The 288,358-nt window shown below is 44.7% G+C and overlaps 2 protein-coding genes across 5 annotated transcripts; both read left to right on the forward strand.

The window, feature by feature from the left end:
- The first annotated feature begins 39,532 nt into the window (after window positions 1-39,532).
- LOC143981923 (calpain-1 catalytic subunit-like) lies at window positions 39,533-155,580 on the forward strand. Of its 4 annotated transcripts, none has more exons than XM_077480192.1 (21): window positions 39,533-39,676; window positions 54,274-54,482; window positions 54,556-54,625; window positions 56,054-56,172; window positions 59,506-59,663; window positions 63,422-63,593; window positions 65,181-65,252; window positions 80,932-81,017; window positions 81,099-81,170; window positions 83,519-83,682; window positions 90,378-90,517; window positions 92,836-93,041; window positions 96,647-96,683; window positions 107,956-108,018; window positions 110,986-111,046; window positions 119,720-119,778; window positions 126,016-126,084; window positions 137,911-137,989; window positions 147,076-147,192; window positions 151,404-151,462; window positions 155,169-155,580. In XM_077480192.1, the coding sequence occupies exons 2-21, from the start codon at window positions 54,318-54,320 to the stop codon at window positions 155,193-155,195; spliced, it is 1,995 nt and encodes a 664-aa protein (XP_077336318.1). In that variant the 5' UTR covers window positions 39,533-39,676; window positions 54,274-54,317; the 3' UTR covers window positions 155,196-155,580. The 4 variants fall into 4 exon arrangements, with proteins under 4 accessions (XP_077336318.1, XP_077336303.1, XP_077336310.1 ...); XM_077480177.1 differs by having other exon boundaries at window positions 155,277-155,580; XM_077480184.1 differs by having other exon boundaries at window positions 110,986-111,037; window positions 155,277-155,580.
- Window positions 155,581-174,156: 18,576 nt separating this feature from the next.
- Window positions 174,157-277,604, forward strand: ACTN4 (actinin alpha 4). The gene is given in 22 exon segments (XM_077480257.1): window positions 174,157-174,447; window positions 231,086-231,200; window positions 233,023-233,142; window positions 234,417-234,503; window positions 234,592-234,679; window positions 236,760-236,838; window positions 236,935-237,016; window positions 238,086-238,171; window positions 248,535-248,627; window positions 249,221-249,451; window positions 250,283-250,430; window positions 259,433-259,583; window positions 264,224-264,332; window positions 264,435-264,575; window positions 266,012-266,194; window positions 266,283-266,417; window positions 272,575-272,667; window positions 272,670-272,756; window positions 272,839-272,985; window positions 273,695-273,775; window positions 274,225-274,383; window positions 276,148-277,604. Coding segments are annotated over 22 exon segments (2,712 nt in total). The 5' UTR covers window positions 174,157-174,309; the 3' UTR covers window positions 276,307-277,604.
- The last annotated feature ends 10,754 nt before the right edge of the window (window positions 277,605-288,358 follow it).

Genomic DNA, 288,358 nt, shown 5'->3' on the forward strand with positions numbered 1-288,358 from the left:
CAACCTACCTGTACCAACTGCAGGGGTCCTCGCACTATGTCAGTCCTTGGCACTCTTGTTGGTGGCCTGTGCCCCCCCCCCCCCCGCGGTGTGAGTATTTTTGAGGCCTCTAGTACATGTCTGATGGCATCCTCATATCAAAATGGCAGCACTGAAGTGCCTTTGTGTTATAGACATCACTTCCCCCACACCCTCCTGAGGTCATTTCCTGTTTAATCACTAAAAAGATGAAAGGTTCCAGAGAGAGAGAGAGAGAGAGAGAGAGAGAGAGAGAGTGCTCAGTTGTTTTAGAGCTGTCCAGTGCGTACCTGGTGCTTGCCGAGTGAAATTGCTTCCTGACCTTTGCTATGATCCTTTGCTGCCTGCCCTGACCTTATGCTATATTTGACTTTGATTATTGGACTTTCCATTTTTGTACCATGTTTTTGGAAACTGTGCTGGATTCATCTCCTGAGTATCCTTATCCAAGGTGTGCACCCCTGCTATTGGGCTCCTCATACCTAAACACTGACAGTAGGAGTGGATTATTGCTATACACTGTGAGACAACTGTATTTTGAAATTAAATCAAATGGGGAGGCTAATGACAAATAGCATCATATATCAATGGGCAGCATGCATGAAGGAGGGGTCTATCTACAAAGAGCTATATGACCCAAGTTATTTAGAGTGCAGGGAAATGTGAATGGGGCCTAAGGCATACAGTATATTACGCTAGCAATCCTGTCACTGGTAACAACTCTTTGATTTCTCCCCGGAGATTTAGAGTCTGCCGAATTTTAGCCACTGAGGGAGCAATGCTATGGGAACAGGTGAGGGGTCTGTTTAGTAATTCTGTTGATGGTAAGTTACTACCAGCAACAAGATTTACATAGACTTTACATACATTCATACATACAGTTTTCACAGTACGGTACAGATTTCATCTGCAGAAGAATTCCTAGTAATGTCAGCACAGCACTGGTTGAGTACCTGTGGACACGATTTGGTTGTGTCATTATAGGATTGTGTCTGAGGACATGTTTATGGTTGTGTCAGTAAAGTACTAATTATTAATTGGTTGCACGTGGCGCTATTACCTGTGTACCTTTCAGTAAACGTACCCTCACCTCCTCAGTGATCCTATCTCAAACCATAAATTGTGTGATCAATAACAAATTATATAAATATTTATCACTCAGTGAATACCCAAATTTACATTTAGATTACATAGACAGTGATAAACAAATGTGAATATAGTCCATCCACCAAACAATATTTAAGAATATCCAGATTACAGAAAGTCTTTCTATAAATGCGTGAACAATTCTCCAGTGTTCAGATTCCTTTTTACAAGTGACTCCTTCACCACACCATCCGTGATTTATGATCCCCCCTTCGTGAAAACACTCACCGACTGATAAGCCTTACACTCTCGTGTGAGGCTAAAAGGGCTTTCAAAAAATCTCTCAAGATGAAATTCAGACACCAGCACATCCGATTTGATCTTCTCCACTTACGCACTTCATTGTATATATATATATATACCTCAAAGAGAAATCACAGAGGGAGACCCCAATAGTGTAATACTGCAATCACTCTTTAATGTTTAAAAAATCTCACTCCTTATGCACTCACATGAACTTAAAAAAGCAAAATCACTTCAAAAGAGTAAAAAGACTCGCTTCACAACTTCACTCCACAATACTATTCTGAATACGTCGGGGCATTGGTGGTCACGGCGGACTCATTAGATGCGGTACTGGATCGCTTAATCTCACCCCTCCTCGTGCGTCCCGCCTGGTCCCACACAGCAGGTCTGTTCGAAAAGGGCGCCTTCAAGTCAAATGATTCAGTCCTCTTAGTCCTGTGCCTCCTTCCCAGCTCCGTGTATGTCAGCTCAATATTCACCAGATAGCCACGCCCCCGACATGTTTCGTCATATCAGACTTAATCATGGGATTCCAATCCCATGATTAAGTCTGATATGACGAAACATGTCGGGGGCGTGGCTATCTGGTGAATATTGAGCTGACATACACGGAGCTGGGAAGGAGGCACAGGACTAAGAGGACTGAATCATTTGACTTGAAGGCGCCCTTTTCGAACAGACCTGCTGTGTGGGACCAGGCGGGACGCACGAGGAGGGGTGAGATTAAGCGATCCAGTACCGCATCTAATGAGTCCGCCGTGACCACCAATGCCCCGACGTATTCAGAATAGTATTGTGGAGTGAAGTTGTGAAGCGAGTCTTTTTACTCTTTTGAAGTGATTTTGCTTTTTTAAGTTCATGTGAGTGCATAAGGAGTGAGATTTTTTAAACATTAAAGAGTGATTGCAGTATTACACTATTGGGGTCTCCCTCTGTGATTTCTCTTTGAGGTATATATATATATATACAATGAAGTGCGTAAGTGGAGAAGATCAAATCGGATGTGCTGGTGTCTGAATTTCATCTTGAGAGATTTTTTGAAAGCCCTTTTAGCCTCACACGAGAGTGTAAGGCTTATCAGTCGGTGAGTGTTTTCACGAAGGGGGGATCATAAATCACGGATGGTGTGGTGAAGGTGAAGGAGTCACTTGTAAAAAGGAATCTGAACACTGGAGAATTGTTCACGCATTTATAGAAAGACTTTCTGTAATCTGGATATTCTTAAATATTGTTTGGTGGATGGACTATATTCACATTTGTTTATCACTGTATATGTAATCTAAATGTAAATTTGGGTATTCACTGAGTGATAAATATTTATATAATTTGTTATTGATCACACAATTTATGGTTTGAGATAGGATCACTGAGGAGGTGAGGGTACGTTTACTGAAAGGTACACAGGTAATAGCGCCACGTGCAACCAATTAGTCATTTGGAATTTTAACACTAGTTTTGTATGCACCTTTATATATTTGATAGTTTATGGTAAGTGGCAGCTAAGGTGTAAAATATTGGGTCATCTGTAGCGCTGTGACGATACACTAGGTAAAGGGTTTGTGGGGTGTGTATCTTTAAAATAAAGTACTAATTATGTCTCTGAGGACATATTTCTGATGGTGTCAGTACGATCTGATTGCATCTCTGAATGAATAAGCACCTGCTATAACGGTGTGAAACGCGTTAGTGGTTTTATCCTTGCTGTATGGATTTATTATAACACTAAAGGCATTGCTTTCATTGGAGTGCGGCCATCCAGACCTGTTTGTTCAATTTTTGCATATGGTTGCATATTGAGCCACACCCACGCCTGGAGAGGGGAGAGATCATTAAGAAGCAGACACCTGGAGCAGGTTCTTCTTTTTGCATCTCTGTGCACATGTTTCTGGCTGTGCCATACTGGTACTGATTATGTCTGAGAAAATGTTTCTGTGGTGTCATCAAAGTACTTACAGTATGTTGTTTCTGGAGTCATTTTTCTGATTGTGAATATACAGTATCTTACAAAAGTGAGTACACCCCTCACATTTTTGTAAATATTTTATTCTATCTTTTCATGTGACAACACTGAAGAAATGACACTTTGCTACAATATAAAGTAGTGAGTGTACAGCTTGTTGTAAATTTGCTGTCCCAGCAAAATAACTCAACACACAGCCATTAATGTGACATTGTGCTGACTTATTGACTGGCTCCATATTCCAGCTTTCATTCTGTTGTACTCCAAGACAGTCTTGCAACTGTACCCCTTCATCATGCGTACAGTTTACAGCAGGCATGTCCAAAGTCCGGCCCGTGGGCCAATCGCGGCCCGCGGTCCGGTTTTGAACGGCCCGCCTGGTTATTTAAACATGTATATCTTTTGTGGCCCAGACGATCTCCCAGCGCCGGGGCCACAAAAGATATATAGGCTGTCTGCCTCGGAGGGAGGGGGTGGGATGAGCGCCCTGCATACTGGAGGAGTATTTCCTGTTTACAAGGCAGCCTCAGTAATGCAATGGTGGGTGTATTCCTAGCAATGGTGGGTGCATTGCTGGCAATGGTGGGGCTGCATTCCTGGCAATGGTGGAGCTGCATTCCTGGCAATGGTGGGGCTGCATTCCTGGCAATGGTGGGTGCATTCCTGGCAATGGTGGGCGCTGCATTCCTGGCAATGGTGGGCGCTGCATTCCTGGCAATGGTGGGTCTGGAGATGGACAATGACCCTTATTTTGCTTCACAGTTCTTTATGTAAAATTTTAAGTTTTTTTTCCAGAAACGTCCCTCTTAAAGTGAAGGTGCATGTTATACGCCAATAAATATCCAAATAATATGCCTGAGTTCATCTCTTCGCCACACACAGCCACAAAGGCAAGAGAATTCTTGTTGGGCAGTGTATTAGTGCTCGAACACACTTAAACCGAATTTTAATGATTCAAAGAATGTCAGGCAAAATGGTCGGCCCTCGCGCATGTTCACTTCATCAAATCTGGCCCTCTTTGAAAAAAGTTTGGACACCCCTGGTTTACAGCATATCCCCTTATGTATTTGTGTGATCTGTGTAATCCTTGCAGATGATCTTTTCCCCATTAATTTACCATGCCTTGACCCACGCTATGTCTTTGTGGAGGTGGTCATTTTGGTAGAGGCAGGGCTTTGCCTACTCATGTCATAGCTGTCTCACTAATGACTGAGGGTCAGTATAATGTATAGAGTAATGATCAAGAAGTGGCAGGACAGGTGAAGGAAGTTCAAATCCTTCAGTCTTTTTTCATCTTTCCATCTATTCAATCCTCTGCCCTTGTTGTTTTAACTATGGATAGTAAAACATTGTTTTTCTGCCAGTAAATACCTTATATAGCCCACTTCCTGTTTCTTGTCTAAAAAAAAAAAAAAAACCTAAGTTTATGACATTATGCACAGCTCTCTCTCTTTCACACTCTGGTGAGTTTGTCAGGAGGAAGGGGGGGGGGGGGTGAATCCTAAGAGGGCCAGTGAGAGCTGCAGAGATGGAGGTGTGTCTGTGTAAATCCAGGAAGTAAACAAGCAGCAGCTTCAGCTGCCCACAGTTAAAGTGGTTGGAGGGAAGCTTCAGAATGGCAAAGATGTTTTAATTACAAATGATGTGAGTAGACTGCAGTTCCTCTTTAAAATATTGAAGTGGAAGCAGGGAGATCCTTGCACTGCACATCCTTATGTACAGATTCCTCTCCAACAAGAAGAACAGTGAGTGGCACCGTAATGACACCAGCAAATCTACTCTAAATATCTTGGAGTAGCAGTTCGAGGCAGCAGTATATTAAATGAGAAGTATAGCCAAAGCTATTTTGTCTATACTTCTCCTATGGATCATAGGAGTGCAGTTCGTTCTGCATTCCTGTGATTTGTTTTTAGCCGACACTGGGCTAAAGCAACCTCAGCCGGTCACTCATGCAGTCCAGGCTCTGGAAAGATCTTGAATTTGCAGTCTGGATCCACCCAGATGCCTAGACTGGCAACTGGATATGCCTCTCAAGATTTTTTTTATCTTCCTGCATTCTATGTAAGAAGGTAAAAAATTTTTTTTGTGCAGCAGCCCCCCCCCCCCCTAATGCTTACCTGAGCCATATCTCGATCCATGTGCACGAGAGCAACAGCTCTCCTCCTCCTCATTGGATAAGACAGCAGTGGCAGCCATTGGCTCCCACTACTGTTAATCACAGCCAGTGAGCCAATGAGGAGGGGGCGGGGCCGAGCTGTGCTCCATGTGTGAATAGACACACAGAGCAGCTACTTGGGAGCAAGCCTGCTTGGGGGCTCCCCCCATAGCAAGCTGCTTGCTAAGAGACCACCTGGAAGGAGGGAGGGGCCAGGAACACCTGTGGGAGACTGGAGAAGAGGAAGATTGGGACTGCTCTGTGCAAAACCATTGCAGAGCAGGTAAGTATTATATGTTTGTTATTTACAAAATAAATCTGCTTTTAATATCACTTTAAGAAGCTTATCTATATTTCATGTTAGAAGTTCCTTTAGTTCACACTGAGGCATTGCGATTTCAATCTGGATTCCAGTGCAATTTCAAAGGGTAGTTATAGCAGTTGATGCAGTTTAGATGCGATTTTGATGTTTTTACTTTTACTGTCAGCAGCAGGGATGAGTCAATGCTTGTTGGAAGCTGGCACTCGCCAGCATCCTAACAACGAGTTATCCCTGCTGTCTGCTGGGTTTCCCTCTGACAGCAGATTGTAAACAAAAAATCTGGCATTGAAAAAAAAGGGTGGTTTCCCCACCAATCCATACCAGGCTCTTTGGGAACAACAAAAAAATGCATGGGGAGACCTCCTCTGGCAAAGCACCTTGTCCCTAAATTGACAATGGCCTCTTCCTCACAACCCTGGCCTGGTGGTTGTGGGGGTGTGGGGGATAGCTTATCAGTGCCCAGATCCTGGCTTCCTTTATGTGAATTAGTATGGGGTACATAGTAACCCTACTCATTTACCCCAAAAAATAAATAATAATAATTAAAAAAACAAACCGTTTTTGTCAAGTCCTTTATGTGAAAAAAAATGTCCTCTGATGTAAATCCATTGTCAATAACAATGAATGCCGGACGCTGACCAACACACGAAAAAAAAAAACGGCGCCCGCCAAACGTCCAGTCGCATTGCTGACACTCAACTGACAAACGCTTCCTCTCCTAAGTAAACACTGGGGCATGGCCACCTAGTGATGTCACTGGGTGACTCTGCCCCTATGACATCACTTAGTGGGGACGCCCCATGTTGTCAGGAACTTTTTCAAAATCTCATTGCAGCTGCACTGGATATACTGTACGTGAATGGGCTCCACAGAAACTCATGTCATTTCACTTTTTGATTCTATGCTTCCTGAAAGTGCATTAGTGTAAACCAGAGCTTAAGCACTTCCCGAATGCCCATTGCAAATAAACTGTGGCAGGGCGGCCGCTCTGTGCCAGATTACATATCTCGTATGTGATCTGACACTTCCAGGTCTGGGGCGCACATGCGGCGGATACCATGCACTCGATGTCTGCCGGCACCCGCCGATTGTATAATGTACAGGCAGAACGGCGATGTGCCTATGTAAATGTAGCACTGACCCCCGAAGGAGCTGAAATTTTCTGGGCTTACCGATTACCTCTTCCAGCTCGTAACTTATCGTTCTTGTCTAGGGGTTCCCAGGGTTGATGGCCCAGTAACTGCAGAGACCGCATTTGAATTCCTTTTTAGGATTTTATTTGCATAAAACAGTTAAACAGAACTCAGGCTCTCAGTTGGGAATAGAGGGTATAAGGATGAAGTATAGCTCAGGTACTTTGGAACTGCTGACTTCAACAAAAGTCTCTCTGTACATAATCCAGGGAATAGCCATTTGCAACTGGATTCTTTAACTGTCGGATAGATCCTTGTTTATGGATACTAGCAGCCAAGTAATTTTAGCTTAGCAAAGTCTCTGTCACAGACTTGGTTGAAAACTTAGTTGCAAACGGAAGGATAGAGGTAGGAACTTTCTAAGACCCCTTTCACACCACACTGCCCATAGCGTGGGCGGTAAAACGCAGATATTTTTAGCGGAGTTTTACCACCGGATTTGCGGCGCATTTCAGCCGCTAGCGGGGCACTTTTACCCCCTGCTAGTGGCCGAGAAAGGGTTAAAACCACCGGCAATACGCCGCGATATCGGCGCTTTGCCGGCGGTATTACAGCGCTGCCCCATTGATTTCAATGGGGACCAGCAGTGGAGGAGTGGTAAACACACCGCTCCAAAGAAGCTGCTGGCAGGACTTTTTCCTGAAGTCCTGCCAGCGCACTGCTGTAGTGTGAAAGCCCTCGGGCTTTCACACTACACATAATGGTGCAGCTTCTTTAGGGTGAACTGCAGGCGCTATTTCTAAAACTATAGCGCCTGCAAAACGCCCTGGTGTGAAAGGGGTCTTACTGTACCAGAATCTTGCAGCCGGTGCGGCGATACCGTAAGAAATGCAGATTCAATTAGTGTCCTTAACAGCTCAGCTTCCAGGCTCTTACTGAGCAGCCAGCCTCGTGCATGGCCCTCTTACTGAAGAGTCCTCCGCTGGTTGCTTGTTGAGTTGCTGGGCCTCTCCAAACCCGAGATGGCACCGGAACACCTTAGAATCCTCCTTCCAGTTACTGTGCCTCGGACTAGCCAGTTCCGAGGCTCGGAAACGGATGGATCCACACCCCAGGCCAAGAGAGCCCCTGGGGGCTAGTCAGGAGGACCAGGACCACGGAGTCAGCAACAACCTCTGGACCGGAACCCAGAACCATGTGACTTCAGCACCTTAAGTACCCTCTCCCTGAATACACAGCGGAACAAACGCGCCCACTGATTGGCTCAGAGATAGAGCTTGGTACCCAATGCGTCCATCCAGACTGCGTTCTAATGCCTCTCAGAGGTGCAAAACCCCACCTATGACCACACAGAACCTTAATACAGCCCAGCCAAACTATTGCCAAAGCATAATTTCACACAATTAACCCCAAAACTCAACTATAGTTTTGGGCAAAAACGAAATTGACATACACAGCGGGTACTCATCAGGAGTACCGGCGCTACATAAACAAGGCAGATTGCCATTCTGTCAGTAAGAAAGGTATTGATCCTGTGTTCTTGCAATGCAGGAACATGGATAAATGCCTTCCTATAGTTAAAGCACCTCCCCCACAGTGAGAAAGCACAGGCTAGGCACACAGTTAACCCTTTGATCACCCCTGATGTTTAACCCCTTCCCAGCCAGTGTCATTAGTACGGTGACAGTGCATTTTTTTAGCACTGATCACTGTATTAGTGTTACCAGTCCCCAAAAAGTGTCAAAAGTGTCAGTGTCCAATTTGTCTGCCGCAATAAATCTATCCCATAGTTTGTAGATGCGATAACTTTTGCACAAACCAATCAACATACGCTTATTGGGATTCTTTTTTACCAAAAATATGTAGCAGAAGACATATTGGCCTAAATTGAACAGAAAGTAAAAAATATATATATTTTTTTTCAAAAATGTCACTTTTTTTTTGTTTATAGCGCAAAAAAATAAAAACCACAGTGGTGATCAAATATCACCAAAATAAAGCTCTATTTAGGGGGAAAAAGGACATCAATTTTATTTGGGTGTCGCATGACCATGCAATTGATAATTAAAGTAACGCAGTGCCGTATCACAAAAAATGGCCTGGTCACAAGGGGGGAGGGGGGGCAGTAAATCTTCCGGAGGGCGAGTGGTTAAACAAACTCAGTGGCCCTTTAAAAAGTCAGCTTATTTACTCTTACTTTATACCACCAGTATACCAGTCCTAAAAGCCTTCTCTCTTGTTTATTTTATAAGGCAATACAAAGGTCAACATTTTGCCCCAGTGTCTCTTCCAGCCCACTCAGCAGAGTTGGGGATCTTAGGGATCTGTTTTTTTCACCCGTGGCAAACGAGTCACTCTCAACACTATCCAAAACTTTGGGAACCTTGGAGATTAGGGGACCACTCGCAGTGTTTGACCTGTCCTGTTGTTTTTAATGATACACAGCATGGAAGTTCTATGAAACATCCTTTTCTGATCTAAATGGTCTTTTTGCTATATTTACACCCCTGAGGAAGGAGACGTTCGACGCTCCGATACGCGTAGGGTGACGATATTTATAGCTTAGTGCACTTCATATCATTGAGAATCATGTTGTGTAAATCGTTTATCTATGTAATGTTTTTATGATAATCTAATGAATACATTTTGTTTTTCTATCTATTTTTCATTTAAAGTCCACCACCAGGGGTTCTCTTTTTGTTAGTTCAAAAGCTTACTCTCTTGCTTATTTTATAAGGCAATACAAAAGGTCAACATGGCAGTTTACTGTAATTACATAATTAAAAAATAAAGAATTCTGTGTACTGCATTTTGCAGGGCCTTATTCAATACGTCTGTACAGTGTAAATGGTGTTAGCTTTGGTTTGCCATTTACACTATTATGTCATTACTGTGGTATGTTTGACCAGGTATTCCGTTTAGGTTTTGCAAACATTGTAATAGTTTCCACCTAAGATCATCACAAATAAATGAGCGCAGTGCTGGAGGGAACTAATGGAACACTTGTCGTTCAATGAACAGTCATCATTTGATGGAATTGTGTTCTCCCAGGAGAAAAGAGATAGATATTGATGGACCGAAGGTTACAGCTTAGAATTAATCCTTGTGGTTTCATGTTGTCAGAAAAATGTAGTAAAAGGTTATCTCAGTGCAGCTGATTGGGATGATGACAGAAGTGACTCTATTCACACACTCTACAAAACCAGCTTGTATCTGGTCATGAGAATGTGACCTTCATTCAGGAAAATCTCACCAAGACAAAGGCTTTTTAAAGAAAACTAGAGATTTAAGAGAAAGTTTTACCAATGAGGCCCCATTCACATATTAACTCTAATGCCTCGTAAACACGATCAGACTTTCCGGCAACAAAACCGTGGAATTATGGCCGAAGGGTGTTGGCTCAAACTTGTGTTGCATACACACAGTCACACAAATGTTGGCCAACAATTACAAACGAAGTGACATACTGCGTGATTTTTCAGCTCTTTAGCGCCACCCTTTCAGCTCCTTCTGCTAATTTCATGTTAGTAGAAGTTTGGTGACTGTTGATTTGTGCGTTTCTTTTCGCGTTTATCATTTAGCGCTTTTCAGTTAGTTTCTGAACGGCCGTTCGTCAACCTGACATGTTGCCGAATCGGAGGAGATAACGTGTTATTTATTATTGACCTTGGAGTTATTGCTTTGACGTTATTTTTTTTGGTTGAATAATGATTTGATTTGGTATATTTTCTATATTTTTGGATACATAGAATGCACTTTTTGGTTAAGTTCTATTGGCAGATAGCATGTCTAATGCCTTGTACACACAGTCGGACATTCCGACAACAAAATCCATCTGATTTTTTCCAACGGATTTTGTGCCAAACTTGTCTTGCATACATACGGTCGGACAAAGTTGTCGGAAAATCCGATCGTTCTTAACGAAGTGATGTAGAACACGTACGTCGGGACTATAAATGGGCCAGTAGCCAATAGCTGTGGTCTCTTAATTTATTCTGAGCATGCGTGGCACTTTGTCCGTCGGAATTGTCTACACACGATCGGAATTTAAACGATCGGATTTTGTTGTCAGAAAATTTTAGATCCTGCTCTCAAACTTTGTGTGTCGGAAATTCCTGACGGAAAAAGTCCAATGGAGCCCACACACGATCGGATTTTCCGACAACAAGATGTGATCGCACATTTTCCGTCGGAAAGCCCGACCATGTGTACTAGGCATAACTTTTATTTAACGCACAATAAAACAATGGTGGAGAATAATACTTGGCTATGTGTTTTACTTCAAATTACAGTCTGGGAGTAGACAGTTACATTTAAAAAAAAATACAATGTAAAATTAACAAGGGACACCAACATAGTTGTATCTTTGTTCTTAAAAACTACGGGATAATGGTGCTGTGGTAACTTGCATAAATAAAAAAATAAAAAATAAAAAAAAGCATAATAATATTATTCTTGATATCACTAGAAAAAAAAAGCCTTGGAAAATTTGTTTGCAATAACTCCATCAGTATCACCAGCAAAGCAACTTCATTATTATCCCATTAAAGAAGAAGAGAATGTGCGCTACATTTGCAGATTTCATAATTTGCCATGTCACAAATGTTAATTCTCCATTACAAACGCTAGTTTACAAGACCGACCGCTTCTGCTTCTGAGCATGCGTGTTTGTACTTTGGACTTTTGTCCGACGGACTTGTGTACACAAGATCAGAAAATCCAACAACACACATTTGTTGGCAGAAAATTTTAAGACATGCTAGCCAACATTTGTTAGCCAACAAAGCCTGACAACAATTGTCCGATGGAGCATACACACGGTCAGATTTTCCACCAACAGCCTAACAGCCAACATTTCCAGTTGGAAAATCCAATCGTGTGTACGGGGGGGCTTTAGTGTTACTAAACCCACAACAGTAAAATCAGTATGTATATGCAGTAAAGCATGCTTGTTATACTCACTGTGGAACCTAAGGGGTTAATCCTCTGCATTGTGTAAAAAAAGGCTGTTTGATCCTGTCTTCTCTGATCCCCTTCTTCCACAGTCCCCAATCTAGTATCTGCTCATAGATTAGAGCCTTGGGGGCACTCTGCACATGCTCAGTTAGGTGTGTATTGCTAGAGAGTGTTTTTTTCATGGGAGAGTGAATGTGATCAGCACAGGGCCAATCAGCACTGCCCAGACATAGGGTCAGAGGTCCTGCAGCTTCATAGGACAATCAGGGGAGAATGAAAACTCCTCCTACAAGCTTTAACCAGACACTTAAAGAAGTCAAAAGACTACTATATACTGCTGATTAGAAAAAGTATTTAGCAGTTTATATTTACTATCTAATTCATGTTCATATAGGTCCCTCGTGGCATTGTCGATGGAAATTATCCTCACTTAATTTATGCTTCATATTTTTATTGAAGTTGGAAAGAGAAATCTTGTTATGCGTCATTACAACATCTAGCTCGATTAATTTTCCAAAAATACCTGAAGATTCAATTCTATGTTTAAACCTTTTGGACTCAAAGTGCCCAATCTACATATCTAATTTTTTTTCACGTTTTAATAATTCTCTATCAAAATCTCCTCTTTTTGGAAAATTAAGGGCATAAAATCCTTTTACTTTTGTACCATCCAGTTTGCTTTCATAAAATTTTAAGAAATGTTGCGCCAGATGACTGTCAGGGTCTTTAGAACGTACAGTATATCTCTAGAATGTTCACCTATCCTAATTTTTAGTCTCTTTTTAGTCTCTTCGTCGTGCCTATGTGTTTCTTGTTGTCCGTTTTCTCCCCAGCAGATGGTGCTCACTGCAGCATCGCTGCTGTTGGAGAGGAAGTCAGGAGGAACAAGGTCCCTCCATGGCTTCCTAGGTCACTGAGGGAGCTATCCTATAGGATGCTGCCTCCCCATGTGACTCAAGCAGCCATCTTGGGTCAGGCAAAGCCTATATAAGGCCCTTACTACCAGGCTTGGTGCAATTTTTGGCGAGTGGACAGAGTAGCAAGAGATACCCTGCCTGTGAGGGACAATAACAGCGATAGGGAGAGGTTCCTGACAAGGAAGGTAAGCATAGGGTTGCATCTCTTCTGGGCATGCTCCCAATTGGGACCTGACGGCCAGGCCACATTCGCTCCCCTCTCAGCAGATTCTGTCATTCTGTCTGGAATTTGTTCCTGTCCTGCTGAATTGTGAGTGTGCCCAGCTGGGTGGTCTTCCCCCGGGTGTATTCTGAACTGTTACTGCTTTTCTTCTATGCATGCTTTATTACACCTGCACAGGTGTATTACGTGTGCAAAAATGCTACAAAAAATAAGCTCTTAAAAATTGCTCTGCACAGGTGTGAATGCAGCCTTATTGGACTAGGGGAAGGTTCATATGCCTGAGATGTCTTCCCAACAAACCATGTCCATGCCTGCTTTGAGGAGGAAACTTTTGGGCAAAGAAAAAAAATGTGTTGCGCTACCTGGTGTGTGCAGTTGTATTGTATTACCAGACCATGTAAACTCAGCTGTAGGCAGGGGTCAAGTCCTGGGAAAAAAAAAAAGTAAGGGAACTCACCCAAGATCCCCCACCACTCACCTCAAAAATACAAAATGTGTGTCCGCAGAGTTCCCCCTTGCAGTGTAAGGGGGAATCCTGCAGACTCTGATGTAAAGGGAAATGCTGGGAACTCTGCCCCCCTTCACTCTGCCCCCTAGTGTTCTCTGTATTCTTTGCTCCACCCCCCCCCCCGTAATGTCCTCTGTCCCCTTCACCCCCTCCAGTAACATCCTCTGCCTCCCTTCACTCCCCCTCCCAGTTATGTCCTTTGCCCCGTTCACCCCCCCCAGTAATGTCCTCTGCCCCTCTTCACCCCCACCAGTAATGTGCTCTGCCCCCCTTCACCTCCCCCCACTAATGTCCTCTGTCCCCAGTAATTTCCAGTTCCTGGAAGAGTGGGGGCTGGTGAGATGTCAACTGACCTGTCAGCGAGGTGATGAGCTGAAAGTGGTGTGGTGCTGTTCCTTCATTGACCATGAGGTGGCAGCGGTGGCCCCGTAGAGCGGAGGCTAGCTTGTATCGGTAGTAGTGGAGATGTGTGCGGCAGCGGGATGAAGGAGGAGGAATTGGGAAGGAGAGTGGAATGGGGCACACCTGTGACATCACACACCAGGCATGCTGATTCTACGAGGTTTGCCATTACACCGGGGCACTCACAGCCAGTGTTTGGGACTCGGTTTCCTCCTGCATTGCTCACTTCTCTCCAGTCTCCACCCACCGCCACCAGGAACTTGAGCGTGGTCTGGACTGCAACTCCCAGAATGCAGTGCAGCAGATTGCCCTCCCAGCTCAGCCCGCCCCTATTCAAAGGCCAGTCCTGCTAAAGGGAACTGAGTTCCTGCTATGGAAAAAGTACGGGAACTCCGTTCCCATGCGTTCCCGCTGGACTTGAGCCCTGGCTGTAGGTATACTGATAGTCTGTGTGAGCTTGAGTTGTGTAACTGACCCCTCATGTTCTCTGTAATCGTGGAGGGTGGCTGACAGACAACAAACTGCAGGTGGTGGCATCTACCTTGGAGAATTGTGTGTCTCGCGTGTGTTTGTGTGGGCAGTGGCAAAGTTTATTCTGCAAGGATTCCAGCTCACATGATTTTTTTTTGAAATTCAGACATAAAAAGGTGCCAAGTTGGTGAGATCTTAGGAATTGATATTTGTTGGCTTTATTATAGGATGTATCTGTCTAACCACTAATATTATTATTATACAGGATTTATATAGTGCCAGTTTACACAGGGCTTCACAATATAAAAAGGGAGACATTGCAGTTACAATACATTAAAATACAAGAGGATTAAGAGGGCCCTGCTCATTAGAGCTTACAATCTAATAGGGTGTTGCAAGTGGTACAGAAGATTATAATTGTGGGGAATGAGCTGATGGAAGTGATAAAAATTAGTAGGAGGGTGATAGGCTTCACTGAAGAGATTACTTTTTAGGGATTGCCTAAAGGCAGCCAGCGTAGAAGATAGCCGGACATATTGAGGTAGAGAGTTCCAGAGGGTGGGAGAAGCTCTGGAGAAGTCCTGGAGATGAGCATGTGAGGAGGAGACAAGGGAGTTAGAGAGTAGAAGGTCTTGAGAGAAGTGGAGAGGACGGTTTGGGTGATATTTGTAGACAAGATTGGTGAGGTAGCTCAGGGCAGAGCTGTGAATATGTGAATAGCTTTATATGTTGTAGTTATTGTTTGGAATTTAATTTGCTGGGCGACTGGAAGCCAGTGTAGGGATTGGTAGAGAGTGGTGGCAGACACTGAGCAGTTGGTAAGAGGAGTCTGGCGGGGGCATAGCCTATGTAAAGGTAGCAAAAGACAAAAAAAGCAGCAATCTTTGGGTAGAAGCCAAAATATATACATATATATATATATATATATATATATATATATATATATATATATATATATATATATATATATATATATATATATATATATATATATATATATATATATATATATATAATATATATATATATGTATATATATATATATATATATACCATGGACTGGATTCAAACACTTAGTTTATTGCACTGTAGACAGTTACCCAGCAAATATCAAAGGCTGTTGGTGCTGGTACAAAACAGCAGCAGATAATAAAAAGCATATAGCTGAAAAAAGGAGAATGATACTGTGAGAAAGAGTGCTGCACGGCCCTATTAGGCATCAATTGGAAGAGTTCCCCATGGGGTTTTGAATTGCAGCAAAGGGATTGGCAAAAGTTTGAAAGTATACATTTTATTTTGAAAAAAAATCCATAAAAGAGACATTTGTTTATGTCAAATCGTGAGCTCTGTAGGTAAGCCTTTTACATGTACATAATAATACAGCCATTCTATATACACAAGAAAAACATAGCATGATATAGGTATGTAATCATACTGAAAACCCCGACGTGTTTCGACCTTAGCAGTAGAGGTCTTCTTCTGGGGGAAAGAGCAAAAAGCTCTGAAAGAAGATACATTATAAAAGTGAAATAGTTTAAAGACCAACAAAGTCAACAGGCAATGTATTGATATTGACACATTTGTAGGTGTTCAAGTATATTTACCAATAACAGCTGAAGAAAAGGCCTCCTGATTGTTGTGCCTGAGAGCTGCCAGAGGATCCGAGCAACGTGGCCAGACACCCCCACTCCAATCACTGATGGAGGGGGAGAATACCAGAGATCCAAACAAGGGCCTACAAGAGCCCACGCTTGAAGCCCACACACGAGAGGGGGGCGGGGAAGAGCCAAGGACCGAGAGACAGACCAAACACTCACCAAGGTGTGAACAAGAGTCAAGAAAACATGATGGACAAAAATGAAGTGAAACCAGCAAATCAAAACCAAACAAAGATGAAATTGGGAAGATGAAGTGAACCAATAAGGAATAAAAAAAGTGAGGATGAGTATGAAAGAAACAATGAGTGATATTGAAGATGACTAGGTGATGACTAGGTGAAAAAGGTGGAGAGCTGGTGTGTGATAGACAGAACTTTGACCACCCAGGACTGAAGTAAAAAGGAAAAACGTGGAAAAAAGAAAATGGCGAATAAGAAGAAAGAAGATACAAATGATAAAATGCAATGATGGAGACTACAAGGAAAAGTTGAGACAGTGAAGTGCGCAGAATACATGTGTGACAAGTGGGGACAGAAAGCAACGATGTGTACACTAAAAAAACAAGTGGAGATGTGAGAAGGGAAATGAACCAAAAAAAAATAAAATATCTATATTGTGCACTTCAAGTGCCAACCTTAAAGTATTTACCAAGAAATGTTAATAGCAAATTTAGTTCATCCATATAGGGTGAGGAAATAATATATGTAACCGGAACTGAAGGCCACACATCAAACGTCTGTTTTTTATGGGTGGATGAATTAAGAGGACCTAACGGCCAAAAATATAAAAGTAAAAATGTATAGAAAAAGTAATTAAACTAAGCTCAGTAAATGAAGGGTAGAGTCCAATTAGTACCCAAAAGTACCAAGCGTTACTTACTTTAAAGGCCAACAAGATTCAGACCTGTCCAGGGTAATTACTGCATAGGATCTGAATTAGATCCATATGGGCTTGGCTATATATGCCTCCCCTCCAGCTGGCAAGAGATATGATTGGTTCTGGTCGCGGTGAATGCACCTCCTCCCCCCCCCCCCCCCAACAAAGTGGGAAACCTCCCGAGTGTAGCCGAAAGACAGTACCTGACCTCACCTCAGAAGCAAGAGGCTGCCCATCACCCCACTTTCTTCCATCAAGAAAATACTGCTCCCCACACACTTTGGAAGGATCTCTCTCCACGTGTGATCAGCAAGCCTCCTGAAAGAAAACCCCTTCTCATGCAGACATCATGTTGCTACCGTTGTTAATTTTAATATAACACAGTCACATAGCTATATGCTTTCTGCTGCAGTTTTGTACCAGCACCAACAGCCTTATATACATATATATATCATTTTGGCTCCTACACATAGAGCGCTGCTTTTTTGTCTTTTGATCCCTGCTCCCCATTTCTCCAGTGGTTGGAACCTGCACTGTCTATCAGTTGTATCCACATATGACTGACAGTTTCTAGCTCTTCAGGAACTTGTTGTTTGTTTATGTAAAGGTAGGTTTATGAGAAGGCAGTTGCAATAATCAAGGTGAGAGATAACAAGGAAGTGAATGAGTAGCTTGGTAGTTTGATTAGATACAAAGGTGCGTATTTTAGAGATGTTACAGAGGTGAATTCTATGAGCTTTTAACAACAATAGGATTTGGGGCTGAAAGGACAGGTCAGAGTCTAGGATTACACCTAGTGCCCAGGGGGGAGGGATTGTGGGTTACATTATTGATCTTGATGGAAAAGTCATGGAGGGGGTGCACAGCTTAAGGAAGTGGATGTCACATCACTTCCTTAAACAAAATCTCTCTAAAACTAAGCTGATAATATTCCCCATATTATCAGCTCAAAGTTACACAGTAGGTGAGGTTGAAAAAGACACAAGTCCATCAAGTCCAATCTATGTGTTTGATTATATGCCAGTATTACATTGTATATCCCTGTATGTTGTGGTCGTTCTGGTGCTCATCTTATAGTTTTTTTGTAACTGTCGATGCTCCCCGATGATACTACCTACCGCCTGTGGAAGGGAATGCCACATCCTTGCCACTCTTACAATAAAGAACCCTCTACGTAGTTTAAGGTAAAACCTCCTTTCTTCTAATTTTAATGAGTGGCCATGATTCTTTTTAAACTCCCTTCCGCAAAAGTTTTATCCCTATTGTGGGGTCACCAGTACGGTATTTGTAAATTGAAATCATATCCCCTCTCAAGCGTCTCTTCTCCAGAGAGAATAAGTTCAGTGCTCGCAACCTTTCCTCATAACTAATATCCTCCAGACCCTTTATTAGCTTTGTTACCCTTCTTTGTACTCGCTCCATTTCCATTACATCCTTCCCGAGGACCAGTGCCCAGAACTGGACAGCATACTGCAGGTGTGGCCGGACCAGAGTCTTGTAGAGCGGGAGAATTATCATTTTATTTCTGGAGTTGATCCCCTTTTTAATGCATGCCAATATTCTGTTTGCTTTGTTAGCAGCAGCTTAGCATCGCATGCCATTGCTGAGGCTATCATCTACTAGGACCCCGAGGTCCTTTTCTATCCTAGATTCCCCCAGAGTTTCTCCCCTAGTGTATAGCGTGCATTCATATTTTTGCCACTCAAATGCATTTTTTTAAAATTTTTCTACATTAAACCTCATTTGCCAATGTAGTTGCCCACCCCATTCATTTGTTCAAATCTTTTTGCAAGGTGTCCACATCCTGCAGAGAAGTTATTGCCCTGTTTAGCTTAGTATTGTCCGCAAATACAGAGATTGAACTGTTTACCCCATCCTCCAGGTCGTTTATGAACAAATTAAATAGGATTGGTCCCAGCACAGAACCCTGGGGGACCCCACTACCCACCCCTGACCATTCCGAGTACTCCCCATTTATCACCACCCTCTGAACTCACCCTTGTAGACAGTTTTCAATCCATGTACTCACCCTATGGTCCATGCCAACGGACCTTATTTTGTACAGTAAACGTTTATAGGGAACTGTGTCAAATATTTTTGCAAAATCCAGATACACCACGTCTACAGGCCTTCCTTTATCTAGATGGCAGGTCTAAAGGGATGCAGGCCCAGCAGATTTCCTCGTTAGATCCCTGCAGCTGGACACCTGACAGTTAATTATGAAACTACTCCCTTTAGACCCACTCAGAACAGAGGCACAGACAGGGCTTTTTTTCTCAAACAATAGGTGCTGAAACTCAACCATGACCCCCCAAAACCGCTCTCCCCAAACACACCCTCCAAATCAAATAGAGGGTATGGTCAGATTTCACAAACAGTAGGAGGGTCTTAAAGGGGCATTAAATACCAGGATTGTTTTACATACAGACTGCAGAGTACATGAGGCTTGCACACAGTGTGCAGAGCTATCACTTGTAAACACAGAAACTGGACTTTTGTGTTACAAGTGATTGTGGTGAGCAGGCACCAAAGGGTCTGAGCCAGAGGTGGTGGAACTGAGTTCCACCAAGCTCCATCTGAAAAAAAAAGCCCTGTGTACAGACAAACACAGAGGGATTTCTTCAGAATAACAAAAGGTAGTTATCTGCAATAAAGGTTATAATCCTTGCTTAATTCTTTGCTATGTACATAGATCACCCAGAGGGCAATGTTTTTTCTCAACAAATTGAAGTTACACTTTAAGGAAGTAGTGCTACATTTATGCTAATATATCAGTTAGCAAGTTAGAAATGTGAGAAGAGACTGAAGGAGCAAGGTGAGGAGTAGATTTGTGTGTCATCTGCGTAGAGATTGTATTGGATGCCGTGGGAATTTGGCAAGTAACCAAGGGAGGTGGCGTAGATAGAGAAGAGAATGGGTCCAATAACAGAGCTTTGGGGGTGCCCTACAGAAAGAGCAAGTAGAGGGAAGGAGGCAGAGCTGTAAGTAACACTGAAGGAGTGCTGTGATAGGTAGGAGGAGAACCAGGATAGAGCAGAATCTTGAAGGCCAAGGGAATGGAGTTTATTGAGAAGGAGCTGGTGGTCAACAGTTTTGAAGGCCGCAGAGAGGTTTAGTAGTAGGAGTATGGAGTAGTAGCCATTGGTTTTCACAGTTAGTAAATCATTAATGAGTTTTAGAAGGGCAGTTTCTGTGTAGTGCTGCAAAAAGTCAGACTGTAAGGGGTCTGGCTTACATAACAGATTAGTATTATTTTAGTACCAGACTTGCAGCATATATGCAGTCATTTTCGCTTTACAGACATAATATAAAGGTGATTTATACTTTATGGTATGTCAATCCAGTTGATTAGGTGTGTCTGGCTTTGCTTGTTCATTAGTGAACTGTTAACTGCAAGAAATAGTGCTTATCGGCAGGTAACTATACAACAGTACACTGCAATAATCTCATAGCTCCCAACTGTCCCTGATATTGAGGGCCTGTCCCTCATTCAGAACAAAGTCCCTCTGTCCCTCCTCATTTGTCCCCCATTTTGGTCTCATCTATATAGTTGAATATAAAATGCACTTCTTATCTATCAGAAAGTGTTTCCCAGTGCTGAACCTTTCAACCAATTTCTAATTTGCTGCATTTGTATGTTTCTAAAGCCAATATAAAGGCATAGTAGCGGTAAAAAAAGCACTTGTAGATTTAACCATTTTTTTTAGTACAATTCTCTTTTAAGGGGGAGCATGGAAGGGGGTGTGTCCTTTCCCTACATATTTTTGCTACTAGATGTCCCTCATCAGCAGGGCCCGACGTACCATTGGGCTTGGCTGGGGTCAAGCCCATGGGCCCCACCGAGATACATAGCCGAGTGTACTCGGCTCGGCTCCTCTCACAGTCACGGCGAGTCCCGCCCTATGATGGACATAACACAGAGACTGGGTGTGATTGAGCTGGGCCGAGTACACTCGGCTACTCTCGGCTCTGCTTGGGACTGCGAGAGGACCCGAGAGCCGCAGAGAGCCGCCAAGATACACAGGACTCTGTATCTCGACGGCACCATTTTTAAACTTCAAGGCTGCAAATAACAAGGCTGCAAATGACACCGGGGCAAGGCTGCAAATGACAAGGCTACACTGACAAGGCTGCAGATGGATGGGCAAGGCTGCAGATGGACACTGATAAGGCTGCATTGATGGGCATTTAAATGTTTTTTCCTTAAACTTCCCTCCTAAAAGTTTTTTTCCTTAATATTCTCTCCTAAACTTGGGGTGCGTGTTATACGCCGGTGCGTGTTATACGTCGATAAATATGGTACTGTATAGAAGGTAGGGCCTGAAAGTGACTCAAGCTCAGGGGCCCCCACCACCCTAAGTCCTGCCCTGCTCATCAGCATGTCAGAAAGTTGGAGGGTAAATAATCTATATATGCTTGCTTGAAAAACAGAGTTTTGCTTCTAAAGCGCCCTCCAATCGCCAAATGTGAAAGGGTACAGTTAGCAATGTGGTAATTTTAGTATTAAACTAAAGATAATTTTTTCCTGGGTGGAGGGTTCAAACTTGGTCACGTAGAGGGAACAATAAAGCTGTGGAAGGAGCTTAAAACTTGAGCTTACACAGTAAGGCCTCATTTAAACCTGCATTGGTCTCTGTAAAGAAATCCAAAAACGGTACAGGAGTGGCTGACAGGCATTTAGTAGCTGATATTGGGCCCCCCCTAAATGCCTTTTTGTTTTTACAATGAATTGGAGTTTTTAAATTGGAATACCAAATGGGTCAGGGGCGGCAGGGTATAACTAACTTGTCATAGATAAGTGCTAGAGAAAAGAAAAGAAGCAGTCAGTGGAGCAGTGGATACTGGCATTACCATTACAGCAGAGGATCACTGCCATAGCAGAGCATGCTAATGTCATTTAATTACAATAAACCAGACACTAAAGTAGAGTGCATCTGTCATCTATCTGTAAATCTGAGCCCCACCTGCTAGTGGCTCATCATTGTGTTTTTCCCCATGATGATTATTGTGCTGTAAAGTAATATTTGCTGTCACTCCCAAGTCTGCATGAGGTTCCTGGGCAAAGAGGGAACCGACTGTTACAAGAGTATTGGCAGGAGCAAAGTGCAGCCTGAGTCACCTGGTCATAATGTCGCTCTTTAAAGTAGTACTATAGGGAAAATAAAAACTTACATATAGTGCAGTCTTTCACTAACATTATCAAAGCAGTTTTTGTTTTTCTGAATCCCCACTGCAAACTATTGTTTTACCTTTTGATCCTAAACTTCCTATAACAGACCAAGCTGTCCAGGAAAAGTGGCAGTTAGAAAGTTGAAACAAACCATTGAACACTGCCAAGGGTGCATACAATGATGTATAATAATTAGATAGCTCTCAACTGTCCCTGATTTCGAGGGACTGTCCCTGATTTGGAGCAATGTCCCTCTTTCCTCTTCATTTGTTCCTCATTTTGGTCTGATCTTATCTTTCAGAAAGTGTTTCCCAGTGCTAAACCTTTCATCCAATTGCTACATTTCTGCGTTTGTAAATTTCAAAAACCAGTAGAAAAAATTAGTAGTGGTTAAAAAAAACACTTGTGGGTTTAACTAATCTTTTTTTCATATTAATCTCCTTTAAGGAGGTGTAGCAGGGGGGGGGTGTCCTATGCCGACATGCCTTTGCAAATAGGTGTCCCTCGTTTCCATCTCAAAAAGTTGGGAGGTATGTAAATACTGTATGTAAAACAGTTATACCATTAAGATTTTTTTTTGCTATAACTGCTTAAAAAATGTTAGCTGGAGTAAGTAAGGCTTTCATTTTAGTCACTTATGTAAAGTACATTCAAATCTACTAGTCCGTCTTAACCACTTGTCGACCACTGATGTTCGTCGGCAGAATGGCACGGACAGGCAAATGGGCGTACAGGTACGTCCCATTAAATTTGCCGTGTGCCATTGCATGCACACCGTCGGGTACGATCACGGGTCCGGCGGACTTGATCGCCACTGGGACACCTCCCATGGGCCTTCTCCCAAGCTAGTGGGTACCTCCCCAATTGTCCCTATCCAGGTAGAAGGGATATACACAAGAGCCCTGCTGGACACTGGAGCTCAAGTTACATTGCTCTACAGGGACTTCTATGACAAACATCTCAAGCACTTGCCATTACAGAAATTGGAGGAACTAGAGATATGGGGGTTAGGTACTCAGAACTTCCCATATGATGGCTACCTGCCGGTCAAACTCACTTTTGACCCAAGTACAGCAGGAGAGGCTGAGACCTTTGACACCTTAGTCGTGGTGTGCCCTTGTTTCCCAGGGGCTGACAAAAGCTCTCTCATCATTGGGACAAACACTGACTTGGTGAGGAGACTACTTACACTTGTACTGCAAGGAAGAACTCATCCCCACAAAAATACACCCTATTGTTGCCCAGGTGTATCGAGATCTCAAACAAGAAGAGAAGGCCCCAAAAGAGGAAGTGGGGAAAAAACTGGCTTCTGGATAAGGAGAGACTTGTCTGGCCAGGTGAAGTACTCTGCCTGAGAGCCTCCAACAAGTTAAGCTGGGATTAACTGGGCCCATTCATTGTCCTAGAGACCTCAAGTCAAGAAGAGCATAGAGGACTGGAGCTTATCCCTGAAGTATTGCCAACTAGAGCATTGAAGAGGAGCAGAGGCAAGATTTCAGTGTCCGCAACACAGCAGCTGTGCCAGTGAGGGTACCAGCCAGGACACTGTTAGGACAGGTCAGCCCAGCCACCCCAGTCTCTGCATGTGATTTAACAGGAGAACAAGCAGGAGAGATTCCCCTGGAAGAGTTCTACCCAAAGAACACACCTCTTACACCTGCTTGGATGCAGAGAGCCAAAACCAAACTCTTAAGATGGAGAACAGTTTTCTCAAAAAGTGAGTTTAAATGTGGGGCTTACAAAGAGTGCCAAACATAAAATTAGTTTGCAACAAGACAAGCCTTTTCGGGAGAGAGTCAGGCGTATCCCACTGGGAGATCTTGAAGACTTGAGGGAACAGCTGGCTGAACTCAAAAGGACAGGCATTGTCAGAGAGTCCAGGAGTCCTTACGCCTCCCCAATAGTGGTGGTAAGAAAGAAAAACGGGTCTCTACGACTATGCATTGATTATAGGACCCTGAACCGGAGGACCATTCCTGACCAGTACACCACACCCCGGATAGAGGATGCCTTACAGAGCCTCTCGGGGACAAAGTGGTTCAGTGTGCTGGACCTAAAGAGTGGGTACTATCAGATCCCCATGTGCCATGAAGATAGAGAGAAGACCGCATTTATCACCCCTGTGGGCTTCTTCGAGTTCAATTGGATGCCACAAGGTCTGTCTGGAGCCCCAGCAACCTTCCAGAGATTGATGGAGAAGACAGTGGATGACATGAACCTGATTGAAGTGCTGGTGTACCTGGATGATGTCATAGTGTTTGGAAAAAGCCTAGAAGAACACAAAGAACGCCTTGAGAAGGTCCTGAAGAGACTTCACGATGAGGGCCTTAAACTCTCAATGGAGAAATGCCAATTCTACCAACCCTCAGTGAACTACTTAGGACACACTGTGTCTGAAGGAGTAGCAACAGATTCCAAGAAACTGGAAGCTGTCCCTTCTTGGCCCAGACCCATAAATGTGACTGAGCTTAGATCATTTCTAGGCTTCTGTTCATACTACAGAAGGTTCATAGAAGGGTTTGCCAAGATAGCTCACTCGCTTACTGAGCTATTGAAGAATCAAGAGAAAACCGGCATAGACCCAAATAGGCCTAGAAATCCAAAAAAGGGGCCCAGGAAGAAAAAGGAGTCCATTCAGGACCAGTGGACTCCAGACTGTGAGGAAGCCTTCAGACAATTGAAGTGGAGCCTTATTACTGCTCCGGTTTTGGCCTATGCAGACCCTGCCAAACCCTACGAATTACATGTAGATGCCAGCCGAGATGGCTTAGGAGGGGTGCTCTACCAAGAGTATGATGGGCACCTACGGCCCGTCGCCTATGTGAGTAGAAGTTTAATTCCTGCCAAAAGAAACTACCCGACTCACAAGCTTGAATTTCTGGCTCTGAAGTGGGCAGTGGTAGACAAGTTGAAGGACTACCTCTACGGGGCTGAATTCATAGTCAAGACGGACAACAACTCCCTCACATACTTGCTCACCAATGCGAAGCTGGATGCCATCAGTCACAGGTGGTTGGCTGCTCTCTCGGCGTTTACCTTCAGCCTGAAGTACAGACCAGGGGTTGGTAATCGAGATGCGGATGCCTTGTCAAGAAGGCCCCATGACTCCCAAAGCCCCTCAGAAGTCTGGATTCAACTTACCCCGGAAGGAGTAAGAGCCCTCTGTGAAGGGACAAGCCAGAAAGGGAAAGGTAGAGCCGAAGAAGTGGGAGTGACCTCAGTGGGGGAACCCAAGTGCTATTGTAATGTCTCTCAGACTATGCAAGAGGGTCTTCCCAAGCTATCAAAAAAAGATCTCAGAAGAGATCAGGAGGAAGATAAGCTACCAGAAGATCTAGCCTTTGGGACCTCCTTTGATCATACATCAGAGACCTCTCATCGAGGCTATGTGGACAGACTGCGGAGGAATTTGAAGATAGCTTATGAACAGGCTAGAGCTACCTCGAACTCCAGAGAAAATAGGAATAAAAGGAACTTTGATCTGAAAGTAAGAGTTCAGGATCTTCAACCAGGTGACCAGGTTTTACCGCGTAATCTAGGTATTCCAGGCAAACATAAGTTGACTGACCGCTGGAGATCACAGCCATATGTTGTGTGCAGGAAACTCCCAGGGCTCCCAGTGTATGAAATCAAGCCAGAAGGAAACACTGGCACCGGAATCACCTCTTACTCCTCACAGAAGCAGTCAGGATAACTCCAGAGGAAGAACTTCCTTCCACATCCACTGTTGTGTGCAGGCCAGTAATTAGGTCCCAGCCTACGCCCTCTGCAGATGAGGAGGAAGAAGCGGAAATTAGTTGGTTGTGGCCTCCTGAGGCATCAGAGACAGATCTTGATGCCCACCCCAAAGACAGGGGAAGATAATAATGGGACTCTTAGGGCAGAGGCCCCAGAGTTTGTGCCGATAACCCATCACACAGAAGAGAAAAATATTCCTGTTTACTCTCCACTACCAGAATCTGAGATGAGGAATGAGGATAATTGCCCAATAGTGGTGGACACACCAAAAATACAAAGAACAAAGAGAGACAGTCACACTGGTCTAATGCTGGGATGTGTGACATCCATCATAAGAGCTGGTCCAGGAGGTGGGACTTAGTGTGACACTGCAGCCGCACCGGGTAAGCAAGAGATACCCGCTCTGTGTAAACCGGCGACTCTTCTCTCCCCAGGCACTGGTGAGGCTGCACTGATGGTCACTGGTAAAGCTGCACTGATGGGCACTGGTGAGTATAATACACTCTTCAAATGTGCTTTAAAATCATGGTTTTCCCTTTTGTGAACAAGAAAAAAGATGATGTTATGCTGTTGGGCTGGTATAACAATGCTATGGGGCTGGTATGAAATTATTTCCAGGGCTGGTTTTTATTCCCAGTCTGGCCATGGGGCTATAGTATGCAGTTTGCACACATCACCGCTCTCTCACCAGGCAGTTCCCAGAACGAGAATGGCAGAAACCGAATGACTAAATTATTGGAGGCGGTTACTCCGGCTTTAGTGTGGCCTCCATCCTGGGTCTGTTTTAAAGCCCTCCCCTCCGCATCTGTTGTGCTGCAGTCCACCACCCACGGTACAGCACAGCAACAGGACAGCCAGCTCTCCACAGCCAGCTCAGGTGAGCCCTCGGGCCAGACTCAGTGTGCTGTCTCTGCAGCCCGCTGGACAGCACTGGAACAGGCTGCAGCCAGGCAGCAACCAGCAAGTGAGCCTTATGCCCCATACACATTGTCGGACATTCCGACCACAAAATCCGTCTGATTTTTTCCGACTGATTTTGGGTGAAATTTGTCTTGCATGCACACGGTCGCACAAAGTTGTCGGAAAATCCGATCATTCGAACGAGGTGACATTATACACGTATGACAGGACTACGTAGAGGCCAGTAGCCAATAGCTTTTGTCTCCAAATTTTTTCTGCTCATGTGTGACACTTTGTGCATCAGAATTCACTGCATACGATCGGAAAAAGTCCGATCAGATTTTGTTGTCGGAAAATTTTGGATCCAGCTCTCAAACTTTTTCCGTCGGAAATTCCGACAGAAAAAGTCAGATAGAGGCCACACACGATTGGATTTTCCGACAACATAATCCGATCGTACTTTTTCCGAAGGAATTACCGACTGTGTGTATGGGGCATAAGTGTGGCCTCCATCCAGTTCTGGCTTCCGGGTCTGTTTTAAAGCCCTCCCCTCTGCATCTGCTGTGCTGAGGTTCATGCGCCATGATGCTGGGCTTGGGCTGGACTTACTTTAAAATGTGAGAGGGGTTATCAAATTTACCTTTGGGCTGAAGCCCCTGGTCTTTTTCACCACCTAGCAACACCCCTGGTTTTGTGGAAAATACTGCTGAAGGGCATAGTAAATTGACAGACACAAATCTGTTGTCTTTTGCAGTTGTGCGCACACAGCCACCAATTGCATATATGTTTGCGCTCACTAAACCACATGGTACCACAGTACCATGCTTTTTGGTGGGGCTTAATCTAAAAATCTTTTCAGCACCTTTTTACATGTTTCACAAGCATAGAGCAGCCTAATAAAAAAACGCAACATGAGGGAACACGCAAAAAAGTGCTCGTGCTCAGACGCACCTCCTTGTGTGCATGAGCCCTCAGACTGGTGTGCCCCAGGATTGTGCACAGTTTAAAAAAAAGGTTGAAATCACTGCCCTAACTGAATGACAAACCCACCTGACCGGGTGAGAGTGCACTCGGAGATAAGGATAGAGAGTTGTCATCCTATAACAGGAAGTTATCCCTGGAAAATATTGGAATTTTGCTGGCAATCTCATATGGTCCAGTCATCTGCTGTGCAATAAGTATTCAGAAGGAGAGTTTATTGATTCATCCTGTAAAACTGTCATAACACTGACCTACTGATTTATTCTTAGTACCTGAATGGTATAGGATGTGACGATTGTGCTCTCAATCTCACCCTATGCAGAGATTTTCCAGCTCATGGGAAAACAATCAAGGCACCAGCAGAGCGATTGTCACTGGGGTTGGTTAACTCCACATCCCATACACAGACTCACATAACAATGCACTTACTTGTGCTCTCCTATGATGTGACCCATAAGTGGCCAAATGCAGGCCAAAGCCTGCTGTTGGCTGATGTCAGAGAGCCGCTCCAGGCTCTGGGAGGATCCAGACAATAGTGTTGAGATCCACTTGGATTCCTGACCGGCACCTAGGTCAGCCTTACAGCATGCCGCTGCTCCCGCCCCCTCCCCTGCCCAGTGCTACAGTGATTAAATCAGGTGGTGAGGAAGCGATATCACTGTCTGTCAAATGCTTTATGAAAAAGGACCCACCACAGATCACTTTTCAGAGGGTGACAAAAGTGCACACTAAGGCTAGGTTCACATTGATGCAATTCTGCGAGCAATGTTTTGAGCGTGCACGTCAGCCCATTAATTTGAATGGCCAACTGTGCCTCCTAAAACGCAAGGAAAAGTTTCCTACACCATTTCTGGGATCACAGCCCAGTTCCTAGGGTATGTGTGCGATTTCCAGTGGTTAACAGCACCTGAGCGCATCTAGCACGTTTTTCTGTTTGTGTGGTTGCGGCTGTGGAAACAGGTGAGGACCCAGAGCCCCATTTGTTCAGCAGTGGAGGAGCTGGGGGCAGAAAGGGGACTATTTAATACTTCTGGGGTGAGGGCGGAGTAATCTGCAGTGCTGCATTTCCCAACAATAGTCACGGCCTGTCTCGGCCGATTGACATAGAGGAGGCGGGGTCCTTAATTTAATTATTGGTAGGAGAGTACTCTGTCTGCTCCCCAAAGGTAGTCCCCTTTCTGCCGCCAGTCCCTCTGCTGAACAATAGGGGCCAGGGGAAGTTTATTTTATTTGAATTGCTGCACTAGTGCATTCAGAGGCTGAGCCAGCTGCCGATCAGGCATCTGGGTGGATCCTTTCAGAACCTGGAGCGGCTTTCACTCACTCCCCTGTCAATCTATGTTCTTTGTAGCACCCTACTTCTGAAAGTAGGGGCCACTGGAGCCAATGGGACAGTGCTGATCAAACTGCAGTACAACCTCGGAAGTCAGTTGATTGGAACAGCCACCAAACATGCCGATGTGCCAAACTCTGCACCCTGGAGGCCGCTGCGATTGCCAGTGTACCGCTTATCCATCCTATTAAGTGACACCACGGGCACAAGGAAGCCGTGTAACCAGGAGAAAGGCCCAGATTGGGTTTTAAGCCAAAGATGCAAAGTGATCCCTTGTAATGAGGGATCTACTGGAGCTGGTAAGCAGTTAATTCAGCTATTGGTGGCGGCACTGTTGCACAAGGTGGTGGATGGTGGAGTCTAACAACAATATTCAAGATTCGCTATTTTATTCATTGGTGGACTGATTTATGGACTCTTGTTTTCTTTTTATTTGATTTTCATCTTAAGTACGGTATATTGTATGTATATGATGCCGATGCAATAGAATAATCTACGGACTTGAAAGTCTTGCAAACACAATCTGGTCTTAGAGCACCCTCTGTAGGCAGTTGCATTAAGTTGCTAAAAGCTGCGGCAGCATCTAGGAAACCTGTACTGGGAGAACTGTCATCGCTGACCACCTTCTTCTAATAATGCAAGTTGCCTTGCTGCCATGCTGATCCTTTGGCTTTAAATCTTTCCAAGTTACTGAGTCAATGAGTGTCTGTTGGCATTTTGACTTGACCTGCTACATACCTTGTCCCAGCTCATGAACTTAGAAAGTGTTGGAATCATAGGATACACATAACGGCTAGTTATCCATCATTTTCAGGAGGTGGCGTCTTCCTGGATTGTTAGTCGCCTTTATTTATGAACATTCCTATTTTTTGCTTCTGATATATTTATGAGAAACATCATAGAATGATCTACAATGTAATGCTTTACATTTGAACTGAATCTTGTAAAGCAGTGGTAAACTCTATAAATAAATAAAAATTCCCCACGAAAGGCAATGTCATGTTGTGCTAGCAGGCATCGCATACTAGCAAATTATGAAAGACTTACCTTAAAGTGTTTTTTAGACAAAGGCATAAAGAGCTAGTATGCATAGCATACTAGCTCATTATGAAATACCTTAGATCGAAGGCCCTGCAGTAGTCCCGACGTACTGCTTCCAGAGTTATTTCCGGGTATCATGGGCTACAGCGCTGTGATTGGCTGGAGCCACAATGATCTTACTCCCGTGCATGCGCACAGGAACCGCTGGTAACAGCACGTCAGCTGAAGTAACGGGACGAACTAGCCGTTTCTTCATTGTGCATGTGCCGATAACATTGGCACATGCTGATATAGGGGATATCTCCTAAACTGTGCAGCTATCCATAGTAGCTACAGGTAAGCCTTATTATAGGCTTACCTGAAGTGAAAAGTGGTTGTAAAGAGTTTACAACCACTTTAAAGCGGTTGTAAACCCTTACACACCAATTTTACCTACAGGTAAGCCTATAAGGCTTACCTGTAGGTACTGGAAAAATCTCCTAACCCTGCACGGTTTAGGAGATATTTACAATATATGCTTGCACTGCATGCGGACTAAAGAGAGGGCACGATCGTGCAGTTTCTAAAGGGTCCATGCCGTGACCGTCGGCTCCCCCGCACATGCGCCGGAGTGACGTCACCTGACTCCAGCCAGTCACAGAGTCGGAATCCCCAGCCCCGGAAATAGGAGGGGTGAAGATGGACGTGGCCACCAGCGGGGACATCGTGGGCTTCGTTTGCAGGTAAGTGGTACATAATGCAATGCATACTAGTCCACTGTGCATTTACTTTCCAGGGAACAAAAGAGGAAGTAAGACCTATCAGGGGTTACTTCCTCTTTAAGACGAAGTCCTCCAGCGTCACACTGTCACCACTGCAGAGGCTTCCATCTTCACCCAGTCTTCCTTCCAGGTTCGTGGACTCCAGCTGACTGACTGGCCGAGCCACGATGATGTCACTCTTGCGCATGCATGAGTCTTGGCTGCGACACACAGCTCTGAAGGAATGGCATGGGTATGCTGTTCCCTCAGAGTGCATGCGCTGGTGATGTCACCAGCTGCTGGGCGGCACAGTGGTGTAGTGGTTAGCACTCTTACCTACCAGCAAAAAGGGTCACTGGTTCAAATCCCAACCATAACACTACCTGCCTGGAGTTTGCATGTTCTCCCTGTGCATGCGTGGGTTTCCTCCCACCCTCCAAAGACATGCAGGTAGGTTAATTGGCTTCTGTCCAAAAATTTTCCCTAGTATATGAATAGGGACCTTGGATTGTGGGCTCCTTGAGGGTAGGGAATGATGTGAGTGTGCAATGTACAGGGTTAGGGACAATTGTAGACACTCACTCAGGATGGACTGGTGTCTTTATTCAACCTTACTAACTATGTAACTATGCTGCTGGTTAGAATATCTCCTGCGGGCTTAGGAGATGTTGATTTTACCTACAGGTAAGCTTTATGCCGCGTACACATGACCGGACCTTCCGACGGTCTTCCCGACGGAATTTCATCGGAGTTCCGACAGAATTTCCGAATGAACGGCCACACACAATCACACCAAAGTCCAACGGATTTGAACGTGATGATGTACGACCGGACAAGAATAAGAAAGTTCATAGCCAGTAGCCAATAGCTGCCCTAGCGTCGGTTTTGGTCCGTCGGACTAGCATACACACGAACGGATTTCTCGATAGGAACTGGGTCCAGCGGTGTTCCGGCCGAAAAATTTGAAACATGTTCTATTTCTATTTTTGGACAGCAAAGAGCCCACACATGATCGGATTGTCCGATGGATTCGTTCCGTCAGACCTTTGCTGTTAAAGTCCGGTCGTGTGTAAGTAGCATTAGCCATTTGCCAAGCATGCAGCAAAAAAAAAAAAAAAAGAAACTGAATATTAGAAAATAAAATATACATTGCTGTAATCTTGACTTGTCTTTTCCAATGACATATCATGAACAACAAACTATCTCATTTGTATTTGAATGTCTTAATTAACTACAAACTATCCCAGATGTATATAAAAAAGCCGGTGATATTGTTTGCTTAATTCCTGCAAAACTGATGTGCTGAAAGCTTTATAGCTTTGTTATGTTCATTATTTAGCATCAGCTAATTGTACTGTAGCCTTGGTTTATGTTTTAGAGCTCAGAAAAAGAAAATTGAAGCTAAAATTACCACATAGCTCAAAGGACAAAAGTCAGATATAGGTAGTTGTTAGGATTTCATCCAAACTTTTGCAAGGTTGTAAGACTACAGGGATAACTGTAAAGCCTCATACACACGATCGGACTTTGTACAAACTTTCCCATGGATTTTTGTACAAAGGGCGTTGGCCGAGAACTTGTATTGCATACACACGGCAGGACTTTTTCAGCCAACTTTCATCAAATCACGTGGTTTTTCTGCTCTTTACCGCCATCTTTGGTCAACTTCTGTATAGTTGTCTTACCTTTTGCATTGGTTCTGAGCATGCATGTTTGTACAACAAACATGCAAATTTGCTGTTTTGAGGCAACATCTGACCTTGTGTACTCTCCATCAGACAAACTTTTTTGGTTTTCATCTGACTTTTGTTGGCTGTGCAAACAGACAAACTTTCCGGAAACAAAAGTCCGATGGAGCAAAGTCCGATCGTGTGTACAGAAAACCATATGACTTTTGTACAAAGTACAAACACGCTTGCTCAGAACCAATGCAAAGAGCAGAAAAACCACGTGATTTGGTGAAATTTGGCTGAAAAAGTCCTGCTGTGTGTATGCAATACAAGTTCACGGCCGACGCCCTTTGTACCAAAATCCAAGGGAAAGTTTGTACAAAGTCCGATTGTGTGTATGAGGCTTTAGTCCTGTTATTTGGTTGTATTCTCTCCCTCTCAAATGATTTACTAAAGGCAAATAGTCTGTTTGCACTTTGCAAAATAATTTTCTTTTCTTTTTTTTTTCCACAAAAAGTTTTTATTCGTAAATAAAGTAATCACATACATGTCATAGCAAGCGGGTACACAAAAGTAGCATCCATTACTGTGTGGTACATTGATAAATCATACAAAAAAAAAAAAATCTAATTACTAGACATGAAGAGAGGGAGTACAAAATATACTAAGCATAAGTAACCAGTAATCAGAAAGAGATAGTGTATGTACTACCAACAGTTACGTGCTCTTGAGAGGCTCCAGTCTAGTGGCAGCAAGTTTAGTCAAAAGTAGACAATGACCATGGGGACCACCCATACTAGGTCCTCTCGTGGACTCGAAAGGATCATGGAACTTGCACGTAGGTTTATGAGATATGAAATGCCTCCAATCATGTACAAGCAAAAATAATTTTCTAAATTTTCTTTGCTTGTGATTGGATATTCATTGCAAAGTGAATTTTCACCACATTCATTAAGCTAAGAGAAAATTCCTTTATACAGTGAAAATTCCTTGCATGTCTGCTCCCTCGCTGCTCCTGCAGAAATCTGTCCCCTGAGGGTGGAGCTCTGACTGAGAGAAATCCTTATTTGTGGGAAAACCCCATTTATTTCTTATTAGAATCCTCCACTGAGCTAGCTGTGACACCCTTTCATCACGACACAGTGCAAGCCATTTTTTAACCTAAAGTACAACTAAACATAGAACTTTTTTTATTAGTTTTGGATAGAGTGGAGATGTCAGTGTTTATTGTTGTCTGTGCCCCATTAGAAAAATCTACCTTCTCTATTTGTCCTGTTTACCATTTATCATTGAAAGTGAAAAGAAAAGAAAACTGAGAACCCCAAAGCTGCACTGCAAGCAAATCGGAAACAGTTCCAAAAGTGCTAAATTCCTGCTAAACCCAGCCTCCCGTCATTCCAACGGCCACAGGCCTGCTTTCCACTGCCCCCCAAAATATGCCCCATAGCCTGCCAATCCCACGGCATCAGTGAATAACTCCAAATCAAAACTGGACATAGCTTCAGACATCCACACCGACATGCCATTATAGGAATCCAAATATGACTCCCAAACTAACAGGTCCGCCCTATGTTTCTGGGTCAGTTACAACCCAACCAGTGAAAACTGTCAGGCAACAAGTGAAAAGCAGATTACATTTCTGTTTTCGCCAATATAGCTGATTATAAACACGAATCCCAACACACTGTCGCGTCAAACGATGTGTATGAAACGGAATACAAACCAGGATCTATGAACCCATTCACGAACTCCCTCTGGGATACGAAAAAATAATGGATCAACCTAAACTTGTTGGGCTCCTTCTTGGGGACTACCCCCAAAGGAGAAACCACCAAATTATCCAGTGGCGACAAGATAAACAGACTTGCCATGCGGCCCAGCTCCACCCCTTTTGCTAGTTTCGCCAACACCACCTCCAACACTGACCTCAAATTGACCTTAGATTGGGGGGTGGGGAAGCCTACATGGGATACGAAAGCTCTTGGCGAATCCAGAGGCCAGCAGGATGTGCTGCCGTCCACCGCCAAATGCCCCGATACACTTGCACCTGAACCTACATGAGGAACCCAGGCCACCGTGGGCAACCCAGCACCTGATAAAGGATCCAGCCTCCTAAAACATCCCTCAATTCTGCCAACAGTTGCATCAGTCCTTGCCTTCCCAGAAGTCACTGCAACCCCAGCCCCTGACAACACAGAAGCACCATTCAACACCCCCCAGAACGCAGTCCCCCAGAAACAGGCACACACACAGACACAGAGGGTCAGCCTAAAGGCCGCTTACCAGGCTGCCATGTAATTGGACCTCTACCACTCATCATCCCATTCACCACTGCAGACATCGCCACCAGCTCTTTATCAATCCCCTCTTCTAGCTCCCCCTCAGACAGGGGAGCGTCCTCACGACCCGTTGTTCTGGCCCGGCCCGTGTCAGAGAGTTGCCCATAGCGGACGTGTCACTGGGCGCGCTGCGGGGCGTCGGTGTGTGCTGGTGCGCGCTGGCGCTGCTTGGTGCGCGGCTGTGCGGGCGCGCGGGTGCGCGTTGGCGCCAATCGGCCTACTTAAGTGTTCCCCCGTGGTGTGCTCGGTGCTGTCCGATCTGCAGCTTCCTGTGCCCTGTTGCCTGTGACTTTGCTTGTGTTCCTGAACTCCTGTTTACCCGGCTCGTCCCTTGGATTTTCCTGTCTGCTGCCTGCCTTTGAACCAGACCCGTAAGGGAGACCTTCACCTGCTATTTCGGGCTCACCTGTCAGGTATGTGGGTCTGACAGTATCGGACAGCCATGTCTGAGCCCGAGCAGGGAGCCTGCCCCATGGAGGAATTGTGCAGACACCTGGCGGGTCTCACTCAAGCCGTGAAGAGTCTGCAAGAAGGCTACACCAGACTGGAAGGCCAAATCCAGGTACTGTCGTCTCCTGCACACCAACCAGGAGTTTCCGCTGCCGGACCAGCATCAGCACCCTCCGTAGTAATGCTGCCTCCCGAACCCAGGGTACCAACTCCAGAGAGATTCTCTGGTGACAGCGGTAGGTTCCGGTCCTTCCGCAATGCTTGCGAGCTTTACTTCGCTTTACAACCTCGCACCTTCTCCCTGGAAGCGACTAAAGTGGGCTTCGTGATTTCTCTTCTGTCTGGTGAACCCCAGTCCTGGGCCCATCGTCTCCTAGAGCAGAAGTCGCCCTCCCTTGACAGTCTGGATACCTTTTTCGCCACTATGTTCCAGCTCTATGAGGATCCCCAGCTGAGAGCAACTGCGGAGGCTGCCTTGCATGCCCTACAGCAGGGGCGCAGGGCGGTAGAGGACTATGTGGTGGACTTTAGACGTTGGAGTTCTGATACAGAATGGAATGATGCCGCCCTGTTCCGCATGGGTTTGTCTGATTCACTCAAGGACGAACTGGCACGGGTCGGTGTCCCTCAGTCTCTGGAAGAGCTCATCAACCTCTCCATCCAAATCGATCGACGCCTTAGGGAACATCATTCTGAGAGGTCCTCCGGCCAGTTTCGGCCTACTTGGGTCCTCCCCAAGGTTCCTAGTGCTTCCAGCTTTTCTTGGCCGACCACCCTAGCTCCTCCGGCTCCGGGACCTGAACCCCCTGAACCCATGCAGCTGGGTCTCATCCGTCCATCCCTCACTCTGGAGGAATAGCAACGTCGAAGAGCCAGTAACCTGTGTATGTACTGTGGGGAACCAGGTCACTACGTGAGATCTTGTCCTAACAAGACACGTAAGTCTCTTCCTATTCCTTTCAAGCATGCTCCTAATCTTCCTAAGTCTACTTCTCACCTTGCTCTCTCTGTCGTTCTACAGCTTCCCGACAAGGATATCCCAGTTCCAGTCATAATTGATTCCGGAGCCTGTAGTTGTTTTATTGACCAGACATTTGCTGCCAATCACCGCATTCCCCTCCGACCAAAGTCCCAGAGCCTGGTGGTGCACCTTGCTGATGGCTCCATCCTAAGTTCTGTTCCTGTCACCCAGGAAACCATCCCCTTGCTGGCCACCATGGGTCCTAACCATCGTAAACTCCTTTGCTTGGACGCCATCTCTTCCCCTCTGTTTCCCATTATCTTGGGAATGCCCTGGCTACAAGCCCACAACCCCAACATCGACTGGGCCACAGGGAGGGTCGAGTTTCTTTCCGGCTACTGCCAACAGCACTGCTTTCTTGAAGTCCCTTCCACGTCCACTCAGCTTCTCAGTCTGGACTCTGATCCTGAGTCACCTGAAGCAATTCCTGAGCCCTATCGGGATTTTGCGGATGTGTTTAGCAAGAAAGGAGCAGAAACCTTACCCGCGCACAGATCTTACGACTGCCCGATAGAGCTTCTACCCGGAACTGAGGTCCCTTTTGGAAGAATTTTTCCGTTAACTGAGCAAGAGCTGGAAACTCTGAAGGGCTATTTGGATGAAAACCTCAAGAAAGGCTTCATTCGCCCATCTACTTCCCCAGCTGGGGCCGGCATCTTTTTCGTTGAAAAAAAAAGACCACTCTCTTCGACCTTGTATTGTATATCGGGAGCTAAATAAAATTACCATAAAAAATCGCTACCCGCTACCCTTAGTGCCTGAACTCTTCCAAAGACTGGGATCCGCTGTTGTGTTCACCAAGTTAGATCTCCGCGGTGCCTACAACTTAATCCGCATTCGTGAGGGGGACGAGTGGAAGACTGCCTTCCGTACGCGGTTCGGGCACTTCGAATACCTTGTTATGCCCCATGTCTGTGTAATGCACCCGTCACTTTCCAACACTTTATAAACGACGTCTTCCGTGACCTGTTAGATTTATATGTAATCGTTTACTTGGATGACATCCTAATCTTCTCTTCCTCAGTCTCTGACCATCGCAGGCACATCTGATTGGCCCGGACGGGCATCCGGAGGCTGCCCTTGAGGAGGGGGTACTGTCAGAGAGTTACCCGTAGCGGACGTGTCATTGGGCGCGCTGCGGGGCGTCGGTGTGTGCTGGTGCACGCTGGTGCTGCTGGGCGCGCGGCTGTGCGGGCGCGCGCGGGTGCGCGTTGGCACCAATTGGCCTACTTAAGTGTTCCCCCGTGGTGTGCTCGGTGCTGTCCGATCTGCAGCTTCCTGTGCCCTGTTGCCTGTGACTTTGCTTGTGTTCCTGAACTCCTGTTTACCCGGCTCGTCCCTTGGATTTTCCTGTCTGCTGCCTGCCTTTGACCTCGGCCTGTCTCTGACCTCGCATCTGCCAGCTCCTTTGTACCACGCTGCCCGCCTGTTGCCAACCCTGCTTGTGACCTGGACTCGAGCTTGCTTATCCCTTTTCTGCACTATCTGCCTGCTGTCATCTGTGCCTGTGGCTGGACCTGCTCACCACCTTCTGCTCGCATCTGCTCCTGCATCCAGCTGTGAGAGTCTGTCTACCTGTCTGAACCCTGCCGTCGGATCTCTCCTTCAGCATCTTACCTGCCAGGCTCTCATACCCGTCTGCGCTCCCGTGCCTCCTGTCCATCCTATCAGGGGCCGTGAACCAGACCCGTAAGGGAGACCTTCCCCTGCTATTTCGGGCTCATCTGTCAGGTACGTGGGTCTGACAGCCCGTCACTCCTGACATCTGCCGAGTGCTATCTTGGCCGCCCGTGACATCAGCAGCAGCCATCTTTCACGAGGGCCCAGGCCATTCGCTGTCACTGACACGCCAGGCTGGGACATCAGGGTCTCCAAGTCCCCCATAATGGTAGGGAAAGCGAACGGTGCCTTACTTGTTTCCACACTCTTCTCCTTGCAGCTAAAACACCACCCCCCTTTTTCCTTCCCCGACTCACTTCCCCCCAAAGTTCCACCCCCATCTCCATAACCCACTCTGAAAAGCCCTAACAATCCCCGACATGCCCACCCTCTTACCATTACCTCTTGGTCTCTAAGCCCCATTACCCCTGCCACGCTGGCCTTGGGGTATACTATGGACCTCTCTTTTTTTATTTATTCCCACCATTATTTGAAAAATAAATAATGTTAATCTTCCTGGCCTCTTGCAAGGTCACTGCTCAGGCCTCAAGCTTAGGCTTTTGGTCTGGTCCATCAAACCACCTTACACAGCACGGCTGTGTTCACGCACAGCTCTGCACTGCTCTCGGCTTTCTAGCCCACAGGCTTAGGATCCCTGTTCTTTCCATCACAGTATGGTGCATACATGCACAGGCACCCTTCTTGCCTCCCAAAGCTCTTCACAGTCTCTAAACTCCAGACCTCGATCTGGGAGTAACAGAACAGGGAAAACCAAAAGACCAGTTTTCTCCACTGTAAACTGATCTTCTGGAGCCCCTCACTCTGCACTCATGAGAACCTTGTGTGCTCTTTACCTCTATTTACACCACGGCAAGGCCTAGCACTGTCACAACAGGCAACACCATGAATAGCATTGCATGCGCTTGTAGTTGTTCCAAGGATATGTGGAGAGGACACGTACTTATTGGAGACTTACTTTGTAGCTTTATAGGTTAAGATACCCAACTATGCACATCACTAAGCTCTTGTACACACGGTCGGATATTCCGATGGACAATGTCCGATAGGACCGTGTTGTCGGATAATCCGACAGTGTGTGGGCTTCATCGGACTGTTTCCATCGGAGTATCCGATGGACCAAGTTTTCCAACTTGTCTATAAAATTTTCTGACAACAAGCATGCTCAGATTAAATTCCTAGACCAAAGCTTTTGGCTACTAGCCTGAACGTAGTCCCATCGTAACTAAATAACGTCATTACGTTAAGTACGATCGGATTTTCTGACAACTTTGTCCGACTGTGTGTATGCAACAGTTTCAGACAAAATCCGTCAGACAAAATCAGACGGATTTGGTTGTCGAAATGTCCGACCGTGTGTACAAGGGCTAAGACACCAGAAAAATAGAAGTGGGAAATGCTGGGTTAGACCATGCTGGCAAAACACGTTGGGTCTTGCAGAGTAACCACAACTGCATTTAAGTTTGCATAAGAAGCCTCTCCCTAGAGAACAAAGGTTCCCAGAAGTCTTTGCAGTTTTCTGGTTGATCCAGATCTGTATTGCTTCCCTGAGCAGCACAGCATGTCTGAATGTGTCTGCTGAAGACTGAGCTTTCCCAGAGGTGTCTTGGCTGTGACCTCCTCAGGTAAAGGGGTGTAATGGGGGAGTGTCTGCCAGAGCAGAGTATACAATGTCAGCCCTGACCATGTGCATGGCTCCCTCTACACTTACCGCACACACTGTCACATGCTGCACTGCTAATATTTTTGGTTTCACTTCTTTCTAAATGAGAGCGTTGTGTACACTGTGCTGAGTACATGAATGTGGTCTGACTGCGCTAGCGGGGGACAATGGGCTGATTTGTAATGCCTGGATGGAAGAAAGGTGTGTGTTCTTGCTAACAAGTCATTGACGTGTTTCAGCATGCATTAAAAGAAAACAAAAAAACATTACTGATTGCTATGAGCAATGATGAAATTTCACAAAGTTCAAAATAAGTCACAATTTCTATAGATTAGAGTAGTGAAGAGCTAAAACACCTGCCAGTTTATCTTTTTGCTCTCTGTGTACTGTTGGGGACATTTCCATTTACTTCCTGTCACAAGCATGTAACAGGAAGTAAAAGGAACTTGCAAAGTGAGGGAAATTCCCCTCTAGGGGCTCATTTGCCTTTGTGCAGTATCCCATGAAAAGCAATCCACTTTGGATCACTCTTCAGAAGGCATTTGACAGGTGGCGAAGTGTTATGTCACTTTCTCACTGCTTGATTTAACCCCGTAAATGTCACACTAGTGCACTGCAATCGCGTGTGTTGCATTCGGTTGTGAGGCAGTTGGGGCACTCCCCCTTAGACTTGCATTGGTCGGTAAAGCCCGCCAAATGTCACATGCTATTTCATTTTTGCCATGGCATTGGTACAACTCTGAGCAGGCAGACAGGCAGGCTCAAGCGCCCGGCTTTACCATCTCCTACCTGCACATGTGAATGAAGCCTTAAGCCCCTTTCACATGGGAACAGCAGGCAGATGGCATATTTGTGACCGCTCAGTATCTGCAGAACGGGCATGGACATGGGCAGAGGCTGCTTTTGCTCTATGGGCGGCTGGGAGTAAACAAACTCCGCTGTCTGTCTATACCAATCCACTCTGCCTAAACGGACTTGCCTGTTTTTTTAGCGGGCCTGATCGGACCGGGGGGTAGGTGGGTGTAAACGGACACAACTCCGTTTACACCCACCTGTCTGTAGGGATGAATGGGCCTTCCAATCAGGTCCGCCTGAAACACTGACAGGCAGACCTGATCAGAATGCCCACCTGAAAGGGTCCTTAAACCAATGTTCCCAAAAGGGGTGTTCAGCAATGACATTAACTTCACGTTAGTGTGTCTCTTTAAAGCAGGGGTGTCCAACCTTTTGACATCCTGGGCCACATTGGAAGAAGAGGAATTGTCTTGGTCCACACATTAAATACACCAACTATAAGAATGGGCCTTCCAATCAGGTCAGGCTGAAACACTCACAGGCAGAGCTGATCAGAAGGCCCATCTGAAAGGGTCTTTAAACCGATGTTCCCAAAAGGGGTGTTCCCATTGGGGATTTCCCCTTACCTCTTGTTCTGGGCACAACTCTAAAATTTTCAATTTCTCCTTAAATTTTCTCAGTTACAATGGTCACCAGTACAAATAAAGGGATGAATCTCCCAAAGGAAGATAAAGACAGCAATAAAAGCCTGACAGATGGTCTAAATCTTCCTCATATTTTGTTTTTGTAAGTTTTGCCTAGAAATACACTTTAAAGTGATTGAAATGTCTAAAAAAATGTTTTTTTTTTTAAAATAACAGGGTTATACATACATGCTCTGTGCAGTGGCCCCGAACCACCTATTCCCCCCCCCCCCCCCCCCGCCACCACTCCTGGCTCCTCCTCTTTTTGGTGTGCCACCATAGGAAACCTATCATGGGACACCTGCATGCTTGATCTCAAGCTGTGCTGCTTGTGTTCATTGACACAGATGGTGAGGATCAGCCCTTAGTCTGCTCCCTCATCACAGAATTGAACTGACAGCAGTGGGAACCAATGGCCTCCACTGCTCCCAGCCAAGCCTGGACGAGAAAAGGAGAGAACCACTGCAGACAGGCACAGAACTGGATCGAGTGAGGGCTCAGATAAGTAAAAGGGGGTGAAAGGGTGATACTTTAACCTAAACACTCTTTCATACTTTAATGTAAGCTAACCTATCATATGTTTTTGCTAATTGCCTGTCTGTTTCTGACATAAGTATTTTTGAGTCACAGGCTCAGAAAATTTATGTGAAATATGAGATATAACAAACGTTTCCGAAACAAATTCCTTTTTTCTATACTTGTTCTGGGTCAGCATCCCAAAAGGCATTAAAGCCAAAATGTTACCATGACATGTGTAACAAGCACTCTCAAAAGGAGTGTTCAGCAATGACTTCAGGTTAGAGTGTCTCTTTAAAGCAGGGGTGTCCAACATTTTGACATCCTTGGCCACGTTGGAAGAAGAGGAATTGTCTTTTGCCACACATAAAATACACTAACAATAAGGATAGCTGATTAGTAGAAAAAGTTGGGCAGATCACAAGTTAACGATCACAGATATAGATTATGTACCTATATGGGTAAGGCTGTCCATACACGGTGCAAATTTCTTTCCTGCAACCAAGGGTTGATAGGGGAATCCCTCTTACCGAGCAATTGTCTTCTCCCGGGAGACAGTAAAAACAGTGATTATTGCTAGCAGCTATAGCAGCCGCTAGCGATAATCGCAAAAAAATCCAGTAGGCTGGTTGTACACAAGTTGATCAATCAACTTGGTACAGTATCTCACAAAAGTGAGTACACCCCTCACATCTTTGTAAATATTTTATTATATCTTTTCATGTGACAACTCTGAAGAAATTACACTGTGCTACAATGTAAAGTAGTGTGTACAGCTTGTATAATGGTGTAAATTTGCTGTCCCCCTCAAAATAACTTAACACACAGCCATTAATGTCTAAACCGCTGGCAACAAAAGTCAGTACACCCCTAAGGGAAAAAGTCCAAATTGGGCCCAATTAGCCATTTTCCCTCCCCAGTGTCATGTGATTCCTTAGTGTTACAAGGTCTCAGGTGTGAATGGGGAGCAGGTGTGTTAAATTTGGTGTTCTTGCTCTCATTCTCTCATATTGGTCACTGGAAGTTCAACATGGCATCTCATATCCAGAGGTTGTCTTTAGGAAATAGATGTATGAGTGCTGCCAGCATTGCTGCAGAGTGTCAGAAACCATGAATCAGACCGAGACAGAAGTACAGATAAATCATTTTTGTTTCATAATAAAAGTAAATGGAACAAACGTAATCAAAACCAAAGTTCGATAACCAGAACGGATAGTCAGACAAGCCAGAAAGTCAGGATGCCAGGGAACAGCATAGTGGAACAGGAAGCAGGATCTGGAGCCAGAAGGAATGTCAGCCAAGCAAGTCTTTAACAGGAATGCAGGGGATAGTTTCTGTGATGTTGACCAAGGCAAAGGCAGAGATAATTTTGGCTGGACGGCTTAAGTAGGCAGGACTGATGAGCAAGATATCATCAACAGGTGAGTCACTGTGGAGAGATAGGAGCTGGCAATTAGCCGACAGCTGAGTAGTGATGGACGAACTTCCGACGGGACGTTTCACGAACGCGGACCGCGAACGAGGCTGACCGTTCGCGAAGCCGAACGTTCGCCGCGGGCCCCATTGACTTCAATGGGAGGCGAACTTCGCCAACCTTTAGGTCAAATTTGCAGCCACAAGATAATTATTAGCTGGGCAAACATAGTCCCACCACATGGCCAATGACATAACACATGTATGAGGTGAATTTGGGATCGATAACTACAAGCATTCTTTTTTTATATGGGAAATTGTTCTGACAATTCAGGACTGTGGAGCGCATGAAGGCAATGGAGGAGAGGGAAGGTCAGGGACCAGGGTAGGCAAAGAAGAGGGTGCAGGAGATGATCACCAGCAGCGTGACATACAGCAATGACACATGCACCGTGATAGAGGCATCTGACAACAGCACCGTGATAGAGGGCACTGACATCAGCAGCGTGACATAAAGCACTGACATCAGCACCGTGATATACAGCACTGACAGCAGCACCGTGATAGAGGGCACTGACATCAGAAGCGTGACATACAGCACTGACATCAGCACCGTGATATACAGCACTGACAGCAGCACCGTGATAGAGAGCACTGACATCAGCAGCGTGACATACAGCACTGACATCAGCACCGTGATATACAGCACTGACAGCAGCACCATGATAGAGAGCACTGACATCAGAAGCGTGACATACAGCACTGACATCAGCACAGTGATATACAGCACTGACAGCGGCACCGTGATAGAGAGTACTGACATCAGAAGCGTGACATTAAGCACTGACATCAGCACCGTGATATACAGCACTGACATCAGCACAGTGATATACAGCACTGACAGCAGCACCGTGATAGAGAGTACTGACATCAGAAGCGTGACATTAAGCACTGACATCAGCACCGTGATATACAGCACTGACAGCAGCACCGTGATAGAGGACACTGACATCAGAAGCCTGACATACAGCACTGACATTAGCACCGTGATATACAGCACTGACAGCAGCACCGTGATAGAGAGCACTGACATCAGCAGCGTGACATACAGCACTGACATCAGCACCGTGATATACAGCACTGACAGCAGCACCGTGATAGAGAGCACTGACATCAGAAGCGTGACATACAGCACTGACATCAGCACAGTGATATACAGCACTGACAGCAGCACCGTGATAGAGAGTACTGACATCAGAAGCGTGACATTAAGCACTGACATCAGCACCGTGATATACAGCACTGACAGCAGCACCGTGACATTAAGCACTCACACCAGCACCGTGATATACAGCACTGACAGCAGCACCGTAAGCAGCCCCAGGAGTAAGTCAGCACAGCACAGGGATGGTGTGATCCCCTCATAATAAGCAGGCCCAGGAGAAACTCAGCACAGCACAGGGATGTGTAATCCCCTCATAATAAGAACCCCCAGGAGGAAGTCAGCACAGCACAGGGATGGTGTGATCCCCTCATAATAAGCAGGCCCAGGAGAAACTCAGCACAGCACAGGGATGGTGTGATCCCCTCATAATAAGAACCCCCAGGAGGAAGTCAGCACAGCACAGGGATGGTGTGATCCCCTCATAATAAGAACCCCCAGGAGGAAGTCAGCACAGCACAGGGATATCATAAGCAGCCCCAGTAGAAATATGACACCGCTCAACCTCTTCAAAGAGGAGGGTAGGGGCATATAGTACGGTGTGCTTTTTTGGGACAAGGAAGTGAGCCAAATGAAGAAAGAAGGTCTGTGTGCTTGATTAAAAAAATTGTTTATAGACATATACATGGTCTACTGGTCACATGTGTTGAATTCCTCCGAGATCCATGCCTCATTCATTTTTAGAAATGTGAGGTAGTTAACACTGTCGTGAGCTAGGCGAGTACGCTTATCGGTCACGATCCCCCCTGCTGCGCTGAACGTCCTTTCGGACAGGACACTGGATGAGGGGCAAGCCAACAGTTCGATTGCAAATTGGGCAAGCTCTGGCCAGAGGTCAAGCCTGCCCACCCAGTAGTCCAGGGGTTCATCACTCCTCAGAGCATCCACATCGGCCGTTAACCCAATGTAGTCGGACACCTGGCGGTCTAGGCGTTCCCTGATGCTGGATCCGGATGACACCTGTCGATGGGTCAGCTGAAAGAATGACCTCATATCCGAAGTCACCAACACATCTTCAAACCGGCCTCTTCTTGCAGGCGCTGTTGGATTGGTACCCGCAACTCCTTCTCTGGGAGTGGGAATTGCTCCTCTGCCAGCGCACGCAAAAGCAGAATGCAGCATTTCTCGAAGCAAGGCCTGGAAGTGCTGCATTCTGACAGCCCTCTGCGACGGCGGTAACATTTCCGCCATTTTGTGTTTGTACCGGGGGTCTAAGTACGTTGCCACCCAGTACTGGTCCTTGACCCTTATGCTTTTTTTTTTTTTTTCAAATATAAATTTTATTAATTTTCAAACAATGCCCAACATGGGCATGGACATGTAATACAACATAGAAGTGGGATACAAAAAGGGGAGGGGGGAAAAGGGAAACATATATCAAACATATTGCCGAGTTCACGGGAGAGATAGGATCATAGAAAACATTATGCATGGCCCACCCATAACACCTCCATGTCAGAAGCGTATTCGGGAGCCTAGATCTCTTCAGTTCCCCCTATCTCCGGCTCTCGTCAGAACCTCTATACCCCGGTAAAAACCCAGTACCAAGGGCAGAGACTATTAAGGGTAGGGGAAGGGACACTGACGGGAGACTGAGGGGGGAAGGAGAGGGGGGTGAGGTGAGGGGGGGGGGAGGAGAGGGGGGTGAGGAGAGGGGGGTGAGGTGAGGGGGGTGATTTCTGGTTGATTCAGGACTGCCCTACCCCATATGCAGTATATATCGCCGATCAAATTACAAGGACCTCAGAGATACCCCTTCGGGCGAGAAGATAAATTGGTGCCAGAGTGCCCATGTTTTCCTAAATCTTTCCTGCTGTTGCCTCCCCGTAAGCACCAGGTCCTCCAGTCTACTAATTTCCTCCACCCTACGAACCCAGGACGCCACCGATGGAGGGGCCTGGCTATTCCAGTGGAGCGGTATACATGCTCTTGCGGCATTTACCAGATGACATAGAATGGATTTTTTGTACTTTTTAGTGGACATGGCGTTTACGTGCAGGAGGAAGAAGGCCAGGTCATTGGGGACATTATACTCCGTAAATTTTTGAATAACGGTCCTAACAGTGGACCAAAAGTGAGACAACTTCGAACATGACCAAAACACATGCAACAAAGTGCCCTGTTCCAGTCCGCATCTCCAACAAAGCGCAGAGGTGGTCGGGTAGAAAGAATGCAAAGCCTGAGGAGTTAAGTACCATCTCGTCAGAATTTTATAGTTTGTTTCCTGTATGGTCGTACAGATGGTAGATTTCAGGGCCAATGTTACAATGCCTTGAGTCTGGCTCGGAGTAAACGTACAGTTCAAGTCCCTCTCCCATTTTGTCAGGAAGGTCAAATGAGCATCATCCCTGGGTGTAATAAGGAGATTGTACATTGTGGACAGCGTTCTTGGAAGCACCCCGTTACTAGAGCAACATTCCTCAAAGGCAGTCAACGGTCCGTCAAAACGGAGGGGGGATGGGAGGGCTCGAAAAAAGTGTCTAAGTTGGACAGCAGTCCAAAAGGCTAGTTTATAGGGTCCCGATGAATTACAGAGCGCCTCTATAGACGGCCAGTCCCCACCTGTCCGGAAACATCGTGCTTGTGTGCACCTGCTACTGGACATGGCCTGCAGAAGATGGGGGTCCATACCAGGGGAGAATTGTGGGTTCCCCATAATAGGAAATAGCGGGGAGTTAGGCGTGGATAGTGACCCCTTTGAGCAAATCTGTGACCCCACCCGTAGCGTCGTCCCTATCAGGGGATGCCTCTTCATGTGGGCCGGGAGGTGTCTATAACACCAGGCAGCCCCTGATAACGGCACCCGGACCTGGGCCTGCTCCAACTGGATCCACAGCTTCAGATCCCGGTGCCGGCACCAGTCTACAATTCTACCGAGGTGTACCGCCTGATAGTATTTCTTTACATCCGGAACGGCAAGGCCGCCGAAGAGTTTGGGCATGGAGAGCAAATTCCGGGCCAATCTCGGCTTCCTATATGCCCAAATAAAGCCAGTAAACAAACCGTGAACCTGTCGAAAATATGACGTGGGTACCGAAATAGGGAGTGCTTGCAGCAGATACAAAAATTTGGGCAGGATGCACATCTTAAGCAGGTTACACCTGCCAAACCATGAATGAAGGCCTTTATTCCAGGATTCCAGAAGAGTCCTGGTTCTGGCCAGCAGGGGAGGGAAATTGAGTTTAAAGACGTGATTTAAATTTGCCGGGATAAAAGTCCCCAGGTACGACAGCGCCGTGGACGTCCATTTAAAATTAAAGCTGGACCGAAGCCCCTGCATGGTCGCTTGCGACAGTGCCACTCCCATGGCTTCCGATTTAGTGTAGTTAATCTTTAGATTAGAGACTTGCCCGTATTCCTCGAATTCCCGGAGGAGAATCGGGAGGGATATCACTGGATTGGAGAGGGAGAACAGCAAGTCATCCGCATACGCAGAGACCTTGAAGTGAGCATCACCCGCAACTATGCCTTGGATATCGGGGTTATTCCTAACTCTACATAGAAAGGGCTCTAAGGAAAGGGCAAAAAGAAGGGGTGACAACGGGCAGCCCTGCCTGGTTCCATTTTTAATCAGCAGGGGCTCCGACAGTATCCCATTCACTTTAATTTGTGCCGTCGGGGTAGCGTATAATTGGGCTATCCACCTAAGCATTTTCTCACCTAAGCCTATGTGGTGGAGGACAGTGAACATATACTCCCAATTAACCCTGTCAAAGGCTTTTTCAGCGTCTGTATTTAGGAAAATGGAAGGAGTGGGGCCCTGGTTCACAATGTGGATCAGATTCAATACCTTGGTTGTGCTGTCTCTGGCTTCCCTCGTGGGGATGAAGCCCACCTGATCCTGATGGACTAGGGACTGTATATGTCTGGCCAATCGGGTCGCTAATATCTTGGTGAATAATTTAAGATCCGTATTTAACAATGAGATTGGTCTGTAGCTACTACAGGCGACCCTTATGCTTTTTATACGGGGGTCCCTATTAAAACACTGGAGCATGAAGGCCCCCATTTGCACTAAAGTGGAAGCGGTGTGGTGGCCTGGCTCCTGCTCATCATCCAGGATAATGTCGTCCTCTTCATTCTCCTCTCCCCATCCACGCACAACAGGGATCCCAGAAAGGTTTAAAGCATGCTCTTCTTGCTCCTCCTCATCCGCCCCGGCACCATCCTCCTCTGACTCCTCATCAGACTCCTGTTGTTGACTTGTCTCAGATAGAGTAGCCCCCCCTGGGAATTCATCCAGCATTGCGACTTCCTCATCTTCCCGCTCCTGCTCCTCCACAGCCTGATCAATGACACGACGCAATGCACGCTCCATAAAGAAGGCATAAGGTACCATGTCACTGATGGCGCCATGGCTGCGACTGACCAGTTTGGTGATCTCCTCAAATGGCCGCAGAAGTCTGCATGCATCGCGCATGAGCAGCCACTGGCGCGGTGAAAAAAAAACCAGCTCCCCAGAACCGTTTCTTTCGCAGAGTTCATACAGGTAGACGTTAACTGCACGTTTCTGCTGGAGCAGCCTATCAAGCATATAGAAGGTTGAGTTCCATCGCGTCGGGCAATCGCAAATAAGACGTCTGACCGGCAGATGGTGTCGCCGCTGAATGTCAGCAAGGCGAGCCATGGCCGTGTAAGATCTTCTGAAATGGGCCGAGATTTTCCTTGCCTGCCGCAAGATGTCCTGGACCCCAGGGTATTTGACAAGGAATCGCTGCACGACCAAGTTTAAGACGTGTGCCATGCATGGCACGTGCGTGATTTTGCCCTGTTTCAATGCGCTAAGCAGATTGGCACCGTTGTCACACACCACTTTACCAACTGTCAAATTGAGCGGTGTTAGCCACTGATCTGCCTGTGAACGCAAAGCTGAAAGGAGTGCCGGGCCAGTGTGGCTCTTGGCTTCCAGGCACAACAGACGCAGCACGGCATGGCAACGTCTCACCTGGCATGTGGAATAGGTTCTGGGGAGCTTGGGCGGTGCAGCGGAAGAGACGCTAGCAGCAGAAAAGGAGGAGGCAGCTGAGGAGGAGAGGGAGGAGGATGGAGTAGGAGGAGGAGGAGAAGAAGAGTCAGGCCTGCATGCAATCCATGGCGGTAAAACCAAATCTACACGGGTGCCACGGGTTACATGCTTGACGGCCGTCAGAAGGTTCACCCAGTGGGCAGTAAAACTGATATACCTTCCCTGCCCGTGTTTGCTAGACCACGTGTCTGTGGTCAGATGTATCTTGGCACCGACACTGTGTGCCAGAGATACATTCACTTGCCGCTGAACATGGCCATATAGCTCTGGGATGCCCTTCTCTGAGAAATACTTCCTTCCTGGGACCTTCCATTGTGGTGTTCCAATGGCCACAAATTTGCGAAAGGCCTCCGAGTCCACCAGTTTATATAGCAGTAGTTGGTGGGCTATCAGTTCTGACAAGCCAGCCGTCAACCGTTGGGCAAGAGGGTTATCCGGCATCATAATTTTTTTACGCTCGAACATTAGGCCCACGGAAGCCTGCCTTTTTGCAGAAAAACGTGAGCTTGGCGTGATGGAAGGTGGAGTGGAGGACAATTGTGAGGAGAGAGGAGAAGGAGAAGTAGAAGACGAGGCTGGACGGTGAGAGCCTGCAGTGTGGCTTTGTATGTTCCGTTGCTCCCACTGGGCTCGGTGATGGCTGCTCATGTGCCTTCTTAAGGCGGTCGTCCCTAGGTGAGTGTTGGGCTTACCGCGACTAATGCGTTGACTGCAAAGATTGCAGATGGCAACGCTATTGTCAGCAGCGGACACGTTAAAAAAAGCCCACACTGCGGAGCCATGTGCCGGTGTCCTGGGAGCGCCAGATGTGACCGTACATGGTCGATGACTCGCTCCTGATACATTTGCAGTCTGCTTTGTCCCTCCTGTGCAATGTAAGTTATTCCTGCTTCTCCTCCCTATCTGCTGGTCCATATCTCCCTCTGAACTCCCCTCCTCTTCCTCTCTTGTGGGCACCCACGTGACATCACTAGACACATCATCATCAACGTCACCTTCCCCACCGCTATAAGTAGAGATCTCAGAGTAGGCAGCAACACCGGGGACCAACCTCCTCCTTGGGCTGATCTGGGTACTGTCATCAGACTGCTGAGTAGCGGTTGTTGCTACCTCCTCTTCCTGATCCAATACCAAGAGTGGCTGCGCATCAGAAATGTCCTCTTGATATGGATCGGAAAATAATTCCTGTGACTCAAGCGGAAGGTATGTGGTGGTGGTGGTGGTGGTGGTGTTGTTGGTGGTAGTGTCTTTGGGGGTGCACATAGCAGAGAGTGAAGAAGAGGGTGCAGATCGAGAGGATGAGGAGGGTGCAGAAGAGTAAGGCTGAGTGAGCCACTCAACCAAGTCTGGTGCGTCCTATAAAGTAATTGAACGCACCTTCTGCAACTTCCCACTTTGGCTCAAGGCTGTTGCTCCTGCCCTACCCCTACCACCCCTGCGGAAGGGCCTGCCTCTTCCTCTGCCTGTCATTTTTTAAATCACCCTGTGACAAAACTCTTAGTCCCTATACCGCTGAAGGACTGCTGCAGTATAGGGCAGCGGTCAGCAGTGGTGCACCTCAACCCTATCTATTGTGGACCGATAGCGGTCCTTACAGAACAGCAGACTGTACCGCACTCAACCCTATGTACTGTAGCACCCTAGACCAAGTTACCAGTCCTTATAAGAACTTTTGTGGACCAAGCAGGTTGTGTGTTAGTGATTAGCAGACTGTACGTCAGTCCCTATACCAATGAAGGACTGCTGCCGTATAGGGCAGCGGTCAGCAGTGGTGCACCTAAACCCTATCTATTGTGGACCGATAGCGGTCCTTACAGAACAGCAGACTGTACCTCACTCAACCCTATGTACTGTAGCACCCTACACAGACCAAGTTACCAGTCCTGATAAAGAGCTTTGTGGAACAAGTGAGTTGTGAATGATTAGCAGACTGCAGCAGAAGGGCAGCAGTCAAGTATAATATTCTTTCTATATTTGGAAGAAAGAATATTATACATGTACAAGCCTATTACCATACCACTGATACCAGTCCTGAAAAGAACCTTTGTGGAACTAATAGTAACAGCAAGTCTATAAACTGACCCTCACTGCCTGACACACTGTTTCCTTCCTGTCCCTATACAAAGTGGCAAAAAAGAGGAGACTGGAACGATTAGTGGTTACTGGAATAGCTCTTTTGTGGACTTGATAGTAACAGCTAATGATGATGATGATGATGACGACTAAACTGACTCTCCCTGTAGCACACACACCGTCCTTTCCCTTTCTCTAAACTGACAAAAGACACTCAGGCTGCTGCAACAATCAGTAGCACAGCAAACCTATATACACCTAATACCTATACCAGTCCTGAAAAGAACTTTTGTGTACCAAATAGCTAGCGATTTATCTCTTCCTACTCCACACAGCAACCTTTCCCTATAGTGACAGAAGAAAGAATGTAAAATGGCCACCGGATCGGGTGTATTTATAGGTTAGGGGGAATGTCCAAGTGTCCATGTGCTGTCATGTCTCAATTGGCTGTCCTGTACCCCATGATAGATGTGTCATCATAGATCAAAGTTCTTTTACACATTAAACACGTAAGTCCGCCGGGGCAAACGACGGCAATAGGCGAGCGAACGAGCGGACCGCGAACAGCCGAAATTCGCCGCGAAATGACCGCCGGGCGAACCGTTCGGCCATCACTACAGCTGAGCACCCAGCTCAGAGAAGGAAGGTCCGAGCCCAGCCCTGACACAAAGTTTGAAGGGGTGGGGGGGTCAGCCTGTCAGTACTCAGACCATACGCCGCACACTGCATCAATTTGGTCTGCATGGCTGTCTTCCCAGAAGAAAGCCTCTTCTAAAGATGACGCACAAGAAAGTCTGCAAATAGTTTGCTAAAGACAAGCAGACTAAGGACATGGATTACTGGAGCCATGGCCTGTGGTTTGATGACATGTCAAGCGTGAGTGGCGGCAACCAGGTGAGGAGCACAAAGACAAGTGTTTCTTGCCTACAGGCAAGCATGGTGGTGGGAGTGTTATGGTCTGGGGCTGCATGAATGTTGCCGGCACTGAGGAGCTACAGTTCATTGAGGGAATACCAACACTGTGACATACTGAAGCAGAGCATGATCCCCTCCCTTCGGAGACTGGGCCGCAGGGCAGTATTCCAACATGTTAATGGCCCCAAACACCTCCAAGACGATTACTGCCTTGCTAAAGAAGCTGAGGGTAAAGGTGATGGACTGGCCAAGCATGTCTCCAGACCTAAACCCTAATGAGCATCTGTGGGGAATCCTCAAATGGAAGGTGGAGGAGCGCAAGGTCTCTAACATCCACCAGCTCAGTCATGTTGTCATGGAGGAGTGGAAGAGGACTCCAGTGGCAACCTGTGAAGTGCTGGTGAACTCCATGCCCAAGAGGGCTAAGGCAGTGCTGGAAAATAATGGTGGCCACAGGAAATATTGACACTTTGGGCCCAATTTGGAAATTTTCAATTAGGGGTGTACTCACTTTTGTTGCCAAGAGTTTAGACATTAATGGCTGTGTGTTGAGTTATTTTGAGGGGACAGCAAATTTACACTGTTATACAAGCTGTACACTCGCTACTTTACATTGTAGCAAAGTGTCATTTCTTCAGTGTTGTCTCAAAAGATAGAATAAAATATTTACAAAAATGTAATAGGTTTACTCACTTTTGTGAGATACTGTACATTCATCCTGCCCAATACTTGTTCGAATCTCGGCCGGTTACTGCTGAACCGGCCAAGGTTCGAACAGTGTATGGCTGGTCTAATAAATCTTAATTTTTTTGTATTTTTTCATTATTACAAAAGTAAAAGAGGGCAACATAAAACCAGTGTGATATTTGACACAGTTTTTGATAAACTAACACATTAATATCTGGTTTGATGGATGTAGTAGCAACCCTCAATGAATTCTCAAGGTGCTCTTCAAATATTTTAGTTCTAATTTGGTCCTTCATGTGCTTCATTCTTGAAAGTGTTTGATCACAAATATAGGTGCTGCCAAAAACTGATGACACAAATAAGGCGTAATTGTGAAGAGTGGGATATTTTTCTTTGGGAAGATAAAACTTTCAAGAGTCCAGTAAAGAGACACTGTCAAAAAAGTAAAAAATTTTTAGCAAGTTTATGATTTTGTGCTGGGCCACACTTTATAGCCATCTTGGGCTGCTGGTTGCACGCCCCTGCATTATATGTGTAAACCCAGTCACTTCAATCTCATAAGCCATTTCTATATTTTTAAACCTGCAGCTTTCAATAAAATGATACCTGGTGATCCTACACAGGAGATCAGAAGCAGTAATGCCGCGTACACACGGGCGGACTGTATGGCGTACTTAGTCCGTCTAAACACATTTCAGCGGACAGTCCGCTCGTGTGTGGGCTTCAGCGGACTTTTTCAGCGTGCAGTCTGGCGTACTAAGAATTTCGGATTTTTCGAAATTCTGTCCGTCGTACTTTGGTTTCAGCGGACAATCCGCTCGTCAGTAGGCTAGTTCGACGGACTAAGAATGGCGCATGCCCAGAAAGGATTTACACGGCGGAAGGGTGCTTTGCTGTGTATTGGACTTCCTATTTCTAGTCCCGTCGTACGTGCTGTACACGTCATCGCGCAAGCTTTCGACGGACTGTTTGTGCATCCGTGTGTGGTCAAGTCCGTTCAGTCGAAAGTACGACGGACTGTCCGTCGGATTGTATGACGAACTAAGTACGCCATACAGTCCGCCCGTGTGTACGCGGCATTAGATGCACCAAAGCATGAAAAAAATTAGAAAACAGGATTTTATTTTAATGACAATTGTTTACCATACACAGAGCTTGAGCAAACATAAGTTTAGGATTTATATCTACTTTAAAGACCAAACATGATTCTTCTGACTTTCTTACTCCAGGACGTCTGGATACAGCAACTCCTTATGTTTGATGATGGTGGATAATGGAACCTCCTCCCTCTAAGAGAATCAAGTCTACTCATCCTGATAATGATGCTACGATATCGGAAGCCTCTCAACTTGTATCCCAACAACATTTATTTGTGGACTCCACTTTCCCTGAGGATGAAGCTCTGCATAAGGAGGAAATAAAGTGGAAGAGGCCCAGGGTATGTTTATAGAAATCTGTTCTTCCTGAATACCCATCTGCTACAGGAGATCTTCATTGTCTGTTTCCTCCAGGAAATCTGTGAATGTCCACGTTTTATTGTGGATGGAGCCACCAGAATGGATGTTTGCCAGGGTAACCTGAGTAAGTCTGCCATTTTTTTACTAACTAGAATAATAGAGGTTGAGGCACCTTCAAAGTTGAGGTTTAAAGGTGGCACTAATTTATGTAGTGTTCTTTGTACCTTCATCTTTTTTATCAGCCTCTCGCTATCCAGGCATTATAATGGAGAAAGGACACCACTAGAGTTGCGACCTCATCCCTTCAAACTCAAACACATATGAATTACACAGGTTCTGAGGCTAATTTAATGCAGATAAGGAACCAAGTGAGTTTAATTAATACCTTAATCAGCCACAGAACCTGTGTAAGTATTGTGTGTTTAAAAGGGATGAGGTGACAACCCTAGACGCCACACCACTGCAACTCTGAGCTCTAGTTGGTATAATACACTTGGCTGGGCTGTCAATATTTCAGGATTGGATGAACAGAAAAACAAATCATGTAGCAAATAGAATAGCTCCTTTTTATGAATTGAACCTGTGTAGTTGGCTGGAGCTCAGTTTTAAATCTTCATAGCTTCCAACGTTTCCCTGATTTTGAGGGACTGTCCCTGATTTGGAACAAAGTCCCTCTGTCCCTCATTTTGGGCTGATCTATATAGTTGTATATAAAATGCACTATTTACCTTTCAAATAGTGTTTCAAGGTGCTAAACCTTTCATCCTAATTCCAAATTGCTGCATTTGTAAATTTCAAAAGCAAGTACAAAGGAATGGTAGTGGTAAAAAAAAGCACTTGCTGTAGATTTAAAGAGGGAGTAAAGGCAAAATAAGAAAAAATAAAAAAGCACACCCTGTAAGGCAAAGGCATAATGAGCTAGTATGCATAGCATACTAGCTCATTATGAATAACTTACCTTAGAACGAAGCCCCCGAAGCGGTCCTCCGTCTTCCTCTTCGTCGCTGCCATGTATCCCGGAGCGACTTCCAGGTCTCGCAGCTCCGGTGCTGTGATTCACCGGAGCAGCGATGACGTCACTCCCGTGCATGCACACGGGAGCCGACACTCGCGGCATATCGCGATAAAACTACCTGGTACCCAATCCAAAATCAAGTCAACGGATTCACCAAAAAAAAGATAAATATAATTGTATGTTTCAGCAAAACAAATGAAAAAAGTAATCTCCTATATTATAAACTCTAATGAGCAGGGACCTCTGATTCCTCTTCTATTAAATTGTATTGTAACTGTACTGTCTGCCCTCATGTTGTAAAGAGCGGCGCAAACTGTTGGCGCTATATAAATCCTGAATAATGATAATAATAATATACATTATATCACTGCAGTACATGCAATTTTCCCTGTTATGCAGGGCTTTTTTCAGCTGGAACTTGGGGTCATTGTAGTGATTATATATACCATACTATCTTATCTGCATGTTATTGTATTGATACAATTATGTGTAGTTATTATAATTCAGTTAAATGTATTTTTATGCACCTTCTTGTAGGTAACTGCTGGTTCCTCTCAGCAGTGGCCTGTCTGTCACTGTACCCTCATCTATTGGAACAAGTCATGCCCATGGAACAAGAGTTTGGAGATGGGTATGATGGCAAGTTTAGATTCCAGGTAAAGAAGCAATCTGTAAACCAGTTTATACCAGTAAAACATTCTTCATTTTCCATATAGATTTTTTCTAGCCATGTAATACATGGAAAATATCCAGTATGTGGTAGAGCCTTCTAGCCATGGCTAGCAACTTTTTGAGTAAACGAAAACTGCTCCGCCAAAGGATCCTCATCAGGGCCTAAATCTTTCTGGCACATTGGGAACACAGTAGGAGCAGGATGGAAAACAGCGCAATTTATTTCTAAGAAAAACGTGAACAGGGTAGTTTTTAAAATAGCATAGTAAGTAAAAGCCTTAGATGTCCCTAAAATGTTACTAAACCCAGGACCCTGCATTCACTATATGTGGTCTCCTACAGTACCCACAACGTGGAAATGAATTTTTTTCATTAAATATACACTGCTAAATACCTTTTCTCATCAGCAGTATATAACAGTCTTGTGACTTCTATCAGGGTCCTGGTTAAAGCTTGCAGGAGGAGTTTTCCTTCTCCTTATGATGCTGGAAGATCCCTGGCCCTTTGCCTGGACAGGGCTGATTGGCCTTGTGCTGATCACATGCACCCTCCCCAAAAAAACTCTCTAGCAATACACACTAAACTGAGCATGGGTAGAGTGCCCCAGAAGGCACTGTACTATCAAGGAGATGTACTGGGGACAGTAAAAGAAGGGGAGGATCCGAGAAGACAGGATCAAACAGCCTTTTTACACAATGCAGAGGATTAACCACTTAGGTCCTGCTGTGAGTATAACCAGCAAGCTTTACTGCATAAACATACTGAGTTTACTGTTGTGAGTTTAGTAACACTTTAAAAATGTGAAAATATCTAGGAAAGAAAATTAGTAATAATAATTAGTAAAAATAATGCTAAAACGACCTGTTACCCAATCCAAAATCGAGGAAAGTCAACGGATTCACCAAAAAAAAGATAAATATAATTGTATGTTTCAGCAAAACAAATGAAAAAGTAATCTCCTATATTATAAACTCTAATGGGCAGGGACCTCTGATTCCTCCTCTATTAAATTGTATTGTAACTGTACTGTCTGCCCTCATGTTGTAAAGAGCGGTGCAATCTGTTGGCGCTATATAAATCCAGAATAATAATACATTATATCACCGCAGTACATGCAATTTTCCCTGTTATGCAGGGCTTTTTTCAGCTGGAACTTGGGGGAAAACAGTGCCAGCACCTCCAGAACTGAATATATGCAAAGGCAAGGGGTGGTGGGATGTGCTGGGGGGGGGGGGGTCTATTGATGCTGGCTGCTGGGGAATCTAGTGTTGCTGTAGGGGATCTATTGTTGTGGAGTAAGGGGGTTTAAAGTTGCTGGGGTAGGTTTCTGTTGCATGGTCTTCTGTTGCTTGTGGGCTCTATTGTTACCGGGGTGGGTCTTGTGTTGCTCGGGGGTCAATTGTTGCTAGGAAAAATCTACAGTTAAGGGAGGGGTCTTTGTTGTTGACTACTGGGAAATCTATTGTTGCTGGAGGGGGCTCTAATTTTGCAAGGGGGTTTATTGTTGCTGGGGAGGTCTATTGTAGCTGGTGAGGGATCTGTTGTTGCTGGGGGTGTGTCTTATGTTGCAGGGGGTCAAATGCTGAGAGAGATCTACTGTTGAGGGAGGGGTCTAATGTTGCTGGCTGCTGGAGGGTCTATTGATGCTGGCTGTTGGGAGTTCATTGTTGCTGGGGTGGATCTATTGTCGCTAGGGTGTCCATTGTTGCTAGATGTATGTTACTCTTATGTCTTCTTATCTTTAACAAATTCCATACAAAATACTTAGCACCACAAAATGATACTTGGTTCTGGATTTTCTAAAAGGGGGTGGTACTGGGAGGTGAATTAGGGGTTAATACATAATGAGCATACTAGCTCATTATGTATTACTTACCTTTGATCGAAGCCCCCGCTGCGGTCCTCGTTCACCTCTACGGCCAGTGACATTGCTTAGCACCACAAAATGATACTTGGTTCTGCATTCTCTAAAAGGGGGTGGTACTGGGAGGTGGGTTAGAGGTGGAACCAAGGAACGGTGCTCGGAGTTGGGTGGGGGGCAACTCGGGAGGGAGGAGTTCCTATACCTATTCTCTGAGAAAAAAAAAAGCCCTGGTGTTATGTATTAAAAATCCACAAAAATGCTTGCTTCTTTTGCAAGAAATCCAGAAAGTTATTAGCCTTCCATTTAAAGTGGCTGTAAACCCAAGTGAAAAAAAACAAACAAACCTGCAAGACAAAGGCATAATGAGCTAGTATGCATAGCATACTAGCTTATTATATATTACGTACCTTAGATCGAAGCCCCCGCGGTGGTCCTTGTTCACCGCTCCGGTCAGCAACTTTGCTGCCGGAGTTACTTCCGGGTATCACGGGCTCCGGCACTGTGATTGGCCGGAGCCGCGATGACGTCAGTCCCGCGCAAGCAGGAACGGCACAGTCTAACTGAAGCAAGGACACGTACGTGCCCTTGCTTCAGTTTGCTTCAGTGTGCCGATAACGTCGGCACATGCAAATACAGGGCATATCTCCTAAACTGTTCAGGTTCAGGAGATATCCAAGGTAGCTACAGGTAAGCCTTATTATAGGCTTACCTGTGGCAAAAAAAGTGTGTTGTAAGGGTTTAAACCCTTACAAACCACTTTGACCTACAGGTAAGCCTAGATTAAGGCTTACCTGTAGGTCCAAGAAATATCTCCTAAACCTAAACGGTTTAGGATATATTTACAAAAAGATAGGCACCGCTGTCTGCGGCGCATGCGCCGTAGACAGCGGCACGCAGGCGCACTGAGCACGCCGCAGATCACAGCGATATGCTGCTCGTGTTGGCTCCTGTGCGCATGTGCGGGAGTGACGTCACCGCGGCTCTGGTGAATCACAGCGCAGGAGCAGCGAGACCCGGAAGTTACTCCGGGATACATGGCAGCGGTGAAGATAAAGGAGGAGGACCGCTTCGGGGGCTTCGTTCTCAGGTAAATTATTCATAATTAGCTAGTATGCTATGCATACTAGCTCATTATGCCTTTGCAGGTTGCATATTTTTTATTTTTATTTTAAAGTGCCTTTACTTCATCTTTAATAAAACACTGCAACTGCTACACTGAAATCCCAAGCTGTTTTTGTACTCCCCCTTGCTGGACTACCTCTTCTCATCTCCATGACTCAAAGAGTGGGGGGTTCTGTAGTTCAAGAGCTTGAAGAACTTGATCTTTATGAAACTGAATAAGAGTATAACCCTGAGCATTCGCACACGATATCTGCCATATTACACTGTTCGAACATATAACCTACAGAAAAGGAACAGTAATTAACAAACCTCTCTTGATATGTTTTTTTAGTTCTGGCAGTATGGGCGTTGGGTGGAGGTAGTGGTAGACGATCTGCTGCCCACGGTGCAGACCCTGCAGGATGGAAAGACTCTCTACAATTTACTTTTTGTGCATTCTAAGGACAAGGACGAATTCTGGAGTTCATTGCTTGAGAAAGCCTATGCCAAGTGAGTATTACTAAAAGTACACACTCCAGCCGCGGAGACCTGTAACCCTTCAATAACAAAGTCACCTTGTTTTGCGCAGTAATTATTTCTGTTTCATCAAGGAACCATTGATTCTCCTGAAACCAAAGCTCTGTGAAGTGCACTCACAGAGATGAGAAGCTGGTTCATACAACATGGCTGCCTCCAGATAACTATTGTAGTTTCTTGATGTCACAATGATGTAAGATTACTTATTATCCTATAGGGTTTAGTTTAGTTGGGGTCTGTGTCACAAGGAGAGATGGACCGTTGCTCTCACAGCAGTGTCCCCGAGTCGTCCAGCACGTTCCCCTGAACTCTGCTGTAATCAACACCACTCTTGCATCCTGGGCAGCATTGTTGCTTCGAGCAGTGTTCAGTGGGGTGTGTTAAGTAGACAGGGGCATACTGACAACTCATGGGGCCCCCGGGCAATAGGAGATTATGGGGCCCCTGGGCAATCAGAGATTATGGGGTCACATAGTATACACAAACACACACACATTATACAATCACACACACAGTACACACAGACATGTTTCTATTGGCTGAGAAGGTACTGGAGAGGTGGGGCAGCTATAATCTCGGGATTTACATACTGTCCCTGGTTTTACTGAGGCTGGCAATACTGATGGGGCCCCCTAGTGGCATGGGGCCCTCGGGCAGTGCCCGAGTAGCCCAATGGTCAGTCCGCCCCTGTTAAGTAGACATGTGCATGACGAAAAAATTTGTTTCTTATTGATTCGTTTCAGCCCAGGAAGATTTGGCTGCTCAATGACCAGGCCATTTATTGAGATTTGGCACTGCGACCATTTAATTGAAAATTGCGTGGTCGTGCTACAGTGTACCCAAATAAAATTTACATACTTTTTCTCCCACAAATAGAGCTTTCTTTTGGTGGTATTCGATTGCCTCTGCGATTTTTATTTTTTGCGCTATAAACAAAAGAGCGACAATTTTGAAAAAAACACATTCTTTTTTTTCAAAAGGCAAATCCACTTTGCACTACAGGTGCAAACTACAAGTGCAAAGTGCACTTGAAATTGCACTGAAGGTACACTTGGAAGTGCAGTCGCTGTAAATCTAAGGGGTAGATCTGAAATGAGGGGAAGCTCTGCTAATTTTATTATCCAATCATGTGCAAGCTAAAATGCTGTTTTTTATTTTCCTTGCATGTCCCCCCTCGGATCTACAGTGACTGCACTTCCAAGTGCACTTGTAGTGCAAAGGGAATTTGCCTTTAGTAAATAACCCCCCTTATCTTTTACTTTTTGCTATAATAAATACCCCACATTTTTTATCATAAAAACTAATTTTTTCCTCAGTTTAGGCCGATAGGTATTCTGCTGCATATTTTTGGTAAAAGAAAATCGCAATAAGCATATATTGATTGGTTAGCGCAAAAGTTATAGCGTCTACAAAACCGGGGATAGATTTATAGCATTTTTATTACTAGTAATGCCAGCGATCTATGATTTTTATCGGGACGGCGACATTGCGGTGGACAGATCAGACACTTGACACATTTTTGAAACCATTGACAATTATACAGCGATCAGTGCTATAAAAATGCACTGATTACTGTGAAATGTCACTGGCAGGGAAGGGGTTAACATTAGGGGGCGATCAAGGGGTTAACTGTGTTCCCTATGTGTGTTTCTAACTGTGGGGGGATGGGACTGTCTAGGAGGAGAGAGATATCGGTGTGCATACATAGTATGAACACACGATCTGTCTCCTCTCCCCTGAAAGAACCGCGATCTGTGTGTTTGTACACACAGATCCCGGTTCTCACTCTGTCACAAGCGATCGCGGGAGCCTGGCAGTCATTGCGCTTGCCGGGCACTCGCGCCAGGTTTGGCCACACGCTGCAGGCATGCGCGCGCCCCTAGTGGCCAAAAGGCGAGGCGCCGTAAGATACCATCGTTTCGCCCAGCCGTGCCATTCTGCCACAGTAAAAGTGCAGAGGCTGGTCAGCAAGCGGTTAATCTAGTTATTTTGTTTAGTTCAGGTCAGTTGATTTGTTCAATTCGTATTTGAAATGCGTATTCGGAATTCATATTCAGAATTTTTACATTTTCTTTGAATTTACCGATTTTTAGGAAAGCTGAAGTTACAGAGGAAGGCATGTGTGTTTGAGCCTATGGAAAACATTGTGTAGCTGTGACATCCAACCTTTTTAGTGTGACACTAAAGCCCCGTCTGTACACACAATCCGAAAATTGGATGACAGATCGTCCGACGTTTTTAACATACTAGTCACAAGTAGAAATTGAATAGGTTACTAAAGTCATGAAAATTCTTGTACGACAGAAAAAAAATCGGAAGTGATGTCATGTGTATTTATATTGTATTTTAGGATGACAACTGTACTGACTAAACGAAAATCGTATGATCTGGTATCGTACGAGGAAAATTTTCATGCTTGTCCGATCTAATAATTTTGGATGAACTGCCTTGATCAGCTCTTGAAAGCTCTGTACTAACGATACGATTATTGTATGATCGCGACGAAAAACTGTATTTTTCGTCCGATTTTCGGATCGTGTGTAAGGGCCATTAGGCTGCATTCACACCTGAGCGTTTCAAAGTGTCACATTTTTACTGCGTTTTTACCGCAATTTAACTGAACTTTTTCCACATTTCACCATGATTTTGCTGTGTTTTTGCTGCAATTTTCTTCCTATCATTAATGTAAACGGCAGAAAAATGCCTGTAATCTGCCCCAAAGAAGTTCTTGCTCTTATTTGAGCTTAGGATGTTTTTCATGCGTTTTTGCTTCCGCTGCCAAAACACTCAGATGTAAACGGGTGCCATTGAAATTAATAGGATTTTGCTTGTTGGGCATTTTTCAGGAGTTTTTTCAGGTGTTTTACGAGCGCTTTAGGAGCTGAAAATGCTCAGGTGTGAAAGCAGCCTAAAGCTAGCCAGGAGGTAGGTGAAAGTTAGCACAGGTTGGCATCAGGATAAACATGTCCTAAAATATAGCTTAAAGTGTTACTAAACTCTTGCATTCACTATATCTGGTCTCCCACAGTGCACGGGACATGGAAATGCACTTGTTTTAGTAAATATAAACTGCTAAATACCTTTTCTCATCAGCAGTACATAGCAGTTTTGTGCCTTCTATCTGTGTCTGGTTAAAACTTGCAGGAGGAGTTTTCATTCTACTCTGACTTTCCTATGAGGGTGCAGAACCCCTTACCCTCTGTCTGGGCAGTGCTGATTGGGCCAATCAGTACTGCCCAGACTGAGGATAAAGGGTTCTGCAGCCTCATAGGACAGTCAGTGTGCCAAGTGTGCTAATCACATGTACACTCCCAAGGAAAAAAAACTCACTAACAATACATACCAAACTGAGCATATGCAGAGTGCCTCAAAGTCTCTGTCTTATTAGGAGATGGATTGGGACAGTGGAAGAAGGGGAGGCTCAGAGAAGACCAGATCAAACAGCCTTTTTACACAAAGCTCAGGATTAACCCCTTAGGTTAGATCAGTATATCAAGCATGCTTTACTGCATATATAGACTGATTTTACTGTTATAGGTTTAGTAACACTTTAATTGTGTATTATCAGCAAAAACTGAGTAAAAAAAAAAAAAGCACCAAAGTTAAAGTTTTACATTTGTCTTTTAAGACATTTATGAAAAAGTTGATATTGCATTTTTATAAATGGCTCCCATAATGTATTCTTTCCCCACCTTAATATCATTGAATATTAACGCAGGGATCGATTGCAGGCTTAAAGGTGGGTACTCTGCCCTACAAATGGGCTTTGCTGGAGAAGCTCTGGAAGACATGACTGGTGGTGTGGTACAGAGCAGTAATACCAACTGCCCAGCTTCAGAATTATGGAGACACTTGGACAATATGCTTCAGAGAGGAGCTCTAATCTGCTGTGGAAACACTCAGGTAGGATGTTCTTTTGAAATTCACACAGGGAACATGGTCTCAAGAACCCCTTGTACCTAGTTCTTTAAAAAATTGTTTTCCCTGGCGGCTCCATGTCAGCACAGTTGGGTATAACCTCGGCCCCCCAGCTGTGCTGACATGGAGCTTGTCAGGAAAGGAAAATTACGGGAAGTATCTGTCATTCAATTTTCAGTTTTCGCTAATGGCTCCATGTCAGCACAGCTGGGGTGGGGGGCCTATACCCAGCCTTGCTGACATGGAGCTCATCAGGAAACGAAAATTACGGTAAGTATCTGTCATTCAATTTTCCGTTACTTTGACCCAATCAAAATGTAGGATGCTGTCATGATACCATGTATGCAGAGAATGCTGGGCTCTCTAATAAGAAAGCCCAGCACTATTTCTGACTTGTTAAATGCCCCAGCTGACCAATGTGAGTAAGGGGGTTCCTCCTCAGTCATTCAGCTGCTTGTGTGAATGATCAAATAATCTTGTTATTTAGGCCTGTTTTCATAGTATAATGGAAAATTAGTAGGGCTGTGGAAATTAAAGATTAATTCCTTGATTAATCGATTAATGTTTTTGATCGATAAAAATTCTTTTGATTGGTACTCACCTCTCTGCTGGCTTCTGGGTCTTCAGGGAGTTCCATCGGAGATCCGGCGACGTATCAACGTCACTTGACTCCTTCCCTCTTCCCCAAGTGCCTCCGTCTGCTAACGAAGGGAAGGGGGGGGGGGGAGTCCGGTGACGTTGAAGTTCTGATTAAACGTAATGCGTACGGGGGAGGAGCTACGCATGACGTCACCCGCTCCTGCCCTACGGAACTAACACGATTGTTGGCTTTACATGTTGTGTTTTTATCATCTTTATGTGAGTCGTTTGTGTTTGAACACAAAAATTAAATCTTATACTTAAGCGGTAAGCACTTAGATCTTTTCTTTCTACCCATGACCTGGCGTCCTTGCTGAGATCTAAGGAGACATGAGAAGTTTATGGTCCGTGTTAACCCTTTTGATACCCACTTGCATGACCATCTGTTTGCACATGGGTCCATCCCATAAGGTGAGAGTGATTAGTTAGACCGGAGGTGGAGGGATTGTCGCACTACTGTGGGGAAAAAAATGACTTACGTCAGTGCTACAGTTTGAATTTAAAACGTATTTGTGTGAACTGTGAAGTTAAGTCATGGATTGTGGAAACTAACTAGTGTCGGGTGATTGTATATAGTGTATACCACATTTACCACTGACTAATGCAGAGTTGCAATGCAAGGAGATCAGCTAAAAGTAGTTGGATCTGTATGTGCGTTATAATTAATCGAAATTAGTCGATTAATCGATAAAAATAAAAAAAAGATTAATCGAACACGAAAATTGTAATCAGTAACAGCTCTAAAAATTAGCTATATAACCCTGGAGTACAAGACTCACGCTCACCACCTGTTATAGATATTTAACACTTGAGATGCAACATAAACATTTTTAGTGGTTACATAGTATATATAAAAGAGGTATGGAGGCATTTGTCTTTGAAACTAGGACAGTTGGAAGCTATTTCATCATTCCGAACCTCTTGGTTTTGCAGGGAGAAATAGAAACATCGAATTTGATGGGCATTCTCAGCCATCACATGTACTCAGTGACAAGAACCAAAATCGTAAGTATGGAATAATTAAAGCTATTATAGATTTAAGATGATAGGATGGGGTGACAATCTCAGATGTGTAGAAGTCCCAAACCCTCAGGCCAGCTCCAGTCTATGGGGAGCAATTCATTGAGTGGATTATCAAACCTGCCAATTCCATTCACTTTGCACCCCCACCCGTTTTTTGACATTAAACATGGGTTTTGGAACCACTATATTTTCTTTTAATTTACTGCCTGGGTTTCAAAAATGTTGGATGGCATTATTAGGCCAGGTCTACGTGTGTGAATTGAAGCTTTTGCTATTGAGAATTATTATTAATTGTTGGCACTCCCTTTGTTTGATACACATTAAAACCAGTTGACTGCTAATTAGATCATTGTGAACATGTTGTTTAATCTCTCAGTTACAAAGTATAAAGGCCCGTACACACGGTCGGACTTTTTGACAACAAACATGCAAATTAGCTGTTTTGGAGCAACATCCGACTGTGTGTACGCTCCATCGGACAAACTTTTTCTGTTTTCATCGGACTTTTGTTGGCTCTGCGAACGGACAAACTTTTTGACAACAGAAGTCCGATGGAGCAAAGTCCGACCGTGTGTATGCAAAAGCATCGGACTTTTGTACAGGGTACAAACACGCATGCTCAGAACCATTGCAAACGATCAGACTACAATACAGAAGTTGACCAAAGGTGGCGCTGGAGTCATTGAACGTCCTCTTTTGAAGCGGCGTCAGTACGTTGTGACGTCATTACGTTCGTGTTTGTTGTCAAAAAGTCCGACCGTGTGTATGCAATACAAACTTGTGGACAACACACTTTGTACAAAAGTCCACGGAAAAGTTTGTACAAGTCCGACCGTGTGTATGGGGCTTAATAGTGTAACTAAAAAAAACATTGTATTGTAGCCAGTTAATACACTGCAAGGGATTAACAAAAGGCATTGTCAAAATACTACCTGCTGGTGTTTATGTGAAGACAGACAGATGGATTCCACTCAATTCCTACTTACTGTGGTCATTAATAGGGATGATCTTCGTGTTCGAGTCGAACATACGTTCGACTCGAACATCGGCTGTTCGCCCGTTCGGCGAAGTCCGAACGTTTTGGTCCGTTCGCGCCAAATTCGTGTGGCGCTCACGGCCCACAATGCACTGCAATGGCGCAGTGCATTGCTGGCTCATGATTGGCCAAGCATGCACTGTGACCCCGCATGCTTGACCAATCGCAGCGCCAGCAGCGAGGAGAGCCATGATTGGCCACAGGCAGGATGCCTGTGGCCAATCATAGCTCAGGCTGTGTAGTGCACGCCCCACACTATATAAGGCCGACCAGCGTGGCGGCCTTGTGTAGTGTGTTGGCGTCTGAAGCAGTGGGTGTTCTGTGTACCTTCAACACAGTACACACCAATCGTTTTCGGACGATTTTCGATCTTGCTGTTGTGTAGTAGTTGTTGTCTGCGTGCCCTGACCGCAGTATACACCGCTATATTCACCTCACCTATATAGCTAGTGATCTATCTTTTATAATAGAGCTTGCAGTCAGTAGTGTTAGGAGCTAGTGCGTGCTGTCTGCGTGCTCTGTACCCAGTACATACCGCTATATCCACCTACATAGCTCTTCTCTATTTGAGCCCACTTGCCATCTGCAGGAGTTATTGGAAGTTGTGTGTGCCTCCAGCACAGCACATTATACATCTGTATATACCCCTTTATCTCTGGTGTTCTATAATAAAGGCATCTGCAGGAGTTAGTGGGTGTTCTGTGTACCTTCAACACAGTACACACCGATCGTTTTAGGACGATTTTCGATCTTGCTGTTGTGTAGTGGTTGTTGTCTGCGTGCCCTGACCGCAGTATACACCGCTATATTCACCTCACCTATATAGCTAGTGATCTATCTTTTATAATAGAGCTTGCAGTCAGTAGTGTTAGGAGCTAGTGCGTGCTGTCTGCGTGCTCTGTACCCAGTACATACCGCTATTTCCACCTACATAGCTCTTCTCTATTTGAGCCCACTTGCCATCTGCAGGAGTTATTGGAAGTTGTGTGTGCCTCCAGCCAGGGCTGGTGCAAGGATTTTTGACACCCTAGGCGAAATCTTATTTTGCCGCCCCCCCCCCCCCCCCCCACTTTGCCCCTGTAACACATGTGACTTTACACATACACTGACCTACCTGACACATATACTTACCTACCTGATCAGGGTCAGTGATAGCCTATTTTGTGCCCTAGGCAAGACTAGCTAATTGGGGGGAGGGGAGAGAGGGGGCAGGAGGCAGGGCTGAGAGAGAGGGAGGCTGTGAGAGAAGGGGGGTAGGAGGGAGGCTGTGAGAGAAGGGAGGCTGTGAGAGAAGGGGGGTTGAGAGAGTGGGGGCTAAGAGAGGAAGGGCTGGCTAATGGAGGGAAGGCTAAAGAAGGGGGCTGAGAGTGATAAGTGGGCTGAGAGGGAGGGGAGTTAAGAGAGTGGGGGCTGAGAGAATATGGAGGTCAGAGAGAAGAGAGGGGGCTTGGAGAAAGGGGGGCTGAGAGAATAGGGTGGGCTGAGAGAAAAGGGAGGGCTAGGAGAGAAGGAAGGGGGCTTAGAGAGAGGGGGCTGAGATGGGGGTGGCTGAGAGAGAGAGGGGGGCTGAGAGTATAGGGGTGGCTAAGAGAGGGGGGATGGCTGAGAGAGAAGGGGGGTGATCGAGGGAGGAGGGCTGAGGGGGGCTGAGAGAGAAAGAAGGGGGGCTTGGAGAGAGGGAGGTGGAGAGAGAAGAGGGGGAGGGCTGGGAGAGAAGAGGGGGGGGGGGGCTGAGAGAGAGGGGGAGGGCTGAGAGAGAGGGGAGGGCTGAGAGAGAGGGGGAGGGCTGAGAGAGAGGGGAGAGGGGGGCGGAGAGAGAAGGGAGAGGGGGGCGGAGATAGAAGGGAGAGGGGGGCGGAGAGAGAAGGGAGAGGGGGGCGGAGAGAGAAGGGAGGGGGCTTGGAGAGAGAAGGGAGGGGGCTTGGAGAGAGAAGGGAGGGGGCTTGGAGAGAGAAGGGAGGGAGGGGGCAAAGAGAGAAGGGAGGGGGCAAAGAGAGAAGGGAGGGGGCAAAGAGAGAAGGGAGGGGGCAAAGAGAGAGAGAGGGGGGCTGAGAGAGAAGGGAGGGGAATTGTGAGAGGGGGAGGGCTGAGAGAGGGGAGCTGGTAGAGAGGGGAGGGGAGCTGAGAGAGAAGGGAGGGGGGCTGAGAGAGAGGGGGGAGGGCTGAGAGAGAGGGGGGAGGGCTGAGAGAGAGGGGGGAGGGCTGAGAGAGGGGGGGAGGGCTGAGAGAGAGGGGGGAGGGCTGAGAGAGGGGGGGAGGGCTGAGAGAGGGGGGGGAGGGCTGAGAGAGAGGGGGGGGAGGGCTGAGAGAGAGAAGGGGGAGGGCTGAGAGAGAGAAGGGGGAGGGCTGAGAGAGAGAAGGGGGAGGGCTGAGAGAGAGGGGAATGAGAGAGGGGGGAGGAGGGATGAGAGAGGGGGGAGGAGGGCTGAGAGAGAGGGGGGAGGGCTGAGAGAGAAGGGGGAGGGCTGAGAGAGAAGGGGGAGGGCTGAGAGAGAAGGAGGAGGGCTGAGAGAGAGGGGAATGAGAGAGGGGGGAGGAGGGCTGAGAGAGGGGGGAGGAGGGCTGAGAGAGGGGGGAGGAGGGCTGAGAGAGGGGGCAGGAGGGCTGAGAGAGGAGGGAGGGGGCTTAGAGAGAGGGGGGAGGGGGCTTAGAGAGAGGGGGAGCTGAGAGAGAAGGGGGAGGGCTGAGAGAGAGGGAGAGGGCGGCTTAGAGAGAGGGGGAGGGCTGAGAGAGAAGGGGGAGGGGATTTAGAGAGAGGGGGAGCTGAGAGAGAAGTGGGAGGGCTGAGAGAGGGGGGGTTGAGAGAGAAGGGGGAGGGCTGACAGAGAAGGGGGAGGGCTGAGAGAGAAGGGGGGAGGGCTGAGAGAGAAGGGGGGAGGGCTGAGAGAGAAGGGGGGAGGGCTGAGAGAGAAGGGGGGAGGGCTGAGAGGGGGGAGGGCTGAGAGAGAAGGGGGGAGGGCTGAGAGAGAAGGGGGGAGGGCTGAGACAGAAGGGAGGGGGGCTGAGAGAGAAGGGAGGGGGGCTGAGAGAGAGGGGGGGGCTGAGAGGGGGGAGGGCTGAGAGAGAAGGGGGGAGGGCTGAGAGAGAGGGGGGGGCTGAGAGGGGGAGGGCTGAGAGAGAAGGGAGGGGGCTGAGAGAGAGGGGGGGGCTGAGAGGGGGGAGGGCTGAGAGAGAAGGGGGGAGGGCTGAGAGAGAAGGGAGGGGGGCTGAGATAGTGAGGGGGTGTTGGGGCGAGATGAGAGACCCCTAGCCCTGCTCCTGCAGTCCCACCTCTGTCCCAGTCTCTGTCTGCAGGTGTGTATGATGACAGTACCTTCCATACCATGATGCCAGTCTCCTGCTTTGATCCGTCCATTTCCAGCGGCTCCTGCAGCAGCCTGCGCCTCCTGCCCGTCCTCTGTGACAGCTCTGTGCCCCCAGCGAGCCTGTCCTCCAGATTCGTGCGTACGGCGTGCGTGCCTCACATCAGAGTGTGGAGAGGAACTTTGAGCAGTCCATGCTCCGGAAGCATAGGGTACGCTGCTCCTGGGGGAGGCGGGGTCAGGGGGCGAGGTCAAAGAGGAGGCGGTGCCACGGTGGAGCTCTTCTCCCGAGTCCCGGGCTTATCTGCCCTCGGCCAGCCCCTTGCTTTTCACTGGCATTAGCGATGGATGCCCGGCCGCCCACACCTCCCCAACTTCACACGTGACATCAGAGAGCGCCCTGGGGGTTGACATGACATGAATATGACATGGCTCTGTGGAGGACAGTGCGGAAATAAAATAGCCAGCGGCCGGCGCCCTAGGCGGCAGTGCGCCCTAGGCGGTTGCCTAATCCGCCTAGTGGTAGCGCCGGCCCTGCCTCCAGCACAGCACAGTATACATCTGTATATACCCCTTTATCTCTGGTGTTCTATAATAAAGGCATCTGCAGGAGTTAGTGGGTGTTGTGTGCCTCTAGCACAATATACACTACCCAACTGCTTTTTTACCCAACTCCCTTCAGGCCATTACCATGTCTGGAAGGCCAGCAAGGAGAGGCAGACAGGCGCGAGCCGATAAAAGAGGGCAAGCAGGCTCTGTGTCTAGAGACAACAGTGCTGGTCGTGGACGCGGTGCATTGTCATCAGCACGTGGCCATGGGACACGCTTGTCCTTCTTTTCGGCAGCTGGACATGTTGAGCCGCAACATGCCAACGACTTGGTAGAGTGGATGACCAAGCCCTCTTCATCCTCCTCATCCTCTCTCACCCAGTCTCAGGGTACTAGCAAAGCAGCTGCCAATGCATCGTCTTCCCTCCTCTCAATGTCATCATCAGTGACTCCTTCCCTAGACCCACCACGTCCTCCTGAGGAGTCTCCTGAACTCTTTGAGCACAGTGTTGGGTACATGCTCCAGGAGGATGCCCAGTGTTTTGTAGCCTCTGATGATGACACTCAGCTAGAGGAAGGCAGTAGCGTGAATGCAGAGAGAGGGGATGGTCAAGAAGGACAGCAATCTGGCAGTCATGTTCCACAAGCTGCAGCATACTGTCAGGTTTGCTACAGCGATGAAGAGGGAGGGGATGATGAGGGCACTGACTCCACGTGGGTACCTGGTAGGAGAGAGGAGGAGGAGGAGGAGGAGGCACATGTCCAACAAGGCAGGATGCCCTCCGGGGGCAGCACACTGACTGAATCACACCGCAGAGCTCCGCCTGTGCAGGGCGCTGCCTCTGCACGTTATGCTAAAAATTCTTTGGTGTGGGCCTTTTTTGAGACGAGTGCATCAGATCGCACCGCTGCTATTTGCAACATATGTCTCAAGCGTATCTCGCGTGGCCAAAACATCAGCCGCTTGGGCACCACATGCTTGACCAGACATATGTTGACCTGCCATGCAGCTCGTTGGCAAGCGTACCTCAAAGACCCACACCAAAGAACAAAGCGGCCCTCTCCTTGCTCCTCATCAGCTGGCATCTCCAACCCCACTAGACCTTCAGTCCTCTCTGAAACCTGCTCTGAGAGGAATGAAGGTGTAGAATTAGGTGTGTCACAGCCAAGTGCTTCCGGGAACTCTGCTAGTGGTACACCCACGTCCGATTATAGCAGGCAAATGTCCCTGCCCCAGCTGCTGGACCGGCAAAAGAAGTTCACTCCCAGCCATCCACATGCCCAGCGGTTGAATGCTAGCTTGGCTAAATTGCTAGCACTTCAACTGCTGCCTTTTCAGTTGGTAGACTCGGCCCCCTTCCGTGAGTTTGTACAATGTGCGGTTCCTCAGTGGCAGGTCCCCAAACACCACTTTTTCTCACGGAAGGCGATTCCGGCTCTCTACCGGAATGTGGAAGGCAATGTCCTTGCCTCACTGGACAGGGCGGTCAGCGGTAAGGTGCATATTACCGCTGACTCATGGTCCAGCAGGCATGGACAGGGACGTTACCTGTCTTTCACGGCCCATTGGGTCACTCTTCTGGCAGCTGGGAAGGATACAGGACAAGGTGCAGTAGTGTTGGAGGTTGTTCCGCCACCACGCCTCCAAAATGCTACTATTGGTTGTGACACACCTCTCTCCTCCACCCCCTCCTCTTCTTCTTCCTCCATGGCCTCTTCCAGTGCTCTGTCCTCAGAACCAGCGGTGCTCCATAGGCGTTCCAGGGGCTACGCAAGTACGCAGGCAAAACGATGCCATGCCGTGCTTGCGCTGGTTTGTTTGGGGGACAGGAGCCACACTGGGGCGGATGTTTTGTCAGCTCTGCAGGGGCAGGCCGAGAGGTGGTTGACGCCACGCCAGCTTAAGCCAGGAATGGTGGTTTGCGACAATGGCACCAACCTCCTCTCCGCCCTCCGACAGGGACAACTGACCCATGTGCCCTGTGTAGCTCACGTCCTTAAACTGGTGGTGCAGCGGTTCTTGGGCAGGTACCCCGGCTTACAGGATGTCCTGAAGCAGGCCAGGAAAGTCTGTGTGCATTTCCGCCGATCATTTAATGCCTGTGCTCGGCTGGCTGAGCTCCAAAAGGAGTTGAACCTGCCCAAGAACCGCCTTATATGTGACATGCCCACCAGGTGGAACTCAACGTTGGCCATGCTGCAGCGGCTGCACACGCAGCAGAGGGCCATCAATGAGTACCTGTGCGACTACGGCACCAGGACAGGGTCTGGGGAGCTCGGATTTTTCTCACCACGCCAGTGGGGCATGATCAGGGATGCATGCACTGTCCTGTCACCGTTTGAGGAGGCCACAAGGATGGTGAGCAGTGACAGTGCATGCATCAGTGACACTGTACCTCTTGTCCACCTCTTGGAGCATACGCTGCGTGGAATAATGGACAGGGCACTTGAGGCAGAACAGAGGCAGGAAGAGGAGGACTTCCTTGCCTCTCAAGGCCCCCTTTATCCAGACAGTGTTCCTGCTGTGCCACCCATCACACAGGAAGAGGATGAGGAGGAGGAAGAGGAGGAGGAGGATGATTGTGTCAGCATAGAGGTGGAGGCTTGCACTCAGCATCAGCAGCAGCAGTCTTGTAGGGATGATTTACAGTCCCAAGAAACACGTGGACTTGTACGTGGCTGGGAGGAGGTAGCTGCGGATCATGTTGTCCTTAGTGACCCAGAGGACTCCGGACTGAATGCCTCAGCTAACCTACGCTGCATGGCCTCCCTGATCCTGCAAAGCCTGCGGAAGGATCCTCTTATTCTTCGGATCAAGGAGAGGGACCATTACTGGCTGGCCACTCTCCTTGATCCACAGTACAAGGGTAAGGTTGCCGACCTAATCTTGCCATCGCAGAGGGAGCAGAGGATTAGACATCTCCGGGAGGCCTTGCAGAAAGGTCTGTGCAACGCGTTCCCAGAGACTGGGAGGTTACAAACTCCTGGTCCTGGACAACGTGTTGCTGAGGCATCGGTCAGAAGGAGCGGTGGAGAAGGTGGCCGTCTGACTGATGCTTTCAGACAATTTTTTAGTCCGCAGCCCCAAGGTATGATCGGTTCCAGCAACCATCGCCAGCGTCTGATTTACATGGTGCAGGAATACCTAGGGGCAAGGTCAGACTTGGACACCTTTCCCACCGAAAATCCTCTGGCTTACTGGGTCTTGAGGATGGATCACTGGCCAGAGCTTGCACAGTATGCAATTGAGCTACTGGCAGGTCCTGCATCCAGCGTTCTTTCGGAACGCACCTTCAGTGCTGCTGGTGGCTTTGTTACCGATCACAGGGTGCGGCTGTCTACCGAATCAGTTGATCGACTGACCTTCATCAAGATGAATCAGTCTTGGATCACCCACAGCTACCAAGCACCTGAAGCTGATGTAACCGAATAATTTTTTTTGAAATATCACATCCCTTCAAGACTGCCTATGCTGATGCTGAGTTTCTGTCCTGTTATGTTGATTGTCTATCCTCTTCCTCCTCCGATGATATGTTGGAAGAACATTTCTGTTTCTGGGTGATGCCATCAGCCCAATTTTTCTGCCCCTGTTTGTGTGGTGGCACCAGCACCAGTGCCTAAGGCCCAATTTTTCTGCCCCTCTTTAACAGGGGCGTTTAAGTACAATTTTTGATGCAATGCTTTGCAGCAGGGCTAATTCCTGCAATAAAACTAGAGTATATGGGAGAGGTTGCAGTGACGTGGCACCAGCACCAGTGCCATCAGCCCAATTTTTCTGCCCCTGTTTAACAGGGGCGTTTAATTACAATTTTTGATGCAATGCTTTGCAGCAGGGCTAATTCCTGCAATAAAACTAGATTATATGGGAGAGGTTGCAGTGTCGTGGCACCAGCACCAGTGCCTAAGGCCAAATTTTTCTGCCCCTCTTTAACAGGGGCGTTTAAGTACAATTTTTGATGCAATGCTTTGCAGCAGGGCTAATTCCTGCAATAAAACTAGAGTATATGGGAGAGGTTGCAGTGTCGTGGCACCAGCACCAGTGCCATCAGCCCAATTTTTCTGCCCCTGTTTAACAGGGGTGTTTAATTACAATTTTTGATGCAATGCTTTGCAGCAGGGCTAATTCCTGCAATAAAACTAGAGTATATGGGAGAGGTTGCAGTGTGGTGGCACCAGCACCAGTGCCTAAGGCCCAATTTTTCTGCCCCTCTTTAACAGGGGTGTTTAAGTACAATTTTTGATGCAATGCTTTGCAGCAGGGCTAATTCCTGCAATAAAACTAGAGTATATGGGAGAGGTTGCAGTGACGTGGCACCAGCACCAGTGCCTAAGGCCCAATTTTTCTGCCCCTGTTTAACAGGGGCGTTTAATTACAATTTTTGATGCAATGCTTTGCAGCAGGGCTAATTTCTGCAATAAAACTAGAGTATATGGGAGAGGTTGCAGTGCCGTGGCACCAGCACCAGTGCCTAAGGCCCAATTTTTCTGCCCCTCTTTAACAGGGGCGTTTAAGTACAATTTTTGATGCAATGCTTTGCAGCAGGGCTAATTCCTGCAATAAAACTAGAGTATATGGGAGAGGTTGCAGTGTCGTGGCACCAGCACCAGTGCCTAAGGCCCAATTTTTCTGCCCCTGTTTAACAGGGACATGTAATTACAATTCTTGATATAATATTTCACAGGAGGGCCTGTTCCTGTACCCACCCAGAGTAACTGTGAGGACTTATAGTGTTGTGGCACCAGCACCACAACCACCAAAGGTCAATTTTTCTACCACTGTTCAACAATGGCATGTAATTACAATTCTTGATATAATCGTTCACAGCAGGGCGCTCCAGCGCCCACCAAGAGTCACTTTGAGGGCTTACAATGTTGTGGCAAAACCAACACCTTGTTCCGCCATTTCTGCAGAGCATATAGGGCAGGCCCCTACTTTCAAACATCCAACTTACAAACATCTCCTACTTGCAAACGGAAGGAGACAACAGCAAGTGAGATGAAAAAAGATGGACGACAAAACAAATTATACAGGGGTGATAACCCTTCCCTATGTTTTCCAAAAAGCTTAAAAAAAATTTTTTTGACTGGAGCTAGACTTTAAAAATGTACCAGTTGAAAATTACAAACAGATTCAACTTAACACAACAAACCTACACAGTCCCTGTCTTGTTTGCACCGCCTGTATACTGCTGTTCTGAGTATATAGGGCCTGGGGGCCACACGCATTTCCTTTTTTTAATATGGGTACGGGGTTCCCCTTAATATGCGTACAAGACCCAAAGGGGCTGGTAATGGGCAGGGAGGGCTACCCATGCCATTTTTCTCAATGATTTTCAACCATATTGCAGGAACCAGATATAACATTAAAACCGCAAGCAGCTTTAAATGACGTTATTTCCGTTAAATGTCATTTTGTGCAGGGACTGTTCTAAACACGTGGCACTTCACAGGCATACTACAGAAACCCCCCCGGCACCATATTTAAAGGAATAATTCACTTTTTTTTCAACTTTAATCGTCATTAAAATCAGTGCTCCCGCCAAAACGGCCGTTTTTAAAACTTTTTTTTGCATTGAGCCATGTCCCCTGGGGCAGGAGCCAGGTCCCCAAACCCTTTTTAGGACAGTATCTTGCATATTAGCCGTTAAAATTAGCACTTTTAATTTCGAACATTCAAGTCCCATAGACTTCAATGGGGTTCTAACGTTCGTACGAATTTGGGGTCCGTTCGAAAGTTCTGGTGCGAACCGAACCGGGGGGTGTTCGGCTCATCCCTAGTCATTAACCACTTCTTAAATGCTGAATTGGATTGTCTGCCTGCTATTTTCCCATTATTGACCTCGCTGTTGTAATACTTTGCTTTACTGGGTAAGTTTTACTGGAAAATGCTCTCCTAACAGCCTTTTTGCCTCCCCACTGCTCCAACAGTCCTACCTGACATCAGGAACAGGCCCCTGATTGAGGTCTATGGTCAGTGTTTCATGGTGTACAGTTCCTTCTTCCCATGCCCATCCTGCAGGGCAGAATTAACATAGGGGCTATTGGAGCTGCTGCTCCAGGCCTCTTACCTTAAAATAGGTCCATTTGCCAAGAAAATAAATAAAAAGCTAGAATAAAAAAATATATATATATCGACTTTGAGGGTCATGGTTCAGCAACCAAGGGTCACATGGGGACCTACCCCACCACTGGTCAAAATCTGGGGCTCCTATCATCTATGGTTCCGGAGATACAGGGCTCCTTGCGTAGACTGTCAGAACCTACATACAAAGTGGCCAGTTATAATACAAGCTGGCACACTGTTTGCAGCAGACTGATAGGATGAGCTCACAGAGTCTCTCCTCACTTCTTGCCAGAGGCACTGAGCTCAATGGACAGCTTGGAGCCTGTCAAACTCACCTATTAATTTCAATGGGACCACTCTGCAACTGCAAGCCAAACTCGCTCCCAGTAGAAGCATAGTCCAACAATGTAAAACTACCATTCAGCAATCTAAAAAAAAAAAAAAAAAGGAGTGGCAGTAGCACCTCATGAATGCCTGTAATCTGCTGCTATACCACTTGTTGAAAAGCAATCTACCACAGATCACTTTTCAGAGGGCAGTAAGCATTGCCGCAAATGTGAATGAAACTTGAAACACATCATCCATTTCACACTCCCCACAAACCAGGTCACTCCCCAGCCACTTCCCATGTTAGCCACCTCCCAGTTATTCCCCCCACTAATTGATATCCCTCCATGATCACCTCACACCCCCCTGCTGACAAACCTCTCTCCCCAGCTTATCCCCATACACCCTCTCACCTGCTGACCTGTGGATGGGGAAATCACTCCTGCAGTGTTATTGTGTTCAGCCAGTGGGGAGCCTTCCCTACCCACAGAATACAATGATCAGAGTTGCTAACTATAGCTGGCAGCACTGATTGTTTTGGGAAAAACCTGACAGGCTGATTGTACCCAAGTCAATTCATAGATTGACTTGTGTACAACCAGCTAGCCCATACATGGCTGGTCTCTGCTTAATTGGCTTAATTTCAATCCATGTATGGCACGATTAACCACTACACAGTCCCTAAACATCCTTCCACAACCCTTTAAATTTTCTCTTCCCAGATTCCTTCATCCTCCTCACCTGTACATAGTGCCCGCTGTCATACCCTCCACACTCCTCTCTTGTACATACTGTCCACTGTCAAACACTTTTCTTCTACACATACTGCTCACTGTCATACCCTCCACACTCCTCTCCTATACATAGTGCCCCCTGTTATACCCCCCACAATCCTCTCCTGTACATAGTGCCCGCTGTCATACCGGCCACATTGCTCTCCTGTACATACTGCTCACTGTCATACCCTCCACACTCCTCTCCTGTACATACTGCCCACTGTCATACCCTCCACACTCTTCTCCTGTACATACTGCCCACTGTCATACCCTCTACACTGCTGTCCTATACATACTGCCAACTGTCTTTCTCTCCACATTTCTCTCCTGTACATACTGCCCACATCATACCCTCCACACCCCTCTCCTGTACATAATGCCCCCTGTCATACCCCCCACAATCCTCTCCTGTACATACTGCCCACTGTCATACACTTCTCTCCTGTGCATACTGCCCCCATAATACCTTCCACACTCCTCTCCTGTACATACTGCCAACTGTCATACCCTCCACACTGCTCTCCTATACATACTGCCAACTGTCTTTCTCTCCACATTCCTCTCCTGCGCATACTGCCCACATCATACACTCCACACTCCTCCTGTACATACTGCCAACTGGCATACCCACCACACTCCTCTCCTGTACATATTGCCCACTGTAATACCCCCATACTCCTCTCCTCCACACTCCTCTCCTGTACATACTGCCCACTGGCATACCCTCCACACCCGTCTGCTGTGCATACTACCCATTGTCATACCCTGCACACTCATCTCATATACATAGTGCCCACTGTTATACCAACCATACTCCTCCTTTATGCCTCTTACCCACCAAAACAGTTCTTTAAAATTATATTGAATGTCCTCAATGTTACCAGCTCTAGAATGGGCACACTTTTGTTAGTTCAACTAAAGTAAATCTGCTTAAGAACAGGGAGATGCCAATGTAAACAGCATTTCCCCGTTCTGCCTAATGACAGGACACTGATCTTCTGCTCCCTATCATCGGGAGCAGTGATACACATACATACATACATACACAGCCCATCCTCCAGACAGTTAGAAACACTCCCCTAGGACACACTTAACCCCTCCCAGCCCCCTAGTGGTTAACCCCTTAACTGCCAGTGACATTTTTACAGTAATCAATGCAATTTTATAGCATTGATCGCTGTATTGTAATGTAATGGCCCCAAAAATGTGCAGTTACAATAAAAATTGCTGATCGCCGTCATTACTAGTAAAAAAAAAAAAATTATTATAAAAAATGCCATAAAACTATCCCCTATTTTGTAGATGCTATAACTTTTGCCCAAACCAATCAATATATGCTTATTGCGATTTTTTTTTTTTTTTTACCAAAAATATGTAGAAGAATACGTATTGGCCTAAATTGAGGAAAAAAAATGTTTTTTTATATATTTTTGGGGGATATTTATTATAGCAAAAAGTAAAAAAAATGTTTTTTCAAAATTGTTGCTATTTTTTTGTTTATAGCACAAAAAATAAAAAGCACAGGGGTGATCAAATATCACCAAAAGAACGCTCTGTTTGTGGGAAAACAATGCCAATTTTGTTCGGGAGCCACGTCGCACAACCGCACAATTGTCAGTTAAAGCGACGCAGTGCCGAATCGTAAAAACTGCTCTGGTCAGGAAGGGGGTAAATCCTTCCGGGGATGAAGTGGTTAATTTAATTTGTTATAACCAAAAAAGTGCATATTTATTTTTATTTTTTATAAAAAGCCCTATCAAAATCCTCAGCACCAGGCCCGTGATGTTCTTAATCTGGTCCTGCCATCCTGACCCACATGCAATCCATCAGTAATGCTTACTTAGGCTAGAAGAGGATTGACGCTGTTATGGAACAAACGAGCTGTGCAAGTTCAGGCTGCTTGAGGGCACAGTTGTAGGCTCTGTCTCTACTTGTCAAAGAGTTGCTTGGCTGCAGAAGGGTAGAAATGGTATGGGTAGAGGAAAGGAGTGATGACAGGGCTGCAGAAGAGGGTGGGCAGATATGGTTGCAAGGTGTAAAGAAGGATAGTTGCTGCTATCACTACATTTTGCCACAACATCATATATGCATCATTATTAATAATGAATTAATATTATTAACAACTACCCTGGTTACACACAGGTACCATTATACAGCACCTGTATTGGCTGTGTATTACTTCCCCTCTCTCTGAGGAAACCTGTCTCTAGGAACTATAGCTTCTGCAAATACACTTTAAGTAAAATCATGAAAATATGGTAGCGTAAGCGTGTAAACGCAAATTTCATTAAAGAATAAGTTCACCTTTTCAAAAAATCTAACAAATGCACATCTTTTTGCTGGTTAAAAAATGTGCATTTATTTTTATTTTTTTACGCAATCAGCAGATCGTGGGTGCCATGCAGGACTCCCACAGACTTGCCAGTGTTTCTGTGACAAAAGCTTTTAGTTCTCCATTCACAGAGCTCTGTGAATGAATAACGTGGCTGGGCGGAGCATTTTTTTTTCTCTAAAATAGTGACCGCGAGCGGGAGAAGATCCCCTGCTTGATGTCACTGAAGGCAGTGGAGCAGGCAGCCACTGCAATAGTGGGAACATGCTGCATGTTCCCAAAGGTGAACTTATTCTTTAAAATTATATTCGGGTAAACTCTCCAGTAATAACTAAAGTGTGCTTAATGGCAAGAGTTAATATACTAGAGCAGCTATTTTCAATCAGGGCTTCATGGAACCTTAGGGTTCCTCCAAAGGGTGCTAGGGGTTCCTAAGCAATGATCAATTCTGTCTCTTTGATAAGTAACCACTGTTAACAATATTCTTTTTAGTTATCTGTCGGAGGGGGAGGTTTTGGTCTACCTAATGACCACAAACAAAATGCCAGCAAGCTGGTTTTATAGAAGTGGATCTCTCGCCTAAGGAGCATTCTTCCCAGTGACCATCATTTTAAAGAGGAAGTAAACCCTGATGGGTTTACTTCCTCTTTCATTCCCTGCAAAGGTAAAGCATAATGGACTACTATGCATCGCATAGTAGTCCATTATGTGTCACTTACCTGACACAGGAGCCAGCGATGTCACCGCTGTCCCCTGTAGTCCGGCGCATCCATCTTCTCGGTGGGTCTCGCTGCTCCGCCGCTGTCATTCGGCGAAGCCGTCACTCCCGCGCAGGCGCACTGTGCCGCATGCGCCGTAGACACCGGTGCCTGTCTTTCGCCAAATATCTCCTAAACCGAGTAGGTTTGGGAGATATTTCTTGGACCTACAGGTAAGCCTTAATCTAGGCTTATCTGTAGGTCAAAGTGTGTTGTAAGGGTTTACAACCACTTTAATGTATTGTGAGGTATACCTATAGCAATTGTTAGCAGGGGTTCCCTGAGCCCTGATAGTTTTTTTTAAAGATTACTCCATGTTTGATGTCGAAACACTGCATTAGTGTTCACAACCTTTAGTGAACACCAAGTTTGATAATGTGAAAGAGGCCTAAATTGGCTTTGCAGACCCCACTAATCATTTCCTCCATGAGGAGCAAAGCAGAGGACTCTTTTCAAGATACATCTTGGTGGCTGTTTATACATTTAGCTCCATCCAATACCTGATCCTTTCTTGCAGGTTCAGACCATAAATGGGCCAGTATCTTTGCTCCAGGTCAGGAACCCTTGGGGACACACTGAGTGGACTGGACCTTGGAGAGATGGGTAGGATGTTTATGTCTTTGTCATTTTGAAGGTGGAGCTGCCAGAACTGTTGAAAAGACAATCCTGTGTTTTTTTTCTCAGGGGACCAGAATGGAATACTGTGATTGACTCCGAGCTGCCAGAGAATGTAGTTCTAGAGGATGGAGAATTCTGGTACAAATGTCAATTTAAATATTATCTTAAAAGTCCAAGATAAACATTTGACTCTTAGACCCCTTTCACACTGGGGCGTTTTTCAGGCGTTTTTCAAGCGCTTTAGCGTTAAAAAAAGCGCCTGTAAAGCGCTTGAAAGAAGCCTCATCTGCAGTCCCAATGTGAAATGTCAGCGCCCGAAAAACGCTCGTAAAGCGCCGCTTAAACTAGCAGCGCTTTACCAGCGTTTTTTGAGCGTTAATGGGGCGCTTTTAACCCCTGCTAGTGGCCAAATAAAGGGTTAAAAGCGCCCACAAAACGCTGCTGCCAATAGCGTTTTTCAGGCGTTTTTCGGGCGTTTTACAAGCGCTTCCCATTGATTTCAATGGGAAAGGGCGTTTTAGGAGCGTTATATTCACCGCTCCAAAAGCGCTGCAAAGAAGCTGCTTGCAGGACTTTTTTTTGACGCTCTGCCAGCGCAGCGCCTTGGTGTGAAAGCACTCGGGCTTTTACATTGGGATTGCAGTTGCAGCTTCTTTCAGGCGCTTTTTTTAACGCTAAAGCGCATGAAAAACGCCTGAAAAACGCCCCGGTGTGAAAGGGGTCTAAATGACAAATTTGTTTCCAGTATTGAGCCTCACTTTCAAAAGGAAATATACTATACGGCCAAAAGTTTGTGGACACCTGACTTTCACAACCATACCCCCATTTGTTGGACATCCATGGAAATTCCCACCCCTCCATTTGTGGATTTACTGTTCTGGGAAAACTTTCCAAAATATTTTGGTGTGTGTCTGTCAAAATATACAGTGGGGACAGAAAGTATTCAGACCCCCTTATATTTTTCACTCTTTGTTATATTGCAGCCATTTGCAAAAATCATTTAAGTTCATTTTTTTTCCTCATTAAAGCGGGAGTCCGCCGGGACTCCGCGTTTTTTTTTTTTTTTTTAAAAGCCAGCAGCTACAAATACTGCAGCTGCTGACTTTTAAAATCGTGACACTTACCTGTCCAGCGTGCCCGCGATGTCGGCACCCGAAGCCGATCTCTAGATCGTCTATCGTGTGCTGCCGCCGCCATCTTGGGTATGGGAATCAGGAAATGGAGCCTTTCGGCTTCATTTCCCGGTTCCCTACTGCGCATGCGCGAATCGCGCTGCGCAATAAGGACGGTCCCCGCTGCCTCTGGGATCTGTGTGTTTCCCAGCAGGCAGCGGGGCACTTGCGGAAAGGGGTGGGCACTTGCGGAAAGGGGCGTAATCTACGCCCCTTTCCGCAGAGAGCTATCCCGGAAGTGGGTGCAGAATACCTGTACTGTACAGGTATCTGCACCCCCCTCCCCCCTGAAAGGTGTCAATTGTGGCGCCGGAGGGGGGGGGTTCCGATGAGCGGAGGTCCACTTTAGGGTGGACCTCCGCTTTAATGTTAACACAGCACCCAATATTGACAGAAAAACACAGAATTGTTGAAATTTTCACAGATTTATTAAAAAAGAAAAACTGAAATATTGCATGGTCCTAAGTATTCATACCCTTTGCTGTGACACTCATATATTTAACTCAGGTGCTGCCCATTTCTTCTGATCATCCTTGAGATGGTTTTACACCTTCATTTGAGTCCAGCTGTGTTTCATTATACTGATTGGACTTGATTAGGAAAGCCACACAGCTGTCTATATAAGACCTTACAGCTCACAGTGCATGTCAGAGCAAATTAGAATCATGAGGTCAAAGGAAATCAAGTCTTTATGTTTCTGGCTCTGTACACGGGGGCATGGTCATGTTGAAACAGTATGTGCCTTCCCCAAATTGTTGCTACGAGGTTGGAATCACACAATTGTCTAAAAAGTCTTTGTATGTTGTAGCGTATATAGTACCCTACACTGAAAACATTTGAAATCAGTCATTTGGAGGAGTGTCCACAGTTAGCCATTGGGTATGATGGTCAGGTGTTGTCAAACATTTGGCTTTTAGTGCAAATGGAATCTATTACCGATTCTAAAATAAAAATGAAAATGATCTCATTATTGTAAATTGGTTCCCTAATTATATTTTTAAAGACAACATAGCTTCACTTGGAACAAAATTTCTTACATATTCCTCTCCTTGACAAAGAAATAAATCTGTTTAAAGCTGCTTTCCAACCAGGAAATCGGTCAGCTTACAAAAAAAAAAAATTGCATGGCTATAGGAAAAATATCTAAAATAATCGATCTACTTTAAGGCTCTATTCTGTAACTTATTGTTAATCATAAACTAGTGTCATGTAATATTTTTTAAGTAATGTGTCGAAGGTGAAATTGTGTCATTTAATGGTGATCAGATTGCTATACTGCTGTGCCTAGTGCTAATATTGTGTTTCTAAATGCAGGATTGCAGTTGAAGATTTCAAAGCAAATTTCCACTTTCTGGAGATCTGTCACTTGGGACCCCAGAGCCTCTTGGAAACTGACAGTGCTGCTAAACCCTGGGAGTATGTGATGTATGAAGGGCGCTGGGTGAAAGGACTTTCAGCAGGGGGCAGCCCTACCTCTGGTAATTGATGGGTACTTCCATGTCTCACAGGTTTCTTGTGTCTTTGTCACTTGAAGCGGGAAAGATATACCACTGTCGTCTTCTTGAAGTGGACCTGTGATTTGCTTTTACTGGGACAGGTTCTCTTTACTGTATGGGGCGTAAGGTACTTGATCTTAATTTGCCTCCTTTTTGCTATTAGCCCACCTGAGAAATACCTGGTACTTTCAAGTATGTAGGTACATGTGACACTCACCCTGCCTTCCAGTCCCCACAATGCAGTGCTTTTTTCTTGAATGGCCAATCACAGGCAAAATTTTTTTATTTTTATTTTAATCAAAAGGTGTTTATTAAACAAATTAGACAGTTTTCAATGTACAAATAATGCACTTGCAAATATCTATAGTTACAACGGTTATCCTAGTGCCCTTAACTTTAATCGAGGCAGCACGACCTTCAAGTCCACACTACGCTGAATCACAGAGACATATACATTACAGCTGGTGTTGAGAAAACCCTAGAACGTCAAGATCTCCCTGTCGGGCATTGCAAGATTCTGGACAGCACCAGTTCCCTGGGACTTAGCCCAGGGGTATCCAGCCATGGTGACCAGATGCTTTTGAATCTACCTCGGCTTCCCCTGTGTTGATAGATATATTTTTACATGACCAAAGTGTTCCCCATGTGTGTTATCCACGAGGCAACTGTGGGCGGTGTTATCAACTTACATCTCATCAAAATAAGTTTTTGGGTTTGAAACTGTGCCCTAAAGAATGCTATTCTCACCATCTCCTCTGGAATTACCTCCTCCAAAACTCCCAAGATACAGTGAGTTGGGTCTAAGGGGATGCTCATCTGAAACACTTGATTAAGCAAAGTACCGCACTCCAGTATCGGTGGAGCTTTGGGCAGTGTCAGAGCAGATTGATGAGATCCCACTGGTGCTGCCTGCAATTGCTGCACAGGGGTTCTGCCAGCCTCCCCATCTTATGTAATTTACGTGGGGTGTAGTGCACCCGAAGCACAATGTATAATTGGGATATTTTTTGGGCAATGTTAAGGGAGAAGGTAGTGATTGCAGGGCCTCCTCCCATTGGTCTCCCGTGAGTGGCCCTATGTCACTTTCCCATAGGGACGCTGCCTTAGTGGGGTGAGATCTTAAATGGTGTGTGAGTAGCATTTGATAACAATGTGAGATGGTCCCTTTGGTTTCATTGCCTGATTGTAAGAGGTGGAAAATAGGGTTGTTGGACATAACCCAGTTGTTAGCATCCCCCTGCGCCCCCACAACATGCCTGAGCTGGAGATAGGGGTAAAACATGGTGGGTGGCAGAGTAAACCTATTTTGTAGCTCAGGGAAAGACAGCAGCTTGCTGTCCCAAAATATGTGGAACAGCAAAGGTATACCAAAGGAGCGCCACTCGAGTCCCTGTTTGAGTTTTGCCAGTTCGGCATAGGAGAGGTTATCCCATATCGGGATTCAGTAAACCCTACCACCCCCTGCATCTGTTTGCCCTTGTTCCAGATTTGAAGTAGAGTAAGGGTAGGCCTCTGTTTTATGAAGCATCTTTGCCTCCAGACCCATCAGAACCGCTCCAGAGCCGATCAGCATCAACCTTGCTGAGGAGCCCACTGGATCATGGGCCATGGACTTGTTTCATTTGGGCTGCAATATAATATAGCCATGGATTGGGCACTGCCAATCCACCACTGTCTTTGGGTTACTGCAACTGCTCTAGTTTGATCCTAGGGGGGACCTGTATTCCACAATAAGTGTCTAAAGAGGGTGTTAACCACTCTGAATATTTTCAGGTGTTAATTTTGTCCCGCAATCAGATAGCAGGGGGGTACACATTTAATGGGCATTAGTCTGCGAGTCTGGGTGATATTTGTATTCCTAGGTGTTTGAATGAGGTCACTAATGCAGTTCCACCTCCCGATCCCCGTCAAGCACCATTAAGGGCGATTTGAACCAATTTATGGTCAGACCAGAGTAGTGCCAAAAACTGAAAATCATGGCCGTTACTTTGGCTAATGAGGCATTGGTGTCCCCCAGGAAAAGCATCATGTCGTCAGCATACAACATGATCTTCTCATGTAGATCACCAAACCGAGCCATGGGTTCTGGAAAAACATGAAAATTGTTTTGTACCTGGATTGCGCTTGCGCCATATATCCATCCAGCCTATCTCAGAAAGCAAGCAGCTAAGAGCTGTCCCCCTACCACCCCTGGTGGGGGGGGGGGGTTGGGGGATCTAATCTGGGGTCTAGATAGCAAATAAAGTTCCCATAATTAACACGGAACATTGGGCTTGTTGTCCAGGAACAACAGCAGCAACTGCAATACGTTCCGCGAGAACGGGGACAGAATGTATACAAAAGATAGAAGCAAGGTCCTGGTAAACAATTTGCAGTATAAAAATACACATCTGCCAGAGGCATTTACCAGGGAGTTAAGCTCCTGATAGGCCAACGCTTTGTGTATCAGTACACTTACTCCGTGGGAATAGGCAGAATGGGTGGAGTGATATTCTTTGCCAACCCATGCATATTGCAGGAACCTCACATTGTCCCCCAGGTGGTGAGTCTCCTGCAGGCCAATAATGGCTGGGTGGAATTTGCATAAGCAAGATGAGTTCATGGTCCATTTCAGCGGATCATTCACTCCTCGGACATTCCAAGACACAATGGGTGTGGATGACATTGCATACTCATAGATATATATACGGACAAGGACGTCCAGTGCACATCAGCAGCCCCCCCTTAACTGGCCAACCAGTCTGGGCACGTTGATAACCTGGAATAATCAGAATAAAATGCATTACGCATAGCATGCATCTCAAGGGGGCTGTACATTGGAAAAATATTGTGGATAGGAGGCAGTCAATTTTTCGCAACTGTGCAGCATATAAATTTAAGAATAAACACAAACTGAAGCAAAAGACATCCTGGGATACAGCCATGGTCACTGGACACAGCTAAGGCTTCCCAGGTAAGGCATATGTTCTACCACATCTTCTCGTGCCAACCGGGTCTCGAAACATAGGCCATGTAACCCATGACCACAGATAGTTCATAAGCAACCAACACGGTAGCATCTCTCATGTGGTCCGATGTAAGCAGCCGAACCAACAAAAAGTGAAAAGTGTGGATAAATTGCAGAAATAGTTCCTCTGTAAAAGGCAAACTGTATGGGGAACTTAGCGCCCATCATTTCCCCATTCCTTGTATTTCCTATCAGGGTATCATCCCCCACCATCTTCACGTCCGCGGCAGCGAAGAACTTGCCCATTTTGATCCAGCCCAATGGCTGCTTCTTGTGCATTTTCAAAGAACTAATTCATACCTCTGGCTGTTACCCTCAGCTTAGCTGGGAATAACATAGCATAGGATAGCTGTAGCCTTTGCAATCTCTTCTTGACATCCGCAAATTTCGATCGTCTGCCTTGTACCTCCACAGAGAAATCTGGGTAGAACGAGATTTTGGTGCCATTGTAGTGAATGGCTCCCTTCTCTCTGGCCAGGCACAGCACAACCCCACTGATCCTTGTAATTCAGAAGCCTGGCTAGTACTGATCTGGGAGGGTTGCCAGGTGTTTCTCAATGTCATCTGTTTTGTTTAGGACTTGGAAGGCCTGTTGGGTAACCATTCTAACATCCCTAGTAAGCAGGGGCAGCCGATCTTCCACATCGCTCACCCTGCCCTCCACTGCAGTGGTTCTTTCCCTGATCTTCTGAAGGTCTTGACGGAGGAGGGACACTGTTTCCTTCAGCCCTCCAAACTTTTCTTTCAGGTCATCCACAGAGGCAGTGCATTTGTGAACTGCATGCAGGATCTCTCTGAGCAAAGGTTGAGCATTATCCTCTGAAGGTATATCAAATAGATCAGGCGTAGGGTCAGTGAGAGATGTAGAGGTCTAATGGCATTGTGTCATCTAGCAAGCCTGCATCTTCCCTGTCTGTAGGCTCTGGGAGAGTGTGTTTCACTGGGAAGCATTCAGGGGTGAGTAACAAGGCCAGACAGCTTTTGGGTATAGTAGAGCATATCCCTGGGCTGTTATTTGGGCTTCTGGAGTTTGTTTACCTTGCTCCCACTCTGTTTTCTTCTCCATGCCTCATGGTGTTTTAGGAGTCTATAACTGCCAGGTGCCATCTTGGACAGCTTGGCACGCCGCAGCGTCTCCTTGGTTCCCCCGGGTTAGCATCAGCTTGGTTCTGGTAGCCAACAGGTCCGGATGGGTCAGCGGGCAGTGAAATCCGGACAGAACCGCTTGTGAGGAAAAGGTTATTTACAGGATCACCGTGCAGCAGGTCTGCTCACATGCCTGGTCAGGCCACGCCCCCACAGGCTCAAATGTTTCCCTGTACACAACTTTGCATAACTTTCCAAAAATATACAGGGATCTCCAGTTGCCTGCCGGCAGATTGGTGTGCTGGGGGAGCAAATGGAAGGTATGTACATATACCTTTATGCTCCATACAGTAAAGTGAAACTGTTAATTTTCCAGTGCTGCTGAGGTACAGGCCCAGATTAAACTAGTATTTGGCCTGTGCCTCCCCCACCTGTTTAGGGCTTGTTTGCATGGACATAGCAAGTGTACCAAAAACTTTTTAAAGCAGTCCTGTACAGATAGAATGATGGCGGCAGCCATTGCCGACCTTTCGTGCTGAAAAAGCTGGTTGTTGTATTGATGTATTAGCATCAATGCTTTCTCACCATGACCTAGAACACCTATGCAGACCAGGAGTTATGACTTCACTCTGGATTTGGCTCTGGTTCAGTGACTCAGAAAAAATGAAGTCATAGATAGCTAGGGCTAGGCAGTTAACATCTTCAGAAGGAGGACAACAATGACAGCCTTTAAATACCTTCTTCAGCAGAGGTTTCCTTTAACAAGAGTATTGGGCAAATGCAAGAATTTATATTTTACTGCTGTGATTTTTGTAATCTGGTGAACGTCCATTAATGCCACGTACACGCGATCGGAAATTCGGCCAACAAAAGACGTGGGGAGAGCTTTTCATCGGAAAATGTGACAGCGTGTAGGCTCCATCGGACTTTTGCTGGCGGAATTTTCGGCCAGCAAAAGATTGAGAGCAGGTTCTCAATTTTTCCGTCTGGAAAAAGATTGGAAATTCCGATCGCCTGTGGCAATTCCGACGCGCAATATTCTGACGCATGCTCATAAACAATTTGACTCATGCTTAGAAGCATTGAACTTAATTTTCACAGCTCGTCGTAGTGTTGTACATCACTGTTTTCTTGACAGTTGGAATTTGGTGTGACCGTGTGTAGGCAACACAAGCTTGAGCGGAATTCTGTCGGAAAAACCATCCAAGGCTTTTCCGACGAGAATTCCGATCGTGTGTACGCGGCATAAGAGAAAACCTCACTGCTTGATGTGAGCTCCTGTACTTTAGAAATCCTCATTCTTTGTGCTGTCCTAATAAATAGACCTGATGGCCTTAAAGCTTGCTTATTTAACCCTGGCATGCAGGTGAATGATTTCTAGGAAGTTGATTAAAAAAATCAGCACATTTGTGTTGGAAGAATATTTTCCACAGGAAATTATGTTTTTAATACCAGCTTAAGGAAGGAAAGGAAATAATAACCCGGTTATCTGGCCCTTTAAATCCTTCCTGTCATAAATCAGTATATGCTGAACAGTTTGGACTGATTTTTAGTAATTTCTTGTGCATGATAGAACAGTAGGCTAAGTATATTTTGAAAACTGTACAAGGATTCACAGGTGTATATGTACCAGATCTGCAATTACATTGGGCACAGCTGTTAAATTCTGGATCTCCCATCATTTTCTGTCTCAGTGACAATGGTCAATAGCAGGGTTCTCCAAATGTTTTAAACAAAAGGCCAGTATATTGTCCTTCAGACTTTTGGTGGGGTGGATTATGGCCATTGGGAGTAAAGATCCCGATGTCAGTGGGAAAAATCAATTCCCCATCTTTGGTGTTGGTGGGAGGGATTGTGCCCTATCCTTGGTGTCATTGGGAGGAATTGTGCCCTATTGTTGGTGTCATTGGGAGGGAATATGTCCCATTATTGGTATCATTGGGAGGACTTGTGTGTGTGTGGGGGGGGGGGTTAAAGTCCAATTGTTGGTATCAGTGGATGAAATAGTGCTCCCAGGGTCAAATAAAATCAAGCAGGGCCGCATTATGAGAATACATAAATTTATTTTACAATATTTCATGTGCATTTGGTTTATAAAATGTATTTTACAGTCCTGACCGTAATAAAGAACAAAAATATGTACAAAGTTATTACACATCCCCCTTTAAGTGCCCCAAGTTGCCATCAAGTCAATGTGGACTTCTGGTGACTAGGTAGATAGTCCTTTTTCTTCTCTTTGGGTCTCCGGTGATTGCAATGGTATGTTTAAACTTTCTGTGACTGCATTCAGCTATTTCATTGCTAGTTGTCTTCTTTTTACGTCAGCTTTTTGGAGAATGATTGTCTTTTTCCAGTGAGTTGGATTTTCTCATATGTCCAAAATAGGACACTATCAGTCCAGTCATCTGGACGTCTAAGGAAAGGTTGGGCTTGATTTATTGAGGGACCCATTTGTTTGTTTTACTTACTGTTCATTATATTCTTAGACTTCTTGACCAACACCAAAGTTCAAAGGCAATAATACTTTTCCTCCCTAATTTCTTTATTTTCCATGTCCAGATTTTTGTCTTTTATATCTTTACAGATTGTTATTGGATGAACCCACAATTTTCACTGTCACTCTCAGGGAATGAAAACACTCCATGCAGCTTTATTGTATCCATCATGCAGAAACACCAGAGGTTAAGAAAAACCACACAACGTGTAGCTTGTCATATATTTAAGGTAACCTATTGGTTAGCACTGCAGCATTTCAGCACTGGGGTCTCATGTCCAAACACTATCTGCATAGAGCTTGCATGTTCACCCTTTGTACACACTCCAAAAACATTCTGGTGGGTTAATTGGCTCTTGTCGAAATTGGCCCTAGTATGTACTGTATTTGCATGTATATATGCATATGAGATGGGTCCCTAAAACCTAGTAGACACTGGCCGAATGTCGGGTGGCATCGACCGATATCAGTAGAAACCGCCCAACATTCGACCCGTGTGTAAGGCAGACGGTTGGGCCAGCTTCTGTTGAAGGATCATGACTAAAAAAGGTCTGCCACACCAGCTCCCGATCAGTCCTCTCAGCCAATGGCTGAGAGCGCTGACCAGAGTGTTCTGGCAGAGGGGCCGCCCCCCTTTCAGAACACAATAGCACAGCAGTGTGTACAGGGCTTTTGATTATAAGCTTCCTGAGGGCAGGAACTGATGTGAATGTTCCATAAATAAAGTGCTGAATAAACTTGTCGCCTGTATATAATACATAATACGAACATATTTAGAAAATCTTCTATGACAATAAAGATAAAAATATAACCTGAATTTGCTGTTGTATGCAAAATGGAATATTCTTTAAAAGTCATAAGAAACAGATCTGGCTAGGGGTGTTTTGAAAACCTAAAGTAGAAGTAGGGCCAAAAGTTTTTTGGCCCTACTTCTCCTGGGGATCACATGAGTACACTTAATTCTGGGACTCCTGTGACACATATTCAGCTGACAGCAGGCTGTCAGCTGATGGTCCAGGTGACCCACGATTTGTTAGTGTGCCACTCAGGCTCAATCACTGTGGGAAGTAGCGTGGGTGATGCCGCATCCACTGCAGGGCCAGCAAGGGATGGAGCTCATCCCAGCTCCTATAGTTACTAGACGAAAGAGAGAAAGCATCCCTGATGCTACACATCCATGGTGTCCTGTGTTGGTATGGGAGAGACAAACTCAGCCTGGGCTCCCACCAGGCCATGCCCCCAATGTATTTCACTCCACCCCTCGGGGCTTAGTCATGGTGATCATGGGATCAGCTGATGGTCCAGGGTCTGAAGAGACCCAGACTTTAATGTTGGGATTCAACCAGGTGCCTGACTGACAGCTGAATCAGCCTCTTGGTGCGCCGATGAGAGCCTAAGCCACTCACTCCTGCCCCCTCCACAGCCCAGTACAGTAACTGGCTCACTGAAGACTGAGAAGTGAGAAATCAGCGGTCTTTGATCACTCAGTTCTCTGCTTTAGAGGCAGCGGGGGACCGATGTAGCATCAGACCGATGCTGCATCCACCTAGGTGAGTATGATTGCTTGTTTTTTTTTGTATCCCGCACTTCTCTTTAAAGGAAAGAAAAACTGGAAGTGTTTTCTAGAAGTACTGTTTATGTGAAGCGTCCAGTTTCTGTCTCCATTTTCATGGCTGATCTCCTGTGCATATTCAGATAGTCATTTAAACAAACAAATCTGAGAAACTGTAGTAACTTCAGCACGGAGGGACTTGACTGTTATAATAGGGGGCAGTTATACAACTGGTGCCCTGAAGGGTGAAAGAGCTCATAGGGTAGTATTGATGGGTAATATGGAGGGCCTGAGTTGTTGAAGATGATACTAAGGAGAAAAGAGATACAAAAGTCAAGTCATAGGAGGTAGCAATGGTGTTTCCATAGACTTCAGTTAAATGTTTGTGTTTCATAGATTGAAGAACAACTGGAACCTTTGCATTTTGTATTTGCTATCTTTGTTTCCATAAGAAGGTTTCTCCCCACTCTTTCTGACCTTGTCACAGGTCTCTTATGGGACAGAAAGTGAGTAAAGAAATCTTCTGAACAGAGACACAAATCTTTTAACAAATCTATTTAACAATTAAAATCTTGACAGTGTTCAGTCCAGTGTAAGTGGAGGTACACTGGTGTTCAGGAGTCGTTTTTCTGACCACAAAAAAATGCCAAACGCTCATAAACACTGATAAACGTCGATAAACGCTCAAAAACATGGCTCACCAGCGTTTTTTAACATTTATGATCCATTGAAAAAAAAAAAAAAAACGCTAAAAAGGGAACGCAGAAAAACGCTACACACTATTGTAAAAAGGTTAAAAAACATTGAAAGACTGACTGCAAAGCTACTGGTGTTTTTATAACATTATTTTAATGGCCAGTGTGCATGGAGCCTTATAAAAAAATATATTGGAGTAGATTATAAATAGATATAAACAGGGGTACTGTTTGCTATCATTTATAGATACTGTGCGAGCCATCATTTGACTTTATAGCCATTCTTTATTGTGTATTGCAGGGGGATGACACACATGCATATCTGTTTCAAGACCAGCTATGTTCCTTGCAGCCGGTTCTCAGTGCTGGGCCCTGTGCTAATCACAGAGAAGTGGTAATCTGCTCCAGCCTTCCTCCAGGAAACTATATCATCATCCCGTCTCTGGAGGAGTGCAACGAGGGAGAGTTTTTGGTCAGAGTTTTGACTGAAAAGGGAAATTCTTCTAGGTAACTATGACATGGATATACATATTTGAAAAGGTGCTGTACCTGTAGACAGGGGCGTACTGACAACTCATGGGGCCCCCGGGCAATAGGAGATTATGGGGCCCCCAGGCAATCAGAGATTATGGGGCCACACAGTATACACACACACACACACACACACACAGTATACAATCACACAGGTTACACATACATGTACACACAGTATACACAGATAGACCAAAAGGATGTTGGTAAGGGACATTTCAGAGGCACATGTAAAAAAAAACACAGATATTTACATACTGTCCCTGGTTTTACTGAGGCTGGCAACCATGATGGGGCCCCCTAGTGGCCCAGGGCCCTCAGGCAGTGCCCGAGTGGCTGAATGGTCAGTCAGCTCCTGCCTGTAGAGCAATACAGCCTCTACTTCAACATCCTGAAAAATAAAGAAGAAACTCAGCAAAATATATTTTTTAATTGACTGGAGAAGAATTAGAACATACTCACCGGCCACGTTATTAGATATACTTTACTAGTATTGGGTTGGACCCCCTTTTGCTTTCAGAACTGCCTTAAAGGGATTGTAAACCTTTGTTTTTTGTTTTGTTTTTTAATAACAAACATATACTTACCTCCACTGTGCAGTTAGTTTTGCACAGTGTGACCCCGATCCTCCTCTTCTGGGGCCCCCGAATGGCGCTCGTGGCTCCTCCTCGCATCAGTAAACCCTCTCGGAGAAACGTGGACCCTGGGTTACCTTGCGTGCGCGCTCCTGAGTCCAGCATTTGCGTCAATAGACACAGAATGCAGGACTTGGCCCCGCCCCCCAGCACCCACGTAATTGGATTTGATTGACAGCAGCGGGAGCCAATGGCTACGCTGCTATCACTCTATCCAATCAAAAGCCGAGAACCCCGGGCAGAGAAGTACAGAACGTCTCCGCCGAGGGAACGAATGGGCTCAGGCGAGTAAAACGGGGGGGCTGGAGGGCCAGTCAGCATCAGAAGTTTTTTCTCCTTAATGCATAGGATGCAATAAGGTGAAAAAACATGAGGGTTTATAACCCTTTAATTCTTCATATAGATTGATGATAGCATCATGCAGTTCCTGAAGATTTGTTGGCTGCACATCCATGATGCCAATCTTCCATTCCACCACATCCCAAAGGTGCTCTATTGGATTGAGATCTGGTGACTGTGGAGGCCATTGGAGTACAGTGACCTCATTGTCATGTTCCAGAAACCAGTGGTGAGATGATCTGAGCTTTGTGCATTATCCTGGAAGGAGCCAAAAGAAAATGAGTACACTGTAGTCTTAACCACTTCAGATCCGCGCTATTGCCAAATGACGGCATTAGCGCGGACCTAGATTTCCAGGACTACGTCTATTGACGTCGTCCTGGTTACGAGCGGCCTGCGCGCCCCCTGAGGGGCGCGCGCGGCGCGCTCTGTGATCGGCGAGTCCGTGAGACTCGCCTGATCACCGATCCGTGTAAGGGGTCGATCCCGACCCCTTATCACGTGATCAGCTGTCAGCCAATGACAGCTGATCATGTGATAGAACGGAGCCGGTAATCGGCTATTATTCCTCCTCGCGCTGACAGCGCGAGGAGAGAAAAAAAAAGCCGATCACCGGCGGCCGTGATCGGGACATCAGTCCCGATCACGGCCATCAATAAAAGGGACCACCTGCCACCTGCCTGTGCCCACCTGCCTCCCGCAGTGCCATCCTGAAGTAAAATAAAAGAAAAAGTAAGTGCCCCCCGTCAGTGCCCCCTGTCAGTGCCCATAGTGCCCACAGTGCCACCCACAGTGCCACCCACAGTGCCACCCACAGTGCCACCCCACAGTGCCACCCACAGTGCCACCCAATCTGCCTCAAAGGTGCTGCACCCCAGTGCCGCCCATCAGTGCCCAGCAGTGCCGCCCATCAGTGCCCAGCAGTGCCGCCCATCAGTGCCCAGCAGTGCCACCTATCAGAGCCACCTATCAGTGCCACCTATCAGTGCCCATCAGTCCCATCTATCTGTGGTACCTATCAGTGCCCATCCGTGCCACCCATCCGTGCCACTTATCCGTGCCACCCATCCGTGCCATCTTATCTGTGCCCATCTTTGCCCATCAGTGCCGCCTTATCTGTGCCCATCGGTGCCGCCTTATCTGTGCCTATTAGTGCCGCCTTAACTATGCCTATCAGTGCCCACCAGTGCAGCCTATCAGTGCCCACCAATGCAGCCCATCAGTGCCCACCAATGCAGCCCATCAGTGCCCACCAATGCAGCCTATCAGTGCCGCCTAATCAGCGCACTTCAATGAAGGAGAAAAATGACCCGTTTGCAAAATTTTATAACAAACTATTAAAACATGATTTTTTTTTTTTTTTGCATCTTTTTTTGTTTGTTTAGCAAAAAATAAAACTCCGAGCTGTAACTAAATACCACCAAAAGAAAGCTCTATTTGTGGGAAAAAAATGATAAAAATTTCATTTGGGTACAGTGTTGTATGACCGCGTAATTGTCACTCAAAGTGCATCAGCGCTGAAAGCTGAAAATTGGTCTGGGACTGAGGGGGGTTTAAGTGCCCAGTAAGCAAGTGGTTAAAGAGATGGACATGGTCAGTGACAATACTCAGGTAGGCTGTGGCGTTTAAACGATGCTCAGTTGGTACTAAGGGGCCCAAAGTGTGCCAAGAAAATATCCCCCACACCATTACACCACCACCCTGAAACATTGATACAAAGCAGGATGGATCCATACTTTCATGTTGTTTACACCAAATTCTGACCCGACCATCTGAATGTTGCAGCTGAAATCGAGACTCATCAGACCAGGGAACATTTTTCCAATCTTCTATTGTCCAGTTTTGGCGAGCCTGTGTGAATTGTAGCCTCGGATTCCTATTCTTAGCTGACAGGAGTGGCACCCGGTGTGGTCTTCTGCTGCTGTAGCCCATCTGCTTCAAGGTTCGATGAGTTGTGCGTTCAGAGATGGTATTCTGCATACCTTGGTTGTAACAAGTGGTTATTTTAGTTACTGTTGCTTTTCTATCATGTCTAACCAGTCTGCCCATTCTCTATTCACCTTTGACAACAACAAGGCATTTTTGTCCACACAACGGCCACTCACTGGATATTTTCTCTTTTTCAAACCATTCTCTGTAAACCCTTGAGACTGTTGTGCATGAAAATCTCAGTAGATCATAAGTTTGTGAATTACTCATACCAGCCCGTCTGGCACCAAAAACAATGCCACCTTTAAAGTCACTTAAATGCCATTTCTTCCCCATTCTGATGCTCGGTTTGAACTTCAACAAGTCGGCTTCACCACGTCTAGATTCCTAAATGCATTGAGTTGCTGCCATGTGATTGGCTGATTAGCAATTTGTGTTACTGTACCAAGAAATTGAACAAGTGTACATAATAAAGTGGCCGTGTGTGTGTATTATCAGTTCTTTAAATTGCTCAAAAGACTATACAATCTATTCTATGGAAAGCTCACTGAAAAACTATGCAATCTCTTTTTACAGTATTTCAAATCAAAGTTTTAATGATCGAAATTCATGATCCAAAATCATCTGCACAGATGTACCTAAATCTGTAAATCAGCCATTTTTTTAAATCTGTTTCAGGGCACTGGAAAACAACACGAAATGCAGCGAAATTCTGGTAAGTGCAAGTACATGTACAGACTTGTATTGTGTTAGCTATCCATTTATGTGGAAAGTTTGGAGTTTACTCACCCCTAAATGCCTGTTGCTAGGGGGTCCCTCGGAGTCTGCCTCCTTCGGCACCTGGGCTCCTGATGTCACTTCCCTCGGTGCAGGAAGAGAGATCGCCTCTCCCCTCCCTCTTGTCAATCATCTGGGACACGTAACAGGTCCCAGATGATTGCACGGCCAGTCACGGCATGCGGCTCGTGCATGCGCAGTGGGTGCCCACAGTTAAAATGCCGGCGCCGCTGAGCAGAGGGGGAGATGAGCGGGGCTTTGATCCCCCCGCATCGCTGGACCCTGGGATAGGTAAGTGTCTGATTATTAAAAGTCAGCAGCTGCAGAATTTGTAGCTGCTGACTTTTATTTTATTTTTTATTTTTTTAAGCGGAACACCGCTTTAAGTGATACCCTTTGTTGGTAGCCATAAGTTTTTTAAAGATGCATGCTTTCATAACATAGTAAGTTTCTTCTTCCAACAATGTACAATGCTGGAGGAAGGAATTGAACATGTCCCAAAAGCTCAAAAGCATGGATCTTTATTGAAGTGATACTAAACACAAACTGTTTAATTTATATTTTCCCTTCTATTTCGGCGATCAGAAAATAATTTTACAATAATTACACCCCCACAATTACCTTAAAGCGGGAGTCCGCCGTTTTTTTTTTTAAAAAGCCAGCAGCTACAAATACTGCAGCTGCTGACTTTTAAAATAGGGACACTTACCCGCCCAGCGCGCCCGCGATATCGGCACCCGAAGCCGATCTCTCGATCGTCTCTCGGGTACTGCCGCCGCCATCTTGGGTATGGGAATCAGGAAGTGGAGCCTTTCGGCTTCATTTCCCGGTTCCCTACTGCGCATGCGTGAGTCGCTCTGCGCAATAAGGATGGTTCCCGCTGTCTCTGGGATCTGTGTGTTTCCCAGCAGGCAGCGGGGGGACCTTCGGAAAGGGGCGTACCTTCTGCAGAATCTACGCCGGAAGTGGGTGCCGATACCTGTACTGTACAGGTACCTGCACCCCCCCCCCCCCTAAAGGTGCCAATTGTGGCGCCGGAGGGGGGGAGGGTTCCAATGAGCGGAAGGTCCAATTTAGGGTGGACCTCCGCTTTAAGGACATCTCCAATGAAAAGTTAATGACATATTTTCTTAGACTCTGAACTAAGAGCCCTTTCACACTGAGCTGCCCCGGGCATTGGTGGTAAAACGCCACTATTTTTAGCGGCACTTTACCGTCGTTTTTACGGCGCTATTCAGCCGCTAGCAGGCGCTTTTATCCCCCGCTAGCGGCAAAAAAAGGGTTAAAACCGCATGCCAGCGGTTCGGCGGTGCTGCCCATTGATTTCAATGGGCAGGGGCGCTTTAGGAGTGTTGAGTTCACCCCTCCTAATGCGCTCCAAAGAAGCTGCTGGTAGGACTTTTTCTGATGCCCTGCCAGCACACCGCTCCAGTGTGAAAGCCCTCGGGTTTTCACACTGGAGTGAATGGAGCTGCTGTTTCAGGGTGCTTTGCAGGCGCTATTTTTAACACTATAGCGCCTGCAAAGTGCCTCAGTGTGAAAGGGGTCTTAATCAACCACCTTCTCCTACGTTGATTAAACAGTTTTAGAACATATGCTTAACCACTTTCAGACCGGACCATTTTGCTGGTAAATGACCAGAGGTCTTTTTACACTTTGGCACTGCGCTGCTTTAACTGGTAATTGCGCGGTCATGCAATGTTGTACCCAAACGAAATTTGCGTCCTTTTCTTCTCACAAATAGAGCTTTCTTTTAAAGGTATTTGACTGACTCTGCGATTTTTATTTTTTGCGATATAAACGTAAAAAGACCGCAAATTTTGAAAAAAAATGATATTTTCTACTTTTTGTTATTAGAAAAATCCAATAAACTCAATTTTAGTCATACATTTAGGCCAAAATGTATTCAGCCACATGTCTTTGGTAAAAAAAAAAGTCAATAACTGTATATTTATTGGTTTGCGCAAAAGTTGTCACATCTACAAACTAAGGTACGTTTTCTGGAATTTACGCAGCTTTTAGTTTACGACTGCCTATCTCATTTCTTGAGGTGCTAAAATGGCAGGGCAGTACAAACCCCCCCCAAATGACCCCATTTTGGAAAGTAGACCCCCTAAGGAAATTGATAAGTGGCATGTTGAGCCCATTGAATATTTTATTTTTTTGCCTCAAGCGATTGAATAATGACAAAAAATAAATATTTTTTTTTTTTTTACACAAAGTTGTCACTAAATGATATATTGCTCACACATGCTATGGGCATATGTGAAATGACACCCCAAAATAAATTCTGCTGCTTCTCCTGAGTACGGGGATACCACATGTGTGGGATTTTTTGGGAGCCTAGCCGCGTACGGGGCCCCGAAAGCCAAGAACTGCCTTCAGGTTTTCTAAGGGCGTAAATATTTGACTTCACTCCTCACTACCTATTACAGTTTTGAAGGCCATAAAATGCCAAGATGGCACAAAACCCCCACAAATGACCCCATTTTAGAAAGTAGACACCCCAAGCTATTTGCTGAAAGGCATGTTGAGTCCATGGAATATTTTATATTTTGCCACAAGTTGCGGGAAAATTACAAACTTTTTTTTTTTTTTTTTCACAAAGTTGTCACTAAATGATATATTGCTCACGCATGCTATGGGCATATGTGAAATGACACCCCAAAATAAATTCTGCTGCTTCTCCTGAGTACGGGGATACCACATATGTGGGACTTTTTGGGAGCCTAGCCGCGTACGGGGCCCCGAAAACCAAGCACCGCCTTCAGGCTTTCTAAGGGCGTTACAGTTTTGAAGGCCATAAAATGCCAAGATGGCACAAACCCCCCCCAAATGACCCCATTTTGGAAAGTAGACACCCCTAAATTTAGGGGTACACTAGTGAGACTAGGTAATAAATGGCGGGTGCCCTGAAACTATAAAAAAATAACTAACCAACCAGCGTCACCTGTAAGGCCGCGTACACACGGGCGGACTGTTCGCCCAACTTTGTTTGTCAAACAGTTTCGGCAAACAGTCCGCTCAAAATTAGCATGGACGGACATGGCCACACACGGCACTTTTTGAGCGGACTGTTTCAGCGAACTGTTTGCCAAAAAGTTCGCTCAACTTTTGAAATGAACGGACTCGCCCACGTAAGGCGGAGGCAAATCCGCCCATTTCGAGCGCGTGTACAGGTAGGCGGGGCCCGCGAAGGAGACGTCGCGGGCTCCGCCGCCTGGAATGGACTTAAAGGGGAACCCCAACGCCGAAAAAAATCGGCGTGGGGTCCCCCCAAAGTCCACAACAGACCCTTGTCCGAGCACGCTACCCGGCCGGCCAGGAAAGGGGGCGAGCGAGCGCGCCCCCCCTCCTGAGCCGTACCAGGCCGCGTGCCCTCAACATGGGGGGGTGCCTTGGGGAAGGGGGGGCCGCGCGGCCCCCCCACCCCAAAGCACCTTGTCCCCATGTTGATGAGGACAAGGGCCTCTTCCCGACAACCCTGGCCGTTGGTTGTCGGGGTCTGCGGGCGGGGGGCTTATCGGAATCCGGGAGCCCCCTTTAAGAAGGGGGCCCCCGGATACCGGCCCCCCACCCTATGTGAATGAGTATGGGGTACAATGTACCCCTACCCATTCACCTGTGAAATAAAGTACAAAAAAAAACACAACACAGAGAAAAAATATTTTATTGCACAGCTCCGGGGGTCTTCCGTCTTCGGGGGTCTTCTCGCCGGACTCCTCCGCTATCTTCGTGTAGCTCTTTTACTAGCGGAGGAGCCCGGCTTTCTTCCTCCCCGCCGCCGGCCTCTTCTCCCGACTTCGGGGGTCTTGTCCCCCTCTTCGGTTCTTCTGCCGGGCCACCGCGCCTTCTTATAGCTCTTTTACATGCGGTGGCCCGGTCTTCTGTCGCCGCTGCCTTCCGTTCTTCTGTCGCCGCCTTCGGTTCTTCTGCCGGGCCACCGCGCCTTCTTGTAGCTCTTTTACAGGCGGTGGCCCGGTCTTCTGTCGCCGCTGTCGCTGTCGCCGTCGCCGCCTTCCGTTCTTCTTCTTCTTCTTGTTCTTCTTCTTCCCCAGGAGATGTTGACACGTCGCTCTCTCCGGCCGGAATGCCAGAGCCGCGCTGTGCGGTCACTTATATAGTGACAATGGGGCGGTGTCACATGGTATATGTCACATGGGTTGGTCACATGGGTTGATGTCACATGGGGACTATGACATCGTAAGGGGGCGGGGTCACCATGTGACCAACCCATGTGACATATACCATGTGACACCGCCCCATTGTCACTATATAAGTGACCGCACAGCGCGGCTCTGGCATTCCGGCCGGAGAGAGCGACGTGTCAACATCTCCTGGGGAAGAAGAAGAACAAGAAGAACGGAAGGCGGCGACGGCGACAGCGGCGACAGAAGACCGGGCCACCGCCTGTAAAAGAGCTACAAGAAGGCGCGGTGGCCCGGCAGAAGAACCGAAGGCGGCGACAGAAGAACGGAAGGCAGCGGCGACAGAAGACCGGGCCACCGCCTGTAAAAGAGCTATAAGAAGGCGCGGTGGCCCGGCAGAAGAACCGAAGAGGGGGACAAGACCCCCGAAGTCGGGAGAAGAGGCCGGCGGCGGGGAGGAAGAAAGCCGGGCTCCTCCGCTAGTAAAAGAGCTACACGAAGATAGCGGAGGAGTCCGGCGAGAAGACCCCCGAAGACGGAAGATCCCCGGAGCTGTGCAATAAAATATTTTTTCTCTGTGTTGTGTTTTTTTTTGTACTTTATTTCACAGGTGAATGGGTAGGGGTACATTGTACCCCATACTCATTCACATAGGGTGGGGGGCCGGTATCCGGGGGCCCCCTTCTTAAAGGGGGCTCCCGGATTCCGATAAGCCCCCCGCCCGCAGACCCCGACAACCAACGGCCAGGGTTGTCGGGAAGAGGCCCTTGTCCTCATCAACATGGGGACAAGGTGCTTTGGGGTGGGGGGGCCGCGCGGCCCCCCCTTCCCCAAGGCACCCCCCATGTTGAGGGCACGCGGCCTGGTACGGCTCAGGAGGGGGGGGCGCGCTCGCTCGCCGCCCATTCCTGGCCGGCCGGGTAGCGTGCTCGTACAAGGGTCTGTTGTGGACTTTGGGGGAACCCCCACGCCGATTTTTTTCGGCGTTGGGGTTCCCCTTTAAGCCCATTCCAGGCGGCGGAGCCCGCGACGTCTCCGTCGCGGGCCCCGCCTACCTTCACACGCGCTCGAAATGAGCAGACTTCCCTCCGAGCGGGAACAGTTTGCTCATTTCGAAAGTAGCCTACACACGGGCGGACTGTTCGCTCAAACACAGTTTCAGCGGACAGTTTTTCGGAATTTCCGAAAGACTTTGTCCGTCAAACTGTCCGCTGAAACTGTCCGCTGAAAGCCCACACACGAGCGGACTGTCCGCCCAAACACTGTTCAGCGGACAAGGTTGGGCGAACAGTCCGCCCGTGTGTACGCGGCCTAACAGTTATATGGTGATCACTGGTGAAAGGGTTAACTAGGGGGCAATCAGGGGGCTTTATGCGGTAGTATATGGGGGTCCCTGGCGCTATAAAAAGCTGCGGCGAACCTAAATACCTACCTGCCTAACTAGCGTCACCTGTGACACTAATACAGCGATCAGAAAAACGATCGCTTATTAGGCTGGGTTCACACTGGAGCGATGCGGTAAAGCCACGAATCCGCGGCGGGTTCCCGCATCGCATGCCTCCCGGCGGCAGTTCACACTGCCCTATGCGAACTGCTGGGAGGGTCAGTGAAATGTTAATGACACCCCCAGATCAGTTCGCATATCGCAGTGCGATCTGCAAACTCGGATCGCATGGTGTGAACACCCATGCGATCCGATTCTGCTGCGGACCAAAAAAAGGGTCCCGTGCGAGTTTTCGGCGGGTGCGGCGGGTGCAACGCGAATTCAGCCATACTATCTGTATGGCTGAACTCGAATCGCACAGAGATCGGATGTGATTTGCACTGCAATGCGGTGCGAATCACATCCGTTCTCATAAACCGCTGCAATGTGAACCCAGCCTTAGTGACACTGGCGACGGGGGGTGATCACGGGGTTAAACCTTTATTGGGGGGGTTAGGGGGTACCTTAGAACTAAAGGGAGCTAACCCTAACTGCCCTAACAGTTATTACAGTCACAAATGACACCCGCCGGGTGATCAGGGGGTTAAACCTTTATTAGGTAATAAATGGCGGGTGCCCTGAAACTATAAAAAAATAACTAACCAACCAGCGTCACCTGTAACAGTTATATGGTGATCACTGGTGAAAGGGTTAACTAGGGGGCAATCAGGGGGCTTTATGCGGTAGTATATGGGGGTCCCTGGCGCTATAAAAAGCTGCGGCGAACCTAAATACCTACCTGCCTAACTAGCGTCACCTGTGACACTAATACAGCGGTCAGAAAAACGATCGCTTATTAGGCTGGGTTCACACTGGAGCGATGCGGGAACGCCACGAATCCGCGGCGGGTTCCCGCATCGCATGCCTCCCGGCGGCAATTCACACTGCCCTATGCGAACTGCTGGGAGTGTCAGTGAAATGTTAATGACACCCCCAGATCAGTTCGCATATCGCAGTGCGATCTGCAAACTCGGATCGCATGGTGTGAACACCCATGCGATCCGATTCTGCTGCGGACCAAAAAAAGGGTCCCGTGCGAATTTGCGGCGGGTGCGGCGAATGGCTGAACTCGAATCGCAGAGATCGGATGTGATTTGCACTGCAGTGCGGTGCGAATCACATCCGTTCTCATAAACCGCTGCAATGTGAACCCAGCCTTAGTGACACTGGCGACGGGGGGTGATCACGGGGTTAAACCTTTATTGGGGGGGGGTTAGGGGGGTACATTAGAACTAAAGGGGGCTAACCCTAACTGCCCTAACAGTTATTACAGTCACAAATGACACCAATGCAAAAAAAAAATAATAATAATAAAATGCATTGGTGTCACTGTGACTGGGGGGGCAGGGGTAATTTGGGGGGTGATCGGGGGGTAAAAGGGGGGTGTGAGTGTGCCTGGCATGTTATACTGTGAAGTGTCGTGTTGGTGCAACTCACCGATCCTCTCTCCTCGGTGTCGGAACGAAAAATACAGACACGGAGGAGAGATTACATCACTTCCTCTCCTGTGTTTACATTACAGGAGAGGAAGTGATGTCACGAAGGATTTCCATTCGTCGGGAGCGATCGCGAGGGGGAGCGATCGGGCCCCCCACCCGCGGGAAGGCAGGGACGTACAGGTACGCCCATATGCCTGCCCGTGCCATTCTGTCGACGTACATCGTCGTGCGGCGGTCGGCAAGTGGTTAAATACGTTTGTCCTCAGACAGGACAATTGCCACAAACATTCTGCTGTGGACTCTTGTTGAAACAGCGGTTGGAAACATAAACATGCATGTTATATGTGTGTAAATATATATACACACACACTGTATTACCAAAAGTATTGGGATGCCTGCTTTTACACGCACATGAACTTTAATGGCATCCGAGACTTAGTCCGTAGGGTTCAATATTGAGTTGGTCCATCCTTTGCAGTTATAACAGCTTCAACTCTTCTGGGAAGGCTGTCCACAAGGTTTAGGAGTGTGTCAATGGGAATGTTTGACCATTCTTCCAGAAGTTCATTTGTGAGGTCAGGCACTGATGTTGGATTAGAAGGAATGGCTAGGAGTCTCCACTTTAATTCATCCCAAAGGTTTTCTACTGGGTTGAGGTCAGGACTCTGTGTCAGTCAAGTTCCTTCACCCCAAACTCATGCATGTCTTTATGGACCTTGCTTTGTGCACTGGTCCAAATCATTTGGTGGAGGGGGGATTATGGTGTGGGGTTGTTTATCAGGGGTTGGGCTTGGCCCCTTATACCAAGACGTTTTGGACAATTTCATGCTCCCAACTTTGTTTGAACAGTTTGGGGATGACCCCTTCCTGTTCCAACATGACTGCACACCAGTGTACAAAGCAAGGTCCATAAATACATGGATGAGCGAGTTTGGGGTGGAGGAACTTGACTGGCCTACACAGAGTCCTGCCCTCAACCCGATAGAACATTTTTAGGATGAATGAGAGCAGAAACTATGAGCCAGGCCTTCTCGTCCACATCAGTGCTTGACCTCACAAACGTGCTTCTGGAAGAATGGTCAAACATTCCCATAGGCACACTCCTAAACCTTGTGGACAACCTTCCCAAAAGAGTTGAAGCTGTTATAGCTGCAAAGGTTGAGCCAACTCAATATTGAACCCTACAGACTAAGACTGGGATGACATTAAAGTTCATGTGCATGTAAAGGCCGGTGTCCCAATACATATATATATATATATATATATATATATATATATATATATATATATATATATATACTGCTACATGTAAGAATTGTGGATTCAATCAATGTCCATGGCAGCTCAGCTTCCATGCTATTACTGAGCAGCCAGCCTTGTGCGTGGCTCTCTTACCAAAGAGTCCTCCCCTGGTCACATGTAGAGTTGCTGGGCCTCTCCAAAACCCGAGACGGCACCAAAACACCTTAGAATCCTCTTTCCAGTTACTGCGCCTCAAACTAGCCAGTTCTGAGGCTCAGAAACGGATGGATCTGCACCCCAGGCCATGAGGGCCCCTGGGGGCTGGTCAGGAGGACCAGGACCATGGAGTCAGCAACAACCTCTGGACCAGAATCCCGAACCACATGACTTCGGCAGCTTAAGTACCCCTTCCTGGATTACGCAGTGAGACAAACTCCCATTGACTGGTTCAGAGACAGAGATACCCAATGCGTCCAACCAGACTGTGTTCTATAGCCTCCCACAGGTGTACAACCCCACCTATGACCAGGCAGAACTTCTATACAGCCCAGCCAAACTGATGCCAAAATACAATTTAGCACAATTAGTCCCAAAAACCCATTACAGTTTTGGGCAAAAACTAAATTTAACATACAGCGCATACTCGTTAGGAGTACCGGTGCTACATATATATATATATATATATATATATATATGTGTTTTATTCCCCACATTTTTCAAAAGTCTTGGATGTATGTACTTTTTTCAGTCCTTCAACATAAAAACAAGACAAAATAACCTTTTATATTTCAACTTATTATCCTTATGGAACTCCAACCCAGATACACCTAAAAAACACCTCTAATACACTTATACACTTTATATATAAAGCCTACCCTAAAAGTACTAGGTAAGAATCCCATGAAGAGAGAACAATGAGGCCGGAGCAGTATAAACCAGATGGCTGCACTCAGGGCTGGACTGGGACAAAAATTTGGCCCTGGACTTCATCATGACCGGCCCACTTTAATTTTGAGTGTCCCCTCCAGAAGCCCCCTTCACATCAGAGTCCCCTCCAGAAGCCCCCTTCACATCAGAGTCCCCTCCAGAAGCCCCTTTCATATCAGAGTCCCCTCCAGAAGCCCCCTTCACATCAGAGTCCCTTCCAGAAGCCCCCTTCACATCAGAGTCCCCACCAGCAGCACCTTTCACATCAGACTCCCCTACAGAAGCCCCCTTCACACCAGTCCCCATCAGAAGCCTCCTTCACATCAGAGTCCCCATCAGAAGTCCCCTTCACATCAGAGTCCCCTACAGGAACCCCCTTCACATCAGTCCCCATCAGCAGCCCCCTTCACATCAGTCCTCATCAGCAGCCCCCTTCACATCAGTCCCCATCAGAAGCCCCCTTCACATCAGATTCCCCTACAGAAGCCCCCTTTACATCAGTCCCCATCAGAAGTCCCCTTCACATCAGAGTCCCCACCAGCAGCCCCTTCACATCAGAGTCCCCTACAGAAGCCCCCTTCACACCAGTCCCCACCAGAAGTCCCCTTCACATCAGAGTCCCCTACAGAAGCCCCCTTCACACCAGTCCCCACCAGAAGTCCCCTTCACATCAGAGTCCTCACCAGAAGTCCCCTTCACATCAGAGTCCCTACCAGAAGTCCCCTTTCACATCAGAGTCCCCTACAGAAGCCCCCTTCACACCAGTCCCCACCAGAAGTCCCCTTCACATCAAAGTCCCCTACAGAAGCCCCCTCCACACCAGTCCCCATCAGAAGCCCCCTTCACACCAGTCCCCATCAGAAGCCCCCTTCACACCAGTCCCCATCAGAAGCCCCTTCACAGCAGTCCCCACGAGCAGCCCCTTCACATCAGAGTCCCCACCAGCAGCCCCCTTCACATCAGAGTCCCCACCAGCAGCCCCCTTCACATCAGTCCCGATCAGCAGCCCCCTTCACATCAGAGTGTCCTCCCTCTCCTCCCCCTCCCATATGTACTCACAGTTTTGAAGGCAGCTTTTCTTCCTCTCTCCAGTCATGTGATAACAAGTGATAAGGGAGAGAGGAAGGAAAGTCTACCGCTGTCTATCTCCCCCTGCAGGCTTGAAGGAACATAACGCCTAATGCTCTCTCCAGCAAGTGACGGAGCTGCTCCTCCTGACAGGAGTGAAATCGTGATCACTCACTGTCAGAGAGCAGCAGCTCCAGGAACTTCATAAGACCGGCCCACTGAGCCATCGGCCCCCCGGGAATCTCCCGGTAGTCCCGATGACCAGTCCATGCCTGGCTGCACTAAGGAGAATTAAATTGTAATTCCACTTTTGTTGAGAAAAAACATTCCCTTCTGGGTGATCAATATACACTTCAGGGATTTTAACAAACTTTATTGCAGGTTCCTACCTTTTGTTATTCTGAAGAAATAGTTATTTGTTTGTCTGTGTCCATGTGCCAAGTGAATCTGCATGGGAGTGATTTTATAATTATAAATCAGCTGCTACGCCTGCAGGGCTTTAATGAGGAAAGTGGCAGGGTCTGCATCCATTTTAGATGTGGGAGTATCACACCAAAATTCCATTTATTTTGGGAAAATCTGTAAGCCAATCACACAAGCAGGAAATAAAGGAAATACATTTTTTTGGGGAACGTTCTTTACACTACCTGTGTACAGAACCCCTCCATGTAGCCACATTGTATTGCATTATACAGAAGATTATAAAGCTGCAGAATAAAAAGGAAAGTTACTTTTTCATAATATTAAATTACAATATGGCTTGTGCAGCAGTTGTATACACTACATTATTATTATTTATTTGCTATTTTTTTGTGACAAAAGTGGAGTTACTCTTTACGGGCAGGTGCACATTTCTGTGTATAGTTGATTATCCTTAAGGCTAACTCAACTTTTCTGTTACAGACACTGTCTATGTGCCCAACTGAAGCTGATATTCTAAGCAGGTTCCTTATGTTTGCAAACCAGGTAAGTTATTATATAAGATCATCTAAACTAAAGTATTTTAGCTTGAGCATGTGTGAGGTTTTTATTAGCTTATTACTATACAGGATTTTTATCGCACCAACAGTTTGTACATAACTTTACACACTTTTCACATTATAAAAGAGTGCAGTTACAATACATTGCAATACAAGATGGTTAGGAGGGCCCTGCTCCTGACAGCTTACAATATAATAGATATCCTATATGCCTCCTCCATTGTGCAACACGTTAATTAAGCATCTTGCTATATGAAACACCCCTCTGATAAAACATAAAAGTCCCTTTGCACAAAGCTGTGTACCCTATTGTGGTATATATGGCTGTGCATATTCATTGCACCAGAATAACGTTATAATCAGTCTTTAACCACTTCAGCCCCGGAAGGATTTACCCCCTTCCTGACCAGAGCTCTTTTTGCGATTCTGCACTGCGTCGTTTTAACTGACAATTGCGCTGTCCTGCGACATGGCTCCCAAACAAAATTGGCGTCCTTTTTTTCCCACAAATAGAGCGTTCTTTTGGTGGTATTTGATCACCTCTGTAGTTTTTATTTTTTGCGCTATAAACAAAAAAATAGCATCAATTTTGAAAAAAAACGCATACGTTTTTTACTTTTTTGCTATAATAAATATCCCCCAAAAATATATAAAAAAATTTTTTTTCCTCAGTTTAGGCTGATACGTATTCTTTTACATATTTTTGGTTAAAAAAAATTGCAATAAGCTTTTATTGATTGGTTTGCGCAAAAGTTACAGCGTCTACAAAATAGGGGATAGATTTATGGCATTTTTATTAATGATTTTTTTTTTTACTAGTAATGGCGGCGATCAGCGATTTTTATCGTGACTGCGACATTATGACGGACACATCGGACAATTTTGACACATGTTTGGAACCATTGGCATTAATACAGCGATCAATGCTTTAAAATTGCATTGATTACTGTAAACATGTCACTGGCAGTGAAGGGGTTAACCACTAGGGGGCAGGGAGGGGTTAAGTGTGTCCTAGGGGAGTGTTTCTAACTGACTGGAGGATGGGCTTGTGTGACGTGGACACTGATCGGTGCTCCCGATGACAGGGAGCAGACGATCAGTGTCCTGTCATTAGGCAGAACAGGGAGAGGCTGTTTACATCAGCATCTCCCCGTTCTTGAGCTCTGTGATACGATCGCGGGTATCCCCGCAGCGATCGAGTCAGCGGGTCCCGCGGGCATGGTCACAGAGTACGGGGACGTTACTTTACCCAGCCGTGCCATTCTGCCGACGTATATATATGCCGACAGTTGTCGGCAAGTGGATAATCAGCCATAAACAAGTCTTCCTGACCTGTAGTGAATGCTCTAAAAGCAAAAAGAAAAGTGCTCAGGTGAACCAGTTACTAAGAGCACACAGAAAGGTCCTTAGCTCGGAGAGGGAGACTCACTTTCCTTGGCCTTCATGTCTCTACCCAGGTATAATATTCAAAGTAGCCCCAGACCCACCTAGCTGTAGCAGGTTGGATCCCTCACTGGAGTCAACTGAAACATACCTTGATGAGTATGAAGTAAAGATCACAGGAAGGGAGACCCACAAGACTGGGGAGCGATGAACCAGACAACTATGTATCCTCCTCTTAGACATAGGGTAGGCCTCCAGAACCTACATCCTACCACCCATAGCAAAAGCAAATGCTATACAACATCTGATATGATTGGGCCATTTAGGGCCATTCAAGGGGGGTTATAGATATAGATAGATATATAAGTTGTTCTTAAAACAATTCTCTATATGACCTACTGTACATCATCTCTTTTTTGACTGAGAAAGGGAAAAGAGGTTAACTGCAGTCTGCTGGAAAATTTGAAAGAGAAACAGTGATGGCTTAGTTTTTGGTAGACTTTAAAGCCTCGTACACATGATCCAATTGTTGGTAGGGGATTGTGTGATGACAAACTGTTGGCCTAAAATCCGACCGTTAGTACACTCCTTCAGACAATTGTTGTCCAACTTTCGGCCAACAAATGTTGGATGACAGGCTAGTAAATTTTCGGCGGACAATGGTCTATTGTCAGAGTTTCGTATCGTCTGTACACAAATCTGTCACACAAAACTCCAAAGTACAAACACGCATGCTCAGAATCAATGCTCAACAAACACAAGATTAGCAGAAGGTGTCCAAAGGGTGGCGCTCAAGAGCTGAAATTCCACGTAGTACGTCACTACGTTCATGTTTGTTGCCTGACAATTGTGTGCCGTTAGTATGCAAGACAAGATCCAGGCACACACCCTTTTGACAAAAGTCTGACGCTCTGTTGGCCAACAATTTGATCTTGTGTACGAGGCTTAAAGCCTCGTACACACGGTAAGATTGTTGGCAGGGGATTGTCTGTTGATAGACTGTTGTCTTAAAATCTGACCATTAGTACGCTCCTTCTGACAATTGTTGTCCAACTTTCGGCCAACAAATGTTGGATGGCAGGCTAGTAAATTTTCGGCGAACAACAGTCTGTCTGATTTTCGTATAGTCAGTACACAATTCTGTCACACAAGTCGAAAGTACAAACACACATGCTTGGAATCAATGCTCACCAAACATAAAATTAGCAGAAGGCCAAAGGGTGGCAGTCAAGAGCTGAAATTCCCCGTAGTACGTAACTACGTTCGAAATTGGCAGAAGACCAAAGGGTGGCAGTCAAGAGCTTAAATTCCTCGTAGTACATAACTATGTTCATGTTTGGCCGACAATTGTGTACCATTGGTATGCAAGACAAGTTCCTGGCACACACCCTTTGGACAAAAATCAGACGCTCATTTGGCCAACAATCTGATCGTGTGTATGAGGCTTAAGACTTTGAAAATCTTGTGGGGGGGGAAACTTGTCCATTTAAAAAGAAAAATGGAAAATAGCAGATCAAGAAAAAAAAAAAGAAAAAGCTTTGAATCATTCTTTTGTCTTGCTCAATAACAGGATTGCAGAATCAACCCTGAACAGCTTCATAGTCTCTTGGCATCCCTACTGAGTGAGTTTAGTAAGTACCTTGGAGCACCAAAACACCAACACAGTCATAACAACAGTCAAAACAACACCCATCATTGTGGAATTCCAAACGTGCTACTACAATACTAAATGATGAGTTACATTACAGGAGTTTCACAAAAGCACATCATTGTTTTTGTAAAGATTAAATGCCAAAAACCAAAGGTGGATCATCACATAAACCACAATGTACTATGTACTGAGGACATCAATTAGTCTAATTAGAAAACAGCTTTCTGACTAGCTGCTATGCAGTTCAGCCCTTACTGTGCATTGCTTAATTATGTTGGGATGATGGTTTTAATGAATACCTTGAGTTCACATATTTATTAAGTGGACCTTAAGTGGTCCTTAACCACTACAATACAGGGCACTTTCACCCCCTTCCTTCCCAGCCCAATTTTCAGCTTTCAGCGCTCTAGCGCTTTCAGTGACAATTGCGCGGTCATGCTACACTGTACCCAAATGAAATTGTTATCATTTTGTTCGCACAAATAGAGCTTTATTTTGGTGTTATTTATTCACGACTCCGTTTTTTTTTTTTTTTGCGATATAAGCGCAAAAATAGCGGAAATTTGGAAAAAAAACAATATTTTCTTTTTTCTATTTGAAAAGAAATCCAATAAAATCAAATTTTGTCATAAATTTAAGCCAAAATGTATTCTGCTACATGTTTTTGGTAAAAAAAATTCCGTTAAGTGTATAATAATTGGTTTGTGTGATCACGGACATATGTACGCAAATGATCATGTACATATGTGTGCAGGTGATCACGTACATATGTGTGCAGATAATCATTGGGACATGTGATTTTAGTGGGACATATGTGGGGGACATGTTTTTATTATTAGGGACATGTGTTTTTATTATTTGGGGACATGTATGTTTTGGGGACATGTGTGTTTTGGGGACATATGTGGGGACTGTGTTTGTACTGTGTGGTGTGTTGTGTGTTTACACTACACTGATGATCAGTGAGTAAAAAGCTGTAAAAAGCAGCCCATACTCACTGATCATCAGCCGGCTGCAGCGTTCTGCTCTCCTCTCCTCAGCGGTGACTTCCGTGTGAGGAGAGGAGAGCTGATTGCCTAGCAACCGGCTGTTTGTTTACATCACATGATGGCCGTGATTGGACACGGCCGTCATGTGATCAGGAGGGCCAATCACAGAGCCCTCCTGCCGATCTGAGATGTGCCGTGTCCGGGTGACACGAGCACATCGGGATCGCGCCGCTGCGCGAGCGCGCGCGCGCGCGATCCCGCTACTCCTGAAGGACGTTCCTGAACGGCCTGTCAGGAGTAGACGGCTCCCACCCGGCCGTATATATGCATTGGCCGGGTGGGAAGTGGTTAAGACTTATTCCACCCAAAAGTGAGAGTTTAGTTATAAATTAGATCCTAGATGAGATCATAGCTTCTTGTATGTCTTGGTTGCCCCAGCAGTAAAATCTATGTACCATAGTCCACCTGCCATTTTAATTGTTCTGCTCAACTGGAAAACACTCATAATGAGAACTTGAGAACCTAATCACAGATCTAAGGGATAAAGATAGCAAAATAAGGGACTTTAGAGGTACAAAACCATCTCAGGAGTAAACAGACTAAAGTTTTGATTTAAAAAGTCTACATTTTATTAAATCCACAACATTAAAACAAATCTTTATATAAAGCACACGTAAAAAGGGGGTTATAACAATTGCATACTTGTATAGAAGTTGACACATATAAAGAATGTTAACACTGAGTATATTTCAACATCTGTAAAATCTCAACGTGTTTCACAGTTTCTGCTTCTTCAGGAGATATCATGCTGGTAATCACAAGATCAATCGTATATTATTACAAAACAAGAAAAGAGCCAAACAAAAATGTGAAAGGTTTGAAAAAAAATATTATTAATTACAGGTGGTATCAAAACCCCAAACATTCTTAGCTGCAAAACCAAGGCGGAACCCAGAGGCAAGCCAGAGATGGGTATGCCACCCACCAGTAAATATAGGCAGCCCCCAGGAGGCAGGGTCTAAAAATAATTATAGAGAAAGGCTAATAAACCTCAAAATTGACAAAGAGACAATATACAGTATATGCCTTTAAAAACATAAAGAATAAGAAATAAAATCTCATTAAGATAGTTCCTGAAAGATCTAAGAAACTGTCAGCATCTACAAAATACTAAAATATCAACTCTTTAACCACTACAATACAGGGCACTTTCGCCCCCTTCCTTCCCAGCCCAATTTTCAGCTTTCATCGCTCTAGCGCTTTCAGTGACAATTGCGCGGTCATGCTACACTGTACCCAAATGAAATTGTTATCATTTTGTTCGCACAAATAGAGCTTTATTTTGGTGTTATTTATTCACGACTCCGTTTTTTTTTTTAGCGATATAAGCGCAAAAATAGCGGAAATTTGGAAAAAAAACAATATTTTCTTTTTTCTATTTGAAAAGAAATCCAATAAAATCAAATTTTGTCATAAATTTAAGCCAAAATGTATTCTGCTACATGTTTTTGGTAAAAAAAATTCCGTTAAGTGTATAATAATTGGTTTGTGTGATCACGGACATATGTACGCAAATGATCATGTACATATGTGTGCAGGTGATCACGTACATATGTGTGCAGATAACCATTGGGACATGTGATTTTAGTGGGACATATGTGGGGGACATGTTTTTATTATTAGGGACATGTGTTTTTATTATTTGGGGACATGTATGTTTTGGGGACATGTGTGTTTTGGGGACATGTGTGGGGACTGTGTTTGTACTGTGTGGTGTGTTGTGTGTTTACACTACACTGATGATCAGTGAGTAAAAAGCTGTAAAAAGCAGCCCATACTCACTGATCATCAGCCGGCTGCAGCGTTCTGCTCTCCTCTCCTCAGCGGTGACTTCCGTGTGAGGAGAGGAGAGCCGATTGCCTAGCAACCGGCTGTTTGTTTACATCACATGACGGCCGTGATTGGACACGGCCGTCATGTGATCAGGAGGGCCAATCACAGAGCCCTCCTGCCGATCTGAGATGTGCCGTGTCCGGGTGACACGAGCACATCGGGATTGCGCCGCTGCGCGGGCGATCCCGCTACTCCTGAATGACGTTCCTGAACGTCCTATCAGGAGTAGACGGCTCCCAACCGGCCGTATATATGCATTGGCCGGGTGGGAAGTGGTTAAAGAAGAAGTAAAATGCAGCTTTTTTTTTGTTTTCTCTTACCTGCAAAGTAAAGGCATAATGTGCTAGTATGCATTGCATACTAGCACATTATGTGAAACTTACCTGCAAATGAAGTGCTCGTTGTCACAGCTGGAGGCTGCATCCATCTTCACCCGTTTTCCTTCCAGGTCCACTGACTCCAGCGCCGGAGCTGCATGATGTCACTTCTGCACATACTCAGGTCACGGAACAGGGCTCTGAAGAAACTGCATGGAAGGCCGTTCCTTCAGAGCACATGCACCGATGACATCATCAGCTGCATATGCAGTAAATATCGCCTATGCATGTTTAGAAGATATTTACAGTGCCTAATCAGTAAGCCTTATTATAGGCTTACTTATAGGTACAAATAATCCATGGAAGTTTATGTCCTCTTTAAGAATCAATTTCACACCCTTGTTGTTGGCCAGAATTTAATTTCATTTATTCATAGCTGTTATCTCATTTCAGTGTAGCAAACCCACAGCAAACGATAATGTTCAAAGTCACAGGTTCTGCTGTCAGAAGAATTCCCATCACCCACCGATACCTTGATCATGCTCCCCTGCCACTCCATTCTTCTATCAGAACCCTCAGTAAATAACTGGTCCTTCTGGGTAAGAGGGAGCATGTAACCTCGCCTGAGGATGCAGTGCTTGGGCCTGAGCAGCCAGTTGTCAGACCAAAACACTTAAACAAGAAGGAGAAAGAAGTTAACTTGTGTAAGCTCCGACACATCCAACAAGGAACTTGTGCAAGATATGGCTTCAGTAATGCAACAGGGGAACGGAACTGTGAGTAAGCATGGCAAAGGTAAAATTTAAGTGGGTGTGGGGTTCTTCTTAAAGCGGAACTAAACCCTCCTATCGTTTTCAGCCAAGGAAGCTGCCATCTTGGCCTCTGTTTAATCTTTAACTGCCATGATGCTGCACATGTGATCAGTTATGACACCAGCCATTGGATGATTTAACAGTTTGATTGAGAGCAGAACCAATGTGACAGTTAGGGCTCGTTCACACCATATGTGTATGAAAACTGATGGGAACTGATGGAAAAAATACATTTATCAACACAGGGGGAGTGGGAAAGAATTTGACAAAATTTGGGTGCCATGGCTGGACGTTCCTGGTTTAGCTTGGGTTAATCTAATTATGGAGCGTCTACAACTCTAGAGAGGAGGTGATAGGCACTAGAGGGAGTATGGCACCCGGGATATCCATTCCTCATAGAAGTCCTCTGTTAGAATGTTTCTTGTCTGATCCAAGAAGTATGCTGATGTACTGAGTATAAAATGATTTGTTGCTACATACCAAAGGTTTGAAAGTTTAAGTCTAATGTGTACAAGATTTTGTATAATGTACTGCTTATTATCATCTATTGTTCTTTCAATAAAATTTGATGTGATTTAAAAAAAAAAGGCACAGCATACCTCTCCAGCCTATGAAATCCTCTATGGGGTTGATTTATTAAAACCAAAGAATGCAAAATCTGGTACATAGAAATCAATCAGCTTCCAGGTTTTTGTCAATGGTTATTGAACAAGCTGAAGTTAGAAGCTGATTGGCTACCATGCACAGCTTCACCTGATTTTCCACTCTTTGGTTTTAGTAAATCAACCCCACGTGTCTTCTTTTTGGACTAATAGTGAATATAATAACACAGGTAACGTTCACCTTGAATTCTTTCCCATCAGCCTATAAAGCAGGCACTGGTTTGCAACTCTGATTAAAACTGTCAGCTAGTGTGGGGCAATTCATTGCAAAGAAAGATTTGGGGCAGCTACATTATGTGAATTTAAAAACGGATTCTCAGACTTAAAGTAGAAGTAAACCCATAGATTTAACAGTTTAAAAAAACACGTGGCGGGAATGTAAGGTCTCGTTCATACCATGGCGCAGAAACGTCATTTTTGTTGCACGTGTTCTGCAAGGGCACAAAAAATCAATGGTTCTCTATGTTCACCATGCTGATTTTTTCTGCGCAGGAATCTGCAACTTGTATGTGGTTTTCTGCATGGGAAAAAAACTGGCTTGACATCAACATTGGTGTGAATAGGGCACATAACTGATACGCGTGAAAACTGATGTCAACGTGCATAAAAACTGATGTCCACATGCAGGTCAACTGATCTGAAACTGATGTAAATTAATGTCTCTCAAGGTGAAATCTGCATGGTTTTCCAGCCTTATAGTGTTCCCCAAATAATTCAGCCACTCCTTCACCATGGGTGGTTCTTCTGATTTCCAGTGTCTCAAAATTTGTTTCCTAGCTTGGAAGAGAGCCCTAGCTATTGCTAATATAGAGGGTTTCTCTTTAGGGGCATTGTCTATGTAGCACTGACCCCCGAAGGAGATGCTGGTTTTATTGGGCTTACCGTTACCTTCTTGACCTCGTCTCTGTCTAGGGTTTGCCGAGGTAGATGGCCCAGAGAAATGCAGAAACTGACACTGGAACTGGATTAGGTTGTTTATTTAGAAGATAAAACAGTCTCTTAATAAAGGGTAGAGGTTTAGGAGAAAGTTCAGGTACTTTTGGAACTGCAAAAATAGAATGTCTCTTATAGAAAAAATCCAGAGATTAACCATTTCACATCTGGATTCTCACAACCTCCGGATAGACCTCCTCTCACTAGGCCTAGCAGCCGGTAGGGTGTTAAGTAAAGCAAAGTCTCTGCCACAGACTTGGATATGAATTACTTGAAAAAAGTCTCTGTCATAGACTTGGATATGAGTTACTTGAGAAAAGTCTCTGCCACAGACTTGGATATGAATTACTTGAGCGTAACCGAGGGTCATAGACAAATTTAGAGAACTATAATATGGTACCAGTATCTCTCAGCCAGTCCGGCTATACCATAAGATTGTAAGTCCATGAAGTGTCCTTCAACTGAGCCTCGAGGCCCCTTCAGAGAAACCAGCCTTGTGCATGGCTTCCTCCTCAAGAGTCCTCCCCTGGATGCTTCTCCAGTTGCTGGGCCTCTCCTTAGAGGAGACAGCACCGGACCACCTTTGAATCCTCAGGCCTTGACATCCATTCAGGCCTGTACCTGCAGTTACTTTGCCTCGGGCTATCCAGCCCCAAGACTGGAAATTGCATGGATCCGCACCCCAGTCCAGGAGAGTCACGGGGACTGGTCAGGAGGACCAGGACCAAGCAGACAGAAAATATCTTCTGGACCGGAACCCCGAAGCACGTGATCTCAGTATATTAAATACCACCTCCCACAGTGCACAGCAGGAGAACACTCCCACTGGGCTGGTTCAGAGAAACGTGGCACTCAATACACCCAACTAGACTGCGTTCTAACCACTTACCGGTGGTGACAGCAGGTAACTCAGTGCAATCCAGACAGACTGGTACTGAAACCATAATTTAGCAAAATTAGCCCTAAAACCCATCTGTGGTTTCAAAACATATAGAGCATGCTCGTCAGGAGCTGGTGCTACATCTATAATTCCCAACAAGCACAATTTAGGGTGTCTAGTAAATTGGACCTGAAATACATGGTTAATAATTTTCAGCACATCCTTTCAGTAGATATGCAATTCTGGGCATCTCCATAGCATGTGGATCAGGTCTCTGTGGTCCCTCATGCATATTATATAGGAAGGATCATCTTGCACACCCATTCTCACTAGCTGGTGTGTAATGGACTCGCAGGAGTATATATAACTGGGACAACCTTTGGGCCACATTTAGGGAGCATAGGGGAACTGCCAAGAGAGCCTCTTCCCATTGGTCCTCCTCAAAGGCTCCTATATCCCTCTCCCACTTGGATATGATCCCTGCGGTGCTGTCAGGTAGGAATTTGTTGAGCAGCGTAGAGTAGCTGCACAAAATAAAACCTTTTATATGAGGTTACTTCCCTCATGTAATTGAAATTGGGTGTGGGGCTGTGCGTCCACGCATCACTGTCCATTTGGGCCTTAACCGCGTGTTGGAGTTAGAAATATAAGAACTGCATGGAGGCAGGGAGTTCAAATTCCGACTGCAAAGCACGGAACAGGCGACGTTTACCTTCTCTAAAAATCTGTGTCATATATATAATCCTGTATTGTTGTCATCTTATGCCATATTTGTAATTTCTCCAACTCCAGGTATCGCTTGTTTCCTCAAATAGGACTAAACCTGGTGAAACCCTCTACTTGTTGTAGAGGGTCCCATACTTTCTGCATCAAGTTGTAAGTAGGAAATAGCTTATTTGATTTGGAGAACCTCAGCCCCTCCAGGCCCTCCGCCAACCCCCCCGTTGTGAAACAGAGAAGGTGTGCCGGTAGGGTCCACCAAGTTCAGCACCAAAGCACTAGGAGGGCTCAGAACCCTAGCTTTGTCTTGGAGTTTGGAAGCCAGATAGTACAGCCATAGATTTGGAAGTGCCATCCCACCTGCCTCCTTAGGATGCTGCAACTGTTTCAATTTTACCCTTACTGTTGAGTTTAGCCAAATAAGGGACCTAAAAATGTAGTTAATAACTTAAAATTGCTTTAGTGGGACAACCATGAAGGAGTTGTGGAGTATATATTGGAGCTGTGGCATCAAGATCATTTTGATCAAGTTTATCCTACCCACCAGGGATACTTTCAATCTAGACCACACCTTTACCAGATCCCTGCAGCGATGCAATAGAGGAGACAGATTTAAAGTGATATATTCTAGAGGGTTAGGTATAACCTGTATGCCCAGATGCGTGAAGTCTGTGATAACAAATTTGATCTCCAGTTCATGCACCAATAACTCCACCTCTTCCCTTTGTGCATTTGAATGCATTTACTTCTCTAATAATTAGCCCCAGAATAAGGGCCTTAAATGTTTCCCATGCCATCCCCACATCTGGGTACCCTGCCTGATCACACCAAAATTCAGTAATTTTCTGTGCTATCTGGTCCTGGGATGGTAGGAGATTAGGCCAGGGGGCATTTAGCAGATTTACTCAAACTATTTGTCCTTGTGACCACTCTCATGTAGAACTGAGGGTGAATGCAATATTTTGAGTTGTAACCAAAAAAGAAATAGAAAGGAAATGCTCTGGTGACCACTGTCTAGGAGACAACTGTCTAAAGGAGGATTTTCCTCACTTCCTGTTGAGGCTACAAGAGGGAAAATGAAGGGCCATCCCCCATGGTTACACAGATGGCAAAACATAACTAACATGTATTTAAATCCTTACATACTCTTGAAGCAGAAAAAACATCTTTTTTGATATTCTTTGATGTCGGGCATCAAACAGTTACAGTTGCATCTGATTGTCTTTCTTTGAATGAACATGAAATTTCAGCCACTATTAGTAATAATTATGTGATGTAGCAAATATCAAACAGTGCAGAATAAGCATTCACGCCAATAAAGTTTTATGTGTGCGTTTCTATATTTTAATACAGTGAAACTGAGTTGTCTGCAGAGTATACTTTGTCACACATGAAGGACATTTGAATGGTTACGAGTACATAATAGCTTTCTGTTATATCTCTACAGTTCCTCTTGTGCCGAGTTTCCCTCCAGAGACCTGTCGCTGTTTGCTAGCATCCCAGGATGTATCCTACTCCAAAACTTTTTTTTTTTTACTTTTAAATGCTTGTTTTTCTGTATTTTTGTTTCTATTTTGAATATATATTTTTGAATATATATTTTTTTTATTTACTCCAGCCACAAAATGTTTTTATATATAGAGTGAATAGAGTGAAGAAAGTTTAGAGACTCTGTCAGTTCGTTATCGGTGTCTGTGTTCCCTAATACTAGTGACCACCTATCTCCCAAATATGTTGTGAAAGCATGTCTCCCCACTGGAGACACAGACTACAATAAAAACCTGACATATATTCTAACCCTTCCACACTCAATCCAAAACATTAGCTTCAGATGTTCCTTAAAATTACCCTATCATGTTAAAAAAGAGATAGTATACTCATCTTGTTGGTGGCCAGTGTCTCTTACCTCTCCTGAATTCCAAACTGCAACCTCTAATGCCACGTACACACAATCGGACTTTCCGCCAACAAAACCGTGGATTTTTTTCCGAAGGATGTTGACTCAAACTTGTCTTGCATACACACGGTCACAGAAATTTTGGCCAACAATTACAAACGTGGGAACGCGGTGACGTACAAGATGTATGACGAGTAGAGAAAAATGAAGTTCAATAGCCAGTGCGGCTCTTCTGCTTGATTCCGAGCATGCGTGAACTTTTGTGTAACGAACTTGTGTAAACACGATCGGAATTTCTGACAACAAAGTGAAGTTGGCTGAAAATTTGCGAACCTGCTCTCAAACATTTGTGGCCGGAAATTTCTGACAGCAAACGATGGAGCATACACACGGTCGGACTTTCCGACAACAAGCTCACATTGAACATTTTCCGTTGGAAAGTCTGACCGTGTGTATGTTGCATTATAGTCTCTTCAGCATTTGACACTTCCAGGAGTGTCAGATGCTTGTGACCCCTGCTGTGCTCTGTAGTTCCATTGTCCGACGCATATATCACTGCAGGCCTTAGCATTGATGTAGAGTTCGGAGAATGAAACCATCATGCATACACAGAATACTAACAGTGCTCCATAATTTCTGGCACAACAGTGCACCTACAAGTTCCTCTAGTCTGAAAAAAACCTTTCTCCTGTGTGACAAAGGAACTCTCCCATGGGTGTGCACCATATTCAAGCCTCAACTTTTCTGATATTAGAGCTATGTCACAACCCATGCTTTCTCACAAGCCAATGACGGAGCCATTATTGGCCACTCAGGTCCTCTTATGCCACGTACACACGACCAGACTTATGTCCGACAGACTTTCGAAGGAGTTCTGCCGGAGTTCTGACAGAGTTCTGACGGACTTTCCGAATGAGCGGACTTGGCCACACACAATCACACCAAACTCAGACGGATTCGAACGTGATGACGTACGACTGGACTCGAATAAGGAAGTTCATAGCCAGTAGCCAATAGCTGCCCTAGCGTCGGTTTTAGTCCGTCGGAATAGCATACACACGAGCAAATTTTTCGGTAGGAACTGGGTCCGGCAGAGTTCTGGTGGAAAAATTTGAAGCATGTTCCATTTCTAAAGTCTGTTAGACTTTTGCGAATCAAAAGTCCGTTGCAGCCCACACACGATCGAATAGTCTGCCGGAATCGATCCGTCAGACTTTGGATGTTGAAAAGTCCGCTCGTGTGTACGGGGCTTTATTGGTTTGTGGGAGAGGGGCAGGGCACAGATCAGGGATCAAGAATGCTCCACCTCCAATATCCAGTATAATTAGCACGGAACACTGGTGCACAGCTGAAGCTCATCCAAGCTATCAGTAAATATATTGATAAGAAAAGAAGCTGGCACCCGGTTGCATATACTTTATTGTATATTTAATAATAGTCAGCTAAAATCTGGTCATAACAAAACCATCAATGCATTTTGGCCAGTGAGGCCTTAATCACAGCTGTCTGTCAGACTCCAAGTGTCACAAGTAAATAGACTCAACCCCTAGTCCAACATGGTGAGGAATACAAACTACCACCTGTGCTATATTACAATCAAACACAGGGCCGCCAATAGGGGGGTACCACCCGTCCGACTGTAGGGGTTCTGACACACAGGAGGGCCTTGACAGGGAGGGGGATCAATGTGGCGGAGCAGGGGTAAAATTACAGGAACGATCCGTTGTGCGGCTCTCTGCAGCAGCTGGAAGCCAGTTTCTCCCCCTCTCCCTCTTAGCAGCTTTCAGCTGCTGGAGGGAGAGACACACAGGCCATCATTCATGTAATTTCCCAGTGTACAGATAGCTCATCGCGCCGGCATTTGCGTATAAATAGGGTCAGCATTCATATGTAAATCACAAACTATTTATATGTAAATCGCATAAGCATGTGTATGTAAATTGGGTTGGCATTCATATCCAAAGCACACCCCTCCTCTGCATGCTGCCCACTTGCTGGCTGTTGTGGGTACACAGGGGAATGGAGAGCGGTGGAAGGGGCTGGTAAATATGTCATTTACCATCCTCTTTCTTTTCTGAATGCACACAGTAGGTGATCTGTACCAATCACCCCTGTATCCATTAATAACTTAAGCATAGTAAACTGTGTTTACTATGCTTCATTTTATGAATGAATGAACAGGTGCCTCTGTCTTCACACTGTACAGGTCACTTATGTGAATGAGCCCCAAGACCTCATTCACACAGAGAACTTTAATAACTTTAACATAAAGTTTTATATTTTAGCTTTAGCAGGCATTTTGTAAGTTATTTTATGTTTGTGTCCACTAATAATGATTTTAGTGTATGTTTAGTGAAAATATCGTTTTGATATTTTTTTTTTAGGGGGGCCCCCGTGATTTCTAACAGCAGCCCTGATCGAACATAAGAACAAAATACAACTTACATAGCAAAACATCATAAAAGTCCACACATGGTATTTACTACTCCTACTGTATGTACAACAGCATTCTAATACCGCATTAAAAATAATTCTATGAGTAACAATAATTAATGAATAATGCATTTTCACATTATTTTAAATGAAGGCTGACATCCCAGCAGTGATTCAGCCCAGAAGTTATCCTGGAACGCAGCTTAAATATCCACCACACCTGTTCCAGAAGTCTTCGGTGTAAATCACTGCCCCATCTGACAGATACAACTTCTGCATTCCACAAAAAAGGATACAGCTCAGGTCCCATTCATGAACTTCCATAACATGTTTAGAAACAGTGGAGGAATGTTTAACTTTTTGGATTCACCCCATTGCAAAAGTGCTCACCTATACTTATCCTTAAAGGGATTGTAAAGTCAGAAGGTTTTTTTATCTCAATGCATTGTATGCATTAAGATAAAAAGCCTTCTGTGTGCCTCCCTCAGCCCCCCAACACTTATCTGAGGTCCCTCTCTGTCCAGAGATGTCCATGAGTGTCTCAGCCATCCGAGATTCTCCTTGATTGGCTGAGACACAGCAGCAGGCGCCATTGGCCTCTGCTATCAATCAAAGTCAGCTAGCAATCAGGGAAGAGAGGGGATGGGGCTGGGTTGGGGCTCTGTGTCTGAATGGACACAGGGAGCTGTGACTCGGCTCGGGTGCCCCCATAGCAAGCTGCTTGCTGTGGGGACACTGAACAGGAGGGAGGGGTCTGGATCATAGAAGAGGGACCCAAGATGAGGAGGATCCAGGCTGCTCTGTGCAAATCCACTGTAACAGAGCAGGTAAGTATAACATGTTTGTTATTTTTATAGGGAAAATAATGAGACTTTACAATCACTTTAAAGGTCCGGTAGTGCAACCAATCTATTGAAGAGAGCATTCTGTACATGAGATAACATTCACATCACCACATTACATGTGTTACAATTAGTATATTGTTTAAAAAAAAAAAATTCTCTGATAGCTGTGGGTGTTTTTAAATTGGACTTTATGTGTACCCTACAGTATCTACAGGTTTTTTAAACACACTGATAAGAGCCTGGGACCGACAACCATGCCCTTTTACACTCTATATTTGACTTGTTATATCTTGATGACAGGAGTGATCCCAAGGCCGGCGTACTTCTACTGTAAAAACGTCACCCATCTATTAAGAAATCACAGATTTCTGACAGATGTTCATTAATTATATTCAATAGAGAATGTAGTTACAAAAGTAATTTGTTTACAGGGGAGTTAGATATTGGATACTTTGTTACCTCTTCTTGGGAGGCAAATTCTAGTTCTGTTGCTGGCTGTTTTTTACCTCATTGAATTGACCAATCTCCAAAATCTGTTTTTTTCAATCTCCTCTCTACTGTCTTAGATTCCTCTTTATACAAGGCTTAAAAGAGAAGTATGGGATTTTTTTTAGCCCATAATCATACTTACCTAGGTGGATACAGCATCGGTCCGATTCTGCATCCATCCCCCGCTGCCTCTTCACTGAGAACCGAGCCACCGAACACCACCGATTGCTCAGTTCTCTCACCTCCACAAGCAGAAAGCTGCTGATTGTCAATCAGCAGCAGGGTTGCCAACCACCAGTAAATTTACTGACAGTGTGTAAAAATCTGTGATTTTTTTTACAACTGCCAGTAAATATCAGAGTCTGATCATTTCATTCTGTGTTGACTTTTTAAATGTAAATGAAGCAAATTACTTTGTTATAGGTATTGTCAGTGTTTCCATATCATGTTTATACTGTTCAAATATTCACTGCCTTCGTTTTCAATAGAAGTTCTGTAATTTCTCATGTTACCAGTAAAAAATGTGCTCCACCGGTAAATATTCCATGTTTTGCCAGTAAAAAATGCTGCGGGAGGTTGGCAACCCTGATCAGCAGCTCTCTGCTCTGCTCCTCCACGCTCACTGGAGCGCTGAGCTGTGGAGGGATGGGGAGCGGCCGTCTCAGCAGCTCGCTGAGAGGCTGAGACAGCCATCAGCCCAGGCAGCTGGTGGATCCAGACTTCCAGAGTCGGAATGATGCTGTGCTTCAGACCGCTGTCTGCTGAAAATGAGTCACAGGAGTGCAAAACGAATTGGACTCCTGTGATCCATAGGAGAAGCCCAGTCGAATGAGCCCAGGCTGGACTTCTCCTTTAAGGCTTCATGTACAGTTTTTAAACTTCGGTTACTATCTGTCAAGTTAAATTGTTCAGGAGAGGTTGTAAATTGTCCCAGTTTCTCTTAGCATGTTTACATTTCTCCCCTAGTATAGCCTTCATGGTGTGCAAAGAATGACAACTAATGGCTAGCAATGTAAAATTACCTGCACACATTTTCCAAAAAAAGTGCATGTTGATACCTAACCAGTTTCAGGGTCATATCTAAAAAAGTTATCGTATCATAGTTCCACTCCTATCAGATACCCAGATTCAGGTTATTCAGGTTATTGTTGTTCAGATGATCCACAGAGCTTCACTCCCTTCCATGAACAAGATGTCAACAATGTACCTCCCATACCATTATATGTGCTTTCTAAAGGGGTTCTCCTCTGTAAAGGTGACAAGTTCCTCCTACCATTCCATGTATTGATTAGCTAGGGAGGGGAGAATTCAGCTCCCATCAAAGTCCTATACTTCTGGAACTAATGAACTTCATTATACAGAAAAATAAGTTATGGGCCAGGAGAACCTCTGTAGCCAAAATCAAATTCCTGGAGCTGGCTGATATACAGACTGTGATTATTTAGATGATTTTTGGGAGCCACCAAAGCTAGGTGGTGTAAGATTGAAGAGTAAGTGCCTAAACATCTATTTTTGTCAAAATCAATCCTTCTTCCCACTGTAGATCATTACCAGGTGAGAGAACAACACCAGTTCAGTATGCAGTTCAGCATAAGGGGCACCTCTGTCAGTCACACAAATAAAGAGTTGGCTCACATGGTACATACTTGCAGGCCTTTACTGTTCCATGTAATTATGGTGCACTATTAGTTTGCACACTTTAATATAAATGACAACTGAAATTTGAACTTATTTACATTCTAGTAAAGCAAGCTAAATTTTACCTAAACAATTATATATCATGTAAAATTATGCAAAAGCAAATTATGCAGAAAAATAAGCAAAGAGCTAAATTAAACATTTTAGCTTATTATGCATTATTTTGGTTTTTATTCTGCGATTTTTATTTTTTATTTTTTTTAAGCTCTAAAGTTAAAGTTTATTTTTAAATTCTTCAACCCCTGTTTTCAGCCACTGAGGAATGACTAAATATCCTGCTGTTTACGACAAAACATATGTTCTGGGACTACATGAACTGATTGTACCTTTGCATCTCATCATACTTGCATGCCTGTGTTGTGATTATTTAACTCCAGACAGATATCAGCTGTGGGTTCCCTGGACTGGGAGCAGTTTTACATACTCTGGAAGAAAATCATAGCTGGAACGGTTTGTACTTCACTTTTTGATATGAATGGCATTTTCTTATGCGCTTCTTAAAGCATATGTCAAGACATATGAGACTGATAAGAAAAAAACATATGCAGTACATATCTACAATACATGTATATTTGCCCTATTTATGTCCTTAAAAGCTTGCAATATGGGAAAAAAAGTTGACATGCCAGTAATGCAATCTGCTCTTACAGTATGTTGTGTGCTTACAACACACAGCTTTTTTGTTTTGTTGGGCCTGCCCAATATCTTTTGCTAAACTACTCAACCACTCCTACTCTCAGATTTCCAGAACATAAAGGCTAATTACTCTGTAGTTTAAGATGAGGAATAGGAGGGCACTTTGCAATAAGGACATAGATCAGCTCCACATTTATGACAAGATCAACAAATTTTTTTAACACTTACCAATAAGTCATAACAAAATACAATGGTATTTTAACCACTTGACCACTGGGCACTTAAACACCCTTAATAACCAGACCAATTTTCAGCTTTTGGTGCTCTCACATTTTGAATGACAATTACTATGTCATGCAACACTGGACCTATATGAAATTTTTGTCCTTTTTTTCACACAAATAGAGCTTTCTTTTGGTGGTATTTAATCACCTCTCAGTTTTTTATTTTTTGTGCTATAAAAGAAAAAAGACCGAAAATTCTGCGAAAAAATGAATTTTTCTTCGTTTCTGTTATAAAATTTAGCAGATTAGTAATTTTTTCTTCATAAATTTTGGCCAAAATTTATACTACTACATATCTTTGGTAAAAATAAGTACAAATTGGTGGATATTATTTGGTCTTTGTGAAAGTTATAGAGTCCACAAGCTATGGTGCCACCTGAAGGACTGACGGCCTATTTCAATTCTTGAGACCCTAACATGCCAGAAAAGTACAAATACGCCCCAAATGACCCCTTTTTGGAAAGAAGACATTCCAATGTATTTAGCAAGAGGCATGATGAGTTTTTTGAAGTTGTCATTTTTTCCCACAATTCTTTGCAAAATCAAGATTTTTTTTCCTTTTTTTTCCACAAAATTGTCATATTATCAGGTTATTTCTCACACACAGCATATGCATACCACAAATTACACCCCAAAACACATTCTGCTATTACTCCCGAGTACGGCGATACCACATGTGTGAGACTTTTACACAGTGTGGCCACATACAGAGGCCCAACATGCAGGGAGCGCCATCAGGCGTTCTGGAGCACCCAGGACAATTCTGACATTTCTCTCCTACATGTAAAAATCATCATTTATTTGCTAGAAAATTACAGAGAACCCCAAAACATTATATATTTTTTTTAGCAAAGACCCTGGAGAATACAATGGTGGTCGTTGCAAATTTTTATCTCACACGGTATTTGCGCAGCAATTTTTCGAACGCGTTTTTTTGGGGGAAAAAACTGTTTTGTGCTTAAAAAAAACAAAAAAACAGTAAAGTTAGCCCAATTTTTGCATAAAGTGAAAGATGAAGTTATGCTGAGTAAATAGATATCAAACATGTCACTCTTCAAAATTGCACATGCCCGTGGAATGGCGCCAAACGTCGCTACTTAAAAAATCCCCATAGGCGACGCTTTAAATTTTTTTTACTGGTTACATGTTTTGAGTTGCAGAGGAGGTCTAGGGCTAGAATTATTGCTCTCGCTCTAACGTTTGCGGCGATACCTAACATGTGTGGTTTGAACACCGTTTTCATATGTGGGCGGGGCTTACGTATGCGTTCGCTTCTGCATGCGAGCACATGGGGACAGGGGCGCTTTAAATTTTTTTTTTTTTTTTTTTTATTGTTCATTTTACTTTATTTATTTTAGTTTGACATTTTTTTCCCCAAAAATACGTTTTTGATCACTTTTATTCCTATTACAAGGAATGTAAACATCCCTTGTAATAGGAATATGGGGTGACAGGTCCTCTTTACAGTGAAATCTGGGGGGTCAATATGACCCCACATCTCACCTCTAGGCTGGGAAGCCTGAAATAAAAAAATAAAAAAAAGATTCTGGCTTTGATCGTACTGGCGAGTTGGTAGAAGCACCGGAGGGTGGTGAGGGGTGGGGGGGCGTCTATGGCTGGGTATTGCAGGGTATCACCGAGTATGGCTGGGTATCTCAGAGTATGAATGGGTATGGCAATTTATGGCAGGGTATTGCGGGGTATTGGCAGGGTATTGCAGAGTATTGGGGGGTATTGCAGAGTATTGGGGGGTATTGCAGAGTAATGGGGGGTACTGCAGAGTATTGGGGGGTACTGCAGAGTAATGGGGGGTACTGCAGAGTAATGGCAGGGTACTGCAGAGTATTGGGGGGTACTGCAGAGTAATGGCAGGGTACTGCAGAGTATTGGGGGGGTACTGCAAAGTAATGGCGGGTACTGCAGAGTAATGGCAGGGTACTGCAGAGTAATGGGGGGTACTGCAGAGTAATGGCAGGGTACTGCAGAGTAATGGCAGGGTACTGCAGAGTATTGGAGGGTACTGCAGAGTAATGGGGGGTACTGCAGAGTATTGGGGGGTACTGCAGAGTAATGGCGGGTACTGCAGAGTAATGGCAGGGTACTGCAGAGTAATGGCGGGGTACTGCAGAGTAATGGCGGGGTACTGCAGAGTAATGGGGGGGTACTGAAGAGTAATGGCGGGTACTGCAGAGTAATGGCGGGTACTGCAGAGTAATGGCAGGGTACTGCAGAGTAATGGCAGGGTACTGCAGAGTATTGGGGGGTACTGCAGAGTAATGGCAGGGTACTGCAGAGTATTGGGGGGTACTGCAGAGAAATGGCAGAGTACTGCAGAGTAATGGCGGGTACTGCAGAGTAATAGCGGGGTACTGCAGAGTAATGGCGGGGTACTGCAGAGTAATGGGGGGTACTGCAGAGTAATGGCGGGTACTGCAGAGTATTGGGGGGTACTGCAGAGTATTGGGGGGTACTGCAGAGTAATGGCAGGGTACTGCAGAGTAATGGGGGGTACTGCAGAGTAATGGCAGGGTATTGCAGAGTATTGCAGGGTATTGGCAGAGTATTGGCAGGGTATTGAGGGGTTAAATTCGGTGAGCAGCACTGTGGGCACTGCAGATGCAGCCCACATCGCTGCTGACACCGATCTCTTTCCCCTCCGCTGTACCCATCGGTACAGAGAGGGGGAGGGAGGAACCGGCGTCATGTTATGACGCCGGTTTGTGTACAAGTGATCACTCCGTCATTTGACGGAGCGATCACGTGGTAAACGGCCGCGACGAGCGGCCGTTTACCGTGATCCGTGATGCGCCGGGTCCAATAATTAACGGCCTCTCAGAGTTAAACAACCGCCCTGAAGCCATTAATCGGCAATGGGCGGTTGTTAAGTGGTTAAACAGACCAAATAAAAGAACATGCAAATAGGAGAAATTAATTGTTAGGGTTTAAACGCCATTTAAAGGACAATTCAACTCTGGGCAAATATGGTAAAACATTCTTGTGTTCAGTTATACGGTATAGTTCTGTGAAAGTCCTGAAATCAGCTGTCAATTCAATTTATGTAACTGCTTTATTGCTCATTGAGTGACACAGGAATTTAGTAATTTTTGGACATTTGGGTTATATTCCCACCTTCAGGAGGTTGGGATACTGGCAAACAAAGAACATTAAGCTAGACGCTGTATAACCTCACATCCAAGTTTCATGCCCCAGTTTTCTGCTAATGTCAATGTGGTTGGATGGCTTTTCCTCAGCTCTGCTGGTAAAAACCCAAACTATATTTTTCTATTTATTTTTATTCTTTTCCTTAATTCAAGATACTCTGTACACTTTTGATATTTTTTCTTCTGTGACTTCAATCAAGACTTCACTGGCTATTTAGGTTGGCATATCCTCAGCAACAGCTTGGTGACATGGTGTGCTGCTGATATCTTGGATTGGACTTAGCCCTTGTACACACGGTCGGAGATTCCGACAACCAAATCCGTCGGATTTTGTCCGAAACTGTTGCATACACACGGTCGGACAAAGTTGCCGGAAAATCCGATCTTTCAGAACGTGATGATGTAATTTCGTTACGATGGGACTACGTTCAGGCTAGTAGCCAATAGCTTTGATGTAGGAATTTGATCTGAGCATGCGTGGCTCTTTGTCCGATCGGAATTCTCTACACATGATCAGAGTATGTCCTATCGGAGCATTTTGTCGGAAAATTTGGTCCGACGGATATTCAGACGGAAACAGTCCGATGCAGACCACACACAGTCGGAATATCCAACAAAACTCTCCGATCGGACACATTCCGTCGGAATCTCCGACCGTGTGTACAAGGGCTTATGCTTTGGCTATACCATCTGCCATTTCACCATAGCACCCTCCTATAACTGGGTGTCCTTGCTGAATGGAGTGGACTGGACTCTTTGTACCTATGAACCAATTTCTGAAGACTCACTCGGGGAGTAGGTCTCTGAATGTGATGAGGCTTACCTGGAATGTGACCTTCAGGCACTGGGTTCTGCATTGTGTTGCTTCCCAGACCCGTGTGTACTGTGTTTGTTAGCCACAGAGTGATCTCCAGGTCCAGAGCCATGATACAGCCCGCACTTTGGGCCTAGTTGTTCTTTAACTATGCAAACATTTCTTTTAACTAGGACAATCTCACTGCTACGGGTGACCTCAGCTCATATTCCTCCATTGGTGCTAGGGCTGTTATCCTGGTATCCCCAGAAGAGACCAAAGCCTGTAACCTAGATCCTGGGACCTTTTTACTATAGTTGTCCTAATTGGAGTCCTACTATAGCTCCACTGAGTGAGACTGAGACCTCCCGTAGGTCCACAAATCCTCTAATATCTACTTTAGATTTGTTATCTGTCTGTTCAGAACTAATTGAGAAATCATTTTGCAGAGTCTCTAAGCATGTTCCAGCTGAGATCTGGTCCATTTATGGGCAGGCTTGTTATACTCACTGTGGAACCTAAGGGGTTAATCCTCCGCATTGTGTAAAAAGGCTCTTTGATCCTGTATGCACAGATCTTCCCCTCCTTCCACTGACTTCTAATAATTTCCTGATGGAGAGGTTTTTTTCTTGGGAGAGTGCGTGTAATCAGCACAGGGCCAATTAGCACTGTCCAAACAGAGAGTCAGTGGAGTTGTAGTTTCACAGGACAGTCAGAAAAACTCCTCCTACAAGCTTTAACCAGTGCTTGGCCGGACACTGATAGAAGTCACAAGACTGCTATATATTGATGAGGAAAGGTATTTAGAAGTTTATATTTACTAAAATAATTGCATTTCCTGTGTACTGTGGAAGACCAGATATAGTGAATGCAGGGTCCTGGGTTTAGTAACACTTTAACCGCTTAAGGACCGCCTCCTGCACATTTACGTCAGCAGAATGGCACGGCTGGGCACAAGCACGTACAGGTACATTGCTCTTTAAGTGCCCAGCTGTGTCCTGAGCTCCGTGACCTTGGCCGCAGGACCAGCGGACCCAATCGCCGCTGGTGTCCCACAATTGGGTCACAGAGCTGAAGAACGAAGAGAGGTCTGTGCAAACAAACCTCTCCCCATGCTTCCTACTGAGCCTGTCACTGATCGTCTGTTCCCTGTTATAGGGAAAGACGATCAGTGACGTCAGACGCCAAGCCACGCCCCCCTACAGTTAAAATAAAAACACACACTTAACCCCCTCCCCGCCCCCTAGTGGTTAACTCCTTCACTGCCTGTGTCATTTACACAGGAATAAGTGCATTTAAATAGCATTGATTGCTGTAAAAATGACAATGGTCCCAAAAATCTGTCAAAAATGTCCGATGTGTCCGACATAATGTAGCAATCACAATAAAAATTGCTGATAGCCACCATTACTAGTAAAAAAAATATATATTAATAAAAATGCTAGAAAGTTATCCCTATTTTGTAAACACTAGAACTTTTGCGAAAACCAATCAATAATCGCTAATTGTGATTTTTTTTTTTTACCAAAAATATGTAGAAGAATATGTATCGGCCTAAACTGAGGAAAAAAAAAATTTTAAGATATTTTTTGGGGATATTTATTATAGCAAAAAGTAAAAAATATTGAATTTTTTTCGAAATTGTCGCTCTGATTTTGTTTATAGCGCAAAAAATAAAAACCGCAGAGGTGATCAAATACCACCTATTTGTGGGGGAAAAAGGACGCCAATTTTGTTTGGGAGCCACGTCGCACGACCGCGCAATTGTCAGTTAAACGGACGCAGTGCCGAATCGCAAAAAGGGGCCTGGTCCTTTGGCTGCAAATTGGTCCGGGGCTTAAAGTGGTTGTAAATCCTTACAAACCACTTTGACCTACAGGTAAGCCTAGATTAAGGCTTACCTGTAGGTCCAAGAATTATCTCCTAAACCTACACGGTTTAGGAGATATTTGCCGAAAGACAGGCACCGCTGTCTATGGCACATGCGCCGTAGACAGCAGCGCGCAGGCGCACTGAGCGCGACGCAGTTAACGGCGATATGCCGCGAATGGCGGCTCCCATGCGCATGCGCGGGAGTGACGTCATCACGGCTCCAACGAATGACAGCGCCGGAGCAGCGAGACCCACCAAGAAGATGGAGTCTCCGGACTACAGGGGACAGCGGTGACTTCGCTGGCTCCTGTGTCAGGTAAGTGACACATAATAGACTACTATGTGATGCATAATAGTCCATTATGCTTTACCTTTGCAGGGAATCAAAGAGGAAGTAAACCCATCAGGGTTTACTTCCTCTTTAAGTGGTTAAGCTTTGACAATGAAACCTGGCTAATTGGTTTCTATGCAGTGCTGCACCAGATTTTCCACGTTCCAGTTTTAGAAAATCTTCCTCACCTTGTCTATTTTAGCTTCCTTACCTCAAGTCAAGCATTAGGCATTCTAAGCTTAGGCTTTAACGCTAGAAACTTTTCTTGTGGCCCACCCTACCTGGATGTCCAAGTTTTTCTCCTGCTCGGGTAGTTTGTTATTCCACTTGTTTTGTCTTATGGTGGATGAGTGGTTTCCCTCCACATTGCTAACTGAGGCTCATCTTTCTTCAGGTAGCATTTTACCCCACTGCTTATTACCTTTCCTAATATTAGGTAGGTCGGAGGAGCCCTTGCCCTGTGTGGTGGCAGTTTGCATATTTGGCTTAAGAGGAGCTGCACCTAAAAAAAAAAATATTAAAAGCCAGCAGCTACTAATATTGCAGCTGCTGACTTTTAATAATATCACACTTACCTGTCCCAGGTTCCAGCGATGTCGGCGGCAGATGACGAGCGATCGCTCGTCTCGCTGCAGCCACCGCCGCCATCCTCTGTCAGGGAATCGAGAAGTGAAGCAAGAGGGCTTCACTGCCCGGTTCCCTACTGCGCATGCGCGGGTCGCGCTGCGCTGGTTCCCCGCTGTGTCTCTGGGAACTGTGTGTTTCCCAGAACACAATGGGGGGCGGAGCCATGTGGGGGTGGGCGGAGCCATGCGGCGGTCTGGCCGGAAGTGGGTGCAGTTACCTGGATTATCCAGGTAACTGCACCCCCTCCCCCCGAAAGGTGCCTATTGTGGCACCGGAGGGGGGGAGGGATAATACTAGCGGAACTTCCCCTTTAGGGTGAAGAACCGCTTTAGCTGGTTTTGTCTAGCCCTCGTTTAAGTGTTGAACCTTTTCAGTTACCCTTGTAATATCAATTACACGTGTTTTGGATCTCCTCAGTTGCATGGTTTTTGGGCATCCTGAATGTCCAAGAATGGCTAAATTCCTGTGTCCCTTATTGAATGATAAACATAATAAGAAATTTTTGTACGAACGCTAATTTTATTTTTTTTTTTTACTGAAGTCTATTGAGGAACATGGGTCCTGCCCATCTGTATTACTGGCCTTAAAGTGGTTGTAAAGGCAAATGTTTTTTTTTTATCTTACTGAATTCTATAAAAAGCCTTCTGTGTGCAGCAGTCCCCCTTAGCCCCTCTAATACTTACCTGAGCCCCATCTAGATCCAGCAGTGTTGCAGGAGTGTCTTGGCTGCACTAGACTCCCCTCCTCATTGGCTGCAGTGTGGCGACATTGGCTCCCACTGCTGTCAAAGTCATTCAGTCAATAATGTGAGAAAGGGGGGCAATGTCGGGCCATGGCTTTGTGTCTGAATGGACACAGGGAGCTGTGGCTCGATTCAGGTGCCCCAATAGCAAGCTACTTGCTGTGGAGGCACTGATCAGGAGGAAGGGGCCAGGAGCACCAAAGAAGGACCCAAGAAGAGGAGGACCTGGGCTGCTCATGTTTGTTATTTTTAACAAAAAAAATATAAATAAATTTTCAATCACTTTAAAGTGGAGTTCTGCAGAATTTTTTTTTTTTTTTAAGTCAGCAGCTACAAATACTGCAGCTGCTGACTTTTAAAATGTGGACACTCACCTGTCCAGGGTGCCCTCGAAGTCAGCACCCGAAGCCGATCTGTCCCTCGGCTCTCGGGTGGAGGCACTACCATCTTCGGTAAGGGAATCAGAAAGTGATTCCTTGCGGGTTCACAGCCCGGTTCCCTACTGCACGTGCGTGAGTTGCTCTGTGCGATCCCACTGGTCCCTGCTGTCTTCTGGGGGGAGGGGGGACACTGGAGGGGGGGAGGGGGGATTCCAAAAAGTGGAAGTTACATTTTTGGATGGAACTACACTTTAAGTACTGTTTGCTCACAAACCTGAGGCATGATGGTTGGAGGTGGGGCTATACAGGGTCTGGCTTAACATTTTTGTTTTCCAGTGTTCCAACCTTTTGAAGGCAGCAGAATAACATGAATGTCCAAGAATTACTAAACTCCTGTGTCAGTAAAAGTTTTAATGGCAATAACAAAAATCTTATTTTTACTCGCAGGAAAATGTATATTTTTGTAAATTATGTACTATATGGTAACCAAAAATAAACACATAAGCTCTCCCTTATAAACCCCCCCCCCCCCCCCTTCTTTCCTAGGTGCAAAGAACATATAGTAACAATCACAATAAATAACTAAAATATGTAAATCAATACTGACTGTTAGGAATGCAAAAAATAATATAACATATCAATATCATGTTCATTTTCAATACCAAGAAAGATTGTGTCAGTTAATATATAAAAAATACACAAATCCTCATATAAAACCTCTTGTGCAAAATTTGTGCAAAAAAAAATCCTGCTTCTCAATATAACAGCGCACGTCCCCTAAGGTGCTCTTTTTGTCTAAACCACAATGACAAACTATGACACTTCCTTTGTGGAAATAGACTCCAATTGACTTCTTAAGTGAATAAGTAGGTCAAATAGTACTTTAACAGATCAATTGGACTCGCTAAATCTATTTCCATGAGCGAGGATTGTCACGGTTTATGGACACATTAAAGAGCACCTTGGAGGAATTGCACTGTTATATTGAGAAGTGGATTGTTGTTTTTTTGCACATGTTTATTGTATGCAGAAAAGATCATTTTTATTGGGATTCATGTATTCTTTGGGGTTGATTTACTAAAACCAGAGAGTGCAAAATCTGGTGCAGCTCTGTATAGAAACCAATCAGCTTTCTGTTTTTTTTTTTTTTTTTGCCAAAGCTTACTTGAACAAGCTGAAGTTAGAAGCTGATTGGCTAGCATGCACAGCTGTACCAGATTTTGCACTTTCCAGTTTTAGTAAATCAACCCCACTACATATTACGAGACACTGAACTTTTTTGTTATTGAAAATGAACATTGAATATTATTGACATGTTATAATGCATAGCTCCCGACTGTCCCTGATATCGAGGGACTGTCCCTGATTTGCAGCAATGTCCATTTGTCCCTCTTTCCTCCTCATTTGTCCCTCATTTTGGTCTGTTCTATATAGTTGTATATAAAATGCACTTTTTATCTTTCAAAAAGGGTTTCCCAGTGCTAAACCTTTCATTCAAATTCAAAATTGCTGCATTTGTCAATTTTAAAAGCCAATATAAAGGAATATTAGTGGTTAAAAAAATGCACTTGCGGATTTGATTAACCTTTTTTTGTTTTGTTATGTCCCCTTTAAGGGGTGCGGCAGGGGGCGTGTCCTATGCCTACATACGTTTGCTAGCAGGTGTCCCTCATTCCCATCTCAAAATGTTGGGAGGTATGAATAATGTTATTTGCAAATGTAACAGTTGGCAATAATTCACATATTTTAGTTATTTAATATGTTAAAGAGCTCAAAAACCACGTGGTACGTCACTATGTTCGTAATTGTTGGCCAACATTTGTGTGACTGTGTGTATGTAAAGCCTTGTACACACGGTCGGAGAATCCGTCGGAATGTGTCCTATCAGACCATGTTGTCGGATAATCCGACTGTGTGTGGTATGCATCGGACTGATTCCATCGGAATATCCGTCGGACCCAATTTTCCAACTTGTTGGAAATATTTTCCGACCAACTGGTTCGATCGGACCTAATCCGATCATGTGTAGAGAATTTTGATCGGACAAAGTGCCACGCATGCTCAGATCAAATTCCTACATCAAAGCTTTTGGCTACTAGCCTGAACGTAGTCCCATCGTAACGAAATTACGTCATCACGTTCTGAATGATCGGATTTTTCGACAACTTAGTCCAACCGTGTGTATGCAACAGTTTCGGACAAGATCCAACGGACAAAATCTGACGGACAAAATCCGACGGATTTGGTTGTCGAAATCTCCGACCGTGTGTACAGGGGTTAAGACAAGTTTGAGCCAATGCCCTTCAGACAAAATTTCACGGTTTTGTTCACAGGACATTATGATTTAAAGAGGAGCTCCAGGTCCCCCCCCCCCCCCAAAAAAAAACATTTAAGGCTACAAATACTGTAGCTGCTGACTTTTAATATTAGCTTACCTTACCTGACTTACCTTTTCAGGATTCCAGCGGCGTCCTTACCCGAGCCAATTTTTCAATCACCTATTGGGGGCTGGCCCCACCATCTTGACTAAGGGAAAAGGGCAGCCTGTTTCCTACTGTGCATGCATGTCATGCATTGCACTTTGTGAATGGCCTGGCTGCGGGGGAAGGAGGGGGGCGAAATTCCGTCTGTTTGCAGCAGCGAACTGAACCCAAAGTGGGAGCAGGTACCTGTCAAAACCAGGTACCCCCCCCCCAAAAAGGTGCCAATGTGGCGGTAGAGGGGGGAGGAGACAGACTAGCAGAGATTCCCCTTTTGGGTGGACTACAAAAAAACGCTTCAGTAAAATCTTTAAAAACATTTTTCAAGCAAGCTGCTTCCTACCTGAGCATCCTGTCCTTTCCTAGTATAAGCAGCTCTGGTATCTTCTGCCCCCCATCCTATCCTTTCTATTCAACAGTAGCTATCAGAGAGTGGTGCCAGTGGGCAGTCAGGTCATGCAAGCACAACAGACTGCCAAACAATATCTATGGGCACCTTTGGATTAAAAAGAGCACATTCACTCATAATTAAAAAAAGTATATTACCAACTGAAACATGTGTGGGCCATCTGTATCTGCCGCTGACAACCCTACCACATACCTCCCAACTTTCTTAGATAGGAAGGACACATTATAGCACAAGGTATGTGTACAAAGGACACAACCTTGCTATGGACCTACAAAAAACTTGATCATTTGGAAACTGTTTGAAAGGCTTAGTGCAGTAAAACACGTTTGGTAGTTAAATAGAACATTTTTGAAGATGTTTATACATAAGACCAAAAAGAGGGAGAACTGAGAAGGAAAGAGGGACAGAGGGATTTGGGTCCAAAACAGGGACAGTCCTTTTAAATGGAGGGTGGCTGGAAGCTATGCATTTCCCCTTGGGCCACGTCTGTGTTGGCTACACAGGAACATGGTCTTGTGTGCACTACAGGATATACTAAAATAGTGTTCATCTTATCTACAGCAAATATTCTGCAATGCACATAAAGACAACGATGACAGAATTTCCATCCATCAACTGGTCCCTGCTCTAAAGTCAGCAGGTAAGTGTGTAATTGGTGAATATTTTTTTCCGAGGCTAATGTTCAATGATGATAGTTAGAAATATGTTTATAAATTTAAAGATATGCTTTTTGGATACCTACATATCCAAAAAGCATATCTATAAGGCCACTTTCACACTGAGGCACTTCTAAACTGCCATTAAAAACACTGAGCGCTTTTGAAGAGCTTTACATTCATTTCAATGGAGAGGGGAGTTTTTCACAACCCTGCTAGCACACAGCCCCATTGTGAAAGCGTTCATTGATTTTAATGGAAATACGTTTTCGTGAGCTTTTTAGGCGCGTTTTTTAGCGTGAAAGCACCTGAAAAGCACCTTGGTGTGAAAGTGGTCTAAAGCATATATGTTATGTATAGGTTATGAACCAAAATAAAGGTGTTGTTTAACCAGTTCCCGACCGGCGCACGACGGCAGAATGGCATGGGCAGGCAAACTGGCGTACAGGTACATCCAGTTGAAACTGCCACCCTGCCATCGCGTGCGAGCCGGTCGGGACCCTCGTGAGTCCAGTCGCGGGTCCCTCAGAATCGATCCCCACGGAAATAGCCGCGATCGTCTCACGGGGAGGCTGAATGGGGAGATGCCGATGTAAACAGCATCTCCCCGTTCTGCCTAGCAACAAGTGAAACTGATCTCTGCTCCCTGTGATTGGAGCAGAGATCAGTGTTCACTAACACACAGCCCAGCCCCCCACAGTTAGTAACACGCCCCTAGGACACACTTAACCACTATACTGCCACCCCTGGTTAACCCCTTCACTGCCAGTGTCATTTACACAGGAATCAGTGCATTTGTATAGCACTGATTGCTGTATAAATGACAATGGTCCCAAAAATGTGTCAAAAATGTCCGATGTGTCCGCCTTAATGTCGCAGTCACAATAAAAATCGGTGATCGCCGCCATTACTAGTAAAAAAAAATTATTAATAAAAATACCATAAAACTATTCCCTATTTTGTAAATGCTATAACTTTTGTGCAAACCAATCAATAATCACTTATTGCGATTTTTTTACCAAAAATATGTAGAAGAATACGTATCGGCCTAAACTGAGGAAAAAAAATGTTTTTTTTATATATTTTTGGGGGATATTTATTATAGCAAAAAGTAAAAAATAATGCGTTTTTTTTTCAAAATTGGCACTCTATTTTTGTTTATAGCGCAAAAAATAAAAACCACAGGGGTGATCAAATACCACCAAAAGAAAGCTCTGTGTGGGGAAAAAAGGACGTCAATTTTGTTTGGGAACCGCGTCGCACGACCGCACAATTGTCAGTGTCGAATCGCAAACAGTGGTCTGGTCTTAAGCCAGCAAAATGGACCGGGGCTTAATTGGTTAAAGAGATAACATACACCCCAGTAATCCATTGGTCATTTTCTGCAGGCCAGAAACCATCCATCCCTCTCCTACAGCATGAAATGTTCTAAAACTAATAACAGCAATCCAATGATTGTTGCTGCACTCTATGCTATGGCTTACAAAAAAGAGGTTTCGGAAGCGATATGATAGAGATATAAAAATACCCCAGTGGTAAATCTAGCATAGGGAGGACATTTTTCATTTTCAGAGAGCTTAAGTAGACACAGGGCCACTCAATGAAATTGGAAAAGAAGCAGTTCAACCTTAAACTGCATAGGGGGTTCTTTACTGCTAGAGCGGTAAGGGTGTGGAAATCCCTTACTCAATCAGTGGTGCCAGCTGGAAGTGTTTGTAGTTTTAAAAAACTCTTAGGCCCCTTTCACACTTGTGCGACTTGTCCTGAGACTTGGGACTGCAAGTCCCATGATTTCCAGTGAGTACCATTCATATCTGTGCGACTTCAAGTTGCACCGACTTCAAAGTAGTGCCTGTACTACTTTGGTCCGACTTTGATGCAAGTTACACAGGCATTCCCTAAAATCGTGACCGTGAAATCACAATAAAATCGCATGACTTTAAAGTCATGGTAGTGTGAAAGGGGCCTCCTTAGATGGGCATCTTAGTGAACCGATATACAGGGATACAGGAAATGGTATTGAGATAAACACACACCTACACAGATTTAACTAGAACTGCTGATGTCTTTATTCAACCTACCAACTATGTAACTATGAAAAACAAATCAAAGTGATCTGTTTAAGTTAATTATCAGCATGCAGGATATACAGCATAGGAGGAATTTATCTTATGCAAGTGAACATGTTTAAAGGATATGTTACTTTGCCTGAAGATTAACCTCCCTGGCGGTACGATTATTTCGGATTTTAGGTGCTAAAAGCGGTACCATTATTTTGCATGAAAATTTGGCGTTTTATATTGTAGTCCTGCAATTCTTAGGAATAACTCTCTTAAATCTGTCCAAACCAGAGTCTAGCAGACATCCCGGGTATGATAAAGTTTGAAAAATGAAATCATAAATTATAATATAATAAATAACTATAAATAATTGTACCAAATAATAATAATATAACAATAATAAAAAATATTCAATAATGTAATCAAATCAAAAACACTGAAATTTGCTCAGTTGCAGAATTGTCACTGTCAATACTTTTCAGTATTTGATGACGGATCTCCCCACAAATTGCTATCTCTCAATTCTGCGAGTGATTCTAATTTATTATCGCTGTTTTCTAGCTGGTCTAAAATCATTTTTGATGTACAGTGACAGTTTTGGTTGCTATGGGCAATCTCCAGTTTCCAGGCATAAAGAACAGTTTTTATTATATAAAAGTGCATGCAGGGCACTGGGCAGACCACTAGGGACAACGGGGATGTGAAATATTTACATACAGCAATGTAATCTGTAAGATTACATTATACTGTATGTTTACTGTTTGTTTCACTTTTTGAATTTGGCGCCGATCTCCGTGCCCGTGCGTCGCAACGCTCGCAGGGCACGGAGATCGGCGGTGTGATGCATCGAGCGAGACACGGCTCGCTCGTACAGCGGGGAGACAACGCTGGATCCGAGGGAGAAGGTAAGTAAACCTCCTCCTGGATCCAGCGACGCTGTCCCGAGTCTGACTCGGGGATACCGCTTTTGGTATGAAAAATCCACCCCGAGTCAGACTCGGGAATACCGTCAGGGGGGTTAACCTGATACCCATTGTAGCCCCATAACAGGTAATAAGGATTCCACATCTGGCAGAATAATTTTAATAATTTTACTATCCTGTCTGTATAGAATTCCAGACTAGACTCTAAAGACAATGTTTGAGGCCGGGTTTACACTGGTGCGACACGACACTCGTCCTTCTTTGGATCCGACTTTGCCCTGCGACTTGAAGTCAGAGACGCGTCCGACTTCAATGAACGAGGATCTGACTTGGATCCCCGCCAATACCAGTCACTGTGTTTGGTATGAATCTTGAGGGGGAACGCCACACCAAATTTTAAATAAAAAGCCGGCATGGGTTCCCCCTCCAAGAGCATACCAGGTCCTTTGGTCTGGTATGGATTTTAAGGGGAACCCCTACACTGAAAAAACGTAGTGGAGGTCCCCCCAAAAGCCATACCAGACCCTTGTCCGAGCACACAGCCCTGGCCGGTTCGGAAAGGGGGTGGGGATGAGTGAGCGCCCCTTCCTCTGAACCGTACTAGGCCACATGCCCTGTGGCCCCCCCGTCCCAAAGCACCTTGTCCTCATGTTGATGAGGACAAGGGCCTCTTCCCGACAACCCTGAGCATTGGTTGTTGGGGTCTGGGGACGAGGGGGCTTATCGGAATCTGGGAGCCCCCTTTAAGAAGGGGGCCCCCAAATCCCGGCACTCCACCCTATGTGAATGAGTATGGGGTACCCCTACCCATTCCCCTGGGGAAAAAGGTGTAAATAAACAAAACACACTAGACCGTTTTTTAAAGTAATTTATTAGGCAGCTCCGGGGGTCTCTTATGACTTGGGGGGTCTCTTCCGACTTCTCTGCTCTCTGGCCTCTTCTCCCGCTCTCCGGTGTCTTCTGCTGGGCTCCTCCGCTATCTTCTGTTCTTTTGCTGCTCTTTTGCTAGCGTTGTCCCAGACTTCTCCGTCATCTTCTTCCCTCTGGTCTTCTTCCGACGTCACCACCCAGGGCATGATAAGGCGGTGACGTTATAAAGGGTGGGGTCACCAGATTACATCACCCGGTGACCACGCCCCATGCCTATATAAGTCGTTGCTCACCGTGCACACGGCATTACAGTGGGAGAGAGTGTTGAGTCAAAATCCGAAGACCAGAGGGAAGAAGACGTCAGAGAAGACCGGACCAATGCTAGCAAAAGAGCGGCAAAAGAGCAGAAGATAGCGGAGGAGCCTGGCAGAAGACACCGAAGAGCAGGAGAAGAGGTCGGAGAGAGCAGAGAAGTCAGAAGAGACCCCCGGAGCTGCCTAATAAATTACTTTACTTATTAAAGGGGGCATCCGGATTCCGATAAACCACCGCCCACATACCCCGACAACCAAAGACCAGGGTTGTCAGGAAGAGGCCCTTGTCCTCATCAACATGCACCCACCCCCACGTTGAGGGCATTCAGCCTAGTACGGTTCAGGAGGGGGTGCTCGCTCGACCCCACCCCCTTTCCTGACCGTCCGGGCTGCGTGCTCGGATAAGAGTCTGGTATGGATTTTTGTGGCGTAGGAAGTTCAGTTACCCTTAAAATACATATCAGTCCGAAGGGCCTGGTATGCTCTTGGAGGGGGAACCCATGACATTTTTTTATTTAAAATTTGGTGTGGAGTTCCCCATCAAGATCATCAGAGCACAAGTCGCATGCCAAAGTCGGATCAGGCAAGACGGCGATCCAATTTTGATCCGAATTCAATGATATTCAATAGGCTGAAGTATGATCAAAGTCGGACCGACTTGTGTCGGAACAGTTAAGACGGCTCCCATAGGCAAACATTGATTTTCACACGTCATGCGTCATGAGCTCCCATTGTCGGAGCATTTGTCGCACCAGTGTAAACCCGGCAGCTTGAGGAAGAGGAATGAATGAGGAGTGTTACTGCCCCCTATGCCCCTCACATAGAAGTTACCAATAAATCAATTGCTTTTATTATAACTTGAATCCTGTGCTCCTGTTCTACTTTTATTTGCTCTCCATAAAGGATTGGGCTCGGATTACGGTACATGTTGGGGAACCTCTAGGTGTGATTGAGTAGTTCAAGGCCATCTTAACCACTTGCTTACTGGGAACTTAAACCCCCTTCCTAACCAGACCATTTTTCAGCTTTCAGTGCTCACATTTTGAATGACAATTAGTCATGAAACATTGACCTTTTTTTCCCCACACAAATAGAGCTATCTTTTGGTGGTATTTGATCACCTCTGGGTTTTTTATTTTTTGCGCTATAAATGAAAGACTGAAAATTTGGTAAAAAAAAAGCATTTTTCTTTGTTTCTGTTATAACATTTAGCAAATTAGTAATTTTTCTTCATATATTTTGGCCAAAGTGTATACTGCTACATATCTTTGAAAATAACCCAAATCAGTGTAAATTATTTGGTGTTTGTGAAAGTTATAGCGTCTACAAGCTAAAGTGGCAATCATTGAAAATTGATCACACCTGATGTACTGACGGCCCATCATTTCTTGAGACCAACAAGCCAGGAAAGTACAAATACCCCCCCAAATCACCCATTTTTAGAAAGTAGACAGTCCAAGGTATTAAAGTGGTTGTAAACCCTTACAAACCACTTTGACCTACAGGTAAGCCTAGATTGAGGCTTACCTGTAGGTCCAAGAAATATCTCCTAAACCTATACGGTTTAGGAGATATTTACAAAAAGACAGGCACCGTGCAGGCGCACTGAGCCGGCCACAGATCACTGCGATATGCCTCTCGTGTTGGCTCCCGTGCGCATGCGCGAGAGTGACATCATCGCGGCTCCATCAAATCACAGCCCAGGAGCAACGAGACGCGGATGTCACTCCGGGATACATGGCAGCGGCGAAGACGAAGATGGGGGACCGCTTCGGGGGCTTCGTTCTCAGGTAAGTTATTCATAATAAGCTAGTATGCTATGCATACTATCTCATTGTGCCTTTGCCTTGCAGGTTGCCTTTTTTTTTTTAATAGCCATTACTTCCTCTTTAAGAGGCATGGTAAGTTTTTGAAGATGTATTTTTTTTCCCACAGTTCTTTGCAAAATTAAGATTTTATTTTAACGGGTAATTTTTCTCACACAGCATATGCATATCACAAATTACACTCTAAAACACATTCTGCTACTCCTCCTGAGTATGGCGATACCAAATGTGTGAGACTTTTACACAGCCTGGCCACATACAAAGGCTCAACACACAGGGAGCACCGTCAGGTATTCTAGGAGCATAAATTACACATCTAATTTCTAGATTACCTCTACCACTTCTGAAGGTCCTGGGGCACCAGGACAATGTAAACGCCCAAAAAATGACCCCATTTTGGAAAGTAAACATCCCAGCATATATTCTATGAGGCATTATGAGTCTTTTGAACATGCCATTTTTTCCACAAGTTTTTGGGAAATGTGTAAAGAAAATAAATGCTTTTTTTGTTTTTACACAAAGTCAATTTATAAGATATTTTTAACACATAGCATGTACATAGCAGAAATTACACCCCAAAATATATTCTGCTACTCTTCTTGAGTATGGCGATACCACATGTGTGATTTTTTTTTTACAGCCTGGCCACATACAGAGGCCCAACATATGCAGGGAGCACCGACAGGTGTTCTAAGGGCATACATTTCAAATTTAATTTGACTATGCATTACACATTTGTGAGGCACCGTAGTGGCATGGATGTGGCACGGATGAGCACTGATGTGGCATGGATGTGGCGCAGATGAAAACTGATGTAACATGGATGTGGCAAGGATTAAAACTGATGTGGAATGGATAAGCACTGATGTGACACGGATGAGTACTGATGTGGCATGGATGTGGCACAGATGTGGCATGGATTTGGCATGGATGAGAACTGATGTGACACGGATGAGTACTGATGTGGCACAGATGTGGCATGCACTTGGCATGGATGAGCACTGATGTGGCATGGATGAGTACTGATGTGGCATGGATAGTGGCATTGATGTGGCATGGATTTGCCATGGATGAGAACTTATGTGACACGGATGAGCACTGATGTGGCATGGATGTGGCACGGATGATCACTGATGTGGCATGAATGTGGCATGGATGATCACTGATGTGGCACGGATGATCAGTGATGTGGCACAGATGAGCATGGATGAGCCATGGATGGGGATAGGTGAGCATGAATGAGCCATGGATGGGGATGGATGAGCCATGGATGGGGATGGATGAGCCATGGATGGGGATGGATGAGCCATGGATGAAGCACGGATGGAGCATGGATGGAACACAGATGGATAGATGAGCCATGGATGGAGCACGGATGGAGATATTTACCTTAACAGCAGCCAGTGACGTCACAGGTGCATGCACACTGCGCTTTGTGACGCGGCTGTGACTCCTGCGCACATGCGTAGGGTGACATCATTGCAGCACGGCCATTCATATGGCTGAAGCCCATAAACCCAGAAGGAAGACCAGGCCTTATTACAGGCTTACCGTTTAGGAGATCTTTACTGTAGCAGCAGCCGGTGGCATCACTGTGTCATTCCTTCAAATTTCTGTGCCGCCACGGTGACTTCTGCAGCCATTACTATAGGTGAAGAAGGAAGTGCCCTGACCAGTGACAGTGCACCGCTGGAGGGCTTTGGTTTTAGTCACCGTATTTATCGGCGTATAACACGCACTTTTTTCCCCTTAAAAGCAGGGGAAAATCACGGATGCGTGTTATATGCCGATTCCCCCGCAGTTCTGAGCCTCTGGGCGGCTTTCAGCCATCTTCGGCTCTTCAAGGCGGCTTTCGCCCGCCTTCGGCCATTATCGGCGGTTTTCGCCTGCCTTCGGCCGTTCTCAGCAGCTTTCAGCTGCCTTCTGCCGTTTTCAGCAGCTTTCGGCCATTCTCGGCAGCTTTTGGCTCTTCACGCCGGCTTCCGGCTGCCTTCGGCCGTTCTCGGTGGCCCGAAAGCTGCCGAGAATGGCTGAAGGTGGCTGAAAGCTGCCGAGAAGAGCCAAGGGCGGCTGGAGGCGGCATTTTTAAAAAATAAAAAAGAGGCAAATAAAATAGACAAGGCAGCAATGGTGGACAAGGCTGCATAAGGCTGCAATGGTGGACAAGGCTGCATATGGCTGCAATGGTGGACAAGGCTGCATAATGCTGCAATGGTGGACAAGGCTGCAAAGGTGAACAAGGCTGCATAAGGCTGCAATGGTGGACAAGGCTGCATAAGGCTGCATGACAAGGCTGCAATGATGGACAAGGCTGCATGACAAGGCTGCAATGGTGGACAAGGCTGCAGATGACACTGACAAGGCTGCAGATGACACTGACAAGGCTGCAGATGGACACTGATGGGCATATAAATAAGTTTTTTTTTTCCTTAAACTTCCCTCCTAAAAGTTTTTATGCTTAAAATTCCCTCCTAAACTAGGGGTGCGTGTTATACGCCGGCGCGTGTTATACGCCGATAAATACGGTAAGTCAATGATTATGTACTAGTATGCTGTGCTGTGCATACTAGCAGAGGGGCCCATTTTTTTTCTTTACTTTTTGCGGTTTACTACCACTTTAAGGGATTTCCCTGGTAATGAGAGACAGTTTACAAACCTATCCTTTAAAAGTATCCATCTGTTTTAAAAAATGTATAATAAAAATACTCCATCTGCTTTTTTTAAAATGTTTGCATTCTACCAACCTACTCATTGGTGCCAGACTCGGTAATTTGACTGAGAAGCTAAATTAGCATACAGCATGAGTCAGAGAATGTGCTTATTATGGGAGAGTGCAGACTTATATAATACACATCAAGCAGTCAAAAATAGCCCTGTATAATAAATCATATATAACTTGTAATATATGCCTACCATGATCGATTCAGCGCCTCCTTGTTTTCATTTGTTTCATAAACTAGGTAGAAATCTTTTTTTTTTTACCGCTGTATGTAAGTATGCCTTAGTGTTTAAGGATTATTTATGGTAAAGGAAAACATTATACAGTACATTTTTTTTTTTTTTCTTTTATCACACAGGCCTCCCAGTAGATGATTTCTTAGTAAGGCTTGTCCAATTAGGATATGGGGACCCCGCTGGCTTTCTCAACTATCATCATTTCATCTGCTGTCTCCTAAAATTTCAAAGTCTCACCGGTGAGTCTCAAAAGTTTGGTTAGTAGACTAAAATAGAACTCTAGCATAACCTTATTTCGCATGGGATGTAACTCACAGCTGCAGTAAAAGTCCTGTACAAAGCAATGACAGGCTGAAAGCTGCGGGTGTTCAGATGTAATTGAACTCTGAGCAATTACGTTGCACTTAGAGACAGATAATTGCTGTTAGCCCTTGTACACACGGTCGGAGAATCTGTCGGAATGAGTCTTATCGGACCGTGTCGTCAGATAATCCGACTGTGTGTGGTATGCATCGGACTGATTCCGTCCGAATCTCCGTCCGACCCAATTTTCCAACATGTTGGAAATATTTCCCGACCAACTGGGCCGGACGGACCTAATCCGATCATGTGCAGAGCATTTTCATCGGACCAAGTGCCACGCATGCTCAGATCAAATTCCTACATCAAAGCTATTGGCTACTAGCCTGAATGTAGTCCCATCGTAACGAAATTACGTCATCACGTTCTGAAAGATCGGATTTTTCGCCAACTTGGCCCGACCGTGTGTATGCAACAGTTTCGGACACAATCCGTCGGACTAAATCCGACGGGCAAAATCCGACGGATTTGGTTGGCAAAATCTCCGACCATGTGTACGTGGGCTTAGACATAAGTCCCCGATCACATCTTGGCTTTCCGAATCACGGACAAAATCCTGTACCTGATCGCAGTTTTTCTACGATTCGTTGGGCGACATTCGCTGTAAAATCGCACAAACAGAATGGCGAATCTCCTGTCGCCCAAAAGAAGTGCAAGAACTTCTTTCAGGCTACAGGCATCTGGCGATCTGTGGCAAAACTGCGTCACAATCTGGGTGATATTGGAAAGGAGGGGGATCCCATGGACATTCTGTAATTTTCTGATATTTCAAATTGTTGGCAGCATCACGCGATTCTGCCCACAATTTGGAATGCCAAGATGTGAATGGAGCCTAAACAGCTTGCTTCAACGAGTGATCATCTGTCCCTAATTGCAAGTAATCGCCCCATGTGCAATTACTTCTTAACACTTATGCAGCTGCTGTCAGCCGGTCATTGATTTGTACAGACTGAGTGGTCACAACTATCCGCATTCACTTCTGGATCCAGATGCAGGAACAGTAGATTCCTGATGCAGCTGTAGGTAAAATCCTTTGTGAATGAGGCCTAACAGTTAAATGGATTGTCCACCTAAAGGTAATATTTTAGTTATGGTTTGAGCCTGGTGGTCTGCATCATCCCCCGACTACTTATGTCTAGGATACTTCAGCAAGATCTCCTTGCTACAATGTCAAACTCTATTCCTGTCTTGGATTTAAAGAGTATAGCCAAATGTTTTTTTTTTTTACGTTTTGGATAGGGAAGGGAAGGATTATAATACCCCTGTCAGTTTTATATTGTTGTCTTAGTGACTCTGTCTGTAGGCAGGTCTGTCTATATGTTTAGTTAGCACTCTGTTACACAGGACAGGGGGAAAGGGTTAATGATTTGCGTCCTTTCCCAATGGGAAAAGGTCCAGATCCTGGGGGGGTGGGGGGAACTTGCTGGGACCTGTGGTCCACTCTGGAACACTGATCGGCTGGAACACCCCTAGAGCATGGACTTCTCTATTCGAGCATTTCCAAGTATGGACTTTTCCCAAAGTAGCTTCACCGGTGCAGGTAACCTAGGGCAGCCACAGTTCGATTTAGTTGGGAGAAAGACATTATTGCATGCTATACATGTCATGCCAAGTTTACAGTAAAAGTTGAATCAACTGCTTAGAACCTGGCTAGAAGTTATTCAAGGGGTGCATGTGGGGTCTAGGCATATTCCTAAAGAACCTGGACCCAAAATAGCAATATGGGGCATGTGTAACATCATTACAACAAAGGTTCATTCAACAAGACAAGGAGGAAGAAGTAGTTGCCATGAGTAATCGTGAGGAAGAACAGCAACCAGTTGTCCTGGGCATTGGTGAGCACGCCTTCAGGCCAAGTGTTGTCCCATATGTAAGGGTTAGTGACCCAGTTAATTCCCTGTGTGGCAGCACGCAGGTAAAATCACCTGGTTGTATTCAGGATGGGAAATATGTGTGTCCTAGATTCAGGCTTTATGCAGACTTTTACAATTAGAGGGTAAGAGTTAATGAGCCCAGCTGAAGTAAGTGGGCTCATTAAGACCTCTACAAAAAACCCCAGCATGCATAGGGAGATGCTCCATCCTGGAACCAGTTTTGTGTGTATAGACTGGGGAGTCTGAGATCTGTTCTGTGCGGTGAGTTAACGCCTGTGTGGCAAACCCCTACAATAGAGACAGGGACTGGGGCAGCACAAGGCTGCACCCAGTTGTTAGACAGGGAGTCTACGTGTGTAGTTAGAGGTCAAGCTGACCAGGATTTATTTTCTTGTTTTATTTTGTTTGGCTGTTATATGTATCACTGCATGTAGCCTAAATAAACCGGACCTTTTGTTTTTTGCACCTACACCGCTGTCTGCTGTGCCTGACTTTGTGTTGTGAACCCATCCAGGGGGTCACACACACCCGCTACCGAGCGAACCCCCTCACACCTGTCATAGCCTAAAGAACCCCGGGGGAAGACAACTCAGAGTAGTTGGCATGGGTACACCGGCCGTACATCTCCACACCTTTCTCTACTCGCACACCTCCACAATGGTTAGATTTACGCTCTTTTTGTCCTTGTGACCCTGTCACTAAGGGTAGAAAATTATGAAATTGTTCAGTGGGGACAACAGTTTTAACCATCTAAGAGGGTAATTCCCCTTAAAGCGGTAGTAAACCTGCTAATTTAGTTTTTTACCACCTGCAAAGCAAAAGGCATTATGAGCTAGTATGCACTGCATTCTAGCTCATTATGAAATACTTACCTTAGAACGAGGCCCCGACATCTGGCCCGATCCATGCCATGCTGACATGCTCCCTCGGCGTTTCTTCCGGGTATCGCGGCTCCGGCGCTGTGAGTGGCCGGAGCCGCAATATCGTCACTCCCGCGCATGCGCGTGGGAGATTTCATCCCGGCTGAGTCCGGCCACTGCCGGACTTTCAGCCGAGAATCCCCTTGTGCGCAGGCGCCGCTGCAGTCAGTGGCGCATACCGAGGGGAATATCTCCTAAACCATACAGGTTTAGGAGATATTTTTTTTACCTACAGGTAAGCCTTATTATAGGCTTTCCTGTAGGTAAAAGTTAAAAAAATTAGTATACAACCACTTTAACTTGTAGAGTTTTGTTATTACATCCTGTTCATTTTCAGGACAGGAAGTGATAATAAATCTATTTATTTTAGTTTTTGCTGTAAACACTATAAGATTATAAAAGACCTGGGATACATTTGGGTGCCCCGAGGAGAGTAGTAATGTAGTGCACAGGGTGCGCCTTGGCACACAGTGGGTTTGGCCAAATTTCTCTTGCTGACATTATCACCCCACCCTTCAGTTAAACTTGTCCTCAAACAGCAGCCCCCAGCTCCCGGACGGCAACAGATTTGTGTATGACTATCTTGGTTAGACATGTGCGATTAGTTTCTTACGAATCGAAAATTTGTACGAATTTCTGTAAATTCATACATTCAGGAGGATCTGAAATACGAATTGCTATATTTCTAAACTTTGTACGAAATAAGAAATTTCGTTTACGAATTTCGCATCTAAATTCCGTTAAAACGGAAACGTGGCTGGTGTTTTGTTGACCAATCAGAGGTTTTCTTCTGCTGCTGAGTGAGGGTTGGGAAAATTACCTTTTTTAATATGGGAGTGGGAGACTGGTACTGGTAGTCAATGGGAGATTCAGAATTGGACAAAATAAGAATTTTCGTTAATTATGATTATTTGTTATTATGAAATTAAAAACCCAGGAAGTCAGCACAGCACAGGGATGGTGGGAGCCCTTCATAATAATAAATTTGTCAAAACGAACGTTCGTAATTGTTACGAAGAGTTAACAAACCTAACGAAAATTTGTATTTCGTATGAATCCAAATTGAATTTCGGACACGAATTACGCAATACAAATTAATGGCTAATACGGAACTAAACAAATTTATTGACGGCACACATGACTGAAGCCCGGACACATGATTCAAAACCTGAACTGTCCGGGTGAATCCTGGACAGATGGCAACCCTAGTGGACAGACCCTTTGAACACACAGTTGATACTGCATATATTTCATGAAAGCTGTGCAGATATTCACCATTTTTTGTATATTCTACAGAGAAGTTCCAGGCTGCAGATCCCACAGGGACTGGCACGGTGACACTTAACTATCGTCAGGTAGGTATGCAGTAATACATACCACTAGCCATACTGTTCAACTTTCTCTTTACTTTGCACATGTTGTTTCTAATCAATCTGTACAAACAGTCCTAATATATATAATATATATAACTCTCTCTCCCTGCCCCATGCAACACGTAAGCATCTAACAACATTCATTCAGATGGGATGCTAATTGTACTGTTTTGCAATAAAAACAGGTATTTCATTTAGTTAAAGCAAATTGACCTGAATTATTCATATGTAAAAATATGACAACATAAGCCTGGAAAATATTCGAAATTCCCTTATTATATCTTAGATTCATGCATAAAGGAAGCATGTTTAAAATATTTGACATTCTCGTTTAAAGAGGTTAGAATGTGTAAAAATAACACTGTGTACTCATATGGGCAGAACTCTGTGGGCCATGTACATTATTGTTTTTCTTGTGCAGGTGATACGACAATGTAAGGCCCACTGAGTGTTTTGCCCCAGTGCATGAGACTCACAATTAGATGCGGGCGAATATCACAGGTGTATTGTCCAGCCCCACTGCCTGCAGCCTGTCAAACTCCATGAGATGCTGACAGCTGCTGCGGCTGGGCAGAGCTGGACAGTGCACTGAGTGCTACTAATGTTTAAGGCAGTATGCGCCCGGGGACAAATGCCCACAACGCGAGAAATACAGGTGCAACAAAATAAAATGTCTGCAAGATTTTAGTTAATTTTCCTTATAAAGCAGCCACAGCCTTCTCTGTGTGGAAGCAGCAGACTCTCTGTATACGTCTGACATACCCCCTCCTAGAGCTCTTCAATAAGCAAATCTCATGCTCCCTGCTGATTGGAAAGCAGGAGTTGTTGGGCCCTCCCACTGTAGCTGTCAGCCTGGGAGAGGAGAGAGCTGGGCGTTCACATGATTGGCGTTTTGGAATAAGGTACACAGCAACTTTTTTTTTTAAATCACACACACTGGGGAACTTTGCATTATCTAACAGAGGGGATTGGAGAGAATTTTTCAAGTGGCTTTACAACCACTTTAATGTTGAGCACACTGTGCATGCGCCAGTGAACTCACCTGTTGCTGCAACTGTGAGAATCTATTAAAACGGTGCAAGTTTAGGAGATATTCACTGTACATACACGCAAGTCTTATAAAATGACCTGTAGGTACAAGTAAAAGCGGAGTTTACTACTACTTTAAACCTTTCCTGTCACCTCCTGCCACCCCTTTAAGTAAATCCTAATGCTGGGAGGTGGAGTTCCTGATCATGTGACAACTGCAATTGGCTGTCACAGTAATCACATGATAAATTACCCTTTCCACCATTGACCCAACCCTTTCCATGACTCAGTCTGTGTGCTGGAAGCATGCACTGAGAGCATTCCTAGCACAGAACAGCACAGCCAGCATATACACCATATTGCCAAAAAGTATTGGGATGGTTGTCTTTACACGCACATGAACTTTAATGGCATCCCAGTCTTGATCCGTAGGGTTCAATATTGAGTTGCCCCACCCTTTGCGACTATAAAAGCTTCAACTCTTCTGCGAAGGCTGTACACATGGTTTGGTGGTGTGTCTTGGAATGTTTGATCATTCTTCCAGAAGCGCATTTGTGAGGTCAGGCACTGATGTTGGATTAGAAGGCCTGGCTCGCAGTCTCCACTCTAATTCACCCCAAAGGTGTTCTGTTGGGTTGAGGTCGGGACTCTGTGCAGGCCAATCAAGTTCCTCCACCCCAAACTTGCTCATCCATGTCTTTATGGACCTTGCTTTGTGCACCGGCCCAAATCATTTGTTGGAGGGGGGGTTATGGTGTGGGGTTGTTTTTCAGGGGTTGGGCTTGGCCCCTTAGTTCCAGTGAAGGGAACTCTTAAGGCATCAGCATACCAAGACATTTTGGACAATTTCATGCTCCCAACTTTGTGGGAACAGTTTGGGCATGGCCCCTTCCTGCTCCAACATGACTGCGCACCAGTGCACAAAGCAAGGTCCATAAAAACATGGATGAGTGATTTTGGGGTGGAGGAACTTGACTGGCCTGCGCAGAGTCCTGACCTCAACCCAATAGAACACCTTTGGGATAAATTAGAGCACAGACAGCGTGCCAGGCCTTCTTTTCCAACATTAGTGCCTGACCTGACAAATGCGCTTCCGGAGGAATGGTCAAACATTCCCATAGACACACTCCTAAACCTTGTGGACAGCCTTCCCAGAAGAGTTGAAGCTGTTATAGCTGCAAATGGTGGGCCAACTCAATATTGAACCCTATGGACCAATACTGGGATGCCATTAAAGTTCATATGCGTGTAAAGGCAGGTGTCCCAATACTATTGGTAATATAGTGTATGTGCCAGCCTGGCATTAAAACCCATTCACTGCACTAACATATTCACCAGCAGGACCTTTAACTGCCTCAGTTCTATTCAATTATGATATACTGGGAAGTAAACTCACGCAGGAACAAAAATTCTAACTTTTTAATGTTTCCTGGCAGACGCATGGGGTCACCAAGGTTCTTTTACAGAAAGGGTGTTTTTTTAAGATTGACTATTAAAAGTTAAAGTTAAAATTCCTGTACATTTTTGTTGTTGTTGTTGTCTGTGTCCCGCTGAGGAGATTTTCCCTTCCTGTCCTGAATACGTAACAGGAAATTTCTCCAAAATTTTTGAAATTCACATCCTAAATAGTTCCCATAGGAAACGGTATCCCCATTTTCGATGTTCCATCGTTTTGAATTTCTCATCATTAGATGTCTTGGTGACAGTGGTCCCCAGGACAGAAAGAGCTCTCAGGAGGAACCAGGCAGCAATCAGGCTTTCTGAAAGGTTCATCTAACCCTTCCTCACTTTATTCAAAAAAGGAAATACTTTTACAAACATCTTAAAGCGGTTCTGCACCTAAAAAAAAAATATTAAAAGCCAGCAGCTACTAATATTGCAGCTGCTGACTTTTAATAAATTGACACTTACCCTGTCCCAGGGTCCAGCGATGTCGGCGGCAGATGACGAGTGATCGCTCGTCTCTCTGCTGCCCCCGCCGCCATCCTCTGTCAGGGAATCGGGAAGTGAAGCGTTGTGGCTTCACTCCCCGGTTCCCTACTGCGCATGCGCGAGTCGCGCTGCGCGTCTCTTCTGGTCCCCGCTGTGTCCTGGGAACTGTGTGTTTCCCAGAACACAACGGGGGGGGGGGGGCATCTGCGGGGGTCTGCGGCGGTCTGTCCCGGAAGTGGGTGCAGATACCAGGTAACTGCACCCCCCTCCCCCCTGAAAGGTGCCGATTGTGGCACCGGAGGGGGCGGAGGGATCAGATTAGCGGAACTTCCACTTTAGGGTGGAGAACCGCTTTAAGCTAACAAGTTTTATACAACCAAAAGATAATGCTGTACAGTATATGTCATATATTTCATCTGCAGTGGCTACTACTGATGTGATCTCATATAGAAGGACCACATTGACTATGCATCATGAAGAAGCCATTGGTATCCCCATTTTCGATGTTCCATTGTTTTGAATTTCTAATTTTTAGATGTCTCGGTGACAGTGGTCCCTAGGACAAAAAGATCCCTCAGAAGGAACCAGGCAGCAATAATTTTTTCTGAAAGGGTCTAACTCTTTGTCGCTTTATTCAAAAAAGGAAATACTTTTACAAACATATTAAGCTATCAAGTTTTATACAACCAAAAGATAATTTTGTATATGTCATATATTTCGTCTGCAGTGGCTACAAATGGGTGCATACAGCTGATATGGTCTCATAGAGAAGGACCACATGGACTATGCAGCATGAAGAAGCCTTTGGTGATATATAAACATGTTTACTTTGCAGAATTTGAAAAGATGCATTGGAAAATCTCTGGAATTGCATTTCAATATCTGCCAATAAAAAATGGGATTTATATTGGAAATTTGGTCATCCTTAGACAATTTGAAGTGAATTCTGGCAAGATGGAGAAAAACGTCCTACCTCAAAAGCTCCTATTTCACAACCATGTTGTTATTTGTACCATATGCTGTTACAGTTTTGTTATTCATGGACTCTAAATTGTTATAACTAAATATTCAGCTATGTCAAATAAGCCAACTCTTTTCAATGTAATAAATATGATTTTAATGTAACAAACATGAATAAATATGGCTTTCTTTTTGTGTCCTATAGTCTGTTGAGTAGTTATAGTGTACTTTAACCACTTGACCTCCAGAAGGTTTTACCCCCTTCTTGACCAGGAAATTTTTTTATATTTAGCACTGTGCTACTTTAACTGGTAATTGTGTGGTCATGCAACACTGTATACAAATTCAATTTATATCATATCACATATATGGAGCTTTCTTTTGGTGGTATTTGATCACCACTGGATTTTTAATTATATAAACAAAAAAATACCAACATTTTTGAAAAACTAACAAACAATAAAACAATTTTCTTTATAAGTTTAGGCCAAAATGTATTCTGCTATATGTCTTTTGTAAAAACCAAACCATTTTTGGGGACACTGGTATAGTTCTGATCGTGATCAAGATAAAAATCCATACAGGCACTGTACTAGTAATGGCAGTGATCAGCAACCTATAGTGTGACTGTAATAGGGTGGTGGACAATCTAGCACTAACTGACACTGGCTGGGGGGGGTGCCAACTGACTGACACTAGTGATGTGCTAGTGACACTAATACAGTTATCCGTGATAAAACTGTACACTGTATTAACAGCACTGGGTGGGAAGGGGTTAAAATCAAAGGGCAATCAAGGGGTTAACTATGTGCCTAACAAGTGTATGTGTGCTGCTTTTTACTAACAGACCTGTCTGCTTTTTCTCCCTGAACTCAGAGTTGATTTCAGGGAGAAGAAACAGACAGACCACTGAGATGTCAACACAGAACCCTGTGCTATGATTGGCCACAGCCAATCAGTAGGTTTTAGCCATAAATTATTGGCTGAAATCTGCTGACAAACTCGTGCTGTGTCTATTCACAGCACAGGTGAGCAGGGGGCATACGCATGTGCACCACCAACTGGGTACGGGTATGTTGTGTCTGGTACTGTGAGCAGGTCATCAAGAGGAACTGCAGTCTGTTCACATAATTTGTAATAAAAACATATTTGCTATTGTGAAAGCTTCCCTCCAACCACTTTACATATATTTTATATATACTGTGATTCTGTACTTACCAAATTTGCTGCAGAAATCTCCCTCCAATGAGTCTGGCTGTAACCATTTTAACTGTGGACAGGTGAAGCTGCTGCCTGTTCACTTGCTGGATTTACACAGACACACAGGGGCACACCTCCAGCTCTGCAGCTCTCATTGAACCTCATGGCTCACCCCCCCTCCCTTCCTGGCAAACTCTCACAAGAGTGAGAGAGCTGTGCATGATGTCATAAGCATAGTTGTCAACACAAAAAAAATTCGGGACACTTTTTTGGAAGTGGGCGGAGTCGTGGTTTAATTAGGGAGCGGGAAATGCGTTTATAGGTGTGGCATAGGAAAAAGTAAAAATGTGGCGTGGTGTACGTAAAATAGTGGGCGTGGCTTGCATGGGGCGTGGCTCAAAGGGGTGTGGTTAGAGTCTGAGATGAATGCGGGATGGAGAGGGAAAGGAGGGGGATGGAGAGAGGGAAAGGGGGGGGGTGGAGAGAGGGAGGGAGGGGGAGAGGGAAAGGAGGGACAGCAGCCCCCCGATCCTACACCACAATAGCAATATGTGTTTTCCAGAGTTTGACAATCAGCAGATAAAGATACTCCAAATACCTGGTATTGGCGCTTCAATCATCTCGGCGCCATGATTGTTATGGTGTCAGGATGATTGAAGCGCGTTATTTGTATTATTACATTGTAATATAAAATGAAATCATTCAACTCACCATAATGCAGAATCAGTGGTAGCCATGCGCGCGTCACTAGCCACGTTGCCTGCCACCAGATGCCATCAGGTGTCCCAAGCGGAGTCTGTCCTTACATCAGGTGCCCCATCAGAGGTACCTTCCTCACATCTGTGTCCATCAGCGGAGCCCCTCCTTACATCTGGTGCCCCTCTTACATCCACAGACCGCCCCCCCCACATCCTGCACAGACCTGCCCCCACATACTCCACAGACCGGCCCCCACATCTCCAGACTGGCCCCCGACATACCACTGGCCCCCAACATCCACAGACTGGCCCCCGACATACAACTGGCCCCCGACATCCACAGACTGGCCCCCCACATCCACAGACTGGCCCCCGACATCCACAGACTAGCCCCACATCCACAGACTGGCCCCCCACATCCACAGACTGGCCCCCCACATCCACAGACTGGCCCCCTACATCCACAGACTGGCCCCCCACATCCACAGACTGGCCCCCCACATCCACAGACTGGCCCCCGACATCCACAGACTGGCCCCCGACATCCACAGACTGGCCCCCCACATCCACAGACTGGCCCCCCACATTCACAGACTGGCCCCCGACATCCACAGACTAGCCCCACATCCACAGACTGGCCCCCCACATCCACAGACTGGCCCCCTACATCCACAGACTGGCCCCCCACATCCACAGACTGGCCCCCCACATCCACAGACTGGCCCCCGACATCCACAGACTGGCCCCCCACATCCACAGACTGGCCCCCCACATCCACAGACTGGCCCCCCACATCCACAGACTGGCCCCCGACATCCACAGACTGGCCCCCCACATCCACAGACTGGCCCCCCACATTCACAGACTGGCCCCCGACATCCACAGACTAGCCCCACATCCACAGACTGGCCCCCCACATCCACAGACTGGCCCCCCACATCCACAGACTGGCCCCCTACATCCACAGACTGGCCCCCTACATCCACAGACTGGCCCCCCACATCCACAGACTGGCCCCCCACATCCACAGACTGGCCCCCGACATCCACAGACTGGCCCCCCACATCCACAGACTGGCCCCCCACATTCACAGACTGGCCCCCCACATTCACAGACTGGCCCCCGACATCCACATACCATGACTGTCACTGGCCCCTGACATCCGACTGGCCCCCGCCCCGACATCCACATTGACAGACTGGCCCCCGACATGCTGCCGTTGCCGCGCGCAGACATTTAACTGTGGCGCCGCCCACCGCCCTTTACACTGACACAAACACACACTAGCAGCGGGGGTGGGCAGTGCCACAGGTGTAGACTAACTTCTAGCGGCCGGCGGCAAAAAAAACGGGAAATTCAATTTCCCGGGACAAACCGAATTTCGCGGGACATTTCCCGGGACAAAATTAATTCGGGACAAATGTCCTAATCCCGGGAATGTCCCACGAAATTCGGGACAGTTGGCAACTATGCATAAGCCTAGGCTAATGGCCAGACAAGAAACAGGAAATGGGCTGTGTAAGGTATTTACTGTCAGAAAAAAAAAATGTTTACTATCCAATGTTAACCACTTAAGCCCCGGACCATTTAACTGGCAAAAGACCACTGCATCGCTTTAACTGACAATTGCGCGGTCATGCAACATGGCTCCCAAACAAAATTGACGTCCTTTTTTTCCCCACAAATAGAGCTTTATTTTGGTGGTATTTGTTCACCACTGGGGTTTTTATTTTCTTGTGCTATAAACAAAAGAAAGCAACAATTTTGAAAAAAAAAGCATTCATTTTTACTTTTTGCTATAATAAATATCCCCCAAAAAAATATATAAAAAAACATTTTTTTTCCTCAGTTTACGTATTCTTCTACATATTTTTGGTAAAAAAAAATTGAATAAGCGCTTATTGAACTGTTTGCGCAAAAGTTATAGCGTCTACAAAATAGGGGATAGTTTTATGGCATTTTTATTAATCTTTTTTTTTTTTTTTACTATTAATGGCGGCGATCAGCGATCTTTATCGTGACTGTGACATTATGGCAGACAGATCGGACAATTTTGGTGCTATTTTGGGGCCATTCACAAGTGTGTCCTAGGGAGTGATCCTAACTGTGGGGGGGGGTTGTGTGTGACACCACACTGATCACTGGGAGCTGTGATCAGTGTCACTAGACAGAACAGGGAGATGCTTGTTTACATCAGTATTTCCCTATTCTCCCTCTCCATGAGAACATCCCGTAATCCCGTGGACATCAAGCCCGCGATCACACTCACAGAGCTAATGGCGCGCGCAAACTGCTTTTTAAAGGGCAACATACAGGTACGTTAATAAAATGTCTGTACATGCCTTTTTGCCGACGTATATCGGCGGGAGCCAGTCGGCAAGCGGTTATAACAACAAGGGCAGAAGATTTAATAGATGAAAAGTTGAAAAAATGACTGAAGTTCCGCTTTAATAACACGTTTCTCCATCCATAAAACAGGAATAGGCACTAACTTGTAAAGAGTATAGAAAGTATTACAGATGTAATGACTGTAAACGGTGACACTTAAAGGCCAGAGGTTTGAACACCACATACAGCATAAATCGTGCTTACTAATATGTAAGGCTGGCTTAACACTTAGGTGTTGCAGTGATGTACATTACCACATTGTATGTTAAAAAAGGGGACTTTGTGCAGTACCATGTATTTACTTAGAGTTTCACCCTATGACCCAAGTACATAAGCTGCCAAAATCAATGTTGCAGTGGATCATAGGGCACATGCAGAACACTGTGGAGTGCTGTTCTACAAACTGATGAAGCCTTACCTCTACACTGCACTTACTGTTCCCGTGCGATTTCTGAAATGCTGCAGGGACCTTTTCCCTGCGTTTCAGGAGACACATCAGCCCAAATGAATGGGCTGCTGTGCCCATGCAAAACGCAACCCGCAGAGCTGCACAGATGTGAGACACACAACTCTGGATGACTGAGAACAGGGGGCACAGCAGAGAGCTTCATTGTATGGGTGGCACAGTGGTGTAGTGGATAGCACTTTCACCTACCAGTAAAAAGGGTCGCTGGTTCATATCCCAACCTCAACACTACCTGCCTGGAGTTTGCATGTTCTCCCTGTGCCTGTGTGGGTTTCCTCTGGGTGCTCCGGTTTCCTCCCACACTCCAAAGACATGCTGGTAGGTTAATTAGATCCTAAATTGCCCCTAGTATTTGTATGTATGAATGTGTGTTAGGGACCTTAGAGTGTAAGCTCCTTGAGGGTAGGGACTGATGTGAATGCACAATGTATATGTAAAGCACTGTGTAAATTGATGGCGCTATATAAGTACCTGAAATAAATAAACAAATACGGTATCTCACAAAATTGAGTACACCCCTCACCTTTTTGTAAATATTTTATTATATGTTTTCATGTGACAACACTGAAGAAATGACACTTTGCTACAATGTAAAGTAGTGAGTGTACAGCTTGTATAACAGTGTAAACTTGCTGTCCCCTCAAAATAATCCAACACACAGCCATTAATGTCTAAACTGCAGGCAACAAAAGTGAGTACACCCCTAAGTGAAAGTGTCCAAATTTCCATTTTCTCTCCCCAGTGTCATGTGACTCATTAGTGTTACAAGGTCTCAAATGTGAATGGGGAACAGGTGTGTTAAATTTGGTGTTATCGCTCTCACTCTCTCATACTGGTCACTGGAAGTTCAACATGGCACCACATGGCAAAGAACTCTCTGAGGATCTGAAAAAAAGAATTGTTACTCTACATAAAGATGGCCTAGGCTATAAGGAATATTGCCTGAAACTGAGCTGCAGCACATTGGCCAAGACCATACAGCGGTTTAACAGGACAGGTTCCACTCAGAACAGTCCTCATCATGGTCGACCAAAGAAGTTGAGTGCACGTGTTCAGCGTCACATTCAGGGGTTTTCTTTTGGAAATAGACGTATGAGTGCTGTCAGCATTGCTGCAAAGGTTGAAGGGGTGGGGGGGGGGTCAGCCTGTCAGTGCTCAGACCATACGCCGCACGCTGCATCAAATTGGTCTGTGTGGCTGTCGTCCCAAAAGGAAGGCTCTTCTAAAGATGCACAAGAAAGCCCACAAACAGGTTTCTGAAGACAAGCAGACTAAGGACACTGATCACTGGAACCATGTTCTGTGGTCTGATGAGATCAAGATAAACTTATTTGGTTCAGATAGTGTCAAGCATGTGTAGCGGCAACCAGGTGAGGAGTACAAAGACAAGTGTGTCTTGCCTACAGTCCAGCATGGTGGTGGGAGTGTCATGGTCTGGGGCTGCATGAGTGCTGCTGGCACTGGGGATCTACAGTTCATTGAGGTAACCATGAATGCCAACATGTACTGTGACATACTGAAGCAGAGCATAATCCCCTCCCTTTGGAGACTGGGCCACAGGGCAGTATTCCAACATGATAACGACCCCAAACACACCTCCAAGATGGACACTGCCTTGCTAAAGAAGCTGAGGGTAAAGGTGATGGACTGGCCAAGCATGTCTCCAGACCTAAACCCTATTGAGCATCTGTGAGGCATCCTCAAATGGAAGGTGGAGGAGCGCAAGGTCTCTAACATCCACCAGCTCTGTGATGTCATCATGGAGGAGTGGAAAAGGACTCCAGTGGCAACCTGTGAAGCTCTGGTGAACTCCATGCCTAAGAGGGTTAAGGCAGTGCTATAAAATAATGGAGGCCACACAAAATATTGACACTTTGGGCCCAGTTTGACCATTTTCACTTAGTGGTGTACTCACTTTGTGTGTTGAGTTATTTTGAAGGTACAGCAAATTTACACTGTTATACAAGCTGTACACTCACTACTTTACATTGTAGCAAAGTGTCATTTCTTTAGTGTTGTCACATGAAAAGATACAATAAAATATTTACAGAAATATGAGGGGTGCACTCACTTTTGTGAGATACTGTAATTGTCAGTCTTGGGGAAGGGTAGTGTTAAATGTATTAGCAGATTTTGCCAGGCCACGTCATTCATTCACAGTTCTTTGTGAATGGGAAACTTCAAGTCCCAACAGCCTTTGCGGCTGTCCGCTTGTAGTTTCAATGAACTACCATGGCACTGTTGAGAGCTCTGGCAGTTCATTGTCTTTTCCTGACAGTGGGTATTAACCTGCCCATATGACGAACGAGCAGACAGATACACTGAGAAGTCTGCAGGAGTTCTACATGGCACCCGCTTTCCAGGCTCTAAGTAAAAAAATAATAAATGCTTTTTTTTTTTTACCTGCAAAAAGATGTGCATTTATTTATTTTTTTAAGGTGAACTTATGCTTTAACCACTCTCCATCTAAATTGATACACTCTGCTGGAGAGCATGTGCTTTTGAAAAACAACAGAGATGCTGGCTCGATCACTAAATGAAAATGGAGGAAAGAAAGCCTAAAAAGGCAACTAATGCAGCCATCACATCTAAGAATTGATAAGCTGCAATATAAAAAATTATTGCTTTTGGGTTTAATACTTCTTTAAGGATAACAAAAGTTCACTTAATTAAATGCTCCACCAAAAACTAACTTAAATCGGAGCGCCACCCAAAAGCAGAAGTTCCACTTGTTTGCACCTTCCAATGCCACATTTGGTCCTTTTTTGGGGGGGTACCAGGTTTTGTGAGGTACTCGCTCCCACTTCTGCGTGAGATTGCTGCTTCGATCTTTGACAATGTTCAGCCCCTCCTCCTTACACCACAGCCTTCTGGGACACACACAGGTCCCAGAAGATGGCGGACCATGCACAAAGTGGGAAACTGGCATGCTTCACTGCCGTTTTCTCTTACCTAAGATGCCTGTTGCCTGCACCCCAAGCTGATTAAAGAATTGGCTCAGGTACCGACATTGCTGGATCCCTGGACAGGTAAGTGTCCTTTTATTAACAGTCAGCAGCTACAGTATTTGTAGCTGCTGACTTTTAATTTTTGGGGGGGGAGACTGGGGCTCTTCTTTAACCACTTCAGCCCCGGAAGGATTTACCCCCTTCCTGACCAAGCCCTTTTTTGCGATACAGCACTGCTTCGTTTTAACTGACAATTGCGCGGTCATGCAACGTTCTACCCTAACAAAATTAACATCCTTTTTTTCCCACAAATAGAGCTTTATTTTGGTGGTATTTGATCACCTCTGTGTTTTTTATTTTTTGCGATATAAATAAAAAAAGAGCAAACATTTTGAAAAAAAAAGCAATTTTTTTACTTTTTGCTATAATAAATATCCCCCAAAAAATATTTAAAAAAACTCATTTCTTTTTTAGTTTAGGCCAATATATATTCTTGTACATATTTTTGGTAAAAAAATCTCAATAAGCGTACATTGATTGGTTTGCGCAAAAGTTATCGCATATACAAAATAGGGGATAGATTTATGGCATTTTTATTATTTATTATTTTTTTTTGTACAAAGAGTTTATTGAAAATTCACATCCTTGAGAAAGTACAGGTATATTTATTATTTTTTATTAGTAATGGCGGTGATCTGCGATTTTATCATGACTGCGACATTGCAGCGCACAGATCGGACACTTTTGACACTCTTCAGAGAAGCCTACCCCACCCACACCTAACTGTATTTTCATTTTCTCCATCAGCTCATCCTCCACAGTTATTACCTTTTGTTTCAACTTGACCCTCCCTTCTAGATTGTAAGCTCTAACGAGCAGGGCCCTCTGATCCCTCCTGTATTGATTTGTATTGTAAGTGTACTGTCTGCCCTCATATTGTAAAGCGCTGCGCAAACTGTTGGCGCTATATAAATCCTGAATAATAATAATAATAATAATAATAATTTTGGGACCATTAGCAATTATACAGCGATCAGTGCTTTAAAAATGCACTGATTACTGTGTAAATGCCACTGACAGGGAAGGGGTTAAACACTAGGGGGCGATCAAGGTTAAGTGTGTTCCCTGGGCGTGTTCTAACTGTAGGGGGGATTGGCTCACTAGAACATGACAGAGATCGCTGCTCCCGATCACTGGGAGCAGTAGATCCCTGTCATGTTGCTAGGCAGAACAGGGAAATGCCTTGTTTATATAGGCATCTCTCCGTGTCACGATTCCGGGCCACCGGCGGACATCAAGTCCACGGGCATGGTCCCGCGGCCCCCTAGCCGCTGATGACACAGCGACGTATGGGTAGGTTGTTTTGCGCACCCATGCCACTTTCCAACTTAAATCAGTGTGAGCCAGTCGGCAAGTGGTTAAAGAAAAACACCAACAATGAAGGTTAGTATGTGAAATACTGTAAATGGGCTGTCATTGCTGAGCTTCTTTTGTAAATGCTAATTTCCTAAGTGTCTCTAGCTTTGAGTCACTGACCACTAACGGGCATGTGGTAACCGAACTCAGAGTGAGATCATAATTCCTCCCTGCATATTTTTTCCAGTTAGTGACTTGATTGACCAGATTTGCTTTACAGTCAGGCAACCAGCATGTTCAAAATGAAAGGGCGGCAGCTTTAGCATACTTACTTCCCTCAATAAAGATTTCCTTGCCGTATAAAAAAAAACATATTTTTTTTTAATATATTTAGTAAACAGGACGCAATGCACTGCATGCAAATCTCAGTATTCAATCTCAAACAATCAGAATTTCTTTTCTGAAGTCAGACCTTAGTCTGAAGTATATGTTAATTAGTTCATCTGTTACTGAAATCACCTGTTAATGGGTGAGATCTGTAGTGGTATCTTTAGGGATTAAAATTCCATTGTCTGGAGCCCACACCCAAAATAGCAACTGCAATCTTTTTGTTTTTGTGCTCTTTGTAAGATAAAGGTGCTGTCCATAGACAGGTTCATTAGTAGGATAATCAGAGGACTCTGGCCTGGAATGTGCATGTATTTACATTGTGACTAGGTATAGAATGTGATAATTAATGATTAACTGGACATTGCTTGATCTATTGCAACAGATATTTGATTATATTAGATGTTGGGATGCTCAATTTAACATTAAAAATCAACAAAACGCGGTAAAATAAATAACATACAGTATCTCACAAAAGCGAGTACACCCCTCATATTTTTGTAAATATTTTATTATATCTTTTCATGTGACAAAACCGAAGAAATTACACTTTGATACAAAGTAGTGAGTGTACAGCTTGTATAACAGTGTAAATTTGCTGTCCCCTCAAAATAACTCAATGCACAGCTATTAATGTCTAAACCGCTGGCAACAAAAGTGAGTACATCCCTAAGTGAAAATGTCCAAATTGGGTCCAAAGTGTCAATATTTTGTGTGGCCACCATTATTTTCCAGCACTGCCTTAACCCTCTTGGGCATGGAGTTCACCAGAGCTTCACAGATTGCCATTGGAGTCCTCTTCCACTCCTCCATGATGACATCACAGAGTTGGTGGATGTTAGAGACCTTGCGCTCCTCCACCTTCTGTTTGAGGATGCCCCACAGATGCTCAATAGGATTTAGGTCTGGAGACATGCTTGGCCAGTCAATCACCTTTACCCTCAGCTTCTTTAGCAAGGCAGTGGTCATCTTGGAGGTGTGTTTGGGGTCCTTATAATGTTGGAATACTGCCCTGCGGCCCAATCTCCGAAGGGAGGGGATTATGCTCTGCTTCAGTATGTCACAGTAAATGTTTGCAATTATGGTTCCCTCAATGATCTGTAGCTCCCCAGTTCCGGCAGCACTCCTGCAGCCCCAGACAATGACACTCCCACCCCCATGCTTGACTATAGGCAAGACACACTTGTCTTTGTACTCCTCAACTGGTTGCCGCCACACACGCTTGACACCATCTGAACCAAAAAAGTTTATCTTGGTCTCATCAGACCACAGGACATGGTTCCAGCAATTCATGTCCTTAGTCTGCTTGTCTTTAGCAAACTGTTTGTAGGCTTTCTTTTGCATCATCTTTAGAAGAGGCTTCCTTCTGGGACAACAGCCATGCAGACCAATTTGATGCAGCGTGCGGCGTATGGTCTGAGCACTGACAGGCTGACCTCCCACCTCTTCAATCCCTGCAGCAATGCTGGCAGCACTCATACATCTATTTTCCCAAAGACAACCTCTGGATATGACGCTGAGCACGTGCACTCAACTTCTTTGGTTAACCATGGCGAGGCCTGTTCGGAGTGGAAGCTGTCCTGTTGTATGGTCTTGGCCACCATGCTGTAGCTCAGTGTCAGGATCTTGGCAATCTTCTTATAGCCTAGGCCATCTTTATGTAGAGCAACAATTCTTTTTTTTAGATCCTCAGAGAGTTTTTTGCCATGAGGTGCCATGTTGAACTTCCAGTGACCAGTATTGGAGTGAAAGCGAGAGCACCAAATTTAACAAACCTGCTCCCCATTCCCACCTGAGACCCTGTAACACTAACGAGTCACATGACACAGGGGAGGGAAAATGGCTAATTGGGCCCAATTTGGACATTTTCCCTTAGGGGTGTACCCACTTTTGTTGCCAGTGGTTTAGACATTAATGGCTGTGTGTTGAGTTATTTTGAGGGAACAGCAAAGTTACATTGTTATGCAAGCTGTACACTCACTACTTTGTATTGTAGCAATGTATCATTTCTTCAGTGTTATCACATGAAAAGATATAATAAAATGTTTATAAAAATGTGAGGGGTGAACTCACTTTTGTGAGATAGTGTGTATGTTACTAATATGTACCCCAGACCCTCAAAGTACTGCCTTTACCAATTTATTTGTGCCTACATAGATGAACTCAGTTCATCCAATACATTCCAGCTAATATACTGCAACACCTCCTAGCAGACACTAGATGGTGCTTTTGAAATTGAGATAATGCATAAGCAAATTTATATAGTCAATGTGAAATCTTTTAATACCGTAGCATACTTTTACCGCAAGCATTTGGAGCACTAAGGGTCCTCTGTCAAGCATACTAACAAGCAAAACCTGGAATGTCTAAAGCCTAGTACACATGATCAGAATAAAAACACAACTTTCAAAGCGATCGTACGATAATCTGATTGTTAGTACACAGTTTTTGGGAGCCAGTCACGACAGTTCATCCGAAATTATCTGAATAGACAAACACAAACTGGTATCTCCGGATATTTGATTAATCAGTACAGTTTTCATCTGAAAAAAAACGCAAGAACAAGACTACGCATACTTGGAAATGAAAGAATACCGAAAACTGTACACTCTCTAGCACCTACCTAGGAGGGTGCTACATCCACCCCCTGCAAAAAATAAACCAAGTCCTCAGTGGCTTTGGGCAGCCACCCTTACAAAAATCTTTGTACAAAAATTTACAAGGAGTATCCCACAAACTTGGAAAAGGGGGAAAAGGGAATGAACAAAGCCATGTGGCATACCCCATATGTGGCCAATCTGTACAATAAATTAGCGTGAACAAAATATGTCATTGGCTGTACAATATATACATATAGATACACATTTAAGGAGAACTCCACCAAGTGCACTTCGTTAGTGTACCTCCCGCCAAACATAAAATGATTGGTGGGGTGAAATGGCCAAAAAGATGAAAGACAAAACCAGAGAAAATTCCCAGCTCAACTCACCAACCAGTCTGCTTACCAGCTGGATTAACCTGTCCAACAGTATGCATTAAAAACAGGGGCTTAGTTAGCACACATTTGCAAATGCATGCATAAGCTGCAAGGCTTCTTCATGGCACCCTGTGTATTCACTAAACTCCTGTTTTTAACATATACTGTTGGACAGGTTAATCCGGTTGGTAAGCAGACTGGTTGGTGAGTTGAGCTGGGAATTTTCCCTGATTTTGTCTTTCATCAGTTTGTATGTGCTCCTTGCTGTGAAGGCCAGTTATAGGTGGTGGCAGGGGTCATCTCTTTGTTACTGGTGTACAATGGCCAAACACCCTAATTAACTATGATACACACATAGCATTATCACATATTTGGAATGTAAGAGCCGGTTCACACAGGGGCGACTCAGATCCGACTTCAGGTCGCCCCTAGTCGTGCTACATGTAAAAATCAATGTAAGTGAATGAGAGCCATCTTAATGCACACTACTGAAGTCGGTCCGACTTCAGAAAAGGTTCCTATACTACTTCTATCCGACTTGTAGGAGACTGGTACCCATTGATTTCAATGGAGGTCGCCTCCAAGTCCGATCTCCGTCTATACGGAGGCGACTCTCACAGAATTATCAGCTCTCAAAAGGGAACTCCACGCCAAATTTATTTAAAAAAAATTGGTGTGGGTTCCCCCTCCGAGAGCATAACAGTCCTCTGGGACTGTGACATCATAATGGGCGGGGACATCATATGGCGATGTCCCCATATAAGTCGCCTCACACCGCGTGTCCTGTCATTGTGACCGGAGACAGCGACGAGGCAACATCTCCAGAAGAGAAGAGAACAGAAGACGGCGACAGCGGCAGCAGAACGGGCCACCGCTTGTAAAAGAGCTAGAAGAAGGCGCGGTGGCCCGGCAAGAAGAACCAAAGAGGGGGACAAGACCCCAGAAGAGGGGGACAAGACCCCCGGGCGGCTGTGGCGAAGAAGAAAGCTGGGCTTCTCCGCTAGTAAAAGAGCTAGCAGAAGATAGCAGAGGAGTCCGGCGAGAAGACCCCCGAAAATGGAAGAAGACCCCTGGAGTTGTGCAATAAACTATTTTAACCCTTGTGTGTTGTGTTTTTTTGTACATTTTTTTCACAGGTGATTGGGTCATTCACATAGGGTGGGGTGCCGGGATCCGGGGGCCCCCTTATTAAAGGGGGCTCACGGATTCCGATAAGCCCCCCGCCCGCAGACCCTGACAACCAATGCCCAGGGTTGTCAGGAAGAGGCCCTTGTCTTCATCAACATGGGGACAAGGTGCTTTGGGGTGGGGGGGTAGGCGGCGTCCCCTTCCCCAAGGCACTCCCCCATGTTGAGGGCACGCAGCCTGGTACGGCTCAGGAGGGGGGGCGCTCGCTCGTCCCCACCCCCTTTCCTGGCCGGCCGGGTAGCGTGCTCGGATAAGGGTCTGGTATGGATCTGAGGGGACCCCCACGCCGTTTTTTTAACGTAGGGTGTTCTCCTTAAAATCCATACCAGACCTAAGGGCCTGGTATGCTCCTGGAGGGGGAACCCACACCGTTTTTTTTTTTTTATTTGGTGTGGGGTTCCCCCTTGAGAGCTCATTCTCTGATTGGCCACGGCAAAAGTCACCTGGCCTGGGGCGACTTAAAGTCGCGTTGTAAGTCGCTCCAAGTCGTGTTGAAGTCGTGTCCAAGTTGCCTCCAAAAGTCGTGTTGCCCCTGTGTGAACCGGCTCTAACTGTATTATCATGGACCAACTCTGTTGAGGCATAAGAACTTCTTGTAAGCCTGAAAAAGAAAAGTACACATATATATACAATTATATAACCTATAATGCTAATAGTGAGACTTCCCTCTCCGCAGAGGCGACTTTCTCACCTGAACATGCATCACTAACTTTAACATAGAGATATTTTGTGCATCTGGCCCCTAACGACAACTCTTGACACTTTGTCCTGTTGTGTTCCTGTAAAAGACAAACAGAACAATCTACTATTCTGACTAGCTAAACACGTTCTGCAATATCCCAAACGTTTATCATGTGACTTGTAATAAGTAAAGTCCCTTGTTGTTTCAATAATTTTTATTCAAGTTTTTCACAGAACAGAATAAAGACTTTGGCATTGACGATGAACAATACATAGTTTTCATTTTCTGAAGAACATACAGTACAAGAATGAAAAATCTAACTTTATGATTACATAAGTACACTGGGAGGAACATTTTACCATACTCCATGTGGCGATAGGCCATGCTCCCTAGGACAACTTGCTTTTTATGAGTTAGAGTCAAGAAATCGTAAACTATAGTATTAACGTTTCATTAACTGCAGACTTGATTATTAATTTTCAAAGCAAGCTGTAAGGTAGCCTGCAAATCCTAAACATCTCAATATGTCCTATGTCATGGTATCAGTTCAATTAAATGGGTCACAGAGTATGCCCCTCACTGCCAAGGGATGTGTGCCCCCCGCACAAGTAGCGGGAGACACTCCATCCCTCAAAAGCATGGAAGAATGCAGTCCAGGCCCTACAATACCAAAATCCAAAAAGAAGTGAAGGGCTCTCCGGCCAAAGACCCCTTGCACAGGTGCTCTCTTGCTATAAATACAGTCATCCAGCATGCCTTGAGGCACCTTCCTCTGCCAATGACCAGGGCTGTATCTACACCCATGATCGCATTTGTCAGGTTTCCTTCCACTGTCCAATATGCACCTTCCTATTGGACCAGTGTGAAACAGGCAGACAACATAAGCAGCATCTGATCGCACTAAGCAGACCCTATCAATGTATCACTGCTCCCTGTTAGGCAGAGAGCACCTACATTTCCTTGACAGTCCCTGTGTTAAGCAGGGAAACCCAAAAAACAATGCACTCTCTAGCACAGGGGTGCCCAACCAGTGGCCCGGGGGCCACATGTGGCCTGCGGATCCCTCTGATGTGGCCCGCGACCTCCTGCTCAGGGATGGTGGTTTGACAAGCCCAGATCGCAGGTTGCCGACCCACCATCCCAGAGCATCAGTGTTGTGAATGAAGACGGCGGTAGAGAAAGCAAGAAGCTGCAGAGCAGAGCCACGTAAGCTGATGCTTCCTGTATAGCGCCTGTCACAATCAATACCAAATGCATTCTGCCTGGGACAGCAACAGCCGGGAAAAACTGAATTAAAGGTGTTTCAGCTCAATTAAATGGGTCACAGAGTATGCCCCTCCCTGCCAAGGGATGTGTGCCCCCCGCACAAGTAGCGGGAGACACTCCATCCCCCAAAAGCATGGAAGAATGCAGTCCAGGCCCTACAATACCAAAATCTAAAAAGAAGTGAAGGGCTCTCCGGCCAAAGACCCCTTGCACATGTGCTCTCTTGCTATAAATACAGTCATCCAGCATGCCTTGAGGCACCTTCCTCTGCCAATGGCCAGGGCTGTATCTACACCAATGATCCCATTTGAAATCAGTGTATGGGCATATCTGTTCTTCAGTGGTTACTAGGCTGCTGTTAAACTAATCCTGCGCCTGCGGGTTACCTGCACTGAGTCACAGACTTCTGTTATTACCTGTGGGTTTGGTGCGCTTTCAGAAAGTGCACTATACCATCAGCATATAATAAAAGTCTATGGCAAAGTGCAGCTAACCTGCAGGAAAGCCACAGGTGCACGTGGCGCATCAGTGTGAAACCAGCCTTAGGACTCAATCAGACCCTCCATTCACCTCTATGTCCATTTACCCCTGCTCACTTTCAATCCGCTAAATCGATACGCTAAAAAACAAAACAAACAAAAAAAACAGAAGGGGAACCGTCCCCTTCCGTCATATTGGAGGGCCCATAGAGTAGCATGGGCTGGGTCCATATCCGTTCTGCATATGCAGCGTAGATATAGACCTGTCATCCGCCCATTACACTTATCTTGGCCCATGACCGGTTACCAAATCGCTTTGATGGCCCTCGCTCATCAAAAGGTTGGGCACCCCTGCTCTAGCACCTACCTAGGAGGGTAATACATCTGTAAACCCTAGAGATGGTTTGGTATGAAAATCCCAGATCAGTTTTTGAAATACTCAGACCAGCCTTTCTGGCACCAAGAAATATCCCATGTTCAAAATCACTTAAAGTAATATTAACAGTAATACAAACATGTAATACCTTCTCTGTGCAGTGGTTTTGCACAAAGCAGCCCAGATTCTCCTCTTCTTGGGTCCCTCGCCAGAGCTCCTGGCCCCTCTCTTCTGCCAAATGTCCCCACAGCAAGTAGCTTGCTATGGGGGCACCCAAGCCAATGCTCTGTGTGTCCAATCAAACACCGAGCTGCGACTCGACCCCACCCCCTTTCTCTCTGCATTGGCTCACTAAATTTGATTGACAGCAGCGAGAGCCAATGGTTCCCGCTGCTGTCTCAGCCAATGAGAAGGGCGAGTCCCAGGCAACCGAGACTCCCGTACAACATCGCTGGATCGAGAGGGGGCTCAGGTAAGTATTAGGGGGGCTGCTAGACACAGGTTTTCTTATCTTAATGCATAGAATGCATTAAAAAAATAGAATCCTTCCGCCTTTAGAACCACTTTAAATCCCCTCTCTTTCCCTTTCATTCTGATGCTCGGTTTGAACTTCTGCAAGTCGTGTTCACAACATCTAGATTCCTAAATGAATTGAGTTATTGCCATGTGATTGGCCGATTAGCAATTTGTGTTACCAAGCAATTGAACAGGTGTACCTAATAAAGTGACTGGTGTGTGTGTGTGTATATATATATATATATATATAGTACATTGTTACAATAAACATCCCTTCTTTATCCTGATGTGCCGAGGAGCATGGTGCTGCTCAGTAGTGGGCTCTGGGAACAGGGGACATGAATAAACAGCAGCTCCGGCTCCTTCTTTGGGGGTAAGCACTACACTTACTTGCCCTCTCTGCACTCTACTCCTCTTCAGCACCCAGAAGACTGAAGTTCTAGACCCTTCCCTTGCCCCCACGGGGCAGCACTTGGGCCTAGTAATTGGCTGCTATTTAGCCAATGCTGCGTTGTGGGAAGAGGGGGAGTGAGACATATACTCCACTATACCCAGAATTTTGGGGTATTGTAGGGGAGATAGAATCACTGCCCGGAGGTCTTTGTGGGGAGGATATAAGTACTATCCTGAAATCTTGATGGGAGGATATAGGAGCTTTGTTCCAGTTTCACGGGAGTAGATAGAATTGCTGTTTTGGGGTGTCAGGGAAGTGTTCTGGGTCTCATGGGGGATAGAAGTGTTCTGGGTCTCGTGGGGTATAGGGGAAGTATTCTGGATGTTGGTGGGGGATAGAGGAAGTGTTCTGGATATCGGTAGGGAAGGATAGGGGAAGTGTTCTGGGTCTCGGTGGGGGATAGGGTAAGTGTCCTGGATGTCAGTGGGGTATAGGGGAAGTGTTCTGGATCTCGGTGGGAAGGATAGGGGAAGTGTTCTGGGTGTCGGTAGGGAAGGATAGGGGAAGTGTTCTGGGTTTCGGTGGGGGATAGGGTAAGTGTTCTGGATGTCAGTGGGGTATAGGGGAAGTGTTCTGGATCTCGGTGGGAAGGATAGGGGAAGTGTTCTGGGTGTCGGTAGGGAAGGATAGGGGAAGTGTTCTGGGTTTCGGTGGGGGATAGGGTAAGTGTTCTGGATGTCAGTGGGGTATAGGGGAAGTGTTCTGGATCTCAGTGGGAAGGATAGGGGAAGTGTTCTGGATTTTGGTGGGAAGGATAGGGTAAGTGTTCTGGATTTCGGTGGGAAGGATAGGGGAAGTGTTCTGGATTTCGGTGGGAAGGATAGGGGAAGTGTTCTGGATTTCGGTGGGAAGGATATGAGAAGTGTTCTGGGTGTCTGTGGGAAGGGAATAGGGGGAAGTGTTCTAGGTGTCGGAGGGAAGTATAGGTGCTGTTCCTGGTTGGGGGGGTGCTGTTCTAAGTTCTTAGTGGAGGGGGTCTTGGTCTGGGTGGTGTAATGGAGAAGTAGTAATGCCCTGCTGAAGGAGAGATATCTGTGGGTGACCTAGTACCGGTGTTGGGGGGTGGGGAGGGATACAGAGCGGACACACCGGTACACCTAGCAGCAGTCAGAAGTAAAGGGCGGGAGCAGCCTGCTCTCGGGGCGGGTGACACGGGTGTGACAGTGACGCTAGAGGGCGTCTTCCCGCCCCTCCCCTCACATTCTATGAATTGCCGCTCAGCACCGACAGACCAAAAGGCGGTTCAGAAGCGGCAAACTCCCTTCTTTCTGTCTAATTGGCCAGCTGGCTAGCAGGGCGGGTCGCTGTCGATCTTCCTGGCTTTCCTATTGGTTGGCGCGGTTGAGGTGAGCGAGTAGACGCTGTGGTGGCGGAGGACGTGAAGCGCGCGTGCGCACTCGGCGCCGATCCCAGGAGAGGAGAGGAACCCGCTGCTTCCACACGGGAGAGAGAACACCCCTCACCTTGCTGTTACTAGTCTCCGCAACTTCCCCCCTCCCCACAGATAACTAAACTCTCCGGGCTGCCATGGTGGACTATCACACGACTGGCGGCGGCGGTGGTAGCGGCGGCTACATGTCTCCGGAGGGGAAGTACATGGAGCAGGATGACGAATGGGACCGGGACCTGCTACTTGACCCGGCCTGGGAGAAGCAGCAGCGCAAGGTGAGCGCGCCCTGTCAGGCGAGACACGGGATTGGTTCATGGGAATTGGAGACGTTGCCCATGGCAACCGCACACCTGGCCTCGTTTTAAATGATGCGACCTGATTGGTCAGGAGGTTCCTCCGCTCAGTGTGTGCACTTTTGGGCTCCAGTTGCTGGGAATCTGCCCCCCCCCCATTTATTTATTTATAGCATTCCAGCCTCTCTTATACTCCTGTGCAGCCAGGCACAGCCATGTACTCCCAGCAGCAGCCTGTGATCAGACCTGTCATGGCCTCAGCTGCTTTCTGTGACTTACTAAACTTACACCCCCCCCCCCCCAATGTATCATTATATTTTGTATTTATTCTGTATTCACTACACAGCCAGCCCTGTGTGCACCCCGCCTCCCCCGCCTTACTGGGGGCAATGCCAGGCTCTGGCATGGTGTGTTCAGGGACACTCCCTGCTTATCAGGTCTGATCACCGCTCCTCCCCGGTATGGATATGTACCCTCTGTCTATGGGCCATCTCACTGGCTGGGCACCATGGCTCATGTGGCTGGAAGGCTTTTCTGACCCCCCGCAAAGAGGATCTCTTAAACCGATCTCTGACCCCACACTTCCCATTGAATCCCATAGCTTGCTGGGGGCAATGCCAGGCTCCGGCATGGTGTGTCCAGGGACACTCCCTGCTTATCAGGTCTGATCACCGCTCCTCCCCAGTATGGCTAGGTACCCTCTCTCTGTGGGTCATCTCCCTGGCTGGGCACCACAGCTGATATTCCTGTAAGACTTCCTTTGTGACCTACAAGGAAGATCTACCAAACAGTTTTCTGGCCCCACAAGTCACATCGACTTGCCCCTCCCTTACCTTCTTACTCTACCATCTCTAAACTTTTTATTTCTTGCCGTTAACTGGCAGGTGAGCAGCCAATCACATTTGGCTTTTAGGACTCTTACATTTGTAATAAAACCCAAAAAACTATTATTGCAGCTTACCAATTATTAGACGTGGAGTCTGCATTCATTTTCTTGTATACATTTATTTATTTATTTTTTTCCCTCCCCAATTTTCACCTGGTGATCTGGCCAGTAACACACCACCTCCTGTATTCAGCTCACTTCACACTGTTGCAACTTGGGATCCGATTCGTGAGACCCCAAGTCATGTGACATCCCATGTTTGTCAACGAGAGCTGCCTTAATTCGCACTACTCAAGTGGCTTTGACTGTAGAATAGGTTCCTGTTCTACTTCAAGGTGACTTCTAAACTAACTTGTGCCCATAGACTTTAATGGCAGTTGCCTTCAAGTCGGATCCTTTATTGATGTTATTTGGATCTAATGTTACAGGAAGATTATCCAGGTATCCCCTGAGAGTCGCTTCAAAGTCGTACTTGAATCACTAGAAAATCACAAGGAAGTCGCCTGGCAAAGTTGCACCATAAGTCATGCAACTTTTTGGTTGTGGCAATGTGAACCGACCCTCAAGCACTGCATAAACACGGGCCAAATGTTGGGAGACATCGGCCCTTTCAAGAAAAACCGGCCGCAATTCAGCCTGTGCGTATGTTAGTCTGTTTGACAGAAGTCGGCCATTTGGCCGACTTCTCTTGGATGTGCATGCTGAAAAACCAGCAGCCAACCGACTCCCGATCAGCCCTCTCAGCCAATCAGAGCGCTGAACAGTGTTCTGGTGTAGGGGGGCTGACCCCCTGTTAGAACTCAATAGCTCAGCAGGGGAGATTGCTGTACTAACATCAGATTGTTAGTACATCATGCTGCCAGTTTTTTTTTTTTCTCGTTCAACTCGCTGGAGGGAATGGTGGAGAAAAAAAAAAACACTTGTAGTGTGTACCCGGCATAAGAGTGTTTCCACTCTCAATGAAGAACCACATTTGGACCTCAGAATTGTCTGGGGGAAAGCGAATGTTAGATGTACTAGCAGATTTAGATACACTAATCAAATGTAAACCAAACTCCAGCTAATAATGCATAAGCAGTTACAGCAAACTTTTTATTATTATTATTATTATTATTATTATTATTATTATTTTTTATAAAACTGGCAACCCCTGTGAGTAGTAAATGGTTTGTCCCAACCCTCCAACTGCTACAGCTGCAGGACAGCTTGCTCTGTTGAGAAACAGACTTGCCAGATGACTATAAGAGAGCCTTAAAAAGGAAAACAAATGCAGCCATCATATCTAAGAATTGCTATGATGCAATATGTTTGCTTTTAGGTTTAATACTGCTGCAGCCAAACACATTTATAAAGCATATGCAGGAAAAATGATTAATTGAGCCTATTTTACATCATTGCGCTGCTGTCACACTTTAAAAAAAGTTTAGTGTGTGTTTTTTGTTTTTTTACTAGTCCATACCACAAACTCATGTAAATGTAAGACTCCGTTAACACATGCAGATCTCCTTGCCACCCCTGTGATCCACTACTGATTGCTCTTCAGCGGGCATGTCCTACAATGAGGAGGCAACATGTTGCCTGTTTTAACCCCGGGAATGGTATACCACCGCGCCAAAACTGATTTCAGGGCAGCAGTGACAGCTGGTGGTAATCTTTTTGGGGTGCTGGCAAACAGTATGCCACCGACTGATGTATGTCCAGCTGCCTTTGCAGCTAAAGTGGGGGGGGGGGGAGGGAATAAATACCTGGCTCAATATCCTATGTTTACCTCCCCCAGCCAGAAGTGTAAATGAACCCCTAAAAAGTATAGTTCCAAAAACGGTCCTCAGACACTTTACAAACGTGCATGTGGTAGCGCCCACTGAATGCAGGGACTGTGGTGCAAACAAGCTCTTAGCTGTCATCAAGTCTATTATTATTTTAGAACTGTGTCCTGTCAATGAGACTCATCACATAGTTGGGCACCCTAACTTATTGTTTTCTATAAATTTGCTAAAAATTCAATAAAAAAAATGACTAAACTGAAAAGCCTTTTCCCATTAAATATTCTTGGCAGATTTTTCCGTATGGGCGAAAAACCCATACGAACATAAACAGAACCTTCCCTCTCCATGCGGATAGTGTCTTGGCTGAAATTGGAACCAAGGACCCCAATGCTGCAAGGCTGAAGTACAAACTATTAGGCCACTGTGCTGCCACCTTCACTATTAATAAATCCATTTATTCCCCCTGAAAATTGTGTCCAGTATCCTATACGCCAGCTTTTCTTTTAAGCCACCAAAGCAGGGTGACTGTTCTAAACAAGCTATCAGTGGTGTTCAGTCCTCCTCCGAGATAACACTGGGCTGGAAGAGTATCGGTTTGGTAGCAAAGTCTACATTATCTGAAGATTTTGCAACCTTGTATCTCAGACGCTAGTACTTTACACTTTTGAAGCAGACATGTATTCTGACACATCCTTTTTCATAGTAACTTTATGCTAATAACGTCTGAACTGAGTGTTAGTCTGGTGTTTCACAAGAAGAATGCACTGACAAGACGGGAAACAATAAAATATGAAAATCGTTCTTTATTTATAGAATCGCTATGGGCAGATGATTGCAAGATCATCGTGGTGATATTATTCCCCACTGGTGGTTTGAAAGCGTGCCAGATCATGCCCCCCTGACTAGTCTTTTATCTCTTGGTTGTTCTGTCCTTGGAGCATGTGGAGAAGATCCTACAAGTTTTTACTTATCTAGGCACCTGTAAAATGCTTACTGTTGGCTTGAAGCGATAGGGATTTGCTAGGGGGTGTATTGATGGGCTGGATGCAAATGCTAGGTGACTCTTCCCAGGGTGTCAGAGTACTGAAGGGTGTGGCAGGAGATCAGTGAGATATGATTGAAGAGTCACGCATATAAAATGCAAGTTCCATGCTTAGCAGGGCTGTATGGGGTGGCATATAATCCCAGGGTGGGAGTTGGTGTTGCCAAGCTGTCAGTCATTGCTCTGGACTGTATGACTGTACATCATTACAATTGTGTCATATTTGAATGGCCTTTGAGCAGCCTTCTCATTGCTTTGCAATCTGGGCTGGGCTGCTCTGAGGTTTGTCTTTTTTTTTTTTTTTTTTTTTACAACTGGCAGGGCGTTAATAACCAGAGAAGGAGCTGTGCCTGTGTGAGATGTAGTGTCACATTGTATTGCATAGTTCTACTTAATTTTCCTTTAGACAAATTCTAGCACTCAGGTAGCCAGTGTGTGCATTACAAATATAACATTTCTACCTTTTACAAACAGTATATTTCAGTTCTCTAGTGTCGCTAGAGAGGAAGACATTTTGCCCAACACCTAAAAAGTTGTTGGTGTCATTGGAGGGCTACTAGCCTTGATTTACAGAAAGGTTAAACACAATAAATCTTGTTTACAGGGCATGCATGGGCTGTGCTGCTTATTATGTTTAACAGGACTAGTCAAATCCCAAAAGCTAGGTTAACAAAGTCTCTTAAAGGATAAGTTAACTTTTTTGGGGGAAAAAAATGCATATGTATTATAAAATTATTAATGATCTATATTTATAATTTATTTTTATTTTTTTTGCCTGTAAAGCATTGCCCTGGTGCCAGCAGATATGACAGGAAGCATGAATGAGCTACCATGGTTGTTCATTGAAAACTACAAGCCGACAACCACTAAGGTTACCAGACCGACCTTGTCGTTTTTCCATGCACAGAGCCCTGTCAATCATTGACATGGCCGGGTGGACAGAACCACGCTCTGCCGTGTGTGTTTATTAATAATAATACAGCAGATCCTTGTCTGTTGTGGGATCCCTTATTTCCTGTTGGACTGATTTGGCTCTTTTTACACTGCTCCATTGAAAAAGTACTTTAAAAACGCATATGTGTTTTTGATGTGTTCCTGGTGTTGTCTGGTTGGCATACAGCTGTGAAACATGGACACTTGATTCCAAAAATTATTTTTCAGTTATAACTTGCAGTGCTGCTCTAAGCCAAGACCAAGATCTTCCTGTTGGTTGCAGTAGTGAGAGCAGGCTCCTATGCATCATTCAGGGGCGTGTAAGCATCAGCAAAAAGGTAGGCGCACTGGTCACGACCCATTGTATGAATATCTGAATGAGGGTGTCCTCAGCCAGTGCCGCTTCAGACACGTCTCTTGACACGTTTTGACCCACATTTGTGAACAAGCCCCGGTGTGTGGGGCAAAACATGTCAGAGGGCGTGCCTAAAGCGGCACTGGCTGAGGCCACTCTCATTCACATATTCATGCACTGGGTCGGTGAGCGGTGTTCTTTTCTTTTTCTGATGTGTTTTTGACACATTTTCTTTTCCTTTCAATGGGGAGCTGTGTCTTTGGCACAGTTTTGAAAAGCACACCAAAGATGCAGCATTCAGAACTTTTCAAAAAGCACTGCACCTGCAGTGGTGTGAAGAGACCCATAAGATTTAAAGTATGGGTTTAGGCTTTTTGGCAAAATCATACTTGCCTGGGTAGATGCAGCATTGATCCCCTGGTGCCTCTGCACTGAGAACCAAGCAATTGAACACTGCTGTTCGTTTGGTTCTGACAGCTCCCTGAGCAGAGAGCTGATGTCAGTCAGCGCCCCTCTGCTCTGCCCCCTCCTGATTGGAGAGCTGAGCTGTGGAGGGGGTGGAGAGGCCGACTCAGGCTCTCAGTGGCTTGCTAAAGGAAGAGCCTGGTGTTGGTCCAGGGACCTGGCAGAAACCAGACTTCCATTTGTCATGACGCTGGCCCTGGACCGAATTCTGTGATGTCAGCAGAGAACGGACTTCATCCCGCTGTCTGCTGAAGGCGAGTCACAGGAGAGCAAAACAAATTGCACTCCTGTGATCCATAGGAGAAGTACAACCAAATCAGCTTTGGCTATACGTCTCCTTTTTTTTTAAAAGAAAAATATTATTGCATTTTTTTTTTTCTTGCATTTCTAGCCAGGTGAAAGGTTCCTTTTTTGTTTTAATTTAGCTGCCCCTCTTTTATACATATGGATAGCCCTATATTGCCAGATATTGGTAAACTGCATCTGATTTGATTGCTATTTAGGTTGGTCAGGGAATGTGCAAGTTAACTGCCTGGGTTATTGCAGATATTTTTCAGCATGCATGCAATCTTCTGTGACTGAGCTATAACTACATCCCTTTCTTCATACGTATTCTTCATCCAAATGTCAGCCTAGCTGGTGATAATATGCTGAGTCCCATTGGTGCTTAGCTGCAGATGGCTGTCTAATCTCCCGTGCCTTATTGGTGCCTATAGACCTCTGAGAATGGTGGTTTGGCGTGTACGTGTGATTTGTCTGCCCCCGGGCTTGACTGAACAAATTTGACTGCTTGACTCTACAAAGCGTCATGTTTGCTGTTATGGAGATCTTTGCCAACACAACTGAGTGTCTGTGCTAGCTCCATAGACATCAGATCTTTGTCTGGTCTAGCTTAAAATGTCCAGAATCTGCAACCTTCATCTCAGAAGTATTTATCAATGTGTGTCCCCCCCCCCTCTGGAATCATACTTGACGGATATAGCATCGGTCTGATTCTGCATCTGTTCCTCCCCCCTTCCCTCCACCCGGCTCTAGCACTGAGAACAGAGTGATCAAACGCTGCTGATCACTTGGTTCACAGAGCTTGCTGAGCAGAGAGCTGGTGATATATGCTTATGGTCTTAATGTTTCCTGAGCCTGGACCGGCTCTGATGTCAGCTAGCTTCAGCTCACTGTCTGCTGAAAATGGGTCACAGGGATGCAAAATGGACTTCACTCCTGTGATCCACAGGAGAAGTACAGCCAAATGTGCTTTGGCTGTACTTCTTTTAATTGGGGATAGGCAACCTCAGCGCTCCAGCTGTGGTAAAACTACAAATCCCTTCATGCCTTTCCCTCTAAGAGTCATGGGGGGGGGGGGGGGTCTATTGAAAGCCGTTTTACCCATAATGCAAAGGATGACTCGGCCGGCACCCGCATCATTGGATTTGATTGCAGCACAGCCATTGGCTCCCGCTGCTCTCAATCTAGCCAATCAAGGGCCGATAACCCCAGGGGGCGGACAGGTCCAGCGCGTAAGGTGAGAAAACACGAGGGTTTACAACCCCTTTAAGATCAAAAATGAGTTCTAGGAAAAGATGGTTGTTGCAAGGAATGTGGTTGAAATGCTTCTGTTCCGTAGATCCTGCTGTGATGATTGCTTTACATAAAATTCACAACATTTTTCTAAGACAATGGAACAAATGACTTGAACTTGCCAATTTCTTGAGATATCCTGTGTCTGTGGATAGTCAAAAAGCTGGGGCTGCTCGTGAGATCTAAAATTTTTTTTTTTTTTTTTAAAGAATTTTTAACTCCTTATTTGCAGTTGCTTCTCTGATGCACGATTGACTTAGTGTGAGGCTCCAGCCTAACCCACATGTCATGAATACACAACGCCACTAAATAAAGCCATCTTGGTTTGGCTAGTGTGTGGGAGCCATCGTTTGTACAGGTGACAATTGTCCCCTTGTTGGGATGGGGGGGGGGGGAGAGAGAGAGAGAGAGAGTATGTGGTGGTGTGGTGATTTTTTTTAAAAAGTTTCCCCTTTTCAGCTGAATAAATACACCCGTCGCTGTGTATTCTGCTTTTTTTTTTTTTTTTTTTTTTTTTTTTCAGATGCTTGTGAATAACTTCTTTAAGACTTTGGATTCTGTGGTTAAAGTGTGTGAATTTGCTGTGTAATGCACACAATTGTGTCCCTTTTCTTGTCCCTTTTCTTGTATATCTGCTTTCTTCTAAGCAGTGAACTGTTTAGTGTGTCCAAACCTGGTTTGCCAGTTGTAAGTGAAACCAGTGACCTATTAACTGAGAGCCTGGAAATCTTTCATGTTTGTGCTTTAAATCCCCCTGGCTGGGCACAGGCTCCCTCCCATGTGAAAGGCCTCTTTATGGGGACTCTCCAAGTGCAGCACAGTTGCCTTTTTGTGGCAGACAATAACCACAGATAAGGGTACCTTGTGTTCAAATGCTGACCAGACCTGCTGTATCAGATTCAAGGTTCTTGCTCCCCACATGGGCTGCAACGTGCATGCTTGTATGGAAATGTAGATCTGAGCTATGTGGCAAAAATGAACACTTTACAAAAAAAAAAAGCCAACATTTTTGTATGGAGTCTTGAATTAAGAAAGAGCTCTTGTGCAAACTTGAACCAATACAGTATGTTGAAAAATATATGATAATTTCTATGCTAATCTCCAATGTAAAACACAATGTCAAAATAATAATGAAATGTGTGTGTGTATATATATGTATATGTGTATATGTATGTATATATATATATATATATATATATATATATATATATATATATATATATATATATATATATATATATATAATATATATATATAATTTCTCTCATTTTCTACTGCCACTAGCACAAAGTCCAAGTGTAGCGCTGGTGAGCACGGAATACTGAAACTGAACCGTGACTTGTGCAAGTGATGAAAGTGTAATGATGATTATGTAACATGGTGAGTGTCAGGCAACCAGGTGTACAGTACTCAAATCTGAAATACTGGATGGGTACTTCTTACCGAACTCGGTTAGCACACCTGTCATATGACAGCGAGTCAAGCAGGCATGTAATGACGACGGAGGGTCAGGCGCTTATCAGGACTCCCAACTGGAGGAAGGACAGAGATGATGATGATGATGATGATGAATTCCCTCCACTGATGGGCGTTGTTTCAATTAGCCTGGCTAGATCGGATTATGATGACCAAACATCCAGGACCCAGGCAGATCATCCACACTGAAGTATGCCAGACCTCTAGGAGTAGATCAGTGGACTAACAGTGTCACATGTAGATCAAAAAGAAAAAAGGGGCTCCATATGGTGAAGGTCAAAAAATTGTAAAAATGTAATCTAATAAAAATGCATACAATACATCAAACAATAGATGTAGGTAAAAAAGTGATCACTGAAAGTATAAAAGCAATATGGGAAGCATGTAGAGCAAGCCCTACGTGTTTCGACCTACAGGTCAACGGGGACTGCCGAGTTAGGTAAGAAGTCAGTGTTTGTATTTCAGATTTGATGAATGTACACCTGATTGCCTGACACTCACCGTGTTATATAATCATCATTACACTTTCATCACTTCTACTGTCAGTCACAGAGGAGTTATTTGAGTGGGATTTACATTTATGAACTTTGTGTGTGGTGTTTTTATTTATTTATCCTATAGGATTTGGATTTTATATAGCACAGTCACTGTTTATTAACAGTTATATTAATTTTTTTCACATTTATTGGTCACAGTTCAGTATTCCATGTTCACCAGTGCTACACTTAACTTTTTTCTTAAATTCAGTATGTTGGACAGTTACAAATTCCAGCATGCCAAATGAGCCATTTGAACTTTTTTCAATATAGGACTGTATAAATAGCATCTGACTGGATAGAACTTTCATTACTGTATAGTTGGCAGAAACCTGGTATGCCCTTTGTCCTCCTTCTATAATGCTATGATTGCACCTTAATGACTTAAAGTGAAAGGGGGGGGTGCATTGCATTAGGAGATGGAGGCTGCATGTCAAGATGTGTCTGCAGTGGTTTGAGGCTCTTGCAAGAGAAAATGGGTAATGGAGAGAACCAAGGCACATGAAGGCATTGGCAGCCTTGTTTGAGCAGGGCAGGCCATAAGCGTTATGGAATTCATCACATATGGGTTTTTGTGGTTATGAGATATACGGAGGCTACAATTACAAGCCATCTTGTAAAAACACTTACATATTTTTTTTTTTTTTTGTGGGGTTAGCCACTGGCTTTGGTACTTTGAGCCTCTGACCTAGAACAAATATGAATATTAGGAAAATCTAAGGAAAGAATTCCTTATCTGCATGCTTGTTCCAGGTCACTGACTCAAACATATTGAATTGTCAGTTTAACAGCCAGATAACTAACATTTCCAGGATCCTGTTCTCTTTGTATTGCTTCCCTAATGTGAAATCCCTGGTGTTCCTGCCAGTCTCTCTGTTTTCCTATTTAAAATCTGACCACACTAGCCATGAGAGCTCAGTGTGGACAGTTCTTTAGCTGTGCTGGGAACTCGACTTGCTCTGCTCCAATGATCAGACTTGTGTAGCACTAACCCCTGGAGGAGCTGCTGGTTATTTTTTACCTTCCGCTTCTCCTAGTTGCACATCTAGGGGATATCCCATGGTAGGTGACCCAGTAACTTGACTGACAATAGATTCACTTGAATGGATTTTATTTGCAAACTTCAACCATTGAACAGTCTTTAACTTGGGATCAGAGGGTTGGAAAGCAATTCAGGTACTCTCAAAGTCTATAAACATTAAGGAATGTTTAGGAACTTATTTACTTTGACTGCATCCAGAGAATAGCCACTTGCAGCTGGATGAACACTCGGGTTGGACAGTCCTTCTCTCACAAGGCCTAGCAGCCAATGAGGTGCTTACTTAGGAACAAAGTCTTTGTCACAGACATTGTTGCAGAACACATAAGAAACTAAGATTTAGAACACTTGTAGGATACCTGGATCTTTCAGCATACTTGGCGATATCCACAAGACCGGATTCTCTCGGTCACTTTGGCCCTTCCAGGCTCTTAAGAAAACCCCGTACGTGGTCTTCTAAAGAGTCCTCCCCTGGAATGCTCGAAGTACAATGGGTCTCTCCCGAATCGAAGACTGCACCCATCCACCTCAGAATCCTTCTCTAGTTTCCATGCCTTGGGCTAGCCAGCCCTAAGGCATTAAAGTCGGGTGGAACCGTACCCCAGGCCTTAGACTTCCTGGGGGCTGGTCAGGAGGACCAGGACCATGTAATCAGCAAACCATACTGGACAGGAACCCTGAACCATGTGACGTTCGTATCTTAAATGCCCCCTCCGAGAGGGCCACTGACCTGGCTCCAAAAGAGTAATTTAGGTGCCTTACCGTACCATGTTCCACGCCTGCCACCAAAGACTGCGCCCCCTGGGGCTAGGCTGAACATCTCACAGTTCAGTCAGACTGACACAGAAGCCCAATTTAGACAAATGGACCCAAACCAAACTGTAGTTTGGGTAAAGCTTTAACTTTAAAAAACACAGAGCATGCTCTTCCGGAGCCTGGTGCTATACTTGTACTCGCACTCTAGGAAGACCCAGCATACTGCTGTTGCTCTTCCCCCCCCACCTCTCGAAGCTTGTTATGCAGCTGAGAACAGAGGGTATGTGAAAGGCAAAACATTTGTCTGTGTATATTTAAAACTTTTTTTTTTTATTTTATTTTTTTATACTGGTTTGTTTTACAAGGTGAGGGTTGGCATATACTTAATTTTTTTTCATATCCTATTTTCAGGACCTCATTTTAGGTAAAAGGCACTAAAAAAAAAAAAAAAAAGGAATCATGCTAGTTTCTAGAATAATTTGCAGAACTGGTGTGAGCCGAACATTTACACCACTTCACTTTTGGGAAATGCGTGAAGTAGCTGATCAGCATTTGTAGAGCTGGTTTGGCCTGTGTTACGATAATACATTTTAGGTATTAAACTGGTCATTGCTTTTTAGTGAGTATAACTTGGGCTTATACTTTTAACCTTCCAGCCCTTTTAATCATTAACATGATTTCAGGCCTAGTCAGGCGGGAAAAGGTTAATGAGTGTATATTTGCCAAGTTGTGCAAGCAGAATCGATTTAACTCCTGACTAGCCAACCTATACAATACACAGGAAATATCTTTTGGGTCTCTTAGGGTAAGACGTGCCCCTCAGTCACACGTGGGGCTTTGTCAGAAGAGCTGCGTTTTGTCTGTGTGAAGCAGGTCACATGGTGTACTGTCTAGGAATTCTTAATGGATGTCTTGTCAGATCCTATCAGAAATCAATGAGGTGTGATTTGTTACTTTGTAGCTTTGTACAAACTAACAGATATTTATAGTGACCTCAGTTCTCTTAGTATGTAGCTTTTCATATGTGACTGCTTTTATCATTTCTGGCATTTATTACCTTGAAGGGGAATGTGCAAAGCTCGATGCGGGAACCACTTGTGTAGACATTTTGTATTCAGCTTATTTATTGTAAATACAGAAGAGTGAGTTATCAACTCATTTGTGATCGGACTATAAAGCCAGGTATCGGCATATTTGAAATGCAGCCGGTTCAGAATGAACCATTTGATTTTTGAACCCAGAGTAGCCACCTCTGTTCAACGGAAGCCGATTTGTTTAAAGCCGATTTTGTTAAACCAGTCCTAATGGACAGACCGCATCCCGTCAGTCGCTACAGCCATTGGCTGATTAGTGGATTCTGATAGGATAGGGGTGGCTGTGGAGTCCCCTCTGTCAGAATACACTAGCACAGTTGGGGAGACTCCTGCATCTACATGGCTAGTGTGGATGGAGGAATCTGTAAAAACATGTAGTGCAACTCTGCAATATATGAACATTTACTCATGTTTTATCTATTTAAAAACTCTGCAATTGACAAATGAGGAAGGGAGGGGTTCTGAAGCCTAGCAGGGGAGAACTCTGATAAGGTAGACAGCGCTGCTTAGGATTCCAATGCAGCAGAGGCATTGTGTTGTCAGCTCAGATAGCAGGGATAACGCTGCATTACTGGCAGGTGAACAGGTATTTCTCTGTGCTGGTAGCATTTCTGAAGGGACAACAAAAATGGGGCTGTTTTTCAGATGTACATTTAAACTTTAAGGTTTGTTAGATGTGTGCTAATTCCTGTGTATTAAACGTGACCCTTTTTTTTTTTTTTTTTTTTTTTTTTTTTTGTAATACTAGCATTGGGTGTGAAGGCCCAGGAACTTGAGCATTGAGTTCTCGCCTAACATTCCTGGGACACACAAAAATTAAGTAGCTTCAATAAAGTCTGTTAGAACTATGTAGACGGTCAGTACCAACTTTCCTGTGAAAATATTAGTAACCCAACCATCTCAGGCTAATTGCAAACCCTTTTACAAGCCTATAGTAAGTTTAAGTATTTGGAGCTCCCAGTATGTCCATACTACTTCTGGATCTGTGACTCTGAGAATATGGAAGCCATCTGAGCCAGAATTTTCAGAGCAACAATGGTGGCCCCCGATGTCTCTTTAAACCTGCTTTAATTAAAGCCAACATAATTAGGTTGTGTGTGGGGTTTTTTATTTTATTTTATTTTTTTCTTGTGTCCAGTCAGATTGCCCCCCCTTTTTTTTTTTTTTTTTTTCTGGTAAATGAAAGGGAAATCTTTCCAAAGGTAGGGCATATCCCATCTTGGATAGTTGTCACCAGAACAAGTTTAGTAATTTGAAGATCTCCCCTCACAACCTGTTCACCAGGACTAACAGCAACTGTGAATGTGGATGTAAATGATGATAAAACCCAACAGAGGTCCTGCTCCCCCCTAAAAAAGTATCCAAAACAAAAAAAAAATGCTTTACGTACACCAAGTCCAGCCATAGGCGGAGCAGGTTTCTTTCCTGCAATAATGGGTTGCAGGAGAGAAATCCTGTACGTTTTATCCCCCCCAAATATCAACACAGTGATGCGGGAATCTCTCCTGCCAATCCAATGTGCTTTCCTGGTGATGGAGTTGAATTCATTGGTCGATCAGCTTGGGTACATTCAGCCTACCCATGCATAGTTCGAATCTCGGCCAGTTCCTGCTGAACTGGCCAAGAATTGGACAGAAGGGGTGTTTATTTATATGTATGTATGTATAAAATCTTTGTAGCAGCCCTCCTAATACCTACCTGAGCCCCATCCAAATGTTGCTGGAGTGTCTCAGCTCATAAACTCCTGTCCTCATTGACTGAGACAGCAGCGTGGCTCCATTGGCGCCCACTGCTGTCAGTCAGCCAATGAGGAGCAGAAGGCCTGGGTCAGGGCTCCATGACTGAATAGACACAGGGAGCTGTGCCTCGGCTCGGGTGCCCCCATAGCAAGCTGCTTGCTGTGGGGGCACGCAACAGAAGGCAGGGGCCAGGATCACAGAAGAGGGACCCAAGAAGAGGATCCAGGTTACTCTGTGCAAATCCATTACACAGGGAAGGAAAGTATAACGTGAAAAAAAAAATACTTTACAATCCCTTAAGTCCTCAGCTGACAAAAAAAAGGGAGTATTTCCTTTTAAAAGGACCATTATTTATATATTTATATTATATTTTCTCTATAGCTAGACAAAAGCGTCAGCATGTATTTTAAAGTTACTAATCTAATGTAGTTTGTTACCCACAAAATGGCCACTGGATGGTACAAAGAAGCTTTAGAAGCCAAAAATGCGTAGTCCTCATAATGTCACGTTTTGTATGTTTCTGGATTATATAAGATGAACATCTGTGAATCGGTACATTAGGTACTCTGAAGCATCTTGGATGTCCTGCCATTGGCAAGGTGTTCTCACGTTCTAAGCAATACTTAACTTGCTGCTACAAAAGTTCTCCTCTGTGTGTGTGTGTGTGTGTGTGTGTGTGTGTGTGTGTGTGTGTGTGTGGTTTTTGTTTTTGGTTCCCTCGGGTTGCTGGACAAGAATTTCAGCTATGCAGTTTTTTTTTTTTTTTTTTTTCCCATTTACACAGCGACGCAGAAAATTTGTGTGCCCTTTGCTTGTTTTCCCAAACTTCAACAAACCAGATATCTTACCCGTGCCAACAAAGATGCATTTCCAGCTTTCTTGTTCTACTTCCAACATCATTGCTGCCTTTATCACTATAATTGGCGTTTCCCAGGCTGGAAGAGGGAGCACAGAAGGGGGACATCTTGCTCAGCACCCTGTCTCTGCTTCCACAAACCTGGCTGCAACCAGGCGCTTTCCTTTCTGTTATTGCTGTGGGAGTAATGTTGGTGTTTGCTCCAACTTGTGGCTGGATACAGGCCATGTGAGAAACACGAGATGTATTTAGAGCCTGCATTGTGTTAATGGCCCAATGCTGGAGCCAGAAGGCTGTAGTAAGGAATGCTTTGGACCCCAACAGTTATGAGGTTACATGGCATCATTCAGTGTTTGCTAGTAATCAAATGTGGGTATGTTTGCAAAAAAAATAAATCCTCATCTCTCCCTCCATAGTCTGTAGGAATGTGGTTCATTCCAATAAGGAAGTATTGGGATCTTTGCAGAATATACCGGCCCTCACATTGTGGATAGTGAGCTGATAGGTTTTAATCAGCTTCTCTGCCTGCACAGTATCCTGTACCTAATCTTAGCCCTTAGTGTATGTAAACTCTTAACAGTTTCTTTTGGCTCTGGTAAACGTATGCTTGAAAGTTGCTTCGCCCTAAAATTTGGCAAGCTCGTACCTTCCTGTGAACTACAGAACAGCTCTCATTTGATGTGAAAATGAGTGGAGGTGTTCTGTAGTCCTAACCCTACCACCTTTCTTGACCTAAAAACACAGAATCCTCCTTCATTGAGTGAAAGCTGTCATTTTGGGCCAGTTTGATTACTGGCAGGATCACGTGGAGAACATTTAGGCTGCATTCACACCTGAGCGTTTTTCAGCTCATAAAACGCCCTTGTTCACATCTGAGTGTTTTGTCACCTGAAGCAAAACACCTTAAGCTCCAAAAAGAACATGAGCTTCTTTGGTGCAGACTTTCTGCTTTTTACATTGGGGACCTGTACAAAATCGTGGCCAAAAACGTGCGACTTTGAAGCGGTCACGTGTGACTACAGCCTTATGTAAAAGCTGTCAAAGATTACTAATGCTTCATCTAAGGGCTATTAAATTGTGTTCTTGGTTTGGATACACTTTAGTGCGTGTCTAGGGAGCCTCTTGCACATGGTCGGACTTTCCGACAAAGTCAGAGATAATTTCATCGGATATTCCGATCGCATCTAGGCTTAAGAGGATTTATTTATTTTTTTTTTTCTAAAATTCTGACGGACCTAGAAATAGAACATGTTTTAAATCTTTCCGACAGAATCCATTCCTTTTGGGAAAACCCATTCATCTGCATGCTGTTCTGACGGACCAAAAACAACGTAAGGGCAGCTATTGGCTTTTGAACTTCCTTTTTCTAGTCCCGTCGTATGTATTGTACGTCACCACGTTCTAAACGATCAGACTTTGGTGTGATCGTGTGTAGGCAAGTCCGTTTCAGTGGAACTCCGTCGGAAAAACTGATCGTGTGTATGCCGCATTAGGTGTAATACTTGCCTTATGTTGTCGTCTGCTCCGGCTTATGGATAGCCTCTTGCTTTCCTGCCATGTAATGCATACACATTTGTGATATTTTTGAATCTGTCAGTCTAAGCTTACAATACAGGTATGTGCTGCTCATATGTATTGTAATTCTAACCAATATTTGCAAAATATTTTACTTCATAAAATGTCTACAAAAATTGCCCAGTGGTACATCTAGCTCTGATATGAAGAGTAGTTTGACAAGCAGGAGTGACTTTTCACCTTCCTTTAGTGGGAATTTACATACACTACTTTTTAAGGTTTTGGAATCCCAAATGTTCACTAACTCTATCTCTGCAGTGGAATTTAGACAGGTTGTGTGGAGTGGACCTTGCTACGCAGCCCTGATTACCATCTATATTGATATACGGGTGATAGCCAGTTAACATGTTGCCTCCTGTGCTGACAGGTAGGACCAGCTTATCCAGCCAGGCTCACTGTCAAGCTTTAGCCTGTCTGCACTCGGCAATTATGAATTTGGTTTCAGCTCTTAGAAATTGCAGATTTCCATGTTTGGTTCCCTGCTGTGTATGATTTGTGACGACCCCCCCCCCCCCCCCCCACTCTTTGCCGGCTGTGCCACTGCCAGGTAGCTGTGTTGTAGTGGGGGGGAAATGTAGAAAGCAAAGGCGTTTCTCTGTTCACTTTACTGACCTGACTTCTAAATTGCAGTAAAAGTAAAAAAAGTAAAACTTTCTGTAGACCTGGAAAGGTCATAAAAAGAGCTTAATCCCTTTTTACAGGCATGGGGGGGCAGGGAATGCGGTTTCACCAGCCCCAAGCTTGGTGTGCATTCAGACTTTGCCAGTTACGTAGCTGCTAGTCTTCTCTTTTTTTTTTTTTTTCTTTCTTCCCAGGGTGTGTCAAGTAAGGCGAGACGTTCCAACAACTGTGGATTGGCAGTGGCTACTTAGCACTCTGTATCCTCTCAGTTTTATTTTTTTATTTTTTTTTTCCCTCGCTGCCTCTAATTTGCACTAAACGTGTAAAACCTTCAGCTATGAGTCAGTGTTTTCAGTCCCATTTATTTATAGCTGAGGGGTGGGGAGACCCTCGTTTAACTTTGTGTGATGCCAAGCCTCCCTGTGATATTTAAAAGGGATGTCAGTAAATTTATTCCAAGTTGTGGACCATAAAACATTCTTTACTTTGATGTCTTTATACAGAAACACAATAAAAATCCATTGCGTTGCGTACCCCTCCCTAAATCGGCTGCTTCTTTCTTGTGGTAGCTCCTGTGTTGTATCTATTAATAAAGCATCTCAGGCCCTTTCCAGTCTTAATAACTTTTTTTAACCTAGTATTAAGGTCGGTTCACACTAGGAGTTGCACAGATTCACATGCTGTTAAGTGCTTTGCGATTTAAGCCCATTCATTTTGACTGGGCTCAGATCACACCGCACCATACCAAAAGTAGTGCATGTATTACTTTTGGAAACCACGTCTGTACCATGCAAACGTGATGTGTTAAGTCCTTTTAATTTTTTGATAAAATAAAAATATTGCCAGGTAAGTTGAATGGGGGGGAGGAGGAGGGGTGTATGAAATCATGCGAGTTCAGCTGAATTCAAACCTATTTCAAACCCGCCTTCAGTGAGAACCTGGGCTAAAACTCTGAGAGGCTGACAACTGCTGTGGCTGGATTGTGCAACAAGTACAGCTAACTTTTTGAGCATTATGCACCCAGCAACGAATATGTGGAACACAAGCAGTCTGCGTTCCAAGCAGTCATCTCTGGGTGAATACTGTCCTAAACCTTAATACCACTGTCCATCTGCAGCAGCTTTCGGTCTGTCAGTTTTACAGCCTGTTGGTCGCGGGGCTGGAGGTCCACCTGTGCCTTCCACCCCTAAATGCCAGAGTTTTTTCTTTCTCTGGACTAAACAGCCCAGTGTGCATGAGATCTAAGAGGGGAATTTCCCTCACAATAGACTTCCTGTTGAGTCTTCAGGACAGGCAGTGAGGGAAACACAGATGGCAAAAAACTGACAGCTAGCGGTTAACTCTTGCCTACTCGATCCAAAATGGGGGGGAAAAAGGAAGCTTTGACTTTAGCTTTACTTTAAGAACGTGAGCCCTTAGTCATTTGACTTCAAAGCTGACTATTTTGTGTGATTTCATTGCAGCTTGCTGACACTGCAACTTCATTTACCAGATGTCAGTGCATGTCAATGAAGTTGCACAGAAATACAGGAACCTTTTTCAGAGTCACTGTGACTTGTGAGTTGCACCAATTTGAATAGTTCCATTGCTGCAAATAGGGTGCGACTCGTCATGCAACTTTGAACTGTCAAGTCACATGACAAAGTTGCTACTTCTGCCTGCATTGTTTAGTGCCCCCCCCCCCAAACAATCTGACAAGTTACTAAAACCTTGGCATGTACATGCAGCGTACCTCTACTGGTAATGTCCTCACAAGCAGCCTCTTCACTCTGCAGTTTAGGCCAATTTGCTTTGTGTAGCCTAAGTGGTTGATTGACACAAATCACTTATGTAATTTTATGTGTCAGTCAGACCCTCGAGCCATATAATTCTGCATCCTTATGCTAGCTTGTGCTTTTAATCTTAATATACAGTCCCTTCTCTCAACAGGCTCTTTCAGATCTTGTGTTTATAGAGGACTTATGTTGCTCCACTGATATTTTACTTCTGGGATATAACGTTAAAAAAAGCAGATTCCGTGTACAGCAGGAATGGCAGACCTGTGGCCTCCTTTTGTTAGAGTTCTAAATCCCAACATGCCCTGGGACTTAATCTAGCCATAGAAGATTGAGATTTATGGCCAAATTTGGCTGGCATAGTCTGAGCCAGGCTGCAAAATGATCAGCCGAACAGTGACTGCATCCTCTCATACCTCCATCCATGCTGTTGGCGTAGAGGGGGAACCAGTTGAGTCCTTCATTTAGCCCCTTGTTTGGCCAGCCTTAAAGTTATATTAACAACATCACCTTGAAAAAGTGTTGCCATTAGGTCAACACTCTTAAATCTACTAAGGTTCTCTATTTCCAAACGTTATTAGTGTACATATTACATACTCTAATTGTCTCCATGGAGTTGTGCAGTCCTGCTTTTAGGTGGGTTACGTTCAGACAGATTTGTATATTGCTGGGCTTGTCACACACTGGCAGATATTTTCAGATATGTTTTGGGCTTGGTTCACCCTGTGCAGGCTGGTTTCGGGTGCAGGAATTGCATTAGTTCCCGCAACCTCTCTCAGCCAAATTGCAGCCCTTAGGAGACCCTTCCGCCCGCAGTGCATTTGCATGGTCAAAAAGACCATACGATGTCCCTGCGGCCGTGTTTTTGAAAAGGGTGTGTGTTGTTGTTGTTGGTTTTTTTTTTTTTTCTTCTTGCAGAAACACAGGCACGGCAGCCCATTCAAACGAATGGGCTGCTGTGCCTGCACTAGTGTGAACTGAGGGTTATGAGAGATTTCCACCTTTAAAAAGGTACACTGGTAATGACTGACATCTGTAAATTATTCTCGCATTTGCTGCCACATTGTAAAGATCAAGTGTTACAAACTTTTGCCGGAGACCTATGCTACTTGAAATGTAATACAGCTCATTTATTATTTTTTAATATTATTTTTTATTAATAAATATATATCTATTTTTTTTTTTCCCTAGGTCAACCTGCGGGCTGAAAAAAAAAAAGATTGAATTCCCGCATCCACACAATCAAGGTGGATAGGGGATTCACTACTGCTGTGCTATTGTGTTCTCACAGCGGGAGCCTTCCTCACTGTGAGAACACTATGATCAGTGTTGCCAGTAGCACACTGAAGTCGTCCATCAATTTCTGTGCAACCAGGGTGCCCAAACATGGACATTTGTCCAGTCCCTGCCAGCTTAAAAAGGAACTGCAGCCTGCTCACATAATTTGTAATAAAAACATCTTTGCCATTTTGAAGCTTCCCTTCAACCACTTTACATTTTATTTTATTTATACTGTGACCACACACACTTACACACTTACACACTTACACACTTACACACTTACACACTTACACACTTACACACTTACACACTTACACACTTACACACACACACACACTTACACACACACACACACTTACACACACACACACACTTACACACACACACACACACTTACACACACACACACACTTACACACACACACACACACTTACACACACACACACACACTTACACACACACACACACACTTACACACACACACACACACTTACACACACACAAACTTACACACACACACACTTTTACTATCCAAAGTTAATAGATGGAAAGATGAAAAAATGACTGAAGGTCTGCTTTACAGTCATTCTCACCCCGCTGCTCATTAGGGTAAAACATGAGTGCAGGTTTGCCGTTAAAGATGGCACCAAGACGCAACAGCTTGCGTCCAGTTTTTGACATGAATCAATGCGTCTACACCTTCAGAAGCTTTTGAAGCTGAAAACCTGTTTAATGTTGGTTTTATTTTTTACTAGGACATAAAAATCCTGGGATCCAAGAAGCAGTGATTTTCATTGAGCTTGCAGGTGCTGATGTATTGTTGCAGACCCGGTTTGGTTGTGTATGTAAATTGGATATTGCAGCTGAATTTCAAACAGGCATGGGTTTGGCTTTCTCACATATCGTCCTTGCTCTTTTACCAAGTAAGGACATGTTGGTGTTGGAGCCTCTCCCTTTGTGAGGAAGGTAGTTTGGTGACTTTGCACTGCTAGCTGACATATAGCCTTGCACATATAGTTGACTTTCACACCTCCTACAACAGATCTGTATCGCATTAACCTCACGAGTGTGTTAGGTGTCCTCTGGCCTAGAATGTGCAGAATGTGTCTATATTGTGGTAGAACAAGATCATGAAACTTGCACTGCACTGGCACACTAGGCTGTGCTGGTACCTCTCAGAAAAAGCCTTGTGGAAACTACTAACCACAACTTGGTCTGGCTTTATGATGTCATCTTTAGCCTTCACTGTGTCAAAAAAATGTACTGGGGTTTCATGTAAAAAAATAAAAATGTACTGGTACATTTTTCTAGCAGCATTGTAGCTTCTATCCTTGTTTTTCTTTTTTTGTTGCACCATATTTGTAATAAAAATGTGCAGCTTTGTGAGGTGTCAACTGCCTGACCTGTGCAGGACCAAAGGAGCATCTTTACAGCATGCCGCGTGATATGAGGCTATATTTATGGCTGTGAAGTGGGAAGACACTTGGTTTAGGACCATTGCTGTTAGTTTTCCTCTCCAAGTCCTGCCCCCCCCCAAGTAACTTCTTGTACCCAGAGGGGGAAAAAAAATTACGGTCTGAGCAATGCAGTTTAAACTGGATGTTTACTTATGTATATTTGGGATACAGCACCAAACACATTAGTTACATATACTGGTGTGTATCCTAATACCTGAGGTAGCTACTTCTAGTAAAAGTAAAAATTGTATCTGCAGTGCCTCCTTTTGTAGCTGCAGAATACCGCCCTGAGCAGATATGGTCAGGTGCTATGTAGGTTAACAGTAGCCTCTGTTACTGAGAAACATTGGTCCGCTCACCTGCTCCTTTTTTGTCTTTCTATCATTCATTTTGCTTGTATTGCTACACTCCTACAATGCATTGCATTCTGAGAATTATAGGACCTCTACTTGCCCATTTATAAAACAAGATGTGTTTTGTGTGAGCTTAGTACAAGAAACACAAATGGCAGTGGGCAGGCAAGCGACACTACTTTTTTTGGCTGCTGTTAAAGCCTAAGGCTTTGTTCACATGTTTGTGTGCATGTTTGCTTGCGCTCGTAGGGTAGAGCAGTCCATTCATTTCTATTGCACTGCACCGCTTGGTGGCATGAGGTGATATTGTGCTGTAGTTAATGATGTGAGGGGTACCGTTAGATATTGATGGCACCACTGCGCATCTACTAAAGTGACAGTGTGTTTCTCTGCGGGTTGGGAATGCGTGCAATTTTGTGCATTCCCCATCCACAGGGATTTGAACATTAAATAGTTTGAGTCAAACCAACTAATTCCTTCTCTAGCACATGCAGTGGGTGTCTGTACTCTATGAACTGTATGTAGTCTCAGCTACTTACAGTATACAGTGCTGTGTCAGCAGCAAGATGTGGAATTTCCATCCCACTATTGGAACAAAATCAAGTCAGGCTGGGCACCGCTCATCCATTAACAGCAAGGCTTAGATTTTATGAATGAATACAAAGCTTCCTCTGGCTGAGGTGGAGATTGGGATGTCTTCTGTCAGCCTCAGCCAATGTCTAGCTGAGGCTACATACAGTTCATATGACACTGACAGCCGCTGCATATATTACTGGAGAAAATGGTGCATTTGGACCAGCTTTGTCCAGAAGAACAACTTTAAAATTCACTAAATCGTGGAGCTGAGGCTCTTTTATAAGGGCAGACCTATTAAGTCAGCCTGTCAGTTTTTCAGGCAGACCTGATCAGGCCCTCTAGTTAATCCTATGGAGCAGTGTGCCTCAACATACACGGGTCTGACATCCGCCGATATCCAATACTGTCTGCTAGAGCTGCATGATTAAGAAAATCGTGATTCAACTCTCCTCCGGATCTTAAAACGGCATTTCCTGATGCTATGTAACAAGTGCAGAGAGTTCTCTGCTCACTTCTGACAGCGGACAAAAAAAAAAATCCAGGCAGCCTGCCAAGTTTAGTGGATATAGAAAAATGGGGTTCCCTCGCGCTATCAAAGTGAAAAATATCTGAATGTGGTATGTTGGTTAGATTGCTGCTAGACCTCAAGTGTATACCATGCACTTGAACAACAATAAATAAAAAGGGTGAGCAGCGCAAATTATATACCAAATATTACTACAAAGATGGAAAATTCTTGTTTGATATGTATTCTACTTCATAGATAAAGTGCAATAAATCAATAATTATATCAATACTATTGGTGAATCCTAATGCAAATTTCTGCTGTGCATGCAATTTAGCTGCTGTGCAAAACTGCTACTGTGCAAACTACATAAATTATTTGCTGTGCATGCAAAAATGTAGCTACTGTGCAAACTATGCAAATTATTTTCAAAAAATGCACAACACATTACCATAAATTCATAAAGTGAATACAATAGCTGCTGCTGTGCAAATTAAAACAAACAGTTAATATAGTGCAAAATGGTGCAAATCATCATCGGATTCTAAATATTAATAATTGAATGAATACTAAATAGTGAAAAATGGTGCAAGATTATCATAAAGTTCTGAGTGCCAAATGATCCTTTGTGTACGCCTTTTAAGTGTGTAGGTGTACCAATACAGTCCTATTTATATTGAGTAGTGATACCCATAAAAGTCCATCCATAAACAGTAAACGTGCAAAAAGTGCTGGTGTGCAGCAATGTGACAGGCAAACTCTTCAGGTGACATCCACTCAGTGCTCTCTATGTGCTTACCTCTAAATGGGTAAGAAATGCCACTCAGATATTTCTAATGATGAGTCCTCCTGAGTGTGGTAACCAGGGAAGATGTCCTTAAGAGTGCTGTATTGCAATAATGGCTCCCAGTTGGTTAGTTCGCCCGTTCTTCCACGGCAAATGAAAACGGGGAATAAACAGGAAGGTCCCATAGCGTAATGTCTCAAATAGGTTTAAAAAATGGCTACTTACAACAATGAAAACTACAGGCAGATCAAACAATGTGTGGTGTTTAGGGATGAGCCGAACACCCCCCGGTTCGGTTCGCACCAGAACTTGCGAACGACCCCCGCGTTCGGTACGAACGTTAGAACCCCATTGAAGTCTATGGGACTCGAACGTTCGAATTGGAAAGTGCTAATTTTAACGGCTAATATGCAAGATAGTGTGCTAAAAAGGGTTTGGCGACCTGCCTCCTGCCTCAGGGGACATGGGTCACTGCAAAAAAAAGTTTTAAAAACTACCGTTTTGGCGGGAGCACTGATTTTAATGACGATTAAAGTGAAAAAAAAAAAGTGAAATATTCCTTTAAATATGTTGCCTGGGGGGTGTCTATAGTATGCCTGTGAAGTGCCACGTGTTTCCCGTGTTTAGAACAGTCCCTGCACAAAATGACATTAAACGGAAATAACACCATTTAAAACTGCTTGCGGTTTTAATGTTATATCTGGTTCCTGCAATATGGTTGAAAATCATTCAGAAAAATGGCATGGGTAGCCCTCCCTGCCCATTACCAGCCTATTTGGGTCTTGTACACATATTAAGGGGAACCCCGTACCCATATTAAAAAAAAGGAAATGCGTGTGGCCCCCAGGCCCTATATACTCAGAACAGCAGTATACAGGCGGTGCAAACAAGACAGGGACTGTGTAGGTTTGTTGTGTTAAGTTGAATCTGTTTGTCATTTTCAACCGGTACATTTTTAAAGTGTAGCTCCAGTCAAAAAAAATATCTTTAAGCTTTTTGGAAAACATAGGGAAGGGTTATCACCCCTGTATAATTTTGTTTTGTCGTCCATCTTTTTTCATCTCACTTGCTGCTGTCTCCTTGCGTTTGCAAGTAGGAGATGTTTGTAAGTTGGATGTTTGAAAGTAGGGGCCTGCCCTATATTATAGCGGTATGTACTGGGTACAGAGCACGCAGACAGCACGCACTATCTCCTAACACTACTGACTGCAAGCTCTATTATTAACCACTTGTTAGCCCAATGTTTGCATAAAGTGAAAGATGAAGTTATGCTGAGTAAATAGATATCAAACATGTCACTCTTCAAAATTGCACATGCCCGTGGAATGGCGCCAAACGTCGCTACTTAAAAAATCCCCATAGGCGACGCTTTAAATATTTTTTTACTGGTTACATGTTTTGAGTTGCAGAGGAGGTCTAGGACTAGAATTATTGCTCTCGCTCTAACATTCTCGGCGATACCTCACATGTGTGGCACATGCGAGCACATGGGGACATGGGCGCTTTAATTTTTATTTTTTTATTGTTCATTTTACTTTATTTTAGTTTGACATTTTTTTTCCCAAAAATATATTTTTGATCACTTTTATTCCTATTACAAGAAATGTAAACATCCCTTGTAATAGGAATATGGGATGACAGGTCCTCTTTACAGTGAAATCTGGGGGGTCAATATGACCCCACATCTCACCTCTAGGCTGGGAAGCCTGAAATAAAAAAATAAAAAAAAGATTCTGGCTTTGATCGTACTGGCGAGTTGGTAGAAGCACCAGAGGGCGGTGAGGGGTGGGGGCGTCTATGGCTGGGTACTTCAGGGTATCACCGAGTATGGCTGGGTATCTCTGAGTATGGCTGGGTATGGCAATTTATGGCAGGGTATTACAGAGTATTGGCGGGGTATTGGCGGGGTACTGCAGAGTAATAGCAGGGTACTGCAGAGTATTGGGGGGGTACTGCAGAGTATTGGGGGGGTACTGCAGAGTATTGGGGGGGTACTGCAGAGTATTGGGGGGGTACTGCAGAGTATTGGCGGGGTACTGCAGAGTATTGGCGGGGTACTGCAGAGTATTGGCGGGGTACTGCAGAGTATTGGCGGGGTACTGCAGAGTATTGGCGGGGTACTGCAGAGTATTGGCGGGGAATTGAGGGGTTAAATTCGGTGAGGAGCGATGTGGACACTGCAGATGCAGCCCACATCGCTGCTGACACTGATCTCTTTCCCCTCCGCTGTACCGATCGGTACAGAAAGGGGAGGGAGGAACAGGCGTCATAACATGACGCCGGTTTGTTTCCAAGTGATCACTCCGTCATTTGACGGAGCAATCACATGGTAAACGGCCGCTATGAGCGGCCGTTTACCGTGATGCGCCGGGTCCTATGGACCCGGCGGTCACGGATGCTCTCGAGTGCGCACACCTCGGGGCACGCGAGAGCAGAATTCTGGGAGGCCGTTAATTAACGGCCTCTCTGAGTTAAACAACCGCCCTGAAGCCGTTAATCGGCAATGGGCAGTTGTTAAGTGGTTAAAGCTAGATCACTAGCTATATAGGTGAGGTGAATATAGTGGTGTATACTGCGGTCAGGGCACAGACAACAACCACTACACAGCAGCAAGATAGGAAATCAGCCAAAAACGATTGGTGTGTACTGTGTTGAAGGTACACAGAACACCCACTGCTTCAGATGCAAAGTAACACACTACAGGAGGCCGCCTTAAAGGCGGCCTTATATAGTGTGGGGCGTGCACTACACAGTCTGAGCTATGATTGGCCACAGGCAGGATGCCTGTGGCCAATCATGGCTCTCCGCGCTGCGATTGGCCAAGCATGCGGGGTCACAGTGCATGCTTGGCCAATCATCGGACAGCAATGCACTGCGCCAACGCAGTGCATTGTGGTCCGCGCGCGCGTCACTCGAATTTTGATGCGAACGGCCAAAACGTTCGGAATTCACCGAACGCACGAACGACCAATGTTCGAGTCGAACGTACGTTCGACTCGAACACGAAGCTCATCCCTAGTGGTGTTACAAACGCCTATGCGTCACTTCCGGTTGTTTCTTAATCCAGTAACTTCCCTATGTATTAAGTCACAGATCATGACTTCATCTGTGTGTGTGTGTGTATATGTGTATGTATACATATGTATATGTGTGTGTATATATATATATTTTATTATTCTCTAGGGACCCTAAAGAATAAAATGTCAGTTTTTGCAATATTTTGTGTCACACTGTATTTGAGCAGCGATCTGTCAAACGAAATTGGGGAAAAAATAAACTTTAATGACTGTGCTGTTTTATAATGTGAAAGATCTTTATTCTAAGCAAAAAAAATTGCCATTCTCATTTTAACCAGAATCGTGCAGCTCGGTCTGCTAAAAATGGGTAAATCAGATGGCAGTCGGGTGTGAACGGACAGACGGTCTGTTTACACCCGACTGCTCATAGAGAATAGTGGGCTATGTCCACGTCCGCTCTATCAGCAAAACTGACACAAGCTAGCCATTCACCTGTTCAGCAGGGATCAGCAGACAGATTCCCCACCAAGCAGGCCAATGAAGCCTGCTCCATGTGCAAGGGGCCTAAGGCAAGCCATAGACTGCAAATTTCTTTCCATGGGTTGCAGGAAAGAAATTTTGCATGATTTCTCCCATCAACACACACCGTGCTCACTGGGGATGTCCTACTGAGCAATTGTCTGCTCCCGGCAGGGGGGTGGGCAGTGGAAGCTGTAGCTACTGGCAATAATCGCAAGTGAATCCAGCAGGCTAGTTGTACCCAAGTTGATCACTCAATTTGGTACATTTAACCTGCCCATACATACTTCCCATGTTCCTGCTGAAACGGCCAATATTCGCATGGTCTATGGCTGGCTTAAGACTTTAACTTTCCCGGCATCAAAAGATAACTGCTCAGGGCAATATGTGGCTGTTTTGAAGGAGGCTCTGCAGGGAAGATTTTTTTTTTTTTTTTTTTTTTTTTTTTTTTTTACCAGAAGCAGCTGCCTGCAGGTAATGGGATAAATGCCATTATTCATAACTAATGTGTTTGATGCTGCATCCCAAAAAAGCCATGTGGTGTCATTCAACAACAGGAAATTAGTGAGTGTTTCTGGCAGATCAACAGGTGTTTGTGTTCTTGCAGAGCCTTTTAAATGGATAAAACATGGGGAAATGGGCGTGTATATTGCAAAGATGTTTTTTATTTTTCCCTGATATATGCTTGAAGCTCTGCTTGGCAGAAAAGTCCTGAGAACCCCCTGTGGCAGAAACATTTTGGAGGCTGCTGCGGGTATGTGCACCACTAGGCATGTGTACCTGCAGCAGTTTACCAAGGTGATCTTCACTTTGGTACAGCTACAAGAAACTGCTGTGTGCAGCATGAGAAAAACTTGGCATATTTAGATCGCTGTGTGTGTGTGGTGGGTGTTTTTTATTTTTATTTTTTATTTTTTTTCTCTCTCAGGGGTTGAAGCTGGAAAATATTTTCCTATATTGGTGGTGTGTAGCCAGAATAGTGCTGTGCACAGCAAAGAGCTCATTGTACAACTCCCATTAGATTCCAATTAGTGTGTGATTTGGGGGAGTGGGACTTCTCTGCATTGTTACCTCCCGTGCCCTGCATCCTTCATCAGTCCTCTCCGTATAATTAAAGTGACTGCAGTAACTGTGCCGGGAGCAGTGTCTAAAAAGCTCATGAGTGTATCCATTGACCAGTAGTAAACAAAGTCTGGTGCTGCTGCCAACATAGGTGCAGTTTGTACTGAAAGCGGCGAGCATGCCTGAACTTGCAGATATTTGTGGCCGTGTCCTCATGTGGAACAGACTTGTTCTTTAGGGTTGAGAGGAAAATCTTGACACAAGACCTGCTGGAAACTGTGACAGGCTTGATGTAGTTTGCGTACTGAACTCTGCTAGTGTGTGCACACAAAGCAATGCGGGATTGTTGAACACCATACACAGGGCAGTTTGCAATGCAAATCATAGAAGTTGACTTGTGGTGACCAGTGAACCTTTCTTCTGCCCTCCAATCATGCAAATGGAGCCCTCCCTCTTCCATCCTGTCTCATAGGGGCTGTGCGATCCGGAAGTCAGAGCTTCCTTGCTCAGATAAACACACTGATTGCTTTCAAGGGCCCCTGTCAGCAGAATGGAGCTGGCCAATTTTTTTTTTTTTTTTTAAGCCAGCCACATCATCTCAGCATTCCTTGGCTTTGGCTATATGATTAGTATAGTTTATAACTGCAGAGCGTGCAAGCATGTTGCTGAACAGAACTAAGCTGTTATCTGCTGTGAATTTACTGCCTCAGACACTTTGCAGACTCAGAACTTTAAAGATGCGCTAGTGATGAGCTTGTGAAAGGCTTTCTAAAGAAAAAATTCTTGTCGCAAGTGTATAATGCCCTGAGTAGTTCACTATATCCTACAATATACTTTTTTGGTGGCAGTTGTGTGATCACATGACCCGTTCAATTTTCTAGCTGCTTTTATATCCTTTGGTTATCAGTTGAAAACTTTGATTCTGCAGTCTCCCCCTAGATTCAAATCCACAAACTGTTCTTCTCAGGGAAAGCTTTACTATTTCTTGGAAGTGTTATAATAATTTACAAAGTGCTTTTATATATTGTGCATCCATCCCCATCTCCTGTGCATTAATACACTTGCACAAACATACTGGGGCCAATTAACATACCAGTGTGTCTTTAGAGTGTGGGAGGAAACCAGAGTACCCAGAGGAGAACATGCAAACTCCATGCAGATAGTGACCTGGCTGGTTTTCCAATCATTGACATCAGTGTTGCAAGGCAGGAGAGCCAGCCACTGCGTCAAATCTTCCCCTGCTCCCGCTGCCCACCACTTAACCACTTTCAGACCGGACCATTTTGCTGGTAAATGACCAGAGGTCTTTTTACACTTTGGCACTGCGCTGCTTTAACTGGTAATTGCGCGGTCATGCAATGTTGTACCCAAACAAAATTTGCGTCCTTTTCTTCCCACAAATAGAGCTTTCTTTTGATGGTATTTGATTGCCTCTGCGATTTTTATTTTTTGCGATATAAACGTAAAAAGACCGCAAATTTTGAAAAAAAATGATATTTTCTACTTTTTGTTATTAGAAAAATCCAATAAATTCAATTTTAGTCATACATTTAGGCCAAAATGTATTCAGCCACATGTCTTTGGTAAAAAAAAAGTCAATAATTGTATATTTATTGGTTTGCGCAAAAGTTGTCACATCTACAAACTAAGGTACGTTTTCTGGAATTTACGCAGCTTTTAGTTTACGACTGCCTATCTCATTTCTTGAGGTGCTAAAATGGCAGGGCAGTACAAACCCCCCCCAAATGACCCCATTTTGGAAAGTAGACCCCCTACGGAAATTGATAAGAGGCATGTTGAGCCCATTGAATATTTTATTTTTTTGCCTCAAGCGATTGAATAATGACAAAAAAAAATATATATTTTTTTTTTTACACAAAGTTTTCACTAAATGATATATTGCTCACACATGCTATGGGCATATGTGAAATGACACCCCAAAATAAATTCTGCTGCTTCTCCTGAGTACGGGGATACCACATATGTGGGACTTTTTGGGAGCCTAGCCGCGTACGGGGCCCCGAAAACCAAGCACCGCCTTCAGGCTTTCTAAGGGCGTAAATTTTTGAGTTCACTTCTCACTACCTATTACAGTTTTGAAGGCCATAAAATGCCAAGATGGCACAAAACCCCCACAAATGACCCAATTTTAGAAAGTAGACACCCCAAGCTATTTGCTGAGAGGCATGTTGAGTCCATGGAATATTTTATATTTTGCCACAAGTTGCGGGAAAATTACAAACTTTTTTTTTTTTTTTTTTCACAAAGTTGTCACTAAATGATATATTGCTCACGCATGCTATGGGCATATGTGAAATGACACCCCAAAATAAATTCTGCTGCTTCTCCTGAGTACGGGGATACCACATATGTGGGACTTTTTGGGAGCCTAGCCGCGTACGGGGCCCCGAAAACCAAGCACCGCCTTCAGGCTTTCTAAGGGCGTTACAGTTTTGAAGGCCATAAAATGCCAAGATGGCACAAACCCCCCCCAAATGACCCCATTTTGGAAAGTAGACACCCCTAAATTTAGGGGTACACTAGTGAGACTAGGTAATAAATGGCGGGTGCCCTGAAACGATAAAAAAATAACTAACCAACCAGCGTCACCTGTAACAGTTATATGGTGATCACTGGTGAAAGGGTTAACTAGGGGGCAATCAGGGGGCTTTATGCGGTAGTATATGGGGGTCCCTGGCGCTATAAAAAGCTGCGGCGAACCTAAATACCTACCTGCCTAACTAGCGTCACCTGTGACACTAATACAGCGATCAGAAAAACGATCGCTTATTAGGCTGGGTTCACACTGGAGCGATGCGGGAACGCCACGAATGCGCGGCGGGTTCCCGCATCGCATGCCTCCCGGCGGCAGTTCACACTGCCCTATGCGAACTGCTGGGAGTGTCAGTGAAATGTTAATGACACCCCCAGATCAGTTCGCATATCGCAGTGCGATCTGCAAACTCGGATCGCATGGTGTGAACACCCATGCGATCCGATTCTGCTGCGGGCCAAAAAAAGGGTCCCGTGCGAATTTGCGGCGGGTGTGGCGGGTGCGGCGAATGGCTGAACTCGAATCGCACAGAGATCGGATGTGATTTGCACTGCAGTGCGGTGCGAATCACATTCGTTCTCATAAACCGCTGCAATGTGAACCCAGCCTTAGTGACACTGGCGACGGGGGGTGATCACGGGGTTAAACCTTTATTGGGGGGGTTAGGGGGGTACATTAGAACTAAAGGGGGCTAACTCTAACTGCCCTAACAGTTATTACAGTCACAAATGACACCAATGCAAAAAAAAAAATGACATTGGTGTCACTGTGACTGGGGGGCAGGGGTAATTGGGGGGGTGATCGGGGGGTAAAGGGGGGGTGTGAGTGTGCCTGGCATGTTCTACTGTGTGTGTAGAGTGTTGGTGCAACTCACCGATCCGCTCTCCTCCGTGTCGGAACGAAAAATACCGACACGGAGGAGAGAATACATCACTTCCTCTCCTGTGTTTACATTACAGGAGAGGAAGTGATGTCACGGGGGATTTCTATTCGTCGGGAGCGATCGCGAGGGGGTGGCCATGAATGAATGGCCGCCCCCTCATCCCGGATCGCTCTCGAAGGAATGCCGACCGCCGCAGGCACCGGGGGGGGCCCGATCGGGCCCCCCACCCGCGGGCAGGCAGGGACTTGTATATACGCCCATATGCCTGCCCGTGCCATTCTGCCGACGTATATCGTCGTGCGGCGGTCGGCAAGTGGTTAAGCATCATAGAGATGGGCTAAGAGGAATATGTCTATGAAAAATACAAATGTGTATGTAGTGGGCATGTTGAAAAACATAAAGATGTTTTGGACCTTTTGCTTGTTTAGAACTTTGGTTGTGGGGTCCGAGTGGTACTCTTACAGTCCTGTGGGGGTTATTGATACAGAAAATGAGGATAAATCTCTTAAAAGTAACAGGTAAAAGAATTCTGATGTGTTTCATCCCCTCCCAATTCTAATCAGGACTTACGGTGGAACTTCCATCAATTTTTTTTTTTTTCAACTTTCCATCTGTAAAATCTTCTGCCCATGTTTTAACTTTTGGATAGTAAAACTTTATTTATTTTTCTGCCAGTAAATACCTTTTTTATACAACCCACTTCTGGCCACTTGTCTGGTCATTAGCCTAGGTGGGCGGTTTTAACTGAATACCGCCGACGCCCGCACCGCCCCAGTGTGAAAGGAGCCAAAGTTGTGTATATATCCCTTCATCTAATAGATTTCTACATGCACATCCTCTTTTTTTTTTTTTTTTTTTTTTTTTCCCCCATATAGTTGAACATTGATTTCTTATAGTAAGCCCTCCCACCCATGCCCCTCCCCACAGGTCGCTTTTGGGACGTTAGAAAAAGTCCTGCAAGCAGCATCTTTGGGGCGGTTGCCCCTGCCCATTGCAATGAATGGGCAGTGCCCCTGAAACGCCTTAAATGCACTTTGGAAGGGCCGCAGCATGGGCGTTTTTTTTTAACCCCTCCGGCTGCTAGCAGGGGTTAAAAAAGCTGCTAAAATGAGCTGCGATTTAGCGCTAACGCACAGGCGGCCCCAGTGTGAAAGGGGTCTAAAGTAACGAACACTTTCTCGCACGCTGTTGATCAAGCCTGTTTATTGACGTGGTTTCATTTGAGGTCCTGACCTATTCTCCATGGCAGTTCTGTGTAAGTCTGTTACACTTGTCAGTCTATTAAGCCCTGTTACCAGATCTGATTGATGACATTGACTCTTGGCAGGATGCTATGGGTGTAATATTTATTTTACTACTTTGCGGCGTTATGGTGTATAGCCTACTAAACCTGTCCGCCATATCAGCGATTTAACAAAGTGGACCCGTCTTTTTAGCGTTCATTTTTTACGCCACTCGGTAGGACTTGCCAGCATTGCCAAATAACAGGTTTTCAAAGTAAAAATAAAGTTCTTTTGTTTGGGGGAAAATCTGCTGCTGCTTAGCACTTGTATGCCTAGGAATCCTACATTTTATTTGTGGTTACCAGGAACTTTGCTGTGTAGTACACTTTCATTGTACTAAGACGGGTCTCCAATCTTCCCCCACGAAGGGCCAGTGTACCGTCCTTTAGATTTTTGGGTGGCCAGTGGGGGTAGAAAATGTCCCAGGCCCTGCATCAATGAGTGTAAACAATGCCTGATATGTGGTGGTCAGTTTCATAAAACCTGTGATCAGTAGGAAGAGGAATACCACCAATTTGTGTCGGTGAGATGAATAGTGCCCCATTATTGGTGTCGGTGATAGAATTAGTGCCTTGAATCAGTGGGTGGAATAGTGTCAAGAGACAGATAATAGCTAGCAAAGGGCTGCGCTTTGCAGATCACTGTGCTAAGACATAACCTTGTAAAGCATTGAAGAGCAGGACATTTCCATTTTAATGTGCAAATATAATTTGTCTCTTATCGTCTCTATCGTCAGGAAAATGTAGTACACCACTCCTCTGGCTGCTCTGCTGTATCTACACAAAGGACAGGTGCAGGCCCTGAATGCATCAGTTAGATATATAATTTTGAATAAGCCTGCACAGTGCTTCAATTGCCTTTTTATTGGTTCCAAAAGTTAAAACGACGATCCTTTCAGAATATGGTGGAAGTATAAGAATAACCCATACAGCTATGATTAAGCAACAGGAAGGGTGTAGGGCTTCAACTAACGATTATTTTCATAATCTATTAGTTGGCCGATTTATTGTTTCGATTAATTGATTAATCAGTTAATAACTTTAAAATAAAAATAAAGGTAATTTTGCTGCGATTTGCATTTTTACATTTTTTTTTTTTGTGGCCAATTTGATGTTGGGCAGATTAAAAACACAAACTGCCACAAACGCATTATTACATGCTTTTTTGCAGCTTCTCCATTGAAGCGTATTGAACCAAAAAAAACAAAATGGAACAGTTTTGCGGTAAAAAAAAAAGTCCTTGTCTTTTCCAAATACGCAGCAGCTGAAAAAATCATGGATGTGAACGTGTCCCATGGGAAACCATGTAATGAACTGTAGTGTGTTTCTGCAAAAAGCACCAAAGAGCAGAGGTGTGACCCAGGCCTGAGCGGTTTAGCAACATAATGAGGTTAATAAACTAAAATTGGTACAAAAAGAGCAAATCGCTACTGTAAGGGGTTCATTTTTTACTATGGGACAGTGAAAGTAATATTTACAGTAGCGGTTTGCTCTTTTTGTACTATAAAGGGCTAATTTTAGTTTTATTTATTTTTTAACCCCATTACGTTACTCGCCAATTAATCGATTATGAAAATGGTAATCGATTAATTTCATAATCGATTAGTTGTCGATTAATCGATTAGTTGTTTCGGCCCTAGAAGGGTGTGAAACGCGTTGGCTTATTCATGCGTTTTTTCCCAATGCGTTTCACACCCTTCCTGGTGCTTAATCCTAGCTGTATGGATTGTCCTTTTAACTTTTGGAACCAATAAAGTGATTGAAGCAGTGTGCAGCCGTTAGGGGTGCAACGGATTGGCACACGCCACGATCCATGGAGTGCTCCGCAGTCTCAGCCTTAGGAAAGGCCGCAACTTTGGCCTAGTTCCGGAGTGATGGCCATCTTGGTGCACCCGTCAGCGTTTTACAATGTGATCGCTCTGTCAAATGACGGAGCGATCACTTGTAAACAAACTGGCGTCATGATGACGCCAGTTTCTTTCTCTCCCTCTCCCTCTCCCTCTCTCCCCTCTTTCCCCTCCCCCTTGGATCGGATGGCAGCAGTGCTGTGGGCTGCATCTGTAGTACCCACAGTGCTGTTCTGTTACAATTGCAGTCACAGCCATCCATACTCTGCCATACCCAGCCAATATTACAGTGGGGGAGATTGTGGATATTACAGTGGGGACTATATGGTGGTGGAATTTTCACAGGTTTTTGCAAATTCAATTATTTGCTGATCCCATCCGTGAGTTTTTTGGTCCGTTGCACCCCTAGCAGCCGTCCAGGCTCTTTTCTTCTTTATAATGTTCGAAGTGATTTTCTAGCAAAAAAAAATAAAAAAAACAATTTAAACTTGTAAATAAAAAGTTCCAGAAAAGGCCTGGTCAGCAAGTGGATAAGGAAGAGCAGTAACATTCTCTTCCATGGTGAGATGCTGCTAAAGTATAGTTCATCTCTAAACTGATGAATGGTAAAATCCGGCTACTATAGTTTCTTTATTGCGTGTTTTTTGTTTGTTTGTTTTTTTTGTTTTGCTTGCCTTGTTTAAATAGGCCCATGTAGTCATCTGAGCTATTCACGGTAATTGTCTCAGCGGAAGGCGTCTGAGCAGCCGTGTAAGAGTCCTGCAGCGGAGAGCATCCCCAGTCATGTTTGGACTACAAGCTACTCCTGTTTCCTCCCAGATACTGCTTTCCTTGCCCACATTTCCTGGAGCAGCTGCCTAATAGGATTTGTCCACAAGGATCAAGTCATGGGAATTCTCTTCATTCTTCATCCTTATTAGGCATTTGCAAACTTTTGAATTTTTAGATGAGGAAATTCTTTCTCACCCCCCCCTCCCCCCGCCCCTTCTATCCCTACCATTATTAATACACGTGTGTTATACTGTGCGTCAGCCATTTGTCTTTCTGAACGATCGCTTCTCTTGAACCTGCTGTGGCACTGACATACAAGTCACAAATATTTCTAAAATCTCTCAGGCCGCAGTTCCAAATATGGCAAGTCCTGAGTGCCCATCCAAACCCCCTCTGTCTCGCATTCCCCCATCGTTCCCTCTCACTCTCACATTGCCTTCACTTAACAGCTATGGAATTTCAGCAGCTTCAAATAGGATTATACACAGAAAATCCTGGAAGAATAAGGTGATGATATACTGGGCTGGCAGTGTTGTGCTATGTGATACATGGGAGAAAGATGCTGGTATTGTGTCCTAAACAAGACCGATCAGCATGAGCGGACAGGTGGAGAAAGGAAAGCTGAGCTTAAAAGAACCACACTAAACAAATATGTCAAGACCCCCCCCCTTTTTAGTTCTCTTTTCTGTTCCTCAGCAAGACATTGATTCCATTATTAGATCAGCTAGTATATGCAATGGGAGTTCCTGTCTTTAGGGTGACAAACTGGAGAGGAGAAAACTCTGGGCTCACAGGAGGGAGGCAGCCCAGGGTGTGTCACCAGTGAGTGAACACTGTGTAGGCAAGCCAGGCACTGCACTGGCATTGAGTCATGGAAGTTTCCTTCTGTTTTGCAGTTATATAGTCTAACAAGGGTGTGTGGAGAACAGGACAGTCTCTCCCCTGAAGCAGTAGCTCGGTCTTCAGGTCAGGCTTTGAGATACATAAATGGCTTACACCTACAAAAGGCCATTATTCATCTTTAGTCAAAGCTGCACAGTTTGTTTAGATCTGCAGATGACTCTTATTTGTATAGGCAGGTGACAGTGAACAAATCCTTAGAGTGAAAGATTGCAGCAATTTGTTCATGGCAACCAGATTCTGGCTGCTCAAGTTTTTACAAATTCTCCTCTTCTTTTTTTTTTTTTCTTTTTTTTTTTTTTTTTTTACTTTTTTTGGCCTCTCGGTTGGCCCCAGTGTCTGTCTGTCTGACACACACTGGGATCCAGGATATATTGTAAGCTAAATCGGAAGTACTAAACCTATTAAAATTGAATTACTGTTTAACATTTTTTTTTTTTTTTTCTAATGATACCCAATTATCTGTAAGCTGAGGAGAAAAGTAGTGACTACACACAGGAACAAATCCCCAAACCCATACATTCAGGTAGTAGGCACTTCTAATGAGGGAAAGCCCTGTTTCACCTTTTAATGATGAGTTATAGTCCAAAATGCCCGCACTGTATGGAAGAATAATTAAAAATAAATTGAGAAAATATATATATAAATTTTTTTTTTTTTTTTTTTTTTTTATTACACTGCCAAGTGCAAGGTTTTATCCCATGGTGGATGCCAAAATGTATAATCCCTTATTGGACTGGACTGGTTTATGAGTATCTCGCAAACATATATAATGTGCAGAACATAAGTGGATGTAAACCATTACATATACCCAGTTAAGTGACTGGACTGGTGGTACACAGAGATTAAACAAATCCTCCTAGTAAGTTGTACCCCTTACCTGCAGTCTTTTCTTCTCTACATCTGTTCAAAGTTCAGAATCTATAAAGTTTGTCTGAGCATTCAGAAAAGGGGTGGAGAGCTGAAGTTGCACTGTGCAGAGCTCAGTGAAGAGCGCTCAGATGATTGGTGAGGGGAGGGCGCTCGCCCAACCTCTCTACCCCCTCCCCCCCTCCCGGGAACAGAGCTGAGGCTGTCAATCAGCTGGGGGTCCTTCCCTTGTCTTTTTCCGATCGGTGCCAGAAAACCTTCTCACAAAAGGTCATGCTTAAAGCAGAGGGGGAAGCAGCAGGTAGAATTGACACTTGGGGGGGATTTACTAAAACTGGTTCGCACAGAATCTGGTACTGCTCTGCATAGCAGCCAATAGGCTTCTAGCTTTAGCTTGTTCAATGAAGCTTTAGCAATAAAACCTGGAAGCTGATGGGTTTCTATGCAGATCTGCACCAGGTTTTTTCACACTCCTGGTTTAGTAAATATCCTCAGTGTTCTTAATTGAGGCAAGTACACACTATAGAGGGATATGCTTTATTCATATTTCATGCCTGAGGTTTACAACCACTGCACACAATTTTTAGAAAATGTATATAGTGTGTGTTTACTGTGTATAAATGCAATAATAAGTCTTGTCTGTTAGGCAGTGGTTTATGGAAGCTTGTGCAGGATGCATTGGTGGAACACTCCTTTGGTCCTCGGGGACCAAAGTGGCTGAGCAGTTTGACGCGCTTTTATTTTTTTTCTTTAGTGCTGCAGTTTAAGTTTTCCCCCATCTTGTGAGCAGATGGTGCAGCGTCAACCCTGGCCCTATTTGTCCACACCCAGTTGTCATACGAGTTCTCTCAGTTTCAGCCGGAAGCTGTTGGGGACCTGTGCACATTGTGCTTTGCTGTTAAACCAGTTTGCTAGTAGTCATTGTGTGAGGTGCTTCTCCATAAAGGCAGCTATAAAATGTCTCTACCAGGTCCTCAGATGACACAGTGATAAGCGACTTGGTGAGCTTGCAAAAAAGTGTATCTCTGTTACACCAAGACGGGAAGTTGTTTGCTAAACCACAGATTTTCTACATTACATGCTGTACAGTGGGGGACTGTAGGGTCCAAGCAGATGGCTACAGACCTTCTGAACATCTGAGGGGGTCCCTCTTTAATGATCAGTGCTTCAAAGGCACAAGCCTTCAAATCTCTGCGAACTTCCATATGTTATTTGCAGTTAATGAAATCAATTTTGGTAGTATTGGGAGCCTCATTAAAAGGCACATGTGGTGTTTTGTACCTCCTTTCCGACCCTTTGGAGAACAGATACTATGCAGCCCAATGTCAACCGACATTCTGAAACATCATGACTGTCTTTATCCAATCTGTTTGGATTGGCAGACCAGAAAGAAAAGACCTAGTTATTTGTAAGCTGTGAAGAAGAGTGTGACTACACACAGGAACCGAAATTTAGAACCATTCTTCAAGGTAGTAGGGAGTATCGAATGTCTTTTTTTGTATTTGAAAGGTTGCAATTCCTCAATATTTGGTTGCCTTTTACACATGTATATTGAGCTCCTGCATATAAGCTGAAAGTTTAAAGTGATTGTAAAGGCAGAAGTTTTTTTTATCTTATTGCATTAAAGCAGTTGTATAGTCCTTTTTTTTAACTTTAACCTACAGGTAAGCCTATAATGCTTACCTGTAAGTAAAATTAATATCTCCTAAACCTGTACGTTTAGGAGATATTTACGTTTTAATGCAGCCTCTGACCGCATGCGCGCTTTAAGACCCGGCTGAAGGTCTGGCAGACCTTGCCCGGGAAAAAGACTCCCGGGAGTGACTTATCGCAGCTTTGGCCACTCAGTGCCGGAGCCGTGATACCCGGAAGACACGCCGAGGAAACATGTCGGCTCCCTCTGCGTGGATCGGGCAAGATACTGGTGCCTCGTCATATGGGGAGTATTTCGTAATGAGCTAGTATGCGCTGCATAGTAGCTCATTATGCCTTTGCCTTGCAGGTTTTTTTGTTTAAAAAAAAAAAAGTGTGGGTTTACTCATGCTTTAAGCAATCATTAAGATCAAAAGCCTTCTGTGTGCAGCAACCCCCCTAATACTTACAGTGCCTTGCGAAAGTATTCGGCCCCCTTGAACTTTTCAACCTTTTGCCACATTTCAGGCTTCAAACATAAAGATATAAAATTTTTATTTTTTGTGAAGAATCACCAACAAGTGGGACACAATTGTGAAGTGGAACGAAATCTATTGGATAATTTAAACTTTTTTAGCAAATAAAAAAACTGAAAAGTGGTGCGTGCTAAATTATTCGGCCCCTTTACTTTCAGTGCAGCAAACTCACTCCAGAAGTTCAGCGAGGATCTCTGAATGATCCAATGTTGTCCTAAATGATTGATGGTGATAAATAGAATCCACCTGTGTGTAATCAAGTCTCTGTATAAATGCACCTGCTCTGTGATAGTCTCAGGGTTCTGTTGAAAGCGCAAAGAGCATCATGAAGACCAAGGAACACACCAGGCAGGTCTGTAATACTGTTGTGGAGAAGTTTAAAGCCGGATTTGGATACAAAAAGATTTCCCAAGCTTTAAACATCCCAAGGAGCACTGTGCAAGCGATCATTTTGAAATGGAAGGAGTATCAGACCACTGCAAATCTACCAGGACCTGGCCGTCCCTCTAAACTTTCAGCTCAGACAAGGAGAAGACTGATCAGAGATGCAGCCAAGAGGCCCATGATAACTCTGGATGAACTGCAGAGAACTACAGCTGACAAGTACAACTGCACAAATCTGGCCTTTATGGAAGAGTGGCAAGAAGAAAGCCATTTCTCAAAGATATCCATAAAAAGTCTCGTCTAAAGTTTGCCACAAGCCACCTGGGAGACACACCAAACATGTGGAAGAAGGTGCTCTGGTCAAATGAAACCAAAATCAAACTTTTTGCCCACAATGCAAAACGATATGTTTGGCGTAAAAGCAACACAGCTCATCACCCTCAACACACCATCCCCACTGTCAAACATGGTGGTGGCAGCATCATGGTTTGGGCCTGCTTTTCTTCAGCAGGGACAGGGAAGATGATTAAAATTGAGGGGAAGATGGATGCAGCCAAATACAGGACCATTCTGGATGAAAACCTGTTGGAGTCTGCAAAAGACCTGAAACTGGGACGGAGATTTATCTTCCAACAAGACAATGATCCCAAACATACAGCAAAATCTACCAAGGAATGGTTCACAAATAAACGTATCCAGGTGTTAGAATGGCCAAGTCAAAGTCCAGACCTGAATCCAATCGAGAATCTGTGGAAAGAGCTGAAAACTGCTGTTCACAAACGCTCTCCATACAACTTCACTGAGCTTGGGCTGTTTTGCAAGGAAGAATGGGCAAGAATTTCAGTCTCTCGATGTGCAAAACTGATAGAGACATACCCCAAGCGACTTGCAGCTGTAATCGCAGCAAAAGGTGGCTCTACAAAGTATTAACGCAAGGGGGCCGAATTTTGCACGTCCCACTTTTTTTTTTTCATTTTTTTTTTATTTTTATTAGTTTCAAAAATCCAATAGATTTCATTCCACTTCACAATTGTGTCCCACTTGTTGTTGATTCTTCACAAAAAATGAAAATTTTATATCTTTGTTCGAAGCCTGAAATGTGGCAAAAGGTTGAAAAGTTCAAGGGGGCCGAATACTTTCGCAAGGCACTGTACCTGCGAGGTGGATTTGATTTAAAACAAGTCTATTTTAAATCGCTAGTAAAAAAAGCTTGATTTAAATTTTTTAAGAACTGTCATCTCTGCCTCACAGCGGCTCCTCCTCTGATCCGCTGTTTACTCACTGACAGACCTGTTCACTTTAATGAGGTGGCGGCAGCAGGTGAGTGATGCCCACTAACAGATGCTGCCATGATGGATCTGAAATGACAGGTGCTCTTTAAATGTAAGGAATTATTCTTGCTGGTAGTTGGAATCTTTAATATTTGCAAACAAAATGGTTTCCTATTTAGAATAAGCTGTCAGGTTAGTAAAACTGAGATATCAGAACTGATTCAATCATACAGTTTGTAGTGTACATAGATTTGCAAAACAATGGCATAAAGGAATATTCCTGAACTTTGTTTTATCTCATGGTTACTGTGAAATTGTGTGAATGCATCAATGCAGTGCATGTTATTTCAGCTTGCAGAGCTTGGATTCATTGAAATGCCTTTACCAAAAATTTTAATATTGCAGAATATACAGCCTCATGCTACACAACCAAGCTCCAAACTAAATTAATCTATCTTGAATAGAAAACTATCTTTAGGTAGATTTTTACTCCACCTTGCATAAATACTCAGACCGCTCGGATGGACTTGGAAACCCTCAGAGGTTTGGGAACGGATAGTTTCCAAATATTTTTGAGTGCATCTGATTGGCTCAGAGTCTCACGGGCGTGCCCCCCCCCATCTGGGCAAATGCGGTACTGCACACACTGCAGAGGCTTGAATTCTGTCTGCTCGTTTGCGAGACATTTGTAAACGAGTCAGGATTATTTTTTTTTTTTTTTTTTTTTTTTAAAGTAATAGCTCGCATTGTGAAATATTAACCACGTTACCCGCAAGCCGAGGTATTACTGTGCACTGCTTTATTGAGAAATTACACATAATCACAAATTACATGGGGAAAAATTACCATAAAACATGGATGAATCCTAGTAGACAAAGCATCTAAACTAAAATAGTAGTAATTTTAGTTTAGATGCTTTGTCTACTAGGATTCATCCATGTTTTATGGTAATTTTTCCCATGTAATTTGTGATGCTAATACCTAACCCACCAGTTAAAGATATGAGTCTAGGACCTTTTTGAAAAGTAAAGGCTCTGCTTTTTATCTTCATTGTCAGAAATCTGCGTCCAAGGTCATGCGTGGCAAATAGCGGATATTGTTTTTAATGGAATTCCTGTGGCCTTCTCTAATGCTCTCACTGAGCTCCTCCACAGATGTCACCTATAGAACGGGTTCAGTATGCCTGTGACGTGTCTGAGCGCCTCATACCGTTTACATTTTAGAAAAGCAAAGTATACATTAATGCATAGTTTCCGCGTGTTTATTAATAGTAATCCCTGGTCTTTCTGTCACGCTAAATCTCTGTTGTTCCTCCATCCAGAATGGAATTCACAAGTGCCATAACGTAAGACATTTGTCAGTGCTCAAATCCTGCTAACTGCAAATGTATATCGGCGGAAATATTAGACAGCAGGAAATGCTCGTCTGCTAGGCTTGCGAGCGTTCTTTAAAATGGGGTGATTTCCACACCTAAACTGTCTGGAGACGCTGCTCCTGCAACTTCCCATTTAGCAGCAACAGGGTTAACTGTCTGCGTGGGAGTCCTGGTTGCTGTTTATGTGAATCCAGGGGCCACTGAATGCTCTTAGTGGTTTCACGCTGTCCCCACACATTTCTGGCCTTCCTTTCCCATGTGCTTAAAATTCCTCCTGTCGATGAAGGCTTGAGCTTGATTATGTCTTGTGTGCATTTGCTGGACTGTGGCCCAGCCAGGAAATGGTGCATCATTCTCTTAGAAAACTTTTGTTGCTGCTTTTGACATTCCAAAAACGGCCATGGTTCATACTAGTAGTGTGTGTATGAAAGGCAGATTGCCATCTTTGCCAAGACATAGTGCCTTGACCCCTGTGTGCTTACTGGCTTTCTTCCTGTCTTGCCTTTCACCTTCCGACTGATAAGTTGCTTACAACATTTTTGAGATGCAAGGCATTTTATAGGAGGGCCAGGAGAGCTTCCTGCCGCACCTTTTCAACTCTGAATTTTATTAGATATTTGTTAGTCTGGGCACAGGAAACGGCCTTTTGTAAATGGCTGTTGTCAGGTTTAACCAATAAAATCTGTGGGTGTTTGCAGTCTCTCCCCCCCCCCCCCAGTCCACGGCAAAATCTATGACATTGTTAAAATGCAAATTGACCTTGCAATTACCATGCACTGGCTTCCTCCAGCATGCTCTCCATGTGAGCAGCACACATCCCATGAGGCCCTTTGTCAGGCCAAACATGGAAATGTGTTTGTCCTGCAGAGGGGCACACATAGGCAAGGCTGTGTATTTAGCTTTAACGAGCTGCAGCTTTGATGCCACATTCATGGGAATCTTCTCCCCTCCCTGTACTTGTTTAGATGAATGGCTGGTTTCATGATCTGCTTGTGCCACATTCCTCTAAGCTGAGCTAATGTCAGCCATACTGGCTAGCCTCAGGCAGGAAGGGTGGAGAGCAGCTCCGCTCCTCCATTCTTTCATGGCATTGCTGTCTTACCTGAAACCAAGTACATTACCCGCTCTAGCAGTCTACTCGCCCAAAGAAGTTCTGCCATCTCTTTTGCTGCATCAAGCTGCTGCTGATGACCCTGTATATGCTGATTTCCTCACTCCTATCTATATCCAGATATTGGGCTTCATTCATAAATTGTTGCCTATAGTAACCAGTCATGTTACTTTTATAGTGCAGCTCTGTGGGATTAATCCAGTAAAGAATGATGGAAATAAAACACAGCTGGCCATACATTCTACAATTTTTATTTTATTTTTAATTACACTTCCTTTAGGTTTACCTTCAGCTATGTAATCCAACAGTTTGCCTGATTGCATACAAATTGAAAGTGTTTGGGTCTGACCTCGTATATGGTTTTGGTAAATCCAAAGGCAAACTGTAGAAGAAACTTTGTATAATGTATGGTCAGACTTACTCGCAGGAACCAATCTGTGATAACACATGATTTGGTATCTGCACTGACCTCTAAATGCTTAGCTTCTTGGCCTGTTTTTTTCATTAGGACCTCTGAGTCCCAGTTTTTTTTTTTGTTTTTTTTCCTCTCTCTCCCTCCTCGTGTGTTTTTTTTTTTTTTTTTTTTTTTTTTTTTTTTTTTTTTTTTATAGACGCTTTTCACGTCTGATTTTAGTTTGTTTTAATAGTAATTGCACTTTTAAATAAGCCCTCCTCATCACAAAGTATTTTCAGACCTCTGATGCAAATGGCTGTACCTTCTCACTTTCATAGCCTGCCAGTGTTTACTTCTTGGGTGTTCTTAGTACCTTGGGAAATTTCCCATATCGCCCTGTTTTTGGATAATGTATCTCTGTGCATGCCTCCTTTTTAACTGGAGTCCTTTTATTATATCTTGTCTATATATTTTCTAAAAGCAAAGACCTGAAGAATAAAATGGTGGAGTCGCAATTTTTGTGTCTCATATAAGCACGTTTTTAACAAATGTACATTTTCAGTAAAAAAATCCACTGAAGATATTAACGCACACAATATATTACACACATTTCTGGTGAAATAAAGATGCGTTTTGATGCGGACAGAGATAACAAACCTGCTGAGCCTTAAAATTGTGCACTCTCGTGAAACGGTGACAAATTTTGTTACCCACAATTCTCCATATTTGTAGATTTTAACAGGTCATCAGTTTAGAGTTAACCATGTATGATGGCCCTGGAATTATTGCTTTCACTGACATTTACAGCAATATGTAATGTAATTGTTGTAAGTAGGCACACTTTCTGCATGTGTTTTATGTGTGTGGGGTGGGAGTGTATGTGTAATTTTTATTTATTTTTTCTTTCACACTGATGCGCTATGTAAAGAGACCCTTCTCTAGTGTGAGAACACAAGTGCTTTCACACTGAAGAGGTGCAATGGCAGGTCGCTCACAAAAGTCCTGCAAGCAGCATCTTTGAGGCGTGTAGGAGCGGTGCATACACCACTCCTAAAGCGCCGCTGCCCATTGAAATCAATGGTAAGCAGTGCCTTGTGGGCCCTTTTTAACCATTTTTTTGGCTGTTAGTGGGGGTTAAAAGTGCCCCGCTAGCAGCCTAAAAGCGATGCAAAAACTACGGTAAAGCACTACTAAAAATAATGGCACTGCTCGGTGTGAAAGTGCCCTTACAGTTTTATTGCAATCAATAGGCCAGGCTATGGAATTGAATCCCTTCCACATGAAAGCCAATCGCCACTCTACAAAACAGGATGTTAGAATTCTAAAGAACATTGCAAGCTGAAGACAGCAGATATTCATGTAAAACTTATGTAGGGAGATTTGTTTCGTCTGTGTATCATCTGAGGCTGTTCAATTCATTGGGTATAGGAGAAGATTTACAGCCACTTTAAAGTGTTGGACAAGGAGAACTTTGCTGCTTTTCAAACCTACATTGTGATGTAAAATGGGTAGGCAACCTGGGGCCCACCAGCTGTTGTGTAAATAAATTTTCCATAAGTCATTGCAAGGCTGGCAGTTACAATGACTCCCAGAGGCACGATGGGACTTTTAGTTCTGCAACAGCTGGAGGGCCCCAGGTTGCCTACTCCTGCTGTAAAATTAACATTTTAGCACAAGATCCCCACCATGCAGGTGGATGGAGATCTGAACACACATCCAATTCGACCAGCTTGGTACATTAAGCGTGCCCATACATGGTTTGACGAATAGCCGGTTACTGCTGAGCCAGCCGAGATTCAAGTGGTCTATGGCCAGCCTTACACAAATGTTATAGCGCCGCCATAGTGTTAAATACATTCCAGAACGAAGCCCTGATTATTGGCAGCTATTTTACTTTCAGGTACAAGCTACACAAAAAACTCACTGTCTATTATCTCTGCCCAGGGTTCTCGGCTCTTGATTGGATAGATTGATAGCAGTGCAGCCATTGGCTCCCGCTGCTGTCAATCCAATCATGCAGGCTCTGGGAAGGGTGGGGCCGAGTCCTACATTCAGCGTCTATGGACACCGAATGATGGCCTCGGGAGCACACCCACAAGGTAACCCCCCAGGAGAGTGCTTCTCCAAGGGAGTTCTCTGATAAGAGGAGGAGCCGCTGAGGGACCCCAAAAGTTGAGGATCAGGGTCACGCTGTGTAAAATGAACTGCACAGTGGAGGCAAGTATGATTACATCTTGAAGAGTCAACAAGTGTGTTTTCAAGGCAAAAATTAGTACTTTAGCTCTAAATGACCTTTTCTACAAGTCCCCACATGATGTCTGGCAGTCCGCTTGCCTTTAGGTCTTAAGGAAGTACGTCTGCTACAGTGGAAACACCATGTCGGGGTGTAACTAGATACCACCTCTTTATAAATTTATCACTCTTCGGCCGTTTACTCATTTTGTTTTTAAACTATTGCAGGTTTGGAAGGGAAATCATCTACTGCCAAGCTTATTAGCACATGGAAATGTCTTGATTCCCAGTCCTCCCATTAGTCAGCAGTGTTTCATTCAGGCAGTGCTTTTCCTGACTCGTCCTCTGATAGCTGTGCTATAACATAAGACAACTCCCTGGGGACATGTTAAACTGAAATTGGATAGCCTGCAGTGACTGCCCAGGATCTAGCCAGGGCCACACATGTTTCAGGAATATGTGTTACTAGTGCAGCTGGCACATATGGCCCCTTTTTCCTATTGTCCAGTCTACAACATTTGGTGACTATACTTGGTTGTTGCACTTTACAACTGACACATAGGTTTAGTGGAAGATACAAAGTTTTACAAAATAAATGACTCCTGTTTTTAAATTCGTGTCTCCAATAAAAAAAAAATACATATTTTTGTAAGGGTGGCCAATGCACGCTATAATCTGAATATACAGTCCCTGTAAATCTCATTTACATTTCCAAAACCGTGCAATATTGGGACAAACCTGAACAATGTAATCAATTTCTTTCCAGTTGCACAGGACCTTTTGCACCATAACCTAGTTATTAGTACAGCTAAAGGAAATCTGATTGTATAGTTGGCCTATAAATGAATTCCAGGCATATATTTTTACACAGTATGTTGGTCCAGCTTGGATCAATGTAACTATACAATACCCAAATCCACACTGATGCTCAAGAATCGCCCCTTCTTTAAATGGACAATTTGGGTGCCAACCATTGTAGTTCGTCTCCACTCTCCATTAAAAATGTAAAAAAAAAAAATGTATCAGCTGCGTCCCACTATTCTTTCCTCTTGCCATATTTATTAGTTGTCAACAAAATTACTGTATACAACAATGTCCCCACCAATCCTCCTTTGATGCGTTTTACCACTCCTGGCTTGCTCGCCTGTCCTTGTGAGCAAGCCAGGAGTAGCAAAACGCATCAAGGAAGGTTGGTTCCCTGGTGGAGATGACGTATGTTTTGTTGACAACGAATACGTACTAGTGGTGCACCGAAATTAAAATTTGGCCAAAACAGTGTGTGTGTGTGTGTGTGTTTTTCATTAATAGAAGTTTAAATTAATTTATTGCTAGCCATTGGCACTTTTTTATTTTTTTTTTTTTTTTTTTTTTTTTTTTTGAAGCGGTGTTAAATCCTGCTTGCTGCATTTTTGGCAAACTGCCCCAAAAACGCACCCGCGTTGTGTTTTTTGATGCATTTGAGTCGTCTAAACCCACCATAAGCAATGTAAAATTGCGGGAGTTTCCAGCAGCCATTATCTGCATTATCATATTTTTTTTTTTTTTTTGGCACAACACTGGAAAACCCTATTTTCAGACTATCGTTTTCGGTTGGCTGAAACTTCAGTGCATCAATAATAAATACAGCAAGCTGAATGAACTGTGGAGTGTGGCGGATATGTTTTTTTCATATTTATGTATATGACATACCTGACCGATTGCCCCTGGAAATCGCTAGAGTAGAGACACCACTACTTCACTTCTGTTCTGGCCGGCCGGATGCATTGTGAATGCAGGAAGTCAGCACGGGTTTCATTCAGAGAATTGTTTGCATCTTCTGTATGAATGCAAAGTATTCACTGATTGGATGAGGTGGAGAGCATGAGGTCTCCTCCCCCCCACCTCTGCACCTCATCTAATCAGAGAATGCTTTGCATTTATTAAGAAATTGCAAAGCATTTTCTGAATGGTGCCTGTGCCAAGGGGCCAACCTATTATTATATTCACAATGCATCAGGTAGGAATGTGACCCAGAAGCAAATGGAGATCACTGGCATGACCGTGTCTGCTTCAGGGATTTCCATCTTCTGGGGGAGGGGATTGGCCAAATATGGTATATACAGTTCATAGTTACATTGACCCAAGCTAGAACAATGCACCTGTGACAAAATATACCATGCCTGGAGTTCTTTAACATCAGTCCTTGTAGATAAGTGTCGTTGTCCCAAGTCTTCTCTGTTTTGCTGTGTTTAAGAGTGGAGTGCAAAGATAGGAGCTAATAACTCACACTTATCAATGTTGAAGTGATTGGGATTTAAGTAAAGTCGTAGTGGAAATATGTCATCTGCCATTACTTTTTTTTTTTACATATGCAAACTCCCAGGATGTCATCCTTATCAGTTCTCACCTAGCAAGTCATTGACCCAGTGTAGGTGTTAATCTGGTGAAGTCATAACTTCCAGCCTGCATACTTGTTCAAGGCCTGTAACTCGTGAAAGGTGAGATGGATCGCTACGTTCTTGCCAAGTACTGGATTTCAGACTTCGAGGGTGGGTTAAAGATCAAGTGCAAGCGACGCCTGTTTGTAAAAATACCTTAATGATGTATCAGGCTTTGAAGTGGAACTCCGGCTAAAACTTTTTATAGTCTTGGGATAAAGTGGGGAAGAGTAAGGCACTGCCCACAAACAATAGTAGACTATGTAACGTCACCGCTAGATATGTCAGGTTCAGCAATGGCAGGGATGCTAAAAGTGTGTGCAAAATATCTGCACAGGTCTCATAAAATAACAGACGTCGGGTCTTCCCCCCTCTGTTTCTGGATTTTCCAAGTGGTCCTGACAACAAGGTGTTCTCCTTGGCCATTTTACATTTGTTTTGTTTTCTAGTGGGAAGCCCGATTCTTGTTTTGGATTTGATGTTTCTATGGTAATGGTGTGATCACCTCCCTGTTTCATACGCGTGCTGCTCCCATCAGAATCCAAGGATAGGCTGATTAGATTCTAGGGTGATAAAAGCTGGAGCTTGATGAACAATCCATATATCAAAACTGAAGGTATATGGACAAATCTGACAGTAACAAGCCCGACTGCCTTGAGTGTTGTGAGGGATGGTGTGTATGTGCTTTCCCACCAGTGATGGCTATGACATGCTGAACTAGGAGAGCAGTGGAATACATTTTGTAGCTGGCATGGTCTACCTATACACACTATTCTCTTCACATAATCTTTAGTAAAATGGGATACCAATATGGACAGGTAAATGAGAAAATGAATGCCTTAGGATAAAGGCTATAGGCGAAGTTGTCGTATTTAGAAAGTATCCTGTATTGCTCGCGCTCTGTTGCATTCTAGCATCACTTTGGCATTTTGGTACCCTCCATGAACTGTTCTGGACTGTGAATTGGATGCAACTGGGTGCTGGCAGGCATTTTTCTACATGACTAAGCTTCCACAAACATTAAAGGGCATTAGTTGTATGACATTTGAATAAATGCATTCTGAATAGCAGACTATCAGATGTAGGATAGGCTTAAAAAGATATTAAATGTTTGCTTAAAAAAAACAAAGTTCTTGCTAGTCAGGCTCTTTTGTGCCGTGGTTTTGCACAGAGCAGCCCCCAATCCTCCTCTTCGCTGGCTCCTTCTAGTGGTCCTGGCTCCTCCCCCTGCATCAGTGCTACCAATAGCAAGCCGGTTACAATGGGAGCACTGGTGTGTGCTTGCTCCTGAGCCCTGCTCCATAAGACACGCTTCTCCTTATGTAAAGCGGGTCTTAATTGGGATGAAAATGGTCTACTCCCCTGAATCAGTAGCTTTACGGTTTCATGTGCCAGTTATGATGGAGATGATAGTAGTAGTAGTGGGTGGAGAGTCCACTTGGCTCCCACAGTCAGTGACCTTAAAGTGATACTAAAGTCTGTTTTTAAATTAAAAAAAAAAAAAAAGTTCTAGTTGCCTGCTCTGTGCAGTGGTTTTGCACCGAGCAGCCCAGATCCTCATCTTCTCATCTCGGGTCCCTTGCCGGCGCACCTAGCCCCTCCCTCCCTGCTCCCACAGCAAGCGGCTTGCTAAGGGGTGACACAAGCCACTGCTTGGTGTGTCCATTCAGACACAGTTTGTGCCAATACCGCCCCCATCTTCTTTTTTTTTTTTTTTCCTTGTAAACCTATAAATGAACCATCATTTTTTTTTCAGCATAAAATCCCTTGGTTCCTCTTTGATCTTGCTTGGAAGCCGGGAATAGGGAAGAAGTCTGGGGGGGGGGGGGGGGTTGCGCTGTCCATCTTGCGATCTCAGCTTGTACGGCATGTAAGAGAAAGTGCTGCATACTTTTAGTCCCTAGGTGACCACAGCAGCAATATAAATGTAAGATAGATACTTTAAAACAGGGTAATACATTTATCGTTTTTAGATGGTCAACTAATTGGCAGCCATCTCTGCTTGAGAAACCCGGGCACGCTAATCTGCAGAACACTAAACAACTCTTTCATTGTGCAGGAAAGTTTTTTGGTTTATGTGAGTTCTGTAAATTAAAATGACCAGACACCTGTTGCTCTTTGACAGCCTCTTTTTGTCTTGAACTTTTTTTTATTTTATTTTTTATTTTATTTTTTTCTTGGCTTTGGCGACCAGTGAAATGATTGATCTTTCAAACATTATTTCTGCAATGTTTCAGTATTGTGGGTTATAGCTAAACCAAGGCCTATTTAAAAAAAAAAAAGTAACTTCCTGTCACATTGTATTTACAACGCTTTGTGTTCATCTGAATCTTTGGTAAACCATACCATACGTACATTAGTGGAATCTGGTCTATTTCAGTAAATGTGCATTTATTTTTTAAACCTTTTGGGGTTGCATTTTGGAAAACATAAAAAATGCAATAGTTGTGAACAGCAAGCAGACCATTTTTAGCCTAAAGCTGACTTCTGGGAGTTGAAAAAAAGTACCCTTGCAGTGGAGGTACTTGCATTGTAAGGGTTAAATGTTAATATTCTTTAGGGGTGCAGAGATGAGATGTATTACTTGCCTTCCTCCCTCCAGCTTTGTTCTGTTCTCTTCCAGCCTGTAGGCTGTCCGCTGATGTGGTCATGTGCAGTTTTCTTGACCCTGCGTTGTACATGAGAAGGCTGTAGGGCTGCTACTGGAACCAGGAAAAAGGTATTACAACTTATCCCTGCACCCCATGTACTGAAGTGATATTTAACCTTCGCAGGGCTCTTTAAGCGCTTGACCAGCAAAAAGTGTTATTTCATTTTCAGATGGAGACTTTGACTCGGGTTAAATCCCTATAGAGGGCCTGAGCGATGACCTCTTAGGCCTCATTCACACTTTTGAATGGGGCATTTACTTGCAAGGGCTGTCCAGGGTGGATTTTACGCAGGTAATAACTCCATGAGCTGCAGGAGTTGTCAGACTTTCAATGCTTTCAGTGGGGCTGCTGCCCGCCCCCCCCCCCCCCAATTGCTGGGAACCCACATTGCATCTCCTGCATGTAATCACTAAGGGCCCTATCTGGAAGTGTGACTGGGGTTGTTATTGACTTTGTTCCAATCTTTTTTGGGTCTCGAGGATTCACATTCATTGGGTTGTTCCCAATGCACTTGTGTTTTTTTTTCCTTTATAGGATAAAAACCCAGCAGACAGCCTTTTATAATAGCCAGAGCAGGTTTGTAGATCTAGGAAAGAATCCAGTTACCAGAGTCTGAGATTAAGGCCCCTTTCACACGGGCGTTCTATTTTTTTCCTTTTATTTTTTTTTTTTTTTCCCCATTCATCCGTTGACTGATGGAAAAACGGACATCAATGCATTTCTATGGAAAAAAACTGATGTGTACACCTGATGTACACCGACCTGTTTTTCCTTTGAAAAGATGTGACTGGTCTGATGAAACAGAATGTTCTTGTGAAAGGACCCTTTGGCCCCTTTCACACTTGTGTAACTTGTCCTGCAACTTGGGACTGCAAAGCCGCATGACAAGTCATACCTCATTATTTCCAATGATTCCTCTTCATATCTGTGCGACTTCAAGTCGCAGCGACATCCAGGTTGTCCCTGCACTACTTTGGATCGACTTTGATGTGACTGGAGGTCCATAGACCTCAAGATTACATGGGCATTGCTTCAAGTCGTGTCAGTCACAAGGCTTTCAGGTCGTACAAGTGTGAAAGGGGCCTTAGAAAACAGTTTGATATGATTTTTTTGATTAAAAAAAAAAAATATTTGGGTAGACTGACCTTCTGTTATATAAAAAAAAAAGGCAGTTGAAGTCGGCTTTGCATTGTAATTTGCATTGTTGATTCAGATTCTACACTAAAACCAGAAGGACCTTCAGAAGCCAGTCAAGCACATTGGGTGTGGCAGCTAGTAAGGAGCACAGGGCGAGTCTTTGCACAGAGAGCACAAGGTGTGTTCACAGGAAGTGCTTGTGACTTCAGTGGATTGCATTCCACGCAGCTCACCTGCCCCCTCTCAAGGACATCCCTCTCCTGGCCCTGAAACTATGACCTGGAAGGTGCAAGAATGTCAGGAATGGGTCTCTTTGCATGCTCTCGTAGGGCTAGGCTCCCAGTATAGGGGCTGGGTGTTGTAATTCCTTTTTACAGTGTAACAATAGAAATGTGTAATCCACAGGTGAAAGAATTTGGCAGCACGATATGAGTAAGTCTTGATGCTGTAAAAGGTGCTCCGTCCAAAATGTCCTCAATCTGTCCTTATTGATGTAATAAAGAGGTGTATCTAGGGTCTCTCCCCTGTGCTACGCCCTGAGATGGTTTCTGTATCGAGAGCCTTCATGTAATTATACAGGAACTTGCCCCTCCCTAGGCTGTTATTGCATCAATGTCAGACTTGCAAATGAATGTGTCCAACTCCCAGCTAAAATATACCAACTCCGATTCCAGCATGGAAGGGGTGGAAAAAGGGGAAAGCCCGCTTTGATAAAATCTATTAGCAAGTTTTCTTTTGGGGCAAGCAAATGGATTTCCCTGCCCCACAATATAGATATGGATTATAGGTGTGTGCATGATTGAGATGGAGAGATATATATCTCTATTATTGTATTGGGACACCTGTCTTTACATGCACATGAACTTTAATGGCATCCCAGTTTTTGTCCGTAGGGCTCAATATTGAGTTGGCCCACCTTTTGCAGTAGTTAGGCACCGATGTTGCACCAGAAGGCTTGGTTCACAGTTTCTGCTCTAATTCATCCCAAAGGTGTTCTATGGGGGGGGTTGAGGTCAGGACTCTGTGCAGGCCAGTCAAGTTCCTCCACCCCAAACTGGCTCATCCATATCTTTATGTACCTTGCTTTGTGCACTGGTGCGCAGTCATATTGGAGCAGGGAAGGGGCCATCCCCAAACTGTTCCCACAAAGTTGGGAGCATGAAATTGTCCAAAATGACTTGGTACCCTGATGCTGTGTACACACAATCGGAATTCCAGACAGAAAAAGACAGATGAGAGCTTTTCATCGGAAAACGCGACCGTGTGTATGCTCCATCGGAATTTTAGTTGTCCAAATTCCCGCCAGCCAAAAATTGATAGCATGTTCTCAATTTTCCCGAAGGAAAAACTTTCTATTGGTAATTCCGATCATGTGTATGAAATTCCGACACGCCAAAAATCACGCATGCTCAGATTCAACTATGAGACAGAAGCTATTGGCTACTGGCTGTTGAACTTCCTTTTTCTAGTCGCATTGTACGTCACCGCGTTATAAACGATCGGAATTTGGTGTGACCTTGTGTAGGCAAGACAGCTTGAGCCGAATTCCGTCGGGAAAACCATCAGCTTTTTCCGACAAGAATTCCGATTGTATGTACGCGGCATTAGTAGTTCCTTTCACCAAATGTTTTGTACCGTTGCACGAAGCAAGGTCCATAAAGACATGGATGAGCAAGTTTGGGGTGGAGGAACTTTACTGCCTGCACAGAGTCCTGACCTCAACCTAATAGAACACCTTTGGGTTGAATTGGACTGGAGACTGCAACCCAGGCCTTCTCATCCAACATCAGTGCCTGACGTCACAAATGCGCTTCTGGAAGAAGTTGGTGGTGGCTTTGAATGCTACTTACAACTGCATTTAATAGGCTAACGTGGAGATCACACAGTGCTTTACTTTGCACACAGAGATGTGGCACACAGGGGTTAACTGTTTGTATTGTGTGTGCAGAGGATAGCTGTGAGCGATAATTGTGCGCCTATTTCAGGAGCTATGAGTCAGTCGGGTGAGGGGGGAGCTCAGGAAATGACCCAGATCTGTTTTTCTTACTACAGATTTCTGGGCTGGCACCTGATTCAAGCACTGTGACTGAATTTACACCCGCTCTGCCCAGCTGGCATATCTTGGGTGGTGCCATGTCATGGGACACTCATTCCATGTCACGCACCAATTCAAAGATCTTTCTACTTGTTCTTGTATTTTTGCTTAGTGTTGTAAATCATTTTATTTTATGTATCGCTTTCCTCAGGAGCTACCCATATGCTGTCCCTGATGAGGCACCTTTTTTGTTACAAATTTTTTTTAGGGGATTATCAGCATTTGGAGACAGGTCAGGTCCTTCAGTGCGTTGTGTGTTTTGCTATTTACTATTACAGATTCCAAGTTCCACAGCATGCCTGGATGTTCTGATTTTACTGGGGGGGCCTCCCATTTGAATAATTAAAAAAAAAATGCAAGTAAAATAAAGGGGAAGCTATTGCTCTTCCCTCACTATCCTCAGTACTTTGACTTTCTAATCTGCATGCTTGCTCCAGGTCTGTAGCTCTGTGAAATTGAAATGGTTAAGGTACTTAAGCTACGGAAACTGCAGGATTGCCAGGCAACCAGCATGTTCAGAAGTCAGCAATGGCTGCTTTCATACTCCCTCGCTTCAGTTTTCTCTTAAAGCCCAACTCGGCTTATAGTTTTGATATTATAAATTGATCGCCTGGCCATAGTATTAAAAGTTTCTTTGATCCCTGCTGTTCTTTCTGTCACTAGATCTCCTGAGTCTTCATGACATCCTGCACTCCCTGTTATTGTGGGTACCATGGGTCTGCATCCCGGGGGGAGTAAACATGGCATCCCACACTTCTAGTATAACTATGCTGAGACATCAACACATCAGTACTACTCGCGGCATTATTGATAGCCCTGCAATGTCATATGACTGACGGCATCTTAAAAAATGCCAGGGGGACAAGGAAGTGTAGGGGAGGAAATGCTGAAGTTGGCCTTTAGTATTTACGCAGTCATGTATCTAATGAATAAGGCTTGAAAGGAGTTTAAATTGGATGCTGTGTCCCTTTAATTACAACTACTTTCAAGCTTAGCTGTGACGTTTTGCTGAATATCCATGAAAGGATGAACCACAAGTTATCCATTAGCTACATCTATCCGTTTGGAAGTCTTTGCTGTTCTGTGTACTTTTAGAAATTGTCCGCCTCATAAATGTCCACCAATCACATTTTAGATCTCGATCTTTAGGCTGCATTCAAACTAAGCGCACATAGGTATGCGTGTTTCCTAAGCTGACCATACACTGGTCGATATACAATGGGCTATACTGTTTAAAATTCAGTAATACACTGCACTGATGGTTTTGTAGAGGTCCATCTGCTGACAGCTTTAAAGCACAAATTAACACTCTGATCCTTTACAGCCAAGGAAGCTGCTTCTGTTTGATCTTCCACAGCCGTGGTGCTGCATATTTTGATCAGTTAGGACTTCAACCATTTTGATAGCTTGACTGGTTGAAAGCACAAACAAATGTGACAGCATTCCCGCCATTTGAAACCATTAAATCGATGGGTTTAGTTTTATCTTTGCTTTACTGCTGTTCATGGGCTCTGGGCTTCAGCAAAATGGCAGCCTCTGGCAAGAAGAGACGGGAGCAATGCTGGAGGCAAGTTACAGCACACACATTTTGGTAGCATAATTCATGTGAATTGTATGTTCCATGCTTAAGAACCATTATTTTTTATCAAGTTGTTATGAGTGAGGCTGCATTCACACCTGAGCGTAGCGTTTTCAAGCGTTTTTTTGCGGCTGTTTTTACCGCGTTTTTACCACGATTTGCCGCGATTTTGTGCAGGGCAAAAGATCACCAATGTTAAAAGAAGAAAAACGCCCAAATCTGCTCAATTCGAGTGACAAAAAAGGGTCCGGAACTTGTTTGAGCTTCAGGCGTTCGGCGTCGGGCGACATGGAGTGGAGATGTGAACCATCTCCATTGAGAATAATAGAATTTTTCCCCTCCAGCGTTTTTGTAGCTTCAAGCTACAAAACGCTCAGGTGTGAATGGGGTCTAAAGCTCCACATAAAATATATATTGTTTAATTGTTTGGTCTTAAATAGGTTGTAAACACAATAAATAAAATAAACCTGTAACTCAAAGGCATGAGTTTAGTATGTATCGCATTCCAATTTTCCAACTTTAAAGTTGGTGGTTGCTGCATTTGTGGTAGCCGTTGGTACAGTCTCTGATTAACATACAGCATGAAAGAAGTGTTTTAAAACCTGCAGTTTGTGTGTTGAACCCTTGACTAAACTACTTCCTTTCCCCACAGACTTTCACTGCTTGGTGTAACTCCCACCTGAGGAAAGCTGGCACTCAGATCGAGAACATTGATGAGGATTTCAGAGATGGGTTGAAGCTCATGTTACTTCTGGAAGTCATTTCAGGTAAGCTTCAAACCGATTTCCTTTCTGGGTACTTGGAAACCCGCCTTGGGGTTTGAGTATTTTGATACTATGAATGCCAGTAGACACTAAAACTATACATGCTAGATTGACCCATAAGTTACATTCCAAACTTGTATTTGCTTAGGCAAAAAGAGCAAAGACCACAGCTACAACAGTCCGTGCTGCCAAATGTGCTGTACAGAGAGGCCATCTTTAGAGAACGAAGAATCATTAAAGCTAAACTCAAGGCAAACTGCTAAAGACAAAGATAAAATAGAACTATGGGAGTTTTTCATGTCAAATGATTTGTATGTCTGTCCGTTCAATCCTTTATTTAATGTTGTTGTAAATGATCACAACGTAAAACAACCCCATTCAGTTTAACCACTTCAGCCCCGGAAGAATTTACTCCCTTCCTGACCAGAGCACCTTGCGATTCAGCACTGCATCACTTTAACTGACTATTGCGTGGTCGTGCGACGTGGCTCCCAAACAAAATTGACATCCTTTGTATCCCACAAATAAAGCTTTCTTTTGGTGGTATTTGATCACCTCTGAGGTTTTTCGCTATAAGCAAAGAGCGACAATTTAAAAAAAAAAGCATTATTTTTTACATTTTGCTATAATAAATATCCCCAAAAAATATATAAAAAAAACCTTTTTTTTACCTCCAGTTTTAAGACGATACGTATTCTTCTACATATTTTTGGTAAAAAAAATCGCAATAAGCGTTTGTTAAAAACGCTAGTGTTATAGCTTTTATAGTTTTATGGCATTTTTCATCATTTTTATTTATTTTTAAATCATGACTGCGACATGGACACATCGGACATTTTTGGGACCATTGTCATTTATACAGCAATCAGTGCTATATAAATGAACTGATTCCTGTGTAAATTACACTGGCAGTGAAGGGGAGCAGAGATCAGTCACACTGTCACTAGGCAGAATGGGGAGAAGCTTGTTTACATTGGCATCTCCTCGTTCTTCCTCCCCGTGAGGCAATTGTGGGTATCTCCACAGCCCGACTCGCGGAGCTTGCTGCGGGTGCGTGCCCCAGCTGGCTGCCTCTTAAAGGGTAATGTACAGGTACATTAGTTTGCCTGTACGAGCCCTTCTGCCGGTGTAAATCGGCGTGAGGCGGTTGGCAAGCGGTTAAATATAAATGAGACGTAACCTTTGTGTATGGATTTTTCCCCTATCTTATAAGTGATCACGTTCCCTCTGTTCTCAGCTGTGTGAGTGCTGGGGGAGGAGAAACAGATGGTTGTACAGGGTGGGGAGTGTCAGGGCAAGTCTGATCATTTGGAGGAGAGCGGGCGGTGTTCCCATCACAGCTAGAGAACTGACCATGCTGTGATCTCCTGCTTGGCGTGGTCAATTTTTAATAAGAAAGCAGAGGGACTGGCTGGAATGCCAGGGATTTCACAAAAACAAAGCAATATAAAGATAAGGGGATACTTTTTCATACCTGTTACAGCAGACACATATCAGGAATATGATATGCTGGGGTAACAAATGCTTTAAGCCTTGTTAGCATATGAAAGAGCCATGCCACAGTAAATCCAACAAACACAATCTTTGCTATTTAAGCCCATTACAGCTGAAAGTTGCCAGAGAATGTGGAGTTTAGGCAGCGTTTATCATGTGTACAACACGTCCAGAATGTATTTTTTTTTTAATTTTTTTTTATTTGCTTGTTGGACTTGCAACTTATTCTTCTGTGGCACCTATCATGTGAGAATGAGGAGGATGAGTCAGCAGGGCTTTTATCATTGAAAATCATTATGAAAGGTTTGTCCTGACTCAATGTGTCTTTCAGGGGAAAGACTTCCGAAACCGGAACGAGGAAAAATGAGGGTCCATAAAATTAATAATGTCAACAAAGCTTTGGACTTCATTGCAAGTAAAGGAGTGAGGCTGGTCTCCATTGGAGCTGAAGGTATTATTTTGTTTACTTTTCTGAAGTTATAACCTCAGCCAGGCAGTATTTCTTTTAAATAACTTCCTTGCATCCCCACCTTCCTTCTGCAGTGTATTTCATTCTGATAAGTTTGTCATCCATTTAAAGGGTGTTTTTCACATATGAAAGATTTTTCAACTGGCAAATTGCTTTAGAGTGAAGCCAGCAAAGAAACTGAATCGTTAAGGTATCAGTTGTAACCGTTTGCCTGCATTATACTCTATACCAGGCTCCAAAAACGTATCAATTCAACAATTACTACACATTAATTGGAGTTTGTTTTGAAATTCATCACCAGTTCATGGAGCGGTATGGTGACCTACCTTACTGATATTTGTTTAAGAAGAGGGACTCCAGCAGAGAGCTAGGTAGACATCACTAACTGGCTCAACGTTTTCCATGGGCTACAGAATGCTATCAAATATTTTATAGATTATTGTGAGTTAAGAGACATACAAGACCAACAGCCACTGTTATGTTAAAGGTGAAGTTCACCTTTTTATAGCTAAAAAAATGTGCATTTATCTTTTTTTCTACTCTGCAGCCTGTAAGGCATTGCACACATGATCAGCAGGTCATGGGTGCAATGCCAGGCTCCTGCAGACACTCAGTACAGCTGTCTGCCCATACCTTCTGAATGAATGACAGCAGTTTTGAGATAGAGCAACCCTTACATATACCTAGTGAAGTGACTGGCCTTAGGTGATAAACGGATGACACAAATCCTTCTACAGAAGTTGTATCTGTTTACAGTAGTAGGCCCCCCCTACATCCATTCAAATTGCAGAAATTACACAGGATCTCTCAGTTCTGAAAAGCAGGGGGCAGAGAGCCAAAGTTACATCAGTGAGAAGAGCTCTGAGAGTTGATTAAAGGGAAGGGACGTGCCGCCCCCCCCCCCCTTCACATAGTACATCGGAACAGAGCTGTGCTGTCAATCGGCCATTTTCCTTTTGGTGTCGGGAAAACTCTGTGATTCATGCTTATAGCAGAGGAATGAAACAGCAGACAGAATTGACACTCGGTGCTCTAGATTGAGACTAGAGGGATATGCTTTGTTCATATTTCATGTCTGAGGTTTACTACCACTTTAAAGTGTGTTAACAAAAATGGCTGCAACGTAGATTGATGTGTAGCTGTCTTTTAAATTCTCTGGCTGAATCAGTTTGTAGGATAACCCCATTATAATAATGTGTGTGACTAGCTGGCAGCAGCAGATTTTAATTGGGTCTGTTTTTAAATTGTCTTTTTAGAAATCGTTGATGGCAATTCTAAGATGACGCTGGGTATGATTTGGACCATCATTCTGCGCTTTGCCATTCAGGATATCTCTGTGGAAGGTATGTGTGCTGTCTGCGGTTTCTCTGCTGGTTTCCTTATGCCCCAAAATTTCTGTCTCGTGATAAAGTTCCTCTTTTGGCTCCATAGAAACATCTGCAAAGGAAGGATTGTTACTGTGGTGTCAGAGAAAGACGGCGCCTTACAAGAATGTCAATGTACAGAACTTCCACATAAGGTAAAGTATCACATTTGGCATGTGCTGCTTTTTCTTTGTTACGTGTACAAGCCTCACATTTGAAAGACACTCCTTTTGTGGCCCTCATATGTATGTATGCATTTACATGCATGTAATGGACACCAGACAAACCTCATGAATTGCTCTGCACTGCTTTCTTGAATGAAAGATGACATTCTTTTGTCTTATGTTTTTATGATTTAGACCAGGGGTCTCCAAACTGTGGCCCGAGGGCCAGATGTTGCCCTTTGCTAGCCTTTATCCGCCCCTTGGAGCACTATTCCTCCTACTGACGCCAACAATGGGGCTCTATTTCTTCTACTGATACCGATGACGGGATACTTTTGCTCCTACTAATATAATGGGGGCACTCCTCCTCCTCCTATTGACCACAAACCCTGAGGCTATATTTTATTCTAACTGATGCCGAGTCCAGGACACTTTATGCCCCCCCTGGCCACAATCTGACCCTCCTAGAGTCCGAAGGACATTAAACTGGCCCTTTGTTTTGAAAAGTTTGGAGACCCCTGATCTAGACTAATGGTTAAAATGTGCCCATTGCATGCTGTAAACAATTTTAGGAAATTTCAATTTAATGTAGTAATTTCACTGCAGGAGACAGCAATATGTATGTATCTGGAAGTCCTTCCTCCTGCCAGTAGTATTAACAATGGATCTCCATATATAGAGGGACATTGCAAAACTAGATGTAGGCGGTGGCGGCCTGTCCATTAGGGGCTCCTAGGTGCTGCCCCCCTATATGACTAATGGATAGATTCATGCTATGAATCGATCCACGGCCTCTGCTGCCACCCCCTATTATAGGCATCCGGCCCCTTTCAGGGTGCCTGAAATAACAGCGGGGTGTGTTGTATGTTTGTGTGTTTTTTGTTTGTTTTTGTTTTTTTGCATCTGAATAGAGCCATAAGTTCTAATAGGCTTCAAAATATGCGGGCTCATGGTGCAGAGCATTGTGCCATGAGCCCACTTAGGTGTTACACCAGCAAATTAATATTTAATATTAGCTGTTGTTAAAATGATCCTCTATCCTGCCAAACAGAAGCAGGTGTGAGACCTGAGCACTGAGCCATTGCAATGTTTATTTGTTTTTGTTTTTCCCCTCCTTCACAGTAGGATGCTCAGTGCAGAGTACTTTGCCTGAGGAACAAGGGAAATTCCTTCCCGAATTCTGTCAATAGATGCCTTCTGACAGACCTATTTGCTTTCTGATATGCAATATTGGTAACTGTAGCTTTATTTTACTGCTACTGCATATGCCAAAAGTACAGTGTTACTGGTTTGACATTCGCTGTCTTCATTGACCACTTATTACACTGTTTAGCAAGACTAAGTGGCCAGTAAGCCCCCATTCACATCCTGTTGTCAGCAATAGAACCGTTTAAATGGATGCGATTCTGACTTTTGAAAAAAAAAAACGTTCCTGCACTATTTATTACAATTGCAAGTGCAACTTGCATAAACATTTGTGCATTACAACTTTCATGGACATTTTGTGCATTAAGGCACACAGATGTCAGGCAAGTCACACCTGAAATTGCAGGTTTGACATTGTGCTAGTGAAGCAAGATTTCAAAGTCCAATTCAGTGTGAGCCAGAGCTAAAGGCACTGTCTTTTGGCAGATTGATGGTAAATGGTAAAGTAATGAAATCGGGAAAAGTCCAGCCCCAGTAACAAAATGAATCTAAATTAGAGGGGCACTAACGCTGCTTTTCTAATGAGGGAAAGGAGGGCTCTTTGTGTTGTCTTTTTATGTAGACATTTAAAATCTAAACTATAGATATTTTTACTGAATTTAACGGGGCTGTAAACCCTTGTGCATTATTTTAAAAAAACAAACATGTCTATACTTGCTCTGTGCAATCGTTTTGCACATAGCAGCAACCCCATTGCATATCACCACCATACAGATCTTTTTATACTCTGACTACATTATAAATCCTCCAGTTTGTTTTCATAATCACATTGAATTTGTGGTAAAACTGAACATTTTGTAAGCTTTACCTTTTTCACTGACAACTTGTTAGATCCATTCAGAAAGATTAATTTCTCTCTCCCCAGCTGGAAGGATGGCCTGGCTTTTAATGCCTTGATTCACAGACATCGACCAGAGCTTATAGAATATGATAAACTAAGAAAGGTAAACCAACAATTCTGTATGTGATTAAACATCTATTAGAAGTATCTATTTTTTTCACAAACTTTAAACCCTTTCCTTTATGGTATATTTATTTAGGATGACCCAGTAACTAACTTGAATAATGCCTTTGAGGTGGCAGAGAAGTACTTGGATATCCCCAAGATGTTAGATGCTGAAGGTGAGCTTCAGATTCTGCATTTAATGTTGTCTGTTCACCAATGTGGGTCCCTTGGAGCTAAAACTCCCTGATGGTTGTCTAGGAACTAGATCTCCCTGATGGTTGTATAGGAGGTACAGTAGAGCTCCCTGATGAGCAAGATCCTTAGAATCTTTCTGCCTATCCCTTTACAACCAACACCACTGTACCAGTGCATACCAGTTATTTCCATACATTCTGTATTGTAAAAGAAATGAGAAAGTCATGCATTGAGTTGGGGATGTATTAGTGCAGCAAGTGGATTCACCACATTTAATAAGGTGCCAGTGAGTAAACTGACTAGTATTTTGTCACTGAGTTTATTCCAGGCATGACCCCTTCTCCCTGATGACCTCATGGCACATTAAGGGATAAAATGTATATTAATGAGTATAATAGTGGAGGGAGCTGATGGCAGTTTTTTCAGGAACACATTGACACCTGGGATCTTTTTTTTTACTCTTAAAATTAGTTCAAAAATATAATATTTATTTAATTTTTTTTTTCTGTCAAAAGGATAACTTTCCCTTGAAAGTCCTCAGGTTTCATTCTGAAATCCCAGATTTTGCAGTAGCCATTTTCTTTTTATAGAATGAAAAGACGCCTGAGAGTTCAGCCACTTTGTTTTGCTGTGTCTTAACCTATTCCCTTCATTTCCAGACATTGTCGGCACTGCTCGTCCTGATGAGAAGGCAATCATGACATACGTGTCCTCTTTCTACCACGCCTTCTCAGGAGCCCAGAAGGTAGCGTCTGGGGCGGCCAAAGTGCCCCCACCTGTCTCCTCTCTTTATTTTCCGCATGCCTAATTTCCAGCTTGTCTTGCAGATTCGCGGCATGCTGTCGCCTTACTTTGTGTCAGGAATCACTCACTGTTCCCAGAACCCGGTGCAAGGAGACACAATGAGCCCTGCAGCTCATGCAGCCATTCCTGACACAGACTGAGGGCAGAGAGGTGCAGATCTGGGACGGGAAGGCCCCTCATTAGGTCCCTGGCTGGATCTGCACCTCCTCACTCTGCACTTGTCCTTTCTCTTTCTTCTCTGCACAGATATTGTGGGCACTCTCAGGCCTGATGAGAAAGCCATAATGACCTACGTTTCCTGCTTCTACCACGCTTTCTCTGGGGCTCAGAAGGTGAGCTGGTGCTGCTGCTGGTCTCTCGTGCTGGGTTTTTAGCCTGTCCTGTCTGATTCTGTACACATTTTGTTTCTTCCTTGGATTAACACACTCTGGATCTACGTCAATTGTCTTGTCACACCTAACATGTTTGCATTTTTAACCTTTTTTGTTGCAAAGTATTTGTTACCGTTCAGTGTCCTGTCGATATTGGTATCCACTTTATTCTAAATTGGACCTTTAAAGGGTTTATTTACTAAAGCTGGAGAGTACGAAATCAGGCTCACTTCTGCATGGAAACCATCAGCTTCCAGGTTTTATTGCCAAAGTTTAATTGAACAAGTTGAGGTTAGCTTGGTTTTTGTATGCAGAAGTGAGTGATTTTGCAATCTCCAACTTTGGTAAATAAATCCCTAAGTGTCCGGGCCCAATGTAGCAATCTCTCTACTATATATGATGCCTGTACACTATATTGCCAAAAATATTGGGCCACCTACCTTTACATTAATTTTAATAGCATCCCAGTCTTAGTTCAATATTGAGTTTGCCCACCCTTTGCCGCTATAACAGCTTTAACTCTTCTGGGAAGGCTGTCCACAAGGTTTAGGAGTCTGTCTGTGACTATTTGACCATTCTTCCAGAAGCGCATTTGGGAGGTCAGGAACTGATGTTGGATAAGAAGGCCTTGCTCTGAGTCTCCACTCAAATTCATCCCAGAGGTGTTCTATGGGGTTGAGGTCAGGACTCTGTGCAGCAAACATCTTGGTATGCGAACGCCTTAAGTTTTCCCTTCACTGGAACTAAAGAGCCAGTGCACAAAACAAGGTTCTTAAAGACGAGGATGAGCTAGTTTGGGATGGAGGAACTTTACTGGCCTGCACAGTCCTGGCTTTAACCCCATAGAACACTTTTTGGATCGAGTCGGAGACACTGAGCCAGGACTTCTCATCCAACATCAGTGACTAACTTCACAAATGTGCTTCTGGAAGAATGGTCAAACATTCCCACAGACACACTCCTAAACCTTGTGGGCAGCCTTCCCTGAAGAGTTGAAGCTGTTATTGCTGCACAGGGTGAGCCAATTCAATATTGAAACCTACAGACTAAGACTGGGATGTCCTTAAAGTTCATGTGCGTGTAAAGGCAGGCGTCCCAGTACTTTTGACAGTATAGTGTATGACTGAATTCCCAATGGCGAAAGAATAATGCAAAGTTCACACCTGTTTGTTGTTCCAGGACTGCTTTTTAGTGGCTCATGACCCCAGTTATCACTGTTTGGGGTGTTTTTCAGCCATGTAAGCAAAGCTAATAATTTCCCAGTCAGGGTGTGAATCTACATGTCTATGTATGTCACGTCATGATCACTTAAACTTAAAGCTGACGTTCAGTTTTTGTCTTCGCTGGTTCTCCTCCCCCTCAACATAAAACCTTTTCTCATCAATAAAACCCTTGCGTTTTCATCAAACACTCTTAATTCCCAAGACACAGTGATCTCATCACTTGGTCCCTGTGCTTTTTATATGCAATATAAGTAGATCATACCTTGTGGGAGGGTTCAGCAAGGCTCTGTACAAAGCTTCCTAAAAACATCACAGCACCCTGCCTCAGTACTCCTCTTGAGAGCCCTCAGCCCTTATACAAGCAGTGGGCTGGCTCTTGGCAGTAGTTATCACAATGCCTTGATGGGTGGATATCAGTTTGGTGGAGTGGGCTTTACTAGACAGGCTGCATTTGCATGCAGACCTCCATAGGTAATGCCTACATGTGATACTGAAAGAACTGAAATCCATTGAACTGAAAGGGGCCAGCCTGGGACCGTAAGTCTGGGGAGGAAAGTGCTTGATGATGCTAAGTGACTTAGCGGACTCAATCTGACTTCAGATTTTAATCTATACTGTGAGAAGCTCACAGTGTGTAGTAAAATTGGAGTAAGCCATTTTATTACAGGAGTGGAGCCTGTACAACAGCAAGCCTAAAGGTAAGGCTGGAGTTCAGCATTAAAGGGAACAAGTGCAGATGAAAATAGGACAGCTCCCATTCCGGCCTTGTATTTTATTGTCAAATAACTTTTTATTATTTTAAAGTGAAACATTACACGTCAAACACTTCAGTTCAGCATTGGGGGAGCGGAAAAAAAAGGGGATCAGAAAAATTACAGGGGAGAACATACCACAAAAGCATATTGGCCTACATAATACAGCCACCTGGAGCAGGTACCAGCCAGGCCAGGTATAGCTATTCACAGACAGCTTGTTCTGCAATACATGTAAAACAGGGATACAGTCCATCCAGCAATAGATCTATCCTCCAGACTTAACCGCCAAACCAGGGTTGCAATCCGAGGATACGTGTGGTAGCGAATAATATAAGACACTTATAATACACTTTAATCCAAACAAACACCCCCCCTCGAGGGGGGGGGGGTCTGGAAGAATAAATGGCATAGGAAAAAGGAAGAAGGGAAAAAGAAAGAAGATGGATAGAAAGAGAGAGGAAAGGGGTACCTAAGGATAGAAAGAAAGATAGGGAGGAAAGGGAGGGGGTATGGGTGGGTAGTCATCCGAAAACTTCCGCTTGCCTGTCAGGGTCGATCGTCCTTAAGATTCCAGTGGTTCCAGACTGCGTCGTGTGCTTCCAGCCGGTCCTGTATCCTGGCGGTCATCCGCTCCATAAGCTCCACATCTCTGATGCGGGCGTATAATGCGTCCGGGGTAGGGGGGTGTGTTTTTTTCCAGTGGAGGGCAACCAGACACCTCGCTGCGGTCAGGATGTGGCGGGATAGTTTCTGTAGGGATTTGGACAGTTTGGGGAAAGGGACACCCAGTAAAAAGTGCTTTGGGTGTAAGTCCAGGGGTTGGTCCAGGATACTGGCCAAGAGCGTACGGACTTCCGTCCAGAAAGGGACTATACGAGGGCATTGCCAGTATATATGCAAGAGGGTGCCCTTATGTCCCACACATCGCCAGCACCGGTCTGTTGTAGAAGGGTAAATAGCGTGCAGGACGTCCGGGGTCATGTACCAGAAGAACAGTATTTTGTATGCGTTCTCCCTGTAGAGCGTACACATGGAGCTCTTGGATGCCTGCGACCAAATCATCCGCCATTGCTCCTCCGTGAACACTTCACCCAGAGCCTCCTCCCATTTAAGCATGTATGCATGTTTGCCGTTAGGGCCCATAGGAAAGGCGTTAATTATTTTATAAATATCCGATATCATCCCCTTCTGTGCCGTACCTGATGAGATTACTATTTCAAACATGGTAGGCGGGGAGAAACGGAGGTCAGAGGATATGGTCTGGGCAAAGTGACGGATTTGCAAGTAACTATAGAAGCTCTGCCGGGGGAGGTCAAACCGGGATTGGAGTTCAGTGTAAGTCAGTAGTCTCCTAGCTCTGGGATCCACCAGAGATCTCAGCTGGAAAAGGTTCCGGGAGGACCAGGGGTGTTGCATCTGGCGAGACAGGCTATCTGGCACTAGAGGGTTGGATATAAAAGAGGTCAGGAGCGATTTAGCTGAGGTCAGGGCAAATGCCTTGGAAGATCGACGCCATAGGTTCTGCAGGTGGGACATAGGGCCCAACAATTGGGACTGAGGGATCGCTGCCGCCGCACTCCAGAGCATACTATTAGGGTGTGTAGGGGCCAACCACCGGGATTCAATTTCCGACCAACGATTGTGGGGCCTCTGGGTAGTCCAGGAGGCGACCGCGCGGAGTTGGGCAGCCTGATAATATCTGACTAGGTCCGGGAACGCTAACCCCCCATCCGATTTGGAGGCTGTCATGACCGAACGAGGTATCCTGTGCCTTTTATAATTCCATACAAATCGAAGTAGGTCCCTTTGCAATTTTTTCAGGTGAGAGGAGGGGACTGGAATGGGGAGGGTCTGAAAAAGGTAGAGGAGTTTCGGGAGGATAACCATCTTCACAGAGGCTATTCTACCAAGCAGAGATATCTGGTGTTTCCGCCATTTTAGCACGAGACGCCTAATATCTCCATAGAGTGATGGGTAGTTTGCCTGATAAAGGGAGGTATAGGTTGGGGTGATGTTTACCCCCAGGTATCGAAGGGAGGTGGACCTCCAATGGTAGGGGAAGTTGGATCGTAAGTGTTCCACCTCCAACGGTGGAATGTTAATCGGAAGGGCTTCAGATTTCGACGCATTAAGTTTGTAACCCGATAGCTCACTGTAACGGTCCAGCTCCATGTGCAGGTTGGGCAGGGATATTCTGGGTTGGGTAAGAGTGAGAATTACGTCGTCCGCAAATAGTGATACCTTAAACTCCTGGCCTCGCACCGGAATCCCTCTTATAGCCTGGTTCCGCCTGATAGACGCCGCCAGGGGTTCAATACAGAGGGCAAATAGTAGGGGTGACAGCGGGCATCCCTGACGCGTGCCGTTGGAGATGGAGAAGGGGGAAGAGGTGGCAAAGGGAGTCTTCACTTGAGAAGACGGGTCGGTGTAAAGATGTTGTATGGCTCGCAGAAAAGGTCCCTCCATCCCTATGTGGGTCAGAGTGGCGAAGAGGAAGGGCCAACCCAGTCTATCAAATGCTTTTTCTGCGTCCAAGCTCAGGAGCAGGGACGGCACTTCCTCCCTGTTCGCCACCTCGACCAGGTCTATCACCTTCCGGGTGTTGTCCCCCGCTTGTCGGAGGGGGACAAAGCCCACCTGGTCCTTATGGATCAAAGAGGGTAGGACCTTGTTAAGGCGCATAGATAGCAATTTAGTAAAAAATTTTAGGTCCGCGTTCAGCAGCGCAATGGGTCTATAATTCGCACAGTGGATGGGGTCCTTATCTGGTTTGGGGATTAAGGTAAGGAAGGAACGTTGCATATCTGGGGGGACGGGTGTTTTCTGTAGAAAAGCATTAAAGAGTCTGCTCATATGCGGGGCTAAGAGGGGAGAAAATGCTTTGTAATATTCGTAGGGCAGCCCGTCTGGGCCTGGGGACTTATGTGCGGGGAGGGATTGAATGGTCTCTCCCACTTCGTCTTCCGTGACGGGCTTGTTCAAAATGAGCAAGTCCGAATCTCTAATTTTGGGAATGGCGCTGTCGGACAAATACTGCTGTATACGCTGTGAGACCTCCAGCGACACTGGGGTGCTAGGGATGTCAGGACTATTATAGAGCTCTGCGTAAAAGCCCGCAAACGTATCAACTATGTCTTTGGGGTGGGAGACAACCGCATTAGATCTAGTTTTTATCTGGTGTGGGGCAGAGAGAAGGGTTTTGTCTTTGAGCTTCCGCGCTAGAAGGGAGTGTGCCTTATTGCCCCTGTCATAGTATGTCTGTTTGATCCTCAGAAGGGCCTTCTCGACGCGGCGAAGCGCCAGGTCCGCCAGCGCCGTACGCAAATTAACAATTTTCCTAAGGAGTGGTACCGTCGGTGAGGCCTGCAGGTTCTGCTCTAACTGTCTAAGTTCCTTCTCGGTGTTAAGCTTGGTGGCCGCGACGTCTCGCTTCAAGGCCGAGGAAAGCGCAATGCATCTACCCCGCATCACCGCCTTATGGGCTTCCCACACAGTGGAGAGGGGGACGTCTGGGGTCAAATTCTCAGCAAAATATTGACGCAGGGTCGTGGTTAATTCCGATTGAGAGGGAAGGTGCTGAAGTAGGAAGGTGTTCAGCTTCCAATTGTATGGCCGGGTTATCGGGGGGCCTATATCTAGGGTAAGTAAGATCGGGGCATGGTCCGACCAGGAGATCGGCAGGATAGATGCGGCACGCGTCACTCTCAATGTAGCATTATTAGTGAAAAAATAGTCAATTCGAGAGTGCATGTGGTGAGGGGCTGAGTAGTATGTGTACTGCCGATCCCCGGGCCGGAGAGCTCGCCACGCGTCGAACAATGCATAGCGGCGAGTGAGTTGCCGAAAAAGCCTCGAATCCCGAAGGGCTCTAGGCGGGGGGACGCGGGTGGGCGCTGTCTGCCGATCAGCCGTGGCCGAGTGAGCCAAGTTAAAGTCTCCTCCCACCACCAAATAACCGTGGTCTTCCTTAAATAGTCGCGCAAAAACCCTGGAGAGGAAGCTATGCTGATGGACATTAGGGGCGTATAGCGTGCACAGGGTGATCGGCCGTGACTGCCATGTACCCTTAAGTATCAGGAAACCCCCCCGAGGATCGCTGTAGTGATCAACATAGGTAAAGGGTGCTCCTTGTCGGATCAGGACAGCCACCCCCGCTCTCTTGTGGGATCCCGAGGATAGATACACCAGCGGAAAGCTCCTGGAGGCGAAGGCAAAAGATCCCCCTTTGTCAAAGTGCGTTTCCTGAACCAGGATAATATCCGCTCCCGACTGTTTAAACTCCCTTAGTGCCAGATGCCGTTTCCTGTTTGAATTTAAACCGTGAACATTCATAGATAGAATCTTAGCCATCAGTCAAGTCCGGGGGGGGTGGGGGGGGGGGTAGGGGAGCGGTCTGTGTTTAGTAAATCTTACCCGACCACCACGTCCAGGATGGGCCGCCAGGAGCCAGGAGCAGACGCTTTCCGGTCGTAGGGCCCCGCCACTACGTGTCCGATCCCTGCAGGCAGCGGAAGGATGACAGAGGAGAGAAAAGAGGGGGAAGTAGAAAGTGAGAGAAGGGAGAAAAACATTAGTACCACAAAAGAGGCATTGCATTGAAAACATGGGCCCATAACCGGACCAAACAAAGGGCAATATACGGCCCCGGGTAAAAAAGTTATCCGGGACTACGCGGATTCCCAGGGGGCCACCAGACCCAGGGCACAAGGCCTGGCGGCCGCATAGGAGTCCAGGTCTCCTCATTCAGGTCCTAAGGAGGAGTAGAGGAGCTTAATGTGTGTAAAAACTTGAACAGGAACAGAGTCACTAAAGTATAGATAATATGAATAAAGTAACTAAAAATGAAAAGCAACCCCAAAAAAAAAAGGGGGTTAGAGGGAGGGTCGTGAGAGCAAGGGGGAACCCACTCTCCCGAATCTCCCAGCCAGCAGCCTAAGTGCGGTTGATTGTTGAAAAGGCACCAAAGGGGAAAGGGTAATGAGTGCAACTAGAACTAGGGCAAAACAACGTCTGATCACTACGCCGCTAAGCGGTCCGGGACGCTGCAATTCTTCATCTCCACCGGCAACAGGTCGCGGAGGGCCAACTAGGCCGTGATGAAAAAAGTTAAAAGTCACTTGGAAAAGAGAAAAAGGGGGATGAAGGGCCGGGATCTTCAGCCAGGGCCTTGCCTCTTAGGTTTGTTTTGCGTGTCCCGGTTTCTGGGTCGTTGGCGTGGGGGGACCTTTTGCCACAACGTCGGAGGGGTGGGTTGAGTAGCGATGAGGTCCCAATCGGGAAGCCTGGGTGGGCGGATGCCCAGGTCCTCGCAAAAAGTCGGCAGATCTTCAGGGTATCTCAGGGAGGCCGATTTACCCTGATGTTTGGCAGTGAGGCTAAATGGAAAACCCCAGCGGTATTGGATCTGGGCTTCTTGCAGGGTACGGAGCAAGGGTTGGAGAAGTCTACGTTTTTGCAGCGTAATCCAGGAGAGGTCCGGGAAGAGTTGCACTGGGTGGTTCCGGAAAGACACCTCTCGGGCTAAACGGGCTTGTCGCAGGATATCCTCCTTGAGGTGGAATGAGTTGACTCTGCAAATAAAGTCCCTGGGGCCAGAAGTAGCATTTTTGGGGCGTAGGGCCCTATGAGCTCTGTCCATCTCAATAAATTTAGTGGGGGGTTCTCCGAGGAGAGTGTTGAATAGCTCCTGCAAGATAATCTGAGCGTCCTCTGGGCCCTCCGACTCCGGAACCCCACGTACTCTGATGTTGTGCCGGCGCCCCCTATTGTCCAAATCCTCCACATGGCGCTGCATATCTCTCAGGAGCAAGTGGTGTTCAGCCCCTTGCGTTTGGGTTTTGTGGACCGCAATTTTGGTTTCTTGTATCTCCTCTTCAGCCATCTCCACCCTGTCCGCAAGGTGCTTAAGGCCCGAGTGGAGCGTTTGTATTTCCGCCCGACACGTGGATTTGACATCTTCAATCAGTTGTTTAAAATCCTCTTTAGTAGGGATCGCTTGTAAGTATTGTTGCCACTGAGGATACGGTGGTGTTGTGGTCATGTCTCCCGGGTCGTCCCGGTCTGTGTGATGACGTGGCGGCAGTGGTCTAGGGTCCGCGGGGCCTGCAGTACGTGAGGGGGGGGGCATGCTCAGGGAGAGAATCCCAGACCCCCGGCCACTCTGAAGCACAGGCCAAGGGAGGTGGCTGGTGTCGTCCCCTGGTATCCTGGGGTGGAAGGGCTGCGGACCCCCCCGGATAAGCCGTCATCCCTGGTCGTTCCCCGCAATCACGTGTGGGGGAGGGGTGCCCCGAGGTGCCCAGCTTCTGGGACTTAGGTGGGGGCGACCCCGAGTCATGGTTCAGCAGGGGTCCGTCCATTCCCCCGGGCCCCCGGTACGTCCAGATCAGGGGCTCCTCAGGGGGGGGGAGGGCAGGAAAGTCCTCGGCTGCAAAAGAGAGGGGGGACCCCTCGGACCCAGCACTGGAGTCCGGGGGCGTCCGGAGCAGCCTGGGCAAGGCCAGTGAGCACTGAGTGTCCGGAGGTGGGGGGGACCTACTGCCAGAGGGCCCCAGGCCTAGTCCACCCCCCTCCCCGATCTGTCCAGCCCCGCTCAGAAACTCCTCGCCGGTGTCTAAAGCCGCGGACGTGCGGTGGGGGGACTGCGGTGCTGTGCAGCATGGGGTTGGAGAGGGTCCCAGGGAGGGCCTAGTCTTGTGCCCCGGCGGCGGCGTGGTAGGCCGCAGGCCTAGCTGGGCGGCCTCGGAGGCGGGCGGGACCGGGGTTTGACTCACCGCACCGAAGGCCTCCGGGCCCGGGGACGTCATCTGCGGTGGTCCTCGATCCCTCGGTCCGTGCTGGATGTGCGGATGGGCCCTGCAGGCTGGAGAAGGAGCCCGCGCCGGCGCGGCTGCGGCCGCCGGCGCCATTTTGGGAGGCCTGGCGGTCGGGAGCTCCGTTGTGGAAAAAAAGGACCGGAGGTCCGTGGCAGTACCCAGCGACGGTGCGGGAGGTCCCTTGGAGCTGGAGGACCGTGTGGCCCTAGATTTCCCCATCGGATGGAGCTGGATTCTCCCCTTTGGTGCGATATAGCTGAGGCTGGTGGGAGAGCAGGGGACTTAGGCTGCCATCCGGGTCGACTTCCGGTCACGCCCTCCGGCCTTGTATTTTAAAGGTACAAGTTCGGTGCAGTTCTCCTAATTTTTATATGGCGAGACAGCGACCTGAAACAAGAATGCAGCCAGCGAAGCCTGAAAAGTGTGAACTCCCATTCTGTGTGCTAGGTCAGTCACTAGGTAGTGGAGCCAATAGGATTACAAAAACCTGGCAGGGGTTCTAAAACCAAATCCAAAACTTAACTAATTAGATATGCATTAGACCTACTTTAATGGATTTTTTTTGTCTAATTTGGTTTTTACAAGGTTGAGCTTTGTGCATTGTGATCATGGGCCATAGGAGGAGTGAGCGTACAAGGCTGCCAGTCCCTCTCCTGCTGTGCTGTCCTTTTAAAAGAAATGAGCTGGCTGTAATATATTGCCTTTAACACAGAAATCTGCTTCTTGTAACTTGCTTAACTGTCCAGCCCCTTGGCAGAATCACAGAGCACTGGCTCCACAGTCCAGACTCTGTGCTTATCTTGTCTTAATGTGCAGCTGAAGTATCATGTTGTACTACAAAGTGATTTGTCTCATAATGTATAAACACATTTAACATCGGTTTGTAGTGAAGTGGTTCATTTTATGACCTCTCCAAATAATTGCATTTAGAGTTGCCACTTAGATTCCAAGCAGCATAGATAAATGTATTGCTGTAACAAAGCATCATCGCTTTTCACTTTAATTGCCATCTTAGGCGTGTGTTTTATCTTGATTTAAGGTGTACCTCTCACCCAAACACACTGGAGTCCATGCTTTTGTGGAATAAACATTTCGCTACTAACTGGTGTCCGCACAGCATTTGGTGGCATTGTGCTGTTAAAGATAAAACAAAAATGGCTATGGTTGTGGCCAGCGATTATGTCCTTCATACATACCAGTTGGTGTAAATGCAAAGTTCCCTGTCCGGCTCTTGACTCACATTTGCGCTCCTTGCTATATGGGTAAAAATACAATGTATTGCAATGAGCACCTTCATAAACTGATTACCTGCAGCCTGTTTGTTCTGTCTTCAGGGTGTATCAGAAAAATAAGCCATCTGAACCATTTATTTTGCTGCTTTTGGGCCTGATACTCATGGTATGATAAAATGACCCAAAAATTATAGATTTATAATGATCATGCTTGGTAGTTTTCTTGAAGAGATGTTGATATCTAGCTTGTTTATGCATAATGCTGGTTATATGTATCTTTCAAATGCTTTTTCCTTTAGGCTGAGACAGCTGCCAACAGAATCTGCAAAGTCCTGGCAGTAAATCAGGAGAATGAGCATCTGATGGAGGATTATGAGAAACTAGCCAGCAGTGTGAGTCCTTTGTTAATTTTTGAACTATAAAAAAAAAAAAAATCACTTACAATCTTTATAACAAGCCTGTCCTTTGAATAGATTTCCATGCCAAAGTCATAATTTTGGTATCCTCCAGTACTATACTTTGTCTAACAACATACACATAGCTACACATGGACGTCCTATGAAGAGTTGGATGAGAAGAGCCTGCCATCACTTGTGTGATAGCAGCTAGCTGCAATACTTAAGAGCCATGTGCAATCCCACCAGCATTCTCTCATAAACTTCGTTTTTTGATTGGACTGATCCATAAAAATAAGGCCTAAAGCGTTCATCAAACACGTTAGTCTGATTAGGTCTAACAAAAGCTATGCAGTGCAATAGCTTGCCTTATTGGATATAGATTACTTGGTTGCATCCACATTGCATAGTGTTGGTAAATCTATAACTTTCATACTACTCCCTTTTGCAGCACTAGGGATGCACTTTAACACTGCTTGAATGGTATTTCCTATCCATGTCTTTTGAACACCTCCTTTTTATGATGGGCTGCATAGATAAAAATACTACCAATGTTGGTGACGTTCTCCTTTTAACTGTTCTTCCTTTAGCTCTTGGAATGGATTCGCCGCACAATTCCATGGTTGGAAGATCGTCAGCCTGAGAAGACCATGCAAGACATGCAGCAGAAACTAGAGGACTTCCGAGACTACCGCCGTGTACACAAACCACCAAAAGTGCAGGAGAAATGCCAACTGGAGATAAACTTTAACACCTTGCAAACCAAGCTGAGGCTCAGTAACCGGCCGGCTTTTATGCCATCTGAGGGGAAAATGGTGTCGGTGAGTGTCTTCAGTTATGGATTAAGACTCTTATCAATCAGATGAAAGGGTAAGGTGACTGTCCCTTTTTAAGTTTATTTTAAAATGTCATACATACAAAAAAGCATAGGAGTACTTACCTCTTCTGCTGCCTTGGGTGAAGTGTCTGCCACTTTCAAAAATGTTGATTTTGGAAATCTCCCATCTTCTGTGGTGTCATGGAGGTCGTCGGGAGGAATCCTTTAGTGCTGCAGGTAATACAGGTGAGCAACATTCCTGGGTGACTATTACAGAAAAGACTTAACGGGGGATTAGTCTGCAGCGAAGCGGTGTTCACTGGTGTGGACAGCAGAAGAGGTAAGAAATTCCAGTGCAGCTTTTCAGGTTTGGCATTTTGAAGGAAACTTTGGTCAGAACGGCCTCTAAAGTGGCACTCACGCCTACTTAAACAGCTTAATACAATGTGGTATTGCACATGGGTACCACTTTACATACTATGAGACCTTAAAAGTAATGTACATGCTCTTGTGACCTGCCTGTCTCTTCTGTGCTATAAGGGTGCAGGGTGCATAAACATGGTGGTAATGCTTTATAGAACTTGCCGTTCTGAGGACTGCCACTGACCACGCTTGGACGCTCAGTCCTTGCTCACAGCTACAGAGCATGTAGTCCACTGCTGGTCTGACTTTCAGCTAGCATATAACTCGGTATAAAGGCATATTTAAGTAATTACGCTGGCTCAACTGAAAATAAAATTGTTTTAAAAAAGTAAATTGTTTGGCTTGAGCAAGCTTTTTAAAACTCTAGATCAATGTAGAGTAGCATTAATGTGAATCTTCTTCCACATTACAGGACATTAACAATGGCTGGCAGCATTTGGAGCAAGCAGAAAAAGGTTATGAGGAATGGCTCTTAAATGAGATCCGTAGGTTGGAGAGGTTGGACCACTTGGCTGAGAAGTTCCGACAGAAAGCCTCTATTCATGAAAGTTGGACTGAAGGTGGGTGCTCTTCATCAGCCAGAAGCCTAAAGCGTGTGATTGCTGCCAACAAGGGTCCTCAAATTGTGGCTTAAGAGTCTTTCTGGATTCCTGTAACAATTCTGCTGGTGCTTAGTGCCTGGATACTGTATCTAAACACTGCCTGCATTATACATTTCCTAGGCATTAAATCAATTCAAGGCTGTCTAATTTATATTTCCAACTGATGGTTTTGTTTTTTTAATATAATTTTATAAAGAGCTTTCATATTTGACATTTATCTCTGCCACTTTCCATCCCTGCTTGTGGCTTAGTAATGACAAATGTTAGTGATTTCTGGTTTACAATTTAAAAAGTCAGTATATTTTGAATTGTGAAAATACACATTAGTACACAGAAGAAACCCAAGAAAAAATAATCTTCAAACAGATGGTGTCCTTGGTGAGCGTTTGAACTCAGTATGCCAGTGTTACTTGATTAGATCACCAACTACTTACTCGCTATGTTTAAGGAAAGCCTGCTACCTTGGCTTTAGCGATGATGCTAATTGCCTGACTGTCATGCTGATCCACTTTGATAATGTCTTGAATCGCTCGCCCAGAAAAAGTATCTACTGAAGATCTGATTTTTACAGCACACTTGTCCAGGATCTGTTACTGTTGGGTTTTTTTTTTTTTGCCAGAGGTAACATAATCCCTAGCATTCTCAGGGGTTAGTACTGGTAGTTATAGTCTTCATTGGAATCCTTTTTATCATTAAAAAAAAAAAATCTAGTTTGACTGGCTTTGTCTAGGCTGAGATGTCCTCAGTCATGCAGGAGAAATTAGCTAGTCACAAGGTGGGAGGCTAACCTGTGCCAGGCACTTGTGAATGCTGCCAAGACCGTCACAAGCACCAGGATTTGTGTCAGAATATCTGCCTAGGAAGTAGATTCTGACCCTGGATGATGCAGGACAAAGATGGCTTCATCTTTCTGGAAAGAAAATCAGATTAAGGTATTGTTGGGGGGAGTACTGTGATCTCTTTGAGATCTAATAAATACCAGTAAGTGATGAATATGCTGGCCAAACCATTAAAATATATCTGATTCTAGGTCCACTTTGAGGCCTGTGTCGAATTTTTGCTTTCACTGGTGAGATTTCCCCTTACTTTCCTGTACTGTGATTTGGTCAGAGTGGCAAATGTTAGGACCTCTTTCAGGTTCTTTCCTGCTGTGGTTGTCTTCCTGGTGATGCCCATTCCCCCTCATTTCATGTTGTGGTGGTAATTGCTGTGTAATTATGCCACACATTCTCTTTATATAACCCAAGACATATCCGTTGAGAAACTGCCGATACCATTTACATTCCATTTGGTATTTTCAATTCAAGTTGGACATTAAAAGTAAATGTCTAAGGGATTTGCATTCCTTGACTGCACTGGAAAGGTGATGACTTTGATCTCTCACTGGTGGTTATTGAATCATCTTGTGTTTTAAAGAAATGGTGTGCTTGAGGCCACCAATTACATTCATTGTAGAGATTTTCTTTTAAGAGCACAGTGGCTACTTTTATTCTGGCTAAGCCCCAGTTTTTTTTTTTTGTTTTTTTCCCCCTAGTATCTTTAGGATGACCATGTCTTTTCTTCAGCCCTGCTGTTTTGTAAAGCCTTTTTTTTTTCTTTTTTTTTTTTTGCCATTTTTCTTTTCTCTTTCTTTTTCTTTTTTAATTCTTTTTTTTTTTTTTTTTTTTTCTTCAATCGATTTATCTATGTTGCTGCTGGTTGTCTTATACACGGATTTTCAACTATTCAGAGCAGTCATCTTCAGCCTGAGTTTTGACTTGCATTGCAACTGGGCCGACTGGACTAGAATTGCCTGGAAGGGACCTTCGGCACTGGGTTTTCCAGACTTGGTTCCAGGCAGTTCCAGACCTGCTGGCTTTGCCTTTGCACTTGCCCTGTCTCTGAAGACCTACTTAATTAGTAGGTCATTTAGGCTGGGCACCAAAAGCTCCCTCCATTTGTATTGATTGCTAAACAATAATCCCAGTTTCCCACAAGCTTTGCCATGGGAGGGGTTAATTAATGTGAGACAGCAATGAGTGTTCCACTGAATGCAGTGTCAGCGTATATGCACTCCACACACTTTCCAGCAACACGGTGTAGTGTCATATTTTGCTGCCTATCACAGAATGCTACGGAAGTGACGTTGCCGCCTGAAATTTTGCACTGCGCATGCGCGATGCGTTCCAAATGCTTGCACCATGCGTTTCAGAGTATTTCCAACAATGTAGTTCAGTGAAACCGTCAGATAATGTCACGGGAGTGAGGGGAGGTAATCGTGACATTAACTTTAGACAGAGCAGAGAGAGAACAGATAACTGTGGCTCAGGGAGGGGATTACCTCCCCTCACTTCTCTGACATTATCTTACGGTTTCACTGGTCTGCATTGTCGCAAATCATTTGGAACGCATCGCGCATGTGCAGTGCTAAATTTCTGGCGGCAACGTCCGTTCAGTAGCATTCTGTGATAGGCTGCAAAATATGACACTACAACGGCATCAAGAAAGCATCTTGTGCTTAAAACAGGCATGTGAGACTTCAGTTTCTACCTGCTGCCTGCCTACAGTGACTTTAACCTTGGGCCATCCTACCCAATGGTTGTGACTCTTCCTCTACCAGCTGTCCAAGTTTTGTGAATACTTGAGGCCTTGTCTCTGACTTTGAGCCTGTCTGTTGCTTACCACACTGGCTGCAACATGCCTGATTTTGGACATGGGGGACAGCCCTACTTTAGCGGATGGTTCCAGCGTGCTCTCCACTAATGGATCAGGGACTTCTCGCACTGTGCCCCCTGACAGTGGTGTGATGTCTGTATCCTAGAATCGTGCTGCTCTGTTTTTATAGTCTCTCATCATTGGAGTATATTTTGGCTCCGGTTGTTGCTGGGTCCTCTTGGCTGAGGATTTTTACTTTGGTAATGCAGAGCTTTGTTCCCAATTTACCCAGTTGTGCTTTGACAAGCATAACGGTGTCTTCTCTAGCAGATTCTATATTCCATTTGCCTGCAGTTTCTACAGAGCATTCCTTAAAGCTGAGCCCTGGGCACAAAAACCTTAAATGTATTATATTCCTCAATGGCCACAAAGCATAGAAGTCCACTTTGTGTTCACCAAATGCCTTTGCAAACCAAGATATTACTTTGTAAAGGTACCAGTGACGTCATCGCTTGCTGTACATGGTCTGTGCAGAGGTGAGAGTGGTGAAATACCCCTGAACAGGCCCCATCCACTACAGGCTGCCTTAAAGCAGAGGTCCACCCTAAAGTGGACCTTCCGCTCATTGGAACCCTCCAGCGCCACAATTGGCACCTTTCAGGGGGGAGGGGGTGCAGGTACCTGTACAGTACAGGTATCTGCACCCACTTCCGGCGTAGATTTTGCAGAAGGTACGCCCCTTTCCGAAGGTCCCCCGCTGCCTGCTGGGAAACGCACGGATCCCAGAGACAGCGGGGTCCATCCTTATTGTGCAGCGCAACTCGCACATGCACAGTAGGGAACCAGGAAATGAAGCCGAAAGGCTCCACTTCCTGATTCCCATACCCAAGATGGCAGCGGCAGCAACCGAGAGACTATCGAGAGATCGGCTTCGGGTGCCGTCATCGCGGGCGTGCTGGGCGGGTAAGTGTCATTATTTTAAAAGTCAGCAGCTGCAGTATTTGTAGCTGCTGGCTTTAAAAAAAAAAAAAAAACGGCGGAACTCCCGCTTTAACAACCGCGATACCTTTTTGAAGGCGGTTTCTGCATTTAGAGACCTGAACAATAAGGCCTCATGCACACGGACGTTTTTACAGCCACTTTTTTGAGCTTTTTTTGCAGCTTAAAAACGGCTGTCCATGTTAGTCTATGGCTTCATGCCCACCTAGGCGTTTTTGAGCTGCAAATGGCATAGGCGTTTTTAAGCTGTAAAAAAAACCCAGGACCAGTGCGTTCCGTGGCGTGGAGCTAGAGCTGTAAAAACGCGAATCGCGGGAAAACGCGCAACATATTTTCTTTGTTTTCTGAGTGCTATAGCCAAGAGATGTGTTTCTTAAACGCTACTTAACGCTAACGCTAAAAAACGCCAATGCAAAACGCGGTAAAAAATCACGTTTTTAACAACGATTTTTCCAGGCATCGGAGCTAGCTTTGCAGCCAGTTTTTTAAAACGTCCGTGTGCATGAGCACTAAATGGTTGGAGACACTTTTTAGAACTTTATTCTCTTTGGCAGTTCCTGTTTTGTGCCCGACCTTGGCTGTAATATTTTGCCAAGTCGTGACCAATTTGGTCCAGCTCCCTTTAGAAGGGGTCTTTTAGTTGATGTGGACCATCATAGAGCGTATGTTTTAATGTTAAACATTTGTGATGGCCTTTTAGAAGCCTCCTGACTTGTTTCAAAGGCCAAATGAAGTGCCAAGCACTCCTCTTTCCCAGCAGAACAATAAATTAGGCTGGTTTCTGTTCAGGTATTGGCTGCTGGGATCAGTACACTCTGCCTTTTTGGCTTTTCTTCCATTTAAATGTCTTCCTTCTCTGCCCCAGGATCGTTATGGCCAGGCTATCTGGTTGACCCTCATTGCTATTGAATGGGCAAAGTGGACCTGGTAATACTACTTGGATACACTATGGGCTTTTTCAGAGCATCCAGAATTTGTTGTTTCAGGAACCAATTTAATGCCCTGCTTCTTAGTCGCTGGCTTTAATGGGCATGGCTGTCTAAGCATAGATTTTAAAGAATGGGCATCAGTATTCGATTCCTGTGATGCTCAAAGCTAGGAAGGCCATTCTTTCAAGGTTTATCAATGGGCCTGGAAGGCATATCTTGCTTAGTGTAAGTCTCTGGGCTTTCACCCCAGAAGTTTCTCAGAGACAAATCCTCTGTCTAGTCTGTTTCAGAGACAATTATCTTCTCTGTCTCTGATTTAAGACCTTTGTGCAGGAAGTCTATCATGTGACCCCCCAGTCCAATTTCTTGTTTGACTCCATGGAATTTGATCACGAAGGCTTTTTCTTTACAAGGTAAGGCTCTGCTTTCCAGCCCTCTGTCTGGTTTCAGTTTGCTAAAAGTATCAGGTGGATGATTTTGTCATCTGATGGCATTCAGGCATTTTGAGCAACAGGCAGCCCCCAGTTTCCTGTTGCCAGCTGCTGTGTTGCCCACCCCTCAGTTGGACTACTTTTGGATGTCGCTGCATTCCTAAATTTAAGATTCCATTGAGAAGTATGGGTCTCCTCTGTGTTAGTGATTTTATCTCTATTATATTTTTATTTTTTTAATAAACATGTCATACTTATGTGCAAAGGTTATGAAAAGAGCACCCCCCGATCTTCCCCCCTCCTGGGATCCCCAGCCAACGCTTCTGGCTACTTCCTTTTTGGAGGTACTTGTATTAGCTTGATCCCCAGCCGCATTGCCTGGGCCTATACAGGCAGCGTGGCTCAGCTCTGCTCTCTGCTCCCTTGTCGCAGAAATGAGTAGTAATCTATTCTGTTTGGGATATGTTATGGAATGAGACTTGTATGTGTTCCAAGAAGGATTCACTATAGCACAACCTGTTAATACTGTGCTTTTACCGAGCCCTTTAAAATCTGAAAATCCATCAGGTAGTAGATGAGCTGTTTATGAGCTTTTATATTTTGCATTATATTTGTGGCTTAGGCAGGCTGTGCCCTGAAAGATAAAATACTTTGTAATAGGAACTCTGTTAATCTCTTGATTTGTCTGTGTACCTGACATTATCACCAGCATTGCGAGAAACTAAATACATTGAAATATTTCTCAGTTGAAATATTTCTCAGTTTTTGTAACTTCTCACAGTCTTTGTTCATCTTTACAGACAAAGCAGGAGTAGGTTGAGGAACTGCAAAAGAGCAAATCCGCTTTCTGCTGTTTGTCAAATCAGATTCTTTCCATATGAATTTTATGCAAAATTTCTGTATGTTAAGAGACCCAAAGTGCTGAGAAACTTCCTCGTTATGAATTCTGATTATCAGGACTTGCATTTTTTTTTTTATGTGAGCTGAGCAAATTGACAAACATGAAAGCTGGACTGATCTTCCTTGACCTGACCAATTCACTTAAAGTGGAACTTTTTTTTTTTTTTTTTTTTTCCTCAAAGGTTTTTTATTGAACAAAAGAAATCATACTTTGAGAAAAGGGCATACAAAACAAGTTAATGTGGGCAACACATTTTCTTAGGGACATATACATAAGAGTTAAACGTATGCATTAGCTTAGTCAAACCAGCTTGTGAATGCTGTGAATTTATAATAAGTCTCACGCTACATCGTTTGGAGCTCCTGTTATAGTTTCAGGGGCTTTAAGCCACCTCCCACATATTTTATCATATTTGGAGGGACCTCCCCTATGGCAACAGATGTGTTTCTTATATGATAATGTGTTATTCACTTCCACTATCCAGTGTGAAAATTCTGGTGGGGTGGATCTCATCCATACCCTGGCTATGACCTTCCTAGCTGTGAACAGGGTCTCGTGTAGGAATATTTTGGTGATCTTATCTAGTTCCAGCTCTGGAAAAATTCCCAACAGACAAGATTTGGGTTGCACTGTTATGGGGGGGCCCCTAGTGTCATGTAAGAATCGTACCACCTGCGTCCAGTACATCTGTACTTTAAAGCACTGCCAGAGGAGATGATAAAATGAACCAGTGTCCTGTCTACAGATTGGGCAGCTAGTGGCCTGATTTGGGGGTGTACCTGGCTATTTTGTGTGGGCTAAGGTAAGATATGATCTGTGTAATATGAAGATCTGGGTGAGACGGTCCGCAAGTTTAGGAGAGACCGATTTGCATTTATCAAGTGTGTCCATTAGTGGGTGGTTGTTTGCTGGAAATTGAGTCCAATAGGCGTGACAAAGCTGCAAGTACCTGAAATACATTTGATTCGTTCAAACTCAGTCTTCAACCTATCAAAGGATTTAAGTGTTCCCTCATTGACAATGTGGGACAGATAGAATATGCCCCTAGAACTCCACATATCACAGTCCGGGATTGAATTAAATTCTGGTAGGGCTGTATTGCCATAGGGGAGTGAATTTGCAGATTGCCCACATATTGAGTCTGGCCAAAGCTATATCCCATATCCTTTTATAGTGATACAATAATGACTTGTGGTCATTCATCCTGCTCACCCCTCCCATTTTACCTAGTTTTGCTGTGAAGGGGTCTTTGGTAGATCGTGTCCACCCTGGGCAGAGGAGACATAGGAATCTACCCCTATCCACCTTGTCTATGTGAAAGAATTCAGAGAACTGTGCTGCCAGATGATAATTGTTAAAATCGGGCAAAGCTGTTCCCGCAAGATCAGTGGTATTTTTAAGTTTATGCCAAGGTAGTTTGTCTGTTATTGCCCCAGACAAAGGGTTTCAGTATGGCCTCAATCAATCTGAAATGACCAAGTATGAGACTGGTGAGTGCCACAGTATATATAGGAGTCCTCCAGATATAGTAGGGTATAGCCAGCGTAAGTACTAATAATTTTTGTCACCTCCCCTTTACCAAGTCCCACTATCCCTGGGTGTGAGCGTATATGCCACCACCAGTGGCTCTGCCACCAGGGCATAGGGTAGCGGAGACAAGGGGCACCCTTGTCTCGTACCCCTGGACGGGAAAGAGCTTGGAGGGCCATCCATAAGCAATTACGTTTGCCATAGGAGACTGGTATAGAAGCTGTACCCACTTTATAAACCTTGAGCCTAATTCAAATTTATTCAGACAAATCCAAAGGTATCCCCATTCAAATGAGTCGAATGCCTTATCTGTATCTAAAGCAACTATTATCCTGGATCCAGATCTATCATGCATCATTTGAAGGTTGATAAAGTCGCCTGAGGTTAAGAGGTGTTTCTACCTGGCATGAAACCTGCCTGGTCCCCGTGTACCAGTGAAAGTATGACCTTATTAAGGCAGTTGGCAAGCACTTTTGCCAGTATCTGAACATCTACCTGCAAAAAGGAGATAGGCTGATATGACTCCGGGAGGTGGGTATCTTTTCCTGGCTTTGGAGTTGGCACTTTGGTGGCCTCGTGCATAGAAGCTGGGAGTTCAGACATTTCAAAAATAGAATTGTAGAGTGATAATAATTTAGGGACAAGTAGTTCCGAATAGGTGGAATACAATTCCACTGGTAGGCCATCTGAGACCGGCGCCTTGGACCTGGAAAACTGCTACAGCCTCGGCAATTTCATCCGTTGTGAGTGGTGCCTCCAGTTCCTTGACCTGTTCTTCCGTTAACTGTGGGAGAGGCAGGTCGGAGAGAAACGAGTCCATCACGGATGTTTCACCTGGGGCTTGAGTAGTATACAGAGTGGCATAGAAATCTCTAAATTGTGACCTTACCTTCCCAGGTTCAGTCACTAGAGTACCTTCAGGGGAGCGGAGTGAGACCACTGGTGGTCTCTCCTTGCAATGTACCAGATAGGCTAAAAGTTTCCCGTCCTCTCTCCATGCTCAGCTTAAAGTGGAACTAGTCGGAAAGAAGTCCTCCTAGATCAGCAATATTGTCTCCCACTGCTCTGCATATGCTCAGTTCTAATGTCAGTCCAGTGCCTAAAATTAGTAGAGGCCAATCTGCTCACACCCTAAAGATTTAACTATTGCTCTGGGCTTCAGAAAAAATGGTAGCCTCCAGCAAGGAGAATTAGTAACAACGCTGGAAGCAGTGTACAGCACACACTCCATTTTGGTAGCATAACTAACGTTGAATATATGTTCCTTGGCTAAAGAACATTATTTGGTTTAAGGCACCATCTTGAACTGTCTTCCTACAATGGACATTAATGCATGTATGGCCAGGAAGTGTGGACTGGCCAGTGTCATCGTATGGACAGGTATTTGGAACAGTTTAACTGTCAGGGGATATGGTAAGCAGGTTGGGTGGCTAATTTTTATATTTTACCTGTCCACCTACATTTAAATAAAAAAAGCAAAAGTGTGTTTTTGTGTGTGTGTTTAGTACGCTACCTCACAGGTATTTCTTTTAATAGGCAAGGAGACTTTGTTGAAGCAGAAGGACTTCGAAACAGCTACCCTTGCAGATATCAAGGCTCTGATCCGAAAACACGAGGCCTTCGAGAGTGACCTGGCAGCCCACCAGGATAGAGTGGAGCAAATTGCTGCCATTGCACAAGAGCTGAAGTGAGTGATCAAATCTATTCCTTATGTACAATAGTGGAGAGACTGCCGGTCTTGTGTAGTAAGGACTAACGATTACTGTCCATACCTGCCTACTCTTTTTTTTACATTTGATGCCTAAAGATTTTCATATTCTATCCACGATGCATTGCTTTACGGAGTTGATGACCTCCCCTTGCTGTACTTCTTTATTTTTTATTTTATTTTTTTTTACATTTTTTATAAAACCCAATACAGCTAATTTCAGGTTCCACCTCCTGCTGTCTCCAAAGCATTGGCCACTTATCACAACAAAAAAACAATAGGGATACAGGAAAAGGGGTGGGGCAAGCTCGACTTAACTTTTAAAGTGATACTAAACATATAAAATGTAATTGCCACAATCTTTGATTTATGTATACAGATTATGCCACTGTATTAGTATAAAAAAAAAACATGTAAGTACTTTATTTAATCATTGTTCAGAGTTCACGTTTCCCAAGTATTTCCTGTCCTGTAGTATATTACAGGTACTTGCATGGCACTGTCATTTTGCACAGCACTTTACATATATATTGTAAATTCACATCACATCAGTCCCTGCCCTAAAGGAGCTTACAATCTAAGGTCCTGATGTCACATCCATACATACTAGGGCCAATTTAGACAAGAAGCCAATTGACTACAAGCACGTCTTTCCAGCGTGGGATTAAACAAACTCAGGCACAGGGAGAACATGCAAACTCTAGGCAGGTAGTGCTGTGGCTGTTATTTTTAACCAGTGACCCTAGTGCTGCTAGGCAGAAGTGCTAACTCCTAGCCACTGTGCTGCCCAGTATTCTGCTCATGTCTAAATCTGTCTACACAGGACTGATTGGTGAAATGCTGGTTGCATGACATTAAAAAAAAAAAACACCTGGTGTCGAACTTTTAAGTTAACTGGCAATAGCTTTTACTTCACACTGTAAAGAGATCTGGGTGGAGGTTCTGCCAATCACAGCCTGTGTCTGTGGTGTTTGTGCTGGGACAAACTGTGAGCCATCAATCGCCATCTTGTATCCGACCCCTATAGTGTTTAGCATTATGAGGGCATGATGGAGGAAAGGGAAAGGCGGGATGAACAGTTTAGAAGAGAACTGAAACTGAAGCATGCTCAGTAGATGTCAACAGCTGGTCTTCACTATCTCCGGCTGCATCGGGATACAGACAAGGAGGGAGGGACAGTGAACAGCAGGATCAACCAGGAGTTGTGCAGTCTACAGAAAATGAATTCTCTAGTGGATGTGTATGAGCACGGCATAATATAGCATGAATTGATGATTTGAGTTTAAAACTTTAAACGTTCAAATATTGCTCATTATTTGTTGTCCATTTTTCTGAATCTGATTGTTTTGAATAACGAAAACAACTTTTTTTTTTTTTTTTTTTTTTTACTAGGTTTGGATAGTCAGGGGAAGGTTTAGAAGCCCTGTGAGGTCCTAACTGCTGTCTTTGGCTTTATTATAGAGATTTACCTTCATTTCTTGTCCAAATGGCATTTTACCAGACAGGAAGTGAGAGTAACTCCCAACAGCAACACTCTCTCTCTCTGGTGGGTGGCAAGTGGAATCTTTCTTCTCTTGAAGAGCATGGGGGCTGCTACTACTTCTAGATCAGCTAGAACATTCCCCTCAATGCACTGATTTCTCCTGCTAATCCTTGTCAGCAAGAGGAACCACAGCACCAGCAGTGGACTCAACCGGAGCACTTCAAGAGAACAAAGTTTCAACATACCACCTCCCAAAGAGATGCGTACTCCTTTGATAGGAGGCAGCTGCTGTAAATTTTCTCACCTGAGAGGGTGGTTTTAAAGTGCAGCGCCCCTTTTGCTAACAAAAAGAAAAGAAACCCTCTAGGTGATGTACAGTGCAAAGATTTTGTTGTGGATTCCTATTTTTTATTTTTTTTTCTACTCTGAAGAAACTTGTTTTTCACCATGTCCTTTCCAAAATTATTTCTGAATGGGAGGATCCGCGTTTTATTATATATTATAATTGGTTAAAAGAATCTTCATGTTTTAATGAGGGAAGTGCAACAAAGGAACCCACTTAAATGGGACTGTACTAGGCATACAATCAGATGAAAACTCTGCTTATAAAAGTATCAGAACTTTATTTAGACAAAGTACAAAAGAAGCTAAGCATTGGTGCACTTGATGCAGATATACCATATTCCAAGGTTACAAAGATGGAATGGCTGCTGGTTCTGTCTACATGGGTCTGTGTACCATAAGAGACCAAAATGTCCAATGTGTTTCAAATGCCACATTTTTGGATGACAGCAATGTCCAATATGTTTTGAATACCACATTTTTGAATGATTCTGTAGGGGTACAGACCTTCATTGTAATTATTCTCATTAGCTAGTGTGTCACAAATAACAATAAACCATTTGTTGCTATACAAATGACATGGACCCTTTTTGTATATAAGGGGATTGAAACCTCTTTCATAAAAACATGGTACAAAATAAAAAGTGTGAAAAGCAGTTTCAATCCTGTCATATACAAAAAGGTCCATATCATTTGTATAACAGTGGTTTATTTGTGACACACTAGCTAATGTTGCCTCCTTTTATTGTAGAATATTTACACTGTGAATGTCTGTGCCCCTGAAGAAGAATCCAAAAGTAATGTTCAAAACACATTGGGCATTTGTCTTTTATGGTACACAAACCCATGTGGACAGAACCAGCAGCCATTCCATCACTGTAACCTTGGTCTATACCATGTATCACACAAGTGCGAGTACACCCTTCACTTTTTTGTGAATACTTTATTATATATTTTCATGGGACAACACTGAAGAAATTACACTTTTCTATAATGTATAGTAAATGAACAGCTTATATAACAGTGTAAATTTGGTGTCCCCTCCAAAATAACTCAAAACACAGCCATTAATGTCTAAAGCGCTGGCAAAAGTGAGTACACCTAAGTGAAAATTTCTCTAAAGTGGACTGAATTCGCCATTTTAACTCCGTTATGTAAATGATTAGAGTTAGATTGTGCCAAGCATGTGTGGAGTACAAAGACAAGTGTGTCTTGCCTACAGTCAAGCATGGTGGTGGGAGTGTCATGGTCTGGGGCTGCATGAGTGCTGCCAGCACTGGGGAGCTACAGTTCATTGAGGGAACCATGAATGCCAACATGTACTGTGACATACTGAAGCAGAGCATGATCCCCTCCCTTCGGAGACTGGGCCCCAGTAACATAACCACCCCAAACACGCCTCCAAGATGAACACTGCCTTGCTAAAGAAGCTGAGGGTAAAGGACAAGCATGTCTCCAGATCTAAACCCCATTGAGCATCTGTGGGGCATCCTCAAATGGAAGGTGGAGGAGCACAAGGTCTCCAAACATCCACCAGCTCCGTAATGTTGTCTTGGAGGAGAAGGTCTCCAGTGGTAACCTGTGAAGCTCTGGTGAACTCCATGCCAAAGAGGCAGTGCTGGAAAATAATGGCCACACAAAATATTGACACTTTGGGCCCAATTTGACCATTTTCACTTAGAAGTGGTCAAATTTCACTTTTGTTGCCAGCGGTTTAGACATGTATGCGTTTTGAGTTATTTTGAGGGGACAGCAAATTTACACTCATACAAGTTGTACACTCACTACTTAGCAAAGTGTCATTTCTTCAGTGTTGTCACATGAAAATATATAATATTTACAAAAATGTGAGGGATGTACTCACTTTTGTGAGATACTGTATGTCTCAACCGCACCAATGTGTTTTAACTTTTATACTTTGTCTAATTTTTGTATAAAGTTTTTTGATACTTTTATAACCATCATTTTCATCTGATTTGTATGCCCAGTACAGTCCCATTTAGGGGGGTTCCATTTTTGTTCTATATCTTTTAGGGATGTGGTCACAATTTACATACTCCACAATTACATTATGTAAGGAGGAAAGCTGAACTGTCTAATCCCCTTTTAGTAGATATACCTAAAGGGAGTATCTCTTCAAAAATGAAATTCCTCTTGCAGGGAATGCCTAAAATGTTACTTGCATCACAGTGCAAATTTCTGAGCGATCCAGTGATCCAATCACAGAGCAGGGAATGGACATTGCATTACAAAAGAAGTTGTGAAGCAATTTGATATGCTATATACATTTTTTTTTTTTGATGCAGGTTTTTTTTCCCCCCTTTTAAGCTTGTTAACTCATTGAGTAGTGAAGGAAAGAGGACAATGACTTCAGCAATTTGCTGCTCCTGTATTTCTATCATGACAGAGTCTCTTTAGTCAGCTGTGAAATTTTGGACCTTGTTGCCTGATGTGCATCATTACTATTCCATGGCAAAGCTCAGGAAATGTTGTTGATGCATGTTGTGTTCTTTGCTGCTTGCAAAAGGTGTGTATGTGCATAAACACACAGTGCCCTCTTTGTTCATGGCTCACACACCATCATTAGAAACATTCCAAGCAGTGAGTTTCACAACTTCCACATTTCCAGGCTTGCCATGGCTGCAGTGAATAGCATCTTTTATTCCACTGACACGTGTAAAGGTTTAGTGAGGGGTGTACATGTGGGTGTGTGCGGTCTTTCCAGGGAGTACTTCTTTAGAAAGAAAAAAAAAATGTTGCTGTGCAGCTGCTAAATGTTTTATCTTTTTTCCAGTGAACTTGACTATTACGACTCCCCCAGTGTAAACGCACGTTGCCAAACTATATGTGACCAGTGGGATGTCCTGGGGTCACTGACACACCTCAGACGAGAAGCCTTAGAGGTAAGGGCAACAGAACTGCCTCAATTTATTTTTTTCCTCAGCTTCAGTTTTCCATGGGGAATCTTCATTGACCTGCATTTTATTTTAATTTTTTTTCTCCAGCAAACAGAAAAGCATTTGGAGAACATTGACCAGATGAACCTGGAGTATGCCAAGAGGGCAGCACCCTTTAATAACTGGATGGAGGGGGCTATGGAGGATCTCCAGGACATGTTTATTGTACACACCGTTGAAGAAGTTGATGTAAGTGGGCCCCCCCGGAAAAGTTGTCTTTGACACTCCCATGTCTTCCAATACTCCCTACTGGTCAGGATTAAATGTCCTAAATGGAGGCTCAGAAGCCAGTGGGACTAAGCTTGAATCTTTCTCAGCAGAAGTTGTGACTTGAATATGTAACTTAGGGTTTTTTTTCTTTAAATAACAAACATGTTATACTTATCTCCATTGTGCAGCTTGTTTTTCACAGAGTGGCCCCAAACCTGCTCTTCTGGGGTCCATCGGCGGCTGTCACTGCTTCCTCCCGCAGGTACTTCTCATGTTCATGCAAGCTCCCTCGCATGGTGAGAAGGACCTGTGGGCGCGCTCCCGTGATACAGCCGGCGTCTATAGCCGATCGCTGTATAACACGGCCCCGCCCTGGCGCATTGCGTCATTGGATGTGATTGACAGCAGTGAAAGCCAATGGCTGCGCTGCTTTCAATCCATCTACTCCAGCCAATCAGCGGCCAGGCTGAGCGGCGAAGAGAACCCCCCAGTTTTTAGGTAACTGTCATGTGCTTAAAGTGGTTGTACACCTTGGTCATGAAATCTGAGCAAAGCACATAAATCTGTAGTCGTTCCTCTGTTAGGCCCTTTTTCATATGAATCCGTCCAAGTGGCTTTCGCCTGCTCAGCGGGTGATCTCTCCACTGATCCCCACTGAGCAGACTGATGGCAGGTCTGTGTGCACTCTGCTATGCAGAGTAGGCACGGACACCGCTTACACTCTATGGGGCCGTCGGATGAAAACTGACTACATGCCAGTTTCCATCCGATTGTCATCTTTTGGCGAACATATCTCCATACATCTATTTTTAGCGGATTTTATCAGATCGGATGCGTGGTGGGTCTCAGCGGACACATGTCCACTGACATCTGTCGCCCCATAGAGATCAATGGGTGGTCCGATCTCATGCTGATAAGGCTCCTTTTGCACCAGCGGACCGATTAGGGTCCGCCTGTCAGTTTTTCAGGCGGACCCGATCAGTCTGCTGGTGTGAAAGGGGCCTTTTCAGCACTAGTCATTTCTGACAAGTTATCCCAACACCAGAGATAATTATGACACGGGAGGGAGCCATATGTGAGGTGTCCTTTTCCTCCAGTGCCCTCCTCTGTGCTACTGACAGATGCAGAAGGATTTTATCTAAATTCAGCACTTTGGAGGGGATGTAGAAAAGAGAAGAATGCAGATAAACAAGTTCATGTAGGAGACTGCTTTATCTGTGTATCATCAGAGGCCAGTCACTTCACTGGGTATATGTGAGGGTTTACAACCACTTTAAATTGGATTGTCAGGGCGCCTTTTTTTTATTTATTTTTTATTGCATTTCACTGCCGGGTTTATTACCCTATGATGCTACTTGAGGGGATTGTGTGAACCATTAAGAGAAACCATGTTAATTTTGATTTGTGCATTACAGGGCCTTATTACAGCCCATGGCCAGTTTAAGTCCACTCTGCCAGATGCAGACCGCGAGAGAGAAGCTATTCTTGACATCCAGCGCCAGGCCCAGAAGATTGCTGATTATAACCACATTAAGTTGACCGGTGGAAACCCCTACACCACAGTTACACCAGAAATCATTAATTTCAAATGGGAGAAGGTAGGTGACTACAAAAGGATGAGCACAAGGTCACCTGAGTACATCACCCAATTCTAATGAAGGAAATGTTTTGTTTGTTAAATTGCAGGTACAACAGCTTGTCCCCAAGAGAGACAATGCTTTGAAGTCAGAGCAAGACAAGCAACAGTCCAACGAGCGCTTGCGTCTGGAGTTCGCTAGCTTAGCTAATGTGGAGGGACCTTGGATCCAGAGCAAGATGGAGGTATGCAGTGACATGGTGCTGGCTTCACTGCTTTTTTTTTTTTTTTTTTTTTTTTCCTTCCCTTCCTAAAGAGAAAATACTCAATTGTTTGTTTTTAGCTAGTCAGACCTTATTTGACATCCTGTGTTTTTAAAGTCCAACTGGTGGTGTTAGTCTGCAAATGCTAGAGCACTGCCATCTAGTGCAGAAGACTGGAACTGCAATATGTTTCCTAATTAGTATGTTGAAGAGAGTGTATTAATGTGATGGGTACAGGCTTATTTAAAAAAAAAAAAAAAAAACGTTATACTTGCCTCCTCTTCTGATGTCCCTCTTTGCTGCGCCTAGTCCCTCCCTCCTTTGAGTGTCTCTCAGCCAGCAGCTTAGTACAGGGGTCACCCAAGCTGAGTCAGAGCTCCGTGTATCCATTCAGTCACAGAGCCTCAACCTGGTCCCGTCCCCTCTCTCCCCTGGCTGAGTTTGACAGCCGTGGGAGGCAATAGTGTTGCTGCTCTGTCTCGGCCAATCGGGAGGAGTGCACTGGAGGGGTGAGGGGATCGTGGACATTGCTGGAAAGAGGAGCTCAGGTAGGTAATGGGGGGGGGGGGGAAGACTTCTACACACAGGTTTTTTTTCTTAATGCATAGAATACATTAAGATAAACTTTCTGCTTTACAACTCCTTTAATCCTTTTTTGTTTTTCTTCTTTTTTGTTTTTCTTTTTGTTATCTCTTGTCCTGGAAACCTGTTAAATATTTAGCAGTTTGAACGCCTAGATGGTGTTTGGAAGCTTTCTGGGTTCTGATCTGTTCAACGTATAGCTCTGTTTCCAGCATGGTATAACTCATGCAAGGAGGTTATCTCCAAAATGCACAATTTCCTGTATATTCTGCTTATTTACTCTTATGAATCCACTGCTTTGCACAACTCTTCACTTTCTTTCTTGTGAGGCTACTCTGACAGATTAAATAAATTGTACTAGTTTAGTTGTAAGGCTGTTGGGGTCATATCATCTGCTAATAAATTATGCAGTTTAAACCTGCCATGCTCTCCCCACCTTTCCTCTCCTGACTAGTGTTAATGCCCTTTCACTGCATTCCCTTATGTCCCCTTGTTTGCTAAACCATTGGAAGGACAGTGTTGTGATCCCAGTCTTTACTGACCTCTGTTTCTCCTTTTACTGGCATAATTTAAAGCATTTTACAAATTTTGCTTGTGTGCTATGTTAAGAGCAGGCAAGTGAGCGTTCTGTGTATTGCAGCAATCCAGCAATGCAGTGGTTAAATAAAGGCCCTAAGCTTAGCCCCTTACAAAAAACGTATAGATGCTGGGTGTCTATAGAAAAACCATGTTCTTGAAGCGGGGCAAATATGTAGAGTAGAAGACAGCAGGGCAGAGCACCCCCACTCCTCCATTCCACAGAGCTCTAGTAGTGTTTTATTTTGGCTGTTGATGGATAAGGTTGCTGCACTTCAGCATTGTTACATATTTGCGTTTCTTCATTCCTAAAACACAAGTTAATTTTCTTAATTGTTCATCATGGGATTATCATAATTACAAAGTAGGTGAGGTTGAAAAAAGGCAAGTCTATAAAGTCCAACCTATGTGTGTTATATGTCAGTATTACATTATATATCCCAGTATGTTGTCGATTAGGTGTTTATCTAATAGTTTCTTTAAACTATCGATGCCCCCCGCTGAGACCACCACCTGTGGAAGAGAATGCCACATCCTTGCCACTCTTGCAGTAAAGAACTCTCTACGTAGTTTAAGGTTAAACCTCTTCTAACTTTTAATGAGTGGCCGCGTGTCTTATTAAACTCCCTTCTGCTGAAAAGTTTTATCCCTATTGTGGGGTCACCAGTACGGTATTTGTAAATTGAAATCATATCCCCCTATCAAGCGCCTCTTCTCCAGAGAGAAGATGTTCACTACTCACAACCTTTCCTCTTAACTAATATCCTCCAGACCCTTTATTAGTTTAGTTGCCCTTCTTTGTACTCGCTCCATTTCCAGCACATCATCTTTCCTGAGGACTGGTGCCCAGAACTGGACAGCATACTCCAGGTGCTAGTGTCCATTAAGCCCCGTACACACTATCAGATTGTCTGCTGAGTTTTTCCTTCAGATTTACCAAAACCATGTAGTAGAAGGGCCTGCCTGATTGCATACACATTGAAACTCCTAAGGTTTGACCTCATATTATATGGTTTTGGTAAATCTGAAGGAAAAACTCAGCAGACAATGTGATAGTGTGTACGGGGCTTTAGAGGAACAATAGAATTCGGGAACATTGGGGTTATACTACTGCCTTTAAGAGGATTTGGACAGGGGACAAAAAAGTGTTGGCTGGTCAAATATAACCCTTCCCACTCCCATGATTCAGTTTTTTGCTAGTGTCTTAGGAGGATGGGACTAATAATTTTTTTAATTATTTTTTCCCTTAGACCTTTATTTTATTAGGATTATTTTTTCTTCAATGAAGATCCTTCATTAAGCTGCTGAGCTCACAATCATTGCAGCTATATGGACAAGGCTGATCCTCAGTGCAGCCTTGGAAGCTGTACCCTGAACCTGCCTGACTGAGGATTGCAGGGCTAGCCTATGTGATCTTCATTTGTGGTATTTCCTAGACAACTAGTGTATTGGTTTGCTTACAGGTCCAGGGCTATGTCACAGCCACTGGTGTGATTTTGATCCCTGAACACTTTGGAGTATGCCTATGGTACGGGTGAAGATCATCTGGAATGTGACTTGTTCTGCGTGTCACGCTCTGTACTTTGAGACATGCCCTTTCTGTGGACATAGCGCACCATAACCATTTCTGTTGCAATTACCCTCAAAGGGTTAATGGGCTAGAAATGAAGTGCTTTGTCACGTGTGGTTGTCTCTTATTCCACTGTTTAGTGGGGTAGTTTGTCATTGACACTGTCATCTCCAGCCTTAAAGTGATTGTAAAGTCCTAAATTTTATTTTTTATTTTTTTCTTAAAAATAACAAACATGGTATACTTGCTCTGTGTAAAAGATTTGCACAGGGGCAGGCCACGTTCTCCTCTTCTCAGGTCCTGGCCCCTCCCTCCTGTCGAGGGCCCCACAGCAAGCAGCTTGCTATAGAGGCACCCGAGTCACAGCTCCCTGTGACCATTCAGACACTGAGACTGTTCGGCCCTGCCCCCTCTCCTGATTGGCTAGGACTGAGTCCTAGATGTCGAGGAACTTTTGGACATCGCTGGAGAAAATGCATTAAGATAAAAAACCTTCAGACTTTACAACCACTTTAACCCCCCCCCCCCCCCCCCCCCCCCTTTGTAGCTGGCTTTTTTTGAGTAATGAAGATGTCATCTAGATGTGTTTTTAAGTTGTCTTATTGAAGGCAACATGTTGACTTTCTAATGCAGGGGAAGAGGTCCTGTGGGTCACTCCATGACCTGCTAATCATAAGATGGCCTATTGTGGCATAAACGTCCTCCAAATCCGTTCCGGATGCATTTATGCATTTCTAGATGCTTTCCTTTTTTGCATGTAGGTGCTTTTACCACATGCCAATATATTTCTGTGCAGGAAAGAGGCAGCATGTTCTAGGCGCTGGAACTGAAAACACTTGTGTGAACTATGTTATTGGAAACCATGTAACCTACTTTCTATGCATTTGGATGCAGGAAAAAAAGCACTGGAACGCATGTGGTGTGAACTAGCCCTCAGCTACTACACATGGCAATAAATCAAGGTCTTTTGACAGCTGTGCTCTGCATTGAAGCTATTGTAACTGCACAGCTATTCCTCATTTTAGCGTGTTATCACTACAGATTTCTGTATTCTTGCATTCTGAGTTAATTTCCAAAAGCTGATTTGTGGCCTTGGGAACTGGGCTCTATATTGTAATTTTTGCATTAGAGTTGAAGCTCAGCCCTTACTGTGTCCTATTCTCTCCCTGTCAATACATTTACGCTCTGCCTGGGCCCTGTTTGGGGTTTTCCACGGTACTATCAGGTAAGACCTCTTGCATAATCTAGAAGTGTGAAATACAGTAACTGTGTATCCTGCTGCACTCCATAATATTGTCCACTAGAGGGTACTGCACATGTGCGCTCTGTGTTCCCTTCTCAGCCTTCAAATCGGGAGATTTTTTTTTCTTTTTCTGCTGCCATCTCTGATGTGCTTGTGGGTAATCCGGTCTCTAGATTTTTTGATTTTATTTTTTTCCCACTGCCTATTTTTAGGGTTCTAGTTGCCTCCAGCTTATTGGAATCTTCACCAGCTCCTGCTTGCCTGGATTTGTGAGCATGCAAACCTTGCCTTACTTGGGTCTGTTACTTCTGCTAAAACATACCTACCTTTTAGAGGACAATCCTGCTATAAACATGTCTTGTACTCCTTTAGGCCTGGTTCACACCTATGCAATTTTAGTGTGTGATCAGTTTTGCAGAAACACACTACAGTCCATTTAACATGATTTCCTATGGGTCACGTTCACATCTGTGCATTTTATAGAAATGCCAGGGAGCAGCAGGCTGTGTGTTTGGTTCTATAGACTTCAATAGATCAAAACGTGTATGGGGGGGGGGGGGGGGGGGGGGGGGGGAACGCAAAATGCACCTGGAATTTGCATCAAACTGCAACCAGCTCTAGGTGTGAACCAGGCCTTAGTGTTTTCAGTAATGGTGCCCCATCACTATCCTTAGAAGGATCAAATTTATTTTTAGCTGGGCTGTCAAAGACCTTGCCTACCTTCTTACTTTTTGGAAATTGCCTACAACCCCAATTACAAAAAACTTGGGGACGTTGTGTAAATCTACAAAAAAACAGAATGCCATCATTTGCAAATCTACACCCATATTTTATTCACAACAGAAAATAGAAAACATATCAAATATTCAAACTGAAAAAATTGACCATTTTGAGAGGGGGGGGGGGGAGGTAGTTTTGAAATTGATACGGTAGCAACATCATGTCTCAAAGTTGGGACAGGGCACACAAAGGCCCTAACCAGGAAGAGCTGGAAGAACATTTTGCAACTAATTAGGTTAATTGGCAACAGGTCAGTAACCTGATTGGGAATATAAAGAATGTTGGGGAATCAGTGTCTCAGAAGAAAAGATGCCTCACAAGGCATCCCCCCATAGTGTGGGATGCCTAGATCCCTACTGAGAGACTGGCTCAGACGTGGTCAGACCATGTCAGCTTGTCCAAACTCTACAAAGGTTTAGTTGGGACCTGAACTCTCCAAAGTATTCACGGGAACCTACTTGACTAGCCAGATATGGCTCAGTCAAGAATCTTCCTTCTACAAGATATACTCCGATTTCTAAATGATCAGGCCTCATGCACACTGGGCGTTTAAGCTGTAGAATGGGTGTGGTGTTTTGCTTAAAAAAAAAAAAAAAAAAAAAAAAAAAAAGTTTATGGCTTCAAAATGCTGATAAACACTCAATAGCTACGTTTTTTGCTTTTATCAGAATTGGGGGCATTTTTATAGCTGAAACTACTCTTAAAGTGGTTGTAAACCCTAGGGAAAAAAAAACCCTGCAAGACAGACATTGTGAGCTAGTATGCATAGCATACTAGCTCATTATAAAATACCTTAGATCGAAGCCCTTGCAGCGGTCCAGCACACTGCTCTGCCCGGGGACATGTCCCCGGAGTTATTTCTGGGTATCACGGGTTTCGGCACTGTGATTGGCCGGAGCCCCGCGATGTCACTCCCGCGTGTGCGTGGGAGCCGCCTTTAACAGCATGAACCAGCTGTTGCTCCAGTGGGCATATGCCGATGTCGGCACATGCTGATACAGGGGATATATCCTAAACTGTGCTGGTTTAGGAGAGAGATCCATGGTGGCGACAGGTAAGCCCTTATTATAGGCTTACCTGTAGTGAAAAGTGGTCTGTAAGGGTTTACAACCACTTTAAAACCCACTTTTCCACCAGCCATAAAACGCTCCTGAAAAATCACTAACAGCCTATATGTCACGAAGAATGTAGGATAACATGCTGGGGGCTTTACTGGCTGCAGAAAAAAAGTCTGAATCTAAAAACAGCAGCTGTAAAAACAACCAGTGTTCATGAGGCCTCAAAACTAACAATTATGTAGCTTTGTTTGAAAATGCCTTAATTGTATAATGGTAAATATAAAAACTGCAGTAAAATTGATGTTTGTGACCATCTTGTCTGCTCTGCAGGAGATTGGAAGGATTGCCATTGAAATGCATGGAACTCTGGAGGACCAGATGAGCCATCTGAAGCAGTACGAACAGAGCGTCAATAAACCACAAGCCTGAACATAGACAGACTGGAGCAACAGCACCAGCTCATTCAGGAAGCCCTGATCTTTGACAACAAGCACACCAACTACACCTTGGAGGTGAGGCTTGGCTGGATTGATTAATTCTAAAGTGTCAAGTCTAACTTTTTCCCTTTCGTTAACAACTAAACTTTTCTTGCAGCACATTCGTGTTGGCTGGGAACATCTCCTTACCACCATTGCTAGAACCATCAATGAAGTGGAGAATCAGATTCTAACGCGGGATGCCAAGGGCATCAGTCAGGAACAAATGCATGAGTTCAGAGCATCCTTCAACCACTTTGACAGGGTGAGCATCATTTTCATGATCCAAGATTGGCAGCAGAAGACGCAAGAATTTGGTCATACATTTATATATGCAAGAACTGCTAGTAATTGGTCAAGAGGGTAGCAAATGAGTGGGCACTCCTGTGTGTCCTTGATTTTTATTTTATTTTGCATAAGATTTTTCCATATGTATGTGAAATTGGCATTGTGGGCAGTTGTCGTAATTGTACTGGCCCGGCCTGAGCTATAATACAATAGTTGCAGTGGTCACCTGCAGTTAATGGCAAGCAATTGAACAATTGGGCAGGATTAATTGTAGCAACACATACCATATCTGGTATTCCCCATAGAGATTAATGATATGTTTGTTAGTGAATGTGGGAATTTAGCTGGAGGCGATTGTTGTCCCACAGTTTAGAAATTGGAAATCTTTCATGTAGCTCAGACCGAATATAAAAAGGGTAAATTGATGGTAGGATCCCCATTTCATGAACACTTTAATGTGTCTCCTCTTTCCCATCCTTAACCAGAAGGCCATTCTAATGTTTTCAGCACTCCCATTTGTCTCGTCTACTAATCATGTTAAGCATTCTGTAACGTAATGTTCTGTTTCTCTTCCATCAATCTCGTCCATCGCCTTCAAATCATTTCACTGCCTGTGTCTCCCGCTCACCACCGCTTGCCTTCTGGACCCACGTGCTCCCTTCCCTACCATGTTCTTCCTACCACAGGACCATACGGGTGCTCTGGGACCTGAAGAATTCAAAGCTTGTCTCATCAGTCTGGGCTATGATGTGGAAAATGACAGACAGGTACCAAATTGCCACGCTAGACCCAAACTAACTGTCGCTTTGTCTCTTTCTCTCTTTCTATCATTTGTTTTCTCAAACTGTCTTCTTATCTTCGCATCTTCTCTGCCTTTTTTATATTTGTTTTGGCGCTCAATTTTTCCTCCCTTATTTTTTATTTTTTCTTATTAAACATTCCCCACTTTTCTCTCTTTGCTGGTACATTTTTCCTTTTTCCATCTTTCTTTTATTGCTCTTTAAAGAAGAAGAGAGTTGCTGCTCTGGACATGGATGACTTTCGCGCTCTGCTTATTTCTACGGGATACAGCTTGGTATGCTCCTCACTGTTGCTCCTCACTCATGTTCCTCCGTGGTTCCTCCTGGTGTCCACCTGTGACTTCTCCTCCCAGTGTAACTATCATCTAGTCTATTTCTTCTGTATGACTGGGCTTTCACTTGGACTTTTCTTCTAGGGTGAAGCAGAATTTAACCGCATAATGGCAAGTGTCGATCCTAACAATTCAGGCATGGTGACCTTCCAAGCTTTCATCGACTTTATGTCAAGGGAGACCACAGACACGGATACTGCAGACCAAGTGATCGCATCTTTCAAGGTCCTTGCTGGAGACAAGGTGAGCTTAGTTGTAACTCGTACTGGATCATGTACTTATTTCTCATGTACTTCATAGGTAATAATCTTTTCCCTTTGATAAGGGCATACAGGCAGAGCTGATACTTGACATAGAAAGGTCACTGTAGATCTTGATGACTGTTCCTTTTTCATGCACTCCTCAACTTTAGTCTGCTTAGTGGAAAACAGATATGGTAGAATGTCGTACAGGGTACATCTCACTGCACATGTGTAATTTATACAGCCAGTTTTGTTCCCCTCGGAATGTGCTTTATACCAATACTATATTTGTCAGGTGTGGTTGGCCAATTCTACAAAGATTCAGTTCAAGCAGAAAAAAACTTCCCATCCCTTACAGCTGAGGTCAAAGCCATTTTAGCCTCTTTAGATTTGTAGTTGCCATGGTGCTGCACATGTGATCAGCTATGACCGTAGCCATTTGAGGGCTTCGTGGTTGAAAGCTGACCTAAGCACGCTGGTATCCGTGACAGTCATGACCAAAGGTATGCCTTCAATGTTACTGTTGGGAAATGGCTAAATCAGTGGGTTTAGTTCTGCTTTAAGAAGTAGTCCAGTGTAGCAGTGTAGGGCAGCTCTAGGGCCAGTGTTTACAATGGGCTTTTGTTTGCTTTGCTTCAACTTCTTTCTTTATACAAGTCTATGAGAATGCAAAATAGACTTGAAGCAGGTTAAATGCACCTGCTGTGGATTCTGAATCTGAGACCTCTCAAACTGATGTCCGATGCATGCTGCATTTGGCAATCGAAGCCCATTTACACTGGCTCATAATATTTAAGTCGGTGCTCTGAGACTATGAAATGGTACATTTCCCTATAGAAGGAATGGCATCATTTACCATGTTCAGTCTATAGAGACTGCTAACATGATTAAGGAATCCTATTCGATGTGGAGGACTTTACATGTGGTCCTGGCTCCTCCAAAGGGTCCCACTATTCCTGTTGCTTAAAAAAAAGCAAAAAATGTATAGCAAGACTAGTGTTGCCTCTGCACATACTGTCTGCAGATTATTTTTATAATACCGTTACTAATTATCTTCACTAGTACTAATGAGCAGTGGCGTCGCTAGGGAGGTGCAAATCGCAGCTGGGTAACACACCTACCAGAGGGGTGACACCCAGGGCCGTCTTTAACTTGGGGTAAAAGCCCGCACAGCATGTCCTAGTCCCGCCTGTCAAGATAATTGGTTGCTGGGCCCATCTAGCTTCCTAGCAACCACTCAGGTGCATGGAGGCCCTGGCATTCAGAGAAGAGAGATGTAACTTCCTCCTCCTCCTGAGCTGCTCTGCCTCTACCTACAGTGTTGTACTTCCCACTGACAATGGAAAGGTTGGGAGACTGACACCATGGTTTACTGCAGCTAATGTTTGTGGAGAGCAGCGCATCACCATTAATTCTAAGTACTGGTGTCAGTCCTGAACTGTTGCAGGATTTATTTCTACATTTTCATAGATAAAAGGAGGCAATAGGATTCCTCAAATCACAGGAAGGCAGCAGGGGTTAGCCTTTTAGAGGGCTTCTAGTTGTGTACCAGTTTCCTTGCCTGCACTAAGCAAAAAACACTAATGGCTACATTTTAGAAATTGGCCATCAGAGTTGAAGAATATGCAGAGTCTACAATGGTTTAGGAAATGCTGGCCTCTGCACTCTTTCTGTTCATATGTTGCGTACCTCTACTGTAGATTGTGATGCATGCTTGAGCCTTTTTTTCATACAGTACTAATTTTATTTCTTAAATTATTTACAGAATTTCATCACCGCAGCAGAGCTGCGCCGGGAGCTGCCACCAGACCAAGCAGAATACTGCATCTCTCGTATGGCACCATACCACGGTCCTGATACTGTGCCTGGCGCTCTGGATTACATGTCCTTTTCTACTGCATTGTATGGCGAGAGTGATCTGTGAGCATGATGGGGAAAGAGATCAACACTGCCCTACTGCCCTCCATCAGCTACTAATGCCTCTATTGCTGAAGGGGTGAAGCTCTGGAGGGACTAGGGGGGGACGCTGGCCTTTACTGGCATCCCCCTATCAGGGGAGAGAGGGAGGGAATCAAATGAGCTTATCATTCCCTTTGCAAGGAGGGAGGAGAAGGCAGAGCAGAAGCTACAGGACCACTCCTCCCCCCTCTGCAAAGCTATCTATGCAACGGCTAAGGGGCAGGGGTGCTTCCATACACCGCTGGCACATAGACTGCGCTTCTGGGTAACCTTTCATATATTGCACCCTGTACAGATTCTCCACAGCCCCCTCCCTCCCTCCCTTGGGTTATTTATTCCTGGTCCTTAAAGCCCCTGTGTGAGGTGCCTGGTCCAAGCCTCTGCCACACAGGGTTCCTAAGCATTCCTGTTTCTGTTCTTATCTTGTTCATCACCGTTTCATTGTGCCACGTTGTTTTGGCGACATCACAACATAGAGGGCTCCACACTGCAGGCAGGGGAGAGATCCATTAATAGGGGTTGCTTCACCTTCCCCCAACCATTTTATCACATATTTCCAGAGGGGGCACCATTTTTTTTTTTTTTTTTTTTTTTTTTTTTCTGCTCATCGGAGGCAGCTGGTATTCTATGATAAGATCTGTTACAAGAACCCACAACAAGCCAAGGGGGAATCATGTCATTCCACTTTTTTATCAACCATGTTTGAGGTGTTTGGAATAATGGTAAAGAATCTGGACACGAGACCAACATTCCTACTGCATTCGGTCACGCCCGGTGACCAAAACACATTATAATGTATCCTTAACATTCCACGATTTGCATAATATTTTGGTGACTGACTTCTTTTCTTTGCTATACATCCCCTTTTTCTACATTCCTGAACTTCCCATCACATCATGAGAATACTCTATTTTTTTCTTGTCTCTTTTCTGGCCCTGTCAAGGTTTTTATTTTTCCCTAAGGACCAAAAAAAAATTATAATAAAACTTTAAGAGGGTTACTATTTACTTAATTTAGGGGATTTATGATATAAATATATATTCACCTAGCAAAACCTTATATTTGCAGTTTTTTTTTTTTTTTTTTCCTTGTCTTCTAAATAAAGGTTGCTGATTGTTACCACAAAGTCTGTAACATTCCTTGTCTCATCTTTTTATACCAGCGGCCCACCAGGAGAAATGTCAGGGGGCAGCATCTCTTTCTATCATTCCTGCACCTCCTACAACTCCTTACAGAACAATAAAAGTAATATTTTTAAAATAAGCTTTGTGTTGTGTTTTTTTTTTGTACTTTGAAAAGAGACGTATAGACTTACAAGCAACCAAACATTTATACTCTCCTAGGTGGATGAAGCATCGATCCTGATGATGCACCTGTCCCTCATGACTGCTGATCACTCAGTTCTGACCATGAGAAATTTCATGCCATGGTTTCTTAATATGAGCCTGCATTTGGGTGTGGTTAAGAATACCACTGCTGCATTCTGGCTAGGTTCACACCATAGCTATGCGGGAACGCCGCGAATCCGCTGCGTTTTCCCGCATCGCATGCCTCCCGCCGGCAGTTCACACTGCCCTATGCGGACTGCTGGGAGTGTCAATGAAATCTTAATGACACCCCCAGACCAGTCCGCATATCGCAGTGCGATCTGCAAACTCGGACAGGAATCGGCTCGCATGGTGTGAACACCCATGCGATCCGATTCTGCTGCGGACCAAAAAAGGTCCTGTGCGAGTTTGCGGCGGGTGCCATGCGAATTCAGCCATACTATCTGTATGGCTGAACTCGCATCGCACAGACAGATCGGATGTGATTTGCACTGCAGTGCGGTGCGAATCACATCCGGATCTCTCACCCGCAGCAGTGTGAACCCAGCCTCTTACCCTACGTTCACATCTCTGCGTGCAAGAACCCCCACCCCCAACCCGCAATGAAAACGCACCCAGACAATGCAATTTCCCTGCAGCTGCGCTTTTTTTTTTTTTTTTTTTTTTTTTTTGCCAGAAACGCAGGCATGGCAACCCATTCATTTTAATGGCTTCTGTGCTTGTGCAAATGCAGCACGCACAAATTGGGAATATATGAACCTAGGGTTAACAGGTAAGTAAAACAGGTTCCTAAATGTACTAACAAAAGGGAACTAGGTGTATTGTACTACTGCTGAATTAAAAAGTTGAACCCACAGCAAGAGGCTGCATTTCCAGTATCCACTGGTGTGTGCTGTGTAATAGAGAATCAATCAGTGTAGGTAAGGTTATGCTGCAAAAAAAAAAAAAATACAAAAAGAGCCTCACAGTAGACAATGTCTCAGTGTTTAAAGATGCCTTGGAAAAACCTTATTTAAAGCCTCATTTGCTCGGGGGGGGGGGGGGGGGGGGATATAGGCGTAGGCCAAAGCTGCAAGATCCAGTCTTCTAGCGGAGATACAGAAACGAGCATTAACCAGGAAGAATTTCCCACGTGCCCTCCACTTCTCAGTGGATGCCTTCAAAGACTCCATACACAAAGTTTCTCTTCTAGGCCTTTTGCCCATACACATGTGCAGGATTTTATAGCTGTATAGCACTTTTATATAAGTGTTAGTCCATGCGAGAGGCATGTGGAACATTTATTTTGGTTGTACCTTGCATGATTATATCTATCAGTAAACTGTGGGTAAGAATACTCTATTACCTATTAAAAAAAGAGGGTTAAGCATATGGTTTAAAAACCTGCTGCTCCTACTTCAAGTGTTCAGTTTGCTAATCTCAGGACTTGGGCTCCAAGCCCAAATCCCCGTCTCCGTTCCATAAGAAACCATGGATTCCAAAGCTTGCTAAACTGATGAATAATTTCTCTTCACAATATAGGGGCTTTCCCACTCATTCGCAACATTTGCAGGCCATTGTGGATAAGGGGGACTGCAATATAGTGTCTTGCAGCTACAGGTTGGAATTTCTGAGTCTTCTCTGTCCGCTATTTGCTTTCCAATGTTTTTTTGAATCCACAAATTTGCTCTTTTACATGCTCTCAAAAAGCTTCTATCTCAAGAAGTGATCGTTCCGGATCCAGAGGGTGAACGGTTTTGCCGTTTCTAGTAAAATTGTTACATGATTCCAAAATGAAGACAGTTTGTCCCATCTTGGATTTTAAGAGACTGTATTTGGAATCAGTGCAGTCTGTGGTAGCCTCTCTCCAGTAGCAAGATTTCCTGGCATCCGTGAGTATCAAAGATACTTATCTGCATGTTCTGATCTTTTCAACTTGACAAATGTTCTTTTGGTTTGTGGTGGAGGATTGCCATTTTCAGTTTGTGGCCCTACCGTTTGACCTGTCCACAGGTCCCAGAGTGTTCATCAAGTTTCTGGTTCCAGCATACCCGAGATATCCCTGTTATAGGGTACCCAGATGACTTTCCTGTGAGGGAGCACTCCGCTTCACTGTTGGAGAGGTACAGATGGGTTCTAAATTTACAAAACTCAGCCTTAGAGGTTGGAATATTTAGGCCTGACCCTGCATACCATCAAGGCCAGTGATCCTCCCACCAAGAATATGTCTTGCTCTGAGGACTCAAGTGGCGTAATTCAAGTCGTTAACATATCCCTTGGTTATCCTTTTGTATGAGGGTTCTGGGAAAGATGGTAGCCCCCTTCGAGGCAGTGTCCTTTGCCCAGTTTTATTTCAGGCCTCTACCACAGAATGTCTTGGTGGCAGAAGACAGGAGGGCGCAGTCGTTGGAGACTTTGGTGCCATTACATCCTGTTTCTGTACTGGTGGATCTGCTCATGGATGCTGGAGTTTGGCAAATCATTCATGGGAGCTATGGTCAATCGCTGTCCAGGAAACTTGGTCACTGCAGTTGTTGCCCATCAACATCTAGAACTAAGGGTGGGCCATCTTGTCCTCCTGCATTGGTTGGTGCAGCTGAAGGGCACCTTGTGGCATACATAAATCTTCAAGGAGGTGCCAGAAGTTGGGCGGCCCAGGAAAACATCCTGTCTTGGGTGGAGAATGGCAGATTTCCCCAGCCATAAACAACTGTCTCCAGGAAAGTGGGCTCTTTACCTAGATGTCATTTGAGGAACTCTGTCGATGGTGGGACTCTCTGGATGTTGATCTTTTTGTTCAGGTTTATTGCAAAGCTGGACAAGTTAGTCTTCAAGACCAGGTATCCTCCAGCATTTGTGAGGGGTGCTCTAGTAAAAATGTAAGACCAGTTCTCATTAATGTAGGCCTCTTCTCTGTTGCAGCTTCTACCTCATCTGCTTCTCCAGATTAGAGTGGAAGGTATTCTAGTGATTCTGGTCACCCGGGCCTGGCCCGAGAGAACATGGCAGTCTGACATTGTAAACATTTTCTACAGACGACCCTTGAGTCCTTCAGAATCAACCTGACTTTCTGTAGCAAGGACTTTTCATCTTCCATCCTTTTACAGTTGATGGCTTTAATGGCATGAATGTTGAATCCAGGGTCTTGAGAGACGGGAGTCTCTGATTCAGTCTTTCTACCCTACTGGAGGCTTATTGTGCTTGGTTTGAGGCTAGGGGATTTCATCATTGCGAATATGTCTTGGATTGCGTCCTGGCTTTTATCTAGTCTGGAGTTTATCAACTTGAGTATGATCAAGGGTCAGATTTCAGCCTTAGTGGTCCTATTTTAGAGGCCGATTGCTTTACATTACTTGGTAAGTGCCCTTGTACAAGGTACGTATATATCCACCAGTCAGGACTCCATGGGACTGCACCTTGGTACTCACATTTTTCGAAATTATTTATCTTTTCATGTGACAACACTTAAGAAATGGCACTTTGCTACAATGTAAAGTAGTGAGTGTACAGCTTGTAAAACAGTGTACATTTGCTGTCCCCTCAAAATAACACGACACGGCTATTAATGTCTAAACCGCTGGCAAAAAAGTGAGTACACCCCTAAGTAAAAATATCCAAATTGAGCCTAAAGTGTCAATATTTTGTGTGACCACCATTATTTTCCAGCACTGCCTTAACCCCCTCGGGCATTGAGTTCACCAGAGCATCACCGGTGGCCACTGGAGTCCTCTTCCATGCCTCCATGATAACATCATGGAGCTGGTGGATGTTTGAGACCTTGCGCTCCTCCACCTTCCATTTGAGGATGCCCCACAGATGCTCAATAGGGTTTAGGTCTACAGACATGCTTGCTAGTCCATCACTTTTACCCTCGGCTTCTTTAGCAAGGCAGTGGTCGTCTTGGAGGTGTGTTTCGGGTCGTTATGTTGGAATACTGCCCTATGACCCAGTCTCCTAAGGGAGGAGAGCATGCGCTGCTTCAGTATGTCACAGCACATGTTGACATTCGTGGTTCCCTCAATGGACTGTAGCTCCCCAGTTCCAGCAGCACTCATGCAGCCCCAGACCATGACACTCTCACCACCATGCTCGAATGTAGGCAAGACACACTGGTCTTTGTACTCCTTACTTGGTTGCCGCCACACACACTTGACACCATCTGAATCAAATAAGTTTATCTTGGTCTCATCGGACCACAGGACATGGTTCCAATAATCCAGGTCCTTAGTCTGCTTGTCTTCAGCAAACTTTTTGCTGGCTTTGTGCATCATCTTTAGAAGAGGCTTCCTTCTGGGACTACAGCCATGCAGACCAATTTGATGCAGTGTGTGGCGTATGGTCTGAGCACTGACAGGCTGACCCTCCCACCCCTTCAACCTCTGTAGCATTGCTGGCAGCACTCATATGTCTATTTCCCAAAGACAACCTCTGGATATGACGCTTAGCACGTGCACTCAACTTTTGGTCGACCATGGCGAGGCCTGTTATAAATGGAACCTGTCAAACCGCTGTATGGTCTTAACCACGGTGCTTCAGCTCAGTTTCAGGGTCTTGGCAATCTTCTTATAGCCTAGGCCAGTGATGGTGAACCTTGACACCCCAGATGTTTTGCAACAACTTTTCCCATGATGCTCAACTACACTGCAAAGTGCATGATCATCATGGGAAATGTAGTTCCAAAACATCTGGGGTGCCAAATTTACACTGTTATACAAGCTGTACACGCACTACTTTACATTGTAGCAAACTGTAATTTCTTCAGGGTTTGTCGCATGAAAGATATAATAATTTACAAAAAAGGTGAGGGGTGTACTCTTGTGAGATACAGTATAGCTAGATATATCTATATTACCAAAAGTATTGGGACACCTGCCTTTACACACACATAAACTTTAAAGGCATCCCGGTCTTAGTCTGTAGTATTCATTGAGTTGGCCCACCCTTTGCAGCTATAGCAGCTTCAACTCTTCTGAGAAGGCTGTCCACAAGGTTTAAGAGTGTGTCTAAAGCCCCATACACACTATCAGTTTTTCTGCTGAGTTTTTCCTTCAGATTTACCAAAACCATATAATATGAGGTTAAACCTTAGGAGTTTCAATTTGTATGCAATCAGGCAGGCCCTTCTACTACATGGTTTTGGTAAATCTGAAGGAAAAACTCAGAAGAAAAACTGATAGTGTGTATGGGGCTTTAGGGAATGTTTGACTATTCTTCCAAAAGTGCATTTGTGAGGTCATGAACTGATGTTGGACGAGAAGGACTGGCTCTGTCTGCTCTAATTCATCCCAAAGGTGTTCTATTGTTTTGAGGTCAGGACTCTGTTCTTTATGGACCTTGCTTTGTGCACTGCTGTGAAGTCATGTTGGAACAAGAAGCGGTCATCCCCAAACTGTTCCCACAAATCTGGGAACATGAAATTGTCTGAAATGTCTTGGAATGGTGACGCCTTAAGAGTTCCCTTCACTGGAACTAAGGGGCCAAGCCCAACCCCTGAAAAACCACCCCACACTATAATCCCCCCTCCATCAAATGATCGGACCAGTGCACAAAGATCCATAAACATATGGATGAGCCAGTTTGTGGTGGAGTACTTGACTTTTTTTTTTTTTTTTTGAGACTGCTGGTGGGGAATCCCAACTAACAGTCAGATTGTGGAGGGCGGGGGCCAGACCGTTCATAGCATGTTCTATCCTGAAAATTTAATGAAAGGTAAACTTAACCCCTACCCATCACAGTGGGCAGATCTGCATGATGCTGTCCAGCAGCCCTTGTCTCAAGGGGTCATTACTCCTATACTAACAGTAACATTTTCAAGAATTCTGCCAAACCTTTTTACATGTACCGAACTGAACAGAGGAGTCTGGCCCATTTTAGATCTGAAAAACTCTAAACTTGTTCCTACTGGTTAAAAGGTTTGCATGGAAAATGCCAAACTGGTTTTTGCCTTACTCCTTCCAGGGAGTTTTTTTTTATGGCCTCAATAGATATCCAGGATACCTACCTGCACATTGACATCTTTGCAGTGGGCATTCAGCATTACCAATTTGTAGCCCTTTCCTTTGGTCTGTCCACGACCCTCCAGGGCTTCACCAAGGTGCTTGTCCCAGTTTTGGCTGTGCTCCATGCTCAGGGGATACAAGTTGTAGGGTACCTGGATGATCTCCTGTTAAAGAAAGTGTTGAAGGAACAGTTTTCCCTGTCCCTAGTCACCAACATCCAACAAACCGTACAGGCTCTGTAGAGCTTCAGTTAGATCATCTATCTCAGTAGTCTCAAAACTGCGGCCCATGTGGCCCTTGGATTATCTTTATCTTGCCCTTGGGGCACTGTGACAGCAATGATGGGGCACCATTCCCCCTACTGACACCAAGGTTGTCTCATCAACTCTGGACTCTATTGTGAAGAGACCTGATGTGAATTTAGCCAGGGCCATTGCCATGGCCTACATCAATCACCCAAGGAGTCACCAGCAGGCATGCTGCTCAAAGGGAAGCAGACTTAATCTTCTCTTGGGCGTAACTTTATGTTCCAGCCCTGTCCACCTTCCACATCTCCTTGTGTGAAAAATTAGTAGGTGGACATACTTGGTCGTCAGCATCTGGATTCAGGGAAATGGTCTTTCCAGAGATGTTTCAAGCCCTATACCACAAGTTGGTTTGTTGCCAGGTCCAGAGACCTTCAGGCCTTTGCATTAGTTGCTCTGGTGATGCCATGCGATGAGTTAAGCCAGAACCACAGCTTTCCATCCTTCCAAATTCTCCCTCGCCTGCTTTGCAGGATCGAGATGTGGGTATTCTGGTGATTCTCATCACATTGGCCCAGGAGGCTGCAATACTTAGGCTTCTAGTAGATGCCCAGGGGGCTTTTCCGGATTGTCCAGGCCTTTTGTCCCATAGACCAATGCTCCATCCTGCTTCTTAATCACTGGCTTTAATGGTATGGCTGTTTAAGCCATGGTTTTAAGGGACAGAGGCCTTTCATATTCAGTCATTCTTACTCTCTTGAAGGCTTGGAAGTCAATTTCTAGTAAAGTCTACCATTACACCTGGAAGGTCTATTCTGTATAGTGTGAGTCATAGAACTTGCTTCCTAGAAAGTACTCCATGAAAAGTATTTTGCCCTTTCCAGAGTCTGATCTGGACCAACATCTGGCCTTCAGCGCCATCAAAGGAGAAATCTCAGCCTTGGCCATTTTGTTTCACTTCCTAGTTGAGGCCTTTGTTCAGGGCATGGCTCATATCTCTCTCCTGTGCACACTGTGGTTCTCTTTGCTCTGCTGAAGCCACTCTTTTGAACCTGTTAAGGATAACCCACTTGTCAGACCTTACTCATAAAATTTGCTGTGTTGCCCACCCATCACTGCTTTTGGACATCCCAGTCATGATTAACCGCTTCCCGCCCGCCCTATAGCCGAATGACGGCCTTAGGGCGGGCGGCTTCCCTCGCCTGGCCGTCCCTGGACGGCCTGGTGTTTACTTCCGCAATGCGCGCCGCCGCGGGCGCGCATCGCTGAAGTTCTGTGTTTGCCGTGTCCCCCGGGGACAGGCAAACACAGATCGCTGTAAACGGCCAATCACAGCGGCCGTTTACAGCGTGATCGGCGTGTCCAATGGGAGATGATCTCATATGTAAACATATGAGATCATCTCTCAGCGCCGCTCTCCCTCCTCACACAGACAGCGTGTGAGAGGGGAGAGAAGAACGGCTGCAGCAGCCGTCAGTGTACAAAAGAAAAAAAAAAAAAAAAAAAAGTTTAAAAAAAAGTTTAAAAAAAAGTGCCACCCCCCCCCCCAGTGCCATGCCCCCCCCCAGTGCCATCCTGCCCCAGTGCCATCCTGCCCCAGTGCCATCCGCCCCAGTGCCATCCGCCCCAGTGCCATCCGCCCCAGTGCCATCCACCCCAGTGCAATCCACCCCACCCCAGTGCCACCTGCCCGCAGTGCTATCTGTCCCCAGTGCCACCTGTTGTCAGTGCCATTTGTCCCCAGTGCCATCTGTCATCAGTGCCACGTATAAGTGGCATCTGTCATCAGTGCCACGTGTTATTAGTGCCACATAGTGCCATCTGTCATCAGTGCCACGTATTAGTGCCATCTGTCATCAGTGCCACGTATCAGTGCCATTTGTCGTCAGTGTCACGTGCCATCTGTTGTCAGTGTCACGTGTCATCAATGCCACTTATCAGTGCCATCTGTCATCAGTGTCACACGTCATTGGTGCCACGTATTAGTGCCATCTGTCACCGGTGGCACGTATTAGTGCCACGTATTAGTGCCACATGTCATCAGTGCCACGTATTAGTGCCACGTGTCATCAGTGCCACGTATTAGTGCCACGTGTCATCAGTGCCACGTATCAGTGCCACATATTAGTGTCATCTGTCATCAGTGCCACGTGTCATCAGTGCCACGTATAAGTGTCATCATTGCCACGTATCAGTGTCATCTGTCATCAGTGTCACGTGTCATTGTCCTGGTGCTTCAAAAGTGTAATAAATAGTCAACAAGTTAGATGTGTAATTTATGCTTCTAGAACACGTGATGGCGCTCCCTGCATGTTGGGCCTCTCTATGTGGCCAGGCTGTGAAAAAGTCCTACACATGTGGTATTGTAATACTCAGGAGGAGTAGCAGTATTTTTTGGGGGGTGTCATTTGTGGTATACACATGCCACGTGAGAGAAATAACCTATTACAATGACAATTTTGTGGAGAAAAATAAAGAAAATGAAAAATCTTCATTTTGCAAAGAATTGTGGGAAAAAAATGACAACATCAAAAAGCTCACCATGCCTCTTACTAAATACCTTGGAATGTCTACTTTCCAAAAAGGGGTCATTTGGGGGGTATTTGTACTTTCCTGACTTGTTCGGGTCACAAGAAGCGAGATAGGCCACCAGTACATCAGATGTGATCAATTTTGTGCGATTCGCACCACAGCTTGTAGACTCTATAACTTTCACAAAGACCAAATAATATCCACTAATTTGGGTTATTTTTACCAAAGATATGTAGCAGTATAAATTGTGGCCAAAATTTATGAAGAAAAATTAATAATTTGCATAATTCTGTCACAGAAACAAAGAAATATGCGTTTTTTGTCAAAATTTTCGGTCTTTTTTCATTTATAGCGCAAAAAATAAAAACCCCAGAGGTGATCAAATACCACCAAAAGAAAGCTCTATTTGTGGGAAAAAAAGGACACAAAATTCATTTGGGTACAGTGTTGCATGACTGAGTAATTGTCATTAAAAGTGTGAGAGCACCGAAAGCTGAAAATTGGTCTGGGCAGGAAGGGTGTTTAAGTGCCCAGTAAGCAAGTGGTTAAAGAGATTGTGCCCTATACTGTGTAAATAGGATTTTTTACCTAGTAAAATCTGTTTCTTGAAGTACAATACAGGACAGAGGGTGCCTCCTTTCTTTTGATATGATCTTCCTAAAACTGAAGTTGGCTGGGAGTAGGGGGGGGGGGGGTTATATAGGCTGTGTGCCTGTGGCTGTTTTTTTTTTTTTTTTTTTTTTTTTTTATTTGCCAGTGTCCAATCACATGATGGTAGCTGCATATAACCCAGTCATTATGATTAAATAGCTTGTGTCCTGCACTGTTTCACTAGGAAACTGAACTTACTGATAAGTCAAACTTTTTTTTTTTTTTTTTTGGGCATTAGAAGCTGGGAAAACAGATTTTTTTTTTTAATAGGCATCCCATACCATATCCTTAAATGTACTACACTAACATTTTTATATATGACTAAAATTGTGCTTTTCCCATATTCAATCTTTGCTAAGTGTTCCAAATTTTACCTCAGGTCTTGTTGCACCAGAGTATGTTTTCCAATGCAACAAAATGGATCGATCTAAAAACATAAATTATGCCATGAATAAATATAAATGATAAAGTTCATATAGTGAATATTGAAGCAAGTGATCCTCCTATGTTCCAGTCAGCTGGATTACTAACGCACCAGAAATCCAGGCTGCTAAATGAAGTGCAGCAAAAACGCACATGGGTCACAAACACTGGGAAAGACTTCTAGCCTCTCCAGAGAGTTGCATGATCCAAGTGTCCTCTTTTAAATTGGAAATCAGGAAACATCCCAAAAAAGGAAAAATGCAGCTAATTTGCGCTAAAACGGTATTCACTTTAACACTGGTAAAAAAAAAAAAAAAAAAAAAAAAAAAATACTCCCATGATCCAATTTACTATAGTTCCCTGAAAACAAATAGCACCAAAACCCTTACTCTGCTAAAATCTGGAGTAGTGCACATGGAAATAATGTTTAGATCATGATATACAGTAATTGCCTAAATGGTACTGAAATATGCGGCATATTATTTAATGATCTGCTTTTAAAATGTGTGAAAAAATTATTTCTACACTGAAATATCTTTAAAAGTCAGAGAAGAGAGAAATTCCCCCGTGTCTGTACAACTAGGTGCCAACACAACTGAGCATGCTCAGTCCTGGGGGCATAGTCAAGCTGGCGACCTGAATGGATGTGTCTGAGCCGGGCTCCACTTCTACCTGCTCCTTTTATTCAGTTTTCATGGGATCTCCCTTTATTTCACCCTTGCTAATTGCAGCCTAGTGGCATCCGAGTATGAGAAGAGGCAAATCCGGCTCAGGAATTAAAGGTGGATCCACTCTGAAGGCGCCCCCGCAGTAAAAGAAGTAGACCCCAGTAGGCCGTGCGCACATGACTTCTCAAACTG

Source organism: Lithobates pipiens, unplaced genomic scaffold, assembly GCF_037356315.1.
Source record: "Lithobates pipiens isolate NorthernLeopardFrog02 unplaced genomic scaffold, aLitPip1_a1.2 Scaffold_1, whole genome shotgun sequence".
Lineage (NCBI taxonomy): Eukaryota > Metazoa > Chordata > Amphibia > Anura > Ranidae > Lithobates > Lithobates pipiens.

Coding starts and splice junctions, on each gene's coding strand:
- LOC143981923 (XM_077480177.1), top strand. CDS start 54,318: ATGGAACCTCCTCCCTCTAAGAGAATCAAGTCTACTCATCCTGATAAT. Junction 90,518..92,835: donor TAGCTTGTCATATATTTAAG/GTAACCTATTGG, acceptor TGTGTATTGCAG/GGGGATGACACACATGCATA. Junction 108,019..110,985: donor TCCTTATGTTTGCAAACCAG/GTAAGTTATTAT, acceptor GCTCAATAACAG/GATTGCAGAATCAACCCTGA.